Consider the following 288,358-nt stretch of genomic DNA (forward strand, 5'->3'; position numbering starts at 1 on the left):
GAGTTCGATGTACATAAGTACTTAATGCAAAATAAAAACCAAAAGACGAACACTAGATAGCAAAAAGTAATTGCAACAGTGGCAAGTGAACATTAGTGCAGTTTTCAAGTTAGAACAATGATAAAAGTGTGAAGTACAAAGAAAAGTTCGTTATATAGATTGAAAAACACAAAATTGCAAGCCGGTGTCGAACCGGGCCAGTCCCACAGGAGAATGACATCCATAGCACCTTATAACTGATAGTTGGACAACGCCGTCTTCTACAAAGAGAAGTTGTTAATGCAAAGTAAGAACACAAACAGACGTCTCAGTTCTCGAACCGGACTAGTTCCAAGAGAGGACAAGATCCTCACAACCTATAAGTTAAAGCAGGATACCGGAGTCTTTTATATACACTCATCCTCCTAAATTAAGGATAATTGCAGGATGTGGTGCCACACAACACAGCACTACACAAAACTGGCGCTAATAGCATAGGCACGTGGGGAACACACACGACACAGATCTCTAAGTCCACGGTAATGGTGATAAGTTGGGAAAACCGTCCCGACACACATGTGCTACAAAACGTCACTGTTTCCGGCGCATGTACCTTGACATGAATGTGGGATGTGATCACCATGCACACGTACACAGGCCGCAGAATGGGCTGGCATACTTTGGATCAGGAGGATGAGCAGCTGCTGGGGTACAGCCTCCCATTAGGCACCAGTGCCTTTAGGAGCTCCTGAAGCGTCGTAGGAGTTTGAAGACCTGCAGCGATACCTCGACCAAGAGCATCCCAGACGTGCTCGATGGGGTTTAGTTCTGGAGAACGGGCAGGCCACTCCATTCACCTGATATCTTCTGTTTCAAGGTACTCCTCCACGATGGCAGCTCGGTGGGGCCGTGCGTTATCATCCATCAGGAGCAAGGTGGGACCTACTGCACCCCTGAAAAGGCGGACGTACTGGTGCAAAATGACGCCCCGATACACCTGACCTGTTACAGTTCCTCTGTCAAAGACATGCAGGGGTGTACGTGCACCAATCGTAATCCCACCCCACACCATCAAACCACGACCTGCATACAGGTCCCTTTCAAGGACATTAAGGGGTTGGTATCTGGTTCCTGGTTCACGTCAGATGAACACCCAGCGAGAATCACTGCTCAGACTGTACCTGGACACGTCCGTGAACATAACCTGGGACCATTGTTCCAATGACCATGTACTGTGTTCTTGACACCAGGCTTTACAGACTCTCCCTTGACCAGGGGTTAGTGGAATGCACCTTGCAGGTCTCTGGGTGAATAAAACATGTCTGTTCAGTAGTCTATTGACCGTGTGTCTGGAGATAAATGCTCCAGTGGCTGCGGTAGGATCCCGAGCAAGCCTACCTGCAGTACTCCGTGGCCTTCTGCGGGCACTGATGGTGAGATATCGGTTTCTAGTGGTGTTATACACTGTGGACGTCCCGTACTGTAGCACCTGGACACGTTTTCTGTCTGCTGGAACCGTTGCCATAATCGTGAGATCACACTTTGTGGCACACCTGCTGTGTTTGATCAGCCTCCAGTCGCCCTAGTATTCTAACCCTCATAACGACATCAACATGTGTTCTTTGAGCCATTTTCAACACACAGTCACCATTAGCACGTCTGTAAACGTCTACATACTTGATCCGTACTCTGACATGCACCATCACACATCTGCGTATGTGGACTGCTGCCAGCGCCACTGTGCGACGACCGCAGGTCAAATGCACCGCATCGTCATACCCCGAGGTGATTTAAACCCGCAAACCGCCCACCAGAGCGCTGTTTCACCATGGATCAGCATTTTGCTTAATTTATGAGCATGAGTGTAGATCGCGAGCAAATAATACCTCTATACAGCAGTAGCGCTTTTGACAGCTTTCAGCTGTGAAGCGCATACGGCTGCAGGCGACAACAATATCCGTCTATAGATCTGGGAAGAGGCGTTGACATAGCTGCTCCCAGAGTGCAGAAACTGTCCGGAATCATCATACCGAGGATAATTTCAAACGTGTTTTCACGATTAAATTTTTTTGATATTAAACTACAAACGCGGTTGATTTTTAGGGTTTCATCCTCAATCTGTAAAAACGGAACACTTGTTGTACGTTCGTCCGTCCGTCTGTCTGTCTGTTTGTCCGAGTGTCCGACTGTTAAGAACCGCTTTCCTCAGGAAAGAGCTGACGTAACAAGTTCAAATTTCTGTTACCTGTTAAGGTTTATGGTCCCTTGGCGGAGTAAAGATTTGTAGCTCCTAAGTCAACTCAGATACGGGCGTTTGTGAAGTCAACTCAGTCAAGAGATACTGCCGTTTCACATACTTTGATACTAGAGAACTCTCTCATAAGTACCTGCAGGGTACTTCCAGGTGACCTAAAATCGGGAAATTTGGCACGAAGCATGGTTTCACAATACAAATAAAAGGAAAATTCCGAAACTGTTAATTTGTAATTATATCACATAAAAATATTTCTTTTGTCATATGTTCTCCGACTTCAAACTTGAAATGAAAACATTCTCAAAAGCCTTGGAAATCGTGCGACCGATATGTTGCCACAGCATCAATGTCGATAACAGGCAGAAATCGCCAATATCCTCTGTTCCCGGAATGGATAAACTGTCTGTATACATAAGAAAGTTTATACGGAATCTTGGCGTTTGTTTTTCCTAACTATGCGGCTGGTTCCGGCGGAGGTTCGAGTCCTCCCTCGGGCATGGGTGCGTGTGTTTGTCCTTAGGATAATTTAGGTTAAGTAGTGTGTAAGCTTAGGGACTGATGACCTTAGCAGTTAAGTCCCATAAGATTTCACACACATTTGAGCATTTTTTTGTTTTTCCTAATAGAAAATTGTCTAAAATAAATACCCGGGGAACGTCGGGTTTTTCAGCTAGTTTTAAATAAAAATGGAGAAGATTTGAGACAATTCGCTTTTTTTAATAAGCTCAAAATTACACATTTTGTTTAAAGAAAAAGGAAATTCACAGATATACATGGTCAACTCGAGCTCACAGTTCATTAACTGATTACGTAGACTTAACAGAAAAGCGTCGTCACTGATAAATTAACATTAGATTATATCGATGAAGCGACATATAGTCTAACTATTCCTTACTAAATTGTAAAATGGCTATTTTAGCAAAATGGTGTACGAGAAATGTTTCTTACAAAAACAAAGAAATAATACTCAAAGTACACTTATTACAAGATAAAATCGTACAAATCATATACGAAAAAAGATATTGAATTAACAATTGCTAATGAAGCCCACCATTGGTTATATTAACGAAGAAAGACAGAATATAAATACACTCATGCTCATAAATTAAGGATAATCGCAGAATGTGGTGGCACACAACGTGGCACTACACAAAACTGGCGCTAATAGCATTGGCACATAGGGAACACACACTACACAGATCTGTAAGGCCACGGTATTGGTGATAAGTTGAGAAAACCGCGCCGAAACACGTGTGCTACAAAGCGCCACTGTTTCCTGCGCATGTACCCCGACATTAATATGGGATATTATCACCATGCACACGTACACAGGCCGCACAAGGGGTTGGCATACTCTGTATCACGTGGTCGAGCAGCTGCTGGGGTATAGCCTCCCATTCTTGCACCAGTGCCTGTCGGAGCTCCCGAAGTGTCGTAGGGGTTTGAAGACGTGCAGCGATACGTCGACCGATAGCATCCCAGACGTGCTAGATGGGGTTTAGGTCTGGAGAAAAGGCAGGCCACTCCATTCACCTGATATCTCCTGTTTCAAGGTACTCCTCCACGGTGGGGCCGTGCGTTATCATCCATCAGTAGGAAGATGGGACCCACTGCACCTCTGAAAAGGCGGACATACTGGTGCAAAATGACGTCCCGATACACCTGACCTGTTACAGTCTCTCTGTCAAAGACATCTAGGGGTGTACGTGCCCCAATCATAATCTCGCCCCACACCATCAAACCATGACCTCCATACAGGTCCCTTTGAAGGACATTAAGTGGTTGGTATCTGGTTCCTGGTTCACGCCAGGCGAAAAGCCGGCGACAATCACTGTCCAGACTATACCTGGGCTCGTCCGTGAACATAACCTGGGACCACTGTTCCAATGACCATGTACTGTGTTCTTGAAACCAGGCTTTAAGGGCTCTCCTGTGACCAGGGGTCAGTGGAATGCACCTTGCAGGTTTCCAGGTGAATAAACCTTCTCTGTTCAGTCGTCTGTAGACTGTGCGTCTGGAGACAACTGTTCCAATGGCTGCGGTAGGGTCCCTAACAAGGCTACTTGCAGTACTCCGTGGCCGTCTGCGGGCACTGATGGTGAGATATCGGTCTTCTTGTGGTGTTGTACACTGTGGACGTCCCGTACTGTAGCGCCTGGACGCGCTTCCTGTCCGCTGGAATCGTTGCCATAATCTTGAGATCACACTTTGTGGCACACAGAGGACCCATGCTAGTGTTCTACCCCTCATAACGTCATCAATATGTGTTCTTTGAGCGATTTTCAACACACAGTCACCATTAGCACGTCTGAAAACTTCTGCAATCTTACTCGCATCACCGTACTCTGACATGCACCAACACACCTCTGCTTATGAGGACTGCTGCCAGCGCCATCGTGCGACGACCCCTGATCAGATGCACCGCACGGTTATACCCCGAGGTGATTTAAACCCGCAAACAGCCCACCAGAGCGTTGTTTCACCATGTATCAGCATTATCCTTAATTTATGAGCATGAGTGTAGTAGGATTGAGAAGGCAGCTTTTGAAGGCCTCGGAACAAGCGTTAAAAGATAAGAACAGTTGCCTACAATGCAATCAAACATTTAAAGAAAAAATTGATTACACATTAAGACAATCAACGGGATAGAATGGGAAGAACAGTACAAAAAGTTATGGTATGACGAAAACTTAATAAAATGAAGGAGGGAGAGCGATGGATGTACTGACAATAGAAAAATTAGAAGAAGGTTTGAAAACCGTCAAAAACAGAAAGTCAGCTTGTACAATGGCATTAACAGCGAGTTATTAAAATACACCGAAATTCTCATTAAAGTAAAAACTAATAACAGAGAAAATGGAAACATACCTAAAATATCTACAAAGAAAAAATGCTAGAATTAAGTGCAGAACATAGTAGAAAAAAAGCATTTGCCAAACGAGTATGCAAACATGCACACAGAGCAAGTTGGGCTAGATATACAAGTGACCCAGCAAATGAGATTCATGGACAACAAGCAGTTGCCTACAATGCAATCAAACATTTAAATAGACAAGAAAAAAATACATTAAACATTAAGACAATCAACGGGATAGAATGGGAAGAACAGTACAAAAAGTTATGGTATGACGAAAACTTAATGAAACAAGCAGATATGCATGAAGGAGGGAGAGCGATGGATGTACTGACAATAGAAAAATTAGAAGAAGATTTGAAAACCGTCAGAAACAGAAAGTCAGCTGGTACAATGGCATTAACAGCGAGTTATTAAAATACGCTGAAATTCTCATTAAAGTAAAGCTTTACAATTCTTAAATTTATGCTGGGAGAAAGCGAGAATGCCTGAAATCTGGTCAACAGCTGCTGAGTACTCAATTTCTGAGAAAGGAGAGTGAAAAGGCTGTAATAATTACTGGGGGATAAATGTTTTAACAGATGGATATAAGTGTATGGAAAAATTTTTCTCTGAGATTAAGACCAATAGCAGAAAAAATTTTTAACTGAAGACCAGAGTGGATTCAGATATGGACGAACATCAATGGATAACATATTTAGTTACAAGATATTGATAAATAAAAGATGGGATTTAATAGCGAGGCACACATAGATGTTATCGTCTATATCAAGGCTTTTGAAAGATTAAACAAGACGAAACTCCGGGTGATGCTAAAGAACGGTCACTGCAAGGCAAACATCTAAAGCCAACAAGGAGACGTAACCATATAAGCTCGAAGATCTCCTGACTAAAATGAATTTGTCACGAAATATGGACTCACATGATTATTCTCAGGACCCTCCAGTAATAAACTTTGGACCTGTCGTCAAGATATGTGAGATCAACATTTGACGCATATGTAAATGAAGAGTCTTTCAGAAGATTTTATCAAAACATAACATCTATGTTGTTGTTATTCAGGAAATGCATACTGAAAATGAAGACCGAATGAATATGAGACTAAAAATACCTGACTTGGAATTACTAAGAGAAATGTACAACCGTGCTTTCGGAGTGCCAACTTACATTCTATCGTCAATTAAGAATGCACGTCTATGCTCTGTATCTGATCTCATTGACATCCACGAAGTTACAGTAAAACTAGGAGAACTAACAGTAATTAATGTACACAAACCCTCAGCTATCTCTTGGCCTCCACAACTCTTCCCGGTATCCCATCATCCCACCATATGGTGAAGCCGTTATAGATCCGGCAGAAGACAATAGCTTATATTTGGTGTTTGATGCAAAGTGTAAAGGAACATTCGTATCAGACGCTTAGAGACAGGAGTATAATCCCTACCTGTCCTTTGTAACAACTAATGAAAATAAATTACCTCACCAAAGGTCGGGGTTAGTATTACAAGACTTTCCACACAGTCAACAAGGTTCAAATATCCCACTCGTTTCATCGTTTCCACGATCTAGATGGAAATTCAGAAAAGCAAACTGGGATGTGTTTGCTAAAAATCTGGACAGATGTCTTGGTTGGATTCCTCCAAAAGCAAAAAACTATGAGAGGCATGTTGTAACTATGATGCATGCAGCAAAGACGACAGTAGGGTCTACCGGACGCATATATTCCAGCTTGGAAAGAAACTACTGAGAAACAATATGAATAATTTCTAAAAGGCGAGGACCCTTAATAGCGAATTATCTATTTCAAAACCTCAATACAGCCAGACACATTTGTTGGACAGACTGCTAAGTCACTCAGTTTTCAAAAATCAAGTATAAAAGCGTGGTCATTATTAAGGAAGTTGGATGGAAACAAAATTAAAATAAGGAACAACACTCATATATCGGCTAACAGGACTGCATCACATTTACTGTCCACATCAAGAGCGGCAAGGGATAAAACTCATACAAGATACGTCAGACGCAATCTTACATTGCTCAAAAAGAACACTAATGATCAATGTGATTTCTCAATGAGTTTCTCTATACCTGAAATTTCTAGTACTCTTAGAACTCTAAAACCAGGGAAGGCACCGGGAAGTATCGTTATCCACACAGAATTTTTTGTACATGGTGGGAACTACGCAAAAAGATGGCTGGCGGATTTATTCTCTGACATCATGATATCTGGTTCAGTCCTACAAAAAACGAAGCATTCAAAAACCATAGAAATTCACAAGTCCGGCAAGGACCAGACTATCCTAAGAACTATCGCTCAATAGCACTATTGAGCAATATTAAATAGGTTGCTTGAAAGAATTCTGTAGAATCATATTATTCCAGAAATCTTTCAGAACCTTGCTATTGAGGAAACTGGATTCCGTCCAGGACCTAGCTGAGCTGATCAAGTCTTATCTATAATAACGTTTATTGAAACAGAATAACAAATGAAGCAGAAAACATCAGTTGCTTTCGTTGATCTAAGAACAGCATATGACAAAGTTTGGAGGCATGGACGGCTTGGTAAATTATTGCAGCGTGTCAAATGCCAACGGACAACAAAATTGATTGGCAACATGTTAACTAGAAGGACATTTACTGTAACTACAGCAAAATGGGTTGCACTGCGAGACACTGTAAGTAGAACCTTTGCTTGCGAATAGAATGCAGTCTTAGAGAGGAGAAGTCGAGTTGTATCTTGTGATGGAGTAAGATGGGTTTAGTGTCTGCTGTGTGCCGGCAATATTTTTCTGCTATTATTTTTCATTTATGGAGAGATTTTTTTAAATTCGATCTGAAGACTTCATAACGAACTGTAATAGCACATTTGGCGGGGACATCCAGGCGTAGTAATTAATTTGGTCAGGGATTTAGAATTGGTGATTTTCATAACAACATAACAATGAGCGATTTACTGATTTTTCTTCAAAGGTGGTTAGCATACATATATATAAGAAAGTAAGGAGAATTTGTTCAGGTTTTTCCACTAGTAATGAAAAATGCATTTTTAATACTTCAAGTGTTCTGAAGAACTCAGTGCAGGGCCACTCTGGGATGAAACTTTTTCCCGCCACCAGTGGTGGAGCCAACTACTTCTGAGGCTGGTTGCTGATCACTTAAGTTCACGAGTACAACTTTACTTTGCTGATCGATATAGGTTAAATGTCCTGCGATGACTCAGAGTAACCGGAAAAAGAAAGGAAATTATCAATTTCTTCGAGTCGCACTCTCAAGAATCTCAATTATTTAGGCAAAAGCGCTGTCTCACTTGACAGCTGCCTTGATGACTGATGTTGCGCTGCCCGAGAGCTGCAGGGCAAAAATTCCCTTTCTGCGCCGGGAGAGGGAAATCAGTTTAGGGCAGGCGTATCTGAGTGGTAAATTAAGCGGAAAAATAAAGACGCTTGGGAGCAGCAGTCTGGCAGCTGAGGGGGGGGGGGGGGGAGGGGGGTTCGATCTGTGCTGATTACGGCAGGACAGGAGGGCGCCCCTGCGACACGCGGCTCTCCTCAGGATGCGCTGGCCCCACCACTCCCCTCAACAATGTTACTTCACTCCACTAATTGCAGCAGCTGTGTCGTCAACAACTTGCTAAAGAAGAGGGGAAGGTCTGATTGACACTGGCTGTGACTACTCCTACAGCAGGAGTAATTTCCCTCATCGACAATTAGCAGCGTCATCACTGTAGGTTTGGGTAGTTCTAGCACTACCTAGGCATGAATTGCAGAATGACGTTAAATAATTTCTTAACAAATTAATTTTCATTGTGCAGAGTGTTAACGGTGTAAGGGCAGATAGCTTTATTGGTGACTTAGGACAGTGTACTTCTTCTGCGAGCTAGTAATTGTACACTACTGGCCATTAAAAATGCTACACCACGAAGATGACGTGCTACAGACGCCAAATTTAACCGACAGGAAGAAGATGCTGTGATATGCAAATGATCAGCTTTTCAGAGCATTCACACAAAGTTGGCGCCGGTGGCGACGCCTACAACGTGCTGACACGAGGAAAGTTTCCAACCGATTTCTCATACACAAACAGCAGTTGACCGGCTTTTTTATTTATTTATTTATTTATTTGGCCTTTGAGGGTGTACTCAATTTAGCCATCGGCAACACATAGTGACAATGTACACATAATTGGATAAACAAATACAGAAATGCATATTTACAAGAATAAAAAGCTTAACTGTTATAGATTTGTACATAATGTTTTAAAAATTGAATTGAATTGAATTGGAAAACAATTAAAAGTGTCTTGGCTTACAATTCACACCAATTCTGAAATATCTTCATCAGAAAGACATATTTATAATTTACGTACACCATTAAAACCTACAGATTGTGACCAGTACTCTTGATTAAGTTAACTATCACTTTATATAGACGAACATCTTTAGTACACAAAAGAGAAGAAGCTGATTGAGGAAGATGGCAGCCCATACTCAGCAATGTCTTCAGAAAGACCAACCGTTCACGGTCAAGTTTCGGGCACATAAATAAGATGTGGTTGACATCAGCTTCCGACTCAGGATCACACTCACATGCTGGTGAACTGTAAACGTTGATCCGATGTAGATGTTGTGGGAAAGAGGCATGATCGAAGCGGAGTCTGATGGTAGAAATCGTGGATCGGTCCAGATGTGTCCTCATGAACCACGGCTGTGAAGGAACCCGAGGTTGTAGCACTGCGTAATAACCGCCTTTTGTTAGTTGAGAAACGTTCCACATTTCCTGCCATTGTTGTCTTGCGCGATCCTTGACTTCGCGTAAGTAGTCTGTATAAGGAAGGTGCAGATCCAGGACAGTGCCTAAGGTTGCCGCTTGTTTGGCTATGCATCAACTTCATCATTATAGAGGATACCAGAGTGGGAAGGTACCCACAACAAATGGGTCGTCCGGCCCGTGCGTGTGCTGCGAATATATTCAGGTATCACATCCAAGATATAACTGTTGGTTGTTTTGTTCCATCGACTGTACTGAATGTTTTTAAGAACGCTTTGCGAGTCAGATACTATCAATATCTTGGGGAAGTAAGTGCTAGAGACAAACTTAAGTGCTTCCAAAACTGCCACTGTCTCCGCCGTAAAAATAGAAGTGCTCGTAGGCAGGTTGAAGGTTTTGCGGATCTGGATCTGAGGGCAGGAAAAAGCGCATCCTATGCACTCTTCTTGCAGAATTTTCGAGCCACCGGTATATACACAGAGAAAACCCGGCCATTGTGCTTGAACGAGACGATTGAAGCCAACGTTGACATTAGTACTATCCAGCCAGGTCGTACTTAAATAATGGACTGGGATCTGGGAGCAGAGCCTTTGAAGATCATATTAAAAAACAGGTAGATGCGCTGAACGTCGTATAGAATGTATGACGGGTGACCAAGTGTCAAAGCTGGCACAAACGGCTGGCACTTTATTCCTTCTGTGGGATGCAATCCACAGTCGATAAATGCAGTCTCTACTTTGATAGGCGGCACTGTCCATAATGGCCAGGCCTTGAATGTAGAATTTGTCCGATAACATTTGGCGCCCAATGCTCAAGGGCATCTCCCTGCTTCTATTAAAAGGGCGTTGGTGGGCGTCGGTCGCATGGCTCCAAGACACGTACGAATGGATTGACCGGCGTTGCCTGGTGAAACGTTGTTGTGATGGCTCGTGTAAGAAGGAGAAATGCGTGTCCAGCGCCTGAATGCATCTTCAACGAGGCAATTTATCATGTACTCGAATGACACAGCATCCGAATGAGTAAGCCATATTTCGCAATTTTCGACAGATTGTGAACTTTAAAATTTAACCGTCCACGCCACGGACTCATTCCTTCATCAATTGAGATGTTTTGACTTAGATCAAACGTTTTTTTTTTACTTGTTGGAAAAATAATCAATTACGAATTGCACTCTGACTAGCCGGTCGGCACTAACCAGTTTATTGTTGCTGTCGGAAAATTTTAAAAATGATAATATTTGTCTGAATCGGTTGCGGGACGTCGTTTTGCGACGTATCGGTGCGTCTATCAACGGATTCGTTGACCAATAATCATTGATCCTCGCATTTCTTACAATTCCCATCAGGATAGCAAGCCCAAACCATTGTCTAAGTTCGGGTACCGTAACGTCGACAAATTTGGCATTTTTTAAATCCAGTTACTTTCTATTGCAATTTTGACCGTAGTACTTTTTGGTTTAGTTGCCAATACACAACTGACCATTAACATTGCTACACCACGAAGATGACGTGCTACAAACGCGAAATTTAACCAACAGGAAGAAGATGCTGTGTTATGCAAATGATTAGCTTTCCAGAACATTCACACACGGTTGGCGCCGGTGGCGACACCTACAACGTGCTGACATGAGGAAAGTTTCCAAACCGATTTCTCATACATAAACAGCAGTTGACCGGCGTTGCCTGGTGAAACGTTGTTGTGATGGCTCGTGTAAGAAGGAGAAATGCGTATCCTCACGTTTCCGACTTTGATAAAGGTCGGAATGTAGCCTATCACGATTGCGGTTTATCGTATGGTGACATTGCTGCTCGCGTTGGTCGAGATCCAATGACTGTTAGCAGAATATGGAGTCGGTGGGCTCAGGAGGGTAATACGAAACGCTGTGGTGGATCCCAACGGCCTTGTATCACTAGCAGTCCAGATGACAGGCATCTTATCCGCATGGCTGTAACGGATCGTGCAGCCACGTCTCGATCCCTGAGTCAACAGATGGGGACGTTTGAAAGACAACAACCATCGGCACGAACAGTTAGACGATGTTTGCAGCAGCATAGACTATCAGCTCGGAGACCATGGCTGCGGTTACCCTTGACGCTGCATCACAGACAGGAGCGCCTGTGATGGTGTACTCAACGACAAACCTGGGTGCACGAATGGCAAAACTTCATTTTTTCGTATGAATCCAGGTTCTGTTTACAGCATCATGATGGTCGCATCCGTGTTTGGCGACATCGCGGTGAACGCACATTGGAAGCGTGTATTCGTCATCGCCATACTGGGGTATCACCGGGCGTGATGGCATGGGGTGCCATTGCTTACACGTCTCGGTCACCTCTCGTTCACATTGACGGCACTTTGAACAATGGACTTTACATTTCAGATGTCTTACGACCCATGGCTCTACCCTTAATTCGATCCCTGCGGAACCCTACATATCAGCAACATGTTGCAGGTCCTGTACGGGCCTTTCTGGATACAGAAAATGTTCTAATGCTGCCCTGGCCAGCACATTCCCCAGATCTCTCACCAGTTGAAAACGTCTGGTCAATGGTGGCCGAGCAAGTGGCTCGTCACAATACGCCAGTCACTACTCCTGATGGACTGTGGTGTCGTGTTGAAGCTGCATGGGCAGCTGTACATGTACACGCCATCCAAGCTCTGTTTGACTCAATGCCCAGGCGTATCAAGGCCGTTATTACGGCTAGAGGTGGTTGTTCTGGGTACTGATTTCTCAGGATCTATGCACTCAAATTGCGTGAGAATGTAATCACATGTCAGTTCTAGTATAATATACTTGTCCAATGAATACCCGTTTATCTTCTGCATTTCATCTTGGTGTAGCAATTTTAATGGCCGTATTTCTAGATTTCCGGAAAGCTTTTGGCACCGTTCCTCACAAGCGACTTCTAAGCAAGCTGCGGGCCTATGGGGTATCGTCTCAGCTGTGCGACTGGATTCGTGATTTCCTGTTAGGAAGGTCGCAGTTCGTAGTAATAGACGGCAAATCATCGAGTAAAACTGAAGTGATATCAAGTGTTCCCTAGGAAAGCGTTCTATGACCTCTGCTGTTCCTGATCTATATAAATGACCTGGGTGACAATGTGAGCAGTTCTCTTAGGTTGTTCGCAGATGACGCTGTACTTTACCGTCTAGTAAGGTCATCCGAAGACCAGTGTCAGTTGCAAAGCGTTTTAGTAAAGATTGCTGTATGGTGTGGCAGGTGGCAGTTGACGCTAAATAACGAAACGTGTGAGGTGATCCACATGAGTTCCAAAAGAAATCCCTTGGAATTCGATTACTCGATAAATAGTACAATTCTCAAGACTGTCAATTCAACTAAGTACCTGGGTGTAAAAATTACGAAGAACTTCAGTTGTAAAGACCACATAGATAATATTGTGGGGAAGGGGAGCCAAAGGTTGCGTTTCATTGGCAGGACACTTAGAAGATGCACCAAGTCCACTAAAGAGACAGCTTACACTACACTCGTTCGTTCTCTGTTAGAATATTGCTGCGCGGTGTGGGATCCTTACCAGTTGGGATTGACGGAGGACATCGAAAGGGTGCAAAAAAGGGCAGCTCGTTTTGTATTATCACGTAATAGGGGAGAGAGTGTGGCTGATATGGGACGCGAGAAGCGATGGAAGTCTTTAAAGCAAAGACGTTTTTCGACGTGGCAAGATCTATTTACGAAATTTCAGTAACCAACTTTCTCTCCCGAATGCGAAAAATATTTTGTTGAGCCCAACCTACATAGGTAGGAATGATCATCAAAATAAAATAAGAGAAATCAGAGGTCGAACAGAAAGGTTTAGGTGTTCGTTTTTCCAGCGCGCTGTTCGGGAGTGGAATGGTAGGGAGATAGTATGATTGTGGTTCGATGAACCCTCTGCCAAGCACTTATATGTGAATTGCAGAGAAATCATGTAGCTGTAGATGTAGATGTAGATGTAGATGTAGTGTAGCTATTACGAGTAGCATGTTTTTAGGTTGGTTAACACTTCCTAGTACATGTGGCAACAGCAAGCCATTCGTGCTTATTTTTCCCTGGGCGGCAGGTAAGATGTTGAAGCGTGGGCTTAAAACGGTTAATCTATACAGATAGGAGTAGTTCAGTTAGTGGAGCAGTTACCACAGTGAAGAAAACATCAGGAAGTTACTTATATGGAAAACACTTAAACACAGTGGGAAAACAACTAACACACTGACGATGGTACATATTAGGGTACCAGTTATCACAATAACTGCACTTATACCCCTACAACCCTTTTCTTACTAATACTGGCAGCATTCAGCCACAAAACCCTGTGCCCTCAAGTCGCCAACTTCTAACGCCTCCAGACAATCTAGAACAAGGGAGCCCTCGTTCAGGATGCGAATAAACGACAGTATCCGATTGCCCTGGAGGCGGCGGTGTGAATGGAATAACAAGATTTCCGCTGTGAAGAAATAGCACACCAGTTGCGTTAAAAAAATTAACGCAACTAGTCTGCTATTTCTCCACATCGGCATTTTCCAAAAACAGTTGCTGAAACTGTTGAACAAAAATCTAATCGACAATATTGGTCTTTGCGGTTGGTGGAGACGTGTGAAGATTAACTTCACCAAGCAATTTTGACACTACAACTGTTAGGTCGCTGACGAAACCGAACGAGGGACCTGTTAGACACTTTTTATTGTGCCACACCTGTGCAGTTAGCATTGTTAGGAAAGTGGTTATCACCAAGTATGAACGTGCATCGTTTTCCTTTCAATTCTTGCTCAAAGAGGAATAAATAGGGTGCTAGCTTACTGTTTTACAGAATATCTAATAATAAATCAAATATACAGCTCTGAAACCGGCATTGTATTTACAATGTGCTGCCGATATTTTTATAGGCCGGTATGTCGGTTTTTTCCGGGGACATATTGATATATCGGAACATTTTTCGATATATCGAGAGCTGATAATGATATGTTTTTAAATATCGGTATATCGGATTCCCGAAATTCTTAAAAACATTGTAACCTCCCCACAAAAATTTTAAAAGAAATGAAATATAAAACGAATAGGAGCCAAACGTAACCTCCCTAGCAATTAAATTTTAATGACAATAAAAAAATGAGAACCGCAATCTGACTCAAAGTATAAGTTCCTCACAAAAAAAGAAAGTCGATTCAGTGATAAGAAAATCTCACTGACAATGAAAATTCAATCAAACCGAAATATCGGTCCTCGGCCCTGTGTAAAACAATCAGAATTAAATTCTTACCTCATTGTAACTGCTAGTCAAATTTCTGCTCTTATTCTTGCGCACGGCTTGGAGGAACTGCATTGCAAATAATAATATTCTTTTTTTTTGAAATTCAACTGAAACTTTTCTTTAAGGGAAGTGGAACGAAATCGTTAGTTCAATTAAATAAAATTTTTTTGTAAAAATTGCTTTGAAATCAAATTATTATTGAGGCACTTGTTGGAAATTAATTACAATAAATAAACTTTACATTATCTGATGATTACCTACATTAACAATATACCTCATTCAGCATCTTGACCAGAATGCCATGTCGACGCTCGCCGGCTGCGTCCCGCTCGCGACCGTGACAGGACTAGACCACTACTGCCGACAGACTACATCACACAACCGCACTGGGCTGCTACTACTGACCGACTGGTCTGCATGACGACTACTACTCGCAACGACTACTGACAGAGTACTGCTCGCAACACTCGCGCGGTCAAGCGCAGACTAACCACGATAAATGGCTCTCTGGTCAGAGACTCTGCAATGCCTCGCCATCGCTGCTACGTTACATACGTGTTTCATAACCCTCCACTGGGGGGGCAAAAATTTGGCAGCGATGGTGAGTCATTTGGACTTGCCAAGCGCGGCAAAATTTTTCTTTAATTAACAAACTTCTACAATTTACAAAATATTTAGATGTAGTACATGAATTAAATGTTGTGCACATGCACCGAGTACAAAATATATCAGACAAAGACAAAATGTAAGTACAAAACATAGTAACAAATCAGAAAACTGTATATACAAATTATTTGACAGATAACAAAGTGCACAGGCACCGAAAAAATTCTTTAGCATAAACAGAATGGCAAAAAAAAAAAAAAAATCATGATGACAAGTAACATGAGTGCACATGCACTGGAGTTGAGAACATATCAGTAAATGATGAAATGTGTATACAATGAGTAACAAATGACATAAGTGCATACACACTGAAGTATTGAACATACAGAATGAGTACAAATCATACTGAAAAATGAGAAAAGTGCACAGGCACTGAAGTTCAGTACAAAACATATTAACACCTAAGTGCACATGCACTGTAGTTCAGAACATATCATTAAAATAAAAAATGTATATACAATATAAAAGACAAGAGTGCACATATACTGTACTTCAGAACAAATCGAAAAAATGTCTTTAGCATTTTCGCAATAAATAAACATAATGGCAAAAAATATCATGTCGACCAGTGACATAAATGTACTCGCACTGGAGTTCAGCGAATCGAAAAAAAATGTATAACCCACGAACATAAATAATGTTACCAAAAAATGATTTTCACTATGTGACAAGAATTAGGATAGGAAAGGGAGGATTGCATCATGGTTGTAGCACTTTAGATTGCACACAGCTGTTCTGAAAGTCCATATCTTTCCACAGAAGTACAACACCAAGTGACACAACTTGAAGTTCTTTTCCCATCAGAATTTATCAGTGTAGCCAAGACACTGAACTGTCGTAGTAATGTTCCATGTTCTCATTTTGGCAGTACACTAGGTACACCAAACAGTGGGACCATAATAATGTCTTCATCGCTCACGGTGGTGGACAGCATGTCGTGTCAACACCACGCTCTTACAAGGCACACCAACGCAGAATTAGTGCAAAACCAAATATAGTGCTCCATGATCACTAGGATAAACAGGACAAATGGACATTGCAGTAATTCAGGGTAGTTAGCTCATGAGGTGAAGGGCATTAAGTCACATAATATTGACAATTACAGTCTTCATTAGTAGTTTGCGGCATTCATAGCCCAGTTATTGAACATTTCTGTACCAAGTATGTAGTATTACAGAAAAATGTTCATTAATTGATTTACGTAGAATCAGTAGCCTTCTTTTCCTAGTTACAAAGCATTATGAAATAATAGCATTCTTTTCCAGTTACAAAGTATAGCATAGTTAATTAAACATTTGTCATTCCAATATAGTAAGAATCATTAGCCTTCTCCTAATTACAAAGCATTATTAAACAGTCGCATTCTTTTCCAGGTACAAAGCATAATTAAGAATCATTAGCCTTCTTCTAATTACAAAGCATAGCATCATTTGTCATTTCAATATAGTAAAAATCATTAGCCTTCTCCTAATTACAAAGCATTATTAAACAGTCGCATTCTTTTCCAGTTACAAAGCATAATTAAGAATCATTAGCCTTCTTCTAATTACAAAGCATTATTAAACAATCACATTCTTTTCCAATTACAAAGTATGGCATAGTTAATTAATCATTTGTCATTTCAATATAGTAAGAATCATTAGCCTTCTCCTAATTACAAAGCATTATTAAACAATTGCATTCTTTCCCAATTATAAAGCATAATTAAGAATCATTAGCCTTCTTCTAATTACAAAGCATTATGAAACAATCATATTCTTTTCCAGTTACAAAGCATAATTAAGAATCATTAGCCTTCTCCTAATTACAAAGCATTATTAAACAATCACATTCTTCCCAATTATAAAGCATAATTAAGAATCATTAGCCTTCTCCTAATTACAAAGCATTATTAAACAATCACATTCTTTCCCAATTATAAAGCATAATTAAGAATCATTAGCCTTCTTCTAATTACAAAGCATTATGAAACAATCATATTCTTTTCCAGTTACAAAGCATAATTAAGAATCATTATCCTTCTTCTAATTACAAAGCATAGCATAATTAATTAATCATTTGTCATTCCAATATAGTAAGAATCATTAGCTTTCTCCTAATTACAAAGCATTATTAAACAGTCACATTCCTTTCCAGTTACAAAGTATGGCATAGTTAATTAATTATGTGTCATTTCAATATGGTAAGAATCATTAGCCTTCTCCTAATTACAAAGCATTATTAAACAATTGCATTCTTTCGCAATTATAAAGCATAATTAAGAATCATTAGCCTTCTTCTAATTACAAAGCATTATGAAACAATCATATTTTTTTCCAGTTACAAAGCATAATTAAGAATCATTAGCCTTCTTCTAATTACAAAGCATTATTAAACAATCACATTCTTTCCCAATTATAAAGCATAATTAAGAATCATTAGCCTTCTCCTAATTACAAAGCATTATTAAACAATCACATTCTTTCCCAATTATAAAGCATAATTAAGAATCATTAGCCTTCTTCTAATTACAAAGCATTATGAAACAATCATATTCTTTTCCAGTTACAAAGCATAATTAAGAATCATTATCCTTCTTCTAATTACAAAGCATAGCATAATTAATTAATCATTTGTCATTCCAATATAGTAAGAATCATTAGCTTTCTCCTAATTACAAAGCATTATTAAACAGTCACATTCCTTTCCAGTTACAAAGTATGGCATAGTTAATTAATTATGTGTCATTCCAATAGTAATAATCATTAGCTGGCATCATGGGTAATCGTATTACAATAAACAGTGGCAGTCCTTGGCCAGTTACACTGTATATTTAGTATGACAGAATAATGTTCATCAGAAGTCTTAATTGAAAAGGAGAGTCAATTATTGGCCTAGCATTAACATAATACATTGAGTGATACAAATTATTGGCACTCATTGGCCATTAACCAAAACATGAAAACTCAACATGGAAAACAAGAGCTAATTAATGGCATAACTAATAACATAATTCATTGACTGACATTAATTATTGGCACTCAGTGGCCAGCAAGTATTGAATAGAATAAAACATAGTTCATCATTCAGTATTATTCAGATCATTATGAAGTCATTATTAAAAATCAGTTAATTACAGTCATAGCATTAATAATCATGGGCATTATAAGTAGTCTCATTACAATAAACAGTGGCAGTTATTAGCTAGTGACAAAGCATTATTTTAAATATATACTTTTTTTGTCTCATTAAGAAGTCATTACTCAAGTGACATACTATTCAGAGCTGATCAGCATTACTCAGAATTATCATAAACTAGTGACATTATGTGGGACTGGTAATACATTTTTTTTTTTTTGTTAGCAATGCATTGCGTTGGGATCGATAATTAATTGCTGAGGCATAACACTATTTGCTTTTGACATACTGCTGCAAATGAGGATAGGTAACGTCATTAGTCATGAGTCAGCTGTAGCAAGGTTATGTAACAAGGCAGTATATGTGATCACATTTATAAATGATAAACACAAATGGGTAAAAAAAAATAAAAATGCAAGTACTAGAACAGGTATAATAAGTAACAGGTTTAGTAAGTATCATGAAAAACTTCTCCTGAAAAAAATACAAAATGGATTATTGAGCTGAAAGAAGAAACGCACACTATGCTGAAAAGTAGTGAACTTCGAATTAACAGGTAGTGAAATGTGTATAAAAAATGTGTTCCATAGCTGTCCTTTCCAAAACTTTCTGTCATCCTACTATGCAATATAACACCTGCTGTCAAAACAAACTGCAACAAATACTTAAATAACTACATAGCATAAATACATAACTTCAACATTATCCTCATCTGTAAAGAGAAAAACTTCATTATCAATCATTTCATTATCCATATTATCATAACTTCATTATTATCATCACCTGTAAAGAAAAACTTCATTATTCATAATACCATATCCTTCATCATTATTCGTCAGCATTCATTATCATCTGCAAAAATATCACTTCATTACTCATTACACAACTATTCCTTATCTCTAACATATTTCATCCCTAAAACTAAGATGTGTAGTTCTGTCTGACAGCGTGCATCAATCACCTTGTATTCTGAAAGAAAAAATTAGTTAAGACTGCTACTCTACGATGAGTATAGTATATTCTTGTTAATGCCTGCCAATCCTGATCCATTTACTCTTCCTCATAAAGTTATTGCATTTTCTTTCGTTTATTCCATAGGTGAAATTCCCATTTCTGTTGAATTTATTTCTTACACGCATCATTTCTTTCTGAAATTGATGAACAAAGATTAATGTCCTGCATTTAAATCATATACCCACTAAATAATGACTGGTTAATGGTGACACAATTAAGCATACAGCATAACATGACAGAAAACGTAATATGTCAAAGACATTGACAGTGTTCAGATGCAAAAATGTACACAGAATATCACAATGCAGCAGCAAAAAATGTAAAACAGTCACGATGTTGAGATGTCATAAGGCAAAAAAAAAAAAAAATGTCAAAGTCGACTGGTGTGTGTTATATCTTAACTATTTCACAGTGCATACAAACAAAACTGGAATACAATCATACATAAAAAGACAAAATGTGACGTTCGTTGTGTTCAGCTTGTATGTAGTGTAGTTAATAGAGGCGAGAATTAAAGACTTTAATGGAGAGAGAATTTGATAAAATTACTACGTCATTACATACAATTGCATAATTATTCATAAAATACGTAAGTTCGTCTGGAAAAATATGCACGGTCTGATGTGTAACGACAAGAAGAGAGACCTGCTAACCTTACCTTGCCGGGCACTTGCCAAGAAAAAATACGATAATCATCAGTAATTAGTCAGGTGAATATAATTGCATTAGTAAATGGCATCATAGTGTGTTGAATCATAAAGTGTCTTCACTCAATAAACGGTTTAATGTTTGAGATATGGTGATTGCCTTTCGATTTTCTAGTTCTCAAAGTTTCGACGTGTACAACATTGGGGTGAGGGATGCTGCGAATCCGATATGGACCGGCGTATAGAAGTTCAAATTTACTGCACTTACCTTTTAATTTACTGGATAAATAGTGTGTACGCACTAATATCTTCTGTCCAACGTGAAAGTCTCGGCGTCTACAAACCTGTTTTTGCTGTCTTCTCCGGCGCTCTGCGGCACGTTTGATGTTGTTCAGCGCAATGTCAATTATTTCGTGATGTCTTAGTCGACGACATTTAGGGAAGTTTACTAATTCTTTAATTTTGTTTGGTGGTTCAACGTTTTTCAGTATAACAGATGGAGATAGCATAGTGGATTCATTTGGGATGGAATTAATTACATCTTGGAATGAGAGTATGTGTGTATCCCAATCAATATGTCTTTTGTGGCAGTATGTTCTACACAGTTTACCAATTTCTTTCATTAATCTTTCACAGGGGTTCGAAGAAGCGTGGTACTTGGATATATAGATCGGAGAAATTTTTCTGGCTCGTAACATGCGTGTCCATACGCTACTACGAAATTGAGATCCATTGTCAGAAATTACTTTCATCACATGCCCTACATGAAATAGAAAATGTTTTACAAATGCTTTCGAAACAGTTTTAGCAGTAGCTTTGCGTAACGGAGTGAAAGTAACAAATTTTGAAGTGAGCTCAGCAGCGACAAAGATGTAGCAAAAACCTCTGTTAGTTCTCGGAATTGGACCAAAAATGTCTACTGCAGCCATGTCTTTTAATTTAAGAGGTACAATGGGATATAAAGGAGGAATATGTGAAGTGGTGTCTGATTTAGCTTTCTGGCAAATTTTACAAGACGCTAAAACTCGTCGTATACGTTTCTCCATGTTGGTAAAATAACAGTTCTGTCTCAGTATAAGAAAACATTTTCGTGCTCCGTAATGTCCGTAACTTAAATGAGTGTACCAGATTAATTTGTTAACCAGTTCGTCAGGAATGCATAATAACCAATTGTTGCTGTCAGGATGAGAGCGGCGAAACAGAATGTCATTGCGTACAGTGTAGTGGTTTCTAATCGTAACATTATTCTTATCTTGCCAAAGGTGTTTAATTTCTTTCCACACGTTGTCTTTATTTTGCTCCTTTGCTATGTCCTGTAATGACGATGAAATAAAGTTTTCAAATGCAACTTGCTGAATGTACATAACACTGAAATTTGTTTTGCAGAAGTTGGTTGCTACGTCTTGCTGATTGTTGCCGAGAGAACGCGATAGTGCGTCTGCTATAACATTTTGTGTGCCGGGAATGTGAACTATTGTAAAATTAAATTCTTGTAAATAAAGTTTCCATCTGCTTAACCTGTCGTGTGTAAATTTAGCTGAAAGCAAAAATTGTATTGCTCTATGGTCTGTGTAAACGGTAGTATGTCTGCCATAAAGAAAGTGCCGAAATCTCGTAAAAGCCCATACAACACATAATGTTTCCAATTCTGTAACAGAATAATTTCGTTCAGCAGGTGACAGAATGCGACTTGCAAATGCGATGTTTTTAATTACTGTTGAACCATCTTCTTCAATTTCCTGGAAAATGTGTTCGCCTAAAGCGGTATTAGAACTGTCGGTGGCAATGGAAAAATTTCTAGTAAGATCTGGGTGCGATAAAAGTGGAGCATTCAACAGAGCATGTTTCAGGTTCATGAATTCAGAATGTGCTTGCTTATCCCAAGACCAAATAGTGTTTTTACCTGTTAATTGGCATAGTCTAGGCGTGTCTAAAGCAGAATGGTGAATAAATTTACGAAAAAAGTTAATTAAGCCCAAAAAACTGCGTAATTGCTTCTTCGTCGTAGGAACAGTAATGTCACGTAGAGCTTGAAGTTTTTCCGGATCAGGCGCAATGCCCTCTGCTGAAATTACGTGTCCAAGAAATTTTATAGAAGTTTTGCCAAAGTGCGATTTACTAAGATTAACTGTAATTCCTTGTGCACGAAAAGTTTGTAACAGTTGTTCAAGAATCAGATTGTGTTCAGACCAGTTAGCTTCTGCGATAAGAATGTCGTCTACATACGTCGTAATTCTGTCCTTAAGTTCTGTCGGAAGTATTGTGTTCAAACCGCAAATAAAAGCTACAGAAGAAATAGTTAAGCCGAACGGTAATTTGCAAAATTGATAACAGTCGGCAAAACAGAGAAAAGCTGTATATTTTCTGCAATTTGGATGAAGTTGAATTTGCCAAAATCCCGATTTCAAATCTAGTGTAGAATAAATAGCTGTACCATGAAATTTCTGTAAAAGTTCCTCTAGTGTCTGTGGTCGATCTGTTTCGTTAATAACAATGTCATTAATGTGATGTGAATCAAGTACGAGGCGAAGTGAGCCATCTTTTTTCTTAACAATATGTAGCGGGTTTATGTATGGACTAACTGCCGGTTCAATAATTCCTTGGTCAAGCATATCCTGCAATTCCTTTTTTAACCTGTTCTCTGTGGATATATGGAATGGGATAATGCTTTGCTTTAAATGTATCGTGCTGTTTCACTTGAAATTCATACATAAAACCGGACATAGTACCAGGAATATTGTCAAAAACTGGAGCTTGCTGTAAAAGAATTTTGTGTAATTGCGTTCGTTCGTCGTCTGTAGTTGCACTGCTCTCTTTAACCTTATCAGAAATCAATTGCATTACGTCGTAGTCAGCTTCGTCTGGAGTATTATAGTTGTGTACGTACGTATCCGTGAACAATGTGGGATTACAGTCTATGTTACGTGTTGCGGAAATGACCTCTGTGCGGTTAATTGTTTGTTCTTCCGCAGATAAAGAGTGCTGAAATTCTAAAGCCAGTTGTACGTTTTCATCCTTGAACATTAAATAAGAATTCTGAAAATCAATGACTGCGTCGTGTTGTACCAGAAAATTCGTACCTAAAATTACGTCTGTTGTCAATAAAGGAACAATCCAAAAATTTGAGTGGAAAGTATGACCTCCAATACAAAATGATAAATGCGTCTGTAATTTAACGTCTACTCCTTTACTCGGTACTGCTCCTTTCACTTTTGTTTTGCCTAATGGTAATGTCGGATACGTATTCTCTTTGTTGCACTCGTTGAAAGTCTCCTCATTTATTACTGATATAGGTGATCCGGAATCGATTACTGCTGAGAATTTCGATGAACCAATTTTAATTTCGATAACAGGATGTGAAATAGTTTTCTGAACAAATGGTCTTTCCTGCAAGAGAGTGTCTCTGATATCGTCAAAAGTAATTACATTTTCGTGAACTACATTTTGCGTGTCAAAGGTAGTGCTTGTGTTACTGGAATATGCAATCTGTACTGTGTCTGGTCAAATTCTGTCGTACGTGCTATTATTAACGGGAGAATATTGTGGCATATCCACTATATGAACTGCTCTGTTATTTCTTATTGACGTGTTACGCTATAGATGACACCTATTGTCTGTTTCATTCATCATAATATGTTGTTGCTGATGTTGTTGCTGCTCATAAGATCGACTGTTATTAAATGTACGCTGAAAATTGTGCTCGTTGTTTTTACGTCTGTCATGATAGTAATTTCTATACGGCGCATTGCGATAGGAATTGAAATACTGCCTTCTCTGTACGTAGTTCTTTCTTTGCTGCTGTGCGTTACTATTTGTTGTAGCTGAGACTATACGTGCACGCGGCGAAACATTAAAGTTAGGTTGACCTTGTGCATTACATTGTTGGTTAGGTATTCCAACTGGCTGACTTTCATGCTGTTGTGGTGGAAAACGTCTATTGTTACCAAAATGTGCTTCCTGTTGCTGAAAATTTTGACGATATTGATAATCTGAATTTTGTCTGTGATTTAAGTTCTAGTAGTTGTCATTACGGGAGTGCCTAATAAAATTGTCACATTCGGTAAAGATTTGTCATATCCGGTTTTCATTACATATTCTTAATCCTAGATAGAGCAATAGTTAAAGAGCAGTTTTGATAAAGGATAGTAGAAGAAAAGGCAGCAGTGCAGAAAACTAAAGATGAAACAGCACTACTACAACTCGGGGCCCTATGCTCGCTACGGCACATATTCATTAAAGCGTAATGAATCCCCTGAGGTCAATTACGCACTGCAAATCAATTTTAGCTTTTGCGTTGCAGGAAATGGCGGTAAAATTCCAAAGGCAAATTGTTGTATCCGTGCTAATTCAAATTTCTGCATTATAGGCAATGCTGATGAAAATGCGGAAATAAATTGTCGCATATGGTTCAAAGCTAGCTTCTGCATTACAGGCAATAGCGGTGAAAGAAAAAAAATAAATTGTCGCATACAGTGCAAATCTTGTATCTGTGTTCTGCCATTATTAAATTCCTTAGATTTTCTTACAAATGCAAATTGCTCGAAATCTACGTTCTCGTCATTGAATTTGAAAACACGTTCAGGTTTGTGTGTGAATCTGTTCGTCTGTGTCATTTCGGATTTCAAGTTGCGTAGCTTTTCAGATTTTAAGTCGCGTAGCTTTTCGGATTTTAATTCTCGTAGTCTCTGTAAATTGCTCACATTATACGCGCTGCGTGACTCTGACAAATGTTCGTAACGTGGCGGATTCTGTGACGTATTGGTGACTGAAATAATTGTTAATTCCGTTACTTTAATATTTTCGTCAATTTGGTTGTTGTGTCGTTCACTTTTATTCACAACTTCCGTATTCACAGTGTGTAAAACTTCCACTGACTCTAAATTAACTTCGTCGCGAATCTGTACTGCGTTTTTAGGGCATTGTTCGGTGACTGCATTAATTTCATGTATCTGTGTTGCGTTTGCTGAACATTGTTCAGTGACTGCATTAACTTCGTCTTTATGTAATTCTGTTGTGCTTACATGTGTACTATTTAATTTTTGTGCAACAGTGCCAACTTTTTCATTACTGTTATTAGCACAAGTCTTGGTATTCACACGTAATTGTACTTTAGTGTCCTGACATTGCATGGTAACAGCTGTAATCTGTTCGCTAGCTTGTTTGTTCTGTTCATTAAGGTTATCGTGTTTTTCCCTCGGCTGTTTAATACCTTCAGAAAATTGTTTGTTCCGTTCTCTAAATTGTTTGTTCTCTTCTTCCAGTCGTTTGTTCTGCTTATCAAGTTTTTCATCAGTTTGTAGCAATATTGCCATAATTTGACCCAATGTAACTTTCTCTACCCCATTCACTGTGCTGTTTGACGGTGTATTTGCAAGTGTCGCGTTTTGCGTGACCATTTGGTCATTCTGTAATTTACAAAAACGTTTCTCACTCGAGTCCGTCGTATTTTCGGTACACTGACCACTTTCATTAGAAAAATTTGTCTGTACGTTACTTGAATTTTTCAAACCGGGTGTGTTAGGCTGGGCAGCGCTCATTACAATAGAGCGTTCTGCGTCATCAATTGTCGTCAAATTAACAGACGAGACAATTGAGTTCGTTTGTTCATTATCAAGGTAAAAGTCATCACTAGTGGTTGGAATGCACTGATTGTTAGTGAACGCAGGATTGTCATCATTACACTGCGTGTCACAATTACTATCGGTCACGCTGTTTAAGTCGGTAATTTCGTTCATAATACCTCGCGATACACTATTCATAGTCTTTCGCGGCATTTTTGCTTAAGTCACAATTATTCACAAAACAATAAGCACAATGCAAAGGCAACACACAAATACAACAGAGCAACGAATTGCCGTTGATCTGTAGAAAGAAAGTCACGAGATTAGTAAAAGCGTTGCGCCAAATCCTAATTATATCTAAGCAAATAAGAGCAGATATCTGACTGTTGTTCAAAAGATTCTCAACGAAATTCGATCCTGGATTGGGTGTCGCCAAGTGTAACCTCCCCACAAAAATTTTAAAAGAAATGAAATATAAAATGAATAGGAGCCAAACGTAACCTCCCTAGCAATTAAATTTTAATGACAATAAAAAAATGAGAACCGCAATCTGACTCAAAGTATAAGTTCCTCACAAAAAAAGAAAGTCGATTCAGTGATAAGAAAATCTCAGTGACAATGAAAATTCAATCAAACCGAAATATCGGTCCTCGGCCCTGTGTAAAACAATCAGAATTAAATTCTTACCACATTGTAACTGCTAGTCAAATTTCTGCTCTTATTCTTGCGCACGGCTTGGAGGAACTGCATTGCAAATAATAATATTCTTTTTTTTTGAAATTCAACTGAAACTTTTCTTTAAGGGAAGTGGAACGAAATCGTTAGTTCAATTAAATAAAATTTTTTTGTAAAAATTGCTTTGAAATCAAATTATTATTGGGGCACTTGTTGGAAATTAATTACAATAAATAAACTTTACATTATCTGATGATTACCTACATTAACAATATACCTCATTCAGCATCTTGACCAGAATGCCATGTCGACGCTCGCCGACTGCGTCCCGCTCGCGACCGTGACAGGACTAGACCACTACTGCCGACAGACTACATCACACAACTGCACTGGGCTGCTACTACTGACCGACTGGTCTGCATGACGACTACTACTCGCAACGACTGCTGACAGAGTACTGCTCGCAACACTCGCGCGGTCAAGCGCAGACTAACCACGATAAATGGCTCTCTGGTCAGAGACTCTGCAATGCCTCGCCATCGCTGCTACGTTACATACGTGTTTCAACATCAACAGTCCTATTACTGACCCATCCTAGTACAAAATTTTCATGGATCTCTAGCGGGGAAACAGTACAACTGTGTCGGTTTTGTCACATAAAAAAGTGTTTCCTTTTACCTCTTTTTGTATACTTACTTATTTTACACTGAATGTGGACTTCTCTTGTAAAGCTTTAGGTTTTTTTGGCTGTTCGCAGATGACAGAGAGAAACTGATAGCTGGCAGCTGATTGTACCTTGGTGCTAATTGACGTCTGAGTCGGAACGTAAATAATGTCCAATGTGCACATAGACGAATGTATCCTTTATGTTTTCACTAAGTGAACCACAATCACGTGAGTATCTGTATAGAACGATGTAAGGTGGAACCATCGCTTCAAGCTTGCAGGGGGAAGGTAGACTTTCATTGTCAGAAGGCTAAGGAAGGGTACTCCTCACACGAAAGAGGCCAAATACGAAATCCTCTTTCGTCCTATTCGTAAGTGTTGTTCGTCCTTACAAAGTTGTGTTAGGGGAAGAAATACAAAAGATGCAAAAAAAAGCTTCGCGAGCCGTCACAGACTACATAGCCTGAGTGCTACAGAAATGATCAAAAGACCACAGTGGTAGGCGCTACAGCGAAGATGTCATGCATCGCGAATAGCTTCACAAACGAAAGTCTGAGAGTACATTTTCCGATTCGAGTCAAGAAACCGTACTACTTTCCTTGGGCAATGACTGCGAAGCTAAAATTAGATAAATTCTTCCTAGAAAAGCAGGCACTTCTTTCCGTGTTCCATCCACGTACGGAATTGGATCGGTGCGTAGAGTAAGGGTGGTACGAGTATTTTCATACTCGTTGTTATTAAAAATCCACAAGTACGGATTTTATGGGCCATGTGTATGGGGTTAGAATTCTGTATGCGTTATGAGAAATTATTTTGTACCGTATAGTCCATTTTACAAATGTGTTACATTAAAAAGCTTTTTATTTACTTACGAGTAATTATGTTCTGCTTTTTAGACGTGTCTGTGTGAAATTTCTTAGTAGATTTCGGACATTTTGATGCGATTACAACAGAGATACATTGTAAATTTATAGTTTATTTGAGTTTCTCTTCACCTGACTCAATCAAAATATTGCTTTCTCCTACGTGTATGTCACGGAAAGATTGTGAAGGTAAAACTTGAAAAGATTCGAGCTCGCACTTAAAATCTGGTAGCCCGTAAAAAGAAATAAAAATAAAAAGTAAACTTTTTTCTCAGCATAGGTGCATAAGTAGCCCTAAATGTGTCCGTGAATGTTAAGACTGATCATATATACATCTCCTATAAACTGACTCGTCCCATCATTTGGATAAAAAAATCGTTCAAACGATCTATAGAACATGTAAGTAATTAACACGGAGGCTTGTCAGCAATTGCTTTTACGGCGAAACATCGTGACTTGAACAGGAAAAAGAGTGAAATAGCAGTGGCACACAATGTACTCTCCAACCTACACCAGGCAAGAAAGCCAGTCAGTGTTCCATTGTCATCCAGTTCTGAGCTATGATGAAAGTTTGAAGTCTCTAACTCGTCCACAAGTTGCTTTGAAATCAATTGCAAAATTTGTACTGAACAGACAGACAAAACCGAAGTACCGCCCACCGTATACCAGACAAGAATGAGAGTTAATATTGTATTATCATCCAGTTCTGAGCCATATTTAAAGTTTCAGCTCTTTATCTCACCAGGAATTAGTTTGAAATCAATTGCAAAATTTGTATCAAACGGACAAGAAAGCGATCCAATACAATCGTGTTAAAAACGTTCTATTTAGAGCAAATGTGTGCGAAATAAAGGCTTTTTCATTAAATCTCCCCGTATTTGGATTCAAATTTCACAAATGAGCGATTGTTAATACGACAGCTGCATTCTGGGACAACGGCACGTCTTGCTGTCTCAATACTGAGGTCGAGCAGAGAGTGTACTCAGCCCTTCAAGATCACCTGATGTCAGTCTTCCGGAGTATTCTGTCTGTGGCCATCTCAAGCACTCTGGTTAATACAATTGAAGAAATGGAATAGTGAGTCTTGTTACCTTTGTTGGTGCTCTCATGGTGTCTTATGCAGACAGAGCGCCTTACGTCTGCACGGAACAGTAACGCATGTTGTATCGTTGAGACAGCCATTTTCGAGTGGGTGTCTGGCACTGAATACATCGATGGCCAAGTCGTCGTAACTGTGGCCTCCACACCTCTTTGAAACTTCCTAACGTCTTCCGCATCCTTGTCTCTCTCGTTACCTTATTCTAGCGCCTTTTTTCCTCTCTCTTTTCCTCCTTTCTCTGTCTCATCCTCCCTCCCTCTCTGTCTCGCTCTGTCTCTCGCGCTCTCTCTCTCTCTCTCTTTCTCTTCAGTGGGCGTGTAAACTGCGTTCAACGCTCTAGCCCCATCCTCAGACGCGAGCAGTTACCTCCCTCATTCGTCAGCACCTCGTAAAAGTTTTATAAGGAGCGCTCTACAGCCGGCTGCGTCCCAAGGGCGCAAATGCCGATAGCTTAATTAAAACAGCGCGTTTGAAAATAACCCCGGCCACGTGACACCTTAAACTTCTAAAATTACCTCCTCTCCTTTTAAACACACTGTAACGAGTGGTACATACTGGAGTTTGGACGCCACAGTCCTTTGTGACGTTAACAGCCGGCGCTCTTGCTACAGATGTTGCCCCCTTGTAGCTCGCAGGACCTGAGGAGACGAAACTTTCCGAGGCACAGAGGGACAGGCAAACCGCAGAAAAGATTTCTCCTCCCTCTTCATCCTCACCTCGCCTAGTTAGCCCGCCCGCTTATCTGCAACTCTTTAACAACACCGTCCCTCACTCCGTCTTGTAACTACCCATCAGCTGCAGTCGTCTTTTAAAATTACACCGGGTGCTACCCTTCCCCTCGTGCCGTCTTTTCACATGTACTGCCTTCCTTATTCTCCCTGCGAAACTACAAAGATGAAAATTCTTCATTGTGCCGGTATCTTAACAATGCCCATTAATTAATCTATTGATTGGATAATTAAGCACTCAATCTTCTTCCCACGCTATAAGGCGGCCTCCCCTTGAGAGAAAGGTGCAATAAAAGTGGAATAAGAAGTGAGGGAGGTGGGAAAAGTTCCCTCCCAGTTTGCCGACTCCATCGTAAGGTGAGTTAGAACGGGTCTATAGACACAGGCCACAAAGTACGACAGCGATGAAATATTCGACAAGGGTACAATGACTCAGTCACGGTTCTGCAGTTCTTAACCGCAACATTCACTTAACTCTTCCACGTTCTTGGATAAGGTTTACAACTGTCCCCCTTGTACTTGACCAACAGGCTTTATTGACATGTAACTTAACGCATATCTTGAAGCATTCGTAGGTTTCTTTGATAAAAAGTTCTCTTCGCAGATGTCAATGTGTGCTGTTAGGGAGAAACGTGTCATCGTTCGACTCAAAATCCATCGTTCTGCATACAGACACATCCACACCTAATCATCAACATTCGTACTTATCACGTGAAAATCACTGAGTACGTTGTTACATCTACAAATAATGCCGAGTTATACCCGGTATGTTGTACAGTTAAAATTAAATGAATAGCTTTCTTAATATGAAAGTTTACAAAGAAATGATTACAACAATTTGTGTCCGCGGCTCGTGGTCGTGCGGTAGCGTTCTTGCTTCCCGCGCCCTGGTTCCCGGGTTCGATTCCCGGCGGGGTCAGGGATTTTCTCCGCCTCGTGATAACTGAGTGTTGTGTGGTGTCCTTAGGTTAGTTAGGTTTAAGTAGTTCTAGGGGACTGATGACCATAGCTGTTAAGTCCCACAGTGCTCAGAGCCACAACAATTTGTGGTACATTATCTTTAAATATTTTCTGTAATTTTTAACGCCAGAAAATAATATAAAAATCTACAGAGCAGGTTTTTCTCGCGTGAGAATGTTATTCGGATACCAAATGAGTTGCTGCATCAGCATACAGGTTCAAAATGGCTCTGGGCACTATGGGACTTAACTTCTGAGGTCATCAGTCGCCTAGAACTTTGAACTACTTTAACCTAACTAACCTAAGGACACCACTCACATCCATACCCGAGGCAGGATTCGAACCTGTGACCGTAGCGGTCACGCTGTTCCAAACTGATGCGCTTAGAACCGCACGGCCACACCGGCCGGCAGCATACAGGTATTTTACCGTTATTGAAAGTAATACCAAATCAAATGCTACATCGTCATTTAAGTATAATAAGCCGAAATTGACAATGACATTGCTTCGCATTCGAAATTTCAGCTTTGACGTGCTATGGGTGAGAATACTGCTGTTCATACTTAGTTTGTAATTTTTTTTTGTTGATTCAAGTGTGATCACTGTCACAAATGTATTTTTTTGTAAGTGAGTTGAATTGGTATTCACGGCGTTTGCAGCTCGTGGTCTTGCGGAAGCGCTCTCGCTCTGCGCGCAAGGAGTCCCGGGTTCGATTCCCGGCGGGGTAGGGATTTTTTTCTGCTTCGTGATGACTGAGTGTCGTGTGTCATTGACTCACAAGTTGCCGAAGTGGCGTCAACTGAAAAGGACTTGCAATACGGCGGCCGAAATTCCCCGCATGGGGCCTCCCGCACAACAATGCCATACAATCACTTTATTTTTTGTTGCCCACGGCGCATAAATTTCAATTTTAAGCCAATCCTACTTGTAATCTTCTAGTCCAAAACTGAACGGTTAGCAGCGCTGTCTTACCACATGTTGACCAGGTCAGTGCGACTGCTCATAACTCTTTGCCTCACCAGCTGATTTTGCCAAGATGTCTTGGCGCCATTTTTTGATTTCGTATGAAAATACACGAAAGTTATTATTGGCGCTCTTATCCAACAAACTGCCTTACATGAGACAGATCTTCTGAAATGTGCATAAAATTTGGAGCAGTATATGTTGGAATATCCAGGAAAGATGTTTTAATGTACTTAACCCGCTGATAGTCATCACATTTGATCTGTAACTGTAGGGGTGTGATCGCCTGATAAACAGAAAAAAAAAACACAATTCATTCAGATATCCCTCAAAAAAGCATTCGTCACCGTTATTCATTAAAGAATCCTGCGACGAAGTCAACTTCTTTCCCCATTGATACAGTAGCACTTTTACGCTGAAACTTCGCTGAGAGAGTCTTTACAGCTTTAATTCCTTCACATTACATGCTTTCCTCCGTATTTATAGACATTTTTTACTATCTGCTCTTGGGTAGTTTACGTCCACATCTTCGTACATTTGACGCTCACCATGAAAGACAATCCCGCATCAGACCTTCCTTCTTCCCTTCAAATGTCCCATTTCCATTATCTCCCTCCTTACCATTGATTTTACGTTGAAATATTAATTTCTCTGGGCATGGTGGTTTACGGTAAATAATACATACTTTATTTCACGCTGATGTTTCCAGATGTTGTGTTAACGTGATGTACGAAGGTGTGCTGGAAAGTAAGGCCTCCAAGTTTTTTATTCTCTTCTCATTGTCAGTTGACGTATGACGTGTCATGCATATTACTCGGTCGACCTTCCCGCTTTGCTGCCGCAAGTTGCAGCCCTTTACCTCCAGGGAGTTCTGTTTTGAAGTGTGGAACATGGCGGTGCGCGAGATTCATGTAAAAAAAAATTAATGAATTACTGTGCTGGTAAAACCCTTACGTTATTTGATTTTCAAACAGCTGAGCAGAACTGATAGTACTCAGACATTTCACTCTTTACCTATTCTGATCAACACTAGACCGACACACAATATTCTTACCGCAACGCAATCTGACTTTCAAAAATCCCTACAAAAGAATGGCCCTGACTAACAATAACCTATACCTTTCACAAATCACTTACCTCACAAAAATCTTCGTTACTCAAACTACTGCAATACAGTGAGCGCCACTACTGCCAGCTAAATAAAAGATTCTAACTACTGAAGGCACTAACTACTGATAGGCATAGTTAGCAAATGAAAGATTTTGATAGAGAACGAACAATGTAGTTACCTTAATAGTGTTCAAAAGTCATAATATATATAGCAGTTCATGACATCCAGTCTTACAAATTTACTGTCTCTGATGGATACACGTCCAGATCATCCGCTCTCAAAACTCCGCCATCTCTCTCCCCACATCCATCACCGCTGGCGGCTCACCTCCAACTGCGCAACGCTACGCGCTGTTAACAGCCAACTGCCCAACACTAGAATAGCGAATATTACAACAATGCTAACCAGCCACAGACTGCACATAGCACAGCCAGTGATTTTCATAGAGAGCGCTACGTAGCATTACCAATATAAGAACTTAAACAGCCTACTTACATAGCCCCCATGCTCCCCACAAAAAATTTTGCAAATTGTTTTGGGCACTGGCCAATACATATTTGTAAAATTTTTCTTAATTACAATAACAAAGATGTCAAATGCACACACTTATTGATACAATGTTGGTCAAAAGCTAAAATTTTCTCACAGTCCATAAAGACAGTCCTGATCATTCATCACAGTAAAATTGCAGTGTTTTTTTTTCTCAATGTCTGGGCAGTAAAAGAAAATGCACACGGAAGTAATGGATTTCCATGCAGTCTTGAAGAAGTAGTGTTGTCCTTCCAATGGAAAGACAATGCTGACTCTTGACATGCAGACAGGTAATGGGCCACAACAGAGCAAACCCACAGCAGAGTCAGTCGAAGTTTTGAAGAATATTGGTAGGTAGGTCATCACAGAGCAGACCCACTGTAGTCTTGGTAGAGATTACGGTACTGGTGGGCCACTGGAGGTGCAGACCCACTGCATTCCTTGTAGAAATAATGGTACTGTTGGGTTATGAAAGGTGCAGACCCACTGCAGTCCTTGTAGAGACGGCCAGCAGCCATCTGTTGCGACTGTGTAGGTGCACAATCACCATCGAAGTCCTCTTGTTTTTCACATATTGTGCATATACTATGACCAACAGAAATGTGTGCAGTGAAATGAAACTTAATTTGAAGAACTGATGTCTATACAATTATAAATTTACAACATAAGAATACAATTACAAAGGTACAAAATACATCATTAAAGAACATAACAATACAGATAACATTTGTGGTAATGGAGGCTTGACAAAAGAATCGAAATAAACAGATACATCAGTATTACAGGAATTATGACATATGTAAATAAATGAAATAATGAGAATAGTTTCGAAACATTAATTTCACACATGAGCATTAAAACAGAACAGAATAAATGATGTCTAAACATCTTTACAAAGTAAATAACATAATATTAGAAAAATTCTACAACATAACTGTTGTCAGCTAAACATATAAAGACAGGAAGAACACAAATACACAAGGGTACACAGACACATAGTGGAATGACACAAAAGGACTGGACAGGGTTTGTTTTCAGTGTGACATTTGGTACAGCAATGCAACCCCAAACTTCATTTCATAGATATTTCCTCTTATTTCACCATTTTTTATACCTTGTCAATGCATTACTTCCAATTCATCACAACTCACTCTCTTATATAGCCTACTTCCTCTTAAGCTAACTTATATCTACTGAGCTGAGATGCTAAACTAAGGGACGAGGCAATGCAGCCACACATAACAAATTAACACAAACAGCAATGACAAAAAAAATGCAAATTGGCGAAGCAAGCAGTAGTATATCTAAAATAGCAAAGCAATTGCAATATTACAACTAATATAAGGCAATGTGCAGCAAACAAGAAAAATAAATCAGTAGTAAAACTGGCTTAACAAAGTAATACAAAGTGAAATTGAGTAGCACTATGCCTGACAAACAGCAGCAACAAATGCAATAACTTATATCTAAACATGACAAACCCACAAGCAGAAAAAATAGTACACTAAAAATGGCCATGTTTAATACCTATGTCACATCTTACCACTAGGGTGATGCATCACGATAACTTACTCTATGAAACAAATTATCCACTCATTGACAAAATTATGTATGCAATTCCTGTGAAGGGAAATGTCTTTTTGTGCTCCCTCGTGTTTTTGGAAGTAGATCATAAAAAATTATTATTTACTGGATCTGTAGGCATAAAATATCTGTAGTAGTACATCTATTAAATTTTATTTTAACCAATGCTGCGGTGCAGCTAGAAACAAGATATTAAACAAATTGAGCAATCTCTCAACTAGAAAGAGAATAGATGTAAAATGTTCCTCATAATTTCATTAGGCATTTTAGTAAATATTATAAATTAAGAGCTCCACAGTGTAATCATACGTTTTCAAGTTCGAGCGTTTCGTATTTGCAATGCTTTCTACAAAAAATGTCAATAGCGAGGATAATGGTCTCTTTTTGTTTTTTCCACCTAATGGCTTTTTCTCCAGGCGGGTGGCACAGCTGGGCACCCACGTCGCATTATGTGAAGGTCACTTAACTTTCTTACCGAAATATTTATGACAGCAGTGACAGTCTCATATAAAAAAATTTCACAGGTTGAGCATTTGCGCTACAATTGTGTAGAAACAAAATCCTATAAATATAACAGTGTCCAAAAAATTTTCACTGGCATTGTGATACATTCACGCATATACACACATTTCATAACTCTTGAAGTACGATTCTTGGTTTCCAACATCCTTTTCATAAATCAGAGTCCCTAACCACTACTCCTTATTCCTTACCTTATTACACATATACATATTCATCAATACATCTTCAATATTTCCTCATAATAAATACAGAGCATAATCAAATTCCTTATATAGCATCACCTTATTGATCATAAACATACCTCAACAGCATAAAACACATCGTCATCGTAATAATAACATCATAACAGATCGATCACATCTCAAAATCGTCGCGGCTTCTTTCAATAATTTCAAGGCCTAAGAAAAATTCTCTTCTCATTTCAATAGTGTCATCTACCTCAAACGTACTTTAAAAATCATGATCCCATACCAAATACATCATTCAAAGCTCTCATAATATCACAATGGTTCCAAAAAAATATGAACAGTTCACAAAGTACAGACAAAATACAATTTCATAAGTATGAAGTTATCCAACTGTGTAATTGCGTAAACATGTGTCACTGACGTAGTAAAATAAATGTTTGTTTCTCTGTTAAATAATCAGATAGGTGTGTAATTCTGTGTTAGAGAAATATGGTACCTATGTGTAAAGTTGTATAAGCAAATACCATATTAGCTAGGGCTCCTTATGCTTGCCAAACAGACAGTACACAAAGTAGGTGTGTACCCCTCTGAGGATGAATGTAATTATACCCTCAGGTGTTACAGATTACAGCAATGGAATGAAATGTATCACAGAAAACCTTTGTATCCTTGTAATTCAAAAATCATTAAAAATAAATGTTTTAAGTACAAAATTAATCACTCAAATACGTGTACTGCAGCACTAAACTGTGCGTCTTGTTGTAAGATAATCTCTGTCATTACTTAACGGTAAAAATGTGCCAAGTGTCGTAATTATCGTCGTCCGTAAGCAAAGTTCTGTAGAAGTCAATGTACTTACCTCGTAATAAACAAAAGTGAAATGCTATGCGTATAGATAGCGTAGTTATTACGTACAGTACCGTGACCAAGAAACTACTATACTGTAACGTATTTTTGTGCTACAAAAAAGGCTGTCTCATTGTAGCTATACCACAAAAGTTACTACTAAAACATGTTTTCCTATCCAGAAAAATTCAGAAAAACTGTGCAGGTATAAAACAGATACACCGCAAATGCAACAATGTAAATTGTGTCACACGTTAGTAGAGTCGTGATATAATCGTGTAGCTGCAAATAAACTAACCACTGTGTCATCTGGTATCTCTCAGAAAGTACTTTAAATCCAGAATGTATTTTCAAGTAAATCAAAACGTTGCATTAAAATCTCGTTAGCAGTACCAGTATACGTTCTAAGTATGTAAGCCTTATAGTCGTTACGTAATCGTGCAGCTAACAAGCAAGAATGTACACACAATAACACTGTGACGTCTGTTCACTATAACAATGCATTCGTAATTTCTAGTTAAATAAGTTCTCTTGATTCTTGACTGGATATTTAATTCTAAAACATAGTTGCATGTTAACAGTTTCTAAGTGTGACAAAGAGTACTAGTAACGTGAAGTGAAAAGTTTTATGGCAAAGACTAAGTTAAAAAAACAGAGTATCTCTCAATAAACGGCTTTACATGTGAAATATGGTGCAATCCTTTACTCTTCCTAGTACGCAGAGTTTCAACTTCAACGCAATTATCATGTGGTATACGTCGGATTCTGTAAGGTCCATTGTAAATCAGAAAGAATTTGTGACTCCATTGTTTCTTCTTATGTGACAATGAATGAGCTTTAATGAGAACTTTCTGACCAATATATAAGTTCTTTGCATTTACTTTACCGTGTAGTTTTCTGCTTTTGTCTGCTGCAGATTTTATATTTTTAATAGCAAATCAATTATGTCTTTGTGTCGAAGTTTCCATGTATTCGGAAAAGGTACAATCTCTCTGATTCTGTTCGGTGGTTCCATCTCAAAATTCAGTGCGCCTTGCCAATTTCTTTCATAATTTCCGAAGTGCCCTGTGTTATTATTTTGTGGCTGTTCCGTATTTCTACGTCCCTCTTCTCGAATTGGAGCGCGAGTGTCGTCTGAAAAATGTAATTCTTGTATTACCTGTGTCAACTGATCTTGTACTTCCCGGATTTCTCTTTTGTACTGTGTGTTGATTTGATTCTGATTTTGTTTGAATTTTCTAATTTGTTCATACTCTTCTGTGTCAGTGAAGGCAACGGGTCTTGTGTGATTCAGATCATCATCTACCTTTGTAGATAAGTTAGTGAACTGATCCGAAAGTTCGGCTACTTTCTCCGATAATGAACTGATTTCCTCAGTGTGTATTTCTGAACCAAGGTTCAGAGTGTCCATTTGTGTTGAAATCGTACCTATTGTGTCCTTTAAGTTTTCCTGAGCCTTTGCAAGTTGCGTAACCGAATCGGTAGATGCAACTGAGTCAATTTTAGCTTGCAAGGTGTCGTGATTTTCACGAACAATAGTTTGCAGTTCTTTTATGGCTGCTTCATCATTCTGTAATGCATTTTCATGACGCGAAAAAATAGGTTGAAAATGCTCACAAATTTGTGTTTTCACGTCATTACAGACTTTTTGACATTTAGATTCGATTTTAAGTAACTCAGCAGTTAAACCTTCACGTGTTTGTTCAAGCGTGGTGTCTAACTTTTGAAGCTGTTGCTGTGACTGTTTTTGATTTTGTTCCATTGCGTCTAACTTTTGAAGATTTTGTTCCATTGTGTCTAACTTTTGAAGATTTTGTTCCATTTGTTTCAGATTTTGTTCAAGCGTTGTGTCTAACTTTTGTAGCCTTTGTCCCATTTGTTGCATTAACTGTAATAACAATGCTCTGGTGTCTGAAACATGTTCCTCAGTGCTATTCGGCAGTGCATTTGAAAAGGCAATATTCGCATCTTGAAAAGCAGAAAATGTGTCTTGACTTATTTGAGAAAACGGTGAGGACGCAAAACCTGACTCAACAGTGTTTGCAAGATTGTGTCCTGGCATTTCGGATTCCTGAGGCGAGCTGTTGCCGACCGATCGATCGATAATGCTTCCCTGTTCACTAATTGTTTCAATGGCTACACAATTATTTGCCGCCCGCTCCATTTCCATATGCACAATTACCAAATTACTACTTTGAATGTCTGTTAATTCATTACACAGTGGTGCTGATAAGCTACGCTCGTCGTCACTATCATTTCTCAATTTACTTTGGAGCCTAGTATTACGTTTTTCACACGCCATTATTGTTGCAATATTTCACACTATAACACAGAAAAAGCACAATTTGAAGAGCAAAATAAAAAAAAAACACATTAACATAGCACTGAAAATATTATCTCGTTAATTTCTAGTGCAGCTGCGAAATACTTGGTGTAGATGTACATGCATGCCACAACTGTTTTACTGTACAACAATGAAAGACTGCAACTACAAAGGAAATTCTCTCTATAATTATCCACTAGAAATAAAAAATAGCTACACTAATTACACAAACTACAAGAAAAAATCAGAAGATTCCAGTGAGGTATCCTGGCAGGGTCGCCATATGAAACATCCCCTTAGAAAAATTAATGAATTACTGTGCTGGTAAACCCCTTACCTTATTTGATTTTCAAACAGCTGAGCAGAACTGATAGTACTCGGACATTTCGCTCTTTACCTATTCTGATCAACACTAAACTGATACACAATATTTTTAGTGCAACGCAATCTGACTTTCAAAAATCCCTACAAAAGAATGGCCCTGACTAACAATAACCCATACCTTTCACAAATCACTTACCTCACAAAAATCTTCATTACTCAAACTACTGCAATACAGTTTAACTACTGAAGGCACTAACTACTGATAGACATAGTTAGCAAATGAAAGATTTTGATAGAGAACAAACAATGTATTTACCTTAATAGTGTTCAAAAGTCATAATATACACTCCTGGAAATTGAAATAAGAACATCGTGAATTCATTGTCCCAGGAAGGGGAAACTTTATTGACACATTCCTGGGGGTCAGATACATCACATGATCACACTGACAGAACCACAGGCACATAGACACAGGCAACAGAGCATGCACAATGTCGGCACTAGTACAGTGTATATCCACCTTTCGCAGCAATGCAGGCTGCTATTCTCCCATGGAGACGATCGTAGAGATGCTGGATGTAGTCCTGTGGAACGGCTTGCCATGCAATTTCCACCTGGCGCCTCAGTTGGACCAGCGTTCGTGCTGGACGTGCAGACCGCGTGAGACGACGCTTCATCCAGTCCCAAACATGCTCAATGGGGGACAGATCCGGAGATCTTGCTGGCCAGGGTAGTTGACTTACACCTTCTAGAGCACGTTGGGTGGCACGGGATACATGCAGACGTGCATTGTCCTGTTGGAACAGCAAGTTCCCTTGCCGGTCTAGGAATGGTAGAACGATGGGTTCGATGACGGTTTGGATGTACCGTGCACTATTCAGTGTCCCCTCGACGATCACCAGTGGTGTACGGCCAGTGTAGGAGATCGCTCCCCACACAATGATGCCGGGTGTTGGCCCTGTGTGCCTCGGTCGTATGCAGTCCTGATTGTGGCGCTCACCTGCACGGCGCCAAACACGCATACGACCATCATTGGCACCAAGGCAGAAGCGACTCTCATCGCTGAAGACGACACGTCTCCATTCGTCCCTCCATTCACGCCTGTCGCGACACCACTGGAGGCGGGCTGCACGATGTTGGGGCGTGAGCGGAAGACGGCCTAACGGTGTGCGGGCCCGTAGCCCAGCTTCATGGAGACGGTTGCGAATGGTCCTCGCCGATACCCCAGGAGCAACAGTGTCCCTAATTTGCTGGGAAGTGGCGGTGCGGTCCCCTACGGCACTGCGTAGGATCCTACGGTCTTGGCGTGCATCCGTGCGTCGCTGCGGTCCGGTCCCAGGTCGACGGGCACGTGCACCTTCCGCCGACCACTGGCGACAACATCGATGTACTGTGGAGACCTCACGCCCCACGTGTTGAGCAATTCGGCGGTACGTCCACCCGGCCTCCCGTATGCCCACTATATGCCCTCGCTCAAAGTCCGTCAACTGCACATACGGTTCACGTCCACGCTGTCGCGGCATGCTACCAGTGTTAAAGACTGCGATGGAGCTCTATATGCCACGGCAAACTGGCTGACACTGACGGCGGCGGTGCACAAATGCTGCGCAGCTAGCGCCATTCGATGGCCAACACCGCGGTTCCTGGTGTGTCCGCTGTGCCGTGCGTGTGATCATTGCTTGTACAGCCCTCTCGCAGTGTCCGGAGCAAGTATGGTGGGTCTGACACACCGGTGTCAATGTGTTCTTTTTTCCGTTTCCAGGAGTGTATATAGCAGTTCATGACATCCAGTCTTACAAATTTACTGTCTCTGATGGACATACATCCAGATCATCCGCTCTCAAAACTCCGCCATCTCTCTCCCCACATCCACCACTGCTGGCGGCTCACCTCCAACTGCGCAACGCTACGCGCTGTTAACAGCCAACTGCCCAACGCTAGAATAGCGAATATTACAACAATGCTAACCAGCCACAGACTGCACACAGCACAGCCAGTGATTTTCATACAGAGCGCTACGTGACGTTACCAATATAAAAACCTAAACAGCCTCTTACAGGGTTTCTAACCGTCCACAGATGGAGCTCTCTTTCCCTCAACGAGGCAATGTCAGGATCATAGGCCTACACAAGCGCTGCGACATCTGCAACAATCCGATGCCTTAGCTTCACAGTCATCGATAATCCTCCATACAGTCCCGACTTGGCCCCATCCGATTTCCAATTGCTTTCAAAAATTAGAGAACACGTTCGAGAACTTCACTTCGATAGTGAGCAAGCGGTGCAAACCGAGATGAGTTATGGCTCCGTTCACAAAGACAAACCTTCTTCACTGACGCTACCAACAAACTGGGTTCTTGTTAAATGAATCTTCCGTAGGTTCATGGTAGAACAACATTATAATAAATTAAAAATGCTACTTTGCTTTTATCCTACAATATTAATTTTAGTGTGTCAACCGATTTTCGGCTTACAAGGCCACCTTCAGACATTTGATATTATCGCCAAAAAATCTACAATGTTTTTAAAAGACACTGGAGCACAAATAAACAGTAAACGGCATTTTTGACCGAATGGTGGTAATGCAATATAAAAACTAAAAAGTTGAACAATGAATAAATATAAAGGGAGCAAACATGAAAAATCTTAATACAATACTGGAACAGCATGCCTATATATACAATTTATGTTAATAAACAAAACCAATACAGTAAAATAAAATTAGTATTTGACAAGGATACTTCAGGAGGTATAAGACATGGAGAGCGATACATTAGCCAGTTAAAAAAGAGAATTATCAATGTAACTACAGAATATATGAAGAATTTAAGCAATATCAGTTTACATAAACAAATAAATGAAGGAAAACGGAGGAGTGTAAAGGAACCATACAGTAAATTCCAGTTTTGAAAGTGTGGCGGTACTACGAGTACATTTAAAAAAGTAAAAAGTTGAACAATATACGAATATAAAGGGAGTAAAGAGTAAAAAAATTAACACTATACAAATAACTGTGCCTATGTAACGGTTTGCATTAAATAATGAACCAAGTAAAATAGAAACAGTACTTGACAAGACAATTCCAAGAGGTATTAAACATGGAAAGTAATACAAGTACCAATTAAAGGAAAACTTAACAACTGTAACTACACACTATATGGATTACACAGGCAACCTCAATAAAATAAAAGAATTCAGTGAATACAGGAAATGACGGAATATGAAGGAACAGACAGTGTGGAAGTAATGAAAAACTGAGAGGATTACGTGAAGTTTAGCAAAGAGGAAGTATTAAATTGTGTCTGGTCATTTAAGATTGGGCCTGGACTGTGAGCTAGATGTTTCTCGTTGGGAGAAATATGTATATTCGTCGCCTGGATGATTGCGTTCAGGCATTGGTCTCCGGCACGAATCTGCCCGGCGGATTTGTGTCCAGGTCCGGTGAAGCGGCCAGTCTGTGGATGGTTTTTAGGCGGTTTTCCACATGCCTCGGCGAATGCGGGCTGGTTCCCCTTATTCCGTCTCAGTTACATTATGTCGGCGATTGCTGAGCAAACAAGTTCTCCACGTACGCGTACACCACCATTACTCTACCACGCAAACATAGGGGTTATACTCGTCTTGTGTGAGACGTTCCCTGGGGGGTCCACCGGGGGCCGAACCGCCCAGTAACACTGGGTTCGGTGTGGGGCGGCGAAGGGATGAAGTGGACTGCGGTAGTCGTCGTGGGGTTGTGGACCACTGCGGGTGCGTTGGGGACGGAGCCTCTCCGTCGTTTCTAGGTCCCCGATTAACATACAATAGAATACAATACGTTAAGGAATAAATATCTAGACATGAAGAATAAAGATATGGAATGTTAATAAATTTTAAAAAAAAAAAAACAGCCTTATGAGTATTGACATAAAAAATTCAGAGGCATTGGTTTCCAGCAAGACCTCGTAGAAGTTTTAAAAATTTTTTTACTATCTAACTAATGTTGTCTAAGAGAAATATTGACTATTAAGCGGAACCGCATTTATCCGGCAATCGTTAACTGAGATCATAGTTCATCGGGATTTTATTAAAGTAAAATAACTGTACAGATTAATGATACTCCAAAAGTAATATAGATAACAGTCGACACTCATTAAATTCAAATTCAGGCAACCGCACACACACGAATCCCAGCATGTTGCCGGTTGACAAGTTAACACTGTGTTGTACTGTATAATTCTGTATTGCTCCTGTTTGCTGCGAGTGTAAAATAAACAACTTAGAGAATGAATATTGTGACAGTGTCCATAGAAAATATGATGCACTTAATAGGAAGGAACTGAAGCTTTTTCAAACATTTAAGGGATACTGAGACGTAAACGATTACCTGTCACGATGTTATCGTCATTCTCTCGTCTGCACCAAATGACGCAACCATGATAGATTAGCTGACAAGTTGGCGCTCAATCTGAACAACGTATGCCAGATACAGAGACCATATGGTAGCTGAACAAAATAACGGCTGTCTGGAACGGCAGCCGGGATCAGTTTCAGCAGAACTAAAACGACTACGTAATGGTGCTGTACGTAAACGAGATAAATTCTGGCTCAAAATAAACTTACTGGTTACCTCAACGTATAAAACTCATTGTGTTGGATTTTTCAATACAAAGTTTCTGCGAATATGCTGTATAATTCGTGTGTTTACATAAACATAAATATAAGTTGTTTTCAAGGCATTAATCCATATCATGCTAATTTTTCCAGACTTTCCATATTATCAAGATTTTTGACAATTCGAATGATGTACGGGCCCATCTAGTGAGGATAACGAGTTTCCAATGTAACAGTGGAACAATGTTTTCGTGTTCTTAACCCGTTACCATACGTGTAGACCACACACTATAAATTTTTCAATTTGAGTTTAGGGCAATCAAGCCTAATGATATACACTAACTTACATATCAAACAAGACGCAGGAACTACTCACACTCGAAGGAAACATGCCATAGATTCTGTTCATTATTCGGAAAACTATTTGCCCTTGTGCCAGCTCGTGTCAGTCGGCTGTGTGTTTTATATTGAGAGATCTCTGTGTCGCACTTGGGTATTACTCGTTTATCAGTGGAAAAAACAGTGTTGATTTTTTACGTTATTTGTTTATCTTATGAGTTGGTTTTTTTTCTAACTATTATCACCAGACTTATGTCGCCATTAACGGTGGCAAGCTGGTGAATAACTTTGCTAAAGATTTTAGGTGTAAAAGATTTGTTGCAAAATTATATAACAAGGCAAACGTGATAGAGTTCAAGGTATTAAAACTAAGCACAAATAGAAGCTAAGAGAAATATATGCCGGAAATTTATGTATCATGTATTACATATAGATAATCAATCTGTCACAAATTTTCATCTGACAGGAAAATGATTTCAATTCGTAATCAAATCGTGTTCCTTAAAAGTCTGTAGATGAAGGACAAAGACAGATGTATAATCAGCACAACGTAAGTGGCTGTGACGTAACAGATCAGAACATGGCATTATGAAGAGTGTAAGGCAGGGTGTAGATTATCACCACTGTCATCAGGCTGCAGGGAGAGAAGCAAACATTTTGTAACAGAAATAAAAGTTTAAGAGGAATTGATACAGGTTCTAAGGTCCGTGGGCGATATATCGCTTTTGGTCGAATGTAAATAAGTGCTAACATCACAACCTGTGGCGAGGCGGGCAACCTAATTTCCTGTGAAATCCCTTTGCCGGGGTTGGAACATTGCTGAAGGAGCATCGTACGGTACCACAGTCCACCGCAGCAGCGAGCTAAATTTTCTCATGCTGCGCTGTCTTGATCCCCTAGGTGACTGAAGATGGGGACCTGTCAGAACACAGAATCATCATAAATACTTGCCACCCAGACCCTAGCAACACATTCACTACTACGTACTTCACACTAACCGATTGTCACATGTGGGCCAATCTGCTTCTTCTAGCCACTTTATCTGCTAGATGCGCCGGCCGCTGTGACCGAGCGGTTCTAGGCGCTTCAGTCCGGAACTGCGCTGCTGCTACGATGGCAGGTTCGAAACCTGGCTCGGGTATGGCTGTGTGTGAAGTCCTTAGGATAGTTAGGTTTAAGTAGTTCTAAGTCTAGGAGACTGATAACCTTAGATGTTAAGTTCCATAGTGCTTGGAGCCACTTGAATCCGCTAGATGCTGATCCACGAGACACTGCTAGACATAATGATCGGGTCTCCACCGGATCCGCCAAAAGGAGGTCACCTCCAGGCTTACCAACACAAAATCAGATAGATTTAAAGCAGGAGTAGGCTTAATAATTAATAACAAAATAGGAATGCAGAACAATTACTATGAAGAGCAAAGTGAACGAACCAGAAAATCAATTCTGAAGAAGAGTGTTTGTCACCACCTAAAATAAAGTGTTAGGAAGTCTTTTCTGAAGGTATATGTCTGTCTGTAGCCTTATATAAAAGTGAAGCCTGGATGATAAGCAAGTCAGATAAGAAGAAGGTATAAGCTTTAGAAACGTGGTGCTGTACAAGACTGTAGAAGATGAATAAATCCAGTAACAAGTGAGGAGTCACTGAATCGAAAAGGGAAAAATAAATTCATGGGACAACTTGACTAAATAAGGGATCGGTTGATACGACACATCAACAGGATACGACACAAAACAAGATGAGCAATCTGAATAATAAAACAGACTCGAAACAGATGTTCAGAGATATTTTAATCAAAGCCATGTTTGGCAATGGAAGTGTGGGGTCTAAAAACTGGAGAGAGAGACAAAAGCTTGAATACAATAGGCTGGTTCAAATGGATGTGGGTTGCGGTAGTCATGCAGCCATGAGGAGGCCTGCATACCATGGACTGTCATGGAGACCCGCATAAAAGGAGACTTCGGAGTAAAGGGCTGGTTCAAATGGATGTGAGTTGCGGTAGTCATGCAGCCATGAGGAGGCCTGCATACCATGGATTGTCATGGAGACCCGCATAAAAGTCTAGTGAAACTAAAAATTGGGTCCGCACTCGAAATATCGATGCCTCAGCGCCACCGTCTCTGCGTGGGACCAATTTCTTTGGCAGGTGAGACGTTTTAATAGGGTAATTTTCCGAGGCTTTCTTCCCGATGGCAAGTGAAGCTGGCAGTGAGTGGCATTAGACTAATCGACCGACAGGATGATTGACCACAAACAGATCGAAGGTTGTTTTTGATAATGAACTACTCAAATAACGTTGAACATTTTGTTCCATCTGTGTTATAACTAAACTGGACTTTCATTTTTTATTTATTCTTCATAATTACCGGTTACTATCTAAACTCCTAAAATAGGCCATAGTAATCATTTTTGTCTTGGATAATAATGAGTTAAGTGTTAACTTTTTTTACTTCTAAAATTTATTTTTTTATACTACAACTAATTCTACCACACAAAACTATAAGAAAATCCTTAACCACTATTCCTGCTGCTACTAGTACTTCTGCAAGCACTCAGACTCAATTTTCTGTGTTTGTTTATTACTTTTTGTGCATTTAGCCTGTAGATGGTTTTTCTCTGCTACTACCCAGTCAGCAGCCATTGTGTACTGGATTCCTTTGGCGTCGGGCAACACATAAGTAACGTTTCCGTTGTAATAAGCAATACCACCAATCGCTGTTACTTCCTTAAATCCCCACTTCCATGATAACATGCACCAAAGGCGAGTAAATTCTTAAGAAACTATTTTATTAGGAGGTCGCCGATCTCAGTTGTCTTCTGTCCCTCTGCAAAGTATATTGCCTGCCCGGAATGGCAGCATGCTGATATGTGGTTGAATGCCTCGTGAAGTCTTCCTTGGCTTTCCCGTATCCTCCGAGATGCACAAGGTTGACTCGCTCCATATTGCTGATTTTGAATCCGACATCCTTAACGCATGACGGCCATTACCCGCCGCATCTTCGTAGAGTGTGCAGTCTCACATTGTTTAATATGGTGTGTCCACAGTGCCGCAGGAGCAGATATAGTTCACCTGTCTTTCGGTTTTGTGTAGATACTTACTAGTCAGGCTATGGCCAGTCAGGTAATGTATCAATACACTCATTGGGTTAAGAATGTCTCATTCATTTTGCCATAGTTGTAATATGCGATCTTTTATTAACTTTTCATATTGGCCCCAGTTAAAAAATCCTTTGTATTTCCATTTGACTGTCTTCCTTTAATCAGTAAAGGGCTCACCTTTTCCTAATTTCCAAGTCCAATGGGCACATTCCTAGAATTACTAAGGAAGCATTTTTCGAGATAAACTAATAGGCGACCACTGATCTTACAATTAGTAATACTCCTCGTTAAAATCTTCTCACTAATGAGGCTGGCTTCACCAGCTGAAATCCTTGAGCCCAAATGCTTGCATGCTCGCACCATATCCCATGACTGGTGCTAATATAGATTAATGGTGTCCTCTGTTTTCAACTGAAGCCGAAATCGCTGTCTGCAATGGCTATAATTTTATTCATCACTTTTGCACCTTTTCTGCCTGCTTCCTCTATATGATGTGCAAAGTTACGACGTACGTCCAGAAACATCCCTAGATATCACCTTACTCCGCTTCTCCTATTGTTACATCATTTAATCTTATTTTAGGGTATCTTGCTAGTTTTCCTTTCGGCAGGAGCTGAACTGAACTACATAATCTAAGATTCCATCTGATGCATTCAGTGTAACGCGTAAATGGTACTTCGCGCTCCCTAATGTACTGATGAAAATACTGTGCCACAACGTTGTTAGTAACAGGTCAGCGATCCATAGTTCACACTACTTGTAAAAAAATCAAAGAATCAAACCTTCTAACATATTATTGGAAAGCTAATTTGTTGCAGACATACAAGAGTAATTAGAAATTTCCCACCGCCGGCTATTGTCCTAATTTTTGCGGTTGCCACAAATTGAAAACAAAAAGCGGACAGACAATGGAGAAGAGAACAGCAATCGATCACGAAATCCGTCGTTTTGTGACAGCAGATCTGCAATTACTTACCTTCAATGCATGTAACAATAGTTGACATTGGTCCAGACTGTCATGTAATAAACAATATTGGTTGTTGTAGAGCATATTGGAGTCCGAGATAAGTTTCTGTTAGACTCCTGTCTGCTCTACAACAACCAATATTTTCTATTACGTGACTGTGTGGACCAATGTCAACTGTTGTTACATGCACTGAAGATGACTATGCAAAAGTTGAAATCTAGATCTACTGTAATAAAACGACGGATTTCGCGAGCGATTCCTACTCTCTTTTCCGTTGTCTATATTCAAAAAACTCTGCGCACCAGGGGATCATATGGATTCCAGTCTGATTAAAACAAGGGGACCGCTCGCTTTAGATATTGCAGTGTATGTGGTTTTCACTTTAACCCCTGATAAATCCTGGGCAATAGTTACACCGCCAATGGAAAAAGTAATATTTCTCAAGTTGGTTTCCCCGACACCGAAATAAAATGCGCTCTGCAAGAAATTAATGGACTTCTCACAAGAAATTAGATTGATGAAAGCGAAGGGAAATTGAACCGGAAGGAGTTTGTGCGACAAGCCAGGCGCAGAGCCTGATAAGAAGAAACCAGTATTTAGTACAATAGAAATTGGTATGAATGGGAAGGCCAGTTAAAGGAAAAGACATTAAGGCTGGAGAGAAAAAAAAAGGGAGGAGGGTAAGGGAAGGGAAGCGAAGAGAAAAATGAATTAATGGGTTTTTCGTTACATGAGCTAATAGCAGCGCGGGGTGAGGAGTTGAGGGCTGCCTTGAAGGGCAGTTGCGGCCAGGGAGTGAGTCGCAGCTTTTAATTTCCAGACGAGAACCTCAAACGATTTTCTGACAGCCCTTCCGCCTGGGTCTATTCATACCACGGCGACGGACTGTCATCTGCTAACATTAATGCGTTTCCGGATAAAAGCTCCTCTAACTAACTATTATTTCCCTGTTATTTCCAAAATATGCTACCAATATCTTTCTGAAAAACATGCAACAACATTATCATACAGTATAGCCTTTCATGGTCGGAATTACACCAAGGATGACCTCTGACAAAGAGATACACTACTGCTCAAAAGTTTTTGAAGATTACTGATTCTGACGAAAAAATGCAAATTGGAACGAAAAATGTTAGAAATACTCATAAGTCAGAATAACCTTTTATTGAAACTACATACATACACTCAAAGTTTACTCTTCCAAAGTAGCCTCCTTTGGCTTTAATCACTGCTCTGCATACGCGAGGCATTCATGCTGTCAGCGCCATCAGGGTTTCAACGGCGATATGCCTCCATTCCTCTTGTAGTCTGGTCCAGAGGTGATGAACGCTAGTAGTGGACCTTGATTGAACTGCTCTGTCCAAATGATTCCAAAGCAGTTCAATAGGATTACAGTCGGGGGATTGGGTCGGTCAAATCATGTTTTTCAGTTCGCTCTTTTTTTTTTTTAATTTGCCTAATACGCTTTACACAGCTTTGAAGTGTGTGTGAGATCGTTACCTTGCTTTAGGACGAACCCCTTGCCAGTCAGACGGTTTTGCATGACACTGTAGAATGCGATGGTAATCCTTTTTCTTCATTGTTCCGTTTATTTGTACAAGATCACCGCTCTTACCGCCTCCGAAACATCCCCTGACCATGAGGCAAAATGTTTCAAGCTTTAATGTTGGGGATACACATCGGTGTGGTGTACGGGAAGGTGTCGTCGTTGAGTGACTGTAGGAGGATACAAGATGACTTGGACAGTTAGATAAATGTAAATTAATGCAGATGAATAGGAAAAAGAATCCCGTAATGTTTGAATACTCCATTAGTAGTGTAGCGCTTGACACAGTCACGTCGATTAAATATTTGGGCGTAACATTGCAGAGCGATATAAAGTGGGACAAGCATGTAATGGCAGTTGTGGGGAAGGCGGATAGTCGTCTTCGGTTCATTGGTAGAATTTTGGGAAGATGTGGTTCATCTGTAAAGGAGACCGCTTATAAAACACTAATACGACCTATCCTTGAGTACTGCTCGAGCGTTTGGGATCCCTATCAGGTCGGATTGAGGGAGAACATAGAAGCAATTCAGAGGCGGGCTGCTAGATTTGTTACTGGTAGGTTTGATCATGACGCGAGTGTTACGGAAATGCTTCAGGAAATCGGGTGGGAGTCTCTAGAGGAAAGGAAGCGTTCTTTTCGTGAATCGCTACTGAGGAAATTTAGAGAACAGCATTTGAGGCTGACTGCAGTACAATTTTACTGCCACCAACTTACATTTCGCGGAAAGACCACAAAGATAAGATAAGAGAGATTAGGTCTCGTACAGATGCATGTAGGAAGTCATTTTTCCCTCGCTCTGTTTGGGAGTGGAACATGGAGAGAAGATGCTAGTTGTGGTAGGAGGTACCCTCCGCCACGCATCATATGGTGGATTGCGGAGTTTGTATGTAGATGTAGATGTAGAACATTCTTTCACCTGGCAAGCGGCGATCAAACTTGCGTCGCCTTGTGTCAAAGACCTCACTCAATTGCTGCCCAACTTTCCTGTTGTCTTGCCCAGTGTAGCCTCTTCTGCCTATTAATAGCCGTCAGTAAAGGTTTATTAGCCGCCACTCGCCCGTTAAGGTTCGATGCGTGAAGAAATCTTTCCACAGTACTTACACTCACCGGCATTTCCCTGTTATGGCTGAGTTCTGCTGCTAAAATTGGCGCTGTTTAGAAGTGATCGCGTTTACTTATGGCCACTATATGTTCGTCATCACTTTCTGATGTGACTTTTGGCCTTCCCTTTCGAGGTAGTTCCATGGTCTGGCCAGCATCCTCATATCTCTACAAGGTATAACGGACACATCCCAAGGGAGTATGTTCTTGACGTGATATTTGTCGCACAGTAAGACCGGTTGCAATTTAAAGATACAACTGCAGAACTTTTTTCTGTGAAAGCTGCTTTCTTCGTCCCATTATCGATGTCCACGCTAAGTACTCACTGAGGTTCACCCTTTGATATCTCGTGTAAAACGACATGCTCCTTTCATACCTGTAACCGTGTTTACAGATCTGCTGACGTTCTATGAACGCCATCTAGTGAGGAAAGATTGTATTATGGTAGCACAATACAAAATTACCGGCATAAAATGCTTGGAACCTGAACAACATAACAACGGAAAGCTATGTTTTGAACGATTTCATTTTTAAAAACGCTGAACACTACTCGTAAACGTTATATTAAGCATTACACTGGGGAAAATATAGCTGATTCGTGTATTAACCTGATAACTAGCTTTTTTATCTTACTTTCAGGGCGTCGAAAACTTTTGAACGATAGTATAAGGGTCCAAAAATCTGGCGAAAAAGAACCAACTAAAGAGAAAGTTTTCTTTCCAATAGTTGAAACATTCATAGATCGTATTAGCACAGTAGTAAGAAGACATTGCATCAACACAGTATTTAAATCAACAATATCTGAACGCTGCCAAAGGACCTACGCTCATCACTTGCTACAGAAGGAGTATACAATGAGATGACAGAAGTCATGGGACAGCAAATGCACATATGCAGATGGCGGCAGTATCGTGTACACAAGGTATAAAAGGACAGTGCATTGAATGAGTGTCATTTGCAGTCAGGTGAGTCATATGAAAAGGTTTCCGACTTTACTATATCCGCCCGCCGCCGTGGCCGAACTGTTCTAGGCGCTTCAGTCCGGAACCGCGCGACTGCTACGGTCGCAGGTTGGAATCCTGCCTCGGGCATGGATGTGTGTGATGTCCTTAGGTTAGTTAGGTTTAAGTAGTTCTAAATTCTAGGGGACTGATGATCTCAGATGTTAAGTCCCATAGTTCTCATAGCCATTTTTCTGTGTCCGCACGACGGGGATTAGCAGACATTGAACGCGGAATGGTAGTTGCAGCTAGAAGCATGGGACATTCAGTATCGGAAACGTTAGGCGATTCAGAATTCCGAGATCCACAGTGTCAAGAGTGTTCCGAGAATGCCAAATTTCAGGCATTACCTCTCACCACGGACAACGCAGTATCCGACGATCTTCACTTTACGACCGAGAGCAGCGGCGTTTGCGTAGAGTTATCAGTGCTAAATGACAAGCAACATTGCGTGAAATAACCACAGTAATCAATGAGGGACGTACGATAAATGTATCCTTTAGATAGTGCGGCTAAATTTGGTATTAATGGTCTATGGAAACAGACGTTCGATGCGAGTGCCTTTCTAACAGCACGACATCGCCTTCAATGCTGCTCCAGGGCTCGTTACCATCTCGGTTGGACGCTAGACGACTGGGAAACCATGGCCTGATCAGATGAGTGACGATTTCCGTTGGTCAGAGCTCTTGATGCGGTTCGAGTGTGGTGTAAATCCCATGAACCCAGGTTCTCAACGAGGCACTGTGCAAGCTGATGGTGACTCCATAATGGTGCGGACTGTATTTACATTTCATAGACTGGGTCAGTTCGTTCAACTGAGCCGATCTTTAACTGGAAATGGTAATGCTCGGCAACTTGGAGACCTTTTTCCGCCATTCTTGGACTTCATATTCCCAAACAACGATAGTATTTTTATGGATGACAGTTCACCATGTGACCGGTTTGAAGATCATTCTGCACAGTTCGAGAGAATGATATGGCCACCAGATCGCCCAACGTGAAATCCATCTAACATTCACGGGACATGATCAAGAGGCCTTTTCGTGCACGAAATCCTACACTGGCAACACTTTCCCAGTTATGGACGGCTACAGATGCGGCATGGCTCAGTATTTCTGCAGAAGATTTCGAACGACTTCTTGAGCCCATGTCACGTTGAATTACTGCCTCACGACGGTCAGAAGTAGGTCTGACACAGTATTAGGAGGTGACCCATGTCTTTTGACAACTCAGTGTGTAAAGTGCCCTGCTCATGCAGTTAAGTGCTCACAGGAACTACAAAACGAAACATCAAAAACCGACATATGGAGTACAAGAACAGTTATCGTCTGGAAAACACGGATAGCCCAGCAGTAGCATATCCAGATCAGCATACCACCAAATTCGTTTCTCCGATACTACCGTCTTACATAGATCCAGTCGTTACCATTCTATGATGTAGAGAGAGGCGATGAAACTTTAAAACCACAAAACAACTTTAACAGAAAAGAAGAAACGTTGAAATTTGTCAAGTTGTGAGCCTTAGTGTCAAATAAACCAAACGACGCTAACTCTTCTCTACTACTAACGCCAGCGTGACACTTCATAGGGAACCGTTTGGTGGCGACAAGCACCAACTGTTGCGTGGATTCGTATAAACTGTTTGTCTTGCTGAGATCGTTTCAATTTGTACTGCTGTTTGCTTCTTTGTAGCAACTGATGACGTCTTCAACATTGGAAGCCGAAACGTTACGCAGCGAAATATGTCTTGGAGCATGACCTGCCGCCAACAATTCAAAATCAAGAATGCAAAACATTTTTTGATGTCATTCCTAGAAGCCTCTAGTCTACAAGAATACGTTACGGAAATATGCCAATAAACTCTGGAAATAAATACTTTTCGTTGTCGAGGCGCTAGGTCTGTTACTGTCCCCATTGCTACTGCTATAGCTTTCAATCTACTCCGTGAACGGTGTCCACTAAGCTCACACAACGAGGGCGGAGTTATTTTCGTTCTACCTTATACGAGGTGAATAATTGTGCCATACCCTTCTGTAAATTAATGCAAGTACATCGCGTGTACTATAACTCATCCCAAACGCTTTTTGTGTTGTTCATGTCGTTGCTCCGAGCAGGTAAAAGCAACAGATACATCTGATTTTCTTCGAGTCACGAGAGAATGGTTACCATTTTGGGTTGTGGTCTGATACAAACCAGATAAGACACTGCTGTGAAACACGTAGTGTTTGGAAACCTATATCGGCGCTAAGTCGATGGCCAAACGTATAGTAGAGAGCTCATTATATAGCTACCAGCAACGTGAAATCAAATCAGTCACAAAGAACACAGGCAAAAACGTCTTGAAGAGCAACGGTCAATCAGACAGACTTCCAAGTCTAGGTCCGAGATGCGAGGTAAACAGTTGTACAGTGTGAACATGAAGTCTTTCCGTGATTACAAACATTTATTTCCTGGAAATTATGTGGTTTGATGCAAATAGTGGCTTCATTCAAAGCTCTCTTTGTTTACCCATTCTCTGTCTCTTTCTAACGAGCGCCTTGTCACCCACCCCCACCCTTTCTCTCCGCCCACCGTCTCTTTCTTCTCCGTGTGTCTATCTAGCTCCTCCTCTTCCTTCTCTATATTCATTTCCTCATCTCCCTCTCACTCTCCAACTCCTACTCCTTCGCTATCGGTGTCCATCTTCTCCTTCTCCCTCTCTGTTGTCTATCTTCGTTAGCCCCCTTCTCTCTCCTCATTATCAGCCCCACCCTAATAGGAGAATAGTGGTTCTTGGCATCTCGGTATTTCTTTCCAGAACGTAACTATTTGTGTGCACCAAATTTGGTTGAAATCTTAAAAGAGGTTTAAGATCAGCTATTTACCCATGGATTTGCTGCGTACGTATATGACAAACATATTTCACGTATGTTTAACATATTTCGCACGTCTTCGTACACATATTTCAACTGAAACTCTAACAAATTTTGCCCTGCAGTTTGATTTTGATGTAGATCTTTTTTTTTTTACATCGTATCTCTTGAAATATAAAATGATATAATTTTGAAGATACATCCAGTGGTATGGCCGGCCGATGTGGCCGTGCGGTTCTAGGCGCTTCAGTCTGGAACCGCGTGACCGCTACGGTCGCAGGTTCGAATCCTGCCTCGGGCATGGATGTGTGTGATGTCCTTAGGTTCGTTAGGTTTAAGTAGTTCTAAGTTCTAGGGGACCGATGACCTCAGATGTTAAGTCCCATAGTGCTCAGAGCCACATCCAGTGGTATATAGGGCTACTGTCGGCAAACTTTACTGTGAGTAGAGTTGCTAGTAAACAAGTAATAAAAGAAAACGTCATGAATTATGCGGTAGCTTTTCACTCAACTAAGTGTTTATGACGTTATATCTCACGAACACTGTCATTCAGCGATGTATTTTTCTAGATACTTTCAGCTACAAATGAGGATATTGTCTGCAAAACGTATCCTGAATAGTCAGTAGTGATGATGATGAGGTCACATGTTCCGAGGAGCGTAGGGAACGATGCGGGAGACCCGCACCGCCGACTAGGCAAGGTTTGTAATATTAGTAATTTTCGCCTCACAAACATTAATATAGGCTCAATAGTAAACGCCTGATGGCCTAAAGTTATCGAACAATTGTAAAGTAAAAGAAATTAACTATCGCATAGCAGCGACAGAAACTATTGTTCTTTATCTTTGCCGTTCTTGCGCGATGCCTTTAAATCTCTATGTACATGTATCGGTTAGTGATATAAAAAAGAATTCTGTTGTTTCAAGACAAATGAGGCCTTGGGCGCCTCACCTTTTTAGTGTTTGTATTCCATGATAGGCGGACGCGGACTTGCTGGGTTCCGCATCGATATTTTATGTTTTATATGAAGATATTCAGTAAATATGCTAATTGTTGTTTTTCCAATCAGAAAACTTGTAGTTTCTTGTAACTGATTACGAACAGACAGCATCAAGAGGACATTTTTACTGTTATGTATAAAGTATTTAACCACAATGGTCATCTGTTGTAATGTAATATGGAAAGGTACGTAGCGTTAAAAAACGTGTGTTAAAGATAAGTGTGCTTGTTTTAGTAAATTAACCTTGATGATTTCCATCTCCTCATTTACTTGAATGTTAATTATTTTGTGTTAGTTCATCTCCAAAAAATTACGATCACGCTGATAGGCCGAACGCAGCATGAAGGAACATTATCGTTTTCCTATTATTTCTGAATCAGCTCTTTTTTTTTAAATGTGCAGAGTTGCATTTCTTTTGAAGTCTATAAGTCTTCTGGTCCCTTAGTGTTGTTCTGGGTATGACTACATCTCGACTATAAAAATGCACAGAAATGATAATGTTTCTTCCGAACGATCTCAAATAAATCAGTCTGCTGCTCTTGTTCAACATAATCCAACCAGGTATTTAATGCTCAACGTATTATAATAGTGTAATCAATCCCTGATTCTGTTGCCAAGTAGCCCACCAAAATTTTCACTTTTTCGACATTTTTCAAAAAATATAAAATAACAATTCTTACTCTTATCGTCCGCCAAGAGCAACGCTACAGGTTCTAGCCAGAGTGGTCTTCCTCCGACCTTAAAGGCAGTTAACGATGATGATGGTGACATAACATTACCCACTCATCTCGAGGTAGTAAAACCGCTGACCCCGCCGGGAATCGAACCCGGGACCCCGTGCGCCGGAAGCGTGAACGCTACCGCAAGCCCACGAGCTGCGAACAGTCAATAGTAAAGAAGTGACATATTAAAACGTTATGCTTCATGCGATTGCTTTACTGCATCAACAGCGAAAATGTAACAAGCGTCGGCCGCTGTGGCCGAGTGGTTCTAGGCGCTTCAATCTGGTAAAGCGCGACCGCTAGGGTCGCAGGTTCAAATCCTGCCTTGAGCATGGAAGTGTGTGATGTCCTTAGGTTAGTTAGGTTTCAGTAGTTCTAAGTTCTAGGGGACTGATGACTTCAGATGTTAAGAGCCATAGTGCTCAGAGCCTTTTGATTTGTAACAAGTAATACACGTTTTTCCCTTCATTATTTCGGATCGTTGTCAGAGAGAAAAAGTTTCAGAAAGGTTTGAAACTACACTCCTGGAAATGGAAAAAAGAACACATTGACACCGGTGTGTCAGACCCACCATACTTGCTCCGGACACTGCGAGAGGGCTGTACAAGCAATGATCACACGCACGGCACAGCGGACACACCAGGAACCGCGGTGTTGGCCGTCGAATGGCGCTAGCTGCGCAGCATTTGTGCACCGCCGCCGTCAGTGTCAGCCAGTTTGCCGTGGCATACGGAGCTCCATCGCAGTCTTTAACACTGGTAGCATGCCGCGACAGCGTGGACGTGAACCGTATGTGCAGTTGACGGACTTTGAGCGAGGGCGTATAGTGGGCATGCGGGAGGCCGGGTGGACGTACCGCCGAATTGCTCAACACGTGGGGCGTGAGGTCTCCACAGTACATCGATGTTGTCGCCAGTAGTCGGTGGAAGGTGCACGTGCCCGTCGACCTGGGACCGGACCGCAGCGACGCACGGATGCACGCCAAGACCGTAGGATCCTACGCAGTGCCGTAGGGGACCGCACCGCCACTTCCCAGCAAATTAGGGACACTGTTGCTCCTGGGGTATCGGCGAGGACCATTCGCAACCGTCTCCATGAAGCTGGGCTACGGTCCCGCACACCGTTAGGCCGTCGTCCGCTCACGCCCCAACATCGTGCAGCCCGCCTCCAGTGGTGTCGCGACAGGCGTGAATGGAGGGACGAATGGAGACGTGTCGTCTTCAGCGATGAGAGTCGCTTCTGCCTTGGTGCCAATGATGGTCGTATGCGTGTTTGGCGCCGTGCAGGTGAGCGCCACAATCGGGACTGCATACGACCGAGGCACACAGGGCCAACACCCGGCATCATGGTGTGGGGAGCGATCTCCTACACTGGCCGTACACCACTGGTGATCGTCGAGGGGACACTGAATAGTGCACGGTACATCCAAACCGTCATCGAACCCATCGTTCTACCATTCCTAGACCGGCAAGGGAACTTGCTGTTCCAACAGGACAATGCACGTCCGCATGTATCCCGTGCCACCCAACGTGCTCTAGAAGGTGTAAGTCAACTACCCTGGCCAGCAAGATCTCCGGATCTGTCCCCCATTGAGCATGTTAGGGACTGGATGAAGCGTCGTCTCACGCGGTCTGCACGTCCAGCACGAACGCTGGTCCAACTGAGGCGCCAGGTGGAAATGGCATGGCAAGCCGTTCCACAGGACTACATCCAGCATCTCTACGATCGTCTCCATGGGAGAATAGCAGCCTGCATTGCTGCGAAAGGTGGATAACCACTGTACTAGTGCCGACATTGCCATGCTCTGTTGCCTGTGTCTATGTGCCTGTGGTTCTGTCAGTGTGATCATGTGATGTATCTGACCCCAGGAATGTGTCAATAAAGTTTCCCCTTCCTGGGACAATGAATTCACGGTGTTCTTATTTCAATTTCCAGGAGTGTATGTGTAAAGTTTGTTGCAAGTCTCTAAGTGCTCTCAAACACCTCTTAGATGAAATATGTGTTTTCTTACGTCAAGGGCTAAATTGCTTTTCACTCCCACCCTGTTCCCTTTTCCCCTTTTGATAGGAAGATGGTTCTTACCCCCCATAGCGCTTCTTTCAGAACAGTAAGTGGTGTATGTAACAATTTGGTTCGAACGGTTTAGGAGGAGATGTAGAACACACAAACATAGATACACATACACATGAAGTCATATGTTCATGCATTTTTTGCCATATTCTCGTATATGAATTTCCACATGCCTATGCGACTTTTTTAGTGGTAGCTTAACTCACGAAGGTCTTATGGCTACACTTCAACATGTATTCTGACAGCAAATGACTTTTATATGATTCTCTTGTTGCTGGTAGCATAATTTAGGAGTGGTGGTGCGACAATGACGTGTATGCAGGGGAAAGTACAACGTCTTTTATATTTCATTAAACCCGGTCGCCTATTGCAGCGCAACAACATTTCTGGAGTGCATATAGTCGAGATCCTCCAGGCGTTAAGAGCAAGAACAAAGGATGGTATGGAAAGTTTATGGTGACGGACACTGTTGATGATCATGCAAGAAACGGTAGACCTGGACTGAGTGACGATGCATTTCAAGGAAGTCCGCGGAAGTCGATGCTCTCTGTTTCCAAAGAAAAAGGCATACCGCAGACACTTTGGTGACAATTTTACCCAAACGGCTGTATTTACATGCGTAAAAAGGGCAACTCCTTCACGTTTTGAGGCCAGAAGATAAGCCCAGAGGTGCTGAGTTTCCTAGGAACACGTTGAAACGAATCGATACGGACAGTGACTACGGTAAAGCTTCTTTTCCGATGAAGCGACTTTTCACATTTCCAGTAATGTAAATAACATAAAGTGATACAGCAGATACAGGGAAACCCGAAAGTGACTGGTTGGTCTTACTTAATACGCAACAAGGTAATTTTTCTTTTACGCTACAATTACGACAATAATTTACCTGGGCGCGTTTGAACTTCACGTTGTACCTCAGTTACAGGCATTTCAACAATCGGTAGTGTTTCAGGAAGTTGGTGCACTGACACGGTGGCGGTTATTTGTTCGCCAGTTCCGGACAGAAGGATAGGTAGATACGATCCAAAATCGTGACCACCACATTCAACAGATCTAAACCGCTCTTGTGGGGTAACGTTCAAAATGGCTCTGAGCGCTATGGGACTTAACATCTATGGTCATCAGTCCCCTAGAACTTAGAACTACTTAAACCTAACCAACCTAAGGACATCACACAACACCCAGTCATCACGAGGCAGAGAAAACCCCTCACCCCGCCGGGAATCCAACCCGCGAACCCGGGCGCGGGAAGCGAGAACGCTACCGCACGACCACGAGCTGCGGACGGTCACGTTCAGAAAAAATGTACAATTCACCAGCGCCTGATGTGCAAACTTTTACTGCACGAATCGAAATGCTGCAGAGGTGGTGACGGATGAGACATTGGCAAAGATCTGGGGAAAAACTGGGTATCGCCTAGACCACTAGTCATCAAATTCCGGCTCAAGGGCTGCATGCGGTCCCAATTAGCTTTTGGTGTGGCTCGCAGTCCTCATCTGTATTTTATAATATCACACATGTAGTTACTAACAACTGAATCCAAAAACGTCAACTAACGTTAAGAGCTTCTTCATACTGTAGTTTCCCTGGTCCATAACAAACAAAAATGCTTACGGAGTGATTAATATTTTAAGACATGCTTAATTTTAATTGACTTTGATGAAGTCAGCCATCGGGACAACACCGGCCGTCCACACTAGGATCTTCGAGCCCACGGCGTTCCGTCCCCAACCGACTGCTTTCGCGGGGTCCACCGACCAAGCGGCCTTGCCCTGCGACACCGACATCGCTCCTCACGCACAGTCCAGAGATATCTCCCAGCAACCCCTTTCTTCCACGTTCTGTCGCCTCGCGGCGCGTGGGAAGCCAACGCGCCAAAGATAGGCGGCGAACAGAGACTCCAGTCCGATCTCGATATTGACTTCGCGGCGAGTAATTAGAAGAATGGTGGTTACAAAAAAACAAAAAAGAATGAAATTGCGAGCCTAACCGGCTCAGAGAGTATTTATAATAAATTACACATTTCCTTAACTATCAGAGAAACTAGTTTCATTCTTCTATCTCTTGCAAGGACACTACCATCACAAATGTCTAGTCCTTGTATTAGAACCACAGTGCTATCATCAAATTAGTTCTTTATGTAATTTTTAGTTTTGCTTGCCTAATCTAACAACATAACTGAGGCACCTGATGTATAGCTTTGTGTTCATTATCAGTAAATTATTTTATTAGGATTTACTTATTTATTTACCGTTACGGATACATATTATGTAAGTGTATCTTATTGTTAATATCTTTCAGAATTTCCCTTCGTATTCAGAGTTTCTTACATATTTTGGTTGTACTTAAATTCTATAATTGACTTTTTACGTTTAAAATACTTCAAATAGTAAAGTAGAAAAAAATAATGTTTGATCATTATTATAGTATCTATTATTACTAGCATCAATTGACCTACTTTCCTGTCATTACCGTACTATTTATAATTTCTAGCAATAACTGACCTACCTTTCCATAGGATGGTAATTGTGTCTCTATCATATGAGTGGACTACTACCACTGCTTACATTGTTGAAAGATGCTGTTTCTTTAATGGAGATACTGAGAGAGTGCCAGTCACTCCCTTACTTATTTTCATATTCAAGGCTACTCTTTAATGTTGTTGTTACACACTAGCCGACAGGAAATTGTTAACATAAGCAGGTATTGATGGTAGCGTGTACACAGTTAATGCATGTGGCATTTTATGGTAGTTGTCTCTTGAACAGAATTTTCTGGAGCTGATAATAAGCAGGCGGTTTGATTATTTAACAATAAATCTTGTGGTAGACATCCAGGGCGTGGAAGCCATGTGCAGCTGTTAGTGACGGGAACATCTCAAAGCACTTACTGGGGACAGAATGCTGGTGTCTTAAGTTTCTTGCACTGTTGTGCATACAACGCTTACAGCTGAAAACTGCCTACCTGGATGTACCTGTTAGGCGTTTCTGTCCAAAGCAGGGACAGGGGCATATGAGAGAAGTGGCTTGCCTGGATAAGGGGTTTTGACAGTGGCATACACGCCCAGTGTGTAAAGGAATGATGTCCATAAAAATCGTCAGGTTTTCATGTTCACCTTGGACCGGATGCTATCGAAGGAGCCGTCAGGTGTTGTCATCCTTCTGCCTGCCAAGTTTTTTTGGGAAACCTCAGGCCTTCAGAAGAAGTTCAGGATGGAATCTAACATTTATGCTGGATCTGAAATGGTCTTTGATGGAACACAAAAGCACTTCTCTTAGTTCAGCTGAGGTCTCTGATCAGACGTTGTAACATTCAGCCCATCCAGATAATGATCTCGGTGATAATTGTGTTCATTACAGGCTGCTTCTCCAGCAGGGAAAGCAGGATTATTAACTTCAGTTAGGACTGACCAGAGGGTAGAGCATACGAGCGAGAGGGAAGACATGGTACTCATGGTGTCTTGTGACTGGCAAGAAATCCTTGTGGGGGCAGTTGTGTGGGTGCTCTTTTCGAGTTTACCGAGGTCTGATGGAAAGGCAGGAGCGGAGAAACAAGACTTTTGATTCAGACTCCAATCTGGAGAGAAGATTCGGTCTTTTGTTGTGAGTCGGCTGCTCTTGAGACAATCGTCCTGAGCAAGACTAGGCTGGGGAGCCTGTGGTGAAGTGTTAGTTGTACTGACAGTCTAGACTTCAGTCTCTTGGACAAATTGCCATGCCGAGGACTATCTTACTCGTACCAGGTCTACCATCTTGAAGTTTGATCTTCTCCTGCGCATTGCTGTACGAGTGAGTCAAATTTCTCCATGGTACGACCCGCGAATTTGAGTGTCACACACTGGAATCTGCTGAGATTTCAGGGCTTCATCAGAGAGTAATGGCGATCCATCTAACAGATCACCAACCCGTGACTTTGCATTTTTCTTACCTGCGATAAGGAATTGCAGACTCCGTACATCGCTACCCTGCAGTCACTTGCACCATGACTATCACCTGAGATAGTGCTATGCATCGTGGAAGGGACACTCTGACTTGTTGAGACTAACAGAATCACAGTCTCGCCACTTGATCTCAGCTGCACCAACATGTATAACTTCTTTGTGGGATAAATCCATTCAGTGTTGGATAATTTCAGATTGCGTTATCCACGCTTTGAGACAGGGTAAATAGACTAAATAGATAAACCATAGTCTTTGCCGACCAAATGGCACCCAGTGGAGTGCTAATTACTTGTTGCCTCTATTTGTGTTGCTAACATTTCATGATTTATTTGTCAACTCACTTAACTTGTCTTGTTTGTCCTTTTTTATAATCATAAACTTATGCCATTTTTTTAATAAAAGATTAATCCTATGTTGGTATATTAATTATCCATCATTAATTGACTACAATAAGGACATGGCTACCATTTCATTACATTATTTCAGTATTTAAGCTTTATTTAAGATTATGGTGAAAGTGATAACCTCCAATGCAGGCTAACAACAGTAACCACAGTCAGGGGACAGAATCGGTTTAGCAGATGCATGGCCAGGTAGACAAGTGGAAGGGTTACAAGTCACAGTGATTGCTCAGGGCGTAAACTTACAGTCGCCTACAGCCTTTCAAATCAAAGTGCACGACCAGCGTAGTCTTGCACTTTCTCTCCTCTTACCATTTAGCTTTTTTCCTTTTCTTTTAATGTACTTCATACATTGCTAGGATTCCCGATATTGGGATAAGGTTTTCTTGAATTAATTACTTTGACAATATGTCCTGGAGTACGAGAGACCATTGACATTATACATCCAGCTTTTACCCCTGTTCCTGTTCCAATGTAAGTTTCACTACGTATTTCTTCCATTTTAATTGAGGGATGGTCTGAGAAAACGTTAAGGATGCATCTCGCGACTGTGGACACTCTGGTTTCTATAGGATGACTTATGTTTAATATATAGTGAGTACAGTTTTGGAGGTATTGTTTAGTCCTATGCCTCTGACAAAATTCCATTATAATACGAATTCTAATGCTACCAATGTCTTAAAATATTAGATATCTAAGAATTACTTGGCTATACCAACCCTAATAAGCAGCTTACGTCCTTGTCTCGACTATCATTTTCTTAAAACAGTCAGCCCTGTGCCAGATGCCAATATTTCTCTCCAGGTACTGGGCACTATGGAGACTGCTTCCACGCCATACTCTGAGTACCATGTCACAGAAATAGGAAGTACATTATTAGAGGTGAATGGTAATCTGTAGGCTAACTTCTGGCTGAGTGGGACATCGTACCTAAATAATCTGTGTTAGTAAACTACATGTACGCATGGAATGCTCACTCTCTCTGTTATTTCTCTGACTGTCAGAAACTGGCGGTACTAACCCCCTCACTTATTTTTGTACATTTTAATATACATAACCAAGTCACTCCAATTTTACCTAGCTTTCAACTTGATTACTACAAGCTATAGTCATAGTTTCATTTCAGTTCCTCCAAGGTGTCAAAATATGATTATTACTCAAGTAGTGGCAACAGCCCTCAGAATTTAATCATTTTTATTTCAACTTTCCCTGCCTCTGAGGCAGAATATTATGTACTTCTCTTATCCTATTTCTGATAGTGATGTATTTTGCTATATTGACATGCTAGTATGTGCTGATACTTCTTCTTCTAGATTTTCTTAACTACAGTAGAGTTACTAAAGAAGCATATATACATTTCTCCAACTATTGACAAAATATTATTTTGTGATAATTGTGTATAACCATACTTCTACTTGTGCCTCTTTCCTTATATAGTGAAATTTTCCTTGGTAATGTTATTTGGTTACAACTGAGTATATCAATACTTCAACTTGGGCTTTATTTCTCACATACAGATCTGTTCCTCACCCTTGGTTTACCTATAAAGAGAAAAACTGATAGTCGAATGAAATACTAACAGAAGATACAGGCTACTTGGGGGTTATGTATGGTGTACAGATAACAAAAGAAGAAACATATCATATGCGACTCTGGATCCTGGAGTCATCAACTACTTGTTCACAAAGAGTGTGAACTCTCTGAGATATTACTGGTCAGTAGAGCATCTACAAATACACAAAAATGCCTTTACTATGATGTTCTGTTCTCCATTTGCTTTGTCAAGTTTCATAGGTATGTGCTTTTTAAACTGTGCCTCACAGTCCTTCCACATGTGATGCATTATGTAGTCCTTTAATAGGTTGATCCATAGGATCACATAAAAATAAGACTTTTGGATATGGAATATTTATAACCTCCCAAGAGCTTTGAAAATAATGAAAAGTCTTTCACCCTTCTTTATGAAGTTTGGAGCTTATAGTATACGTTTGAGCCATAACCTTATCCCCTTTGTGTAATACAGGAACTATAGTTTCTGCATCATATCTTTTGAGTCTCTACTCAGTAATATTTTTAACTTTAGTTCAACATCTGTATGACTAACATTTACAGGCTGATCATTATCTATGGGCTATTTCAGTAAACTTAGCAAAAGTTCTCCCAAAACTTCTTTACCTAGAACTTCCAAACGTAATGTCCCAGTACTGATATGAGGTAACTTGTTTAACCTGGTTTCAGATTCAGTAAGCTGTGTGCCCCCAAACAGAAACTGCGACAAAGCCAAGCCAGTTCTTTCATTACCCTCTGAGTGGGATTACTTTGAGGGCAATACTCTGAAATTAGTACTTGAACATTATACTCAGTCAACAAATTTTAAATATTTACTACTCAGTTAACTGCCATTATCTGACAAGAGACGTTTAGTTACTGTGATGGTAATTAAGTAATATTTTTCAAATACCTTGAGAGTGTTCTGGCATTTATTATTTTTAATGGACACAATCGTGCATATTTTGAGCAGTATTCTACTGCTAAAAATATGTACAGACATTCACCCCTTCCTTTGGGTTACTGCCCATATAGATTGTCTACAATTAGGTCCCAAAAACTCTCAGGCATTATAGAGTATATCGTATATTTACCCAGAGCTGTAACACAGCTGGCAAGTATGATCTATGTTTGTACTCTTATTCTCATATTCTTAAAATGAGAACGTTGAATCATAAGTTTCAAGTATTTTAGACACAAAAATGCACATACCCTTGGTGTATGTACTCATTAGTAATGTCACATATTTGTATATCTTTTCCTACTCTCATAATTTCTCGAAAGTAATGTGTCACTGCGTATTAACCATTTTCCCTTCTCACTGTGATCTGGAATGTCAAACTGTATATTCTTTGCTATGTTTGCGTCTTTCTTCTTCTCAAAACCTACAAGTTCAAAATGTTCAAATTTGTGTGAAATCTTATGGGACTTGACTGCTGAGGTCATCAGCTTAACACTACTTAACCTAAATTATTCTAAGGACAAACACACACACCCATGCCTGAGAGAGGACTCGAACCTCGGCTGGGACCAGCCTCTCAATACATGACTGCAGAGCCTAGACCGCTCGGCTGATCCCGTGCGGCAAACCCTACAAGTAATCTATTTAATGTACCAGGTACTATATTTTTCAGTCCTTCAATATACTGCATTCCAAAATCAAATTCTTGGAGAAGAAGGAAACCATCTCATCAGTCTGTGATGTAACACCCTGCTATTCATTAAACACGTGTGCCTTATAATCAGCGTACACTATAGTATTGTTCCCTGCTAAGATATACCTAAACGTTTTAAAACTCTAGAATATAGCATAGCTTCCTTTTCTCTGATGGAATAAGTTGTCTTGGGCTTGTTCATACGTCTATTGTCAAAAGATATGCTTTGGTGATTATCCTTTTCCATAGATAGGGTAAATTAGGGTGATATGGTGAACAAAAAATTTGGGCCTCTTAGAAAACAAGAAATTGTTTATTTAAACAAAATAAAAAAAACTCTCCCTTCACAAAATACATAAGTAACACATTAACAGTACCACATCCTCTTTAAGGCACTACAAAAGTTTAAAAAATACTTATTTTTACCAATTTCACCGTTTCACCCATGTATATGGGTCAAATGGCGAATTCTCTTTGGGTAAAATGGTGAACTTATTTCCCGTGCTTTTCGACACACGTCACACATAGATTCATATTCTGAACGGTCTTCATGCAGCCAACGTTGGCAGCTAATACATTTGATCCAATCCACATCCTTTGCAGTGCAACTGTACAGTTCACCGCACCCTACACAACAACACTCTTCAACATCCGCGTCGTCATCATCGTCTTGCAATTGGATATCCAGCGACGAGTCGGATTCGGTGTCAGTGGTACAAGATTTTCATTTCTTAGGCCGCTTCTTTTTGATAATTCCTTTGGTAGTCTCTTTGGTTACGGTTTTTCCTTTCTTTACGGTTTGTCCTTTGGTTACGGTTTCTCCTTTGGTCATCATTTTAGCATTTGATCTACTCTTCACTGAGTCATTTTGTCGTTTTCTGTTTCGCAGGTTGTCGATGTTTTCTGGAGGAGTCAAAACCTCAGCTAAAGCCCTGGACTTATTCCTTGCAGATGCAACTTTGTCTAGGATAGGTATCGGCGAAATATGGTCCAAGAATTTGCCAGGGGTTATTTGAGATTCTTCTGTTGCCACTGTCGAGGTCATATCTCTTGCTTCTGACGAATACTGCATGTTTTCCTGTGGATTTTCCGCCCGTTGCTGACAGCCCAGCTGTGGTGAAGCTTGTATGAGTTCAAGTCCCTGATCGTTTTCTACGTCTGCAGTCGCTTCTTCCGAGGGGTTAGGTATCACCAGCCAGTGCGAACAACTTGGTCGAGGTGAAGTAGGTCTGTTTTCATGTCGTTCGTTGATTTCCTGGTGCTGATCTGGAGCTGATATTAAAAACGCGTATTCGGGGACATCAGGATTAAACGGAATGATTCCTGTGCTTCTGAACCCCGTCGTAGCTGCTTGTACCCATGCCTTTGTAAGTAGTCCTCAGAACACTAGTCTGGAAATTTTTCTATTTGGATTAATTCTAATGTACGAATTGCAAGCATCGAAATAATAGGATTTCAGAGCTTAAAAAAATGCTCTGTCTAGCGGCTGCAGATAGTGTGTGGTGTAGCTGGGTAGACAGAGCCAAATTATGTTTTCTTCTTCTGCAAACTCTAATGCATCCACGCTGCTGCTATGAGAGCTATGTCCATCCAAAATAAGCACGACGGTTCCCTCAGACTTCCTCGGTGCTAAATGGTTCCTTAGCCACAGAAGAAAAATATCAGTTGTTACGTACGCCGACTTTTTTGACATGAAAATCGTGGAACCCGGCGGCATACCGTCCTTGTTCTCGGCCTTTTCATTTTTTCCCTTCAAAACACAAGCTGGGGGTAAAAACCCGCCCTCTCCACTGCAGCAAGCGATTACAGATATGGTTTCACCCTTTTCACCGGATGTTATCGCTGGAATACTCTTAGACCCCTTTGCTGCCAACACGTAACCTGGTCTATTATTCAGCTTAAGTCCGGACTCATCTACGTTGAATATATTTTGCGGCTTATCAAGGAGGTTATCCTCTACCAAGATGTTCTGCACAAATGAAAAATAGTCTGAAACGTTTTTTGTACTTAAACCCCTTGACCGTGCTTGTAAAACTCCTTCCGATTTGCGGATTGAGAGTTCCGGATTTCTTTTTAAGAATAAATGTGGCCAGTCCATTCCAGCAATTTCCTTTTCTCGGTTAAATTTGTGATGTTGGTTATATTTCTCAGCTAGTTTATATGCCATAGTACGTACGTCTGTCCTTGTCGGCGCAAATCCGAAGTTTTGTAATTTTATGATATGTTTTACTAACTTTTTCTCACAGAATTTTTCATAAAGCACCTGTTTGCTAATCGTCTCTTCAGCCTTGACCATGGAACGTGAAAATCCTTTGAGGCTTTATTCAGGCTCATTCTATTTTGCACCGCTTTTACGGCATCGTTAACTTGCTCCTCTGTCCAATCAGCACGGATGGATCTTATTTGTCTTTTGTAAAATGTAGCCGTCTTTGCCTGGAATAACGGCAGTAGCTACAACATTTACTTTTTTAATCACTGACAAACCAAACTGAACTCACAAAAAAATACATAAAAACTAATTTTTAAATTAACGATTGTGTTGAGACTTCGGATGGGTTAGGGAACGCTAACATTTCATGACTTGCCAAAGCGACCGCTACGGTCGCAGGTTCGAATCCTGCCTCAGGCATGAATATGTGTGAAATCCTTAGGTTAGTTAGGTTTAGGTAGTTCTAAGTTCTAGCGGACTGATGACCACAGAAGTTAAGTCCAATAGTGCTCACAGCCATTTGAACCATTTGAACTTGTCAAAAACTCTGGCTGGGACGTACCTAAATAAAAGCTTTACACTTTACACATAAGAAAAGTCCTTCACCGTATCACCCCTGCCCTAGTTCACCATTTCTCCATTTGCTATGGTGGAAACGGTGAATAGCACGGCAAGAAGTTCAAAACACTAGACGTCACGATTTCTAGGTTTTCTAGTACATAAGCAGTCTAAGAAGGCAGAATATATCAAAAAATACCCCACGGACTACGCTACCTGAAGTAACATCTACAAATGCATGCAGCATTTAAAAATTATTTAGCATCGAAAATAGTTTTGTACAGAGTACTTACGGTTATTAAAATGGAGCTGGCTTTCAACATGCGCACACTGCACAGACGATCAGAGACTGTTGACATGCAGACATACAGATACATCTGTTTAACCAGTAAAGAATTAAATCGATTCACCATTTCACCTGATTCACCAGTGAATCCTGTCAGGAAGGTCGCAGTTCGTAGTGATAGACGGCAAATCATCGAGTAAAACTGAAGTGATATGAGGTGTTCCCTAGGGAAGCGTCCTGGGACCTCTGCTCTTCCTGATCTATATAAATGTCCTGGGTGACAATCTGAGCAGTTCTCTAAGGTTGTTCTCAGATGATGCTGTAATTTACCGTCTAGTAAGGTCATCCGAAGACCAGTATCAGTTTCAAAGTGATTTAGAAAAGATTGTTGTATGGTGTGGCATGTGGCAGTTGACGCTAAATAACGAAAAGTGTGAGGAGATCCGCAAGAGTTCCAAAAGTAAACCGTTGGAATTCGATACTCGATAAATAGACAATTCTCAAGGCTGTCAATTCAACTAAGTACCTGGGTGTAAAAATTACGAAGAACTTCAGTTGGAAAGACCACATAGATAATATTGTGGGGAAGGTGAGCCAAAGGTTGCGTTTCATTGGCAGGACACTTACAACGGAACATCCCCATCCTACCCCCCTCAGATTTAACTATAAGTTGGCACAGTGGAGAGGCCTTGAAAAACTGAACACAGATCAATCGAGAAAACAAGAAGAAGTTGTGTGGAACTACGAAAAAATAAGCAAAATATACAAACTGGGTCGTCCATGCGTAAGATAAGCAAAATTAAGGGCCATGTCAACAAGAGGAGCGCCGTGGTCCCGTGGTTAGCGTGAACAGCTGCGGAACGAGAGGTCTTTGGTTCGAATCTGCCCTCGGCTGAAAATTTTGATTTCTTTATTTTCGCAAAGTTATGATCTGTCCGTTCGTTCATTGACGTCTCTGTTCACTGTAATAAGTTTAGTGTCTGTGTTTTGCGACAGCACCGCAAAACCGTGCGATTAGTTGACGAAAGGACGTGTCTCTCCAATGGGAACCGAAAACATTTGATCGCAAGGTCATAGGTCAACCGATTCCTCCACAGGAAAACACGTCTGATATATTCTATACGACACTGGTGACAGCATGTGCGTCACATGACAGGAATATGTTGTCGACCCACCTAACTAGTACACTTGGCGAATGGGTAAAAAGATTCTTCTACCTTGCCAGATTTAGGTTTTCTTGTGGATGTAATAATCACTCCAAAAAAAGTGATGAAAACATAAGGGTTTGTCACATAAACTGAAAATAAAAAGTCAAAATTTTCGGTCGAGGGAAGATTTGAACCAAAGACCTCTAGTTCCGCAGCTGTTCACGCTAACCACGGGACCACGGCTCTCCTCATGTCTCACTGCCCTTAATATTGCCTATATTGCACATGGACGACCCAGTTTGTATATTTTGCTTATTTTTTCATAGTTCCACAAAACTTCTTCCTGCTTTCTCGATCGATCTGTGTTCAGTTTTTCAAGGCCTATCCACTGTGCCAACTTATAACTAAATCTGAGGGGGGTGCGATGGGGAGGTTCCCTTGTTAGAAGATGCAACAAGTCCACTAAAGAGGCAGTTTACACTACACTCCTTCGTTCTCTGTTAGAATATTGCTGCGCGGTATGGGATCCTTACCAGGTGGGATTGACGGAGGACATCGAAATGGTGCAAAAAAGGGCAGCTCGTTTTGTATTATCAGGTAATAGGGGAGAGAGTGTGTGCAGATATGATACGCGTGTAGGGATGGAAGTCATTAAAGCAAAGACGTTTTTCGTCGCGGAGAGATCTATTTACGAAATTTCAGTCACCAACTTTCTCTTCCGAATGCGAAAATATTTTGTTGAGCCGAACGTACATAGGTAGGAATGATCATCAAAATAAAATACGAGAAATCAGAGCTCGAGCAGAAAGGTTTAGGTGCTCGTTTTTCCGGCGCGCTGTTCGGGAGTGGAATGGTAGAGAGATAGTATGCTTGTGGTTCGATGAACCCTGTGCCAAGAACTTAAATGTGAATTTCAGACTAATCATGTAGATGTAGATGTAGATGTAGATCACCCTGACTTACCCTAAATGTCCCTGGAACATGACAGAGCCGGACTACAATATGAGGTGTCAGTTTCTAACATAAATACTTCTTTTAAATTTGAATGTTACAGTACCAGAGCTTGTAACATATTCTCTTTAATTTTATCAAAAATTAAATGCGGTTCCTGATACCAACACCAATTTGACTGCTGTTTCTGTAGTTGTGCAATAAAGGATTCATTGCTGGTCTTCCATTAGAAATTTTCGAAAAAGTTTATTGTACCTAGAAATGATTGTTAACTGTTTCTTTGGTCTGGAGATGAGGACATTTACCAATAGCTTCTACTCATTATGGGTCAGGTCTAATTCCTCTAGCATCCACAGTGTATCCTAGGAATTTTGCCTCCTTTTTGTCAAATAAAAATTTGGCTAATTTTATAGTAATATCCTTCTGTTTAAATTTATTAAAAACCTCTTCTAACAACTCTTTGTTTTCATGCCATGTATTATAAATGCTGAAAAAGTCGTCAATGTATGGGCCAATTTTTTGTAGTAATTCTTTGCCTACAGCCTGATCTCCTAATATCCCTGATGAACACAGATACTGACACATTGTGACTAAATGGTAAATCTTTGAACTGAAACCAATGCACTTCAAAGAGAAATGTTGTATGTGGTTGTGATTTTGGATGAAGTGCCACACTGCCAGTAACCAGCTTCAGTTCCATGCTACTAATACATCTTGCACCGTTTAATCTCGCTAGTACTTCATCGATTCGTAAATGTCCATCGTTATTCATTTATATGGCTTGATTAAAATTCTAGCCTTAACCTTATATATCCTCACCACTCCGTTTTTTCACTACTAATAGAGGATTATTCATTAACTCTGAGACCTTTCAGGGACATCTTGTTCTATAAACTTTTTAATTTCCAATGTATCAGCTGGTTTGACCATCATGGGTATAGGATAAGATTTTTAAGGAATAGTTTACCAGTCTTGATTTTAAGTTTACACTCATACCTGACTATGCAGCCTGGTTTATCAAACAATATATCTTTATACCTGGTTAATAGCTCTAGAAGTTCTCCTCATCCTATCATGATCAGCTAATCATTTTCTCCCAGTTTAGTTCTCTCCTACTACAATTCTTCAATCATCTTATCGATAGTATGGTTATGTTTACCTTGCAATATTTGTGCAGTGAGACATGCTTGTACCAGATCTTCTGAATGTGCCTCACTACAGGTCTAGATCCAGAAAAGAAATACACACACAAACACACACACACACACACACACACATTCATATATTGCCACAATCCTAGACATAACATCGTTTTCCTTTTGAAACCCAAACTGATCCCATGATGAGGTAGTTAATCTAAGCCTAATAACGAGGGGTTGTTCATTTTTGGTACTAGTAAAATATTATGATAAAATCTCAAATTGCCAAAGGGGAGTGAATATCACTTCTACTTTTATATTCTTCCCTCTACTTCCAGTGATGTCCACTATTTGGACTCAAGTAATGGGGTATGTTGGACATTTCCACATTCCTCTCTTGTGTCTCAAAAAACTTGATCTACAGCACTTGTAACACTACCTGAATCGAAAATTATGTTAATCATTTTCCTAGAATTATACATTTCAAATTATTAGTATCACGAATAAATGGTTTTCCACCAAAGAGGTTAGCATTTAGTATGCATTCTTCCTTTAAGCTGATTATGCCTAAGTGTTTGGGCCTCTGATTAGTACTTTCTGGGTTCTCATTCTGGTCCCTACCAAAAGACATCTGTCGTTTCCTGAGTGCTCAGTAATAACTGTAACCATGGGACATTCCTGGTTCCCTGAAAAAGTGTTATTCTGCAATATATTTTCTGGGGTACATCATTATAGTCTATATGTTCTTAAGTTGACAGTACTGAGTAGCTCTTACTTGCATTCTCTTTTAAAATGGCCATTACATTATTCAAAATATCTAACTGCTCAAGATATTTCTGGAAATGACATCACTCCATTCCTTGGCAATCATTATCGATTGATTGTAGGCAGGTGTATGACTAATCTACACCTTAATCAAATGGCTCTCAGTAATAGGTTCTTCTAAGTATTTCATTCTAGTTAGATGTCATTTGAAGCACATCCTAAAACCTTCCCAGTTTCTGTTATAAGAATTAGGATCAAACAGTTCTAGAGTTAGTTTCTGCTACACGCCCTGAGGTCAACACTTCTCTTTAAACTTCCTGCTAAATTCTTCCCAGTTTTGAAAATCTATGACATTCGGCATTCCCCATTCCACAGATTCGCCTTCCTGATGTCCTATGGTAAAGTTTACTTTCTTCTTACTCTCCCATGAGGACAATAATGCATCTTCAAAAGTCTTCAGAAAAATGATACGGTGTACCATTCCCTCTGGTTGAAATGTGGGAAAACGATTTGACATATCGCTACTACTTCCTGACCGAAATTGCTCCCACCAAACTTGGGCTATTGCAAGAATGACATGTTCCTTCACAACTCATCGAGTTTACTACACTCATTATGATTAACATTACTAGTATTTTCCCTAACAACACATTTTTCTACCGTAGGGACGCTATAGCCAGGTAAGGGCTCATCCTGTACTCCAATGGCTGCCATTGGTGTTTCTAAATTAGTAAGAGCCTTATTAACTCGACTAATGGCCCTGAGCTCTCTGATGTTGATTTGTAATACTTTTACAACAGTTTTCCCCCTTTAGGTCACATATAGATACTGTGTTCACAAGGTCTTATTTGGACTCACTGTTTTTTGTAGTTATTCTAGCATCCATTTCTACTTGTTTCTACTCATAATATAATTCAAGTCTTCCCTTAGTAGTTTCCTCCTGTAGAAAAGCCTTCTTCTTGTTTCCTGTCTAATTATTTTTCATTAAAAGTTTCTATAATTATTTGTAGCCGCATCTCTATTGGCATTTACCATACTTCTTAATCTATATCATTGTTATGCTTTCCGAGATCCTCGAACAAATTACTCTTAAACTGGAAAAACGATCGTTATTTTCTATATATTGTTATATATCTGTTCCTTGTCAGATCAAGATTCATCAGTATGTGTGCAGTTGGGGGATAGCTCCAGATATCGGCTCCAATCTCTAGCTCCAAAGCTAAATTAGTATTATTTATTTGCTCTGAGACCTGAGTATTTATTAGCTCAGTTAATTCTGCATTTCAGAGCCTGTTTACTACTATAGATCTGCTCAGTAAGAGCCTGATTATTACCAGATATTTCTCGAGAGAATTGATTTTTCACATATTTGCTATTTTTAGACGTTGTTCTCATTGATAGCCTGATTATTACCAGATACTTGTTCAGAGAGTGCCTTTCTCAAATCTTGGTTTTTATTAGATATTTGTTCACACAGTTCCTCTTTCAAATCTCTATTTTTCTTTTCACATTTCCCCTCGATTCTTCTCAAGCTGCTCCATTATTTGCTTGAATATCTTAATTGTATCAGAGCCCATTTTAATTAATATAGTGAACTATACACGAGTAACAAATTGGGTAACTCTCAGAGATGTGTTCTCTCTTTTAAAGAATATGAAAGGCAGTTATTTTGCCATTTTGTTTCTTCTATCAATGAAATGTATTCAGTGGCCTGTAATACATGTTGGTTTCTATATAAAAATGCATTATGCAGTAGTTACAAGTATTGTACTATTTTACGTTTTCTCATATTATTCTCCTGTTTTTCAGGTTAGAAACAACTTTTTAGCGAAAATTTCATAAGGTAAAATTATCGCTAATTGTTACTTACAATTTCCCACATTGTCAGTCCATGCATTTACTCAGTCTCTGTAACATAGATGCCAGATTTTCGGCATTTTTCGCCCACACTTATTACAACACTTCATTTTCACTTTTCACTGTTTGTGCTGGATGTGTTGCTAGCTGTAGATGAGTTTATCTATCCTCTTTTGTTTGTTTGTTTGTGTGTGTGTGTGTGTGTCGTTTGATATTTCTTAATTTGTCGTGTGTATGTGTGCGTGTGTGTGTGTGTGAGTGAGCATGTGAGAGAGAGAGAGGAGGGAAGGAGGAATGCCAATTAATTAACTATTTAGTCTGATTCTATTTTACATTACTTTTTGTTATTGTTTTAGTGGCTAACATGATCAGTGCATTATTTTTTATATTGATATGATCATTCATTTTTTTTTTCAGCAAAAGGACTCTGAGTGTATGAAGTTTTTTTGTTGTAATTTTCATACCAGTAATTTTCACGTATTCTTCCATGTTGGACAGTTCATATCCATGTTTTATCAGGTGTTTAGCAAAGTTTGAAAGAGTATTTTCATATTTCTAGCTTGTTATATGTACTTTATAAATAGTTTTGATATGCTTGGCTGTTGTTCCCACATATACTGGTTCAAATTCATGATGTTCTAAATGGTATACAGCTGATCCTCGGTATTTATCTGGTTTGTCTATTGTTATATGTAAATGTGACTACAGTGTGTTTCCTTTTCTGTAAAAAATGTGTCATCCTTATCTCTTTAGCGTATTTACCATTTTGTGTGTTGATTTGTGTTTGTACATTAAAATATACCATCTCTTTCCGTTCGTCATTTCACGAGTCTTACTGTTTTATGTTTCTGTGTGTGCTGTAGTATCTGTATGTTTGTGAGGTTCTGTTGTGTTTATGTTCTCTGCTTGTTTTCATTTTTCTTTAGTTGCGTTTTGATTTTGTGGTTGAGTCTTTGTACTATAAATGTGTTATAACCAATGTTGAGGCTATGGGTTTTATTGCTTGTAGTTCTTTTTCACAGTTTTGATTGCTCAATAGGATATTATTTAGTCTGCGTAAGGCGTCGTTGCGCTGTTCATTATTGATTTTGTGGATGGTTGGACATGGCATGTGTAATTGTTCTGCAGCTGTTGGCTTTCTGAAGATGTCGAATGTATGTTTATTGCTGTCTGTGTATTGTTGTTAAATGTGTATTTATTGCTGTCTCTCTTTATCGTTCTATCAAAGAAATGCATTTTCTTTTGTGATTCTTATTCCATGATGAAGTAACATTTTTACATATGCTGTTTATGCTTATGTGAAGTTTATTTGTTTTCTCTGTACGCTCATCGACCATACAGACTATATCATCTACATATCTCTACCAGTAAACAATTCTGTATCATTCCCTTGTGATGATTGTACCAAAGATTATATTTTCTGTATGGCTGATGAATATGTTTTGCCAACGTTGATAATTACGGGGATTCCATTGAAACACCATCTTTTCGTAAGTAAACTTCCTTTTCAGATTGGGAGTGATTTCAGGATGCGATTGCTTTAAAGGTTTTGGGGATCTCTTTAATATTATTTGCAGGTAGTCTGTTGTGTGTCAGTAGATTTTCATCAGTTGGCTTTATTGTGGTGTATATGGGGGTATACATGTTCCCTATGTCGAAAGAAATGAGTGAGAGTGTGTAATGTGTCTTTTATTCGTTTTATGAGTTCACTTATGCTCTTCACTCTTCTGCTATTCTTCACTTAAGAGTGTCCCCTTTATGATTTTATTCTTGTTTCTTCCCATTGCTATGAAGATGCATTCATGCCTCATTGGAATAAATGGATTGTGAACTGTGGGTTGGCTTCTGAGCACTTCGGGTTTTTTGTGTCTGTACACTTCTGTTTACCTGTTTGATGTCTTGGTCTGTTTTTGTGTGGATCTGCAAATAAGCAAATGGATCAGATTTTTGTTTTGTGATATTGTTAGAGAAGATGAAGTCTTTGGTTTTCTCCTGTATATTGCTCTTTATTCATTAGCACTGTGCCATTCCTCTTATCAGCTCTTGCGACTATGGTATTACTGGAGTGTAATTTTTCTTTTAATTTCTTAGTTATGTTGTATCCTGTTCGAAGTTTACTGTTATGTTCTTTCTTTGACATAGAGATTATGTCGTTTACTTTTTTCTTCATTAGTTCTCATGTTAGTCCAACATGTGTTATTTTCTTGTTTTCCTTCATCTGTCAGGATGCTTTCTGGTTCTACAATCAGATTTCCTGTGTAGTGGTTGTCTGTCTTTGTACTAAGGTTGTGTATGAGCCTTTTTTCTAATAGTATGTTATTTTCTCTGTTAATTCTGTATCTGTGAGGGTTATTACTTTGGGTGGAATTTATAGTGATGGATGTATTCGGCTTTGTTGTGTTTTACTTTCTGTTTTCCTTTTTTTTTTTTTTTTTTGTTAGTGAGTATTTTAATTTTTCGTCAATGTTTGTTCTGTGTACATCGCTGTGTTGTTGCTGTGAGGTGTCGAGAATTCTGTATTATGCTGATCATCACCGTTGAGTTGTCAGTAAATACAGTTAACTCGAGATGTATATCATACAAAATTCTATTAAGCATGAATTTCTTAGTTTAATGCGATCTGATTTTGTTGTTTAACCAACTCTTACCTGCGAACGATTTTTTCTTTGTAGTACCAATGAGGCATTTCTTTTACATTAATATAATGTTTATTGCATTATTTACTTTGCAAGTCTCACTTTATCTGATGTGTGGGATGGACTTTAGGAATCCGAGGTGGAGATCCTTGAAACAATGTACAACTTGACGGGAAATGCCTGACATGGCTGTATTGTCATACTTTTTTCCGTTTACTGTCGCACCTTAGTTGATTCGCAGTACATGGAGGTACGTTCGTGTTTGTCACACCCTAACGGCAGTGGGTTTTAGGAAGAAACAAGACTTGACTATAACATAGTCAGTCCTTGCTTTGTTCAAATGGTTCAAATGGCTCTGAGTACTATGGGACTTAATTTCTGAGGTCATCAGTCCCCTAGAACGTAGAACTACTTAAACCTAAGTAACCTAAGGACATGACAACCATCCATGGACGACGCAGCATTCTAACCTGCGACCGTAGCGGTCGCGCGGTTCCAGACTGTAGCGCCTACAACCGCTCCTTATTCTGACTTACTGTCTATGGGGTGTAGTGAGTATAATTTTGGGAAGAACATCGTTTTAAATTAATAGTCAGTCATTTCCTATACAAAATGACCTGAAGTGAAAGTGTATTTAACTTATTTCTATATAGTTTTGCTTAGTTTGCATTTTTAAATCAGGTGCTGAACTATTTCATTAATTCCGTGGATTAAGCTTTTGTGTTAAGTTGAGCGGGGGAACTTTATTTTATTGCTGTTGGGTGCTTCTATGACACCAGCTATGTTGAATAACTAGGTTAGAAAAGATCTGATTTTTAATTAGGCTCGTCGTTGTGGTGGTTTACCCGAACCACGTTATAAAAACGAACAAACTGCAGCTTCACAAACTTATTTCCGACAGCCTTTATTTGTAACTGCTGATCTAATGTATGTTCAACATACTGTACTAGAGTTTTTATGTTTTGCATTAAAAGTATGTACCTTATGTGACAGCAGAAATTGTACTATAGTCTGTGCGTATAATGCCTGATCGTAGGGTGAATACCTGAAGTCTTTGGAGTCGGAACGACGGAGGGAACGCCACAAGGTATAACCTGCCGATGGCCATCGTTCCAAACAGCTACGACAACATATTGTTGCATCCCAACGGAGCGAATGGCTCCTCAGGATTCTACATCTACATCTACATTTATACTCCGCAAGCCACCCAACGGTGTGTGACGGAGGGCACTTTATGTGCCACTGTCATTACCTCACTTTCCTGTTCAACTCGCGTTTGGTTCGCGGGAAAAACGACTGCCGGAAAGCCTCCATGCGCGCTCGAATCTCTCTAATTTGACATTCGTGACCTCCTCCGGAGGTATCTGTAGGGGGAAGCAATATATTCGATACCTCATACAGAAACGCACCATCTCGAAACGTGGACAACAAGCTACATAGCGATGCAGAGCGCCTCTCTTGAATAGTCTGCCTCTTGAGTTTGCTAAACATCTCGTAACGTTATCACGCTTACCAAATAACCCTGTGACGAAATGCGCCGCTCTTCTTTGGATCTTCTCTATCTCCTCTGTCAAGCCGACCTGGTACGTATCCCACACTGATGAGCAATACTCAAGTATAGACCGAAGGAGCATTTTGTAAGCCACTTCCTTTGTTGATGGACTACGTTTTCTGAGTACTCTCCCAATGAATCTCAACCTGGCACCCGCCTTACCAACAATTAATTTTATATGATCATTCCACTTCAAATCGTTCCGTATGGATACTCCCAGATATTTTACAGAAGTAACTACTACCAGTGTTTGTTCCGCTATCGTATAATCATACAATAAAGGATCCTTCTTTCTTTGAATTCGCAGTACATTACATTTGCCTATGTTAAATGGTTCAAATGGCTCTGAGCACTATGGGACTTAACATCTGTGGTCATCCGTCCCCTAGAACTTAGAACTACTTAAACCTAACTAACCTAAGGACATCACACACATCCATGCCCGAGGCAGGATTCGAACCTGCGAGCGTAGTAGTCGCGCGGTTCCGGACTGTGCGCCTGAACCGCTAGACCACCGTGGCCGGCGCCTATGTCAGTTGCCACTCCCTGCACCAAGTGCCTACCCGCTGCAGATCTTCATGCATTTCGCTGCAATTTTCTAATGCTGCAACTTCTCTGTATATTACAGCATCATCCGCATGGAACTTCCGACACTATCTACTAGGTCATTTATATATATTGTAAAAAGCAATGGTCCCATAACTCTCCGCTGTGGCACGCCAGAGGTTACTTTAACGTCTGTAGACGTCTCTCCATTGAGAACAAGATGATGTGTTCTGTTTGCTAAAAACTCTTCAATCCAGCCACACAGCTGGTCTGATATTCCGTAGGCTCTTACTTTGTTTATCAGGTGACAGTGCGGAACTGTATCGAACAGTCTATTCCGTGTAACGGGAATGAATGGAGAGCAGTCAGCAGTTAAGTAGGTGAGCCGCATGCGAAACCGCGCAAGGGGCTGAGACATGTGAGGCAGCGAGCGCCCAGTGCCGGGGCTGGTGCTGGCGAGGGACGGAAGCGGCAGCGGCGGCGGCGGCGGCGGGCGCTGGTCGTTGCGGCGGTAATTGGGGCTGCGGTGGTGGTGCGGCCCGCCGTCTTGAGAGTCCGGGCAGCCGCAGCCGCAGCCTGCATGATTCATGCAAGGCGGCGGCTGCATTAGCGCACGCCGCTGCATTACTTAGCGGAGACAGCGGCGCCTCCATCCTCCGGCTTCTATCCAGCCTCTCTGCTCGCTCTCTGCCCGGACTACGGTCCCCTGGCGGCCCCCGCCTCGCTGCTTCCGCTGCGGTGGGATCAGCCCTGGCTACTAATCCGTGTGTACCACAGATTAGGTAATACATCCTGGGCAAAATAAAACTGGCCCAAAAAACATTTCATGCCCCTTAAGATAGGCAACCCAACTTACATCGCCAGCCCCCATTGTGGGTGACGTAAGTTCGGTTGCCTACCTTAAGGTGAATAATATACAGTGCACAACAAAATGAAAAGATTACTTTTTTGAAACCAGGTAGCTGTCTCCCATTGCGACACGTAAGCACAAAATTTATCTCAAAGGTGCCTACAAACTTACTCGATAATTGTGAAAAAGGGTGACGCTTTGCGGTATCACCCTCGGGCTCAGCGAAGCTTCAATCAGCAAGGTGTTCACAAATACGGGAAGAAATGCGCAAAGTCCGGAGGTCATGTGAGCTTATAGTTGAGCTAATGATGTCACATTAACACCAAATTTACCAATTCAGGAGATGAGAGGGAAGGAGGAGATAGAGAGGAAGAAGGGGAGGAGAAGATGGATAGAGCAAGAGACGAGGAGGTGATGGACAGGAAGTGGGGAGAAGAGGAGGTGGACATAAAAAGGAAAAAGGAAGAGATGGTCAGAAAGAGGGATAGGAGGAGATGCACAGAGAGAGGGGGTTGGCCGAGGTGGGCAGAGAGAAGGGGGAGGAGATGCACAGAGACAGGGGGAGGAGGCGATGGACGAGGGAGGGGGAGGGATAAGATGGACTAATAGAACTGAAGTACATACATATAAGGGCAACGCCTGGTACTCAGCTAGTTAACAATACGAATGATGAGATTGTCATGGACTGTTAAAGAAGTAGTATTCTAAGAATGAAGCAAGTTGTCAACCCTAGATGGATAACAAGCAACAGCAAGTGATGTTTCAACAAAATTTTCGTGGTCTCCACCTGGAACAGTCCTGACTAACGCTAACGAAAGTGAATATGGCCTTATAGGATTAGTGACAGGTTCAGTGGCAACTGTAACTGTGAGAGCTGTAATTCTTGTTAGACAGATAGTGACGATATCTGCGTATTTTGCTTGTTCTGCATTACTGAGTATGGACCATTCGCATAGGCACACTGTCAAAATGAAAAATAATTAAAATGTATCTAGATATGTTGCTAATAAACTAAAACGGTCACCCGGTCCATCTATCAGCTTCCACATGCAACAAAAATTTGATTTCCATGCATATATAAATATAAAAATTAATATTCACTTGTTTACAATCTTAAACCTACGAAAGTTCTTCAACGATTTTTTCAAAATTTTTGTACAAAATTGTATACGAATACACATGTGTTTCATATACATACTTTTAAAAGATAGTAATGTTTAAATGGGAATGTGAAAAGGGGAAACGTTATTAGCAAAAACCTCGGAAAGTTTTAGACTGATTAACTTCATATTTTTACACAATGATGAACATTCGAGCAGGCGTACCTTGCATATTTTTAATATTGTCTCAGAAATCGTGCTGTAGTGGATATGATACTAGACTATAGCATGGAGGGTCGTGAGTTCAAAACTCACCTAAACTGTAAAACTTTAATTTCTACATTAGGTTCGAGTACATTCTAGAAGTATCCACAAATGTCAAGACTCATGGTACTGGAATGTTATGTAACTGTATATATACTGTATCTGTTCTGGCCAGAGGCAGTTCGCTCCGCGCTCTCGTACACTACTGGCCATTAAAATTGCTACACCAACAAGAAATGCAGATGATAAACGGGTATTCATTGGACAAATATATTATACTAGAACTGACATGTGACTATGTTTTCAAGCAATTTTTGTGCATACATCCTGAGAAATCAGTACCCAGAACAACCACCAATGGCCGTAATAACGGCCTTGATACCCCTGGGCATTGAGTCAAACAGAGCTTGAATGGCGTGTACAGGTACAGCTGCCCATGCAGCTTCAACACGATACCACAGTTCATCAAGAGTAGTGACTGGCGTATTGTGACGAGCCAGTCCCTCCGCCACCATTGACCAGACGTTTTCAATTGGTGATTGATGTGGAGAATGTTCTGGCCAGGGTAGAAGTCGAACATTTTCTGTATCCAGAAAGGCCCGTAGAGGACCTGCAACATGCGGTCGTGCATTATCCTGCTGAAATGTAGGGTTTCGCAGGGATCGAATGAAGGGTAGACCCACAGGTCGTAACACATCTGAATTGTAACGTCCGATGTTCAAAGTGCCGTCAATGCTAACAAGGGGTAACCGAGACTTGTAACCAATGGCCCTCCATAGCATCACGCTGGGTGATACTCCAATAACGCGATGACGAATACACGCTTCCAATGTGCATTCACCGCAATGTCGCCAAACACGAATGCGACTATCACGACGCAGTAAACATAACCTGGAATCATCCTAAAAATGACGTTTTGCCATTCGTGAAAGCAGGTCCGTCGTTGAGTACACCATCGCAGGCGCTCCTGTCCGTGATGCAGCGTCGAGGGTAACTGCAGCCATGGTTTCCGAGCTGATAGTCCATGCTGCTGCAAACGTCTTCGAACTGTTCGTGCAGATGGTTGTTGTCGTCCATCTGTTGACTCAGGGATCGAGACGTGGCTGCACGATCCGTTACAACCATGCGGATAAGATGCCTGTCATCTCGACTGCTAGTGATACGGGGCCGTTGGGATCCAGCACGGCGTTCCGTATTACTCTCCTGAACCCACCGATTCCATATTCTGCTAACAGCCATTGGATCTCGACCAGTGCGAGCAGCAATGTCGCGATACGATAAACCGCAATTGCGATAGGCTACAATCCGACCTTTATCAAAGTCGGAAACGTGGTGGTACGCATTTATCCTCCTTACACGAGGCATCACAACAACGTTTGACCAGGCAACGCCGGTCAACTGCTGTTTGTGTATGAGACACCGGTTGGAAACTTTCCTCATGTCAGCACGTTGTAGGTGTCGCCACCGGCGCCAACCTTGTGTGAATGCTCTGAAAAGCTAATCATTTGCGTATGACAGCATCTTCTTCGTGTCGGTTAAATTTCGCTTCTGTAGCACATCATCTTCGTGATGTAGCAATTTTAATGGCCAGTAACGTATAGAGTGCGCAACAAAATGAAAAGATTACTTTTTCGAAACCTGGTAACTGCCTCCCTTTGAGACATATAAGCACAAAATTTAGCTCAAAGGTGCCTACAAACTTACTCGATAATGGTAAAAGTGTGATGCCAACCTCGGGCTCAGCAATACTTCAAACAGCAAGGCGTCCTGCAGAAATATGGAAAACAAGGCCTAAGCTCGGAAGATGATGCGAGCTTTTCGTTGAGCTAATGATGTCACATTGACGCCAAATTTCACCACAGTTCTGACGAACGCCATCGTGGATGTATCACACGGTGGCAAGGTCGTCAAAGACCCTTTAACCCACATTTCATCTGTTCTCTTGCCACCTCTGCGATGAAGGACAGAACAGCGAATCTCAGCGTTTAAATCACGCATTTTCCTTGTGGTTGGCGAGGTAAACATCAAGGTGCCCACAAATACGAGGAAATGGCCTTTGCTCGGAAGTTCATGTGAGCCTTAACTTTGTCAAATTGACACCAAATTTCACCACAGTTCTGACCAACGCCATCGTGTATGTATCACACGACGGCAAGGTCGTCACAGTTCCTCTAACCCACTTCTCTTGCCGCCTCTGCGATGAAGGTGAGAACCGGGAAATCCAGTGTTTAAATCACGCGGTTTTCTTATGGATGACGAGAGAAACATTTAAGGCACACAGTCACTTATACTCCGCACGAAACGGCATCAGGGGCGGCATAAAGAACGTTAATGGGACAAAGTTTCACCACAATTCTCCCCAAAGCCACTGTGGACGTTTCACACGATACAAAGGCAGTCACACCCCCTCTTATTCACATTTAACCCCTTCTTGTGAGGCATCTGCGTTGGAGGTCAGAATGGTGACATCCAGCGCTGATGTAACGCGTTTTTCTTATGACGTGGCCGAGGGGAACATTTCAGACACACCGGCTCTCAGAATAGTCACAAGGAGGCGCCATAGGGTGGCATAGAGCGCGTCAGTTAAACCACACCTTCGCTTGCGGCGTTGGTTTCCTGGTATTTCGCTGTCGAAAATGAGGTTTGCACTGCGAATGAGGTTTGCACTGCGATGAGCAAAATAACTGTGTTCTTGATAACGTTCGACATTCGTGCCACCTCTGGTAGTTTCAACCCAACTCTAAGGACATTGGAGACTGCAAACGCACTGAACGTGATCTGAGCCTTTGGAATGTAGTGTGGGCGCAGTTTTTGCCTAGTATACAGAACAGAAACACTAGGGACCATTAAAAAGCATTCGACGTAATTTGAACACGATCCGAAGCAGCAAAGGATTCATGCTTTTTCAACGCCTTTGTTTCATACTCTCCTGTGCAATGATCAGGAGGGAGTGGGGTGGGGGTGATGCCACATTAAAATATACCTGAGCAAAATTTCAAACGGTGCCTCTAAGACCCCACCAATTCGGCAACACTCTCAGTACCAAAAAATGGTTCAAATGGCTCTGAGCACTATGAGACTTAATTTCTGAGGTCACCAGTCCCCTATAACTTAGAACTACTTAAACCTAACTAACCTAAGGACATCACACACATCCATTCCCGAGCCAGGATTCGAACCTGTGATCGCAGCGGTCGCGCGGCTCCAGACTGTAGCGCCTAGAACCACCAGCCACTAAGGCCGGCTCTCGGTACTACGCACGCATATTTTAGGAATGTTAAAAAAATACGTGTCAGAAACTTAGATAACGATCCCAGCTCGTGGCTGCTCTAACGCCTAAGGGTTATACTATCCATTCGAATCCTTTTAAGTGAAGTTTACCTTCCTACAGGCGCTAGAGCAGCTGCGAGTCTAGATTGGTGTCGAAGTTTCCGACAGGTACATTTTCAAAATGCTCAACAAATGTGCGTGTGTGGTACCAAGAGTGTTGCCGAACTGGGAGATCTAGAGGGCCCTCCTCCACCTTATTCACGCACATGATAACGTAGCAGCCCCCCCCCCCCCCACCCCGCGGTCGACACACAAGAGAACGCGAAATAGAAGCGTTGAAAAAGCGTAAAACAGTTCTGCTGTTTCGGATCGCGTTATCAGAGAAGAAACTACAGCTGCAATGCACTCCAAGAGGCCAGATCACGTTCAGTGAGTGTGCAACCCCATGTTGTCTTTATATTAGGGTTGAAACACCCAGGTTGTGGCAGCAGTGTCGGACGTTGTCAAGAATGGCGTCCTAAGGCTCATCGTACTGCAAGATGGCGAAATTTGTGGGAAGCAAAGCGATGAGGGAAGGGGTGGTTTCATTGTCACCCTTTATGTCACCCCTTGAGGTCTTTTCGTGTTGATTCTGAACAGCGGTGTGACTGTAAAGTTTCTCTAGGTCACCCATAAGAAAACGGAATGATTTAGACGCTGGAAGTCGTTGTTCTGTCCACCGCGGCACAGGCAGCAAGAGAACGGCTGAAAAATGGGTAAGAGGTGAATGAGGACCTTCCTATTGTTTAGCACTGGGCAGAACTGATGTAAAATTTGGCGCGAATGTGACATCAGCCTACCTTAAAGCTCCCATGAAAATCTGTGCTGTGCCTTCTTTTTCGCATTTGTCGGCATCTTGCTGTGTGAAGCGTCGCAGGGCGCCATGCTTTTCAAGAATTACAGAGGAACATTGCAGGCACCTTTGAGGGGGAAGTTCACACTTACGCATATGAATGGAAGGCCGCTACTGTATTTCAAAAGAGTAATCTAATTTTGTTGCGCAGTCTGTTTTATGCATGTTACGATAGGCAACCTAACTTACGTCAGCCAGACCTGGGGCAGGTCATGCAAGTTGTGTTACCTTTCTTAAGGTGCGTGAAGTATCTTCGGGACCAATTCTGTTTTGCTTACCCTGTATCACCATGTGTTGCCGGGTGATATCAGCTTTTAGCAAGAAAACCACAAAAACTTCCGCATAAATTCTTTTAGGGCTAACTCTTAAAATAACCGTCCACTAATGATCCTTCCTTGATACCTGCTGTAAGGAACGGCACTCTGCATTCCCTGTCGACCGATATCTGCTTTTAGTGAATAGATACCATTATTTTTTATGTAACCGAGCCTTTTCAGTTGTTCGGTTTCCCCTCTTGTGCACAGCTTTCGTACATTCTCGTGTCATTTGTCAAAATAATACGCCATTCTTCGAATGGTGGATGATGCCATTCACTGTTACACCCAGATTATCATTGATTCTTTTCACCCCCATTAGATTATATTTCAACCTTTGGGTTCGAAAAGGGAAAAATAACAAAGTTGATGAGCCTTCTGGCTCGCCGTACAGTGAGCAAAGGCTGTTGCCAGTGTCTTTTTAGACAAAACTACTATAAAGAATGTATGGTAGATGAATCACTGCTCTGGGCTTTAAGAGTGCACCCCACAGTATGAAGTCTGGTGTGTAAAAGCAGTTAACAGTGGACGAGAAATACAGCCCTGTGTAACCATACTATATCTAGAAGGGCCAAATTCCTTGATAACCTGGCAAACAATCTTTGGCCGATCAAATGTTGATAATGCGTAATCTTCTCATTCAAAAGCCTGTACGTTATTGTCAGTGTGTTGTTCCATTTTCAGGGATGGAGCCAGAATTTTGAATTAGTGTGAGTGAGAAGGTTATTATTATGTGGAGCAGTAACTGCTAAGAAATGGAATGATGACTGACAAGGAATTTTCGGAGGTAGTTTGGTGCACTATATAGGATATCAAAAAGGGATCACGAAAAAGAAAATACAGTGCTTTAGTTTCAGTTTCACTAAAACTTTATCTGTCTGTCTGAAGACACTAATCTCCGACAGCATTAGAAAGATTTTTATGGGGTTTCTGCTCATCACTTCACCGTACCTAATGATAACGTACAGACTATATTTTATCGAAATCGGATCATGAAAAACGAACATTCATATGTATTATAAAAATTTATGTCTGTGTGTATGTCCCACATCTCCTCCGAAATCAGAGGACTGACTATAACCAAACTTAGGACACATATCACTTACCGCCTGGAAAGGATTGCTGTGGGTGTAAGAACTACCTACCTCTCAAAGAGACTGGGGTAGGCGTGAACACAAATAATGACAGGAAAACAGTTTTGCGCTTAGTACATTTTCGCTGTTCGTAAAGTAAATGTGTTCAATCAGGCATGATGTCATGGCGTTTTCATTTATTGCTTCTTTGCTGCAAACTCTATTTGCAACAAATTTAGCAAATAGTATCCGCATATGCTGCTCAATGTATCAACAAAATTATGTCATTGGTGACACATAATTCAAGAGATAAGAGGGAAGGAGGAGATGAAGAGGAAGAGGGGGAGGAGAAGATGGACAGAGAAAGAGATGAGGAGGTGATGGACAGGAAGTGTGGAGAAGAGGAGGTGGACATAAAAAGGAAAGAGGAGATGATGAGGAGAAAGAGGGACAGGAGGAGATGGACAGAGAGAGGGGGTGGCGGAGGTGGGCAGAGAGAAGGGGGAGGAGATGGACAGAGACAGGGCAGAAGGAGAAGGAAGAGAGAGGGAAGGGATAAGTTGGACTAATAGAACTTAACTACATACATATAAGGGCGATGCCTGGTACTCAGCTAGTTAACAACAGGAATGAAGAGATTGTCATGGATTGTTAAAGAAGTAGTATTCCGACTTGGAATGAAACAAGTTGTCAACCCCAGGTGGATAACAAGCAACAGCAAGTGTCAGATCTGATGTTTCAACAAAATTTTCGTGGTTTCCACCTGGAACAGTCCTGACTAACACTAACCAAGCATTATACGAATAGTTACGGGTTTAGTGCCAACTGTAACTATGAGAGTTGTAATGCTTGTTAGACAGATAGTGACTATACCTACGCATTTTGCTTGTTCTGCATTATTGAGTATGGACCATTCTCATAGGTATACAGTTCAAATGAAAAATAATTAAAGCGTATCAGGATATGTTGCTATTAGATTAAAACGGTCACCCAATCCCATTTGTGGTGCCCCATCTAACAGCTTCCACATGCCACAAAAATTTGATTTTTCGTTCATATATAAATACAAAAATTAACATTCACTTGTTTAGAATCTTAATCCTAAGAAAGTTTTTCAACAGTTTTTTTCCAAATTTTGGTACAAAGTTGCATACGAATACACATGCGTTTTATATACCTAATATTTAAATAGGAGTAATAAAGGGGAAAAGTTATTAGCAAAAACCTTGAGAAGTTCTTGAATGATTTACTTCATATTTTTACATAATACTCTAGCGAACATTCGACCAGGCTTACGCTGCATATTTTTTATACACTGGGTGATACAGTTGGCCCTACCGCTGGGTTTTCTATAGCCTGCAGCGCCTTCAATTACCATATGCAAAATTTTCGTATTCTCTCACTCGCTACATACAGGTTATTAGTCCAACAGAAAAAATGAACAAGACCATTTTGTACGAAATTTTATGTATCTGAATTTTGTATGGGTGTATATTTTCGCCACAGTTTTCACGTTATTCAAGTAGAACGCATCTGAAGCTCTCTTTTGTACGTTTTTCTGGAATAATTGGAAAACTATGGCCTCTGGCGAAAACGCATCCCAGTACAAGATTTAAATACAATAAATTTCCTACAAAAAAGTGCTGTTCATTTTTTTCTGTGGCACTAATAGAGCAGCAAACGTGAGTGTATGAAAATCTTGTGTGTGGAATTTGAAGCTATTGGGGTTGCATAAAACCCAGCTTTAGGGCCAGCTGTATCACCCTGTATAACATACAAATCGCCTTTTGCAGAAACAGCACATCTCCAGTTTCTGACACTATGCGAGTTATCCACATTTTCGTGATTATAGAGGCAATATCGACAGTTTTATGTAGAAGTAACACGTCTACCATATATCACCGGCCTACAGACAGGAAGCAAAGTTTTAGTTTAGCCCAGAAAAGACATTTCTTCCGGAGAAGTACTATTTTCACACCAAACGTGTGCGTCAGATATCAGCACAGGAAGCGTTCTGCTCCAGAAAACTCAGCATTAACGCTGTTAATATCCACAACATGAGGGACAGTACTGAAAAATTTTAATTATGTAATGTGGGGGAGGCTAAGAAAAATCCGGATTAAGGTTGCTCTTTTATCTTAGACGACATTAACAGCGAGTTATCAAGTTCTACCAAGAAACTACCCATACTTTCTTATGCATTTCCTACTCAGAAGAAAAATGAAGCTGTTTTTAGATTTCGCGAAATATCATTACTACTGCAGATTACAAAATCTGCACCATTATCTTTCCATACGTGGGCATTTTTTCATGCCATGTGGTCCCGATTCTGGTGCTATAAAGAGAAAGATTCGCACACCAGTCAGAATCAGTTCACTGAGTGAACACATAGAACTGATAATAGGTTTAAACAAGAACAATCGATTTACTGTTACATTGGTACAGACAGCAGGCATTTTTGATACTTTAAGTGAAATATATGAGAAGAAAAGCGAAAAAATATGAAAAAGTAACATTTCATGTAAGTGCATTTACGGAGTTTTAATATGAAGGTGGTCGTGTCAGGATATACAGTTGTGAAACATTGTTGGAAAACAGAAAAGTTGTATTTATGGCTTATTGGCTTACAATTAGAATACTACAACAGAGTCAGAATTTGCAGTAACATTAAGCAAAGTGACAGAGAGGCAGGAGAAGAGATGGACTGAGGGGTGGGAGGAAATGGACATGAAGATGAACGAAGAGAGAGTGCAGGAGGAGATGGAGAGAGAGGGGGAGAAGGAGATAGCAAGGGTGGATGAGGTAATGGACAGAAGGGGGTGACGAGAGATGCAGGGGGAAAGGAGAGAGGGGGGAGGAGACGATGGACAGAGAGAGGCGAAGGAAGAGGAACTGGATGAAGAGACAGGGAGCACGAGGTAGACAGAGACAGGGGGAAGAAGGAGATCAGGACGTATGTCCAATTCCCATATATATTAGGAACGTGTGCTTTCTCTTTTCTTTCTCTTCTATTTAACCAGACTGGGCCACAGCAACACGTGGCCGCAAGCAGCTAGTATCATATAATTACAGATCGGATTTAAAAATTTTAAATGCTGTCACAGTCTACTCCTTCTGGGTTATAACCTTATATTAAAGGTTAAACACAATAAATCAGTAAAAATGTTGGAAACTATGTTTTGCAACACCCACATTCTTTCCAATTTCCATCGTGGATGCAAATTACATTAGTGAAGTTCAGTAAGTATCCTGTAATAATTCAGCGGTTTACTTCGGCCTGAGATTACATTATTCACAGTTAGTGTGCGCATCGATGCCTAGCTTCTTATGTTCTCCCTTGCATAGAGGAAGTGTAGGGGAGAGTGTTGCACGAGTATCTCGTACTGATTTTCCGACCTTCACCTCTAGCCGACCTGTAACAGGAGTTTAATACATTATCTTAGTCCATTCTTAAATACGGACATGCAATTTATGTGTGCTGCAGTATTTTTCTGAAGTGACAACAATTGCTCTGAGAAAGTAAGATTTTTCTACATGTAAAAATATTTTCCTAGGTACAACATGGCCATGTACGTAGGAGCTAATGTCCTGTTAAAATTTTGAAACGTTTCGCTTGACAAAATTTTGTCAGTACTGTATCTAATCTTCGATCTGTTACATTATTCCATACAAATAATCAGCAAGTGAAATGAAATGAAGCAGAAGTTTTATCAAAACCCGTTTGCAAGTTAAAAACCATTTGCAATTGAAACCAGCAGGAATTTCTATTTTCAAGGCAGGTAAAATTATTTGGACATTAACGAAACTCAGTTAATTTGCTAATATCACCTGTTCAGTGCTAAAAGAGCTTCTTTTATTTGAAAGTTCAAGATGATGCACCGCTGACGAAGTATAGCTTAACCGCCCATACGTTAAACAACTAGTTTCAAAAATATATGACAATCTGTAACTGAACAATTAACAGTACATTACAGATAGCTTTAATACTTTGCACAACTATTAAATGTGTAGAACTCGAAATATTTCAAATGCTACACAACGGAGAACCTCATACCTGACAACAACAAAACCTATAGAACATGAAGGAAACTGCTTAGGGTGGTGTCTAGTGGACATTCTTTCATGTTATTCTAAAATTAGTAACTGACCAAAAAACGTTACGTATTCCTAGATACACTATACTTTAGTACGATATTCTCCCCTGTCACTTATGAATCTGGAGTTATCTGAATTAATGAACAGCGAGCGAGTGTATTTGGAGCTTACTGAGCCGCTATTAGCAAAAGTAGAAGCAAATGAATAGAACACACACCACGACTTAATAATATGATTGATACTTGCATTAGTACTCTGTCTCCAACAATACTCCTGATAATTTTAACATCATTATTGTGAATTTCTGCAGCCGCCAAATTCTATATATCGACACATACAAAGTAATAGGTAGCCCGCAGAATACAGCTAGTACTTCATGGACTATGGCTCAAACAAAGGTGAACGCAATCAATACATCATGTACTAAACACCTCCGGTGCATTGTATTATCTGGAGTGCTTCCGTAAATACACAACGATTACGTGCGTAAATGGTGAGTAAAAGCCTTGCTAGTATCGATTTTATATTTCTCCTTTCCAGGACGCGTTTTGATTATGTACGTACATGCAGCCTTACGCATCTTACTGACGTATAAGTAGTACAAAAATCCAGGTATCGTTGTGATGTTGCGTGTACGTGTCTGAATTTCTAATATTAAATCGCGAAATTTCTTCAGTTCTGACTCCAGTACGACTTATTACTACTATTCCTTTTTTGTTGTACGTAATCACACCCATAATGTATCTTTAATCAATATTTAAATAACGTTATGGAAATAGCTTCACGTTTCCAGCATAATTATTTGTAGGAATTAAGATATGCAAATACATTCTTTTAACACATAAATACGTCTTATTACAGACTGGTATTGCTTCAAATTATCAGCTCGCTATGCACGTTTTGCTAATTCTTCGTCCAGATATCAAGTTAGTAAAGCGTAGATCCCTTTTACTTCTTTTGAGTTAGTTGTAATCGCGAAATTCCACAGTGATAATTGATATGTAGTTATTTATGCATTAGTTAGATATCATTAAACTGTGTGCAGTTGAACTGCGACTATACTGCTGACTAGCGTTAATAATATAATAACATTTCATTAACACACATGATACAATCTATCTTTCATGCCTATGCCGCACAAAGTCAAATATTTGAAAGGAACCTGGCAGTTGCGATGTTTATTCAATTATAGTTATTCGAAATAGGCGTAATAACTGCAGAAGTTGCCTCTTTTGTATAATTATGCGAAACTGGAGCAAAGATCAAATTTACCGCCGTGTCAATGATATAATTTTAGTCTCATCCCTGTCATTTATCGATTACAGACAGACACATTTCTTTTTATTCGTATTATAAAAATTACTATCAAGTGTTAGCCTTCTTTCTATAGCCTCTACTCATTAATTATTTTCCTCTTTCCTCTACTGATTAATTATTTTCCTCTTTTGCCTCTTTTCCTCAACTGGAGTTTAACAGATTACACCCATCTAGAGAGACATAATACAAATAAACTGCAGCTCTGAACTTTTATTCTCAAATGCAGCTAGTAAAAAAGATTAATATCTTTGTCTTCTCTTTTCATTGCGATATTTTCAGAACTCTTTTCTTTTATCCTTTCCTTCTTTTGTGCTCAAGATTAATTGAAGGCAAGTTCAATTTTGATTTCACTAAACGTATTTTTATTTGATTTTTTATTTATTATAGCAGGTTATTGGCGGCTGTGGACGAGTGCCAGCTAAGCTAATCACCAAGCAACAACGATAGTTAATCATAAAAAAACCCAAAGAAAACCTACGCTCCACCACCGTCTTAGGCCCTGAAGTTTAACAATTAAAGCAAAACTCTGCCTCTTCAGGTGTTGGCAACCGCGTAGCACTGAAGTTCTCTAAATGCAAAACCACTCTCCACAATGATTCTCCAAGTAATGATAATTCTTCAGAAAGGTCGCATTAATGGTGTCAGTAGCAACGACTTTTAACTAATCAGGGAGAGACCTTTGTGAATTTTCGGGCACGCTATATGACATGAGATAAGTTCTGTTTTAAAACCTCTAGTGCCTCTTAAACAAATTATCCTCCAATTGAGTCGATACCTCACTCAATGAAAATCACCAAACGAATGTGCCAAAGATGTAAAACAGCTACTCAATTGCAGAAGAGCGTGCCAGATCCCAGCACAAATACTGCATCCACTTAATTACCTTAGACGGTGCCAAAACCCAACAAGTATACTGCGACCACTTAATTACCTTAGAGAGTGCCAAAATTCAATGCAAATAGTGCAGATAACCAGTTATGTTACAGGGTGACCAACAGGACCTCTAGCCACAAGACACGGAACAAATCGGATCACTGTGCGATCGCAACACATCATTGGTCAAGATAAACATTAATCAGCCAGACCATTTTGACCACTTACGTAATAACCGGTATGTCCATTTTTGGCACAGATAACAGCGGTAACGGGTCATAGCATGGAAGAAACGAGGCCTTGGCATGTATCTGGAGCAAGTTGGCATCACATGTGCACACACATGTCACGTACTTCCGGTTAGGACCCAATCAGCTCTGACGCGACGTACGATCACATCCCAGATGTGTTCAATCGGGTTCAGATCTAACGAACTGGAGGTCTAGCACATCAATTGGATCTCGCCACTGTGTCCTTTGAACCATTCTCTCACTCTCCTGGCCTTGTGACATGGCGCATTATGTTGCTGCCTTCGGGAAACATAATTGTCATGAAAGGGTGTACGTGGTCTGCAACCAGTGTACGATACTCCTTGGCGGCCATGGCACCTCGCCCGAGCTCCACTGGACCCATAGATGCCTACGTGAATGTTTCCCAGGACATAACGAAGCCACTGCCAGCTTGTCTCCGTCCTGTAGTACAGTTATAAGGAGCTATTTCCATGGAAGACTAAGGATTCGCGCCCTCCCATCGGCATGATGAAGAAGTATGGGGCTTATCAGACCATGCAACGCTCTCCCACTGCACCTACGTCCACTGCCGATGGTCAAGTGCCATTGATGGTTCGTCAGCTGCGAAGACCCATAATTAGGAGCGCTCGGTGCGCTATGTGTTCAGACGCACTTGTACTGTGCCCAGAAATAAAGTCTGATGTTAGTTCCTCCATAGTTCGCTGCCTGTCCTGTTTTACCAGCTTGGCCAGCCTTCGACGTCCGACGTCTGTAATGGGAGGTGGCCGCCGAACGCCACTACGTCTGGACGAGGTTCCATCTTGGTGAAACACGCTTACCACAGCACTTCTCGAGCAGCCGACAAGTTGTGCAGTTTCCGAAATGCTCGTGCCGAGCCTCCGGACCATCACAATTTGCCCTCGGTCAAACTCAGATAGATAGCGCGCCTTCCCCATTCTACAAACAGACAGTACGCTCACTGATACTACATGCACCACACGTTTTTTGTCTCACTAGCTGTCATTCCTCGCCAGGTGACGCTGATATCGGCTGGATGGGTTTTTATCGATTGTAGGTGGGTAGTCATACATTCTGGCTGACCAGAGTAGCTCTACCAGCTCAGTACTGCAATAACCTAACAATTCACATTTCCCCGGTCTCTTTACACCGTTATTGCACAAGACCTTCCCAGACTAACAATGCCGTTCTTCTTTTAAAACCAATGCCGACAGTGATACTCGGAATCCACTTTAACGTATCTTACTGAGAGGGGACTAGAGGAGCTACAAAATTCCCTATCAATCGCTCTCTCTTTGTAGCGGTCTTACCACACCTGCAAACTTGCTCTCGACAGTGTCAGTAGCTACACCGACCCCGTGAGCACCCAAAGCTTAAATTCAACTGCTCAAAGCGCAATCTGAACTGCTGTTGTCCGTAAGATCAATATTAAAGCTTTTTGGAACCATTAAACAAACGTATAACGCTGCTATTAAGGATGACTGCCAATTCATCTTCTAGTGGCCAACTGCCCCGTGTTGTAACATCTTTGCCGCTTTGCCTGCTGTTGCGTTTTAGGTAAGCGATTCACATTTCTACGGCGGTGCTCTTCGACATACATTTAAAAAAAACATATAAACAACCGTTTATAATGACATATGATAAACACTTTTCGATAAGAATATGCACCCAGCTGCAGAGTCCACAGGTTACGACGGCAAACTTGAGGTGGCGCCAAGTACCGTCAAATCCCCGACCCGTCACTTGCTATTGTAACAATTTCTTTAAATGACGCATCCAATAGTCATGATTAAATTTACACGAAGGAATATGTTAAAAAATGAAAAGTTTGGCAATCTGCATACTAGACCATATTGTAGGAAACAAAACAAAAGAAGAATAAAATAAAAAAGTTGTAACCTCCCCGCAGAAATGAAAGAAAATAATTAAATGTAAATGGGCATCGTGCTAAACGTAACCTCCCAGCAGAAATAAAAGAAAAGTCTATGATAATGAAAACGTGCCAAAGGTTAGTTCCCCACAAGATTACTGAATAATAATGACCCAAATGTTGTTGAACTCCCACACAACATCGTTAAATTGAAATAAAAGCGACTGTACCTTCGCTACAAAAATATTGAAAAAATAATGGCCCAATGTACACTCGACACAAAAAATTAAGAAATGAAGATTAATCATTAAACCCACAATAATAGGGCAGCATCGCTGACCTTAGGCCCTGTGCAATAATTAATCTGATAAATTGATTCTGGCAGGAAAAGCATAGGAAATATTGTTTCAATTGTAATGATTCTTTTCTTAAAAACGATTGCTTTGAAAACAAAATTATTATTGGGGCATTTCTTGAACAAATTAATTACAATTAACATACATTACATTATCAGATGTGCGCAATGCTGCTTCATTACCTTATTTAACAATATACCTCGTCCCGAACCTTGACCAGAGACCCATGTCGACGCCCGCCGACTCCTCGCACACAACTCCGACTGAGTACAACTCGCAACTGAACTCTCGCGCAGTCAAGCGCAGACTAGACACGATAAATAACTCTCTGGTCAGAGATTCTGTCATGCCTTGCCATCGCTGGCACTGAATACATACGCGTTTCAAAGTTTACGGGACATATTATTTTTACATATCCTACTGATCGTCTATAAAGTTGTGTTTGCATATGCTGTCACAACCCTGCAGTTCAGATCGTTCTTATAAAATACCCTCCACATTTATTAGCCTCTCCTGGAGCGCACAGGTCGGGACTTAGAAAAGAAATGGTGAGTCTTATACAGTAGTACATGTCTTGATGCGGCACAACTCACCAGAATCTACTCATGCACTCCTTGAGAATGGGCGTACTTAGCGACTCCTAACGAATTTTTCACATAAATTCAAACCGTTTCTTGATAACACCTCCGATAAAATAATGAAAGAAAAGATGTTAAGCCATCACTACATTTTTGCTTTCTCGTGCAGTAAGACTTTGGCATCAGACGTGACGTCTTAATTTATTACGTCTTTACTTCTAACACTATTCGCAACCAATTTTGCAGACAGTATCGGCACACACACCACTACACATAACTGCAAAATTATGTCATTGTATACAAAGTTCACGAGAAATGATGACATAAGCACTGAAGTACACGGAAAAATGGCTTACCTTAAAACGGAGCGCAGGTCACCGGGAATATTCTCAACCTGTGAACGATTCATAAATAATTAATCGAAAGTAATTAAGGCTTTGCGTCATCAACCATAAGGACTTAAAATGCTTGAGGTCCAATATTTGTCATATTAACTCACTTGTAGAGTTATCAGACAACTGAAGCTGTTTTATACACCAGATTTCGATTCCTTAAAAAATAGGAGTCGGAGGAGGTTTAAATATAAACAGGGCCATGGGATTGCGTCAGGCACATGGCCATAGCTCTTAACATTCACTTGTTTACCTATTTGTATAATCTTTTCTTAAGGGTAAATAAATTATTTAACTACATTTCTTACTTAAATTTGCAACAGATAATATCCTGAAAATGTAGTGTGGAATTGAGGTTGAAATCTAACAGCTGTCCACGGCCCCAAGAGCTCTAGGAATTAAGCAGGACACGAGACTCGATTATTTGCGAACGATGATTCCGTTGCTTCCTCGTCTAAGGATTTAGGGGAAGAATTTATGGCTGCTTCCCAAAACGCAGGCCTCGCAGACCACGGCAGTTCACAAATAATTAGCGGTATAGAATTATACGTGATCTAAGGTTAGGAGAATACTCGTGAAGCCTCAACTTCTTGCTGTTCGAGCCACTACGTGTCGTTCTGTGTTCTTGGAGAACTTCTCTCCATGCTGGTTTATATGCGACTCGATGAGTATTACTGGTGAATCATATCATACGTGTCTTAAAAGGAAGATTAGGATTTAATGTCCCGTCGACGTCGAGGTCATTAGGGATGGAGTGAAGCATGGCGGCTTCTGTTAGGTCGAGCGCGCGACCCTACTGGCTCCTCTCGTGCGCGCGTTCCATCGACACTGGCGCCCGCCCCGATAGCTGAGTGGTCAGCGTGACGGATTGCCGTCCTACTGGCTCGGGTTCGATTCCCGGTTGGGTCGGCGATTTTCTCCGCTCAGGGACTGGGTGTTGTGCTGTCCTTATCATCATTTCATCCCCATCCAGCGCGCAGGTCGCCCAATGTGGCGTCGAATGTAATAAGACCTGCACCAAGGCGGCCGGACCTGCCCCGCAAGGGGCCTCCCGGCCAATGACGCTAAACGCTCACTTCCATTTCCATCGACTCTGGCCGTCGTCGTATCACCTTTGCTGGGCTATGTGTTCCCTGTGGAGCTGTGTGGTAGGGGTGGTATGTAGGACACGGAACTCGACGGGTGTGGCTGAGAACTCGGCATCCTAATGACTGCAGCGAGTTGAAACCGTTGACCGTTGGGCCATGGGGACCCGCGTTTTCCTGCAGCATTGGCTAGTTTAGTGGGCAAAGAACGGCTCTCGTCGCATGCAGCCTGGTTACGAAGTCCATCAGTTAACTGTGGTGTGCTAAATACTCCGAGATGTACTAGACAGCTTGTTAGCGTTACGAGCAGGAAGGCAGCTGGAGTCCTGAATCTACTGGCGTTCTTGGCATTTATTTAAAATTGTGCATGGAGACTATTCGGTAAGTACTTGAAGACTGCTAATTCTGTCGCGGTGTGAGCTGGCCGGGAATCCACTGTCTTCATACCTTTCAGTGGCTCTTTTTGGGGCTGTATGTGCCAAACTTTCGGCTTCTGTAAGCAAAAAGCTATTATTTCGCAATTTTAATCTTGTACTTAAATCTTTGTTTTGTTATTATCGAGCCCTTCATACTACTGATCGTAATTTCTATTTGTTGTAGACTTTATGGTCCTTCCTGGGGCGAGTTATTGGATTTGGCCTGTAACTTAAGTTCTGTGCGCTCAGCCTAAGGGTACACACGTGTGGGCCGTGTGAGTGTGCGTTCTTGTATTTACACACTCTCTTTTACTGCGTGATGAGGACCCCTTAGGTTATAAGTGTACATTTTAACCGGCCATCTGCCATTTGGTGTATAACCCAATTACAGGTCCCTAAGAGGACCCAATAGAGGTATATCTTGACTTACTTAATCTTGCCTGAATTATTATGTAACTTTTGTAAAATTACTTGTACATTGTTTCTTGTTATTGCTGGGAAGGTTAACTTACAATGTTTATGAGCGGGGCGCTCCTCAAATTTTAAGGGTTGGTTTCAAAAATGGTTCAAATGCCTCTCAGCACTATGGGACTTAACATCTGAGGTCATCAGTCATCTAGACATAGAACTGCTTAAACCTACCTAACCTAAGGACAGCACACACACATCCATGCCCGAGGCAGAATTCGAACCTGCGACCGTAACAGCAGCGTGGTTCCGGACTGAAGCGCCTAGAACCGCTCGGCCACAACGGCCGGCAAAAGTTGGTTTCCTTGGAAATAATCTTTAATTGGCTGCTTAAGTATTGCTGTGTATGTTAATTTCTGTCAAACATGTTTGCTGTCTAACGTTTGGTATATGTTGCCAGTTTGTATCGGCAGCGGTTGACGCGTTGGTCCGGGCCAGGCACGAGTTTTCCTTCTGCTCGGGCGGCTTTCCTCTCATCGCACGAGACCTAGGTATTGGCGGGACAAGCGCGCTTCCGTGGAACTCCCGTTCCAGCCTCAAGCTGAGTAGTTTATTGCCATCCTTTTAATATCGTGCTGGGCAGGGGTATCGCAGGATTAGGAAGTAAATTACTCAGTGTTTCTATTACTTTAAGGTCCTCGTGGGCTGGTGATGAAAGTCTTGGGCAAACTGAGCACTGAGTTTCTTGATTTCTTTTAAAAACAAGAGTTTGTCACTATCTAGAATCTAATACTAATCTAACACGATTATCTCGTTTGCCTACGATGGCAAGTGGGTTGTTATATTCACTTCGACTTCTTGCTATTACTTCCTAGTTCTCCATCTTTTGTATGTCCTTTTCCACAGCCTCTCTTTTTGAAAAAGGAATCCCATATGGTTTAATGAAAAAAGGTTCATATGGCTTTAACTGTAACTTACACTGGCAATTTTTCACTCTCCCTGGTACATCGCTAAAACCATCCTGAAACTCCCATAGTAAACTTTTGAGGTCTTATTTTTGAGAATTGCTTAAACTACTAGCACTTTCCATTTTCTTAGTTACTAGTCCTTCAAAACCTTGGGCGTTTATTTCCTCACGTAAGTTTTCTTCCTGAAAATAATACTTTTCATCTTCAGCAGTGGTAGCCCTTATATGGTTACACGACTTTCCACAATTTAGTATGAATGACTTAACTAACTGATTTTGTTTAGTGATTGGTTCAGTTATGTGCATTTGTCTAGCATCCCAATTAAAGGTCCATTTACTTTCAATATCCAATCCATACCCAAAATAATGTTTTCATTGAGTCCCTCTATTACTAGGCATCCATGTTCAAATGTGCAATTATTAATTGTAAAAGTAAGTAAAATCTGATTTCTTATTATCTTGCTACTTTTCACTGTAGCTCCTTTTACTTTCAGCCCAACTACTGGCATTTCGACAAAATATTTTCCACCTTTTAGCTTATCTCTAAGCTTAGCAGTAATTCCTGAAACTGGACTGCCTGAGTCCACCAATGCTTTCCCTTGCCATTTATCAATCTTAACTTCTATAAAAGGACAGCCTACCTAAAAATTTTCATTTCCATCCTATACATTTTCACACATTAAATCATTTTCTATTTCCTTAAAACTAAAGTCAGCAATATTCTTTTTCTTATTTACTATATCAGTTTCAGTACTTACAGCATTAACTCCCATAGATATTCCGTTACCTTTGCCTATTTCACATAGTTTCGTCTTTGTGTTGAACAAGCTGTTCTTGTCACCCCATTTTTCATTTAATCCACTTCTTATCTTTACCCACCAAGTTGGGTATAAGGTTTCACTTAACTTTGCTAGACATTCCCAAAAGTCTTTCTTATCTACATTATTTTCATAGTTATTCCATAGTACCTTTAAAAACTTTTCCCCTTTATCGTAAAGCTTAACATCAGCATGTAAAACATTGTAAAACATCATTTATGAGTGCTTCATAATTCCCCACAGACTACAGGTTTTCATCAGATACACTTTCCCTAACATCGTTATTACCACATATATCAATAATATCCCCTACTTCATTACTTATACCAACCTCTTTACATTCTCACAGCTCAATAAACTCATCAACTTCATCAACATCATTATCAATAACCTTACCTCCACATTCTTCAACTGTATCAACTTCTTCTGTTAACCTCTACGTATCTGACTATCCGCACATTGGTCCTTAGTGTCACTTAGCACAACATCATTATTATGTTCTTCTTTAAATAAACCCCCCAAACGTGATTCTAAATCTTGTATCTCAGTTATAGTATCAGGTACTACCTCCCTTTCTGCCCAACTATGAAATTCACTAACCACATTTTTCTCAGTCTCTAAATAATCATTGTCTTTTTGACTTTCACAGGTGTTTTCTACCTCGGAATCTATAACTCTCATATTGTCCCAAAATTTCTTATCAAATTTTACTGCATTTATTTTCACTTGTTCAACCTTTCTTTGCAATTTTCTATGAGTATCGTCATATCCTCTCTGGTCATTATTAGAATACTGGTTTGTCCTATAATTGTCTTCTCACACCAAAACTAAGGACACCTATTGAGGCCACTTCCCGTTTTCCAGTAGTCTGTTTTCATTACCATTTCTGTGTTTGTCAGTCTGTCGCCTTTGGTCTCCCCAATAATGCTCATTCTGTCTCCTCTGGTTTTCCCAGTACTGATTAGTCTGTCTCTGCCAACCTCTATCCCTAGAGTCTCTGTAATTATTTTCCCATCTTCTCCTATCTTCATATTGAGGCTTGTTCCTGTATTGTCCATAATCCCTTCTACCCCCTATATTGTCATTTCTATAGTCTCTTCTGTCATAGTTGTCACTTTGATAATTCTTATTCCACGCACACCCCCGGTCTGATTATTGTCTTTCTTTCTCTTTCTAGAGCCCTATCCATTTTGCCAACAAAATTTAGAAAATCTTCTACTGAGTCATCAGGAGCATGAACCAACTCCCACTGGATCCTTTCAGGTAGCCTTCCTTTTAAAGCATCATTTTGGGTCATGGTATCAACAGTGTTTCTTAAATGGAAAAGTTTCTTTAATTGTTGTTTGCATAACTTCTGCATACTCCCAAATTTACTTCTATAAATTGGCCCATTTAAAAATTCAGACTTTAATCTGGCCTGTTCGGACTGTGACCATAAATCCCCTTTCAAAATCATCAAAAGTTCCCCATTTATTACAATTTTCATTGGTCCATGATAGAACTTCAAACTCCAAAAATCTCTTAACAAATTTCATTTTCATTTCGTCAGGCATCCTAGCTGCAAAATAATTTTTGCACTGATGAATAAAATGAACAGGGTGAAAGCTATCTCCAGGGAAGCCCATCACTGGAACGTTTCCTATTAAAGAACTAAACCGTTAGTGTACATGTGTAGCAAAATAAGTTTCATTACTTTGACCTAATTTACTTTCAAAGTTTTCACATTAGCATTACAAACATTAATATTACTTTTTAAAGCTGAAATTTCTGTTGTTGTTGTTTGTGATAGTGTGGTTAAATTATCATTAAGTATTGTATATTTCTGTTGTGTGTCTGTGACATCTTTGCTGAACTTACTTGTACAACTAGCAAATTCACTTTCTAATTCATCAATTTTATTTGACATTGTGGACGAGTGTTCTTGGTTGTGTTTGTTTTCCTCACTAATTTTACTATTTAAATTCTCTAATTTTAATTTGTTGTCTTTAATGTTGACTTTAAAAACTGTGAGCTGTTTCTGAAAAACGTCTTTCATTTCTACTAATTGTTTGTCCAATTTTTAATTTTGTGTTTCAAAACATCCGTTTAGTTTGTTTAATTGTTCCCCAAAATTCCCACTTTGCATGTTAAGGGTGTATAAATTTTTACTAATTGACTCTAAACATCTTTGCAAATCGAAGGAATGTTCTTCAGGATCTACAATCTCTTTTTTCACTTCCACCTCATCAACTATTTCACCGCCTACAGCACCTTCCTAATTAAGTTCTTCCATGTTGCTGTTTAAAAATAAATTAAAGTTTTTTGGTATCTCTAAAACTTCGATCTGGTGAGGTTGTGTGTTGCTGCTGTTGTCCTCTTCTCTTCCATGTACTGAATTATTCATTTATTCCTGTCATTGCTAGTCGTAGTTGCATCTTGTCCTCTTCATACAGGTGTAGGCTGCTGATATTCCATGATCACAATTCCCAAAACTCCGGTAGAGTGAACTTTTCATACATCGATCACTGTCCCAAATAACTCGATTTCTACTCTTGATGTCTCACAGTCAGAGTCCATTCACATCCCGGACGACGCCCCCACGATTATAATGGCCCCCTGCCTTAATATGGTGAAAATTCAGTTTTATGTTAGTAAATAAAATGTCACATGCTTTAGGAGAATATAATTTCTCATCAAAATATTTCAAAGATGTTCCAGGGGTGGTCGTCACAATGCTGAATAATACTGTTTCAAAGATAAAGTTTATGGCTCTTGACTTTTGTTGTCTAGGGTATTATATATTTATAAGAGATCCGGATTCTTAAAAAGGTAAGGCTGGAGACATCTAGTACTTTTATAAAAGTCATCACACGTTTTTATTCCTCTTTCAAAAAAACACACATGAAGTTTGCATGGCATCTCTGACAAAACAGTTACATCTTGTGCATCAACCTCTTTGGTTCTGCGATCCACACATGTTTACATACAATGGAATTAGCGAGCACTAAAAACACTGACCGACGTGACTTTCATAACTACACTGAGCCAACTGCCTGCCAGTCTTTGACAGTGGTCGTATTTATAACCTTCCAAAGAAATCTCTTTTTTCTAGAGTCAATTAAATTGTTATTAAATGAATTATTTACATGAAATAGATACGAATGATTCTGGTGCTCAGGTGTTTAGATTAAAAACATAAATGGTGCATTTTACAAATAATTACTAGTGTCAACCAAGTGAAATAGCTGTTGAATATGACCTTTCTCGTTTTCATAATTTTGGGGTTAAAAGTGCAAATCTGTAAATTAAGTGAGTATACAGTACAAAAGTGTTATTAAACTTATTTGTTTCTCATACTAAGTGTAGTGAATAATCAGGTTTTCCTGGCCAAGTTTTATAACGAGCAATTTCGTTGTCACATATCTTGACACTTTGAGTAAGCCTATGTGAGCAAAGCATAACAGTTCCTATTGAAATATTCGTGTTGGAACAGTTTCAATAAATGTACCTTCCTTTTGCAATCTTTTTTGGATCGAAATATTTTATATTAATGACATTGAAAAACACTGCATCATAATTGCACCCATACGAAATTTAACTAATTTGAGTTTAATTTACAGAAAATTCGCAATTTATCCTCAGTATCGTATACTTCCATACTTCTTTTCCCTCCTATCGGGATCATTACACGGTGCATTACTTTCTCGGCAACCCTCGTGACGCAGATAATAATTATCATCAAGGAATACTGGAACACTTCAGTCAGACCATACAGATGCTCAAATACTTTAGGGGCGATTATACAAACGTCGCTGATTGCTTATCAATTTTGAAATTAGTTCAGAAAATGAAGCCAGTTCACGAGTTCGCTGTTATGTAACAGTGAACTTGGATCAAATTAACGAGGTTCAGCGTTGATTTAATTTAGCACGAAATGCTCTTGGTAACACTGTCAGATCAGCTACTGACTCAACTGTAGCACTTCGACTGCAGATTGATATTAACTGTCATTGTGACACACAGTATTTATTATTGAAGGTATCGTGTTGCAAATAAGAAGGAAAATAAACAGAAGAATGTGTTATTTCCAAAATTCTTCCCAGCGGGAATCGTCTTGGGCAAGAGTAAAGACATACTTGAAAATAAAAAAAGAAACAATAAAGGAGGCCTGATACGAAAAGACGCGGAAAGAAGTCGCCGGTTTAATTAACTAAATATGAATACTAATTGCGACTGGAAAAATTGAAAGGTGGCTACACTGGGTCACAGCGCCAGAGACTGCGCCAAAGATTATTATTCCACCACCTCCACTTGTTATGAGACTTCATAACCGGTCACACAACTACTAAAAATTATTGCATTTATTCATTAATATTTTTAATTAAGCCCCCATGCAAAGTTTTGTAAATTTTTACACACAGCAAGTCGAGTACCCGTCATTGCCTGTTGCTTATTTACTCCAGTCTGCTATTAGTCCATTTCCTTATTCCTCCTCACTCTCCACCTCCCTCTTCACTTCCTCTCTGACCATATCCTCCACTGCCTCTCTCTGTCCACGTCCTACACTCTCCACACTGTCCATCACTTCCTTCCCCTCTCTCTGTCCATCTTATCCTTTCCCATCCCTCCTCATTCCATCTGCTCCAACCATCGTATTCTATCACCTTCTCCACCTATCTTTGTCAATATGCTTCTCCCCCACTCTCCATTCATTTCCTTCTCGTCCTTTCTGTCTCCATCTCCTCCTGCCCCTTTCCATGTTCATATCCTCCCCATTCTGTTCCGTGTCCATTTCCTCCTCTCCTGTCTCTTTCCCCATTTTCTCGTTTTCCATTTTCTCCTCCCCTCTATCTGTTCATCTCCTACTCACCCTCTCTAATTCCCTCCCCTTCCCTCTGTACATTTCCTCCTCTTCCATTCCCTATCTCCTCCTCTCCCCAGGCTCTGTCCATTTCCTCCTCTACTATCTCTGTTCATTTCCTCATCCTTCCCACTCTCTCTCCATTTCCCCCTCCACTGTCTCTGTCCATTTCCTCCTTCTCCTATCTTCTCCTTCTCCCTCACAGTGCATCTCCACCTCCTCTCTCTCACACTCGCCCATGTTGGAGGTTGGCGGTTATTATCCCCGCAGTATTTCTTTCCAGATTGTAACAAATCGTTCCAGGAGTTTAGGATGAGCTTTCTAACCATGGCTTTTCCCGCGTACGCACAAGTCAAATATATTTCTCACATATTTTACATGTTTCACACGTATTTATACACATACTTAATCTGTATGATTTGCGAATTTTGCTCTGCAGTTTCGTTTTCGCACAACTCAGTGTTTATGACGCCCTATCTCTTGAACAGCAGAAAGCATGCCACGATACAATTTTGCAGGTACATCCAGTGTCACATGTGGCTATTGTCTGCGAAATACGTGGTGAAAAGAGTTGATAGGAAAGAAATAATAAACCAAACGTCATGCGTGATGTGGCAGATTCTGATTCATATCAGTGTTTCTGATGTCATACCTGCTAAACCACGTGTCGTACAATGATATTTCTCTAGGTACATTCAGCGGCCAATGTGGATAGTATCTGTGATATGTGATACTAATAGAGTTCTTAGCAAAGAAGTAATAAATTAAAGCGTCGGAATTTCTCATGCATCTCAGTATCTGGCGTCAATTCTACATTATGAGTCGTACTGTGATGTATTTTTGTAGGCACATTCAGCAACATTTATGGATACCGTCTGCGAAACGTGTTACGAAGAGAATTGGTAGTAGCGAAGTAATACATTTAAACGTCTTGCTCGATGCGGGAGTTTCTCACGCATTTCAGTGTTTATACCGTCGTACCTCCTGAACTAACTGTCGTACAGTGATGTGGTTTTTCTCGTACATTCAGTAGTGTATGCGAATCCTGTCTGCAAAATTTATCCCCGTATCTAGTTAGTAGTAAATAAGAAATAAATTGAAAGGTCATGCATCAAGTGGCATTTTTACTGCATGAAGAGCGAAAATGCAGTAAGCGATGAACTGTTTTTTCCTTTTATCATTCTATGGGGGTCAGCAACTAGAAAAAGTTTCCTAAAGGTCTGAAATTTTGTGTAAAGTTTCTTGCAAGTATCTAAAGGTTCTCAGTCTCAATTACTTGTTGGTTAAAGTATGAGTATTCGCGATTCGATGGGTTGTTCTTAGCCCCACAGGGATTGTTCCCAGACAGTAAGTGATAAGTGAATCAAGTTTTGTTGAAATCAGTCCGGTGGTTTAGGAGAAGACGTGGTACACACGTACGCATATACACACATTCATATACAGCATACATTCATCCATTTTTATAATTTTATGGATTCATGGATACGACGTTCGGCAGCTCATACATCCAACCACCCGTCACCTAATATCACCGTCGATTTCACCTGTATTACAAACTCTTGCCGACAGGATCGCACCAGGATTTCAGCTGTCTGCTAAGCATGATGCAAACATACATCTTGCAGATCACTGGCTACGGTTTTAGGCGGCTTTCTTTACGGACGAAAGCCTCAACAGTTCGCAGGTTTTAAAGCCACTGTTATTCAACACTGAAGAAACTATGGACGCAGCGAGCGAGAGAGTTACGTATTTGAAGATGCTGCTTATGGCCTGATAAATATGTCATTAACTGCGTTTGAGCTGTGATAATGGCATAAGTTAACGAAGCAACAAAGAGTAAAACAACACTCTTGTAGCAGTGTTTGCATTATTTGTATGTATACATGTAATAAAGAGAACTTTTCCTGTTTAATCGAAATAAAGTAAAATCCCACTTACGATGCTGAAACTCCAATGAAACCCGTCTGGAAAATAGAGCAAAAGATAAAATTGTGATTTCTCAAGGCGGGCCCCCTCCAAAAACAAATTGCTTTCCAAGGAAACACAGAAGAGCTTCAACCTCAATATGAAAATTTTTCAACCTGGAAAAAAAAATTTCGACATTGTAAAATAGTGCAATGTTTTCGGAATTCTGAGAAAAATAGGAATAAACTGTAGGGAAAGGCAGGTAACGTACAAGAACCAATAAGGAGCAATAAGAATGGAAGATCAAGCACGAAGACCCAGGATTACAAAGCGAGTAAAACAGGAATGTAGTCTTTTGCCCGTGCTATTCAATCTATACATCGAAGAAGCAATGATGCAAATATAATAAATATTGAAGACTGAACTTAAAATTCAACGTGAAAGGATGTCAATGATAAGATTCGTTAATGACATTGCCATCCCCAGTGAAAGTACAGAAAAATTACAAGATGTGATGAATGGAATGAACAGTCTAATGAGCACAAGATGTGGATTCAGGGTAAACCGAGGAAAGACGAAGGTCAAAAAGAAAAAATTATATATTGTTTAATTTTGATTCCCAGTTGCACGTTTTTACACTATAACGAGTTTGATCTCCTTGGATCATGTTTATGATTTATGTAGTCATCAGTCCGCCGTGTCTGTATCGGAAGTGCATACAGATACAGAATAATGTGTTGTTCCGATATAGACACGACGAGTTGCCGACTACGTAGGTTGAGGCTGATTCCACCCCACCACCTCCCCCCACCATCCCCACCCCCCTGAAATCAAGCTAGTCATGATGTAAAAATATATAACTGGGGTTGAAAATTATAGAGTACAATTTCTTTAAAAATTGAAATGCAGGCGCTAGATTCTCTTGTGACGAGTATATCGCCTATAGGGAAAGGCAGAAATTATGAGACGTAGCAGATATGAGATAGCGGTAAACTAAATATCCAACTGTGGATCCCGAAGTAGATGAAGCTAATGAGTTCTGCTATCTAGGAAACACAACAATACATGATACAAGAAATAAGGAGAACTTTAAGGGTAGAGTAGCGCAAGCAAAGAAGGAAATTTTGGCTTTAGTTGGTGGCAGAAATTTCTGAGAATGTACACGTGGAGCACACCATTGTAGGATAGTGAATCGAACATTTTGACAAGTGCTGGGACACACGGTTGCTGAAAATTAGGTTGACAGTTAATAATCAGGAGGTCACCTGCAGAAACGCCGAAGAAAGGAACGTATGGACAACACAGACAGGAAGAAGGGAATGGACGATAGGACATTTGTTATGATATCTAACGCATATATTCCTTGTCACTACAGATAAGCATAGAAAGAAAAACCTCTATGAGAAGAAAGGGACTGGGATACTTCGAACAAATACACTGAAGAGCCAAAGAAACTGATACACCTACCTAATATCGTGTAGGGGACCCGCGAGCACGCAGAAGTGCAGCGACACGACCTGACATGGACTCGACTAATATCTGTAGTAATGCTGGAGGGATTGGACACCATGAATCCTGCAGGGCTGTCCATAAATCCGTAAGAGTACGAGGGGCTGCAGATCTCTTCTGAGCAACACGTTGCAGGGCATGCCAGATATGCTAAATAATGTTCATGCCTGGAGAGTTTGGTGGCCAGCGGAACTGTTTAAACACCGAAGAGTCCTTGTGGAGCTGTTCTGTAACAATTCTGGGCGTGTGGGGTGTTGCATTGCCCTGCTGGAACTGCCCAAGTCCGTAGGAATGCACAATGGACTTGAATGGATGCAGGTCATCAGACAGAATGATTACATACGTGTCACCTGTCAGAGTTGTATATAGACATATTAGGGTTCCCATATCACTCCAACTGCACGCACCCCTCACCATTACAGAGCCTTGAACAGTCCCCTGCCGACATGCAGGGACCATGGATTCATGAGGTTGTTACCATACCCGTACACATCCACCCGCTCGACAGAATTTGAAACGAGACTCGTCCGACCAGGGAACATGTTTCCAATCATCCAGGCGAGGCTTAAAGCTTTGTATCGTGTAGTCATCAAGGGTACAAGAGAGGGCCTTCGTTGAATGGTTCGCACGCTGAACCTTGTTGATGGCCCAGCATTGAACTCTGCAGCAATTTGAGGAAGAGTCGCAGTTCTGTCACGTTGAACGATTCTCTTCAGTCGTCATTGGTCCCGTTCTTGCAGGATCTTTTTCCGGCCCTAGTATTGTCGGAGATTTGTTGTTTTACCGGGTTGCTGATATTCATGGTACATTTGTGAAATGGTCGTGCGGTAAAATCCTCACTTGTCGCTACCTCGGAGATGCTGTATCCCATCGCTCGTGTGTCGACTATAACACCACGTTAAAACTCACTTAAATCTTGAACAGCAGTGGCCGATCTAACAACTGCGGCAGACACTTGTTGTCTTATATAGGTGTTGCCGACCGCAGTGCCGAATTCTGCTTGTTTACATATCTCTGTATTTGAATACGCATGCCTATACCAGTTTCTTTGGCGCTTCAGTATAATTGAGGACGTGGGGTGCAAGTGCTACTGTGAGATAAACGATTTTGGCACAATTCGTGGTAGACTACATCGAATCATACAGAAGACTGATCACTCCAGAAAAAAAAAATACTCCTAATTGGGAATTTTGTGACATGAATCTCATCTATATTTACATTTTCATTTGCATCTATACTCCGCAAACCACCTGACGGTGTGTGGCCGAGGGTACCTTGAGTACCTCTATCGGTTCTCCCTTCTGTACCAGTCTAGTATTGTTCGTGGAAAGAAAGGTTGTAGGTACGCCTCCGTGTGGGTTCGAATCTCTCTGATTTTATCTTCATGGTCTCTTCGCGAGATATACGTAGGAGGGAGCAATATACTGCTTGACTCCTCGGTGAAGGTATGTTCTCGAAACTTCAACAAAAGCCCGTACCGAGCTACTGAGCGCCTCTCTTGCAGAGTCTTCCACTGGAGTCTATCGTATCCGCAACGCTTTCGCGATTACCAAATGATCCTGTAACTAAACGGGCTGCTCTCCGCTGGATCTTCTCTATCTCTTCTATCAACCGTATGTGGTACGGATCCCACACCGGCGTGCAGTATTCAAGCAGGGGGCGAACAAGTGTATTAATTCTTTAGTAAGTTTCTTTTAGTGCAGGAGAGTATCCTCACGAATCTCGTCCATTCTGCTTGTATTTTATCATGTTAGTTTCTATTATGTAACTCTTGCTTCCATATAACAATAATGGCAAGATTACTTGTTCTAGGTAATGGTACCTTCACAGTTCTGGATTTAATTCTTGTATCTTTTCGAGTTTTGTTATTCAGGGTTTTGTTTCTTGTGCCATATGTTGCCTGAAACTTAAGAAGAATTGAAAAGCAATTAAATTAGCGTGTTTGCTTAATTTAATCTCTCAATACATAATTGGCTTCTAACTTAGAAGGAAATGTTCCACTTAAACGTTAGGAAGAGTGGATCAAAAGCAACAACCCTGTCTTACTCCTTCACTGACTTTCATTTCTCCTTTCTTTCCTGTTTTCTGTACTATACTATTTTTGTTTCACAATATAAGCTTTTGATTGCCCTTATGAGGTAGCGGTATGCCAGGTAACAACTCTCATTCATTAGTGATCATAATTTATTTCAATCAGGTCGATGGAAAGCTTTTTTTCAAGTCTATATAATAGATAGGGTTGCAAGATTTAATTCTTTGTTTCTCTACTACGAAATCTAGATAAGAGCTCTGGTATTACCTATTGTGCAGTCGACTGTATTGTGCGTAGCTGACTTGCTCAAATTCAGTGTTCGGCGAGATCTCTGATAAGTCTTAGTCATTCATCTATAGTGACTCCAAAAAGTATTTGTCCAGCTGCATATCTTCCAGAAAACAAAGTCCGTGCAACATGAAAAGACATGTATACAAAATCTAAATAGCCAGTCATGTAAGACTCACTGGTTTCTGGCTAAGAAGAACCAAAAATTCTCCAACACCTCTCCACCGCCTTTGCCAGGTGTTTGTGAAACATGTGTCAGAAATAACTGTTTACATCGTGCATACGATTGGACACTGCACACACATTCACGAGCGCCTCCCCCGCACGGCACTGGTACGTGGAGTGTGGCCGCACGTAATGGAAGTCCGCCCTCACCGCTCGGAGGACAGTCTCCACTCCCCCCAGCGGACGCACCGAGTCACGGCGTCTGTCAACGAGCCATGCAGTGGCTGCATTGTGTCCACGCCGCGCCTCTAGTCTGCATATTTCATCAAAAGGAATCTCTAGCGTCGGCGCTTCGCCTTCACTCCAGTCAACGGTGCTCGTCCATACCACAATTTGAAAGCGACACCCAAAACACGCTTTATCAACAACCCTGCTGTACTGACTGCGCCGCGGCATTTAGTGTGAAAACGCCAGGAATGCAGTACAGTATAGGAAAGGCAGAAGCTATCCAATGAAGTTAACGAAAACTCTAAGTCCAAAAATCAATGGAGTGGTGTCGGAAGGTTAGACGCCAGAGGAGACGCAAAATTTTCATTTTTGTTGCAACTATTACACTGAAACTAAGTTTCCCGTTCAATTAGTATCGGACATCATTTACGATATTACGCCATTCGACGAGAATGTGGAACGTTGTTACATGTTGATCTATTCCGTACTGCTGAGTGTATCGTGACATACTGACAAATAAAAGCAGATACATAAATTTTTTTGTGGTGTTGCGTGATAACGATTGAAGGAGGAAATTAGGTAATCCCCAATGAAATAAGGTATTTCATACGATCTCGTTGTCTTCCTCGACGAGCTGAAATAATATAAAGCTCTCGGGTTTCCAACTGAGTGAATTAGTCGAATATGTGCGTCGTTTAGATGAGTTTCACTTATATCATCTACGTATGCATATCTACGAGGGTTGTACAAAAAGTAAGTTCCAATCTGTCGCGAAATGGAAACCACAGTGAAAACCAGAAACGTTTTATTTGCAACAGTTAGGTACGTCTTCCACCTACTTCTCTACATAGTCGCCGCTCCAACATCGAGATTTGTCGTATAGTTGTATCAACTTTCCAATATCCTCATAGAAAGCAGCCGCCTGTGCCTTCGGCCATTTATCTGCACTGGTCTGCAGCTCGTTGTCTGTGGAAAAATTTTGCCTTTATAGCCAGCGGTTCTTGTGAGCAGAGATGAGACTCATGGGGAGCCAATTACGGACTGTATTGTGGGTGACCAAACACTTCTCATCGGAAACGCTGCGCGAGCGTCTTCATTGCCCCTGCAGTGTGCGGCCGAGAATTTGCATGAAGAAGGAACTGCTCGACAGTTGTGTTATGTGGGCTGCATGACACAGGCGAAATCTCTTACCAGGCCCTCGTACTTCGTGGGAGACGCTATTCCCTACACATCTTTACGTGCTCACTGTTCACTCAGAACTAAAAAGAGAGAGACGACACGATCGACGAGCATACTAGAGACACTGTCCAACACATCTGTGCAAAGCTTTACCGGATTTTTCCATTGGTTTTCATTTCGCGACCGATCGGAACTTACTTTCTGGACAACCATCGTATATGACTACTGTGTAATTCATACTTAAGTGCTTGGCATAGGGTTCATCGCAGCATCTCCAGACCACGAATATACCGTTCCATTCTCGAATAGCACACAGTAAAAATGTACACTTAAATTTCCGTGCGAGCTCCGATTTCTCTTATTTTATTTCAGTGATCATTTCTCTCAATATAGGTGGGCATCAAAGAAATATTTTCACATTCGAGGGAGATAACTGGTGATAGATCCCGCTACAGTGAAAAACGCCTTTGTTTTAATGACAGACATCCCAACTGTCGTGTAATATCTGTGACATCCTCTCCGCGCCCCCCCCCCCCCCCCAATTCATTTTTTTTTTTCTTATTGATTCATCAGTCTTCTGACTGGATTGATATGGCCCTCCATGAATTCCTCTCCTAATTTTCAACATTTTTCTGTAGCACCACGTCTCAAATGTTATGATTCTCTTCTATTCCGATTTTTCTACAGTTCATGTTTCACTACTATACAGTCCCATGCTCCAAAAGTACAGTTTTAGGAATTTCCTCCCGAAATTAAGGTGGGTAGACTTCTCTTGGCCATGAAATGCCCTTTCTGGCAGTGCTAGTCTGCTTTGCTTTTTATAGTTTCCTTGCTCCGTCCATCATGTGTTATTTTGCTGCTTAGGTATGAGAATATTATGACTTCGTCTGCTTCGTGATCACCAATTCTAATGTTACGTTGATCGCTGTTCTCATTTCTAATGCTTCTCTGTTATTTCGCGCTAATACGGAACGAGGTGCCCTTCTCTGAACTTTCTCGTTGCCCTCCGCCAATACCATCTGGTAAGGATCCCATACCATGCAGCAATACTCCATAGAGAAACGGCAAGCCCAGTTCCACCAGTTTCTTCAGAAGACCGTCTTTTGTTCGCCTTCGCACAACATTTTCTATCTGATCGTTCCAGTTTGAGTTGTTCGTAACTGCAGTTCCTAGATATTTAATTATATTTACAGCCTTGACAATTTTGCGATTAACATGTAACCGAAGTTTAACGTTTTCGTTTTAGTACAGTACTCACGTCGATGCCCTCACATGTTTATTGTTTGGATCCATCGCCATTTTTCACACCCTACAGATATCTTATCTAAATAATTTTGCAGTTTGTTCTGGTCTTCTGATGACTTTATTAGACTGTGAATGACAGCATCATCTGCCAACAGTCCAAGAGGGCTGCTTGGTTGTCTCCTAAATTGTTTATGTACAGTAGGAACAGCGGAGTACCTATAACACTTTCTTGGAGAACACCACTTCTGTTTTACTCGATGACTTTTCGTCATTAAACACGAACTGTGGCTTTTCTGACAGAAGATCAGTCGCACGCAGTTTAGTTAAAGTTGCTCGTGAGGAAAGGTATCTGGCGAACTGAAAACGTAAAATTCACCAAAGAGGCCAACAAAGGCAGCTGTATCGCATTACTGGACGTATGAGCACAATAAATGCAAGATGGCACGATAGGAAACCGACGCGTAGTGATCTGCAATTGCATGCATCTAGCTGCCAGAACTCAGCCAAAGCTGACGATTTGTTCACAGCGCTTAAGCCAAAATGGCCAAGACGAAGAGACCAAAGAAGCCTGACTACAGCTCAGCGACATCTTTTAGAATGGCTTCAGTGAAACACGAACCAAGGAGACAATGAATATAACGTGCAGCTTCCAAGTGACTTAGGAAGAGGAGAAGCGTCTTTCAACACCAAAGATCGCAAGGACCTTTAAGATACACGATGGTAAAATGACCTTCCATCTGCAAACGATCCATATCCTACCATAAGATATTTTTAATAGGCGCAGTACACAGCAGGTATTCTTACGATGTGTGATACAATGGTGTGTTGAATCTCAAGTTTATCGGAGAAACGGGGAAGGTTAACGTATTTTAGAGGTGTGTAAACCCCAAGAGCTGGTGCGTGAAACAGATGTGGGAGGTTAGTTGGTCACGACAAGAGAAGCAGAGTGCATGTCGTTCAAAAACAATGGTTAGGCATCCAGAGTTCCTCAATTAGCCGCTATACTCCTAGCACAATTAAATGGCGAACAGCTTGTTAGGATTCGGGTCTCGATCGTGCCACGTTGTAGTCGAGTCTTATTCTGGCTAGTAAGCGTAGAATTCGAAGGGTCACAGCATTCTCATAACAGGGTATCGATTACTTCTCACTCCGAGTTAGTGTACGACTCCTAGAGCAGTATGTAGAGCGAGGCAGCCATTCTTGAGTATACCGCTGCCAATGAAACACGGAAGAATTGTTCTGTATATGCTGCAACAAAAATAGAGGAAAATGTACTGGCAAAATAGCAAAGTTGATCTGTTGACGATGGTATACACTTCATTCCAGCCCAGTAAAATTCGAACAATTACAATTATTTTTGTGTAGCGACCACACCTCAAGGAGCAGGCAGTTACATATCACCCGAAAGGCCCAGGCAAATCCAGTTTCTGTTAGGGAGACAGCGGTTAACAAATTTCTAAAGAGATTTCAATCAATCGACGTAGGACAAATGAAGAATGATTTTGTAAGGTAAATCTACAAGTTAATAGCCATAGCTAAGAGTGAAGTTTCAGATTTTACTCAACAATAACCGCATTGTTGATGTAGATTTATTTATTTCAGCATTAGTTCATGAATTCTACTCTAATACACGGGACTAAGCGCTGTAGTATGAGAGTAATGTTTCACTATCAAGCACGTGATCAGAAGAATAGGCTTGTGACTTCTCTCTGTTGACACCGCCCATTGTAAGCGTGCAATGCTCAAATTGTAAACAGAACCGCAAACAAAGCCAGGTGGAGGGAGGAGATTTTACGACCTGTATAGTTTTTCTCTTCTATGTACCAGCTTTGTATCTCTTATATGCTTCACACCGTTTGGATAATATCTTTGTAGCTGTTGCGTCCTCCAGAAGATACGTAACAAAGCCATACATAGAGATCGCAGGTGTCTAATACACAGGTGCAAATGTTGAGGCTGGCCTCCAATAAAGAGTCCATAATGCAAGACCAATTTCATGCTTTTGCCATGTTGTTGTTGTTGTTGTTGTTGTTGTGGTCTTCAGTCCAGAGACTGGTTTGATGCAGCTCTCCATGCTATTCTATCCTGTACAAGCTTCTTCATCTCCCAGTACCTAATGCAACCCACATCTTTCTGAATCTGCTTAGTGTATTCATCTCTTCGTCTCCGTCTACGATTTTTACCCTTCACGCTGCCCTTCAATACTAAATTGGTGATCTCTTGGTGCCTCAGAACATGTCCTACCAACCGATCGTTTCTTCTAGTCAAGTTGTACCACAAACTCCTCTTCTCCCCAATTCTATTCAATACCTCCTCATTAGTTATGTGATCCACCCATCTAATCTTCAGCATTCTTCTGTAGCACCACATTTCGAAAGCTTCTATTCTCTTCTTGTCCAAACTATTTATCGTCCATGTTTCACTTCCATACATGGCTACACTCCATACAAATACTTTCAGAAACGGCTTCCTGACACTTAAATCTATACTCGATGTTAACAAATTCCTCTTCTTCAGAAACGCTTTCCTTGTCATTGCCAATCTGCATTTTATATCCTTTCTACTTCGACCTTCATCAGTTATTTTGCTCCCCAAATAGCAAAACTCCTTTTACTACTTTAAGTGCCTCATTTCCTAATCTAATTGCCTCAGCATCACTCGACTTAATTCGACTACATTCCATTATCCTCGTTTTGAGTTTGTTGATATTCATCTTATATCCTCCTTTCAAGACACTGTCCATTCCGTTCAACTGCTCTTCCAAGTCCTTTGCTGTCTCAGACAGAATTACAATGTCATCGGCAAACCTCGAAGTTTTTATTTCTTCTCCATGGATTTTAATACCTACTCTGAATTATTCTTTTGTTTCCTTTACTGTTCGCTCAATATACAGATTGAATAATATCGGGGAGAGCCTACAACCCTGTCTCACTCCCTTCCCAACCACTACTTTCCTTTCATGTCCCTCGACTCTTATAACTGCCGTCTGGTTTCTGTACAAATTGCAAATAGCCAGCTGTGGCTTATTAAACGGATAGTTCGGTAATTTTCACATCTGTCAACACCTGCTTTCTTTAGGATAGGAATTACTATATTCTTCTTGATGACTGAGGGTATTTCGCCTGTCTCAGACACTTTGCTCACCATATGGTATAGTTTTGTCAGGGCTAGCTCTCCCAAGGCTATCAGTAGTTCTAATGGAATGTTGTCTACTCCCAGGACCTTTGCCTTAAGTCACACAAATGGTTCCAAAGTGGACATCAATTCGTCAGATGCGAGTACAGGCCAACACATGGCTCCAGTAAGTACCTCAAGAGAGCATCAACACCACAATGAGACAGCATCAGGACCCAGTCTGCAGTCGCCGCCGCTAAGAAGAGTTCAAGAAGATACATTGAAAGAAAAAAAATTGCAACACCAAAAATAGCTAATACAGAGTAATAAAATTTGGGGAATACATTTGTCTACGTAATATATTTAAGAGATTCACAATGTAAGATCACAGGTTAACGTAAGCGCGAGATAAGCTATTGCAAATGTGAAATGCTGGGAAATTAATAACCTGTGTAACCGCCAGATTGTTGAATTCAGGCATGCAAAGTGAATGCATTGTGTTGTACACGTGCCAGATGTCAGTTTGTGGGATGGAGTTCCACGACTGTTTCACTAGGTCGGTCAACTCAGAGAAAGCTTGTCGATGACGCTGGAGTTGTCTTCCGATGATATCCCATATGTGTTCTATTGGGGACAGATCTGATTATCGAACAGGCCAAGGCAACATATCGATACCCTGTAAAGCACGTTAGGTTACAACAGCAGTATTTGAGTGAGCGTTATCATGTTGGAAATATCCCCTGGACTGCTTTTCATGAGCGGCAGCGCAACAGGCCGAATCACCAGGTTGACGTACAGTTATGCAGTCATGTTGCGTAGGATAACCACGAGAGCGCTCCTGATGTAATTCGAAATCGCCCGTAACTCAAGGTTTATGTCCAGTGTGTCTAGCCCGCAAACAGTTGGGTGCAGTTCCTCAACGGGACGGCTTATAACCAACACACGGCCATCATTGGTTCAAAATGGTTCGAATGGCTCGGAGCACTATGGGACTTAACATCTGAGGTCATCAGCCCCTAGAACTTACAACTACTTAAACCTAACTAACCTAAGGACATCACACACATCCATACCCGAGGCAGGATTCGAACCTGCGATTGTAGAAGCCGCATGGTTCCGGACTGAAGTGCCTAGAACCGCTCGGCCCCATCACTGGTACCGAGGTAGAATCAGCTTTCATCAGGAAACCCAGTAGATCCCAATCCCGCCCTCCAGTGAGCTCTCGGTTGACACCGTTGAAGTCACAAATGGTGGTGGTTTGGGGTAAGTGGAATGCGCGCTACACGGCGTCTGGTTCGGATGGTTCGGAGCTGTCCTCGAAGTAACCGATTTGTGTCTCTGTGGTGCCAAGCGCTGCTCAGATTGATGCTGCAGATGCTGTATTGTATGCCACAGACATAAGACAAACATGATGGTATTCCCTCTCAGTAGTGCCACTTTTTTGGCCGGAGCCTGGTCCTCTTGCGACTGTACCTTCTCGTGACCAGCGTTGTCAACTGTCATGTACTGTGGCTATATTCCTATCAAGTATTTCTGCAGTGTTGCAGGAGGAACATCTAGCTACGTGTGGCCCTTTTACACAACATCGCTCAAACTCAGTGAGGTACTGATAATGGCGTTTTTGTTCCCCTGAAGGCATTCTTGCCTAACATCAGCTCACCACTTCCAGTCTCAAAGGTAGCTAATGCTCACGACCGTTACAGCGTGTATTTGAAACAAACCTGATTTGCATCCTCATAGTGGGGCTACTAGCGTCACTCTTTTGTGACTGGTGCGAAATTTTTACACTACTGGCCATCAAAATTGCTGCACCAAGAAGAAATGCAGATGATAAACCGGTATTCATTGGACAAATATACTCGTATTATACTAGAACTGACATGTGATTACATTTTCACGCAATTTGGGTGCATAAATCCTGAGAAATCAGTACCCATAAATACCACCTCTGGCCGTAATAACGCCCTTCATACGCCTGGGTATTGAGTCAAACGGAGCTTGGATGGTGTGTACAGGTACAGCTGCCATGCAGCTTCAACACGATACCACAGTTCATCAACAGTAGTGGCTGGCGTGTTGTGACGAGCCAGTTGCTCGGCCACCATTGAACAGACGTTTTCAATTGGTGAGAGATCGGGAGAATGTTCTGGCCGGGGCAGCAGTCGAACTTTTCCTGTATCCAGAAAGGCCCATACAGGACCTGCAACATACGGTCGTGCATTATCCTGCTGAAATGTAGGTGTTCCCAGGGATCGGAAGAAGGGTAGGGCCACGGGTCGTAACGCATCTGAAATATAACGTCCACTTTTAAAAGTGCCGTCAATGCGAACAAGAGCTGACCGAGACGTGTAACCAGTGGCACCCCATACCATCACGTCGGGTGATGCGCCAGTATGGCGATGACGAACAAACGCTCCTAATGTGCTTTCACCGCGAAGTCGCCAGATATGGATGTGACCATCATGATGCTGTAAAGAGAACCTGGATTCATCCGAAAAAAATGACATTTTGCCATTCGTGCACCCATGTTCGTCGTTGAGTACACCATCGCAGGCGTTCCTGTCTGTGATACAGCGTCAAGGGTAACCGCAGCCATGGTCTCCGAGCTGATAGGCCATGCTGCTGCAAACGTCGTGGAACTGTTCGTGCAGATGGTTGTTGTCTTGTAAACGTCCCCATCTGTTGACTCAGAGATCGAGACGTAGCTGCACGATCTGTTACAGCCATGCGGAGAAGATGCCTGTCATCTCGTCTGCTAGTGATACGAGGCCGTTGGGATCTAGCACGGCGTTCCGTATTACCCTCCTGAACCCACCGATTCCATATTCTGTTAACAGTCATTGGATCTCGACCAACGCGAGCAGCAGTGTCGCGATATGATAAACCGCAATCGCGATAGGCTACAATCCGACTTTTATCAAAGTCGGAAACGTGATGGTACGCATTTCTCCTCCTTACACGAGGCATCACAACAGCGTTTCACCAGGCAACGACGGACAACTGCTGTTTGTGTATGAGAAATGTGTTGCAAACTTTCCTCTAGTCAGCACATTGTAGGTGTCACCAACGGCGCCCACCTTGGGTAAATGCTCTGAAAAGCTAATCACTTGCATATCACAGGATCTTCTTCCTGTCGGTTAAATTTCGCTGCTGTAGCACCTCATCTTCGTGGTGCAGCAATTTTAAAGGTCAGTAGTGTATATACATGACCTTTCAGATGTAGAAACCACACGTACTAACTTTCGTTTATGTTGCAGAACTCCTCCTTGATACTGCGATTTTTTCTGTCAGTGTACTTCACAAGTGGTTATAGTTACCATATACTGGATTCAGGCCTAGACGAGAGTTAAAGATGGTACAAGAGAACACTGTACTACTGCCATGCACTATCTTCACATTAAAAGTAAGGTTTCTGACAATATTTTTTTAAAAACTGTTTCTGATCCGTTTCGCCACCATAATTTTGCTGTAGATGTTGCGTAACCCTGTCCGGCCCTGTGACGAGGCTGCATATCTTGTGTGTGGAAGTAAGCTACCACGCAACAGCATTGCGTTAAGGAACTCGGTGGCGTGGGGTTCTCTTCCTATCATCAATTTATGTTTGACACCGAGAGTATTTGGTGAATACAACAGTGGTGCTATAATTTGGCGAACATTATTAAATATTTACCAAAAATCATGGCGTTTTGTCTGTAAAAATATTTACTGCGTCGGATGATGGTAAGGTTCCGCAAGAACTCCTGGAAAAGTGAATTCAAATTAGTTTGTAGACACAACGTTCTGGAGCCACCGAGATGGCGCTTTACCACGTGCATTCGTGCGTGAGTCATTAAGAGGTATCTGTCAGCAGGTGCTACCTGCTCGCCGCATTACAGTTCGTGCTTATCCAGGACCTGCTGAACTGCTTGCGGCTACTGGAAACGAACCCGCTTTTATAAATTGAAATTTCAATTTATGGATATTTCGTTCTTATCATTACTATCGGTAATGACATTCTCTAATGCTAATGAAATGGACATCGGAATTTTTAATTTTCCGCATTGAGACATCGACCACTGCAGGTGGCTTTCTAATTTTAAAAAGGGCCGGAAGCATTACCAGCATTTGGGAGTTGCCGCATCTGTGCCGTTTTCCACCAGCGGGCACAGAGCAGCTGTCTGTTCGCTCTAATGTGTTGCGAGACCAGCAACAGCAAGTACCGTCGGATAGGAGCCCGAAGGTAGACCGTTATGTGTAACTGGCCTCGAACCGTGGTCACCTGCTGGAGTGTCAATTAGATACACGATGCTGATCAACTGGAGAAAATCTATTTGTCATTAATGAATGGAGGACTTTGCAAAGCTGATCAGCCACCGAAAAGGAACGACCTCTATCACTGGTAATAAAAAATTATTTGGATACTGACTAAACATATTAGTTTTGAGACGATTTATAAAAGAAATAGATGTATACTGTAAAGCAGTATTTGATTACATATGAATTGCATCGTGTGTCTATTTCTCCTCGATTTACAGAAGTCCAGCGTGCAGCATAGATATTAAAGCATATTGTTTACTTTTCTAGTTATAATATTTATATCATTATTAGCTACATTAAACTACATCTACATATACGTACTTCGTTTGAAAACCAGTGTGAACTGCATGGCATAAGGTATTAGGATTTCTTCTCCTTGCATACACGGTATAAAGCACGAGAAGAATAACTTGCCCAAAGCCATCCTGCGCACCATAATTAGCCTAACATCTCTCGAGTCTCTCGAGATTTTATTCAGTTTTCCAAACAGTTTTTTGTAGTACACTTTGTCAAAAGCCTTCTGTACGTCAATGTATGCGGTATACGTTTTCCCGTTTATCTCATTTCGTGTTTTTCGTATCGTTATCAGTGCCATTATTGCTTCTCTGGTTCGTTTTATTGTCCTAAATTCAAATTGGTCTTGTATCAAATGTTGGTTAACTTCAGCCTTTCGTTTTCCCTCAAAAACATTGAGCGGAATTTCTGTAGTGAGGCTCAGTAATGCAAGGATATCGTACTTAAAAGAGTTAAGGACGTCGTAAGTACTTTACGCTTGAAGTATATAGTCGACATAAGGTTGGCATAACTTTTTGATATTGGTTTTGTTAGATGACTGTGGTTCATTTACATGAGGCTGCCACATAGCTGTACTTCTTATATTACGTGGTTCTTAAGACCAAAACCCATAGGCTCATACGCAATGTGTATTTTATCGGTATCGGTATATTTTTTAATAAAAGACCAGACGGATATGCATTTGTGTAACCCTGCAGTGTCCTTAAATTTGTATACGACGTTTGGTAGGTTTTATATACGTCCAGACAGATGCGCACTTGTGTAACTCGGCAGTCCCAGAAAAATTGCATTTCTTTTCGGTGTGTTTTATATGTAACCAGGCAGATGTGCATTTGATATGACCGGAAAAATCTGCTCTCATACGCTACGTGTGTTTCATTGATATTTTTATATATGACCAGACGGGTATGTACTGTGTAACCATGTAATGTTCTTAAAATTTGTATATACCCTCGGAACATTTGATATATCACCAGAATGATGTGCTGTGTATAAGCCTGCAGATCCCATAAAATATCTACAGGGTGAAAAGTATTTAAACTGACAAACTCTGGGAGGTTGTAGGAGACATCAAAACAAATATTTTTCCCTAGTGTCATTTTTTCTTATGAGGAGTATTGAAACCGGTAGAGGAAAATTTCTCTGGTGGAAAATTAATTAAACCAACAAACACTTTTCCATTTGTTTATGACCAAGAGACAACACATTAACACAACCCAATTTCAGTTACAGTAGATTTTCAAAAATGCCTCCATTGACACATAAACAGAGGTTACACTGTCGGATCATGTTTTGTCTGACACGGGCAAAAAACCCAGGAGTATCCTGAACTGATCCTGCTGCTGCTACTATCCGGACAACCAAATCCTCTTCTGATGCAACAGGAGTTGCGTAAACAAGGTTGCGCATCTCTCCCCATACAAAAAAAGTCCATAGCGGACATATCTGGGGATCAAGCAGGCCATGGTTCAGGATCATCTCTGCTAAGTCATGTTTCTGGGAACCGTCGGTCCAGGAATCGACGCACTCGGTGACTGAAATGTGCTGGCGCCCTGTCATGTTGGAACCTTGTAGGGAGCGGAACGTCTTCCGGCAATTCTGGCAATGCTCTGGCGAGAAAATTGTAATAGCGCCTGCCATTTAATGGCCTAGGTAGCAGATACGGTTCTCGCTTCCCACGCCCGGGTTCCCGGATTCGATTCCCGGCGGGGTCAGGGATTTTCTCCGCCTCGTGATGACTGGGTGTTGTGTGATGTCCTTAGGTTAGTTAGGTTGAAGTAGTTCTAAGTTCTAGGGGACTGATGACCTCAGATGTTAAGTCCCATAGTGCTCAGAGCCATTTGAACCATATTTTAGCAGATACGGCCCAATTAAACAATCCTCAACAACAACGACCCACACATCAACGAAGAACCGCACTTGATGAGCGCTAGTAACTGTGGCATGTGGGTTATCCTCAATTCAAACATGTGAATTGTGCATGTTGAAGACTCCATTACGCACGAACGTTCCTTCATCGGTAAACAACACAGAGGATGGAAATGTAGGATGCATTTCACACTGTTCCAAGTACCACTGTGAAAACTGTGCTCTGTGTGGATAATCAGCTGGTTCCAGGTTGTGGACACGCTGCAAGTGAAATGGACGTAACAATTGCTCTCAAAGGACTGTTCTTACATTCGTCTGATTCGTCCCCATGTTAGATGCAATTGCACGAGTGCTGATTGAAGGGTCCCACTTCACATGCTGCAAGACAGCTTCCTCAAATTGCAGCGTTCTTGCCGTGCGTCGGCGTCCCTGTCCAGGCAATCTGTTAAATGACCCGTTCTCACGCAGACGTTAGTACACAGCAGCAAAGGTCGTATGATGCGGGATACGGCAATTAGGACATTGTTGTTGATAAACCCGCTGTGCAGGTCGTCCATTGTGGTGCGCTACGTAGTACTCACCAACCGTTTCAGTGTACTCACTCCAGGTGTATCGCTCCATTAGTAAACAGAGACAATGCACTACTACACTGGTGGACAGTAGTTTACTACAACTGAAGAGCCTAATACGACCTCTAACTACTGAAGAGAGTAATACGGCCTCCACCAGTTTAAATAATCCTCATAGGAAAAAATGACATTAGGGAAAAATATTTTTTTCGATGTCCCCTACAAACTCGCAGAGATTGGCGGTTTAAATACTTTTCACCCTGTATGTATGTTCGTATCTTATTACGTATAGGACCAGACAGATAAAAATTTTTGTAATTCCGCAGTTCTCATGAAATTTGCACTTGGTTTTCGATATGTCGTATATGTGACCAGGCAGGTGTGCAGTTGTGTAGGTCAGCAGCTTTCATAAGTTTTGTATATGTTTACGTGAGACAGTAATCTCTAAAATTATGTACAAGCCCTAGTGACGTAGTGTTGTCACACATGCAGAGCCTGTTATGACGCGAGCTGTGACATACATTGGCGCCTCTTCTGCTAGCGCCATCTCGCCACGCGGCCTGTAGTGTAAGAACAGAGCCGGAGTTGCGGTAGTACCTAGCTTGCGCTTGTATGTGATGGAGACACTTAGCATTTATAATGTCATCTCTCTTGGACGCCTATGTGCTACTTACGACAATTTTGTGAGGCTTGCGTGTTATAGACAACTATTAATATCACCATTGTTTGCCTTGATGTTGTAACCTGTATGTGTCCTAAGGTATGTAACTAAATTTTTTTATATGTATACATGTTATATAAGTGGAATCCAAGCCCGCTTTTATAGTGTTTTCTGTCCTCCCTAGATCCAATGATGGCGGCTTTAGTTTCACCGAAACAGGTAATCATGGAACAAACAGAAGTCCTGCGTTCTTGGTTACCAGTTTATTGTTTTACAAGCATCTAGATCGCTCCCACATGAGCACAATGTGCTCCCTACAGAACTTTACCCTTAAGGAAGATGAGTCACATGAAATAAATGAGCGTCCACATAGTACATTATCTTGTAATACTCTTCTCCTCTATTGGTACCATCTCCTTTGGTTAGTTTTCAGCACTAGCAGAGGTGTCCTAGAGGTACCCGAGACTTGTTAGGAAGAGTATGTCACACTCAATCTCCATATATATCCGTTGGTAAACTGGAAGTAAAGAAACAGACATTATGATACATATTGTTAAAATTTTCAAGATTCAACAGTGGGTCAGTGTAAGAAATAAGCGTTCTACCTGATAGGAAAAACACCTTTTCCAAAAAGGTTCGTCGAACAGACGCACTAACCTACAAGCCTATATTGTTGATGTCATCCAGTTGTAGAATTTAGGAAGGCGTTTTATGTTCACGTATTATGATCTTTCTAGAGATCGAAAATTGCCTCTGTGGGAATCGACATGGGTTTCGCAAACTATCGTGAGAAACCGAGCTGGCTCTTTTTGTCCACGAGAATCATAAGGCAGTCGATATCAGTACCAAAGGTAATGCCGCAGTCCTTGACTTTCGGAAGGCGTTCGATGCAATTATGCACTCTCGACTAATAAAAAAAGGCGTGTACGAAAGATGAATCATGTTTCTGGATGGATTAAGAGGTACTTGTAAAAAGAAACCGTCTCATTCTTAACGAACAGAAATCTTCAGATATAAACGCAACCTTGGGCGCGCCCTGAGTGCTATACAGGCATTACTGTTTATGTTGTGTCTAGACAAGACAGCCTAGACACAACGAGAGGAAGCCGAAAGGCACGCGCTAAGCTCGCGCAGATGGGCGTGAGGTCTGAAACAGGAGAAGTAATGAATGCTATAAAGAAAAGTACATAGCTTCTGGAATACTTAACTTTAATCCATCCTTGTGGTACATCGCTCTTGATGAGACAAGTGAGACTCTTTAGATACAAGCTATGTAAGGCTACTGGCGCCTTGCTAGGTCGTAGCCATTGACTTATCTGAAGGCTATTCTAACTATCTGCTCTGCAAATGAGCGAGGCTTCGACAGTGTGCATCGCTAGCTACGTCGTCCGTACAACTGGGGCGAGTGCTAGTCCGTATCTCGAGACCTGCCTTGTGGTGGCGCTCGGTCTGCGATCACACAGTGGCGACACGCGGGTCCGACATGTACTAATGGACCGCGGCCGATTTAAAGCTACCACCTAGCAAGTGTGGTGTCTGGCGGTGACACCACGGTTTACATTATATGCAAATGATTTAGTGGACAATGTCCGAATCTACATGAAGCTGGTCACGAATGTCGTTATGTAAGAGGCTACATCACAGATGAACTACAGCGAAATGCAGAAAGACCTGCAGAGGATCGACAGGGATTTGCAGTTAACCCTTGTAATATGCTGGTGTGCAAATCTTAAAAACGTAAATAATTTCGCATGGTTCACCATTGCCAAGTACCATATATCTGTGAAATTTGGACCACACATATATTATGCTGGTGTAAGTTGTCCCCAGCAAGAAGATCGATAGCAGGCGCTGAATCAAGTGCGCCTAACAGGAGAGAGGCAAATGACAGGCTCGCAAGCAACGCGCCACCAACGCCCTCTCGACTGCAAGCACGAGGGCTGGAACTCACATAGTGGCAACTATTTATTCACAACCGATACAAAAGAGTTACATGTTTGCACCTGTTACTCTCCTTCAAAATAGTCACCAGCGTTGTGCAGAATCCGTTGCCAGCGATTTGGAAGGCGTAGTAAAGCGTTAGCGGAGCCTATTCTGTTGATTGTGCGAATGGGGCGGTCTAAAGTTATGATGATTCTCGTGTACGACTGTGATGGTGTTATCCTGACGGACTACATTCCTCCACGGCAGACCGTCAATGCACAGTATTACTGTTCGTTTTTTGAGCATCATCTGCAACCAGCTTTGCGAAAGAAACGGTGACACTTTCTGCGCAACCCATCCATCATTTTGCGCGGGCGCATACAGCGCAAGCTGTGGCTGCCCTGTTCGGTCGATGGAACTGGGAAGTACCGTACCATCCACCATACTCCCCGGACTTAAGTCCTTGTGACTTTGATTTGATTCCGAAGATGAAGGAACTGTTCCTGAGATTCGACATGCAGTAGACCGCTCCATTCGCATCATCAACAGAACAAGCTCTGCTAACGGTATACTACGCCTTCCACATCGCTAGCAACGGGTTCTACACAACGCTGGTGACTACTTTGAAGGACACTAACAGGTGAAAACATGTAACTCTTTTGTATCGGTTATGAATAAATAGTGGCCACTATTGAAGTTCCAACCCTCGTATTTAGATCGCCGTCGCTGACCGGAGGGCTCAGTCAGTATCAGTCACTCGTGTCAGTCTCTGTCACTCAGTCTCTGGCAGATTAACTCACTGTCACTCGCGTTCTAGTTTGGCGTCTGTCATTCATCACAGAGTGGGACCTGTACTTCACCAGCAGTGAGGCTAACGTGGACTACTATTTGAAGATATTGTACCACTACACATGGATTCTCTTCAAGATAAGTAGCTTCATGTTTGCGTAAATAAAGAACCATGTTAATACATGTGTGCAGTTGTGTTGTAGAAAGAGGATACCGACCACTAAGCGACATTGTCTGCCTTGATTCCTATGGTGCAATACTCATCAGAGTCTTCGAGGATACAAAATGGAATTGTTGGGACGGTTTTACTTAACAGCTGTTTGTTTAACCTTTAAATCTAAAGGGGGTGGAAGGGCTGACCCAATAAATTGAACAGTTCAATTCCAATGGTTTTATTAACTACCCAAAACAATCGCAGATACAATTTAACAGGCGCCACTCAGGCAAGATTATTTAGGAGACATGAAATCATAAGCAAGTTAATAAATCATTAACCAAACATTGAGAACTGCCACTCAGGCACAATATTTAAGAAATTTAGCCAAACATTGAGAACCGCCACTCAGGCAAAAATTATTAAGAAACTCTCATTACATAAAATTAAAAGCAAGTTAATAAATCATTAGCCAAACACTTAGAACCGCCACTCAGGCAAAATATTTACGAAATTTTCATTACATAAAATCATAAGCAAGTTAATAAATCATTAGCCAAACATTAAGAATCGCCACTCAGGCAAAATATGACCATAAATTTAACAAAACATCTCTAGTTAAGACACATCAGAAAAAGTGCAACAACCGAAGCAACGCCCAAGCTTGCAATGCCGAAGTTTGGCCACGAACGGTGGAACCGACTGAGGGAAGTAATACTTAAATTCGAACTAAGACGCGGCTCTGTTTGCAACCCCACGTCGAGTAGGCCACCAAAATGTGAACCAAGAAAACGCTACGGAAGTGGAACACACGAGCTCAAGTGAAGTCCACCGCCCGTAAGTCGTAATCTAAAGGGAAGCTCTGCGCTTCAGTTATTCCGCTGCCTCAACTCACTGAAACACAGACCACATCCGACAATAGGAGGCAGGAAACTTTTCTTAAAGCTCTAAGATAGACCAGTATATTAACTCTATAAAATCAAGGTTAAACGACAACTAATTTCGCTCGCAAGTCCTTCAAGTGAAACAGTACTTGATAAACAAACAGTGGGAAATGAACTGGCTCACGAGAACCGACACTGACTAGAACTTCAGGACACACATCTGCAAATACATATTATGCGGAACCAGAGCACACGCTTACTAAGAGGCCACAAATGAAATCGAACAACATAACATCACACGTCTTGCGACGTCTTACTGTATCAAGAACGATCACAATGACAGTTAACTAAGAGCTCTTAGTAAATAGCGTACTTAACTTGGTGCCTTGATGCTGGAACGATTTTGCGGAGATGTCAAACCATGACTTCGCAAGACCATTACCGCTTCTCCCTCCAAGGAAGCGGGCACATCCACAGCTCACGAGGTTGCCGGAGAATGCACAGCGCCGGCCAATTCCCGCCGACTCTAGTACAACCACGTGACAACCGCCGCCCGGCCTCAGGCACGCCGTCTTCGCTTTTGTCCGCCAGTCAATCGCCGACTCGCGCACCGCCGCGTAACGTTCTCAAAGCGTTGTGTCCTCTCCCCTACTCGCGGTCAGCACTACCTTATATCTCGAGTCGGCCCGAGCCCAAATACAAACCTCTGCAGTAGGAAAACCGATCCTACTCATGTCAGAGATACTACTGGCGCAAGTCCCGCCACAGCTCACAAAATATATAAAGAACTGCTACAGTATAGTAAAGAGCGCAACTAAACGAAAGACGCAATGAGATGATAGTATTTTTCAAAGACAATAATTGCAGTGAACACCGCGATTCTACATCTTCATCTACATCTCTACTCCGCAAGCCACCTGACGGTGTTTGGCGGAGGATACCTTGCGTACCTCTATCGGTTCTCCCTTCTATACCAGTCTAGTATTGTTCGTGGAAAGAAAGATTGCCGTTATGCCTCAGTGTGGGCTCTGATCTCTCTGACTTTATCATCATGGTCTCTTCGTAAGATATACGTAGGAGGGAGCAATATACTGCTTGACTCCTCGGTGAAGGTATGTTCTCGAAACTACCGAGCTACTGAGAGTCTCTCTTGCCGAGTCTTCCACTGGAGCTTATATATCATCTCCGTAAAGCTTTCGCGATTACTAAATGATCCTGTTACGAAGCGCGCTGCTCTCCGTTGGATCTTCTCTATCTCTTCTATCAACCCTATTTGGTACGGATCCCACACTGGTGAGCAGTATTGAAGCATTGGGCGAACAAGTGTAATGTAACCTACTTCTTTGTTTTCGGACTGCATTTCCTTAGGATTTTTCCTATGAATCTCAGTCTGTCATCTGCTTTACCGACGGTTAATTTTATATGGTCATTCCATTCGAGATCACTCCTAATGCCTACTCCCAGATAATTTATGGAATTAACTGCTTCCAGTTGCTGACCTGTTATATTGTAGCTAAATGATAAGGGATCATTCCTTCTATGTATTCGCAGCACATTACACTTGTCTGCAATGAGATTCAATTGCCATTCCCTGCACCATGCGTCAATTCGTTTCAGATCCTCCTGCATTTCAGTACAATTTTCCATTGTTACAACTTCTCGATATACTACAGCATCATCCGCAAAAAGCCTCAGTGAAGTTCTGATGTTATCTGCAAGGTCATTTATACATACTGTGAATAGCAACGGTCCTACGACACTCCCCTGCGGCACACCTGAGATCACTCTTACTTCGGAAGACTTCTCTCCATTGAGAATGACATGCTGCGTTCTGTTATCTAGAAACTCTTCAATCCAATCACACAATTGGTCTGATAGTCCATATGCTCTTACATTGTTCATTAAACGACTGTGGGGAACTGTATCAAACGGCTTGCGGAAGTCAAGAAACACGCCATCTACCTGGGAACCCGCATCTATGGCCCTCTGAGTCTCGCGTACGAATAGAGCAAGCTGGGTTTCACACGATCGTCTTTTTCGAAACCCATACTTATTCCTACAGAGTAGATTTCTAGTCTCCAGAAAAGTCATTATCCTCGAACATAATACGTGTTCCAAAATTCATAATGGTCCCCCAGGATTTTGCAAAAGGCGGGACATGGTTGTCAATTCATGCGATAACTACCTACTGCAGTGCAAGCTCTGTAATACTGCTCCACTGCTGGCCACAAGTGTGGTAAGGAGTTCTTGTCGTAGGGCGTTCCATTTCTCCGCCAGGGCACTTGACAATCGTTGGTGCATATGGACGTGCAGCCATACGTCTCCCCAACGCATCTCAAACTTGGTCGATGGTTTTTAAGTCGGGGGAACGAGCAGGCCAGTCAGTTCGCCGAGTATCCTCTCGTTCCAAGAGCTTCTCCACCTGCACTGTGTGATACGGTAGACTATTGTTAGCCATAACACTGAAGTCAGGGCTGAATTCATACCTGAAAAGGCGCACATGGGAAGGCAGTTCAGTATTACATTGACGTTGACGGACGAGTGTACCACCTTCAAAGACCTGGACTTCTGTACGCCCACGTATCTCAACACTGTAACTCGAGGACCGTCGAAACGATCGTGCTCGAAACTATTATGTCCGACAATGCATGACCTAGTCTAAAGTAGGGGGAGTTGGAGACATGTAAAACACCCACTATCATTGTCGAACGTTGTCGATTTGGTGGTCCTGGCGTCAGGGGGGGTGTAATGTTGCATGGGAGTACTGACCTCCAAAGCTTTGAACACCGTACACTCGGCGATTAACATTAGTGAGACACTGTGCAACTTCCATACGTGTGCCTTTTCAAGGGAGCATCTCGTCTTGATTTCAGTTTTACAGATGACAAAGCGCGACCACAAAGGACAGCGCAGGTGCAGGATCTCTTAGAATGAAAGGATATTAGGCGAACGGACTGGCCTGACCATTCCCCCGACTTAAATACCATCGAGGATGTCTGGCATGCGTTGGGGAGATGTATTGAAGCAAGTCACATGCAAAGACGACCACCCAGCCACTGTGAACTGCGCTGGTAGACGTATGGAAAGCCCTACCAGAAGAACTCTTTACCAATGAAATGATAATTAAATCGACACCCTAGCTGCAAACAGCCGTTGATATACATCATTGGGGACGTGTTGAAAATGTGTGCCCGAACCGGGAATCGAACCCAGGATCTCCTGCTTACATGGCAGACGCTCTATCCATCTGAGCCACGGAGGGCACAGAGGACAGTGCGCCTGCAGGGACTTATCCCTTGCACGCTCCCCGTGAGACCCACATTCCCAACATGTCCACACCGCTACATTCGTAGTGCGCCTAATAGATGTTTGCCCATCACACTCATTACTCGTCGCAGATTAATCTAGCAACTCCCGTACGAGTTGGGGCATGGCGTGTGCATTCGCACAAGAAAGTCAATGGCCGGGTAGCCATATTTTAACTATATATGAAGGTAGTATGTGTTACCAAAGAGCAAATGTTCAAATGTGAGTGAAATCTTGTGGGACTTGACTGCTAAGGTCATCAGTCCTTAAGCTTACACACTACTTAATTATCCTAAGGACAAACACACACACCCAAGCCCGAGGGAAGACTCGAACCTCCCCCGGGACCAGCCGCACAGTCCATGACTGCAGAGCCCCAGACCGCTCGGCTAATCCCGCGCGGCTTACCGAAGAGCAGATACCACTGATGACCAATTAATCGACACCCTAGCTGCAAACAGGCGTTGATGTACATCATTGGGGACATGTTGAAATTGTGTGCCCAGACCGAGACTCGAACCCGGGAGCTCACGGGGAGCGTGCAAGGGATGAGTCCCTGCAGGCGCACTTACCTCTGTGACCTCGGTGGCTCACATGGACAGAACGTCTGCCATGTAAACAGGAGATCCCGGGTTCGAGTCCCGGTCAGGGCACACATTTTCAAAATGTCCCCAATGATATATATGTACGCCTGTTTGCAGCTAGGGTGTCGATTTAATTATCATTTCATTCTAGAGAAGCTGCACGGTCATCAATAGTATTTGTTCTTTCGGCAACTGGTACTACCTTCATATATAATCCTTACCAACCTTGTGCCAGTAGGGGAGAATATTGCAGAGCATGCGCTACCATTCGTGGTAATCACATGTTGTATTCAGAACCACGTCCTACTTTTTGTAACGTCCAGTAGACCGTTCGGAATCGCGTTGACTTTACGTTCTGTATTGTACTGCAGTAGATTTTTATATCTATAGCGCAAGCATCACCGAGTTGTGTTAGTTGGTAGTATCACATCAGGCGCAAGTTACTTTCGTCTTCAAATTTTGCACACCAGTGTATATAAATGTCATGTATTGTACTTAAATAAGAGAAAAGTTACAAACGCGATTGATCACACAATTACCAAATCATCAGTAGAAACGCTCATATTGCTAAATATCTCTTGCAATATTGATAAGAGACGATTTAAACTCGTACTATATAAAACTAATAGTTTCAAAGGCAGATGCCAGGCAAATGGCCATTCGAAAATTCAGCGAGAAGCATCACTGAACCGGGTACCTTACAAAACCCTCATTCGACCGATATTTGAGTTTCGCTCCTCAGTCTGGACCCTTACCATGTAGGACTGCTAGAGGAAACAGAGAATGTCTAATGAAGCTCAGAGCATTCCGATACGGGTTTCTGTAGTAACCGAACAAGTGCCGCAAATATGCACATTCACTTCCAGAGGCAGTCGTTACAGGAGAGGTAGCGTGCGTTCCTAGGACATTTAGTATATTGAATTACACTACGTATGTCTCGCGAAAAGATAATGAACGTAATACAATACTGGCTATTAAAATTGCTACATCAAGAAGAAATGCAGATGATAAACGGATATTCATTGAACAATTATATTATACTAGAACTGACATGTGATTATATTTTCACGCAATTTGGGTGCATAGATCCTGAGAAATCAGTACCCAGAACAACCACCTCTGGCCATAATAACGGCCTTGATAAGCCTGGGCATTGAGTCAAACAGAGCTTGGATGGTGTGTACAGGTACGGCTGCCCATGCAGCTTCAACACGATACCACAGGTCATCAAGAATAGTGACTGGCGTATTGTGACGAGCCAGTTGCTCGGCCACCATTGACCAGACGTTTTCAATTGGTGAGAGATCTGAAGAAGGTGGTGGCCAGGGCAGCAGTAGACCATTTTCTGTATCCAGAAACGCCCGTACAGGACCTGCAACATGCGGTCGTGCATTATCCTGTAGGGTACCGCAGGGATCGAATGAAGGGTAGAGCCACGGGTCGTAACACATTTGAAATGTAACTTTCACTGTTCAAAGTGCCGTCAGCGCGAACAAGAGGTGACCGAGACGTGTAACCAAAGGCACCCCATACCATCACGCCAGGTGATCCGCCAGTATGGCGATGACGAATACACGCTTCCAATGTGCGTTCACCGCGATGTCGCCAAACACGGATGCGACCATCATGATGCTGTAAACAGAACCTGGATTCATCCGAAAAAAAGACGTTTTGCCATTCGTGCACCCAGGTTCGTCGTTGAGTACACCATCGCAGGCGCTCCTGTCTGTGATGCAGCGTCAAGGGTAACCGCAGTCATGGTCTCCGAGCTGACAGTCCGTGCTGCTGCAATCGTCGGCGAACTGTTCGTGCAGATGGTTGTTGTCTTGCAAACGTCCCCATCAGTTGACTCAGGGATCGAGACGTGGCTGCACGATCCGTTACAGCCATGCGGATAAGATGCCTGTCATATCGTCTGCTAGTGATACGAGGCCGTTGGGATCCAGCACGGCGTTCCGTATTACCCTCCTCAACAAACCGATTCCATATTCTGCTTACAGTCATAGGATCTCGACCAACACGAGCAGCAATGTCGCGATACGATAAACCGCAATCGCGATAGGCTGCAATCCGACCTTTATCAAAGTGGAAACGTGATGGTACGCATTTCTCCTCCTTACATGAGGCACCACAACAACGTTTGACCAGGCAACGCCGGTTAACTGCTGTTTGTGTATGAGAAATCGGTTGGAAACTTTCCTCATGTCAGCACGTTGTAGGTGTCGCCACCGGCGCCAACCTTGTGTGAATGCTCTGAAAAGCTAATAATTTGCATATCACAGGATCTCCTTCCTCTCGGTTAAATTTCGCGTCTGTAGCACGTCATCTTCGTGATGTAGCAATCTTAATGGACAGTAGTGTACTTGAGACATTTGAGGTCACGTGGAGACTAACCAACTGTTCGATCTTCCTGCTCACCATTAGTGTCCGGTAGAAGAGAAGGTGGGAACTGGTACTGGTACACGAAATACTTTCTTCTTCGCCGTTAGGTGGCTTGCGGAATATAGATATAGCTTTCTTTTATGTTTTTGTTCCATCAGCCCTCTGCTTTGACTCGAAACGCCACGAATCCTCTCTTGTATCACCTCTTCATCTCATATACGTCCTCATTTATTTCTTGGATATCTTCCAAACTCGATCTTTCAATAGAGTTTTTACCCTTTCTAGATCCCCCTAGTACAATGGAAGTTATTTCCTGATGTCTTAACACATGTGCTGTCATGCTGTCGCTTCTTTTTGTCAGTCTTTTCTATAATTCCTCTCTTTGCCGTTTCTAAGGAGAATCTCCCCATTCTTTACCTTATCAGGCCACCTTTTTTTCAAAATTATCCTGTAGCACCCCAAGTCAGACATTTCTGTTCTCTCTGTTCCGTTTTTCCACCAGTCCATCATTCACTGCCTTAGAATGCTGTCCTCCGGCTTAAGCGATAGATGTTCTGTGCCTCTCTGAACACCACTTAACTACTGGGATGGATTAGTTAAATATATGGAATAATAGACTAGCATTGTTTTCATGTTGAATTAGCATGGAAAAAGGTGGAGTTTCAACAACATATGCAATAGTTGGACTGAAAGCCGAAATATATTGGAACAAATACGTTTTGTGTTGATCAGAATCTAGAAGCATCTGCTTGTGAGCTGTTACTGCAGGACACTTCTCTGATAACTGTAACGGTCTAGAGGTTCCCTCTAGGAAACTTTCAGTTAATTATGATAAATCCAGCTGCAATACTGAGCTACCTCTCAGACATAATAAACAATTAGTAGTTTGTGGAAATTTCAGTTTAGATTTCTTATAATATATGGGCAGGAAAAATGAACTGGAATCATTATGGAGATGTTTCAATTTAATTTCAGTTGCCAGTTTTCCAACTCGTGAGCAGTGATAGTAGGACACTGATTGACAACATTTTTATGGACAGTGCTCACACTGAAACAATTACTCTATACCTAGTTGCTAAGCGACTGCCTGATCGTCATGCACAATTAATGGTAATATACATTAAGGCACCTTACAGGCATGAGGCGGTTTCACACAAAGCAGCGGCGCTTATTAATGTGAATAGGATACAGTGTTTCCAGAGTAAGTTAAAAGGGGTGGTGTAGAATGAGGTAGTATAAAAACAAATGCTAATATCAGATTCAATTCATTCCATAGTAAACGTGCGTCAAAATTTACAAGTTCTTTTCCTAAAAAGAAAGGAAATCCATTAAAAAACAAGTAAGCCAAGAATAACTAAGGAAATTACAATCGCATGTAAACGTAAGAGAGAAATTTATGTACAGGCCAGAGTAAGTTGAGATCTGACATTACTAGCACACTTAAAAGTATTGTAGCATATTAAGGAAAGTCATTAAAGTGCCCAGAAGTATGCACATAATGACACAAATAAATAATGCAGATGATAAGATTAAAAGTACAAGGGTTGTTGCCAGTTGGAGACAGGTGAGCCAGTCAGTGTACAAGACACCATAACATTTAAACTAAATGGCAGTTTTGTGACCGATAATTCAAAAGTTGTGTGTACGTTTAACTATCACTTCTACCTCTATTAGCAAACGTAGGATTAAATGCTTGAAGATGCAAGAGAATGTGTCAAAAACGTCGTTCCACAAAACTTTAAGGTACGAGAAGTAGCACAACATCCTTTAGTGAAATTAACAGCATTATCAAAATTCATAATGAAACGAAACTCATGTGGGACTGATGGGATTTCAAATAAAATTCTGAGAACTTGTTCAGCTTAATAAGTAATGTCCTTAGTGAGATAGGCAGTCATCAATGCCACAGGGAATTTTTCCAGACGTGTTAATACATGCAATTTTACAACCCTTCATAAGAAAGGTCACAAGCCAAAGTTAAACAATAATTCTCCAATTTCCGTATTGACATCTTTTTCCAAAATATTCGAAAAGTAATGTGCTCAAGAACAGTTCCACATTTATTTAGCAAATTAGTTTGGATTCCAGAAGCGTTGATCGACTGAGAATGCTATTTATACATTCATTCATCAAAAGGTACAAGCCTTGAACCATCGCCATTTGATAGTTTCTGTGATTTTTCCATTGCGGTAATTGTGTGGATTACGTTACTTTCTTGGAAAAACTCAAGTTTTAACATGCTTGCCGGCTTTACGCACAGCTGGCTTGAATCATACTTACCAGATTGTAAAAAGGTTGTGCTGAATAATTCAAGCAATGTCGGAAGGGTAGAAAATTATAGTGACTGGGGAGAATGGGGAGAAATTACAAAGGGATCCCTGCAGTGTCCAGATTTGCGTGCATTCCTAGTCCTTATATAAGCGAATAACCTTCCTTTTAACAGCCATCGAGCCGAATTGGTACTTTCTGCTGGCTACACTAGGGTTGTAATAAACCCAGTTAGAGAGAATGCAGCATAATAAATAGTAAACTATTTTTCCAAAGAAGTATTAAGTGATTCTCAGAAAATGAGTGGCCCTTAAATTTTGAAATTACACACTATTTTCGGGTATGTACAATAGACAATGTCATCACTATTTTCAGGTATGTACAACAGACAATGTCATACTGGCAACTGATGTAGCACATGGATAACAGTCCCACTTCAAGAAAGTTCGTTTCTCCAAACAGCTCCAAGAAGTTGTGTACTCCCTTCCTAACCATTAACATACAATTATCCGACAAAATATTAAAATACCCTTTTAACAAAATTAAAAATCTAAAGTATTAAAATAGAAAATTAGTCACATAAATTTACAATTTTCATAACACAAGCCTGACAGATTTAGGTAGGTCAAAGCCCAGGTGCAACACTCAAATTAATGTCTTTAAATGGTCAAACAAACTACCTGCCCAAGTTTCTAAACCTACACAATTTACAGCACCAAAACGCAAGCTCTGGTCAAGCTATAGCTTCGATTATAATTTCAGTAAGTTTAACGCAGCTAACTCATAATACCATAATTTTAAGAACAAATAGTACACTACCAAGCACGTCTGAAAGATCATTGTGTAAACGGTAGTCAATAGAAAATACAAATGGCCTACAGTAAATTACACAAATGATCATTTATTGCCAAAGAGGAGGGCACCAGGGCGCGTGATACATAAATGTCGTAACACTCGGCTGTTCAACAAGACAATAAGGAACTCACAGAATCTGTTCCTCTCTAATTAAGAATCACACATTAAGAAACACACATGAAGACAGCACGCGCCGGTGGACAGCAGCTGATGTACGAAGCGTAAGTTGCGTATTTAATTACCCACAACAACAAGGAAAATTTCTTGGACACTGCTGCTCGGTTGCGAAACCCCCTGCTACAAACATGCCTCACTGGTTAGGAGCACAATAAACTTCACAACAGGTCAAGCCACTGAAAGTTAGCAGTAGGGCGAGACAGAACAAAAATATGTAGATGTCCACAACAGACAATTTGAGTTTGATCCACTCTGGCCACGCAGTGAACCCACAGGACTGAAGACCACGGCATACACGGACGTGCTGTTACTATTCGGAATCTTCTCTCATAGCAAACTGACTTAGATTGTTACCGACACAAAAATGCTCTATAGCCACCAGTCGAGCTGGTGAAATCGTAACAGCGCCGTCTGGTCACAGGCCAGGCTCACACGCTTCAGCTTCGTCCACGCAGGCGATGTTGACCGTTAGGTCGCTGACCACCGAGAGATCACCAACCTCCAACACCAGTCACACCGACCGGCTCTAGCCAGTATACACTGTCTTATAACCCCGGAAACGTGGCCGTAAATAAAAAAAAAAAAAGAATTTGGAGTTGAGAAATATCCTTTAAAGTGTTGGATAGAGTTAGGTTGGGGGACCAGTTAATCCCTGTCTCAGAGGCGGCCAGCAGTTTCTTTCGAAGATTGAATTTCAGGTCCAAAGCGAAATCCACTTGTGAGCTGCGTGCCGAGCTACTCGGACTGGAAAAGTACTGCGCCGTTCGGATGAAATGTTTTTGTTCAGCGAAATCAGACCGAATTTTTTCAATGGAGGCTATTTTAGAAGTATGTACATAATTACGAACACTTATTTCACTATTAAATGACTAATTAACAATTGGTTCTTGTTAATTAACTTCTAACCTGAAAACAAGTAAGAAAATTGTAAAACGCGAGCGAAAAGAAGGGATGAATTTCAGATTACACGTCATTCCGCTTTGCTTTTCATTCCGTCCTTAAATATATACTACTTTCTTCAAGAATCATCTTTAAAATCCACCTACGAGCTGCAACCCCAGCTTTGAACCATTTTTAAGCGACATTTGTAAAACGCCGTTATTTACACTACAGAAATAGAAATTGACGTCAAACAGGTCCGAAGCTACGCCATTCCAACAGCCACGCATTATGTCAAAGAATACTCGTGGTACAGTATGTCAAAATGAGTCTGTAGAGTGTTGATCAACGGACAGGACATAATGACTCTGCACTTTTACCAATCGGTCATATGTCGGAAGCTGTGCAGGAATCAATAAGTAACTTTATTAGGCAACATCGCAAAACCTTTACTAGAAAGTCTTGTAGCGAGAAAAATGGGGAGAATGCTTTCAAGAGACTTCCAGCAATAGCCGATCCCCACATTTCTTTTTTGCGGAAACTATCTCCAGTAAAAGTGAAAACGTTCTCCTCGGATGTTGTTGGGTTTTGGTGCCGGCAGTAGAGAATTATGAAGTATCAGATGCTACGGATGTTGAAGAGGTTACAAATGTCACTGAGGAAGAAAACGAAGAAGGAAATGAAGATGATCGAGAAGTACAAGAGAATGAAGGTGAATGAAACTTATATAACTTCAGTTTTGTTATTAATGCACAATGAAGCGCCAAAGAAACTGCTATAGGCATGTGTATTCAAATACAGAGACATGTAAACGGGCAGAATGCGGCGCTGCGGTCGACAACGCCCATATAAGACAAGTGTCTGGCGCAGTTCTAGATCGTAACTGCTACAATGGCAGGTTATCAAGATTTAAGTGAGTTTGAACGTGGTGTTACAGTCGGCGCACGAGCGATGGGACACATCATCTCCGAGGTAACAACGAAGAGGGGATTTTCCCATACCACCATTCCACGAGCGTACCGTGAATAACAGGAATCCGGTAAAATATCAAATCTCCGACATCGCTGCGGCTGGAAAAAGATCCTACAAGATAGGGACCAACGATGTCTGGAGAGAAACGTTCAACGTGAAAGAAGTGCAACCCTTCCGCAAATTGCTCCAGATGACAATGTTGGGCCATCAATAAGTGTCAGCGTGCGAACCATTCAACGAAACATAATCGATATGGGCTTTCGGAGCCGAATGACCACGCGTGTACTCTCGATGACTGTACGACACAAAGCTTTACCCCTCACCTGGGCCCGCCAACAACGACATTGGACCGTTGATGACTTTCAACATGTTGCCTGGTCAGACGAGTCTCGTTTCAAATTGTATCGAGCGGATGGACGCATACAACCTCATGAATCCATAGACTTTGCGTGTCAGCAGGGGACTGTTCAAGCTGGTGAAGGCTGTGTAATGGTGTGGGTCGTGTGTAGTTGGAGTGATATGGGAGCTCTGGTACGTCTAGATACGACTCTGACAGGTGACACATACGTAAGCATCCTGTCTGATCAACTGCATCCATTCATGTATATTGTGCATTCCGACCGACTTGGGCAATTCCAACAGGATAATGCGACACCCGACACGTCCAAAACTGCTACAGAGTGGCTATAGGAACACTCTTCTTATTTTAAACACTTCCGCTGGCCACCAAACACCCCGAACATTATTGAGCATATCTGGAATGCCTTGCAACTTGCTGTTCAGAAGAGACCTCCATCCCTTTGTATTCCTCCGGATTTATGGACAGCCCTGCAGAATTCATGGTATCAATTCCTTCTAGCACTACTTCAGACATTAGTCGAGTCCATACCATGTCGTGTTGCGGCACTTCTGCGTGCCCGCGGGGGTCCTACCCGATATTAGGCAGGTGTACCAGTTTCTTTGGCTCACCACTGCACTTAAGTATATATTTTCTGTAATAAAGTTAGTAACAGAGGCAAGTTCATAATAAAATTTATCATGAAAATAATAAACGATCACCAAAAACATGCCGGCCGAAGTGGCCGCGCGGTTAAAGGCGCTGCAGTCTGGAACCGCAAGACCGCTACGGTCGCAGGTTCGAATCCTGCCTCGGGCATGGATGTTTGTGATGTCCTTAGGTTAGTTAGGTTTAACTAGTTCTAAGTTCTAGGGGACTAATGACCTCAGCAGTTGAGTCCCATAGTGCTCAGAGCCATTTGAACCATTTTTGAACCAAAAACATTTGTTGTTAACTTCAATTTATTCTAGATTCTTTTCATCTGTCATTTTAAATTTTTCAATTTTGATATAAAAATTGTTATCAGAATTGTTAGAAACCCCATTACACTTATTTTTGTCCATATTGGAGCATGTTTGAAATTTTGGCCAGGTTTCCAATTGGTAGTTGACGACTGGAGACACAATATCGTTGTTAAGTTTACGAAACCATTCATAGATGTTGGCCACTGGTGGAATCGTGTATGTGATTGGAGTTAACCTCTGCAGCGTCAGTTAGTGCCTGAAGATGGGCCCTGCATCATTGAAACTGGTGGCTATATATGAATAGCATCGGAAGGACGGCTGCAGGTTTTCCATTTTATTACATAAGTGAACGGCCGAAGTCTGTCAAACGCTGTGTCAGTAGAACGGGCATACAAAAACTTCATGTTGGTACCTCTTTCAAGGACCTAGGAATTGTTTTATAATACACATTTTCGCAAATGAAATTCGTCATAAATTATCCATCACAATTTAAGAAGGACAGTGGTGTCCACACCTACAACACTACAGGCAAAAATGTCCTTCATTAAAGCTGTCAGTGGTTCAGAAAGGAGATCAGTATCATGCAACAAAATATTTTCATCATCTGCCCAATAACAAAAATGTCAGATAAGTGGCAAAACAAATTTTAAATGTAAATTAAAATCAATTTTCCTGGACAGTTCCTGTTCCGCATATTATATATATATATATATATATATATATATATATATATATATATATATATGTGTGTGTGTGTGTGTGTGTGTGTGTGTGTGTGTGTGTGAGAGTGTGTGTTCATTGATGTTAACGCTAGTCATGTATACATATCCAGTAAACTGACTCCTTCCACATTATTTTCTACATCTACATCTACATGACTACTCTGCAATTCACATTTAAGTGCTTAGCAGAGGGTTCATCGAACCACAATCATACTATATCCCTACCATTCCACTCCCGAACAGCGCACGGGAAAAACGAACACCTAAACCTTTCTGTTCGAGCTCTAATTTCTCTTATTTTATTTTGATGATTATTCCTACCTATGTAGGTTGGGCTCAACAAAATATTTTCGCATTCGGAAGAGAAAGTTGTTGACTGAAATTTCGTAAATAGATCTCGCCGCGACGAAAAACGTCTTTGCTTTAATGACTTCCATCCCAATTCGCGTATCATATCTGCCACACTCTCTCCCCTATTACGTGATAATACAAAACGAGCTGCCTTTTTGCACCCTTTCGATGTCCTCCGTCAATCCCACCTGGTAAGGATCCCACACCGCGCAGCAATATTCTAACAGAGGACGAACGAGTGTAGTGTAAGCTGTCTCTTTAGTGGATTTGTTGCATCTTCTAAGTGTCCTGCCAATGAAACGCAACCTTTGGCTCGCCTTCCCCACAATATTATCTAAGTGGTCTTTTTTCTAACAACGTTCGAATGTTCTATGGAACATGTAATTAACTATCTAACGTATTCTCATACATTTAGTCCTCAGATTAAGGCCTGTCTTTGATGCTAGCCGACTTCTATTCCCCAAGAATGCTCTCTTTGTCTGCGTTAATCGGCTTTTTATGCCCACCTTGTTTCGTCTCTTATGTGTCTTTTGTTTAGAAGGTAGTGTATACCTCCACTTCATTTCCATCTTGGTCCTCATCTTTACTTCACGTTCTTCACAAGTAATTACAGGCTGTATGTATAGCCACCTCAGCTGCACAAAACTATTGTCAAATTAACCATAGTTTCGACTGCACTAACGCAGACTTTATCAGAATTGAAAAATTACATAGAATTACATGTAATCATACCATGGGTGAAAAACGTCTGAGCAAAAGTGCTCTCGTCTGTTTGACGCCTGCGGCCAGCGGAGGAGAAACGAATTGGGACGATAGCTACATCTTTACAAGACGAGAGGAAATCAGGTTGCGTCCAGTTATGTTAGGGATAGAAGAAGGCGGACATTATTTTCTGAAATCCACCGTGTTTGTTATTCTTGGCACATCGTTTTCATGGTAAGTGTTATATTGAACAACCCACTGGCTAGTATTTGAGGGTTGAATGCTTTAAACTACCCTTAGCCACTTATTCGACAGAGCGAGGTGGCACAGCGGTTAGATCACTGGACACGCATTCCGGAGGATGACGGCTGAAATCCGCATCAGGTCATCCAAACTGTTTTCCCGTGATTTCCCCACATCGCTCCTGGCATATGCTGACATGATTCCTTTGAAAGAGAATAGCCGATTTCGTTCGCCATCCTTGAAATACTCCAAGCTTGTGCTTCACCGCTAATGACCTCGATGTCGACGAGACGTTAGACCCTGATCTTTTTCCCTGTCGACCTATTCTACTGTTACTGCTTCTGTGCTGCGTACACAATACATCACGTCTCCTTTTTATGTTGGCCGGTTCGCTTCTCGTGACGTGTTCTGGTCACTTCTACGAGGGCCATTTAAAAAGTAATGCCCCACAATTTTTATTTCAGAACATGTTTATTATTAAGAGTCAGAATTTCGTGACGATATGCATCAACACATCTTGTCCATGTCCTATTTTTCTACGCAGTCTCCAAGACGTTCCATGGCCGTACGACAACGTTGTGGAATAGCATGTATTCCCTGCTGGTAAAAGCTCTTGTGCTGTAGGCGTAGCCATGTTTTCATTGCATGACTGACACTCTCGTCATCTTCAAAGTGTGTTCCTCGTAGAGAATCTTTAAGCGGCCCAGTGATGGAAGTCCGAGAGTGCCAGGTCTGGATTGTGGAGTGGTTGGGGAACGATGTCCAACCCACCCTCTTTGATTATCCGAAAGTCTCGATCATTGCAGACGCACTTCCGATAATCAATTAATCAAAATGACAGTCACAATCGCATTTTTTATTTTGTAGCCAACCGGTTCAAGCCGCGATGGGGTCATCTTCAGGGCAAATTTACACCATTTGGTTGCTCGCTGGAGTCGTTACCCTGCCTGTGCACGGTTGGTAACTATCATAGGCACAGGCAGGGTAGCGACTGCGCGAGCGACCAAATGGTGCAAATATGCCCTGAAGATGACCCCATCGCGGGTTGAAACCGATTGTCAACAAAATAAATAATGCGATTATGACTGTCATTTTGATTAATTGATTGCAAGTAAACCAATCACTGCTATCTCCACGCAACTATGTTGTCTAAAAATTAATGCACTTCTGATGCTGACCGACAACTGTAGAGCCAATTGTCGAGTTGTGATGCGCCGGTCGGCATGAATAATAGTAGCCGAACGATTCAGCATGTCTGGAGCAGTGGCTGTGACAGGACGTCCCGAGCGTGACTGATCATGGAGCTCTGTTTCTACGTTTCCCGAGGCTGTAACTTTCTTTACCCATCGCCCAGCCGTACTTCTATCAATTGCAGCATCGCTATACACTGCACACAAACTTTCGTGGATGTTCACCACGGTTTCTTTTTTGCGCACAAGAATTCAATAACAGCACGCTGCTTTTAACGTGAGTCCTTCGACCATAGATACTAGTACACTGGCCTTGCTGTGCAGAAGCTATAGGGCTGGTGTGGCTCCAATGTAAACCACGTGACTGTGGGCAAAACGTGGCGGGTGGCTCCAACGTAAACCACGTGACTGTGGGCAAAACGTGGCGGGATTTACAATCAGCGGTCTGCCTCCTATGTTTGTATCGTATTTTCCCCACATTTCTCAATTGACTGCCAAACGCTTCCAACAAAAATTACTTTTTCAATTGCGAAAAATTATGCCAGAACTACATTTGACCTGGATTTGTTCACAGTACCATTTATAAAATCTAACAAATATATCGAACGCCACTCTGGTGGGCAGCGGGACGAAACTGCTATAAACTATCAGTTAAATGAAAATGTCGTTAAAATTCTTTTAAACAGTAAGAGCGGGCTCGTGTCAAAACTTTTAACATTGGATTCACCGCGTTTTGAGCTCTAGTCACTTATAAAAGAAAATGGGGTATGGGAATTACGTCAACTATAGGTGCCAAAATTGTCGACTTTAGGAGTAGGTCCATTTTAGAGTATCGATCTTAGGTGCACTTCAAAGGTTCAGTTCCCATTATTTTTACAAAAGTTTAAACTATCAGTTTAAAAAAAATGATATTTTAGGTGAAAGGTGAGACTTCGAAGTTTCAGAAAATAATTTTGGAGCCTAGGTTTAAAAATGACAGACACTGTAAATATAAATTATAAATATACATTGTAAATAATAACTAACGTATCAAAACATTTCTCCGCGAAGCGCTTCGAGCAAAGGCGCGTATGTGTAGATGGCTTAAAGTTTTTCCGTTTCAGAGCCTGTATCCAAAGCTGCCTTTGGTTTTCATCCTCAGGGAACCTATGAGTAGGAACGAGAAACAATTATACTTACTTCTGTAATCGAATTATCACAGATACTTTCCAAAATGTAATATGAGTCTGACTTTACAGGCATCACTTTCAACAATTTAATTTACGTGATACTCTATTTCAGGTGTAAAAAACATATAAAGTCGCTTCAGTAGATTTCAATAAGCGCATCTGCACTATCATAGAAACACTTTCACGTGAAATGTCATGCCATTTCCCCAGAAAAATGCTGAGTACAGCCATGAGCGCAACACGAAACAACCATGTTTTGCCAACATTCACGGGACTTCAGTCCAGAGATGTCGGAGCCACGAAAATGACGTCATGGCCAGTCTATGGTCGAAGCGCGAGTCGTATGTAGACGCCATTTTGACTCTGTACTATGGCTCTGCCATCTGCCGGAACGGTTCGAAACTTCACCGGCGCACAGAACGAATATCAGATGTGAAGCACCACAAGGACCTTTGCCTATGTATATTAAAGGCTTTTTAAATAAATGTGGGGCATTACTTATTGAACGACCCTCGTGTAAAGGTGTCCGGATACTTTTGATGAGGGTCTACAGGGTGTCCAGAAAAGGGCTCCCTGATTTCAAAATTAAATATCTCGAAAACAAAAATCGATAGAGGAATGCAGTGAACGGTATGTTTATTGTGAAAGCTGTAGGAAGTTTATACAGCACTTTGAAATAATAGTTACAAAAGCTGCTAACAGATGGCGCTGTACGCTGTACAGCTCATATCAGCATATATAAGTGAAGTAATCGTATGAAAACAATCTTTGCAAACAATCACATCACAGTGTTTTCAAAATGCTCACCATTGGCACTACAGAAGTGGCGCAAACGAAGAATGAAATTCGCCATCACATTTCGTAGTGTCTCAACCGAAATGGATTCACATGCCACAGAGATCGCCGATTCAAGCTCGTCCAGCGTGGCGGGATGCTTCGGGTAGACCATGTCTTTCGCTGTGCCCCAGGGAGTCAAATCCGGCGAATATGGAGGCCAATCCATGCCTGCACCAGTCAATTTGGGATATTCCATAGCAATGTCTCGATTCGCGAAGTATTCCTCAAGAAAGCGAAATACTTATTCGGTCCGATGTGGTCGGGATCCATCTTGCATAAACCATTCAGTACCTGGTCGATCCTCTAGCGCTTGCTGTGTGGTGACAAATTGTTCCAAAATTGCCACGTAACGTGCACCAGTGACCGTTTCTCGAATGAAAAAATGGCCAATAATGCCTTTGCTGCATACTGCAGCCCACGCAGTAACTTTAGGAGAATACAGGGGTTTCACTTCACACCAATATGGCTTTTCGGAACCCCAAAATCGCCAGTTCTGCTTATTCACGTATCCATTCAGGTGGAAGTGTGCTTCATCTGTAAACCAGATGCAGCCAACATCAAATCCTTCACTATCAATCATTGTGAGCATCTGATTAGCAAAGGCAACCCTTTGTTGCACAGCTCGTACGGGTATGGCCTGGTGCGTTTGAATTTTGAATGAAAACACGTGTAGGCTCGTTCTCAGTGTCAGATGCAAATTCTACGGACATATGACATTGGATATCGCTGAATAATTCCAGAAACTGTGGCGATATTTTCAGGCGTAACTGCGGTTTGCTTGCGGCCAACATGCCCCACTACATCATCAGTTACGCTGCCTGTTCGTTGAAATTGTGCGAAGAGCGTACGAATGGTTTTCGCATCGGGTCCTTTTGGAACATTAAATCGTGCTTGAAAACTTCGCCTTGTTGCCGTAGGACCCTCTTCTAACCTGTGGTACTCTAGCACGAGAAAAACGCGCTGTTCAATGGAGTACATGGTTTTAATCTCTTCCTTCGGTACGCTAACCTCCTTTCACGTTTCAATAGTGGAACTGATCGCTCTGGACTTCGGATCACTATTTATACTAGGCATTACGTATGGCGATTACAGCGCCATCTGTTAGCAGCTTTTGTAACTATTATTTGAAACTGCTGTGTAAACTTCTTACAGCCTTCGCAGTAAACATATCGTTTACTGCATTCCTCTATCGATCTTTGTTATCGAGATATTTAATTTTGAAATCAGGGAGTCCTTTTCTGGACACCCCTGTAGGAAGTCGTCTTTTCGCCCTCCTAGCCAGAACCGTCTACGCGTGGCTTTCCCTTTGCCCTTCAGGCCCAGTGCAGATGTGTCGAGTCTCGCGTCCTCGCTTGCTCCCGCACCCTTTGTAGGGTCCCGCGCAGAGCTTTGATTGGCGGCGCGAGCAGTGGCGCGCAGTGCGATGCGGTTCTTCTCCGCCGGGTCGGGGCCCCTCCCGGCCGACTTTTAATTTGGCCGTCTGGCTGTCGCCGGCCAGCAGAGCCCAGAAGAGGCGAGGGGGTGCGGGGGGAGGAGGAGACCTGACCCGTCCTGTCCGGTCCGCCGTAGTGGCTGATTGAGATGCGCCGCCGCCGGTCATTAGGGGCAAGTGTCGGCTGCATGCCAAGCAGCGCCTCGGCCGGGCGTCATCAGCGCCGCATTAGCATTGCTTATTCCCGGCTGCTTGCTTGTTCTTGGCCACCCGCGTCCTGCGGCCTCTTCCAAGTCCGGCCCGGGCCTCTGAGGACCGGCCGCTCCTCCCACGCGCCGGACTTAGCCCGTCTTGTCTTGGGCCCTATCACCGGCCGCTTATCCATAGGCAGTAGGATGACGACGGCCGCAGACCTTCCAGGTGGGTTAAGTCTACAGCCAACTACTTTCGCCTCCTGTTCTTCTCCTTTACTCAAATGCTTTCAGCTCTTCAGTTTGTCTACGAAGGCTGTATTTGTTCAAGGCCCGACCGCTCGCGAAATTTACCGATAAAGTACAGAAGCAGCAAAACACAATCAATGCCACGAATCCGTTATCAGGTAAACTTAAAACGCGTGAGACTAACTAAAGATGATGTTGTGTTGGCAGAAGAGCCAACACCGTGTTACTAGAGGAGGCCGAAATGCACGCGTTTCAGCTCACGCAGGCGGACGTGAAGAGGGAAGAACTATACTCTACATCTACATGATTACTCTGCAATTCACATTTAAGTGCTTGGCAGAGGGTTCATCGAACCACAATCATACTACCTCCCTACCATTCCACTCCCGAACAACGAGCGGGAGAAACGAACACCTAAACCTTTCTGTTCGAGCACTGATTTCTCTTATTTTATTTTGATAATCATTCCTACCAATGTAGGTTGGGCTCAACAAAGTATTTTCGCATTCTGAAGAGAAAGTTGGTGACTGAAATTTCGCTGCCCTTTTTTGCACCCTTTCGATGTCCTCCGTCAATCCCACCTGGTAAGGATCCCATACCGCGCAGCAATATTCTAACACAGAACGAACGAGTGTAGTGTAAGCTGTCTCTTTAGTGGACTTGTTGCATCTTCTAAGTGTGAAACGCAACCTTTGACTCGCCTTCCCCACAATATTATCTATGTGGTCTTTCCAACTGAAGTTGTTCGTAATTTTTACACCCAGATACTTAGTTGAATTGACAGCCTTGAGGATTGTACTATTTATCGAGTAATCGAGTTCCAACGGATTTCTTTTGGAACTCATGTGGATCACCTCACACTATTCGTTATTTAGCGTCAACTGACACCTGCCACACCATACAGCAATCTTTTCCAAATCACTTTGCAACTGATACTGCTCTTCGGATGACCTTACTAGACGGTAAATTACAGCATCATCCGCGAACAAGCAAAGAGAACTGCTCAGATTGTCACCCAGGTCATTTATATAGATCGGGAACAGCAGAGGTCCCAGGACGCTTCCCTGGGGAACACCCGATATCACTTCAATTTTACTCGATGATTTGCCGTCTATTACTACGAACTGCGACCTTCCTGACAGGAAATCACGAATCCAGTCGCACAACTGAGACGATACCCCATAGGCCCGCAGCTTGATTAGAAGTCGCTTGTGAGGAGAGGTGTCAAAAGCTTTCCGGAGATCTAGAAATACGGAATCAACTTGAGAACCCCTGTCGATAGCGGCCATTACTTCGTGCGAATAAAGAGCTAGCTGCGTTGCACAAGAACGATGTTTTCTGAAACCATGCTGATAACGTATCAATAGATCGTTCCCTTCGAGGTGACGTGAGGTCTGGAACATGACAAGGAATGAGAATTCAGAAAGCGGACGTAATTAGTTTGATACTTAACTTTAATCCATTAATGATGAACGTCCCTCTTGATGGTACATGATTCCCAATATTATCTGTTCAGGATACATAGTAACTGAATATGGCGCCTTGCTAGGTCGTAGCAAATGACGTAGCTGAAGGCTATGCTAAACTGTCGTCTTGGCAAACGAGAGCGTATGTAGAAAGTGAACCATCGCTAGCAAAGTCGGCTGTGCAACTGGGGCCGAGGGCTAGGGAGTCTCTCTAGACTAGACCTGCCGTGTGGCCGGTCTGCCATCACTGATAGTGGCGCCACGTCGGTCCGACGTGTACTAACGGACCGCGGCCGATTTAAAGGCTACCACCTAGCAAGTGTGGTGTCTGGCGGTGACACCAGAGATGAAATATGCGTTTGCGGAGAAACTGGAACACCAGAACATCTTACACTGTTATGAAGCACGCTAGCACAAGTGAGACCTATACAGAACGACAGTGACATAGCCAGAATAATATGTAATACTGATGGCTGGAACACAAACGTAATGAAATGAGCGTATGGCATTGTTAGCTGGGGCCGGCCGGGGTGGCCGAGCGGTTCTAGGCGCTTCAGACCGCTACGGTCTCAGGTTCGAATCCTGCCTCGGGAGTGGATGTGTTTGATGTCCTTAGGTTAGTTAGGTTTAAATAGTTCTAAATTCTAGGGGACTAATGACCTCGGAAGTTAAAGTCTCATAGTGCTCAGAGCCATTTGAACCATTTGTTAGCTGCGAGGCCCCATGCGGGGAGGGGGGGGGGGGGGGGTTCGGCCGCCGTATTGGCAAGTCCTTTTTAGTAGACGCCACTGAGGCGACTTGCGGATCAATGATGATGAAAATGATAATTAAGGACACACGACACCCAGTCCCCTGCCGCTACTCTACGGAGGCGGACAAGAAATAGCGTAGCCGATATTGTATCGAACACACTGCATGAAGAATACAAGCGCCAAAACCCATATGGAAGGAGGCGTAGACAAGCACAAACAACACAACAAACCACATTGGAGGACTCAAGCACGACCACAGATACCGAAACCGAGGAAGGAACCAACGCACTAAGTGAACATGACTCAGAAGGCATCAACTTGTAACCAACAAAGCATGACACTGCATGCCACAACACAGTCACAAACAACGCACCAGGCTGTAAGAATGATAAAACATACACCGACACCACATACTAAGACACCAGCAGTAAGGTAACGTCGTTTTGGAGGAGAAGTCTCGAAGACCTTTTATTCCGAGGCTCCTACTCCCCGACGACGTACTGCATAGTGTTGTTGTTGTCGTTGTTGTTGTTGTTGGGTTGTTGTGGGGGAGTGGACCAGACAGCGAGGTCATCGGTCTCATCGCATTAGGGAAGGACAGGGAAGGAAGTCGGTTGTGTGCCTTCAAAGGAACCATCCCGGCATTTGCCAGGACCGATTTAGGGAAATCACGGAAAATCTAAATTAGGATGGCCGGACGAGGGATTGAACCGTCGTCCTCCCGAATGTGAGTCCAGTGTGCTAACCACTGCGCCATCCCGCTCGGTTTCCATTGTCTTTAAAGTATACTACACACAAGCAGTAATGTATTGTTCCTCTTATTATGTGTAGATAGAAGTGTATTCTCTTTCTCTGTTTAAAGCTACAATGAATGCATTTTATATATCAAATGTACTTTCTCTATAAAATATGTATAAAACTACAAATGTAATGTATTAAGTTATTTGAGGAATAATGCATTCAAGTAGCATTCTATTTCCACTAACAAATTTACAAACATGAGTATATTTCTCATATTAAGCTAAAATTCGTGTATACCATGTATCAAATGCTCAATCAGTATTTAATCTGTATTATACCAGTCGTATGTATCTAAGGTATCACATATAATATACCGCAAATCTGTATAATACCAGTCGTATGTATCTAAGGTATCACATAGAATATACCGCAACTTCCAACATTAGGACAAACAAACAGATGCTGAATATCATGTAGTGTCCTGCCTTACAACGCTCCCAGTAATATACCAATACACACAAACACAGTAAACATATATAAACCATTTCATACATAAACCGTTTCAGATGAGAATAGCTCGAGGTTCTCCCGAGACCTTCTCACCTTAAATAAGTAGTAACAGGCCATTACCAATCAACATGCTACATAGACTATAAACGATTTTCACCATACATTGTATTAATTTTTCTTTTTCTTTTTCTTTGACATTCGCGTTATGTAAATTATATTCTCATCAACTAGACAGAAACAAATTATATAAAACCTTTTTAACAATTGTTAAGCACTCAACTCGCTGTAACCTTAGAGAACTTTTTATACATTGTGTTCTTTATATTATGTAAAAAAGCATTAACAACTGTATACCAATAAGACTGTCATAATGAGAAATCTTTGTTATTAGATTTAGTAGCATCTGACCCACCTTACATTTCAAGGCGGTGCGTTACTCTGTACTGTTAATGAAATAAATAAATATACCAATGTTAATATTACCGATGACAGTGCTAGTATGGCGAAATTATTAGACAAATTTTTCGAAATTCCTTCATCAAAGACGACAAAGAAAATATTCCAGAATTCGAATCAAGAGCAGCTGCCAAGATGAGTAACTTGCAGCTATGGCATAATCGTACTGCAGTTACGGCCGTGAGAACACAATGGGTTCGTTTGACTTGTATTTGACGGTATTATCAGCGACTCTCGCGTCGATGATGATGAAATGATGAAAAGAACAACACCCAGTCCCCGAGCGGATAACATCTCCGAGCCGGTCAGGCTTCGAACCTGGACCCTCAACAAAGCTGTCAGCATGGCTGACCATTGAGTCAGGAAGGCAGGCAACTTAAAAGTAGATATCCTCCGTGTAGTGAAGCAGCATAAGGCAATAAAGGTAATCTTCTGGTCCACAATGTACTCAAATTAGATTTCTTTCGGAGTATGCTGACACAATACCTCCATACTTGGCAACCACATACAACCGCTTATTCGACGGAAAGTTGCATATGTCACACCAATAATTCAGAAAGAGAACAGGAATAATTCGCTGAAGTATAGATGCACATTACTAACGCGAATATGCAGCAGGATTTTGGAACGTACGTATACTGGGTTCGAACATTATGAATTAGCTCGAAGAATACGATTTATTGACAAATAGTCAAGACAAATTCAAAAAATATCATTCTAATGAAACACAACTAGCTTTATTAACACGAAGCAATGAGTACTATCGTCAGGTGATCTGCAATTGATGCCACATATCTACATTTCCGATAGGGTTTGACACCATTCCTCACAAGCGATTTCTAATCAAATTTCGTGTCTGTGGAGTATCATCTCAGTTGTGCTTTAGTGTCAGAAAGGTCACAGGTCGTAGTAGTCGACGGGAAGTCATAGAGTAAAAGTGAAATCTGTCGTTCCCCACGGAACTCTTACGGACCATCTCGTGTTCCTAATATTCCGGGTGATCAAAAAGTCTGTATAAATTTGAAAACTTAATAAACCACGGAATAATGTAGATAGAGAGGTAAAAATTGACACACATGCTTGGAATGACATGGGATTTTATTAGAACAAAAAAAAAAAAAAAAAAAAAAACACCCCGTATTGCTAGAGGCGTGAAAGGTCTCTTGCGCGCGTCGTTTGGTGATGATCGTGTGCTCAGCCGCCACTTCTGTCATGCTTGGCCTCCCAGGTCCCCAGACCACAGTCAGTGCAATTATTGGCTTTGAGGTTACCTGAAGTCGCAAGTGTACCGTGATCGACCGACATCTCTAGGGATGCTGAAAGACAACATCCGACGCCAATGCCTCACCACAAGTCCGGACATCCTTTACAGTGCTGCTCACAACATTATTCCTCAACTACAGCTATTGTTGAGGAATGATGGTGGAAATATTGAGCATTTCCTGTAAAGAACATCATCTTTGCTTTGTCTTACTTTCTTATGCTAATTATTGCTATTCTGATCAGATGAAGCGCCATCTGTCGGACTTTTTTGAACGTTTGTATTTTTTTGGTTCTAATAAAACCCCATGTCATTCCAAGCATGTGTGTCAATTTGGACCTCTCTATCTACATTATTCCGTGATTTATTCAGTTTTCAAATTTATACTGACTTTTTGATCACCCGGTATATAAACGATTTAGGAGACATTAACTTGTTTGCAGATGGTGCTCACATTTACCGTCTAGTAAAGTCATCAGAAGATCAAAAACAATTGCAAAATGGCTTAGACACGATATCTGCGGCATTTCATTTTTTGTTGTTGCAGAATAGGGGAGAGAGTGTCACAGTTATAATAATCCAGTTTGGGTGGCAGTATTTAAAACAAGGGATTTATTTACAGTGGCGAAATCTTTTCACAACGTTTCGGTCACGAACTTTCTCGTCTGAATGAGAATATATTTTATCAAGACGTTAACCCACATAGGAAAAAAAAAATGATCATCGCAATAAAATAAGAGAAATCAGAGCTCATACAGAAAGATTTAAGAGTGTATTTTACCCATATGTTGTTCAAGAGTGGAACAGTCGAAAATATTTTGAAGGTGATTCGATAAACCGTCTGCCAGGCACTTCACCGTGAACTGCATAGTAGTCATGTAGATGTAATGTAGATGAAATTAAAACTGCAGCAAAAATCCAATGAAGTTTTCTACAGATGTGTTTTCAAATATTCCTAGTATGTCTGTCGATCACGTCACTTCACACATTTCAGTTCTCAGCCCACATTGAGCTCGTATTCAAGTGTAGAACAATGGTCTCCCACCAGGGGTGAAGTGTGTGTCGTCATTCGGTTTATTCCCTCTGAGGGTTTCAGCCTGATTTCATGCAGCCCGCATAACTCAACTGTCGAGCACGATGGCAAGGTGAGTGGTGCAGGACCTCTGACGCAGGGGGTACAGAAACTGATGATCCAAGCAGTCAGGGAAAGAAGCTGGAGTCAACCGATGATCTTGTGCAACGAGTGGATCAGGTGACTCGGGATACCGTTTACGAAGGGCAATTCAGAAAAAATGAAGAGGAATGTGGGCATTGTCCTTCACAACAATGCTCGGCAGTACACTGGAGTTGCTCATATAAACTGCGGACTATGAGGACAGCATTTCGGCACAGACAATGAGCTACAGACCAGTGTAGTGAATTCGCGGATATCACAAGTGGACTCCTTCTATAACGAGGATATTGAGAAGTTGGTACAGTGCTATGACAAATGTTTAAGTCAGAGCAGCGACTATGTGCAGAAGTAACTCGAAGACATAGCTAAACGTTGCAAACAACATAATTTTGATATTAACTGAGGTTTCCATTTCATGACTGCTAGGGCCTTTAAGTTCAAATGGCTCTAAGCACTATGGGACTTAACATCTGAGGTCGATGGTCCCCTAGACTTAGATCTACTTAAAACTAACTAACCTAAGGACATCACACACATCCATGCCCGAGGCACGATTCGAACCTGCAACCGTAGCAGCACCGCGGTTCCTGGCTGTAGCGCCTAGAACCGCTCTGCCACATCGGCTGGCAGGCCGGCCTGTAAGAAAACATCTCTTATACATTAATAAACAACTGAAACTGTTACCAAGTCACAATTGTGGATTGACTATCTAACTTCTTCCAAGGACAACAAAAAATTCTAGTCTGAATATTTCATTCAATTATTGATCGAATTTAAAAATTTAAAATACTATTGTAATCTGTTCATCAAAGTCTTACATCAAAGGGTAACACAGTAGGTATTAAAGCTGCAAACCGTGTACATAACTTGTGGCAAACTGTTCGTGCTCCTATGGTGGGTTTTTCCGTAACCAAGGCAGACTAATTGTTTCATGCTACAAAAATCACGCTATCGAAGATCTATACCGCGTTCAGGGAAAGCGGAGGAAGATTATCCCGTAACTCATAATGCAGAAGAAAGCATGTGTTGAGTAATCGTGGCAGACGGTGATTGAAAACGATTGTGAAGAAGAATAGGAGAACAGGGAGAACAGAAGCTACAAAATTCACTGCTGGACTTAATGTCGCATTCGCGAACCCTGTCAGCACCAAAACAACACGAAGGGAACTTCAGGAGCAGGGAATCTCAGGGCAAGCTGGAATTCGAAAACCACTACTCAGTGATGCAGATTCCTGTAACCCGTAACAGGTGAACGTGGTGCCGAAAGCATAAAAAGTGGAGTACGGAGCAGCAGAAGAATGTTACTTGGTCGGATGAGTCTTGTTTCGCATTGTTTACAGCTTCTTACCTAGATTACGTCCCAGAATTGAGACGTGGTGGAGATTCTGCGATGCTTTGGTCGGTCATATAGTGGTACTTCATGTGCCTCGTGAGTACTCAGGAAGGCAGTATTACTTTCAAGAACTATGTGACCATTTTTGCGTACCAGGTCTATCTCACCCTACAGTGTTCATTCCCAAGAGGTTGCTGTGTTCGAAAACGACAGGGCTCCTGTTCGCACAGCTCGAATTGTCCAGCATTGGTTTTGTGGACACGAGAATTAATTGTTGCATGTCCCATGGTCAGAACAGCCACTAAACCTCGATATTATTGACTCTTTGTGGCCTGGCTTGGAGGGAAGGATGCGTGATCACTCTCTACCATCAACACCGTTACCTGCCACTAATTTCAAGGAACAATGGTATAAAATTCTCCCCAAACTTCCACAGGTCATGTATTCATCCACTCCGACGCGACTGGAAGCTGTTCTGAATTCCAACGGTTTTAATACGTCGTATTAGGCATGATAATATGTTGTGTTTGAGATGTTCCAATACCTTCGTTCAACTCTTGTTGCCAGCCAAGGATAGGAAGTTGAAGGTATGACGGAGGTTCACTGTTCGGCGGAAACCATTATCCTCACCCACCCATATGGGTCTGTATGCGCTCTAAACTCCCCTTATCATGATCCTTACGTGAGACACGCTAAGGTGGCAAAAGTCAGAGGATAGCGATATGCACATATTCAGATGGGAGTAGTATCGCTTAAACGAGGTATAAAAGGACAGTTCATTTGCGGCGCTGTCATTTGTACTCAGGTGAGTCATTTGAAAAGGTTTCCGACGTGATTAGGGCCGCAAGACGGGAATTAACAGTCTCTGAACGCAAAATGGTAGTTGGAGTTAGACGCATGAGGCATTACATTTCGGAAATCGTTAGGAAATTCAATATTCAAGAGCGTGCCGAGAATGCCAAATTTCAAGCACTACCTCTGACCAAGGACAACGCAGGAGTCGACGCTCTTCACTTAACGAGCGAGAGCAGCGGCGTTTGCGTAGAGTTGTCAGTGCTAACAGACAAGCAGCACTGCCTGAACTAAACGCAGAAATCAATGTGGGACATACGACGGAAATATCCGTAAGAAGAGGGTGGGGAAATTTGGCATTAATGGGCTACGGCAGCAAACGACGGACGCCACTGTCTTTGTTAACTGCACGACATCGCCTGCAGCGCCTCCCCTGGACTCATGACCATATCTATTGGACCCTAGACGACTGGAAAATCGTACCCTGGTCAGACGAGTCCCAATTTAGGTAAGAGCTGACAGTAGGGTTCGAGGGTGCCTCAGACCTTCGAAGCCATGGCACCAAGTAGTCAACAAGGCACCGCGCAAGAAGGTGATGCCTCCATAATGATGTGGGCTCTGTTTACGTGGATTGGACTGAGTCCTCTGGTCCAGCTGAACTGATTATTGACTGGAAATGGTTATTTTCAGATATATGGGGACCATTTGCAGCCATTCATGGACTTCACGTCCCAAACAAAGATGGATTGTCTTATGGATGACAACGCGCCATGTCACCGGGGTACATTCGTTAGCGATTCGTTTGAAGAACTTTCTGGACAATCGAGCGAATCATTTTATCCCTCAGATCGCCCGACATGAATCCGATCCAATATTTGTGGGACGTAATTGGGAGGTCTGTTCGTGAACAAAATCCTGCACTGGACCAGAGGCACAGTATCTCTGCAGGGGACTTCCAACGAGTTGTAGAGTCCACGCAATGTCGACTGCTGCTCTACGCCGGGCAACAGGATGTCCTGCCCGATATTAAGGAGGTATCCCATTGTTTTCCTGAATACAGTTTCTCTATACTTACCCAACAGAGTTTTGCGAGAACTACGCCGTCTTCCCCCCATGAACATGGACCATGCCGTCGGTGGAGTGACTTGCGTGCCTCAGCGATGCATATAGCAGTACCGTAGGTACAACCAAACGTAGGGGTGTCTGTTGAGATGCCAGACTAACGTGTGGTTCCTGAAGAGGGGCAGCAGCCTTTTCAGTAGTTGCAGGGGCAACAGTCTGGATGATTGCCTAGTCTGGCCTTGTAACATCAACCAAAACGTCCTCGCTGTGCTAGTATTGCGAAAGGTTGTGAGCCACGGGAAACTACAGCCGTAATTTTTCCAGAGGATATGCAGCTCTACTGTATGGTTAAATGATGATGGTGTCCTCTTTGGTAAATTATTCCCAGGATATAATAGTCCTCTATTCGCATATCCAGGCGGAACCACTCAGGAGGATGACATCTTTAGGAGAAATAAGTCTGATATTCTATGGATTGAAGAGTGGAATGTTAGATCCCTTAATCGGTCGAATATATTAGAAAATTTAAAGAGGGAAATGGGTAGTTTGAAGTTAAATATAGTGGGAATTAGCGAAGCTGGTGCCAGGAGGAATAGGACTTCTGTTCAGGTGAATAAAGGATTATAATACACGGTCAAATGTTCAAATGTGTGTGAATTCCTAAGAGACCAAACTGCTGAAGTCATCGGTCCCTAGACTTATACACTACTTGAACTGACTTTTGCTAAGAACAACAAACACACCCATGCCCGAGGGAGGACTCGAACCTCCAGCGGGAGGGGCCACGCAATCCGTGACATTGCGCCTCTAACCGCATGGCCACTCCGCGCAGCAATACATGGTCAAACAGGGGTAATGCTGCAGTGGGTTTCATAATGAATGACAAAATAGGAATGCGGGTAAGCTACTATGAACAGCGTAGTGAACGCATTATACTAGCCAAGACAGACACGGACCCGAGTCCACGACACTAGTAAAACTTTACATGCCAGGTGCGTCCGAAGATGATGAGCAGATCGAAGAAATGTAAGATGAGATAAAAGAAATTATTCAAGTAGTTAACGGAGACAAAAATTTGTGAAGGGGGATTGGAAGTCGATAGTAGGAAAACGAAGAGAAGGAAAAATAGTACGTGAATATGGACTGGGGGAAAGTAATGGTTCAAATGGCTTTGAGCACTATGGGACTTAACATCCGAGGTCATGAGTCCCCTAGAACTTAGAACTACTTAAAACTAACTAACCTAAGAACACCACACACGTCCATGCCCGAGGCAGGATTGGAACCTGCGACCGTAGCGGTTGCGCGGTTGGGAGAAAGTATTGAAAGAAGAAACTGCCTCGTAATATTTTGCACAAAGCGTAACTTAATCATCGCCAACACTTTGCTCAAGAGGCATAAAGGAAGATTGTATACGTAAGAGAGGCCTCGAGACACATGAATATTTCAGATTTATTACATGCTGGTTAGACATAAATCCAGAAACCAGATTTTAAATTTTAAGACATTTCCAGGGGCACCACAGTTTACTGGTTATGAACTGTATATTAAAACTGAAGAAATCATAAAAAGGTAGGAAAGTAAGGAGATTTCACCTGAATAAGTCGAAAGAGATTCAGAGGAAGCATTAGGTAAGATGGGAAAGGAATACAGTAGAAGAGGAATGGGTAACTGCAAGAGATGATATAGTGAAGGCAGCAGAGGATCAAATAGGTAAAAAGACACGACCCAGTGGAAGTCCTTGCATAACACAAGAGATATTTAATTTAACTGATGAAAGGAAGAAATTTAAAAATGCAGGAAATGAAGTAGGCGAAAGGGAAGACAAACGTTTAAAAAATGAGATTGACAGTAAGTCCAAAATTCCTAAGCAGGAGTGTCAGAGGACATATGTAACAATTTAAAAGCGTATTTCGCTATGGGAAAGAATGAAACCGCCTACAGGAAAATTAAAGAGACCTTTGGAGAAAGGAGAAGCAGCTGCATGAAAATCAAGAGCTCATATGGTATACCGGTCCTAAGCAAAGAAGGGAAATCTCAGAGATGGAAGGAGTATGTAGAGGGTCTATTCAAGGGAGGTGAAGCAATGAAGCAGTATCATAGAAGGGGAAGTGGACGTACTCGAAGATGAGATGGGAGATACGATACTACGCGGAGAATTTGCAAAGCTCCGAGAGATCTAAGTCGAAACAAGGCCCCGTTGGCAGACGACATTCCGTCAGAATTACAGATAGCCTAGGGAGAGCCGGCCATGACAAATCTCTTCCATCTGGTGTGCAAGATGTATGAGACATGCGAAATACCTCAGGCTTCAAGAAGGAGGTAGTAATTCCAATCCCTAAGAAAGTAGTTGCTGACAGGTGTGAAAAACCACCGAACTGTCGGTTTAATAAGTCATGGTTGTAAACCACTAACAAGAATTCATTACAGAAGAATGGAAAAACTTGTAGAAGCCGACCTCGGGGAACATCAGTTTGGATTCTAGAGAAATGTAAGAACACGCGAGGCAATAACGACGCTACTGCTTACCTTAGAGGACAGGTTAAAGAAAGGTAAACATGCGTTTATATCTTATATGAAGTCTTCACGGGTTGTCAGCCGAGTAGCGTCGTCGTCTCGTAGTAACGTTTCCATGGAATGCGTCTCCATCATCTTCGCCTTCCATGAAACGTTGCTACGAGACGACGACGCTACTCGGCTGACAACCCGTGAAGACTTCATATATGAAATTCGCCGAGAAAGCCTGCACTCACATGCGTTTATATCATTTGTAGACTTTGATGAAGCTTTTGACAATGTTGACTGGAATATTTTCTTTGAATTTCTGAACGTAGCAGGGGTAAAATACAGGGAGCAAAGGGCTATTTACAACTTGTACAGAAACCAGACGAAATTTATAAGAGTCGAGGGGCATGAGAGGGAGGCAGCGGTTGAAAAGTAAGTGAGCCTATCCCCGATGTTATTAAATATGCACATTGAAAAGGCAGTAACCGAAACCGAAGAAAAATTTGGAATATGATATCAGTTTGTCAATGACATTGTGATTCTGTCAGAGACAGCAAACGATTTGGAAGCAGTTGAAAGGAGGATATAAAACGAACATCACCAAAAGTAAACTCAGGTGATATAAGGAAACGCGACACTTTAAGTAGTAGAGTTGTTTTGCTACTTGGACAGCAAAGTAGAGAGGATATAAAGTGTAGACTGGCAATAGCAAGAGAAGCATTCATGCAGAAGAGAAATTTGTTGACATCGAATAAAGATTTAAGTGTCAGGGAGTCTTTTCTGAAGGTATTCGTCTGGAGTATAGCCCTGTTTGGAAGTGAAATGTGGACGATAAACAGTTTAGATAAAAAAAAAGAGAGAGAGAGAGCCGGCTGCTGGTGGGCGAGCGGTTCTGGGAGCTTCAGTCCGGAACCGCGTGACTGCTACGGTCGCAGGTTCGCATCCTGTCTCGGGCATGGATGCGTGTGATGTCCTTAGGTTAGTTAGGTTTAAGTAGTTCTAAGTACTAGGGGACTGATGACCTCAGATGTAAAGTCCCATAGCGCACAGAGCCATTTGAACAATTTTTTTTAAAAAGAGAGTAGAAGCCTTAGAAATATTTTACTAGAGAAGAATTTTGAAAATTAGATGGGTCGATCACGTAACAAATGAGGAGGCGTTAAATGGAACTGGAGAGACAAGAAATTTGTGACATAGCTTGACCACAAGAAGGGATCGGTTGATAGGACACACTCCGAGTCATCAAGGGATCATCAGTTTACTGCAGGGAAGTGTGGGAGCTGGAAATCGTAGAAGGAGACGAAGACATGAGTATCATTATCAGATTCACAAAGATGTAGGTGAGAGTAGTTATTTGGAAATGAAAAAATTCGCAGAGGGTGGAGTAGCATGGAGAGCTGTATCAAACCGATCTTAGGACTAAAGACAATAACAACTCCATCTTTCTTCCATATATGCTCTAGACTGAGCTGATGATCGGTAATGGTCGAAACTAAACTAATCCGACAAAGAAGTTTGAATAAGTAAAAGAAAATGAATATAAGCATCTACTGTTGACACTGTCGTCGCGATACCTCTTCAACTTCCCCTAGCATTTAACGTAGATGTCCTCGGAGCAACTTAAATCACTTAATAAAAGTAAGTCTTCCTGTCCAGACGGATACCAAATAGGTTCCTTTCAGAGTATACTGATGCAATAGCTCCATACTTAAATCACACAACCGTTCGGTCTACGAAAGATCCGTACCCAAAGACTAGAAAGTTGCACAGGTCACACCAACATTCAAGAAAAGTAGTGGGAGTAATCCACTAAATTACTGGCCCATATCATTAACGTCGATATGCAGTGGGATTCTGGAACAAATATTGTGTACGAACATTATGAATTACCTCGAAGAAAACGGTCTACTGACACACAGTCAACACGGATCTAAAAAAAAAATCGTTCTTGTGAAACACCACTAGCATTTTATTCGCGTGAAGTGCTGAGTGCTATTGACAAGGCATTTCAAATTGATTCAGTATTTCTTGATTTGCAGAAGGCTTTTGACAGTGTTTCACACAAGCGGCTTGGAGTGAAATTGCGTGCTTATGAAATTTCGTCTCAGTCATGTGACTGGATTCGTGATTTCCTGCAAGAGATGTCATCATTCGTAGTAATTGACAGAAAGTCATCGAGTAAAACAGAAGCGATTTCTGGCGTTCCCCAAGATAGTGTTACAGGCCCATTACTGTTCCTTATTTATATAAACGGTTTGAGAGACAATCTGAGGAGCCGTCTTTGGTTGTTTGCAGATGACGCTGTCGATTATCGACTAGCAGAGTCAACAGAAGATCGATACAAATTGCAAAAGGATTTAGAAAAGATATCTGCATGGTGCAACAATAGGCAATTGACCCTAAATAACGAAAAATGTGAAGTCATCCACGTGAGTGCTAAAAGGAATCCGTTAAACTTCGTTTACACGATAAATCAGTCAAATCTAAAGGCCGTAAGTTCAAATAAAGGCCTAAGAATTACAATTACGAACCAATTAAAGTGGAAGGGACACATAGACAATGTTGTGGCGATTGATAACCAAATATTGCGTTTTATGGACAGGACACTTAGAAAATGTAACAGATCTGCTAAGGAGAATGCCTACATTACGCTTGTCCGTCCTGTTTTAGACTACTGCTCGGTGTGGGATCCTTATCAATTAGGCCTGACGGAGTACATCGAAGAAGATCAAAGAAAGGCAGCACGTTTTTTATTATCGCTAAATAGGGGAGAGAGTAACACTGAAATGATGCAGAATTTGGGATGGACATCATTAAAACAGAGGCGTTTTTCGTTGGGAAGCAGTCTTATCACTAAATTCCAATCAGGAGGTTTCTCCTCCGGATGCGAAAATATTTTATTGATTCCGATCTACATAGGGAGAAACGATCACGATGATAAAATATGGGAAATCAGCGCTCGTACTGAAAGATATAGGTGTTCGTTCTTTGCCGGCCGTTGTGGCCGTGCGGTTCTAGGCGCTTCAGTCTGGAACCGCGTGACCGCTACGGTCGCAGGTTAGAATCCTGCCTCGGGCATGGATGTATGTGATGTCCTTAGGTTTGTTAGGTTTAAGTAGTTCTAAGTTCTAGGGGGCTGATGACCTCTGAAATTAAGTCCCATAGTGCTCAGAGCCATTTGGACCATTTTTTGTTCATTCTTTCCGCGCTCTATACGAGATTGGAATAATAGAGAATTGTGAAGATGGTTCGATGAACCTTCTGCCAGACACTTATATACGATTTGCAGAGTATCCATGTACATGTACACTACTGACCATTACAATTGCTACACCACGAAGATGACGTACTACAGACGCGAACTTTAACCGACAGGAAAAAGATGCTGTGATATGCAAATTATTAGCTTTTCAGAGCATTCGCACAAAGTTGGCGTCGGTGGCGACAGCTACAACGTGCTGACATGAGGAAAGTTTCCAAACCGATTTCTCATACACTAACAGCAGTTGACCGGCGTTGCCTGGTGAAACGCTGTTGTGATGCCTCGTGTAAGGAGGAGAAATGCGTACCATCACGTTTCCGACTTTGATAAAGGTCGGATTGTAGCCTATAGCGATTGGGGTCTATCGTATCGCGACATTGCTGCTCGCGTTGGTCGAGATCCAATGACTGTTAGCAGTATATGGAATCGGTGGGTTCAGGAGGGTAATACGGAACGCCGTGCTAGATCCCAACGGCCTCGTATCACTAGCAGTCGAGATGACAGGCATCTTATCCGCATGGCTGTAACGGATCGTGCAGCCACGTCTCGATCCCTGACACGTTTGCAAGACAACAACCATCTGCACGAACATTTCGATGACGTTTGTAGCAGCATGGACAATCAGCTCGGAGACCATGGCTGCGATTACCCTTGACACTGCAACACAGACAGGAGCACCTGCGATGGTGTACTCAACGACGAACCTGGGTGCACGAATGGTATAACGTCATTTTCAGGATGAATGAAGGTTCTGTTTACAGTATCATGATGGTCGCATCCTTGTTTGGCGACATCGCGGTGAACGCACATTGGAAGCGTGCATTCATCGTCGCCATACTGGCGTATCACCCGTCGTGTTGGTATGGGGTGCCAATGGTTACACGTCTCGGTCACCTCTTGTTCACACTAACGGCACTTTGAACAGTGGACGTTACATTTCAGATGTGTTACGACCTGTGGGTCTACCCTTCATTCGACCCCTGTGAAACCCTACATTTCAGCAGGATAATGCACGACCGCATGTTGCAGGTCCTGTACGGGCCTTTCTGGATGCAGAAAATGTTCGACTGCTGCCCTGGCCAGCACATTCTCCAGATCTCTTACTAATTGAAAACGTCTGATCAATGGTGGCCGAGCAATTGGCTCGTCACAATACGCCAGTCACTACTCTTGATGAAATGTGGTATGGTGTTGAAGCTGCATGGGCAGCTGTACCGGCACACCCCATCCAAGTCTGTTTGACTCAATCTCCAGGCGTATCAAGCCCGTTATTATGGCCAGAGGTGGTTGTTCTGGGTACTGATTTCTCAGAATCTATGCACCCAAATGGCGTGAAAATGTAATCACATGTCACTCCTAGTATAATATATTTGTCCAATGAATACCCGTTTATCATCTGCATTTCTTCTTGGTGTAGCAATTTTAATGACCAGAAGTGTATATACAGAATTGTGTTCACCGTGAATCTGTGTAACAGAAGAATTAACAATTTTTTGTGTGTTGAAAATAGAAATCTGTGTCAATCACCACTCCCTTCTATTACAAAATTTTGTTTGCCGCTGATATCTGGTTTTATTGCTCTTTCACTTAATTGGATTTCACTCAATGATTGTTTGTGGAAGTAAAATACTACTGCAACATATTACATATAGTACTGACAAGATTTTCACTGCTGGAAAATTTTTAAATTTGAATACAATATTTTTTCCTATTTGCATCATGGTACTGTCCCTTGGAACAGTTTTTCACATTTGTAAAAACGGTACATTTCCGGAGTAATTCCTGTAATTGTAGAAAAAAAAACTGCAGCACTCATAAAGCGAATGCTGTTATTTCAAAGTGGAGAACGAAAATACAATAAATTTCCAACACACGTCTAGCTAGACGTGAACTGTAAAGTGACGCAAAGAACAGTACTCTTCTCCCAAAGCTATTGAATGGAATGAACAACCGAATGAGTGCAGCGTATGGATTGAGAGTAAGCCTAAGATATATGAAAGTAGGGAGGCCTAGCAGAGATGAAAATAACGAGATGTTAGCATGAAAATTGATGGTCAAGAAGTAGATGAAGTGAAGTTATTCTTCTACCTTTCCAGAAAATTAAGCCATGCCTGACAAAGAAAGGAATAGATAAAAAGCAGACTAGCACTGTCAAAAAGGGTATTCCTGGCGAAGAGAAGTCTACTGGTGTTAAACATAGGCCTTAGTTTGACGAATAAATGTCGGAGATCGCTTGTTTGGATCACAGCACTATATGGCAGTGAAACACGGACTGTGGGGAAAAAGGGAAAGAAGGGATTCGTTTCAGATGTGGTGATAGAGAAAGATGTTGGTAATTAGGTGGACTGATGAGAAATGTGGAGGTTCTCCACTGAATCGGCCATGGGGCCAACCTGTCGAGGACATTGCAAAGAAGAAAGCACAGTATGATGGGACATGTACTCACTATCTGCAAACCTTAAGGACGAAAGTAGCTCCCGGCTGATCAGTCATTGCCAAGTAACGTAGCTCCATGAAACTTGTACCATACATAGAACTGCTACAGTGTAGCACAGGAGGTAGTTGAAAGAAATTCCCTTTGAAACAAACAGAAATTACGGTTTTATTCGAAGATAACTATTACACTGTAGCCACCATGATTCATGATGACGCTCTGGACATTACAACAGGTAGAACATTGTTCTTAACACTTTGCCGTCCGCACGTCTCGTACAAATTTATTCTCTTGGCGCCGGCAGCGCTAATTCGGAGTATTTGGCTTGTTGCAGGCCGCTTGTTACCTTTCAGTTGATGACAAGCTTCAAACACATTTAATTTTGCAGGCTTTAATTTTTCCGGAAATCCTCTATCTTGCTGTATCGCTCCACAAACTAGAATTTTATTTTCAAGTAACTTCTCTGCAAGTTCTACACTGTTATAATAATTATCCATGTAGAGGTGATGCCACTTTCCATAAGAAGGTGTCAATAGTTCCATCAGTGTTCTTGCTAAAGGTTGACCAGTGCCGGAATATATCTTGAATGAGGAAATGTATCCCGTACTCGAATCACACAGCATCCGAATGAGTATGCCACATTTCGTAATTTTCGACGGATTGTAAACTTTAAAATTTAACTGTCCAATTTAACTGTCCACGCCACGGTATCATTCCTTCATCAGTTGAGATGTTTTTACTTGGATTAAACGTTTCTGTAAACTTTTTGGAAAAATAATCAGTACGAATTGCACTTTGAAAAGCCGTTTGGCATTATCCGGCTTATTGTTGTCGTAAAAATGTAAAAATGACATTATTTGTCTGAATCGGTTGTGGGACATCGTTTTGCGAAATATCTGTATGTCTATCAACGGATTCGTTGACCAGCAATCATCGATCTATGCTTTTTTTTCATAATTCCCACCAGGATAGCAAGCCCAAACCATTTTCTAAGTGCGGGTCCCGTAACGTCGACAAATTTGACATTTTTTTATATCCAGTTTCCTTCTATTGCAATTTGGTTTCGTTGCTAATACAATCAAATAGATCGTTCACAATATGTAATTCTGCAATATCCACGACGCTCTGTGTATCTTTGGGAAATATGTGTGGACCCGGAGATCCTTCAAATTTATTATTGGTCCTCAGTAAATCATAGTCTGTCTTCTTCGTCTGATTCATCCGAATCAGTTGGCAATCGTAGCATCTGACGAATTCTTCTTGGATGTATTTCACTATCTTCCGCCGATTCTGCTTCACTTTCATATTTTTGATATCCAATGTCTTCTCCCCAGTCAGCCATATCGTCCGGAACGTCAGACAAGACGTCCGCGCATTCATCGTAAATAATCATATCGTCTCTTTCGTCTGCCATGATGAAAGTGCACAAGTACTTATAAAAACAAAGAACCTGTTGGCATGTGTAACTTATTGGTACCGAAACAAAATATCAACAGAATGAAAAAAAGATAATAAAGTGCTGTCACTGGCAACTGCGCTACGATACTATGCTCACGACACCACTGTGGTGTCGCTGGCCTCTGAGCGATACTTTGCACACGACACCACTGTGGTGTCGCCGGCCACTGAGCGATACTTTGCACACGACACCACTGTGGTGTCGCCGGCCACTGAGCGATACTTTGCACACGACACCACTGTGGTGTCGCCGGCCACTGAGCGATACTTTGCACACGACACCACTGTGGTGTCGCTGGTCGGTAAAGTGTTAATAGGGTGTGTGAGCACCACAGAGAGCAATGCATGCTCTGCAACGTGCTCCAATGCTAGTCACAAGGCTGGTGAGGAATTAATGCGGTAGAACGTTCCAGTCATTCACCAGGGTGGCTGACATCTGCTGGGTGGTCGTAGATGCAAGGGAACGTGCTGAGATACGTCTCCTCAACGCATCCCACGCGTGCGCGATGGGATTTGAGTCGGCAGAACGGGCAGGCCAGTCCATTCGCCGAATATCCTCTCGTTCCAAGAGCTCCTCAATCTCTGCTGCTCGATGCCGATGCGTATTGCAGCAAGAGGTAGGGGCCCACGTACTGATGCAGGTGTCTTGGCACCATTTACCGTGAAATGTGTATTTCATTTGGTCTTAATTTCTTATCGTATACGAGTATTCCTACAACGACGAAGTAACAGTCACATCAGTTGTCAGTAAAATGGCATTGTCCTTGACGGTGTTGCGTTTTTTTCCACTGTGTAAAATATTAAAAATGATTATCAAAAATATTAAAAGTTCTTAGTATAAAAGTGTTAAAGCTTAATATACCGGTAAAAATATTAAGGGGAGAAGGAAGGCAAGTAGGCTTCAGAAATTCGATTCTTAGATTTTAGCATATTTGAAATGCCTGGTCTTTCCTGTATGAAACAGTTTTTGTTTTATATAAATACGACAATTTTTTCGTCAGATGTGATGGTTTTCCTGACGCACGGTCTTTGCCCGAATGATCCTGACACTTGATGCAAGCACTGGAGAAGTGACAGATATGACCACGAACATTCTTTACCTGCGACAGTAATGAATGAAATTAAACCCATATTTAGAGACCTTTGTAAAGATATCTTCTTGAAGAAATGTCTTCATGGAAAAACCCAAAATATAAATGAATGTGTGAATTGTGTTATTTGGAACCGCTTACCGAAAACTGTATTTGTTCAGCTTACAACCCACAAATTTGGTGTTTATGATGCTATTTTATGCTTCAATGATGGTTTAATTAGAAAACTGGATTTTTGGAATTATTGGGCATAAAATATAGTGGAAATACTGCAAAATCCTTGGTGCAAATAGATAGAGAGAGAATCCGCAAAGCAGATACTGCTAATTTAAAATGCACAAAAGAAGCCAGACAGAGAAGTAGAGGGGCCAAGAGAAGAAAAGAAGATCAGTATGATTCAGATCATGCTCAGTATGGTGCAGGAAAATATTAGTGGTAAGTAATTCTCATCAATAACTATAGTAGCATTGCAATATTAAACTTTAAATGGATTTTTCTCAAAACTACACTTTTTACTTTCAGGTACCATTATTTGACAAAGTAATGGGGTTAGAATCATGAAATTTGGTCAATTGTTCTGCAAATGGTAATAAGTTATTAAAAGTAAACTGGGAACCTCCAAACAATCAGAAACTGTTTTATAATAATTAATGTACACAAAAGAGTTAAATTTTACTAGTGAAAGAATAATTTTTTTCTTCAAAACCATAAGAGTTATTATGTTCATTTTACTTACAAATTGAGGCATATATGTTATATATATGCAGTAAAAATTTCATTGTTTTATCACTTATAGTTCTTCTGAAAAGTATAACTATTCAATGGGTAAAATACCATTGACATAATAGGGATAAAAATTTCCTTCCGTCTCCCCTTAATAAGCAACTTAAAAAACAATATTGAAGACCGATTCAATATTTACAAAAAAGCGTGTATTTTTCATTTTGGACTAACTTTTCTTACGAAATATGTCAACGTACGCAATGGCTAATGTAATTAAAACTGCTAACGTGTCTCATCAACAATAGGATTAGATGGAGCTGCTGTATTGGAAAGATTGTGCAACGATTGCCACGGTCAAGAGATTTGTTCGGCGAGTCACGTGACTGATTGTCGGTGCGACAGTTTGGCGTAGGATGGGCCAGCAGGGCTATACCAAGATCGTTTATGTCCGAGACATGAGACACTCGATGTTTGACGTTGTGCTGCCGCAGGCCTTCTCAGTGCCACAATTGCATGGCTTTACTGTAGGCATCTCGATCCGGGGAAGACCACCTCCAATAGCGTCTAATACTGCGGACAACGACGTGTTCGCAATTGGAAACGTCGTCGACTGTAGGGGATAGTAACAACGGACGAACGAGCCTACGGGCACCGCATCTCTCCTCTATTTCATGATACCGGACAGGTACATCACCAGCAAAACACACGTAGGCAGAAGAAACAGCAGCCGCTGACACGGGCGTCCTTTCCCCGTATGTTACACGGCACAGAGATTAACGTCGGCGAAGGGCTGCCACCACTGAAATTTCAAAGTACTGAAGAGCGTCCCGTTGACACACAGCAAATACGTCGAGACAACATGTCCACAGCCGGCCGCTGTGAACGAGCGGTTCTAGGCGCTTCTGGCTGGAACCGCGCTGCTGCTACAGTCGCAGGTTCGAATCCTGCCTTGGGCATGGATGTGTGTGATGTCCTTAGGTTAGTTAGTTTCAAGTAGTTCTAAGTCTAGGGGACTGGTTACCTCAGATGTTAAGTCCCATAGTGCTTAGAGCCATTTGAACCATTTGAACATGTCGACAGGGAAGTGTTGTCGCAGCTGTTAGAGATATTCCTGTGCAGTGATGGATGAAAAGAAGTAGTTGGGTAGCCTGCAGCGTTTGCCGCCACCTCCCACCAGCAAAAAAAGTCGAGTGTCCGGTCATTTCCACCCGTTTTTGGGGTTCTGTACCTTAGTTGGTAAAAACGGAACCTTTAGAGGAACGCTTTGTTGTCTGTGTGTCCCACTGTTATGACCGCTTTTTCTCAGGAAATGGTAGACATACGAAGATGTAAGTGATGTAAAGTGCTGTCCACGGTCCCTTGATTGTGCGTACAGTTTAAGCTTCTAAGACAATGCTACCAAAAGATACGCCCATAATAAAACCTAAAGATCAACTATGTATATCCATACCGGGACTGGTGGTCTGGCGATTAAGTTCGTATCAACTTTTGTCGATTATCGTAGTTTACTGTAGTTTAGTACAATGAAACATTTACGAAAAAAAGAGAAGCGGTTAAGAACGTTCCTGGAAACCGAAAGGTCGCTGGATGTAATGTCTGTCGAACCACGGATTTTACAGTCTTCGTTTCAAACTAGCCTACATCTCTCAGGGATGCGAGGAGTTGCCAGAAACAACACGTTATTCGTATTCTGCATAAACAGTACGTCCCATTTCCCCGGTTGTATAACTGGCGTAGGTTAGAAGTCAAGTCCACTAGAAAGACTTGTTCTTGTCACTGAGTCACATTAGATTATTACTGTCATTACATATATACATAATTAATACTCGCACTTGTCCTTTTTTTTTTCACCCAAGTCGCTCCGCAGGTGGCTGCACATTCAAACAGGCATCCCTCGCTCTCCATTGTGCGACTGTCTGCAGATGACTCTGTGACCGTGCGACGATACATCATGGTTTACACACAATTTCTGTTTTGTTTGATGACTGGCAGCTTCCTCTAAAGGTAGAAAAATAAGTTAATACTGGTGAGTAGGAAAGACAGTCCTGTAATTGAGCAGAGCGCACTGGCTTCGCGGCCATAGTAGTGCCTCTCTGGATATCGATGGTCGTCCTTGTTTAGTCTTCTGGTCAGAGACGCTGGTCTGAGGGTCTTTGACTGGAAGACTATCTAAGAGAGCGCGGCGTATCGGTTGCCCTCGAGTCTTCAAGTTTGGTTCCGCGGTGGTGCTAGGGTACTCCGCGAGTTGGCGGATCACGCGCTGGTGGCACAGTGAAAGAAGCGGGGGAGCGGTGCAGTGACGGGGGTGTTGTCCGCTGTGACTGTGGTCGCTGAGTACGAGTCCGACTAGAGTACTGTACCCGAGTCTGAGGGGCCAGCCTGCACTGGTGATTTGGTTGGTTTGGTGGCCAGAAAGGTTGTTTAAAGCGTTAGTGTGGCCCACAGGCTGGTTGCTGAAAAAGTAAAAGTACAGTTACCCTACTATACACAATTCTGTCACCGGATTGCACTACAGAGCGTGTATGTTGTGAAACAGCAGATTTAAGTAATTTAATATTAGTAATTTGCCCACGTTGTGCTGTTCAACTTTCTATTGCCCGTTACGAAATGTCTTAAGATGACTGTAATTTAGTACGGTGTACTTATTTAAAGAACTATCATGTGCTCTTATTGTTGTTACACTGTACTTTCGATATTTTGTGCTTTAAAGGGAGTTCATTTTACTAAACCATTACGTGAAGATTAACTGGGTGCAGTCGATGGTATGGTGCTTCGACGACCAATCCACCTGTCATGCTACTCAGTACCGCTTCAACCGCATGCGAGCTATGTGCCGGACATCCATCATGTTGGAAGTACATCACCATTCTGTCATGCAGTGAAACAGCTTGTAGTAACATCGGTAGAATATTGCGTAGGAAATCAGCATACATTGCACCATTTAGATTGCCATCGCTAAAATGGGGTCAATTATCCTTCCTCCCATAATGCCGCATCATACATTAACCCGCCAAGGTCGCTGATGTTCCACTTATCGCAGCCATCGTGGAGTTTCCGTTGCCCAGTAGTGCATATTATGCCGGTTTACGTTACCGCTGTTGGTGAATGACGCTTCGTCGCTAAAAAGAGCGCGTGCAAAAAATCTGTCATCGTCCCGTAATTTATCTTGTGCCCAGTGGCAGAACTGTACACTACGTTCAGAGTCGTCGCCATGCAATTCTTGGTGCATAAAAATGTGGTACGGGTGCAGTCGATGCTGATGTAGCATTCCCAATATCGACGTTTTTGAGATTGCCGATTCTCGCGCAATTTGTCTGCTACTGATCTGCGGATTAGCCGCGACAGCAGCTAAAACACCTACTTGGGCATCATCATCTGTTGCAGGTCGTGGTTGACGTTTCACATATGCCTGAACACTTCCCGTTTCCTTAAATAACGTAGGCCGGAGTGGCCGTGTGGTTCTAGGCGCTACAGTCTGGAGCCGAGCGACCGCTACGGTCGCAGGTTCTAATCCTGCCTCGGGCATGGATGTGTGTGATATCCTTAGGTTAGTTAGGTTTAATTAGTTCTAAGTTCTAGGCGGCTGATGACCTCAGAAGTAAAGTTGCATAGTGCTCAGAGCCATTTGAACCATTTTTTGAACCTTAAATAACGTAATTATCCGACGAGCGGTCCGGACATTTGGATGATGTCGTCCAGGATAGCGAGCAGCATACATAGCACTCGCCCGTTGGGCATATTGATCACAATAGCCATACATCAACACGATATTGACCTTTTCCGCAATTGGTAAATGGTCTATTTTAATACGGGTAATGTATTACGAAGCAAATACCGTCCGCACTGGCGGAATGTTATGTGATACCACGTACTTATACGTTTGTGACTATTACAGCGCCATCTATCACAAAGCGAAAAAAGTGGTCCAACTAAAACATTCATATTTCTTTACCTATTACATGAATATGTAATAAAAAATGGGGGTTCCTATTTAAAAAACGCAGTTGATATCCGTTTGACCTATGGCAGCGCCATCAAGCGGGCCAACCATAGCGCCATCTGGTTTCCCCCTTCAAGCTAGACAAATTTCTTTCTTTGTAGTTTTTTCGTTTGATGTTTATTTCGTGAGATATTTGGCCCGGTCACGATCAATGGACCACCCTGTATTAATATTGTCAGTTAGAGAGAGACCAAAGAATAAGTACTAGATACTATGTGACGCGATGCTGGCTCACAGATTGGTTTGGTCTCCAGGGAAGTTCCATTTCGCTATAGACACTTATGTAAACTGAAGATGGACAGGAGTTCCAACGGTCTCAACGCCTTCTCCAGAATCACCTTGACCTTTTTGCTGCATGGTGTAACCAGTGGCTCCTGAAACTCAACCCTTCCAAGACCCAGGCAGTCATCGTAGGTCGTACCACTCGCTCCTTCCGACTCCTGAATTTCTCCCTTACTGCCTGCGCCCGTCCTGTCTGCCTCACCCCCACCCTCACCTACCTTGGCCTCACCATTGACCGTCACCTCACCTGGATCCCTCATCTCCACTCCATCCAATCCAAAGCCCACAACCGTCTCCGACTCCTCAAACTCCTCTCTCACCGGACATGGGGGTTGCAGCCCTCTACCATCCTCCACACCTACAAATCTTTAATCTGTCCCATCCTCTGTTATGACAGTCCTGCCTGGATATCTGCCCCCCCCCCTAATTCTATACGTCCCTCCAGATCCTTGAGCGTCATGCACTCCGCCTCGCCTTCCGTATACGGCTCCCGTCCCCCACGCGGATCCTCTGTGATCTCATTCCTTTCCCCCATCTGCTCCTATTCCTCGACTCGAACATATCCGCATCCTCTACACCTCCCGCCGTCTTGAACCCCCTCACCCCCTGGTTGCTCCTCTCCTCTCCCATCCCCGCCCCCTGCCATGTCTTCACCGTTGTGTCCCCCCCACCCTCCATCTCTACACCCTACATCTCCTTTCCCAAGGTGGATTCCATCGACTCCCCCTCCCGGATGATGCCCTCTCTCCCTCCATTTATCCCTCCTATAAACTCTGATCCTCACTCCCCCTCCTTTCCTCTGTCCTTTCCCTGGGCTCCCTCTTCCCCCCTTCCGTCCTGTTTTCTCCCCACTAAACCTCTCCCTACCTCTCTTCTCCCCCCCCCCCCCCCCGAGTCCTTTTGTATTCCCCTCCTCTGCCTACCCCACTCCCTGTCGCGTCTGCCCAGCGCCCCCCACCCCTCTTATGGATCCTCATCCTCCATCAGCTCCTTTCCCGGCTCCCCCCCTTTTTTATTTTCCCAACATCTGTCCAGTTTCCCCCCACCTGCTCTCGGCTGTGGTATGTCACATTTGCCAACTTTTTAGTGCAGTGTTCCAGTGACTGTTCAGTGTTGTTCGTCTTTCTCGTGTTGCGAACAGAAACCATGCTGTCGCTGGGTGTGAATTTTATGTCTTTTGCGAACAGAAACCAGACTGTCGCCGTGTTTTTTTAACTGTCTGTCTATTGTTTTACCTGTCTCCTTTGTATGTATTTTCTTAGTGTCATCATCCCTCTGTTCTTTGTTTTAAGTTCCACAATTTCTTTTCGCCATGTTACTCTTTAAGTCTCCGATTTTATCGCCTGCTTTTATTATTTATTCTCTTCCTCTTTCTAACAAAGTCTGTAGGCTGAAGAGCGGCATACTAAGCTGCTGCCAGCCCGCCCTCTTCGGGGGGAATTGAAATTCAATAAAGGAAAAAAAAATGGACAGGAGAGGAAGGGAAGGAAATACTGATGTCAGGTGCATCGGGACTTTATGCGGACGAGTGTAATGTCTGCAGGACCCGAATTCGAAGCCCAGATCTCCTGTTTACCCACACAGTTCCGTTAAACACTGCGCCATTGGGGCATATTATTTACCGCAGTTGAGCGGACTATCTCGACACGCCTCTCGGCCGACCAACATCCCCACCTTGCGCCACCTATACGCAGTGCCCTGTCCAAGTCCTCCGTGCTCGCTCCTTCGAGATTCCCGCAGGAGGTCGAACGTAATTGTGCATCCGCACTGAACGTGGTGGATTCATTGCCCATAGAGGCGGATCAATACATGAGTGCGTGGCGTCTATTCTTTCGGTCATGTCCGAAAGAGCAGAAATCACGCATTCATTTTAATAGACACTTGTTTTTTTTAACTTCGCTCCTCAGTTTTCCAACGCATATTTCCGTCCTATGGTCGGACTCCTTTAGAAAGGACTATATTTTGTAGGTTTCCGAGTCTAGCTAGCGATACATGGAGTGTACAATTACTACGTATGGCATTGAAAGGATTTTGCCACTCAGAAGGTTTTCTCTGGACTCCTGTTTCTGTAGGTAGGTGTGGTTGGTCTTCATTACGTTCCATTTTACATCTTTCTGCATTTTCGGCTACTTCGCATTATGCTCTCTCGTGCAGTTTAAACTAGTATAAAACGGCTGTGCGCTTGAGATTGCTGAACATATCTAATTTTAATTTTACGAATATTTGAAGTAAGAAACAAATATCGAACTAAAAATAATAATTAAAATTCACAGGAGTCTTTTAAATTTGTTATTGCCGTTCATTTCCGTGTTGCTTCGTCACTTTCGCGCTTACTCAGTTGTCCGTTAACAATTTCGGATTTCTGTGTGGGCCTTCAGGGCTACCTTAGCGACCACGAGACTCTCGACGTCCCAACCATACTTCAGCCCGCAAAGCAGTCTCTTAATTCTGGTCACGAGGCTCTTGAGTTAGCACTAATAAAGTTCTGCGTCTTATTCCTGTTGTGTTGAATATAATATTTAAGATGTTACCAAATACCTAAAATATTTTTTTGTTTTCTTGTTGTATGGACAACTTTAGGTCAGTGAAATTGTCCTTCCTGTAATGGTTAACCAAGTAAGTTACAAGGCCATCCCTCACAGGTGATAGCTCTATCTCGCTGCTTCCGGCTTTCGGGGAGGCGCGCCGGCCTCAAATCGAACCCGCTCGTTGGATTAATGACGGCCAACCTGGATGTTGTTTTTTTAGGCGGTTTCGCACGACAAAGTAAGTAAATACCGGTCCGGTACTCCCGTCCTGCCTAAAATACACGCTACGCCAACGCTTCGAAAACGTTCTCACACTTTAACAAGCGATTCACACTAGACTCAGACAGATGGCGTTGACAAATTCCACCTATGGGCGAATGGTGGCGTCTGGAACGGCATCTGCTACGCACTGTGACCCACATCACAATGCCGACCCCGTCGAGACGAAGAACAACGCGGGGCCTCCCAGGCAGTGTGTTGTTTCCCCTTTTACCCTGATTGCGGCAGCGATAGGTCGTAGGATGGACTTCACGAAACACAAACCGTTATGGAGCCATCTCCACCCACGACCGTTCCACCGGCATTGCTGTCGACGAACAGTTGTAGCTGGGAGGAAGGTGTACACATCTCGCTTAGTACAACTTGGGCCAATGATTGCCATATGTATCCAAGGAAACAAGCGATAATTTACTTGGAAGTGATTCGCGAAACAGCCACTTTTGTTGATTTCTCTTCATCTTGCATTCATCGATGGAAATTTTTGAGCATTCCCGACATCAAATGGCACAGAGCTGTATTAGAGCTTCGGTTGAGTTGTGTGGAGTTCATCAGGAAGGACTTTTTCAGTTCTTGAGTCATCATTGATCGAACTGGTTTGATGTAGCCCATCACGAATTCCTCTCTTGCGTCAATCTCTTCATCTTAGAGTAGCATTTGCACCATACGTCCTAAATTATTCGTGGGATGTGTTCCATTCTCTGTCTCCCTATACAATTTTTATCCTCTACATCTCCCTCTATAACGTCCTCATTCCTTATCTTATCAATCCACCTAGTATCAACATCCTTCTCTAGCGCAAAACCTCAAAAGGTTCGATTCTCTTTTATATCAGCAAAGGCATAAGAAAATATTTGGGACTTTAAACTCTTGGGAGGGCCACACCAAACCACAGAACGACGTCCCAAGCTAAATTATGAAAATACCGTCGGTGATTTCGCAACGACAAGCAGAACCGTTAAATACTATAAGAAGTGAACTGCAATTAACACGATTCATAAGTGTCCGACTGAAAAGTTCCACAGCCAATCTTTCCATTATTACAAACACTCAGCAGTACCTCCAAAGTTCACTGGCGGACACTACCAGAGCGTCAAATTACTAACTGTTCAGAACTTAATTCAGCTATATTGACAACGGATAATAACGACAAAGTATGCGCACAGCGTTCGGAACAGCCGCGGCTAGAAGAAAACGCTACAGCCGTTGCTATTGGTCGGTGCACACGGCGGACAAAGCACCAGACGTGGCGCGGACCGCAGAGGGAACGCCTATCTCAACGTAGGCATAAATACTGGACTCGTTCCACACTGGAATCTGTATTGGACATCACCTGAAGAAGACTGCAAGTCACGCAGTTGAAATATCGTGCAGGAAAGACGCGAATTACCGGCAGAAACCCGATTAATCAACATGACAAACTAAACGACTGTCTATGTTCCTCAGTACGAAGCACATATCTGACCTTTCCTACACGTCCTTATGCTGGATCAGGTTTAGTCAGCCTTCTCTAATTGCTGCCCACTTTTTTTATCTCGGTTAGCAATAAAATTTTCTAATCATCCACCGGCGTCATAGTAATGGTGATTTATAAAATAGGGATAACATTATAATATGTATTAAGCAAAGTTACAGCAAGTTAAGGGGGGGTAGGACGTCAAACGGGCCGACTTACAGCAGGAGAGGCACCACAGGACATTTTAATTTCCACTGTCTATACTTTTACAAATAAATTCATAAATCTTTGTCAGCATGACCAGGAAGGATTCAGAATTCACACTCATTGCAGTGGAAGTTCGGAAACATAACGAAGTAATTTTTTTACATGTGAAATTTCATCATTTTTTTCACTTACTAATGGCAGCATTTGTTTCAATAGGTACACTTTTCTTCATAAGTAAGAGAGATTCTTCGATGAATTTGCACAGCATAAAAACCGTACTTAAAGGTGTATGAAACTCTAGAATTTTCCAAATCTATTAAAAACTGTGGTAAAAATTGAGGTAATTAACTATAAAATTTGTGTTTTTTCTAACCATGAAGTTTAAAATATAACAGTTCATTCTTTTTTTCATAAATTAAATAAATTCTAGAGTTTCATACACTTGTGAGTATGGTATGTATGCTGTGCAAAATTCATCGAAGAATCACTCTAACTTATGAAGAAAAGTGTACCTATAGCAACAAATGCAGCCATTAGTAAGTGAAAAAACGATGAAATTTCGCACGTAAAAAAAATTTATTTTGTTATGTTTTCGAACTTCCACTGCAATGTGTGTGAATCCTGAATCCTTCTTGGTGATGCTGACAAAGTTTCATGAATTTATTTGTAAAAATATAGACACTGGAAATTAAAATGTCCTGCGATGCCTTTCCTGCTCCAAGTCGGCCCATTTGACGTCCTACGCCCCCCCCCCCCCCCCTTTAAAGCATATAATAATAATTACCGAATACCTTGTCAAAATTTTATGAAAACCTTAACAAATTATTTTTAAAATCCCTACAGCCTATCGCTCACCTTGAAACCTTGATCGCCCACGGGGCGGTAGACGACCTTGACTGGTATTGCGCCACGTAATAGTCGACAACAGCAAATGCATCTTCTCTAAATTTTCTCAACAGCATTTCGCGAGAAGAGCGTCGATTTTGCTCCAGGGATTCCCATTTGTGATTACGGAATATTTCCTTAAAATTCGCTTGCGATGAAATTTACGGCAACTAGTCTAGCTGCAAGCCTCGCAGTAGCTTCGAGGTGGACCTGATGTAGATCCCGAACACTCGAGTAATACTCAAGAAAGGGTCGCAACCAATGTCTCCTTTACAGATGGGCAACACTTACCTACAATTCTCCCAATAAACCAAAGTCGACCATTCGCCTTTCCTACTACTGTCGTTTTGTGCACGTTCCATTTCATATCACTTTGAGACACTACACTTAGCTATTTAATCGATGTGGCTACGTGAAGCAACACACAACTAAAACTGTATTCGAACATTACTGAAATGGTAAGAGTGGGATGAAAGTGGTAAAATGCCAAGCCACTTTACAAACATATCATAAAAGCAGATTTATTGTTAGTCTCTTATTAACTTGTACACGTTAATACAGGTAGTCGGTTCAGAAAACTGTAAAGCGTTATTAACTTTACAACTCTGATTGCTGACGATAAAATAATGTTGTTAATAAGTAAAACATATAATAGTTCCTACAATCTTCAATTATGACCTGTTCTCCTTAAAAAAATAATTACAATTCACTGTTTCACCGACGGTGAACTCGAGAAATCGCTCAAGACAATCAGTTAAACAACAGGCATAAATCCATTGACAACCAATGGATAAACAACAGTGGGGGAAGGGGGAGCTTTATGCGCCAAAATATTGGTATTGAAAATGGTAGGTCCTTCAGTGCACTTGCTGACCTTTCTTGTTACAATAGTCCACGTCTTGGTCCTTCTGGTTAGATTAACATTGATACCTATAGCATAAACATGTTAGCAGCAGTCATAGACAAGAAGTAACAGTGCTTAATTAAGATGTTTAATAATCTCAATAAACGTATGTAATCCCACGCATACAAACAAAGAAAATTTTCAATGAAAAGCATTAGAATCATCCCTTGGTATCAAACGCCTGAAACCAATTTGGTTTGAACCTTTTAATTTAGCCGTCTGTGATTTAAGGCAATAGATGATTGCTCCCTCTGAAACTAACTAAAGAAACCAACAATTCGAATTACTCCAAGACACTTTTAGTAAGAAGTAACTCTTTGACCTATGCAAACAATAGCACTTGACTTCATAAAATAATTCCGGGTCAACAGCAGTGCAAACAGTTTCAGCCAGTTACTCGTATTCCACATGCATTCACTAGATCAACAGCTAGTTCACAAACACCTTCTCTGTTTACGAGAAGCAACAGGATCAGTCCACTTAATCGTACCAAGATTTGTTCACTGTAACATCGTTTATCCAAGATAACGCTTTACAAAAACCTTGACCGTAAAAGTTCAGTAATTCATTAATTCATACCATAGCCTTCAATATTTATTTACCAATGTTGTGTAAATACTTCGGCACATGTATTACTGTTTTGTTAATGTAAAAATGTGATTTGTATGGTGACTATATGAAAAAAATAAACGCATTGGAAAAGTGATTGCAAAATTCAAATCCGTAATTCTGTGATAATATTGTAACAATTCATGTCTAGCACTTACATACTCTGTAAACCACTGTAAAGTGCATGGCAGAGGGTACTTTCCATAAACGCCGTACTTTTCGTAGGATAATATGCATCTATCTTCAAGAGCATGTCGGCTCATATTTTTCAACATTTCGTCCTCCCGTGAGTAGAACGAAATCTGCCACCTTTCGCGCCGTCTTCCTTTCCACACGTTCATATCCCCTTTTGGTTCTGGATTTCGCACAGTTAAGCAAACAGTGAGGTGAAAAAATTTCACGGAATAGCGATATGCACATAGACAGACGGCAATAGCATCGCGTACACAAGGTACAAAAGGCATTGAATGGGCGGAGCTGTCATTTGTACCCAGGTGATTCGTGTGAAAAGGTTCGCGACTTGATTATGTCCTCACGACGGGGATTAAGAGACTTTGAATGCAGAATGGTAGCTGGAACTAGACGGATGGAATTTCGGAAATTGTTACGGAACCCAGTATTCCGAGCTCCACAGTGTCAAGTGTGTGCTGAGAATAGCAAATGTCAGACAGTGTCTCTCAGCATGGACAATGCAGTCGCCGACAGCCTTCACTTAATGACTGAGAGCAGCTATGTTTGCTTACAAGGGAACCTCCCCATCGCACCCCCCTCGGATTTAGTTATAAGTTGGCACAGTGGATAGGCCTGAAAAACTGAACACAGATCAATCGAGAAAACAGGAAGAAGTTGTATGGCACGATGAAAAAAAAAACAGCAAAACATACAAACTGAGTAGTCCATGTGCAAGATAGGCAACATCAAGGAGAACATGAGCCCAGGAGCGTCGTGGTCCCGTTGTTAGCGTGAGCAGCTGCGGAACAAGAGGTCCTTGGTTCAAGTCGTCCATCGAGTGAAGAGTTTATTTTTTTTTTTTATTTTCAGACAATTGTTATCTGTCCGTCCGTCCGTCCGTCCGATGCGAGGTAACTGCGCCGTAGCATGAGGATGCTACACCTAAACAAACATCGAAACACACGACGTCAGTCGACAACAGCGCACGGAAGGGAGAGTATTCCTGCTAACGAGGCTCCCTGGCTGGCAGTTGATTGTTCGCTACTTTGGACGGGAGTGCATTAAATACGTGAGATGTATTCCGTGGGCAATATGAATCCAGCAAATATAGCTCGCGACTTCAATAACAAGGTCAATGAATATTTTCCGAACCGTAAGTTTGCGGTGCGGTCGCAAAACGTAGACACTAAACTTATTACAGTGAACAGAGACATCAATGAACGAACGGACAGATCATAACTTTGCGAAAATAAAGGAAGAAAAACTTTCACACGAGGGAAGACTTGAGCCAAGGACCTCTCGCTCCGCAGTTGCTCACGCTAACCACGCGACCACGGCGCTCCTAACCTCATGTTATCCTTGATGTTGCATATGATGCAGATTGACTACTCAGTTTGTATATTTTGCTTCTTTTTTTCATTGTTCCACGCAACTTCTTCCTGTTTTCTCGAATGATCTGTGTTCAGTTTTTCAAGGCCTATCCACTGTGCCAACTTATAACTAAACCTGAGGGGAGTGCGATGGGGAGGTTCCCTTGATAGAATTCTCAGTGTAACAGACAAGCAACACCGCGTGAAATAACCGCATAAATCAATGTGGGTCGTACAATCAACGTATCCGTTAGGACAATGCGGCGAAATTTAGCGTTAGTGGGCTATGGCAGCAGAAAGCAACCCGAGTGCCTTTGCTAACAGCACGTCACTTGCAGCTCTTCTCCCGGGCTCAGTCAACTGACCAATAGTTAACTGAGTCACACACTTCCGTCAATAGCGAAAAATTTCATATGGGTTCCATTCACATTTGAAGCTTAACTGTAACTGCTCAGTGCACTGTCAATGAATCGATGTACTAACAAGCCTAAAATTGCTCCATTGAAAATAATTGCACGTACATTTACTTCTTCACATTTGAAGCCTAACTGCACAAATTCCTGATACAGTGTATAACAAGAGGGCCTCTCTCTGTTTGCAAATAATAGCTAGTAGGTTTCCGTCACATTTGAAGCCTAACTGCATTTCCTTAGTGCACTGCCAATGAATCGGACTACCTTCAACGAAGCCTATGTGATCATTTCATTTCATATACCTACAACATTGTTAGGCTTGGATATCTGGATCATCTGACTGGTCGTAATTGTTGTTCATATTTCTGTACATTTAAAAGAAGTTAAGAGTCTTTGTGCCACTCTGAAATCTCATCAAGATCTGACTGGATATTTTTCCGCCTTTTTGCAGAGATTGCGTCATTGTACATACATACATCTCCGAAAAGTCTGTGGCTGCTATCCCCCAAGACATTAACAAACAACAAAAGTTCGAACAGACTTCCACAGGGCCCGTCTGAAATTACTTTTTGATGACCGTCGATCAGATATTAAATGCTCTTTCCTGACTACCAAGAAATCATAAATCCAGTAACAAATTTTGTCTGGTACCCAGTAAACTCCTGCTTTTGTTAATGAACGTCAATCGTACTTTTCTTAATAAGCGTTGGTGGGACATGGATTGAAACGCTTTTCGGAAATCGAGAAATATTGCATCTATCTGACTACCCTACTCCTTTGTTTTTAGAGTGTCACTTGAGAAAAGCACAAATTGGTCTTCTTATAATCGATGTTTTGGGAATCCTTGTTGGTGTCCATGGAACAGGACATCCTGTTCGAGATATCTCGCCGGCCGATGTGGCCGATCGGTTCTAGGCGCTTCAGTCTGAAACCTCGCGACGGCTACGGTCGCAGTTTCGAATCCTGCCTCGGGCATGGATGTGTGTGATGTCCTTAGATTAGTTAGGTTTAAGTAGTTCTACGTTCTAGGGGACTGAAGACCTCAGATGTTAAATCCCATAGTGCTCAGAACCATTTTAACCATTTTTCGCGATATCTCCTTATTTCTGTAATACAAGGAAAAGTTAAAGACAACATCATGTAAAAACACCTTCTATGATTCTCATACATGTAATTTTACACGGAAATTATTAATAAATCCCTCGCACGTAACGGCCAAGTCGCTAGTGTAACAACTGATTGGAATTTAACGATTCTAGTTCGCAACTAGGTGTATTCGTTTCAGTGTGCCTTACAAGAATATTATACATAAAACTACGCACATTATGCATCCAGATATGAATTTTGTACCGGAAAAGAAAGAAATGAAATTGTGTGTTTGGAGATGAAGTATAGACTGACAGGTCTGTAATAGAATTTTGCGTCTAGTCATCATTTAATTCTCCCATGTAGGTGTGATCTCAACAGCCAAACAGACATATATCACCCTCGAAGACTTTCTTAAAAATCCTGTATGTCCGGTGCTCCGTAGCTTGTATTTCTTAAAAGGCATCTTGCCCTTTACCTCCCCGTCTGCTTTCTGCACCCGCCCATCATCCGTCGCACGCATTTGTTACTAAGTTCGCTCACCTCCCCAATTCCTAGAACATCACTTTAAATATTTTCAGTTCTCCAAACTCGAGCGTCGAACTCGCATCGCATCTCTACTGAATATAGCCCACTAAAGCACTTCTGAACGCTTCTGATTATCTCAACACAGTCCACACTGTCTTATAATTTCACGTTCGAAGATTCGTTCACGCAGGAGAATCGTACAAACATACCGTCATTTGACCACCGGACAAACTCTCGTATGGACGACACAGTAATAAGCGTCCCTGGTGTAGAGAAACGAATGGTTCAAATGGCTCTGAGCACTATGGGACTTAACATCTGAGGTCATCAGTACCCTAGAACTTAGAACTACTTAAACCTAACTAACCGAAGGACATCACACACGTCAATGCCCGAGGCAGGATTCGAACTTGCGACCGTAGCGGTGGCGTGGTTCCAGACTGAAGCGCGTAGAACCGCTCGGCCACACCGGCCGGCCCGTAGAGAAATAACTGAAACATTTTAAAGCAAATACATCATCATGTCCGGATGGAATCTCAGTTCGATTTTACAAAGAATACTCTACAGTATTGGCCCCTTACCTCGCTTTCATTTATCGTGAATCTCCCGCCCAGCACAAAGTCCCAAGTGAATAGAAAAAAGCACAGGTGACTCCAGTATATAATAAGGGTAAAAGAACGGATCTGCAAAACTGCTGACCAATTTCCCTAACTTAGGTTTGCTGGACAATCCTCGTACATATTCTCGGTTCAAATAAAATAAAGTTTGTTGACTGAGAATCTTATGTCTGCAAATCAGCGTGGTTTTAGAAAGCATCGCTCGTGTGAAATTAAGATTGCCCTTTTCTCACATGATATACCGCGAACTTATGATGAAGGGCAGATTCCATTGTTCTAGATTTCCGGAGAGCATTTGACACGGTGGGCCGTTGCAGGCTGGTAATCAATAAGTTCATAGGTATCTGAGTGGCTCCATGACTTCTTAAGTTATAGAATCCAGTACGCTGTGTTCATTGGAGAGAAAGGTATCGTCAGGAGTGTCTCAGGGAAGTGTGATACGGCTACTGTTGTTCTCTATATACATACATAAATGATTTGGCGGGCAGGTTGGGCAACAGTCTGCGGTTGTTTGCTCATGATGCCGCTGTGTACGGTAAGGTGTCGAAGTTGAGTGACTGTAGAAAGGTATAAGATAACTTAAACAAAATCTCTAGTTGGTATGGCAAATGGCAGCTAGCTCTCAATGTGGAAAAATGTAAGTTAATGCGGATGAGTAGGAAAAACAAACCTATAACGTTCGGATACAGTATTATTAGTGTTCTGCCTGACACAGTCAAGTCGTTTAAATATCTGCGTGCAACGCTGGGAAACGATACGAAACGAAACAAGCATGTGAGAACTCTGCTAGAGAAGGCAAATGATCGCCTTCGTTTAATTGGGAGAATTTTTGGAAAGTGTGGTTCACTTCTAAAGAAGACGCATATAGGACGCAGGTGCGACCTATTCTTGAATACTGTTAGAGTGTTTGGAATCCTTACCAGATCGGACTGAAGGAAGACATCGAAGAAATTCACAGACGGACAAATGGTTCAAATGGCTCTGAGCACTATGGGACTCAACTGCTGAGGTCATTAGTCCCCTAGAACTTAGAACTAGTTAAACCTAACTAACCTAAGGACATCACACACATCCATGCCCGAGGCAGGATTCGAACCAGCGACCGTAGCGGTCTCGCGGTTCCAGACTGCAGCGCCAGAACCGCGCGGCCACTTCGGCCGGCACAGACGGACAGCTAGATTTGTTACAGGTAGGTTCGAACAACATGTAAGTGTTACGCAGATGCATCTGGAACACAAATGCGAATTCCTGGAGGGAAGGCGACTTTCTTTTGGAGAAAGACTATTGAGAAAATTTAGAGAACCGGTATTTGAAACTGATTACGGAACGATTCTACTGCCGCCAACGTACATTGCGCATAGGGACCAAGAAGATACGATACGAGAAATTAGGGAGGCATGTAGGTAGTCGCTTTTCCCTCGCTCTATTTGCAAGTGGAACAGGAAAGGAAATAACTAGTAGCAGTACAGGGTTCCCTCCGCCACGTACCGTACCGTGGCTTGCGTAGCATCTATGTAGATGTAAACGTAGATAAGGTGGTTGCAACCGACTTACGTTTCCTTAACTCAAAGCTCAAACTAAAATCTTTTTCCTGTCAGCATTAATCCGTCCTTTACGTATGCACGAGTAAATCAAAACTCCGTTATTCATACCTTCACTTCCACTTCATAAAATCCAACCTCATAACAACTAAATTGCGACGCCCATTAGAACCCCCGCACAAAACCCGGATATCCACATTACTCCCTTTCCCGCATACTGGCATTTACCAGATGTAGCTCATCACTTATTTAGCCTCTCTTCTAAGCTGTCGCCATCTGCTTAATGGCATCTTCTATATTTTATTCCATAACTGCAACATCTTTTGCAATCGTTAAATTATTAAATTATTAAATGCCATATACATGGATGCAAAATATTTAATTGCCGGGCAGATATTCGGGTATAGACCCCATCAGTGGTATCTAATACAGAGGACAAACAAACAACCGTATATATACAGCATTATATTTGTATACATAACAACGGGAATATTAACTTACATATTCGGCAACTCCATATCAAATGACGTGTACATCAGTAGCAAGATTTCTATGATGTCAAAACTGATGTGGATATAGAAAACACAGAAATTCGTCGATATCTAAACTCTATGACCATGCCTATGTGATCATGACAGGATCCAACACGTGTCTCACCTCACAGTGCGCACGTCATCGTGCATACATCTTACAGCTGTCAGCCGCTAAATGGCCACACGTACTGGACACATCACACCACTTCTGTCACGGACTGAAAACACACAGCCGGCCGGAAGGCCGAGCGGTTCTAGGCGCTGCAGTCTGGAACCGCGCGACCACTACGGTCGCAGGTTCGAATCCTGCCTCGGGCATGGATGTGTGTGATGTCCTTAGGTTAGTTAGGTTTAAGTAGTTCTAGGGGACTGATGACCTCAGAAGTTAAGTCCCATAGTGCTCAGAGCCATTTGAAACATTTTGAAAACACACAGCTGACGGACCGGCAACATTACACGTTCCTTGTTATCTCTAATATCACATCCAGATACGTCTGTGACACACACTCGCATATGTGGTGTCTACAGAGCTTTGGTAATTAATATACGAGCGTTGATATGACTATAATGTATATAAAGAGATAAAACTAATGTTAACTGCTATTAACAGGACACTGAGCAAATGGACGCAATGCGACGAAAACCTTGTCTACCATATAACGGTGTTTTCAGCTCAGACCTGTACCACAGGGTGAACTAACAACAGTTTTCAGATTTAACCAATTTCAGATATAGGAAATGAGAGGAAACTCCAAACCGAACGTATTCGGTTAAAACACTGTTAAAGTTCTATATATATCTATCATGTACCTGTGTTCATTAAGGACACTGTCAGAGTGTTTTACGAAAAGAACGACTTACCGGAAACATGGATACGGTATGATAAAACTATAGATCTATCTTTTTTCTTTTCTCACTCCATTCAAATGTGACCCTGTCTCTATAAGTTATAATATGCGTACTGAATTTCATACACTGTAGAAGACAGCTAATCGATCAATTAAATATGACGCAACTCGCATGGCTCTAAGCACTATGGGACTTAGCATCTGAGGTCATCAGTCCCCTAGACTTAGAACTACCTAAACCTAATTAAACTAAGGACATCACATACATCCATGCCCGAGGCAGGAATCGAACCTGCGGCCGTAGCAGCAGCGCGGTACCGGACTGAACCGCCTAGAACCGCTCTGCCACAGCGGCCGGCGAAATATTACGCAACTAAACATCAGTTTATGCAACAGGTCAGCCTGTTACAATAATATTTTTCGCCATTCACATTCGTGATCGTAAACAAGTAATTACTGTAAAATTTATGGTTTGTAACTAAAGCTTCTTATGCTACCCTCATGTCGTAAAATTACCGACAAATGATTAACTGAAGAGGACGTGGACGTAAGTAAGAAACAAAAAAAAGTGTTCGAATTGTAACTAACATGTTTCTAGTTTATACAGCTTGAAGGCCATCTGTTATAAATCGTCTTTCTTGTTATTTGTTACTGCTCGACTTATAAGTCACTGGGACAAAGAACTAAAACGAGTATAGCGCAATTGCAGTTCTGCTGAAATCAACCAATTTAATATGGCTCGAACACAAACGGATCAGTCTGTTACCTTAACCTTCATTTGACGTTCACAGCTCACAACTGAATTATCATCTTTCATCCTAACCTAGACCTGGGGCTACGCTACAAATCAATCTGTCACCACTACCAGACTGATCGATTTTAGCCGGCCAGTGTGGCCGAGCGGTTCTAGGCGCTTCAGTCTGGAACCGCGCAACCGCTACGGTCGCAGGTTCGAATCCTGCCTCGGGCATGGATGTGTGTGATGTCCTTAGGTTAGTTAGGTTTAAGTAGTTCTAAGTTCCAGGGGACTGATGACCTCAGATGTTAAGTCCCATAGTGTTCAGAGCCATTTGAACCATTTCTTTGATCGATTTTAGCTGAACGCCTGTTATACCAGACTCATTTGAGCGACTCGTGTCGGTAGCATGGCTCAGAGAGTATCCATTTATTGATTTCGTCTGCTAGGCAACCTATATCTCTAGTTGTATAGCGAAGCACGTATTGTCTTGCGCATTACTGAAATGGACATTTCTACGCTTGAGTATTCAGTATTTATAGTGAGTGTTATTTGCTACAGTTGCATTGGTGTAATACTGTATTACATGATTTTCAGCTTCGCAAACATGTTTTCACTGCACACGAGACTAGAACTCTTTTGTTCCGACCTAGGCCTTGTCCATAGCGCAAGGACCAAAACTGGTGTTTCGTTAAGCAATCCATGAATACAGGTAGTGTTTCACATAATTTTCCTATTCATTTAATAACATTAAGGGGATTTAAATACGCACAATTTTTTTCTGCTTTCTTTTGAGAACATAGTGTTGTACTGTACGTGGTACGTTGGACGATGTATATGTCACCTGCTTGTGAACTTTCATGCTTACTTCTGGAATAATAAATGAGTCATTTACAAGTCTCACTTTCATTATTTTTCCTCCCGAAGATAGTTATAACCTTTACGAGATTCATGCTCCCTTTATCAGTTCTTATACGAGGGTTGGAACCTTAGTGGTGGCAACTATTTATTTACAGTTCGTACAAAATAGATACTTGTTTCAAAGTTTTACTGACCTTCAAAGTAGTCACAAGCTTTCTGTATAACCCGTTGCCAGTGATGTGGAAGTCGTAGGATACTCTTAGCAATGCCAGTTGTGTTGACAGCTCGAGCGGCGCGGTCTATTGCCTGACGAATTTGTAGCAGCTCTGAAGCGAATACCGTGAAGTGTTTCCGTCAATTTATAAATAGAGTTGAACTCATGAGGGCTTAAGTCAGGAGAGTGCATTAGGTGGTATAGCACTTAGCAGCCTCATAGTCAAACAAACCAGTAACAACTTTCACTGTACATGCTTGAGCATTTTCCTGCAAAATGATGGTCAGGTCCCGTAGAAAGTGTCATCACCCTGTTTGTAAGCTGGTCGTAGGTTGTGTTTCAAAAATGAACAGCACAGAGACAGAAGAGATGACAATTTCTGCAGGAGCCGGCCGGAGTGGCCTAGCGGATCTAGGCGCTTCAGTCTGGTACCGCGCGGCCGCTACGGTCGCAGGTTCGAATCCTGCCTTGGGCATGGATGTGTGTGATGTCCTTAGGTTAGTTAGGTTTAAGTAGTTCTAAGTTCTAGGGGACTGATGACCTCAGATGTTAAGTCCCATAGTGCATAGAGCCATTTGAACCTTTTTTTTTTTCTGCTGGACCTGACCATCATTTTGCAGGAAAATTCTCAAACACGTACAGTGCAAGCCGTTACTGATTTGCCTGGTTGATGGGGCTGCTAAGTGCTATACCACCTACAGCGCTCCCCTGTCTTAAGCCTTCGTGTGTTCAACTCGATTTCTAAACAGAAGGAAACGCTTCACAGCATTCGCTTCAGGACTGCTACAAATTCGTCGGTGCTCCAAATGTCAACACAACTGCCACTGCTAAGAGAATCCTACGACTTCCACATCGCTGCCAACGGGTTATACACAATGCTGGTGACTACTTTGAAGGTCAGTAAAACTTTGAAACACGTATCTATTTTGTATGAGCTGTAAATAAATAGTTGCCACTATTAAAGGTTCAACCCTCGTATATCTTCTATCCACACTTGTAATCGATCCGAGAACAGCTTGCTATAAAAAAAATTTTCTTCCCCAGAATTAATAAAAGGAGAAACTGTCCTCGGTGTAAACAATATCTTTCCTCGTTACATACAACTTTCAGCCAATGTAAGAAAGGTTTCAGCTGCAGTGCTTCGAGACACTTGCCACAATTCCCAATACATCGAGAGCTAGTTCTTCTGCGAGTCAGGCTTCCTACTATCTGGTTCAGATAACACAGGCTGCAGTTTTCATCTGCATAGCACCACACTACACTTGTGGGTTATTCTACAATGATTGAACATCTCCGTTACAATTTTTCGTCACTCTGATACGTGTTAGACGCCCCTTCGTAGATTCCGTTGCAATATGAAACCGAGCTTACTACCTAATATTTTACTAAGTCACATCGCGCTGCTATTCATTCAAGTGTAAAACTTTGTACAAGAAGGAGACTATTTTTCTGGGCATTAATACAGGATTCATATTAGTTATACATTCAGCTTAAAGGTAAATAAGTGTCGCCGCGTTTCAAACTTCCTATTCATATCTTCGCCACATTTCAGAAAATGGCGTTTACCAGCAACCAGAAAAGCAACGGGAGCCATAGCAACTGGGAAAGGATTTATTCACACCTCAGTCCAGTCCACCACGCCAACAAAATGCTAGTGCAGAAAGAAAGATTTTACGAGGAGTCATCTGAAGTCAAATATTCGAATAAGTTCAGGGCATGCTCGTATCCTTGCACATCTACATCTACATCTAAAGCTATACTCTGTAGTTTTGCTTAAAATGTTCTCTAATTTATTGCAGTGTTAGCCCCAAGTTCGCCAGAAACTCCATTAACGAGTTACAAAGCGATTTGTGAAAAATGTGTCTCTGAAAACCATTCACAGCAGGAAGTATAGTGGACACGTAATTACAGTGATGGCCTAACAGGCATTATGGACGTACTCAATCCTGAGATCGGACCAGACTGTTGCACGTCTACACAAAAGCGGACAAAAGCGTATAAGGCGAGCAGAGCAGTGAATGACAGAAGCTGCCGAAAGGGGCGGTAGGACCGTCATGGCCACGAAAAAGATGGATGCCGTCTTCTTTTGGATCTAAAAGGATTGGTGTACGGTCCAGGAACTGACTGGAGATATGTTTAACTTCAGTACAGAAAATGTAACCCCCCAAGGTGTTTTCTCGCAGCTGTTTTTATCAGATTTTTGGTATATGTAACTTGAGAACAGTGCATTTGTATTCGATCGGTGTTTGATGTCAGTATCAGAGGCATAGTTAATTTACAGCGTGCATAGCGGGTTTACAATGTTTTCGAAATGGTGAAGTTTTTGGACGATGATATTGACATATACTCTTGTCCGACGTAAGTGATCATGTTTAATATACTATATTTGTTTCAACACGTTGGCATTTCGATAGGACTTAAAATTTTTCAATTAGCCTGTGTACATCGATAGAAAATATTTCGAAAATTACTTACAGAATATTCATTTGATACAAGTCCAGCAGAAGGGCTTCAGAAGCTCCCGGCGACGACCAACCTCCCGGCCACTAGGGGTCCTTCCATCTGGTACAGCTGCTACAGCGAGCGTCCGACGTAGGCACAATAATGATTTTTAATGAATTAAGAGTAAGGAGTAAAACTTTGTCATCAGATTTGCCATTACTTCTTATTTTACTTGAAAAATCAGCAATTTTCGTGCCTTCAAAGAGCGCTACCCCATTAATGTGTCTTCTTCCCGTTGTATCCAGTATAGAGTGCAGAAAGGATAGTTGCTTAAACGCCTCTGTCTGTGCTGTAATAATTTCTCTCTACGGGTGCGGTAAGCAGGGAGGGGAGGGGGGCCACTGTAGCACATTCCTCGATTCCTTACTTAACGCTCGTCCTTCAGACTTGGTGAGTAGACTGCTGGTGGCTAATTTCAAAGTGTCTGCTAGTTCTTACTATTCCTAATCTCCGTGACTATCTCACGTGGTTTAGGCAAGTGATCGTCAAACTTTTTTGCCTAAGAGCCAGAACGTTGTGGGGTGACACCTTGGCACGCCTATGAAGGGAGGTGGTTGAGGGGAAGGGGGAGGATGAAAATGGTCGCAAAACCATTGTTATTGATGAAAGCTCACTATTTACAAATTTTGAATATCATACTTTTATCACATCACATATTTTTAAGTGAAAAGGAAAATTATATTCTGGAACAACATGTATTTTTCTGAAGGCTTACATAGTCACCAACGTTCCGTACCTAAGGGGGTACTGTGGGCAGTGCCATCCCAACATGATTCCATGTTTGTTTCTGTGGACAGGCACTTTTTCTAGGCATCTTCACGCTCTAGTATCTCAAAGAATCAAAGCGGCTGTAGCAGACCGTTCTCAACCAGCCTTCTGTATTGGACCAAATACAGTAACATAATCGCAGTAATATCATTTACAGTTTTGAGTATGGCTGTCTTTCAGCAACCGCAGTTTCGATGAAGAAATAACACAGCCAACCGGCTGCAAATAATTGTTTAATGTATGTATCTAGGTTTTGACACCTCTAAGGATGTCTTTATTCTAATGAAGACATCCCTAGAGGCGTCGAAGAGTAATGTGGCTACTTTTCGCAATCGGATGCAATGTCGTCAGTACTGATCCACAGAAGAAACTATTAAACTGAAATAAATAACAAGGAGCTACGTTTCTAGATCAAAAGACGTTATCTAATCATCAATACTGCTAAAAAAATACTAGGGAGGTAACATGTATAAGGTAAATAACTTAGCTTAAATCAGATGACTCAAAAAAAAAGAAAAACTTTACACTAAAAAATAACGAAACAAGCTTCCTCCGTCTATCCCATGAACAACAGTGTCTGACTACTTTTCTGCGGGAGCAGAGTTGTTCAGACCAAAAAAGTATGCCATCGCCACTTCTCCCGTTGTGACTACTTCACCATACGTTACCCTACGGACTTACTATTAACTGGTAACCTACATAAATTAATAAGTTATGTGAATTAGTAACAGTATTTGCAATATGAGACACGATCGCATGTACTTACTAAATGTTTGGATTGTCATTTTTCTTTTACTCATTGCATTTTATGACAACAACCTTAATCTGATTTCCTATTTGCTGCTGTAAATATGTACATTTGAAGACGATCTTCTCTACAATGCGCTTTCACGAATCCATGTTACTTTCGCTTGAAATTTATACCACAGCAACTGATCGGTGCTAGTCGCACACGCTCGTGTGTTGTCAGCATTGTAAGACAAACAACAAAATATACTCTCTCTCTCTCTCTCTCTCTCTCTCTCTCTCTCTCTCTCTCTGCTATTAACCCCGCTGTAGTCGTGCTACATACCACTCTGCCCCTGACGTAAGCGGCTAACTTTACGCAGCTCACGTCCGAAGTAATCAACATTAGTTGAAATTAAGTCCAAAAAGCCTGCTTCTTTTTTGAGATGTTTATTTAATCAAAAAAGGTTCAAATGGCTCTGAGCACTATGGGACTCAACTGCTGTGGTCATAAGTCCCCTAGAACTTAGAACTACTTAAACCTAACTAACCTAAGGACAGCACACAACACCCAGCCATCACGAGGCAGAGAAAATCCCTGACCCCGCCGGGAATCGAACCCGGGAACCCGGGCGTGGGAAGCGAGAACGCTACCGCACGACCACGAGATGCGGGTTTATTTAATCACGACAGGCCCGTTTCAGCACTATTGCCATCATCGTGCGATCTATAACATCGCTGGTTAGTCACCTAAGCGTTTTTCTTACGTCTTTTAAAGTTATTTTTTGACGTAGCTTTCATAGGCCACATTTGTTGGAAGTTATAGCCTGACTTTTGTCACACACAACAAATCAGCGATTTTATAGATCGACTGATGATGGCAATACTGCTGAAGCAGGCCTGTCGTGATTAAATAAACATCTCAAAAAAGAAGCACTTTTTGGACTTCATTCATAAGGTCTTTACACGACTCATATCAAGCTGCGGGCCCATTGGAAACAAAATTCCGTAATCAACATCAGTTGAAATTAAGCACATCCTAAAATATTGTTTTCTCTGTAAATATTTTTCTTTGTTACTGGGCAGGAAAAATACACTCTTATAAAGCTCTTAACGTTAGTTAAAGTCTTTGTATTTTGATTTTAGTTGCGGGAAGCGCATATTTATGAATATGCGGCTGAGTACAGCAGCCCGTGGGTCGCAGTTTGACGACCGCTCGTTGAGACAAGGCTGTGCCCATTCCTGTCGTTCTTTGCATATGTTGCCGACGTTAGTCATGTCTGGTGCGGGTCACTTGAGCAATATTCTTGGATGGGTAGCACGAGTGTTTTGCAACAAATCTGTTTCTCCCACATGCAAGGAAGATCAAGAAGACGACGGAGATCTAAGATCCGCCATACTGGGATGTACTAAATTTTCTTCGCACCAGGTTTTAAATTGTAAGACATTTCCAGGGGCAGATGTGGACTCTGACCACAATCTATTGGTTATGAACTGTAGATTAAAACTGAAGAAAGTACAAAAAGGTGGGAATTTAAGGAGATGGGACCTGGATAAACTGAAAGAACCAGAGGTTATACAGAGTTTCAGGGAGAGCATAAGGGAACAATTGACAGAAATGGGGGAAAGAAATACAGTAGAAGAAGAATGGGCAGCTTTGAGGGATGAAGTAGTGAAGGCAGCACAGGATCAAGTAGGTAAACAGACGAGGGCTAGTAGAAATCCTTGGGTAACAGAAGAAATATTGAATTTAGTTGATGAAAGGAGAAAATATAAAAATGCAGTAAATGAAGCAGGCAAACAGGAATACAAACGTCTCAAAAATGAGGTCGACAGGAAGTGCAAAATGGCTAAGCAGGGATGGCTAGAGGACAAATGTAAGGATGTAGAGGCTTATCTCACTAGGGGTAAGATAGATACTGCCTACAGGAAAATTAAAGAGACCTTTGGAGATAAGACAACCACTTGAACGAACATCAAGAGCTCAGATGGAAACCCAGTTCTAAGCAAAGAAGGGAAAGCAGAAAGGTGGAAGGAGTATATAGAGGGTCTATACAAGGGCGATGTACTTGAGGACAATATTTTGGAAATGGAAGAGGATGTAGATGAAGATGAAATGGGAGATACGATACTGCGTGAAGAGTTTGATAGATCACTGAAAGACCTGAGTCGAAACAAGGCCCCCGGAGTAGACAACATTCCATTGGAACTACTGACGGCCTTGGGAGAGCCAGTCCTGACAACACTCTACTAACTGGTGAGCAAGATGTATGAAACAGGCGAAATACCCTCAGACTTCAAGAAGAACATAATACTTCCAATCCCAAAGAAAGCAGGTGTTGACAGATGTGAAAATTACCGAACAATCAGTTTAATAAGCCACAGCTGCAAAATACTAACACGAATTCTTTACGGTCGAATGGAAAAACTAGTAGAAGCCGACCTCGGGAAAGATCAGTTTGGATTCCGTAGAAATACTGGAACACGTGAGGCAATACTGACATTACGACTTATCTTAGAAGAAAGATTAAGGAAAGGCAAACCTACGTTTCTAGCATTTGTAGACTTAGAGAAAGCTTTTGACAATGTTGACTGGAATACTCTCTTTCAAACTCTAAAGGTGGCAGGGGTAAAATACAGGGAGCGAAAGGCTATTTACAATTTATACAGAAACCAGATGGCAGTTATAAGAGTCGAGGGACATGAAAGGGAAGCAGTGGTTGGGAAGGGAGTGAGACAGGGTTGTAGCCTCTCCCCGATGTTATTCAATCTGTATATTGAGCAAGCAGTAAAGGAAACAAAAGAAAAATTCGGAGTAGGTATTAAAATCCATGGAGAAGAAATAAAAACTTTGAGGTTCGCCGATGACATTGTAATTCTGTCAGAGACAGCAAAGGAATTGGAAGAGCAGTTGAATGGAATGGACAGTGTCTTGAAAGGAGGATATAAGATAAACATCAACAAAAGCAAAACGAGGATAATGGAATGTAGTCGAATTAAGTAGGGTGATGCTGAGGGAATTAGATTAGGAAATGAGACACTTAAAGTAGTAAAGGAGTTTTGCTATTTGGGGAGCAAAATAACTGAAGATGGTCGAAGTAGAGAGGATATAAAATGTAGACTGGCAATGGCAAGGAAAGCGTTTCTGAAGAAGAGAAATTTGTTAACACCGAGTATAGATTTAAGTGTCAGGAAGTCATTTCTGAAAGTATTTGTATGGAGTGTAGCCATATATGGAAGTGAAACATGGACGATAAATAGTTTGGACAGGAAGAGAATAGAAGCTTTCGAAATGTGGTGCTACAGAAGAATGCTGAAGATTAGATGGGTACATCACATAACTAATGAGGAAGTATTGAATAGGGTTGGGGAGAAGAGAAGTTTGTGGCACAACTTCACCAGAAGTAGGGATCGGTTGGTAGGACATGTTCTGAGGCATCAAGGGATCATCAATTTAGTATTGGAGTGCAGCATGGAGGGTAAAAATCGTAGAGGGAGACCAAGAGATGAATACACTAAGCAGATTCAGAGGGATGTAGGTTGCAGTAGGTACTGGGAGATGAAGAAGCTTGCACAGGATAGAGTAGCATGGAGAGCTGCATCAAACCAGTCTCAGGACTGAAGACCACAACAACAACAACAAAAATATCCCAAGCAAATCTGCAGATTTCGTTTCCGAGATGTACGAAAAAACTCGAAATGACGTTTGACAGCACGAACCAACAAGAAGCGGGCAGAAATCTCTGATTTATCTAATACTAATGTTCGTAATTTCATACATGCAATAAAATAACTTTATAGTACAGGATCCTACTCTCTTTACCAACTTTGAAAAATACTTGTAAATATCAGTATTGTTTCCAGGAAAAAATCAGTAAAATAAAATGACTTGTAAGGCACGTGAGTCATCACAATAATCCCATACACACTTGCATAGTGGTAAACCCGTTATGTACTTCGGCTACTCGAGGTGAATAGCGAAGTAGCAATCCGGTTGCTCTGTTTCAGCGGGCCGCGGCCGGAGCGTTCGACCGCTACCTCTGGTCGCGCCGCCACCTGCCCGATTAGAGACGGCCGCCGTCCACAGATGGCAGCACCAGCCGCGCAGGCCGCACTATCGCGGCTAGCATGACGAACCAGCACTTTTCCACGCCCGCAGTAGACGCTCGGTACAGGCGGGACTGGGTACCCACTAGATGCGTGCTTTTTCTCGCTGCTCATTTCAGTTTTCAAGCTCTTACAGACGATGTGCCAAAAAACAAGCGCTCGCTACGTCGGCGATGTTCAGCGCAAACGTTTCATCTGTGATCAATATGTCTTACTTCTGTAGCTATTGTGTCCAAGCTAAACGACCACTTTTTTCCGAAGAAGAGGTATGTTGATTTGCTATTTATTTGCCGGGTACTTTACTCACGAAGTGTTCCAGGTATCATCAAACGTAATCCTAATGTACTAGTGCACAGTTTCCGTCTCGATGGGTGTCGGCAAGAGTTGTGAAGAGAGATAATTGCTGCAATAGTTAATGGATTGCAGGGGTCAATTGTCCTGCATTCCACAATGTACACCGAGGGAGGTTCAAGTTAGGACCCCCTGAAAATGCCTGCAGCACTCGTGGGGAAAGGATGTCTGGAAAATAAAGACAAAAATCAGTTTACTTCTTCTGGAAAAAAGGAGGCTGATTGGCTGCAGCATACTCACCAAGTAAAGTGTGGCGCCATCCCTGTTTATCTGGCCATGCGTCTTAGCAAATATAAGTGTTTGTTCACCATGGTATTTTCTTTTAAGAGGTTTATGAGAAGGGTATAAGGCTCATTATACTAATGGTGGCTCTTTGTAATCGCGTATTTTTACTTTCTGACCAAGCAGCTGTCGTATCTGACGAGCCAGCTGCCGTAAATATAAAGTCGTCAGAGCATTAGCGTCGTCGTCTGTCATTATCACTGATAAAAGACATAAACGCTCGAAAATACTTACCATTTTGTTATTGCAGTTCTTGCTTGCGATTCAAGATCACCGTTTATGCAGCGCTACACGTTCACAGATGCCGCCAGAACGACCTCATATGTATTAGCTGCTACTTTTACATCTTAATGCTACAAGAACGCACGCATATAAATCCAGTGACTGTTGACATAATTTGCCTCTAACAGATAACTATCAAATTTTTTGAAAATAATGAAGCCGACACAACTGTCATTTTATCTTTTAGAAATGTGTGAACTTCTGGATCTCATTTCCTTGTGCCGTTAATTCGTGATACAATTGTCGCAACACACTGAGCAACAACACTGAAAACCAATTACCTCGACAAGGAATTCTGTGTATTCTTTACTGCTTCTGTATCTTGTGACCAAAATCATCTACCGTAATTTAGAACTACAAATTTTTCTTAAACCATTAAATGTATTTTCAGGTCATTAATTGCTAGCTGGGAAAGTGGAAAGTGTGGTCTCCATTAAGTACAGAAGCTTCACATGTCTTTTTCGCAACATTCTGTGCACATCACTTTTACCACTCAGTGTTTTCATTATAATTTTGTGTTTAAAGGTCGTCCGAGTCTGTAGCACGTATTTTCTGAAGGGAAGATAAAAAGTGTTCTTATTTTACTGTCGTTCTGCAATTTTATAACTGTAGCGAGGAATACAGTAGTGCGGCATAGTTTAGGAAGAATGTTACATATTTCAGAAAGAAACAGTACGGAAAATTTCGAGTTAAAAAGTTGACATAAAAATGTGGCCACAGAGCGATAGTTGTTTACGGATGGTAAAACGTCGCAAAAGCGGACGAGACTGCACAATTAAAACTGGATCAAGCTAATGATCCAAAAATTAATTAGTAATTAGTAATTTATAACAACCCAAATTAACGCCTTAAAAACCTCACAGTTACACTTTTCTGATATGAACTCGTAATACTACTTGCAGTGCTACTGAGAACAACTTTGCTTATCTGAAGAGAGTAGAACGGTCAATATAGTGTACTACGAATTCGTTTCTTGCGTTCATATTTTACACGAGCCTTCACTTCGCATCCACACACAGAAAAAAAACTGAAACTAATAAAATAAATTGGTTTACCCTAGAGGTCAACGATCCTTAGCCGTGATGACCAATCCACTTGCCAAGAAATTTTAGATTTAGATCATGTGGTAACGGATAATTACAGTTCACAAGACCTCCGTAATGCTGGAAGAAGGTGCCTGTCTATAATCAAAAAGTAACGCCTTACTTTAGCAACTCATTATACACTACAAGAATATTTATTAGCCTACAGTCTGTCACATCACACACCACATTTGCAGAGAAGCAACCCTAAAAATCTATTGATAGTTGTATGAGGATCTTCATCGCACGTCGGACATCTAGCTGTTACTCATTGACAAAATTTTATTCGTCAAAGCACGTGACTTCATGAAGGTTTCGCCCTCCCTAATGAAAACTATACAGGTCAGGTAACATAATGTCCGCATATAGGTCGAGCGTATTTTATTCTATTGTAGTCTTACTACATATTTGTTGTGAGAACTGTACCGGGCTCTGTAGCACACAAGAGCTAAAATACTTGAATCGGATTCTTCATAAGCAGTGTTTCTTGCACAAAGCTCTTAAACAAAGATCATGCAAGCGAATTCTGCTCTTCGTAAACTTGGCGATAAATTCAAAATTTAACACGGGCACCGTCCCAGAGACTCAATTTGAAATAGTACTCTCATTAGATTCAGATATAGGTGACGCGAGAGGGGACTGACCACAAATTTCATTGTAACTGTACATTTCAACTTCATATCTCCGTACAATAACATTCACAAATACAGCATTTCTCTCATTTACGCGACAGGACGTCATAAAACACGTGTCTTTTTCACTTTATGAGGTAAAATAGACACCTAGAACATCTAAGAAATTAAGTTCTTTTTTTCTTCAAGATGAAACAGGATGTCATATGAATGCAGTCAAATTATAGTTCCTTTGTAACGTCGGTACGACATCGTCACAGTTTTGCAGGGAACATTAATGCCGAAAGAAAAGAAGCTAACGAGAGACGGCTTCAAATGAGTAAATACGGAAGGAAACAAAATTTACGTCACAACTAAAAACCCCAACTATGTTCCAGATCTGGCGATATCCACATCATGTATATTTACGCTTTAAGCTGAGATACGTTTTTCAGCTCAATATGTTTCATTTACAGTTGCGCAGTACGAATTTCTCAAATTCCTTATCTTCTTTATCGTACTGGCATATTGTTGATTCAGTAGTCTTTAAAGTAGTTTGTTTTTATTCCCCGGTTTGTTTGCCTGTTGTGCCGAAATTTTTGTGTCCCCATATTTACTACTTCGTCTGCAAAACCCTCTCGTTTGATTCTTCCAGCAACATTCCTGAATGAATTTCACAGATATGTATTGTTGCGTTCCGTTTTGAATGCCACTTCATTCTGTACTTTATCGATTCACCTAATTTTAAGCTTCTTCTTTAACAGCAAAGATCTGAAATACTTTCGTCGTCCCGTTCTTTGAGACTAAATCAGGCGAAGTTAAAACAGCAAAATATTTGCCTTCTGGTTGTATATAAACTATCGTCGATCATTGTAAGGTAAGCTAAGTACAATAAACAGTCGGAACTTGTTTACAACGCAGTCGAGCTTTCGTATTGCACGGTATTGTCAGTCCAACCTAAATATTGCTAAAATCACTATATCATGAACTCTACCCAGCCCTTTCTAACAATAAGTATTTTCTACTTGGGTGTGTTTTATTGTCGTGGTAGTTGTAAAAAGTTTCACGTTTTTTTTTTCAGGATTTTTTTCTGTGGTGTCTCATTAAATGGGATAAACTGCATAATAAATTTTAGGTGTTCATACATATCAATGAGTCGCTATCCTACGGTCTGTTGGCTTCGTGGGTAAGAATGATGTAATGAATGAACGCCGTGTTTCACCAGCTACGTTACTTTAATCAGTCGTAATACGGGGTTTGTTTTCAGCATTGAGCAAATAATGCACTGAATGCATAATGGAGGCGGTAAACGACTTGTTCTCGCGATTCCAGTACAACGAAACAACGTAAAGCGTGCTTCTGCTTGAGTATTTTCTAATGACGCAGCACACTGGCTCCCTACCACACTCAGCAGTTGGTGGCAAAGATCTTCCAGACCAAAAATTCGACAAGGGGGTGGACAAACTGCTTGACCGCCTAGATCTCTTGAAGTAAGTCAGCTCCTTTTAATTTTTATTTCTTTTGGCGAGACTGTCTCAATTATGAAGTTTAGGATACCGTTACAGAGGTACAGACGGTTCTCCTCGTGTGAAATAAGGATGCAGTATCTAACATTATTTTCACTCGTAGAAAGGAAATGACACTTCTCTGTTGCTGCTTCCCTGCTCGAGATGTACCCATCAACGTCCACTGCAAAACCAAGAAAAAAGTCTGTGTCATTCTGTAGATAGTATGCAAGCGAATTGAAATAGCTTTTCCCGTCATCTTTTGAACATATATGGATCATCTCTAAGGACCATTTCTTTATATTTTATTAGTACCGGATGCCAGGTGCGAAAGCAATAGTCTAAAATCGAGTCTTTAGTATTCAGGGATTTTCGCGGAACTTTCGTCATTATTGATTGCGTTCATGCAATCGACTCATGTACTGTGAGATGCTGCTATTCGCTGCTCCTTCGATGGGCCAGCAAGGGCAGACAGTGTATTCAAGTAGGTAATAAAGTGGAACACATAGTACTCCACGAATACCTGACGATCGTAGTGCTCCATTCCCATGAACTACAACTGCAGAGGGAATATGAACGAATATTTTCCTTTTCGTCACATTTGATATTCAAAGAATCTTCAGTTCTTCCCTAGGGAAGATTACAGGAACGTGTTCGACAATGAAACATTTACGGATAACACAAAAGGCTGTTTCCAGAAGCATTTTTCTCTCTGTGCTGAAGTATCTGTGGAACGAAAGCAAATGCGTTCATAAAAATTAACATCTAGGCTCAGAATTTTGGGTCCTCTCATATTGTGGAAATGATGTCTACAACAGTCTTCTTCGACATCTAGTATAAACGTTCCCATATTAAGAAGAAGATAGTGTCACACTCATCATCTTTGTTAGAAAATGATGAATGCCGCCGGAAAGTATGCATTCACGTTCTGTTGGATATTTTTCAAGGGAAGAATGTGACGTTGTAGTTGAAACTGGTTATAATGCATAGGCATCGTCTACAGCGGAGTAATCCCTGTACCGAATGCATCTTAGAATAGAAACTGTATTATAATATTGCTAGACGAAAGTCCACTTGCTCTGTTTCGAATATTCATTAGAGCTATAGTCTACGTATATTGTCATCAGAAATTGGTAATCTTTTGGTTAGCAAGAGAGTAAGGCAACCGTGAAGATGAAGTCGCAGGTCCATGCTGACAAACTTAACTGTTCAAACGTAGCCGCTGGTAATGCATAATAATGAATTTCGTCGAATATGTCAGCACTGCCTCCTTAAAATCCCTTTATACATCTGATATTTATTTCAGAATGTCACATACTGCACTAAAGTTGTAAATCAGGTAGCTGCATCTTCCACAACTGAGGAAAATCGAAGAATTTTTCGACAATTTTCATTCTTAAGTGTGACATACAATCAGTTGTGACGTACCTTTCTGACTCACGCCAATCAGGCAAATGGATTCATTCTATTACGAGGAACTATGTAACAACAACCAATGGTCATTCCCTATCATTCCACAGACAGCCATTGTGAATTGTCTCGATGATATCACGTAAGGACCTTTCGAAACATTTCCCTAATAATGATACCGCTTAAAACGAGATCGTAGATATCCTAGATGCACATTTCCAATGTTTTGGATGTGTGTCACCGCCTCCACATTCTAGTAATGCAGTCTTGAGATAAATTTTTGTAACGCCCTTGTCAGTTGATGACGGAATAATGGGAATATAGTACGTATATCGCTGTAACTATAATGAATGGTGCACTTTGTACAACATGCCAAGGTCTCTCTCTCTCTCTCTCTCTCTCTCTCTCTCTCTCTCTCTCTCTCACACACACACACACACACACACACACACACACACACACACACACGCACATGCTGTTTGCCTTAAAGATCACTTAAAAGTTAACCCTCTTAACCTAACGGAATCGTCGCTTGAAAATATTGTAGAATGATTCGCGTTAAGCTATTTTCTTCCTTCCATAACACAGGGAATCGTTAAATTGTTACACTGTAATGGTATTGTAGTTCGCATTCTGTAATATAATCTTTGCACGGACCTGCTTGTCTTCTCAACAGATCAGTTAAGAGGGTGACAGACTACAATAATGTAGAACAGATACAAAACAGGAACAAGGAGGAGCTGCTAGGGAAGCTGTGTAGAGAACATACCAAAATAAATAAAAGGATAATGATTCTGGTAGGAAATACTCGTAGGTGGAAAGTCCCACGTCGAGAAAGCCGACATCTCAGTAGGATAGATCCGCATTGGAATCCAACAGACGCATTATGAAGGAGCAACTTCATAAATTTCATACAAAATTTGGATGAAAATAGTTTGTGACAGTGACGTAATCTCACATAAATGATAACGAAGCCAGAATAAAATTACTGTACGAATTTTAACTGCGTTTATTTCCCTTCTGTCGTAAACCTGTTCTGCAGTTGTTTCTTGTTTCAATATAGCATTTTCATTAAAGAAAATCATTATTACTGTATTCACATAACCTAAGACGTCTTTAATAATTCTGTCAAATAAGTATTGCTACATTCTTCACTTTAGAACATCCAAGGTTTATCATTACGTTCAGAGAAAGTTCCTCATTTCAAATTCCTTAAGTATGCAGTCTACATACGCGACGAAGGACGAAATAGAGAATACAAAAGCATAAGGAAAAATGTATCGTAGATTCGTCTCAGTATCATGGATTCATGTCAAGGAAACAGGTGGAAGCTCTGAGCAAGAGGGACTACTCGGGTTGAGTAGCATTTAGTGTGGAATAGAGACTTTCATAGACGATGAGAAAACAGAGGAGCTTCAGAAAGTGTAAATCCATCGAGCATAAATTCATCCATTAAACAAACTATAAAGTTAATATTGGGTTAAGGCATTTTTATCTGTGCTGAATAAACAGCGCAATGCAGTAGAAAAACAAAGTTACAACGAAAATTTTACAGGCTATAATATGCGTATAATGGATCTTGTCTACCAACGAAGTCGCATCGGCTAAATGCCATGGTGCGGCGCTATGAGGTCGTAGAGGAAGATCAAGAGATCAGCAGAGTAAACAGATTCAGAAGGATGTAGGTAGCAGTATATATTCGGAGATAGAGAACCCTGCACAGGATAACGTAGCATGGGGAGCTGCATCAAACCAGTCTTCGGATTGAAGACCACAACAGCAGTAATCTGTTTTATGTTGTAGTTATGCTGCTTATGCGAGGTATGTTTAGAGGTGACAGATTTTTTGTACGACACATCTTCACTCAAACTGCTCTAAAGCTTCCCCGCAACATCTGGCAACAGGACCGATGTTTTCTTCCACAAGTTCCATTTAACTTTCCTGAGCGCCTCAGATTTCGCACCGAATGAATTGCAAGTTGCTACAGTAGCAGCACGCCTCGGCATTACTGGGACATCTTGCTTCAGCCTGATTTCGTGAGGATTCCAAAATATGGAGCGGAACACAAGAACTCGCCTTATATGCAGTTCCCTTAGCGAATACTTTCCATTTATCCAGAATTCTCCCAGTATATGTCTTAAATTCACTATCCCTGTGATTTATTCCTAGTATTCGTTATGTTTGATCTCGCTCCATAATGCCACGACATGGCGTTTTACAGATGCGGCTGAGTTAGTTGGCAAACCAGTAATCCTATAGTCACATGTCCATCATACGCAGCTTGCAGCCTGAACGATTTCCGGTTCAACTTCCCTCTTCTACTGAATTGTGCTGTTTATTCAGCACAGATAAGAAATGTCTTAACCAAATATTTACTTCTAATTTCCGTAATGGATGGAAAGTGACTGAATTTATGTTCGATGGATTTACACTTTCCGACGCTCCTCGGTTCTGTCTTCGTCTACCAATATCTCTTTTCGGTACTAAATGCTACTCAACAGTCAGTCACGACGACCTGTGTAGTCCCTGTGGCTCAGAGCTCAACCTGTTTCCTTGATGTTGATCCACGCTACATGTTCGCTTATTTTTCTGTATTCTCTATAACCATTACGAACAGGTTTGCGGCGAAAGAGAAACAAATTCAGTTAAAATTCATATGATAATTTATTATTGTGGCATATGATTTATGTTAAGTCAGGTCACTATCACAATGTATTTTTATCTGAATTTTGTCCAGATTTATGTATTTACTCCTTGAGAAAGCGTCGATTTGACAAAAGTGATTTCAGGCGTTCTCCAAGGTAGTGTTATAGGCTCTATGCTGTTCCTTATCTTTATAAACGATATAGGAGACAATGTCAGCAGCCGTCTTAGCTTGTATGCAGATGATGCTGTCGTTTATCGTCTAGTAAGGTCATCAGAAGATCAAAACAAATTGCAAAACGATTTAGACAATTCATCTGTATGGTGCTAATTGGCAATTGGCCCTAAATAATGAAGAGTCTGTGGTCTTCCACATGAGTGCTAAAAGGAATCCGTCAAACTTCGGTTACACGATAAATCAGTCAAATCTGAAGGTCATAAATTAAACTAAATACCTAGGAATTACAATTACTAACAATTTAAATTGGAAATAACCTAAATAAAACATTGTGGGGAAGGCAAAGCAAAGAGTTTTTTTGGCAGAACACTTAGAAAATGTAATAGATCTACTAAAGACCCTGCCTACACCGAGCTTGTCCGTCCTCTTCTGGGATTAACGGCGTACATCGAGAAAGTCGAAAGCATGGCAGTACGTTTTGTATTATCACGAAATTGGGGAGTGTGTGTCACGGACATTTAACAGCGTATCGGGTGGACGTCATTAAAACAAAGGCGTTTTTCGTTGTGGCGGAATCTTCTTGCGAAATTTCAACCACCTCAGAATGAGAAAATATTTTGTTGACGCCGACTCAACAGAGAGAAACAATCGTCATAATAAAATAAGGGAAATTACAGCTGGCGTGGATATGTTTAAGTGTTCGTTTTTTACTCGCGCTGTTCTAGATTGGAATAATAGAGAGTTATTGAGAAGATGTTTCGTTGAATCCTCTGCCAGGCATTTAAGTGTAATTTGCAGAGTATCTGTGCAGATGTAGATGTAGATGTAGATGGTGATGCTGATGCTGATGCAGAACCACCCTACTGAGATGTCGGCTCTAGGTACGCAAGGCTTTCCACCTACAACTATTTTCTACCAACATCACTATCTTTTCTTCTTTTTTTTTGGTGTATACATCCTCTACGCATCTTCCTCAGCCACCCTTTCTGGTTTCTATTTTGCATCTGTTCCACGTTATTTTAACCGGTCATCTTCTTAACTGACTTGTTCAGATGATCAACAGGGCCATACAGTGATTACGCTATATTCATCATTTTGATTTGCAGCTCCTTGTTTTTACCGTGTTTGCAGTTAAAATTGTTGGATGTAAGGTTCGCCAGTTACGCAAAACACCGTTTTGGCGGACCTTACATCCAACGATTACGCTATAGTATGCGAACTTCAATAGCAGCGGTTTTACGATTCAGTAATTTTTGAGAACATTTCTCGTGGAGATTAGCGGCTTTTCTTAGTACTTTAAAATGAACATAAAGTCCCGACCGCAAGAAATCTTTATTTTTGTGGTTACCGGTTTCAGTCAGTTGCTGACCATCTTGAGGAATTGACATTCGTGGAGTTTATAATGCCTGTTCCGTCCACAACCACCGCCTGCGAACGTGGTTTGAGGTCTGAAGATGGTCAGTAACCGACCAAAAACCACAAAACCACAAAAATCACACAAATTACGGTAACCACAAAAATGAAGGATGTCAAATCAAACACCTGCGGCGTATAATTTCCAAAATTATTTTATTTAGCTACCAGTCTCGGCGATTTACTACGCCATCTTCAGGCCCCCGACCGACGTGTAGGATGATTCCACCCCGGTTCTTCTCAAAATAGGGGCCAGAATTCAAATACTGGTATCTGTAATTTTCTGCTTGCTATAGCAATGGCTTCACTAAGTTTGGAAATAAGACGACTGAAACATGTTTCACTTGACATTCTGTAGCGAACAGCCGAGTCCCGCAACCATCTCTGAAAAGATGGACATACTGAGACAAAAATAAAGGTCTCCTGCGGTCGAGCTGTGTTCCATTTTAAAGGTTTTACGATTGCTTGCATTATAAGATGAAAAGATAGCTGTCTTTTTGAGTCGATTCTGAGGCGGAGTGTCGAAAACGTTCTTCTCGGCCAACCTTTACATCCTCGCACTGTGTAACTCGGTCACGGTGTCTTTGGGCAGGATTGCAGCGAAATTTGGTGTCAATGTGACTCCGTTAACCTACCTTACACCTCACATAAACTCCTGAGCTCTGACTTTTTTTTTTTTTTTTTTTTTTGCATGAGTCGACATCTTTCCGTTCGACGCGCTGCCGGACAAGAGTGACAACGCAGGCGGCCACGCTATACGTCAGGTTGTAATCAGCTTTGAGCCGAACGCCAGACTTTTGTGTCGCAGTGGAAAACAGATGCGGAATTTTGAAAAAGTAACTCTTTAACTTAGTTGCGCAATTTCTCTAGTGCTGTAATGAAAATACGGAAATCGGAAAGTTAATAATTAAAAGGGGTGGATTAACCGACACCTTTTGAAGTTCAGTGACGAGGGAGAATACAAAGGTGTAAGCTTACTTCAGACATGCAGCTTTTGCTACTTTCTGGTACGTAAAAGCAGTATGTCGGATTGGGACTTGAACCCGCAACTTTGCCTTTCGCGGACAACACTTTACCGGCTGAGTTATTCAGGCACAACTCATGACCTGCCCTCACAGCTTCCCTTCTGTCAGTACCACCATCCAACTTTTCAAACTTCACAGAGGTTTTCCTGTCTTCCAGAAGCGCTAGTCCTGCAAAGTGTGCAAGAGAACTTTTGCGAAGTTTTGATAGTAGACCGGAGGTACTGGCAGAAGTGTATCTACGAGTGTGTTTCCTAAGTCCTCCTTGGATAGCTCAGTCGGTAAAGTGTTCATGAAAGACAAGGTTCTGGATTCCACTTCCGAGAAGAATGGAAAGTTTGAAAAGAGCCAGTGGGTCTTGCAGGGCGCGGCTGCAACACTTGGGCTGGGTGAGACTTCTTCGGAGCTCTTTCTGGGATTATCGGCGTTTCGCAGGTAGTGTACAGGCAGTTAATTTGTTTTCATTTAAGCTGTGTACCACAGCCTGCTGTAGTCTGCGACGCGTATTACTGGGATTTAGTTTTAATAATGCTAACAGTCACTTTATACGATACTTTGTTTTTCCTTTACAAGTTTCAGGCTGGTTTGCCCATCTTCAGGCAATGTCTACGTTAGCTTGGAACGTGACAGTTTGTTTGTGGACTGGCGAAGCATACGAAAGAGGAAAACTACTTGAAATATCTTAGGCTCCGCAGAAATGTCAACACATCCCATCTCCGAGTCGATTGTCTCTTTACTACGTGTGTACTTTTCTCGGATAAAGTACGTCTAGTCAGATTTGGAATACTCAGTAGTCACAATAATCATTCACGATGCATGCTCACTTTCGGACAGTCATCAACACACATTCATCCTGGATTTACTCCCGCCACCAAACTGATTCGTATCGACAGTGTGTGTAGGGCACGACTAGGACTACAACATATGTAAACAGGAAGATGCAACTCTTAACCGTTTTCGAGAAGATCGAGTTAGAAAATTTCAGGCGTGGCTGTATACTATGTCTGGTAGCAAATATTCAAGCAGTTCGCAGCCGAATAAGGACCGCAATGATGAGTTATAGGAACCTGCTCCAGGTGATTCGCGTTAGGGTGCGAGATAATTCCACACGGGTCCCGGACACGATACACCACCTGCATTATGCGAACGCACATCTTGCGTCGCAATTGCTACATATTACCAAGGCATTTCCACTGCCGACGGGAAAAGCTTGCTGGCGGCTTTCGGATGATATTTTGTCAGCAACGGGATGACACTCAAGATTCGATATGCCTCTCTAACCTTTGTTATGTGGGTGGAAGGTGGCCTTTCAATTACGAAAGTCCGTCTTAAATATTCGGCACTGTCCACAAGGGTGCCGTCGAACGCATACAATAACATCGAAAGTGACTGGCGAATTAATGGCACGCTCTTACGTGCCGCCTGTTCCAGTCACGAACATTACGCCGACTTTTGCCCACACTGCAGAATTTCTTGCCGATTGTAGCTACGTCCTCTGTGAGCTGATGTCTTCCATATTTACTGCCTCTGAATGCGGTATCATAACAGGATCGTGATTGAACGGCGATACCCGATGCGAGCCTGACACACCCTCTGGCGTTCTGTACACCCCCACGTACTCAGCGGCTCGATCCTCACGGTATGTTCTAAATACTCAGAAGACTGCACGTAATATGCTTGGTTGATTTGCCCCTTTGCTTATATTGAGGGATGATGGACACGGATGAAAACCGTTTAGTGTACGGAAAGACGATAGAAGTGTGGACTCTGACACGTCGTTTCTTAGCCATAGCACTTACACAGAGATTCTTTCCCCACATGTGTCATATTTCCCTGACAAGAAACCACTGCAATAAACAGGAGCACAGGCATGGCGATGAGTTTCATGTATGACGACAATCGATGGAAATCCTGCTTTCTTGCTTGAAATTAGACGAACTACATGAGAAGATACAACGTCGAACGAAATATACAACACATAAGGCCTGTTTCATAAGAAGAGTATTCATGGATTCTCCCAAAACTGTGGGTGTCCCAATTCTAAGAAATTGTATTCAGTAGTTCCTTTTAATTGGCTACACGAAGGAACCGTTACGGACTGTGGATTCTGGGAAGCCGGCTGGCTCTCCTCTCTTCGTGTGTTTGAGATTCGGGTTTTCTTTTATTTGGCAAAATATTTTAAGTTAGTTATTTTCATTCATTTCAGGAGTGCGTACCTGATTATTTTGTCACAATTTTATACCTTTATGGCGTTTGTAATGTCTTTGTTGGTGTTTCCCTGTGAATAGTGTGAAATAAACTTCAAACATGTTCTGTTTGGTATTCTGTTTGCCAAAAATATTAATAAATTTACGTGTTTTGAGTCCCGGTCTGGCACAAATTTTCGCCTGTTACGGTCCATTGATTTCGGTGCCCAGATGCGGCTATACAGGGTGGTCCATTGATCGTGACCGGGCCAAATATCTCAGGAAATAACCGTCAAACGAAAAAACTAGAAAGAACCAAACTTGTCTAGCTTGAAGGGGGAAACCAGATGGCGCTATGGTTGACCCGCTAGATGGCGCTGCCATAGGCCAAACGGATATCAACTGCGTTTTTTTTAAAATAGGAATCCCCATTTTTATTACGTATTCGTGTAGTACGAAAAGAAATATGAATATTTTAGTTGGACCACTTTTTAGCTTTGTGATAGATGGCGCTGTAATAGTCACAAACATATGGCTCACAATTTTAGACGAACAGTTGGTAACAGGTTGGGCTTTCAAATTAAAATACAGAACGTAGGTACGTTTGAACATTTTATTTCGGTTGTTCCAATGTGATACATGTACCTTTGTGAACTTATCATTTCTGAGAACGCAAGCTGTTACAGCGTGATTACCTGTAAATACCACATTAATGCAATAAATGCTCAAAATAATGTCCGTCAACCTCAAAGCATTTGGCAATACGAGTAACGACATTCCTCTCAACAGCGAGTAGTTCGCCTTCCGTAATGTTCGCACATGCATTGACAATGTGCTGACGCATGTTGTCAAGCGTTGTCGGTGGATCACGATAGCAAATATCCTACAACTTTCCCCACAGAAATAAATCCGGGGACGTCAAATCCGGTGAACGTGCGGGCCACAGCATGGTGCTTCGACGACCAATCCACCTGTCATGAAATATGCTATTCAATAGCGCTTGAACCGAACGCGAGCTATGTGCCTGACATCCATGTTGGAAGTACATCGCCATTCTGTCATGCAGTGGAACGTCTTGCAGTAACATCGGTAGAACATCACGTAGAAAATCAGCATGCAATGCACCATTTAGATTGCCATCGATAAAATTGGGGCCAATTATCCTTCCTCCCGTAATGTCACACCATACATTAACCCGCCAAGGTCGCTGATGTTCCACTTGTCGCAGTCATCGTGGGCTTTCCGTTGGCCAATAGTGGATATTATGCCGGTTTACGTTACCGCTGTTGGTGAATACTCTTCGTCGCTAAATAGAAAGCGTTCAAAAAATCTGTCACCGTCCCGTAATTTCTATTGTGTCCAGTGGCAGAACTGTACACGACGTTCAAAGTCGTCGCCATGCAATTCCTGGTGAATGGAAATATGGTACGGGTGCAATCGATGTTGATGTAGCATTCTCAACACCGGCGTTTCTGAGATTCCCTATTCTCGAGCATTTTGTCCGCTACTGACGTGCGGATTAGCCGCGACAGCAGCTAAACCACCTACTTGGGCATCATCATTTGTTGCAGGTCGTGGTTGACGTTTCACATGTGGCTGAACACTTCCAGTTTCAACATTGTTCAAATGGCTCTGAGCACTATGGGACTTAACTTCTGAGGTCATCAGTCCTCTAGAACTTAGAACTACTTAAACCTAACTAACCTATGGACATCACACACATCCGTGCCCGAGGCAGGATTCGAACCTGCGACCGTAGCGGTCGCACGGTTCCAGACTGAAGCACTTAGAACCGCTCGGCCACTTTGGCTGGCTGCTTCCTGTTTCCTTAAATAACGTAACTATTCGGCAAACGGTCCGGACACTTGGATGATGTCGTCCAGGATCCCGAGCAGCATACATACCACACGCCTGTTGCGCATTTTGATCTCAATAACCATACATCAACACGATATCGACCTTTTCCGCAATTGGTAAACGGTACATTTTAACACCGGTAATGTATTACGAAGCAAATACCGTCCGCACTGGCGGAATGTTGCGTGATACCACGTACTTATACGTTTGTGACTATTACAGCGTCATCTATCACAAAGCGAAAAAAGTGGTCCAACTAAAACATTCGTATTTCTTTACGTACTACACTAATATGTAATAAAAATGGGGGTTCCTATTAAAAAGAAACGCAGTTGATATCCGTTTGACCTATGGCAGCGGCATCTAGCGGGCCAACCATTGCGCCATCTGGTTTCCCCCTTTAAGCTAGACGAGTTTCGTTCTTTGTGGTTTTTTCGTTTGATGCTTATTTCGTGAGATATTTGGCCCGGTCACTATCAATGGACCACCCTGTACATATAAAAAAGCGCGAGTAAGAGTTAGCTTCGTAAGCGCGTGGTCGGTGAACCGAATCTCGCTGCTAGTACTTTTTTCCATCATTCTAACAACAGATATATTATGAATGTATAAATTATCAATATTTATTGATTCATTTATTACTTGCGTAATATTTATGCTGAAAAAAGGAGAGAAAAGAATATACGAGAACTTTCAATCACATCAGTGTAATCATTTATATTGTTGCATCTACATTTGTAAGAAGTATAACATGTAGTATATGGAGCGCTGTACGTATCATGATGATTCTGATCGTAGAAATATGGAATACAATAATTACTGGAACATACATCACTGTGTTGAACGCCAAAATTTTGTATGTGCATGGTTTTTAGATGTGTTTATTGCGAAACAAATATGGTTTACATTCATAAACGACTGTAGGTCATCCCACACTTTACCGAGATACCACGCATAAAAAAGCATGCCACCGAATGTTGGTACAGACGACTGATGGTGTACGACAGACTGAATTTTTACTCAATCTTCTCTAGAAGCTACATCTCTATTCTATTCGTTGATGAACGCGCAATTTTCTAGTTGTTTTAAAAGGTTCTTCGCCTGCAAGTGAAAATAAAATGAACGCCGCAACGCTACATCAGCGGAGTACTTTTGGGAGGGATTACTCTAAAACAAATAATAACAAAACAAGAATAACAAAATAGGTGGTAGACAGTCAATCCCGGGACCTCGTACTTCGCTAACACATTCAGCGGCGGACTCCTTGAATGCTAGCGACCATTCAAAGTAAATAAGCAGGCCCAACATTTAGAAACTCGATTTTATGGGAAATTGCTGAGAGAGTTGCGTCTTCCAGTTTACGTACGTGGAATTCCTAGTTGTCCTACAAACACTGTAAATATAAATCAGATCGGTGAGGGTAAGTTGGTACGGTCCCCTTGTGACCACAACTCTTATTTACGAGAACCATATATGTTCTAACTTTATTCCGGTGCAACAGTGTGCACCATGTTTCTGTTACATATTTTGCCCATGTTGTTAGAAGATAATCCACTGTAACTTCACGCACGTACGTTGTTCCAGCATAAGAGAAACACAGCTTACGCTTGGTCCTCGGGAAGAACTGCGTCAGTTTTTCCCTGGAAGTTGGAGGGGCCTCACGAAGGCACTTCACAGACGGAGGACGAACGAACGCCCTTACTAATTCGCTGCTGTGAAAAATGATGACATCTTTTACCGCTAGTCCTATAAGACCGAAACTCCCTTGCTTTCGCTGCCCGCTTGGTATGTTTTTCACTCCAACCGCGGTGTCGTATTTAAGAACAAGTACGAACATTAATCACTACCTGGAGCACTGTCTTACCAGATATCGGCCACAGTATGCTTGCATCTACACGGATGGCTCTAAGACAGGCGGATGTGGGATACGCCTTCTTCAGCCAGTCTAGCGAGACATACCAAATGTTTGCACCGCCGCGTAAATCGTCTCTCTACACAGCACAGTTACTGGCCATCACGGAGGCTATTTATTTCCGCATGCAGACTTTCCGACTCATATTGATACTCACGGACTCCCAAAGTGTGCTGCAGAAACTACAACATCCGTCGTTTGATAAATATACCAACAGTCATATCTTTGATCTCTTGGAGGCCATAACAGACAAGCGGACAGTGGGCATTGTTGTCCGCTTACTATGGATAAAAGGGCACCATGGCATTCTCCATAACGGAACTGTTCACTGCCTCGCTAAGAAAAGCTTCACGAAAGGACATTTCCGCCCAACTCCGGTCCCTTATACGGCCTTCAACTCGATGATCAAGAAAGATGCTTATCCCGACTAGAACCGTGAATGGCACATACCACACCACTATAAGGGCGGCCACCTGTCGTCCATACATCTGAATGTCTCTTCCCGGCCATGGATCATCTCAGTGAATCTTAGTAGACCTCAAGTGACCTCTCACATCCGCATGAGACTGGACACGGGTATTGACCCCCGCCCTCCCACACCATGTATACCAATCGAAAATCATCGCTTCTGGAACTGTGATTAGGACACAACGGCGGTGGTGAGTCCGAACCATGCCATACTGGAGTGTACCAAGTACTCTGCCGCACAAACGGTCCTGTACAAGAAATTTGTTGCAAGGGCTACGCTCTCCCTGGTACTGCTTTATTTCGCCGGTTCGATTATGTAACTATTTAAAACACGCCGGTATGCAACTTTGAGCAATAAGTTCTATTGCTCTAGTCCTCTCGCAGAACCAGCTCGATTTAAACATTGGGACATGAGGGTACCTTTTTACTTTGCATTAAGAACTTATCTTTGTAAAGGACGCCGTTGGCCAACTTTCAATTACAGTTGCTGCGGATGTCATTCTCCTATGGAATGCACCCGGTTCGCAACGTAAGTCGTAATTCTGTGTTTTTCATTTATAATATTACGAACGTATCTTTGTACTTAATACTCTTTACATTGTTCTGTTGTGAAAACTACCCTGATGTTAACTTGACACTGCTGTAACTATTGCTGACTGTACGGGGTTCGTCTTGTATTGTTTTTATTTTAGACTGAAACTTATGTTTGTGCATCGAACTCGTTTTTTTTTTTTTTTTTTTTTTTTTTTTTTTTTTTTTTTTTTTTTTTTTTTTTTTTTTTTTTTTTGCTGTGGACATCGCAAATGTGTTAATGACACTTTCGTAACCACTGTTGATGCCCAAAGCCCAACATTAATAAATAAATAAAATAGTTATAGGGGGACGTGCACTTTGACGTAGGACTTAGAGCCACTGTGCATTAATAAATTGTTGCGAGAGGTGAGACAAGTGATGCCAGGGAGAAAGGAAACACTCGTAAGACATTGTTGATTGTGAGACACCGAGAAGGTTGTCCAGCTGCCCTGCAGAATGGGGTTTCTTCCTCTGTGCAGAATGAAACCGTTCACGCGGTGTGTGACAGCTTTGTGGTAAGTGTAAGTGACTGTAATAGATATGTTATGGTGTGGTGTCATTATTCTGTTGTTCGATGAGGAAGGAGGCTAAAACCTGGTGCCAGAACACTGCCTACTCCACTCTAATAATATCAATGAAGTTGAAGGTACCAATCCACCATACGGATCACCATCAACACTGTCACATCAACTCACTTCAGGTGACACTGTGGAGAGGTTTGGAATTTAATTTATGATATTGTTGGAAATTCTGGTGATCAGCAACTTCACGCCACCATATTTCCTCCCTCCTTACCTTGCCTGCCAAATGGTGGTGGCGAAAATTTATTGCATCACCAAGATCAGAACCACGTACCACAGAGACTAGTACCAATTAACAGGAATCGGTTAGAAAACTGGCCTACGAAGACTGGTGATGACGGAAGGTATGACCGAGTGAGGATTATGTATGGACCTTCCCAACTTACCCATTGAGCAGCACAATGTTGAATCACTTCAGACTTTCGTAGCTACTGTGAATAAGGCAAAGGGCAACAGAAATGTCACTGAGGACTTTTTGCCTGTCAGCGTCAACAGCGGTTCGCCCAAAAGGGGTACCGTCGCCTGCCAGTCTCAGACGTGCGCCTGTCAAATACGTACGTGCACGGGACTTTATTAGGTACCTTTTCAATTACATATTGATTTCCCGTACCCCCGGCACGGAACAGAGCGTTCGCGAAATGTTGCGGACAAGCCGAGTAGTGTGACGTCACGTGTCCGTTATGGGGCCAGTATTTCTCTTGGGCGCCGGACTGCTTCTAGTGACGTCACAGCGTGAGTTCTATGCATAGACACAGACGCGACGGTGCTAGTAGTTCACGAAGCCGTTTCAGGACAAAATTTTAGTGCTAAGGTACACATCGTCATATACTGTTGAAACATCCTAGAAAAATTAATGAATTACTGTGCTGATAAACCCTTTACGTTATTTGATTTTCAAACAGCTGAGCAAAACTGAACATACTCAGACATTTCTCTCTTTACTTATTCTTATCATCACTAAACAAACACACAATATTTTTAGCACAACGCAATCTGATGGCTCAAATGGCTCTGAGCACTATGAGACTTAACAGCTATGGTCATCAGTCCCCTAGAACTTAGAACTACTTATACCTAACTAACCTAAGGACAGCACACAACACCCAGCCATCACGAGGCAGAGAAAATCCCGGACCCCGCCGGGAATCGAACCTGGGAACCCGGGCGTGGGAAGCGAGAACGCTACCGCACGACCACGAGATGCGGGCACACAATCTGACTTTCAATAATCCTTATAAAAGAATGGCCCTGACTAACAATAACCTATACCTTTCATGAATCACTTACCTCACAAAAATCTTCGTTACTCGAAATACTGCAATAGAGCGAGCGCCAATACTGCCAGCTAAATAAAAGATTCTAACTACTGATGTCACTAACTACTGATAGGCATAGTTAGCAAATGAAAGATTTTGATGGAGAACAAACAATGTATTTACCTTAATAGTGTTCAAAAGTCATAATATATATATATCAGTTCATGACATCCAGTCTTACAAATTTACTGTCTCTGATGGACACACGTCCATATCATCCGGTCTCAAAACTCCGCCATCTCTCTCCCCACATCCACCACTACTGGCGGCTCACCTCCAACTGCGCAACGCTACGCGCTGTTCACATCCAACTGCCCAACACTAGAATATTCCAACAATGCAAACCAACCACAGACTGCACACAGCACAGTCAGTGATTTTCATACAGAGCGCTACGTGACGTTACCCAACATAAAAACCTAAACAACCTACTTACACTGTGCTTTTCATGTATAGGAACTGCAAATGAGGAATAAAAAATACAAACGCTCCTCTGTAATAATACTATAAACAGAACTTACTTTCAAGGCGTTCTAGAGATCTTCGAAATGTGACGCTTTGGAACTTGATCAAATATCAAAAAATTCTTGTGGCACAGGAAAACGGACATTCTAGAGGAAAAAGGTGGCCAGTGAAGAAAAGACCATTAAACGGAACTCTGCGTTAATTTTGACAATATGCACGTTTTTTACAAGGCTATTGCTCCTCATTTTAGAATAATTGCTTGTGAAAATATTTCCCAGAAAGTGTCACGTTTTTAAAGTGATTTTTTCAATCTTTGTCACAAATAAATGCCAGAGAAAGGAGTTTATAAACAGATGTCATTTCTGGAAGCTATCTAAATGCTTCACTATGATGTGAGCTACTGATGGAACGAACTTTCACAGTCATCATATATAAATGTTCGAAACGATTGATATCCTTTAACAATCATTTGAAATACTAAATCGGGTAGTGTAAGATACCTCTGCACAGACTGCGTCAGTAAGAGTTAATAACCCCCGTTGTACCGCGTCAGTGTCCAGCAGTTGGTGACGACCCGTTTACAATCATCCCACTAACTTACGAATTTTAGTAAACAATGTGATGCATTGTACGGCCTCTGGCTTATTTTTCGATGTTCAGTGCAAGTGGTGTGAGCTGTCTTTTTTTCGATAGTCATACTTCATATCTGTACACAGAAGTCTTCAATAGCCGATATGGTAAGTCACAGAGGTACTAAGTACCGTCAGTCTGATGTTTGTTTGTGAGTAACATTGTCGTTGCAAGTAGCATTGGTGAGAAGTAAGTGAGGGAGCCGGGTGTCGCTTATGCTGTATGTGATCTACACATAGCCGCTGGTACGGTACAAATGCACAGGATGTTGGATTTTGGAAACGGAATTTTATGAAGATCTCAAGGTAATACTGTCGCTGCATTGCTTGCTCACACGTAATTTGTCATGAGTTTATGAAAGACAAATACTGATGTTTTCCTCCTTAATGGTCCAGATTAGTTAGTTCGATAGTCGAGACGAAATCAAGTAAAATTGTGTGTTCACATTCCTGGTACTCAAGGTTATAGATGCACGACTCCTTTACCATTTCAGTTACTAATCTCATGGCAGAGCAATATTTTTTTTTAATAAGATGTAATTTTTGTAAATTAGGTGATAATTTTTAAGGAATCAGAGGCTGCGATAGTTTCTGAATGCTAATCTCTTTCAGTCATTTAATAATTACCGTCTCCTGAGGAATTTTTTTTAAAATTTACGTGTCGCAGCGTTGCACTTCGCGGAACACAGTAGCTAAAGGTAGAGCATAATCCGCTTAGTACAGCTGCGCGTCCTTGCACTGCATTGCGCGAGCCATTCTTTCCTTCAGATGGTCTGCTGCTGCGCTCCATTTTTATTTTCACCACTTTCGAGCTGTACCGAATTTCCGCTACCACAGGTAAGGCACGAAAATTTGTTAGGTCCAGTTTCATATCACAATCAAGACAATACGATCATTCAGTTATGCGTTGCACTGCAAAATTATCTTCAGGTTCAATTTTTTGGATCAGACCTCGCTTATTTTGTCCGTCTTACTGTTATAGTGCAGTGTTACATTCGCGTGCATATCATTTAATGTTAGAAATTTTATTCAGTCAGTTTGCATATGTAAATTTACAGTCTATTTCCAGAGAAGCAGTATGGACATTTATTCTTTTAAAATTCATTTTGTAATTTTCTGTGGAACCTTCAAACTGTTAGTTTTGTGTGTTGGATCTGCACGTCACGTACTGTGACGTCACGTATTGTCGCACTATTCATTACACTGCATGATACAGAATTTCACTGGACGGTTTCTTTAGGACACAGTTATTGGTAAGAGTTAATTCAAATCCATTTACACAATTTAATACATTTGGCGACTCTTTTTATTAGATAACGTGTACGTAATCACACCACTTGCATTGTTCAGATTCGCACATAATATAAGACATACACGAAATTTAACAGTAGCAAAGCAGTTTAGCTTACAACAAGAACAAAAACATAAAACAGTTACAAAGTAATCTACAGTATAGAACAGTACACTTAAGTTATTTTGAGAGGCTTCTGTTGCACTTTTATGTTGGCTCTAAGCACTATGGGACTTAACATCTAAGATCATCAGTCCCCTAGAACTTAGAACACCTTAAACCTAACTAACCTAAGAACATCACACACAGCCGGCTGGGGTGGCCGAGCGGTTCTAGGCAGTACAGTCTGGAACTGCGCGACCGCTACTTTCGTGACTTGGCAAGACTGCCAAGCCACTACGAGGTGAAGCCGAAATGCACGCGTTTAAGCTCACGCAGGCTGGCGTGAGGTCTGGAACAGTTAAAGGAGGTGAGACTAGTAAAAAAAAGGTACGTGGCTTCTCGAATACTTAACTTTAATCCATTATTGGTGAACATCGGTCTGATGGTACATGCATCACAAGATAAATAGCAAATGATAATGGCGCCTTGCTAGGTCGTAGCAAATGACGTAGCTGAAGGCTATGCTAACTATCGTCTCGGCAATTGAGAGCGTAATTTGTCAGTGAACCATCGCCAGTAAAGTCGTCTGTACAACTGGGGCGAGTGCTAGGAAGTCTCTCTAGACCTGCCGTGTGGCGGCGCTCTGTCTGTAATCACTGATAGTGGCTACACGCGGGTCCGACGTATACCACCGGACCGCGGCCGATTTAAAGGCTACCACCTAGCAAGTGTGGTGTCTGGCGGTGACACCACAGCTACGGTAGCAGGTTCGAATCCTGCCTCGGGCATGGGTGTGTGTGATGTCCTTAGGTTAGTTAGGTTTAAGTAGTTCTAAGTTCTAGGGGACTGATGACCTCAGAAGTTAAGTCCCATAGTGGTCAGAGCCATTTGAACCATTTTTTTGACATCACACACATCCTTGCCCGAGGCAGGATTCGAATCTGCGACCGTAGTGGTCACGCGGTTCCAGACTGAAGCGCCTAGAACCGCTCAGCCACTCAGGCCGGCCACATTTATGCTCATCAGGTGTTTCTACAGTAGTTCTACATGAAGTTTTCTTACACAGAAGTCCACAAAGAAAGTTTTCTTACACAGAAGTCCACAAAGAAAGTTTTCTTACACAGAAGTCCCCAAAGAACACAGATTCCATATTTAATATTCTCATTATTTTCAGTCTCTTTTCATAGTCTTAAGACCTGCGAAATATGCACCTCACAGTGTCTATAGCGACCAAACCTACTCTCTAGATCAGCAGTGCCCAGCCTTTTAGCTTACGTGGACAGGAAGACGGTAACTTTCGGGCCACACATGAGCTGCCGTAAATTAACCAAACAACAAATATTTGCAGCTTACAAAAGTACTGAAGGAAAATCACTGACACACTTAATCAAAGCGAGGAGCCCACAATCGCAGCTTGTTGCTTCAGCTTCCCAGTATTACACCGGAGTAGGACTTGTCCTGCGTCGGCTTCGTGGCGTCACACCGGCTATTGTCACTTGTCGCAAGCTCAATATCCCACAGGCTACACGGCCTCAGTAGGGAGGTCTTTGGCAAGAGTGCTCTTTTCGGCGCCATTACGCGCGCTCTTCCAGTAGCAGCGGCTTGGGCGAGTGTGCACCTCCCGGCGGACAGTGCTGCCGCTGCAACACAATTGAATTACGGCGCTAATTCCGCGTTTAAGCGGCGCCGGATTCGGTTCCAGTCCATCTAGCGGCGCGCCGGGGGTGGCCAGTGGCCGGCGCTAATTGCAGTCGGCGTGTCTCTCTCCACAGAGCGCCTTCCAGAGCTGTGGCTGCGGCGCACACAGCGCAGAGGGCTCTTTAACGACTGGTTCCATTATGCACTGCACTAAGTGCATCATGCTCAGGCAGTATTTCACCTTTCTTCCTAATTTTCAACTGCAACTTGTCTCACCGCACCCGCGAAGTGGGGAATGGGATGGGGCATTGCAGCCCCTAATGAGAATTCATTTAGTTTATGAATATGAAAAAGGACCTGTAAGCGTGGGGCTGGGGGTTTTATTACATGAAATACCTGACAAGGTATCACTGGTGAAATACGAAAAATCGATAAAATGACGTTGTATATGAAGTAAAACCCAGCCGGTCGCTATGGCCGAGCGGTTCTAGGCGCTTCAGTCTGGAACCGCGCTGCTGCTCCGGTCGGAGGTTCGAATCCTGCCTCGGGCATGGATGTGTGTGATGTCCTTAGGTTAGTTAGGTTTAAGTAGTTCAAAGACTAGGGGACTGATGACCTCAGATGTTAAGTCCCATAGTGCTCAGAGCCATTTGAATTTGAAGTAAAACATATTTGACGAGAGTTATAAAATGGCATAATGAAAAGCTTTATAGGTGGTTCGAGCTTGTTACTAAATGTGTAAAAGTGTGTCTGTTAGGGAATCTGTAGAAGATGGCATTAGAGGCGTACAGTACGACATTACATCGGAGACCTACTGAGATTAAAACAACACATCCTCGGATTATCTTAGTGCGTCGCTGTGTAGGATTTCTAGGTCATAGTTCATGTCCCTCGTAGAAACTACGTTATTCGAAATAATATTCGTGGATACACTTAAGATGTGCTTATTTACGAAAACACCGTAATCTGATAATAAATGAAACAATATGTTAGTTATTAACTCAAAACTAGCAATTTCTTGAGAGCATGGTCTTATGGTCTTACGATAAAACTATTTCGCAAGACATTCTTTTGGCATCTGGCGGCTATGGCGCGAAGTCTATGTCTTGTACTTACAATCGAAAAACTTCTTAGCTGGAATGAGATTTTCACTCTGCAGCGGAGTGTGCTTTGATATGAAACTTCCTGGCAGACTAAAACTGTGTGGCGGACCGAGACTCGAACTCGGGACCTTTGCCTTTCGCGGGCTAGTGCTCTACCAACTGAGCTATCCAAGCACGACTCGCGCCCTGTCCTCACAGCTTTACTTCTGCCAGTATCTCGTCTCCGACCTTCCAAACTTTACAGAAGCTCTCCTGCGAATCTTGCAGAACTAGCACTCCTCAAAGAAAGGATATTGCGGAGACTTGGCTTACTCACAGCCTGGGGGATGTTTCCAGAATGAGATTTTCACTCTGCACCGGAGTGTGCGCTGATATGAAACTTCCTGGCTGATTAAAACTGTGTGCCGGACCGAGACTCGAACTCGGGATCTTTGCCTTTCGCGGGCTAGTGCTCTACCAACTGATCCTTTCTTTCAGGAGTGCTAGTTCTGCAAGGTTCGCAGGAGAGCTTCTGTAAAGTTTGGAAGGTAGGAGACGAGATACTGGCAGAAGTAAAGCTGTGACGACGGGGCGGGAGTCGTGCTTGGGTAACTCAGTTGGTAGAGCACTTGCCCGCGAAAGTCAAAGGTCCCGAGTTCGAGTCTCGGTCCGGCACACAGTTTCAATCTGCCAGGAAGTTTCAACTTCTTAGCTGTACGTACAACTTCGTGATCTTGAACATTATTCAGCTGTTTACTGAAATGACCTCTTGCTTGCTTCGTAATATTGTTGTAAGAAACTATTTATGACCAGTAGGCTTTTCCTAATATCTAAACTGGAAAAAATGCCTTTTATTAGCAAACATTTATTAATAATATAGCTTGCTTCGCGCCAGAATGGTTCTGGTTTCCCTACGTATCGTGCGCTAGCGTAAATGTCTTTCTCACAGCCAGCCTCAGCACATCATCTCACAGTCTACCGTCAACGCCAGATGGTCCAGCGGATACTTCTGCCAGCGAGGGAATCATAAAACTACTCCGTGCTATGTGTTCTGCAGTGCTGCCTGAGCTTATTGAATGCTACTCATATCTGCAGACGAGATATAATGCAATTCGCGAAAATAAGGGAATATAACGTAATCCGACAATAAGGGGTACCTTACGAACAGGATAATTAATTTAAAGTCGCAGCCTTTTTCTTTAAGAAATCTCATTTTGTTAAGATGTACGAAAATTAGAGCTACTGCAGTTAGTGACAGTCAGGACGCATAGATTCTCGAAAGTAAGGAAACGTCTATTGGACAACACATGACTGTAGTTACAAAACATAGTTCCTGCAAAACATGGAATGAGTACTTTTTTCACGTAGCCTCAAAAACTAATATACAATATCGACACATGAATATCAGTATTTCACAAGTAGTCACTACTTTTGATACGACATTGATACAAAACATCGCTGTTCTTGTTTTAATGCTAATACCTGGTGCAAGTTAACAACAGTGACATGACAACGACAATAAGCAGATGGACTATCAATGTATTTTCGACATGTATGATTAAAGTCTTGAGCAATAGCGTCGGGTTTTTTCGTAGAGGCACGTGCGCTGCTTGTTCTTGCCAGCTAGAATCAACTGCTCTATCATGAATCGACATTAAAAACAAATGGGTTAAAATGAAGTAAAATCTCAAAAATGATATCGTCCTAGAAGAATGAAGTACACTACAGTACCTACTATAAGTAACGAAAATTGTACAGGCAGAATATTCGGCATGTGGCCGAGCGGTTCCAGGTGCTTCAGTCTGGAACCATGCGGCTGCTACGGTCGCAGGTTTGAATCCTGCCTCGGGCATGGATGTGTGTGATGTCCTTAGGTTAGTTAGGTTTAAGTAGTTCTAAGTCTACGGAACTGATGACCTCAGATGTTAAGTCCCATAGTGCTTAGATCCATTTGAAACACTTTTGAATATTCCGCATTTTAGTACATATGAATAATGCGTAGCTCGTAAGAAGAGAAAGATTACACGAAGATGACTCGAAAAGCGGACGTGGACGGAAATACTTAAAGGTAAGTACTCACGTATTTTTGTTTTGTTTTCATAATTACATTTGCTGCTACCATGGAAATACTTTCTTTTATCAAGCCACACATTTCTGGAACTAATTTTGATATACGGAACTTTGTAATGCTCACAGCCACGAGCGATAAAGTTCGTAATGAATGGAATTACACACCTGACCGCCTCCCGTGCTGCACTCTTGCAATCACCTCAGATGTACCACCGCACTATCCTCCAAAGTGTCCTGTTTTAGCCGGTCGGGGTGGCCGAGCGGTTCTACGCGCTACAGTCGGGAACCGCGCAACCGCTACAGTCGCAGGTTCGAATGCTGCCTCGGGCATGGATGTGTGTGATGTCCTTAGGTTAGTTAGGTTTAAGTAGTTCTATGTTCTAGGGGACTGATGACCTCAGAAGTTAAGTTCAAATGGTTCAAATGGCTCTGAGCACTATGGGACTCAACTGCTGAGGTCATTAGTCCCCTAGAACTTAGAACTAGTTAAACCTAACTAACCTAAGGACATCACAAACATCCATGCCCGAGGCAGGATTCGAACCTGCGACCGTAGCGGTCGTGCGGTTCCAGACTGCAGCGCCTTTAACCGCACGGCCACTTCGGCCGGCCAGAAGTTAAGTCCCATAGTGCTCAGAGCCATTTGAACCATTTGTCCTGTTTTACTTATTTTGACGACTTACCCTTTTAGGGGTTGGAGTTTAGACTTCTCTCTCTCTACCTCACTGTGGATATTCTTTTTACACAGTAAACGTACATTTTTATATTCGTAATACTTCTTGTTCACTATGCTGTTGCGCTTTAGTTCAGGACACATTTTCCAGATCTGCAGGTGACTGGAAACTTTTTAAGTAATTTGGAAACATGCGTTTTACTGCAGAACAACATTGAAGGTGAGAAATTTCGTTGTAAGTTCGATCACAGACAAGAAATTTTAAGAAATCAATATTATGAATATTAAAGTACTGAAGGTATCTGACAATTACAAGACTTATTCTGAAGATAAACGAAAGCTTTTCCAACGAAATTATTCAATTCTATTTGAAACGTCCCCTTAGAAAAATTATACATGACTCTGCTTAAACTGACACACAATATTTTTTAGCGCAACGCAATCTGACTTTCAATAGTCCCTACAAGAGAATGGCCCTGACTAAATTAACCTATACGTTTCACAAATCACTTACCTCACAAAAATCTTCGTTACTCAAACTACTGCAATACAGCGAGCGCCAATACTGCTAGCTAAATAAAAGATTCAAACTCCTGAAGGCACTAACTACTGATAGGCATAGTTAGCAAATAAAAGATTTTGATAGAGAACAAACAATGTATTTACCCTGATAGTGTTCAAAAGTCATAATATATATATATATATATATATATATATATATATATATATATATATATATATATATATATATAAGTTCACGACATCCCTTTATACAACTGTGCAACGCTACGTGCTGTTAACATCCAGCTGCACAACACTAAAATGGCAGACAACAATGCAAACTAGCCACAGACTGCACACAGCACAGCCAGTGATTTTCATACAGAGCACTACGTGGCGTTACCAATAAGAAAACCTAAACAGCCTACTTACATAGCCCCCATGGTGCCCACAAAAAATTTTACAAATTGTTTTGGGCACTGGCCAATACATATTTGTTAAAATTTTTTCACAATTACAATAACAAAGAAATCAAATGCACACACTTATTGATACAATGTTGGTCAAAACTAAAATTTTCTCACAGTCCATAAAGACAGTCCTCATCATTCATCACAGTAAAATAGCAGTGTTTTCCTCAAAGTCTGAGCAGTGAAAGAAAATGCACACGGAAGTAGTGGATTTCCATGCAGTCTTGAAGAAGTAGTGTTGTCCTTCCAACGGAAAGACAGTGATGACTCTTGACATGCAGACAGGTAATGGGCCACAACAGAGCAAACGCACTGCAGAGTCAGTCGAAGTTTTGAAGAATATTGGTAGGTAGGTCATCACAGAGCAGACCCACTGTAGTCCTGGTAGAGATTACGGTATTGGTAGGCCACCAGAGGTGGAGACCCAGTGCAGTCATTGTAGAAATAATGGTATTGTTGGGCCATCAAAGATGCAGACCCACTGTGTAGTCCTTGTAGAGACGGCCAGCAGTCATCTGTTGCGACTGTGCAGGTGCACAATCACCATCGAAGAGTCTTGCAGAGAATATAGCAAGTCCATAAACCACCACTTGTGCACTCACAAACTATTGTTTCTCAATTTACTTTGGAGCCTAGTGTTACGATTTTCACACGCCATTATTGTCACAATATTTCACACAATAACACAGAAAAGCACAATTTGAAGAGCAAAAATAAGAGAACACATTAACATAGCACTGAAAATAATATCTAGTTAATTGCAAGCGCAGCTGCGAAATACTTGGTGCAAATCTACATGCATGCCACAACTGTTTTACTGTACAACAATGAAAGACTGCAACTACAAAGGAGATTCTCTCTACAATTACACACTAGCAATAAACAAAAGCTACACTGATTACACAAACTACAAGAACAAATCAGAAGATTTCAGTGGGGTATTCTGGCAGGGTCGCCATATGAAACGTCCACTTAGAAAAATTATACATGACTCTGCTTAAACTGACACACAATATTTTTGAGCGTAACGCAATCTGACTTTCAATAATCCCTACAAGAGAATGGCCCTGACTAAATTAACCTATATGTTTCACAAATCACTTACCTCACAAAAATCTTCGTTACTCAAACTACTGCAATACAGCGAGCGCCAATACTGCTAGCTAAATAAAAGATTCAAACTACTGAAGGTGCTAACTACTGATAGGCATAGTTAGCAAATGAAAGATTTTGATGGAGAACAAACAATGTATTTACCTTAATAGTGTTCAAAAGTCATAATATATATATATAGCAGTTCATGACATCCCTTCTTACAAATGTTCTGATTCTGATGGACACACGTCCAGATCACCCGCTCTCAAAAATCCGCCGTCTCACTTCCCCACATCCACCACTGCTGGCGGCTCACATCCAACTGCGCAACGCTATGCGCTGTTAACATTCAGCTGCCCAACACTACAATGGCAGACAACAATGCAAACTAGCCACAGACTGCACACAGCACAGCCAGTGATTTTCATACAGAGCACTATGTGGCGTTACCAATAAGAAAACCTAAACAGCCTACTTACATATTGAGCAGTTGTACTCACATTTTGATAAGTAAACTGGAGTCCACAAAAAAGTTGCAGCTACATGACAGAAAATCCTACTTTGAGATGGTAAATGGGAATTATAACGAGGAAACTGTAAAAGGATTCTTCTGTTAGAAAATTCGGAAATTCTATCAGAAATGAGAAACTTCATAAGTAAGAAGATTGACTGAAAGGAGCTACATTTTTGTCCTCGATGCAGTCTCCCAGAAGAAAACAAACAGAAAATGGACCTGGAAACGATGAAGTGGAACGAAACACGAAGTAGAACTCATTTTGACACGCAATAAAGGAATTGTACGGGACTTGACGGTCCTGAACCGATCGCGGAATCAAAAGTAATGATGAAACTTCCTGGCAGATTAAAACTGTGTGCCGGACCGAGACTCGAACTCGGAACTTTTGCCTTTCGCGGGCAAGTGCTCTACCAGAGCAGAAATAAAGCTGTGACGACGGGGCGTGAGTCGTGCTTGGGTAGCTCAGTTGGTAGTGCACTTGTCCGCGAAAGGCAAAGGTCCCAAGTTCGAGTCTCAGTCCGGCACACAGTTTTAATCTGCCAGGAAGTTTCGCATCAGCGCACACTCCGCTGCAGAGTTAAAATCTCATTCTGAAAAGTAATGACATTTATAAGAAGTTAAGGGAAAAATAGACCAAAGCTTGAAAGCAACAGAGGAAGACAGAAATATAGATTAAGAGCAGTTATGAGTAAGATGGTGTACGAAATTAAACTAACCAAAAACTGTTCAGTTGTAATCTAAGAAAGTAGAGATTATGTGAATAGACTGGAATGTTGGAATTACTGACAAAGACACTTACATAAACAATAAAAAACTGTTGCAAATACGAAGAAAACAAAATAATATAAAACTCAAAGGCAGTAACACAGGTATTAAAGATCAGGTCAGTTTAATCATATGATAAAGCGACCGTGAGAGAATACGCTGAACAAAAAAAGATGTATTTGGAAGTTACGCTGAGCAGATATGAAAAGATCCATTAAAACTTGGAAAAAGAAACAATTTAAAAATACAAGAATATGAAAAAAAACAAAACAGGAACCTATCTTAGGCAGGGGCCTTAGGTATCGTAGCAGTCACGTAGAAAGAAAAAGAGACAAAACGACTTCTGAACTTGTTAAATGGTAGTACATCTCAAAAATGAAGTTTTTAATCATAAAAATAATAACATTCCGTAAGTAAAGCCAAATGCAGGTATAAAGTCATTTGAGTTGCGACGTATGGAAAGGATTCCAATAGAAATGACTAAAACTGGAGATTGATACAAAACAGATTTTTTAGAAGTGTTCACAAAAGAGTAAGGAAGACGATACTGTAATCACTCTAATTCACAAGAAAAAAGTTGGAAACGACGTACAAAATTTACTTGTAATGTATAAGATATTCATTAAAATTACCAGAAATACCGCAGAAAAAAGTTCAGTTTTAATCAGTCAGAGGAATAAGCTGACGTTCGAAACTGGTTTACCGCAGGAACCATTCCGAAGCGTGAACATCATGTAACTGAGAAATGAGAGTGGATTACCACTTTCTCTGGGTTCCATAGACTTCGAGACATCTTTTAACTTTTCAACAAAATCTGAATAAAGACCGTGAGAAACACAACCATCGACTGTAAGTATATGAGTATACTGAAAAATATATACGGTGTGTTACTGATACAGCTTCCATTAGATTTCATCAGGGTAGTAACGGTTCAGAATGGAGAGGTCAGGCAAGGAGATTCCGTATCACTAAAAATGCAAGAGGAAGCATTCAGACCTTAAAACTGGTAAAGCGAAGGTGGTACGGTATGTGAGGTAATCAAACGTATCTGAGACAGCATGATTTTGCAGATGAAAATTTGCTATACGCCTCTGGTACAGTTAACATTCATCAACGGAAGGGAAAACTTAATAGAGCAATTTAGAAAGAATACCCGAAAATCGACTGTAATAAGACTTAAAATAATGTATAACTAGACATCGAAAACAAAGTTGTTAAGTTTAACAGTGAAATCACGGAGCTATTTAATGAACTAAAGTTATGAGAGCAGTTGAACATATTGGCTGAATGAATAGAAGCATAAATATAGCCTTGACTGTTTCTTGTAAATTAAGTACGGTTTTGGAAAATAAGCTTCAAATGTTTCTAATAGGCAAGTTTACAACAATCGTTGTGATACATGGAACTTAAATGCATGAAATATTTAAAAAATGGATATTTTTTCAGTGAATGGTGGAGAGAAGCATGTTGGGAATTAACAATAGAGACGGGAAAACAAACAAATGGCTCGGTCACGGGCGGGAGTGGAAGACGTAATAATGAACGTAATGAAAATGTAATGGAGGTCGGTACAGAAAAATGGATTTTATTAGGACCGAGGGAACTTTTTATTGGATTCCAGGAGACAAGTAGAAAAAGACAGAAACGATGATCTGACGGAATCTGAAACACCACAGAACAAATTGGGGAGCTGTATAGATAAAGACTGTATTACATGGAAAGGTCTAGACGAGGCCATTATCCAACAATGATACATACTGATGAGCGAGATCAACATCACCACGATGCTTTCACCTACCATTACATATGTTGACGATATTCTCCTAACTTTTAGAAGGATAGTTTCAAGATGCATTATTGTACACGGAGTTGGCCAATACGGGTTCAACTGGCAACTGGAAGTTGGCGATTCGATTCTTTCTCTTTTTCACTTGGTCAAATAAGTACATAAATAAATAAATAAATATGGAAAGAAGAATTATGTCTAAAGTCTCCTTGAGGACGCGGTCGTTCGGCAGGGCTCATAAGCTCGCTTATGGAAAAATCAGTCGTGACCGTTTCATACATAACCAACATTTGCTTTAAAGATTTAGTGAACTAATCTAGATCGTCAATTTGGATGCCTGACGCTGATTTGAAAACAGTTCTCCCGGGCCTTGCAAGCTCATCGTTGCGTATCTTTGCCATCTCTATCTGTCACTTGAAGCAAATGGCCGTGTAATTCAGTGTACGTCTCATTGAGGTACTATATTAGTAGCTATGAAACTCTTTGTGACGTACATAGGTGGTTATTTCAATAACACTATTAACAATAAAGTTCAGACTCGTAGTTAAATGCCATCCTAAGCGGCGTTTTCTACTATCTGATGACCAGTTCAACACATTCACCTGATTCGTGTAACAACTCACACTAAATTTCACACGAAATTACTTTGGCCGTGAGGCTGCGATAACTAAAAGAGCGCAATAAAAAGATACCGGGCTTATAGAGCTGTGCTTGAAACGTACTGAAACCATACATAATTCAGTCTCCTGCACTGCTATTAATTGTTAAAAATACTGCAAATTGTGGATATTTGTATCTTCACCGCAGCTAGAACCTAAGTAGTGAGTTATGTTCTTTGGTGATGTCTGTAAAGAATGTGGAGTAATTTCGCATTAGGTTTCATCCTGCGCATACCTTACACACTGTTCACATATTCTTGAAGCGTGTTCAGGAAGCGATGAAGGTCTTACATGTCACGCAGTTACAAGCAGCCATTGGTTTCTCAACTAATTGGGAAACAGCGGTGAGCAGTTAATAGCAATCTTTCGTTGGCCATCGGATCAAATTATTCATCCCAGACAGAAGCACTTGCGCTGACACGTAATTCATCACTTTCCCTGAGGAACGCTCATAGATGTAATATCGAATGGCCTTAAAGTGTATGTAATGTAGTCCCACCTGGCACACTTTTCGACGAATAACGGCTATTCCTCTACGTCATTTTAAGAATTGGTAGGTCATCGCTTACCGTAGATTCAGAATAGTTAATAATTCCACCTGTCCTTTAATGCATTCACTCACATGAGTAGAAAATAAAGCACATACAAGATTCTTCCACGTGAATTTCGCGATTCCGCTGCCAGAAATGCACAGTGCATCTGACTATTTCATAAGCGATGCCGTAAAACAAAGGAAACAGGAAACAACATTAATCCCACTCGAAGTAAACTGCAATGTTTGTAGTAGAGAGCCCCCTAGTACACTTTCAGGATACTGGTTGGCATTATTAGAATGACGGAGAGACATCGCACGATAAATTTAGTTTCGTTGCGGGCAACCAGGGGCTAAGACCACAGTTGTTTTGTGTCCAGCATCAGATCAAACTCCAGTGGTTGTAGTACACCTTTCAAAACGGTTGTAAACACCAGGTTCACCATCAGCAAAGAACTTTTTGGAATCACTCCAAATACTGAGGTCACACGTCTTTTAAATTTGCGACGCGTTCGGAAAAACTGTACATTTCAAGATGAACTTGCACTACTGCTTGTACTTACTGGGATGACAGCTGTCAAGCTCCCTAAGCTGCTCAGCATTATGACAGCCGAGACTTTGGCTATTCTTCGAGCCCTTCAGTGTGCCGAGAATCACTTGGGTTCCGAGTTCGTTCTCCTTTCTGATTCCAGATCAGCGGTAGAACTATTAGGAAATCTGTACAGCGGAAGTTCCATTCATCCAACAGCATTTGACGTCATGGATCTCATGCTAGAGATCACAGATAGCAATGAGGAAGTTACCATATGCTGGGTACACACATGAATGAAACAGCAGAGGTGCTAACCAAAAGCCGCCGTCACCGATGGGGCTAGGGGAAACATGAAATTACCAGTTGCAGATCTTTTGAAGGTCATTAAATCAACAATCAGAGAGAAGTGACACACACAGGGCACAGATTATGCCAAAGTGAACCCGTAAAATTCCAAACTTTTGACACGAGCAAAATTGATGCTGCAAAAGACTCACGAACCACGTCTGTTACCGCACGCATTTGCATGGTACTTGCTTAGTCGCATCCCCAGTGTGCGGTTGAGGTGAAGAAGTGGACATCAGTCACACCTTTTTTGGCTTCACGAACAGGTGCAAATCTTCAAGCCACCTCCCATAGCGTCTAGTCACCACCGAGTGCTGCTTGCTGCCATATATCACCGTACTGTCGTGCTTGAAGGACTTCAGAATATGTCGCGTTTTATACGCGTCTTCGCTGGGAGGGCTGGTCTTCTAATGTGATTCTATTGTATTATGTTTATGAGGATGTGTTAAACTTTATATGTATGAAGATATCTGTATGGGGTTTTGCTCAGACACCACATTAAAAAAAAAAAAAATCGCTATCAAGTAGTGCAGGCTCAGGCACGGCATTACGCGGCTCTGTTGACTGGAATGATATAAACAAAACCGTCGGTACGGCGCCTGCAGGACTGCTACAGGAGTATCAAAGAGAACGTCACAACAGACCTAAAATACTGTAGAGTATTGTAACAAGCGTGGCGGTGTCGTGTGATGAATATGGTCAGAGGTGCATCAAGACAACGTCTGTTATTTCCCCAACTCAGTATAGAGACAATGAGTCGCATTTCCCACTTGTTGATAGTAAGGTGCTTTGTAATTTAATTACCTGCTATTTTATTTACTGTATTACTAAGATAAAAGGAACCCAGTAAACAACACGTTGTGATTACTCTGTTTCCCTCTTGTCCGAACTTCTGATATAGTGACAGGCATGATAAATTTCTACAGCTTCAGTTGTTGCTCGTTGTTGAAAAATGCTGTCAGCCTCTTGCCGCCCTTTCTCTGAGCTACCGAAGTAAACTTTGCCGCTTTCTGTGGATGAAAGGGAGTGTATAGTTGAAGCTTGCACTCTCTTAGAAGAGATTCTGGGATAGCACAGGCAATACTAATTTTACCTTACCTGTCCAAAGGTGAAAATAAGTGCAGAAAATGAAGTAGGCGAAGTGTAATAAAGCAGCCTAAAAATGACAGAGCAAAATGGCTAAGCAAGAATGGCAAGACTACAAATGCCAGGTATTGTAGTACGTATAACTAGGGTAGAGGTGGATATCTCCTATAGGAATATGTTTCGAGCTAAACTGAAACAGCTGCATAAACACCGAGACCTTAGACAATAAACTACTACCAAGCAAAGAATGGAAAACTGAAAGGTGGAAGGAATATGTAGACGTTCTGTACAAGCGAAATTAGCTTGAAGATAATATTACTAGTATTACGAATATTACTAATATTAATAAAGTTGTAGAGGGAGACCATGGGATGAATACTGCAAGCAGATTCAAAAGGACGTAGATCGTAGGAGTTATTCTGATATGAAGAGGCTTTCACAGGATAGAGTAGCATGCAGAGGGGGATCAAACCAGTCTTCAGACTGAGAACCGAAACAACATTAGCAGATACCCCAAGCCATTATACTCGGTTAGTTCCTATCTCCGGGATTAAGATGTGCACAGAATGGATGCGGAGAGCTCGTACATTACCATCTTGAAAGACGAAACAATCAACACAATGTTGACTCTACGAAGGACTATAAGTTGGAGAATCCTGTCCCGATACTGCACAGTCCTCAAATTACCCGCGATGGCAGTGAGAGTGCATCTGACATCCCTGCAAGAAACCGGCCTGAAGCAGGCTCATTCCCCTCTCTCCCAACTCAGTGTGACTGCATGTCTGATACTTACATCGGTACCTGGCCGCCCCACCCTCTTCTCGACTATCATCAAGCGTCAGACAAATCATCCAATAGACGATAAAGAGAACCTGACGCCATTAGCCGAAGCTTTATTCGATGTCTTCCCTTCAACTGAGAGGATATGAACTGTCGTTTGTAATGCGTGTTTGGAAGTCGCTTGTGTCCTCGGCATAACCCTCTCAGTTGCATAAAATGCCAGCATGTATTATCTCCTGGAGGTACCTACGAGCCATTCATGAACTTTTGCAGTTGTTAGCGAGCGACGACTGCGAAACAGATTGACATCGTCATTGTTTCGTGTATGATGATAGCATTAATTGCTCGAATGGTGTAGCTGTGATAACAGCATATCGCACTAAAAGTCCTTCTTTGTGCAAAGTGACAATGTGCGCTTGGTCTCATTTTAAAATGCCCCTTCGAGGCATTTTCACAGACTAGAGACTGTAAAAAAGCCGCATTGTCCCATTCACGCTACTGCGAAGAGCACTGAAAGTGCATAATTAGCTCCATTAGACAGGTACCTGCTGTTAGCGATTTCCCGTGATAAACAGAGTATTGAGACAGTGGTTTCTGACAAAGAAGGCAGAAGCTATACAGTTCTGGAAATTGGACCAAAACTTACTTGAGCAGTTAATTTTTTCAAAGTTTTATTCACAGCCCTTCCTATTACTCTTCTCCCCTTTTATCCCATTTAATTCTTCTCCTTATTGAACCGATTTAGCTTCTCAGGCCAGGATGCGGTTGTTTAGTGCCCCTAAACGAAAAGAAGCAAACACAGTTCGGTTCCTGTGGTCCATATTTTTTATTTACCTAAGCTTCTCAAGCAAGGTGATGAAGAAGTGGTCGGGGGTATCTCATGACCTGAAGCGCTTACCAGTCTCAGTCCACTAATTCCAACTGTTATTCACCCTGGTATGAATGCCGACGTTCCTGGAACTCACACGATTCAGTGGTAACTCTGACAACCTCAACCAAGGTGCACTGTTTTGACGAGCACCTTGTGTAGTGTTATCTCGGCAAAGCTGTTCTCACAACAGTCTCTGGCCAGACGTGAATGCTTCTAAATCTTACAACCTGAGATCAACATGACCATTTCGCAGTTCCAATGGAACCATCTGTCACTGAACATTATCAGTCATTTTTAAGAGTCACTCGTAATATATTTGGTTGAGAAGAAAAAAGCAAACATTGACTAACCACTTTGCCTGCAATATGGGTTGACGAAAATCTCATTCATGATGGCTTCCTACAAATCGTTCCATTAAGATTTCTGCATTACTGGTACTAGAATCTGCCCTCGTTAGTTCCTTCAAACCACGTAAGGAGCCTCTCGCCCCAATGAGTAGACACCTTTTGAAGTTGTAATACAAGGTTAGTTATATAGGGCCTTCATTGAAGCAGGTAGCATACAACCTAAGACTCACATGAAGTTTTCCATTTGACTATGGAAACTGACGTGACAAACACGCTCATTGCATCTGCAGTTTGTTGGATTTCGCCTTCCATTCTTCCACCACTCCATGGGAAAGAAGCTCAGTCCGACCAATTTCTAACATAGGAAACGCGCAATCGCCTTGTGATACCGACCAATTAGCGTATTATCTGCTCTTTACGAAGTCCTGCAATGTATTGTTCATGACCAAATCACTCAACACTTGAGAGAATTGAATCAAATGGCTCTGAGCACTATGGGACTTAACATCTATGGTCATCAGTCCCCTAGAACTTAGAACTACTTAAACCTAACTAACCTAAGGACAACACACAACACCCAGCCATCACGAGGCAGAGAAAATCCCTGACCCCGCCGGGAATCGAACCCGGGAACCCGGGCGTGGGAAGCGAGAACGCTACCGCACGACCACGAGATGCGAGAATTGAATCGACATGATAAATATCAGACCCGCTTTCATAAACACCATACACAAATGCTGCACTAATTAAGGTAACTAATGACCTGAATTTTGCCGTGGACTGCCGTGAGGCAACAATATTGACGCTACTAGTCTTTAGAAAAGCTTTTTTTGTGTCAAGTTTCACTAACTGCTTAAAAAACGCGACGGCTGTATTCCACAGCCATTGGGCCGAAGTGGTTTGAAAGCTGCTTGAAAAACAGACAGCAATGGTTGTTTGTGGGAATAAAATATCGTCCTGGAAACATGCCCCCTCAGGAGTGCCACAGGGGTCAGTCTTAGGCACACTTTAGTTTTCTTTCTCTATCAATCACATTCTGTCGGGTTTGTCCAGCTTTAGCTAAGTGCCAGATCTGAAAGTATAAATGCTGCGATCGTTCAAATGAATGTTGAACTGTCTTTAGCGGTAACATAAGCGAGAAACCTGGGGCTTAAACAAGATGCCAGAACGACACAAATAAATTTGGGATCCCATCAGATATCAATAATCTCAAAATTTCGCGAACTGCCTTCTGTTCAGCTTGACGTTATTCCAAAGCCATACCAGAAAACAGTGAAGAACTTGGGTGTAACTTCGGATGAGCATCCCAGCAGGTCATGGAGTACCGTCGCAATGTGCCAGAAGAAGTCTGCTTACCTCTATACCATTAACAAGTTACGGAACATATTTTCATAGGATGTGAAAGGTAAATTCTTGCAAACACTCGTTCTTACGAACCTCAGTTACTGCACTATAATTCGTTTGGTGAGAGGTAATTACGAATGCTTGTGTGCATTACATCTGCAACAGCCGCCGATACAATCGTATCAGTGCATCATATGCCTAGTCATGGTGTTTGCAGCGAGACAAGTTACGTGACTACCGCACGCTATTGCTAGACCGACGGCTCCTCTGTAAGCAAACACACTATTGCCTCGCGTCGGATATTACACAACTTTCATTACATCATTTTGGAAACACAAGGTCCAATATCTCTAGTATCCCAGATGTGTCCACTCGTAAAAGAAAAACATTGGCCGACTTCTCCACTGTCGCTGCTGCCCGCCTCTGTAACAAGGCGCCCTGCACTCCGTTCAGAGTTCCGTGCCGTGCTGCTTTCAAGAAAAAGTTGAAGCACTTTCTTCTGTCGTCTTCATAACGTTTATCTCTCCTGCCGTCCCCCAGCTTTGCTAATTTCTTTTTTCCTTCCCCTATGAGTCACGTCACCTTCTTTACCCTTATATTCTTTAGTTGTGTGTTAACATATTTCTCTTTCGTTACCCCGTCCACCCTCTCCTCTCAAGTTCATTGCTCCTAGCACTCATAAGTAAAAACCAAACTTACAGTATTTTCTAACTGTGTCTGTACTTATTATGTGTGAACGTAAACTCTGTGCGTGTGTGCGTTTTGCTTATCTGCACTAACGTAATTTTTAGTTTGCAAATGTAGTATGACATGCTGAGTGAAATACACCCTTCAAAAAAAGTTTTGCATCACTTCGGTTCCGAGAGTTCCGGAACCTGTGCAGAAAATTGGAATAGAGATCAACTTAAACATCATTTCCGCCCTTTTTGTTGCTCATGAAAACCACATATTGCATGTTGTACCACCATTCAGTGAGACCTTCAGAGGTGGTGGTCCCGATTGCTGCACACACCGGTACCTCTAATACCCAGTAGCACGTCTTCTTGCATTGCTACATGCCTGTATTCGCCATGGCATACCATCCACAAGTTCATCAAGGAACTGCTGGTCCACATTGTCCCACTTGTCCCACTCCTCAACGGCGATTCAGCGTAGATCCCTCAGAGTAGTTGGTGGGTCACGTCACCCACAGAAGCCCCTTTCAATCTATCCCAGGCATGTTCGATAGTAAAGAACATGCTGGCCGCTCTAGTTGAGCGATGTCGTTATCCTGAAGGACGTCATTCACAAGATGTGCATGATGGGGGCGCGAAATGTCGTCCAAGATGAATGTCTCGCCAGTATGCTGCCGATATGGTCGGAGGATGGCATTCACGTATCGTACAGCCGTTACGGCGCCTTCCATGACCACCAGCGGCGTACGTCGACCCCACATAATGCCACCACAAAACAGCAGAGAACCACCATGGTGTTGTACTCGCTGGACAATGTGTCTAAGGCGTTCAGCTTAACCAGGTTGCCTCCAAACACGTCTCCGTCGATTGTCTGGTTGAAGGCATAAGCGACACTCATCGGTGAAGGGAACGTGATGCCAATCCTCAGCAGTCTATTTGGCATGGTGTTGGGCCCATCTGTACCGAGCTGCATGGTGTCGTGGTTGCAAAATGGACCTCGCCACCGACGTCGGGAATGAAGTTGCGCATCATGCAGCCTATTGCACACAGTTTGAGTCGTAACACGACGTCCTGTGGCTCCATGAAAAGCATTATTCAGCATGGTGGAGTTGCTGTCAGGGTTCCTCCGAGCCATAATCCGTAGATAACGGCGATCCACTGCAGTAGTAGCCCTTGTGCGGCCAGAGCGAGGCATGACATCGATAGTTCCTGTCTCTCTGTATCTCCTCCATGTCCGAACAACGTCGCTGTGGTTCACTCCGAGACTTCTGGACACTTCCCTTGTTGCGAGCCCTTCCTGGCACAAAGTAACAATGCGGAAGCGATCGAACCACGGTGTTGACCGTCTAGGCATGGTTGAACTAGAGACAACACACGCCGTGTACCTGCTTCCTGGTGGAATGACTGGAACTGATCGGCTGTCGGACTCTGGTTAATAGGCGCTGCTCATGCATGGTTGTTTACATCTTTCGGCGGTTTCAGTGGCATCTCCGAACAGTCAAAGGGACTGTGTCTGTGATACAATATCCGCAATCGAGGTCTATCTTCAGGGGTTCTGGGAACCGGGGTGATGCAAGACTGTTTTTGATGTGTGTATATGTACTGTAAAATATGTAGACTGCCTAGATCAGGCTCATCCAAGAATTGCGCACGGCGGGCGCAAGGTAGTGTAGTTCAGCGCCCCGTCCGCGACCGTGTGTCGCTAGTGTCGCCATAGGAGCGAGAGAGACAGCTGCGGAGTGAGACCGCACAGCACTGTTCTGCGCTGGAGTGTCCCGTGGTCAGATCCGACGTGAACAAAAGAACAGAGGATGCGCACCTCTGTAAAAGAGGTCCATGAGCTGTAAAACAAGCAAACTATTTACAGTTTAGGTAACAACTAGTGTTCGTGTGGCAGAATTACTAAGCAAAGCTATAGAAAACAATATCCAAAACAAGAATCGAAGAATAACTTAGTAGTTTTCTGACCCACAGGTTGATTCTATTAGTATTGCACAAGCACACTCGTCATATGTACAATAGGCGTCTTCTGAAAAATATACCAGTTTCTTAAATGAACTAGTCATAAGTATTCTATTTTAGAAATAATTTTATGTAAGGAATATAGAGTCTCATTCTTACTGTTAATAGTTACAAGTAAATATTTTCTGTTGTACTTCGTGCTACTGCTTTTTGTATCCCTTTTCAGAGTCTAGAAATCGGATGCTTAGTTTGCTGTTTTGTACGTAATAATTTTAACTGACCAAGTTTGAAAACTTATTAAAAGATAAAATTAAGGTTATAAAGCTCTTTAATTCTTACAGTCAACATTGTTATAGAAGACAATTAACATTTTACACGTTTTTCTTTTTCGGGGAAACGATTTTGTCTAGGTTTGGTACAACATTACGTGATACTGCTCACCTCAAAGAATTAGTCAAATTTTTATCGCCAAGTAATGAACGGTTCTTAGTTTTAGCAAGCTTTAAAAGAGATAAAGCGCTCACAAATATACGTGGAACCAAACATTGAGAGAACTTTGGCCGCGTGCTTGTGCAAAAGACGATATTTCTCTTGTGGAAGACATTTGTAAAAGTCATCCAGAGTTTTACACACAAGAAAGCGGTCGTTCAGGCGGATATCACACTGCAGGTGAATCATCTCTAATTGAAGCACCTGTGAGACGTCCTCTGCCCGAAGGGAAAACGGGCGAACAAATATATCTAAGGCCGGTTGAAGCTCACTTATCTCCAAAAATTTGTTTTCAAACTGTTCTTGTAATAAGCAAATGATTTGAACATAATCTGAAAAATCCACATCTTCTTTAGCGCTGTCTAGTGCAGGAAAGTGTCCACAATTTTTCTCGAGCAACTGATTTTCCCACAAAATGAGTTTTTTTTTTAAATGCTTGAATCGTCTGCACTAAATCAACAACAGAGTGATTTTCACCCTGGAGTGAAATGTTCGAAGTATTTAAGCGACAGTTAAGATCACTCAAAAAAGCCAAATTCGCCACCCACTTAGGATCACAAAGTAATTCTTCTGCACGTCCTTTCATTTCCAAAAAAGTGTTTATTTCGCCCCTCAAGGAGAAAAACCGATGAAGAACTTTTCCTTTGCTCAGCCATCTTACTTCGGCGTGGTAGGGGATGTCCGGGTATTCCGCTTCGATATCAGCCAGAAATTCTTTAAACTGGCGATGTGTGAGTCCATGCGATCGAAGATAATTAACCGTTCGAAGATCTATGTCCATAATATTTTTTTATGTTGACAACCTTCCACAAAGTGCCTCCTGGTGTATCAGACAATGGGCTGCCGCAAATAAGGAACAGCCAACTACAGCCATTCTCGACCTGACAGCTCAAAAATCCAGTGCGTATCCCTCGTAGCGCAGGGGCTCCATCCGTTGTTACACTGGTCATGCGTTCCCATTTTAAACCCACTGACTCGCACACGGTTTCCACGGCTAGAAAAATATCCAAACAGTGATTGTGTCTTTTAATGGTATAAGGTCGAGAAATTCTTCTGTGACACGCAGATTGTCGTCGACACCTCGAACGTCCGCGGACTCATCAAGAGCGATAGAAAATGAAGTTTGCCGCTCTCTCCATTAATTGCTGCTCCATATCTGAGGACATATCCTCGACTCGGCGAGCAACAGTTTGAAGCGAAAGAGCTAGTTTTTCAAATTATTCCGTGAGGTCTGTTGGACAAATATAAGCCGCCGAGTCGACTAGGCAATCCTCGACGAGATTCCCAGCCGAAAAGGGGTTCCCTGCTTTCCCAATTCTCAGCGAGCATTTGTAACTTGTGCGCAAATTTTGCCCACCTGTTTCCTGCTCCTACCACGGCAAAAAAAGAACATAAAATTAATTTTGTACAATCCTGCTTTTAAAACACTTTTATCAATTCAACAATTAATCGTTTCATTCATTGAAACTCAAATACAAAACTAACAAAAAATATTGGTTTTAGGTCTGTTCTCCTCCAGTTCCTCTGAAAAGCGGCCTTAGGCTCTAGCAAGGACAGCGAAATGTGGTCGTAAAATAATTTTATATATGTGTTTCATTCAATGAAACTCAAATACAAAACTAACAAAAAATATTGGTTTTAGGTCTGTTCTCCCCCAGTTCCTCTGAAAAGCGGCCTTAGACGCTAGCAAGGACAGCGAAATGTGGTCGTAAAATAATTTTATATCTGTTGGAATATTTGCGTTTTAATTAATTGAAAACATGGATCAAATACAACATATGATTTCCCATCCGTAAAAACACAAATATACAAAAACAATGAATGACTCTTAATGACACTTTGCTGCCCGAGGGAGCGTTTGTGACGGCTTTTCAGAAAGTGACAAAAAAAACGCACCTGAAACTTTTTCTTATGTCTGTGAGACGCGATTTAATGCAACCCAAATATAAAAATTAACCAAAAAAATGGTTCAAATGGCTCTGAGCACTATGGGACTTAACATCTGGGGTCATCAGTCCCCTAGAACGTAGAACTACTTAAACCTAACTAACCTAAGGACATCACACACATCCATGCCCGAGGCAGGATTTCAACCTGCGACCGTAGCGGTCGCGACGTTCCAGACTGCAGCGCCTATAACCGCTCGGCCACAACGGCCGGCTAACCGAAAAGTAATGTTCCTTGTTGCTGACAATCTGATATTCGACAACTGGCTCATTGCTAAGTGACATATCGTATTATAAAATATAGTTTTATTTATCATCTTTATAAATAATGAAGAGTCATACGATAGTAAATACTTACTTCACTGTAATGCAGCTTGAAATTTTCTTTCAGTTCTTCAAGCTTTGACTGGCGTTCCTTTTGCGACAAATTTTCAAACTGATATTTGTGACTGGTATTAAAGTGCCGTTCAATCGAGTACTTTTTTAAATACGTGAGGTTCCGATGACATACTAAACATTTGGCATTATTTTCGACAGCAGTACAAAGGAAATTAATTTCCAACACGGGTTTAAATAGTGCGGACGCACCGCTCCTCTTCCTTTTTTGTCTGGTGCTGTTGACCATCTATCTGGATCTACAGTAGCCTTACGCGTGTAGCCTAACAGCTTTGTGTCGTTTTTCACGGCTGCTGGCGCTGCTGCCTGTCGTCCGTACGAAGCGCGCGTACAGCGGCATGGCGAGGCCCCGCGGGCGGTCTGCACGGCCAGCTAAGCGACACGGCTCGGCCACGGCGACAAGATACGAATTTGCCCGGGGCGCTGGCCGCGGGCGATCGCGGGCGCTAGCGCCCCAGGGGCACAGTTTGGACGAGCCTGGCCTAGATGGATATAAGAGAGACCTGATGGCTCTAAGCCTCGCAGGTTAAATAAATCCATACATACAGGTTGGAAAGCAGTAAATTGCTGATATGGGAATGAAATGAAGAAACAATGAACGCTTAGTCACTTAAATTTTTATTTCTTCATATTGAATCATAATGAAAGTTCCTAATTAGATGGTTTAAACAGTATATCTGGCAAATGTCTACCTTCACCATACACAAACTACCGCTGACGTTTTCTGAAACTCTCGTGCACTCTTTCAAGCATGTCTCCTGGTATTCTGATATTCTCACAATTTCAGCCTCAAAATTGTTCTGTAGGTCTTTCAGGTTGTTGAGACGGTTGCAATACACCTTTGACTTCAGGTAACCCCAAAGAAAAAAGTCGCAAAAATCGCATGGGGCTAAGTCCGGCGATCGTGCGGGCTGGTTGAGATACCCCATCCGGGAAATAAACCTTCCACGAAACGTTTGCGCGAAAAAATTCATGGTAATGCCCGCTGTGTGTGCAGTGGCACCGTCTTGTTGAGACCAGGTACCTGTAATTGCATTGTCTCGAAAGCTGCCTGGAAAAACACTTGCACCATAGTTAAGTTACGATCCGAATTCACAGTTACAGCATGGCCATTTTCCCGGAAAAAGTAAGGGCCAACGATGCCTGCTCGTGATATGCCGCACCAGACAGTGATGCGGTCGAGTGCAGGGGTCTCTGGTGAATTTGCCTCTGGTTCGTGTCGCTCCACTACCACATATTCTGTTTGTTTACACAGCCATTCAGGTGAAAACATGCCTCATCAGAAAAGAACACAAAACTGAGTCACAGGGTATGGTTGCAAGCATCTCTTCACAAGATGTTCTTAGTGTTACATAATCCCGTACTGAAAGTTGCTGGACGACGCAAATTTTATACGAGTGAAATTTTAGTTCATCACGAAGAATCCGGTGGACAGAACGTCTTGAAATGCCAAGAGCGTGTGCGTGTTTCCGAGCTGAGCGTTTTGGAGGCTGCAGTACTGCTGCTCTAGCTCGTCGACATTTTCTGGTGTTGTAAAGCTTCTCTCAGGTCCTCTTCGTACAGATGACCCCCCCCCCCCCTCCCCCCGCCCCCCCGTTCCGAAAGCATTTATCCAATTCAAAACTGATTGCCGTCCAGGAACACGTCCTCGTGAGGCTACTGCAAACTGCAAACGAAAAGCAAACTGCACTGCAATAATCGAATGGGAATTCGAGAAATACACTTCAGCACAAAGTGAGGTGAGGGCTCCTCACGTGTCCACTGCGTTATCGCAACTGAACAACAATTGAATACAAACCTCCCGTCGGTCAGTATAAACCATGTCAATTCTTACCTCTATTCGACCAACAGTGCCGCCACAACGTGAATTTTAAAAAGCAATTTACTGCATTTCACCCTGTGTAAAAATGTGTCTACGTATGTACGTGTGTGTTGGTGAGTGTGTGTGTGTGAGTGTGTGTGTGTGAGTGTGTGTTTGTGTATGTGTTTTCCACACCTCCTCCTCAACCACACGACAGGTTTCACCCAAACTTGGTACAAGTATCCCTTACTGTAAGGAGTCTTACTGTCATTAGTCATACAATGATAGGAAGGCCTACTAATAATTTGTTAATGCTCTACTGCGGTAAAATAAAATTGATATCGGAATAAGTACCATCTATGAACTATAGTTCAGGACGCAGCCCATGAGAAAAACAGGCCGCGGCGCGTACCTCACGAAGGTAGGCGGAACTCGCTCGCTTGCTCAACTAAGCAAACTGTGGTTCTACACCTGTTAACTCGTAACTGCGTGTGTACACACAAACGATAATTTCATCTTCTACTGGAATCCACTATTATGGAGTCTTACTGTCATTAGTCATACAATGATAGGAAGGCCTACTAATAATTTGTTAATGCTCTACTGCGGTAAAATAAAATTAAACTCATGCCAAAGCGATTATCAGTTACATAATGCACCATATCTTGTGTGAAATGAGGACTGCTACGCAGAAAAGTCTACATGCTATAAACAGGCCGTTATACCATTTGTGTTGAGTACTGATACTAAATTTTGTTGTACGATTGGTAATCACTAAGACTTCATAACAGCAGATTCCAGGAGATGCAATTCTCGTTAGTACATACACACCCAGTTGCAAGTTAACAGATTTGAATACGCATTTTTTGTGCTGAGATTAGCGACCTTAGGCCTACCTTCCTGACATACGCGCCGCGGCCTGTCTTTCCCGTGGGCCTCGAGTTCAAGCGATATGACGTCATAAATAATATGATGCACGAAAAACTGCTGCATCACACACGACGTTTAAATTAATTACTCCATTCGCTACATATTTCGCAGGCAGTATCCACATATGCCATTGAATGAATCTACACAAGTACTTCTGAGACACACAGTTCAAGAAATATGACGTCATAAGCACTGATAGATGTGAAAAATTGCTACATCCTGCGTGTAGGTTTCATACACTTATTCTTTATTATAGACACACTCATCGAGTAGAGTGAAATTAAGGAAATCCCTGACACCTTGTAGCTGTTTTGACAGCTTTCAGCTGCAAAGCACGAACGGCAGTTGACGAAAACCAAAGTCGCCTATGGAGCTATGAAGAAGTACTGGCACAGAGAACTTCACAGAATCCTGTTGCTCACGCTCGAAGCAGCTGTACTTACATCTTTTGTGTATTATGCATATTTATTTGTACGATTCTTTCGTAATTTGAAGGTGTTTTCACGAGCACACGGAAGTGAAATTTTTTTCGATACTACACAATTCATTCTTTGTTTCCATTTCTAACAAATTTGTAAAACGTATCCTCGGGCAATACCGGGTTTCTCAGGTGGTAAACAAATAAATAAAAAAAGACCTGTTGTCACAGGGTGTAATAAAGCAGAGAAAGCTATAAACCAAAACAACTGTGTATTAAACGCCCTAACATCATGGACATGGAGATGGAGGATGGCTACAAGTTACCGATGTCCTGGCTGCCAGCGATCCCAATCCATTGGGCCGCATGTGTTCGCCAGCCACATGCTGCACATGACCCGAGTTCGACCATGTAAACAAGCAACTAAAAGAGACTGCTATTTGGTATCATCAACGTCTCGGTGCAGGAACACACTATCCCCTGGTTACAAGCTACCGATTCGCTATAGCCCATCAATCACCTACCAGAATGACACACCGGACGGCTGTTCATCTATAGTAGCCTTTACTCCGAACTGCCCATTGACATCCCGAACGTGGCTTCGGTATCCAACTAACAACCAAAATTAAACAGTATACAGTGTGAACCAGAACATCTGACACACCCCTTTTATCATGTTCTTACTAAAAAATGTTCGATTTGCATACTCGTAGATTACGAATCTGTGTTAACTTCAGTGAAATACTCTGAGTGTGTACTTATATTGTTGCTTTCGACGATTCCTTTCCACCAATTCAATATTAGTTGGGGTGCATAATATTAATTGCTTCACTGTAGAAATCCCAGGAGTCAGTGCGAAAAGCCGATGGTATTAAATTATTTACATCAACGAATAGTTTGCATTTTGTGTTAATGTTCATATTTTTCCAGAACATTAGCACAATGCACAGATCAAAGGAACTGATTTTAGGGATGTTGTACTCGAACTAACTGAAAACAACTTCCACTCTACTGCCATTGTACTGCCACTCTATTGCCACACCCTAGCTCTTAGGCTCATTTCTTATACAGTTTCTTAATACAAGTCGTTTAAGAGTATTGTTCAGCTAAGTCACAGTAATTGAGTTGCAATTACAGCCGGTTGTTTCATAAGAAATTACAGTCCAATATTGCAGGTGATAAATTACTGAGTATAACAAACGTGATTTCAAAAATTGCTTTTCAAATTTAGTATCGAAATTTAGTAGCGAAATTCTGCTTGAGAAATGAAACTAACAATACTTGATATAAAATAATTAATATCTCGTTAATTTTGATGCTAACATATTTTGAAGCACTTCACATAGTGTGGAAATTGATTTTTAGGTTCAAATTTTACGTATTAATCTCGTTTTGGCCAAATGATCGAAACAATAGTTTGCTCTGAGACAGAAAGTTCGAAAATTCGTAATTACAGAATTAATTACAATGAATTTGATTTCAGTTTTTATAGAAACATAATTTATTGAGAGTGAAGGTAACTTTCAGTGCATCATTTAGCAACAAATCTACCCAAAACATTAATTTTCACGTTTTATGAAACAATCGAATTTTGACAACTAAGTTGCAATTTAATGACTGAACTGATTTTAACACTAACGTTTCTACGTGGTTATTGTCTGATAGTTACACATATGAATTAATTTATTTTTATGCGAATTTCGTAAAATTGATGATTGAAATAAGGTATTTCTCCACTAATTAGAGATTTCTGTCAATTTTATTTAAGTGAGCTGCAGTGGACTAAATGGGGGTATCACATTTTATATATCTAATGTACAGTTCTACTTGGTACAACACAGAGCACCGAAAGTTGTGTTTTGATATTTTTTGTACTGGGAAATGTATATCGTATAATGTGTAGCAGCGTGGTACCGGATACTTCATATAAGGTTCCCATGGTATGTCCTATCTCATATTCCAATGTCAAACTTCGAGATGTTCTTCGCAGGTATCTTCAGAATAGTTTCTTATAAGGGACCCATGGTCTCCGGCAGACTGTTACAGAGTTATTCACTTTGGTTTCATTTTTTGCTCCATTTAGCTGTTATCTGTATTGCACTGAACATACTACACAACAGCACAAATGGCGACGGAATGCGGCGCTACCACTTGTTCTGATTCGCTCACGGTACGTGGTGTTGAGGACAGTTGTGCTTTCTTTATCTCGATGTCTTCAGATTTACTTTCAGTACCGCCGAGTCTGTCTAGGGTGTTACCCGGTACTGTTAGTTGTGTGTTGACAGAGATACACAGGAGCACTATGGATTGGTTTACTGAACAAGAGTTGGCCTATATGAACCTCATGCATGAGTTCACTGAATACAATGGAAGACAGGTACAGCAACTCTCGTCGATAGGATTCGAAGGAAGAGGGTACCGCTCCAAGTTCAAAGTTTCGGGCAGCAAAGATATGTGGTACCCCTCGTCCTTAAAGACCTTCTGTCTCCTGCATTGAGTTTGGAATATAACGTGCTAAACTACCAGACTACAATCTTCTATCAGCCCAGAGGGTCGGATCGAACTTTTACTACTTCTTCTGCCGTTTCACATCTGATTCCTTCAACGTGGCCCTTATCGGTCAAAATATGCGCTGTCTTCTTCAAAACAACCTTTTTCTTTGGTTACTTCTGCGCAGATCCACTATCTTCGGTTACGTTTAAGCTACCTACGTGAGCCAGCATATTCAGTGTCGAAGTCCTTGCAATTAAGGAGGCCATTCTCTATGTGGCAAATCAGTTCGACGACGTCCTTATTATCACGGATTCGAGAAGTGTAGTGGAGAACCTGGAAAAGTAGCAGTGAGGCTCCAACAGTAACTGCCAAGTGCTCGATGTAATTGAGTTACGCTGTCAGTGTGAAAGTCAGCATAAACGTGTCCAGTTATGAAGGATCAAGGAACACTGTGGTATCTCATGTAACGAGATGGTAGACCTCCTGGTGAAACAGTGTGACTCACGGCCAGTCTCACTACACCTGCCTTCCACATCTAGATTTTGTTGCTGGCATTCATCAAGAATGGTCACAGACGTGGGAGATCTCACAATAGTGCAAAGAAAGACGTAAGACGTTATGCCTCAATAAAGCCGAATATTCTTCGAAAAACCTGGTCCTCCCAAATCAAGCTGTCTAGACGTCAAACCACTACCACAACGAGCATCTGGCTGGGTGACGGTTGTTACCTCTTACTTCCTTATAGGATGGAAGTTCACCCTTCACTATACTGGGAAGATCGCCCAACTGAAATTGCAGACCTCAACCATGCGATACTAGGACGTTCACGCTATGGCGGACAACGCCGCAGTCCTTGATCAGAGCAGGAATTCAAATGGTTCAAATGGCTCTGAGCACTATGGGACTCAACTGCTGTGGTCATCAGTCCCCTAGAACTTAGAACTACTTAAACCTAACTAACCTAAGGACATCACACACATCCATGCCCGAGGCAGGATTCGAACCTGCGACCGTAGCAGCAGCGCGGCTCCGGACTGGAGCGCCTAGAACCGCACGGCCACCGCGGCCGGCTAGCAGGAATTCCCCAATCTACATCTGTGACGGACACCTGACCATAACGGACTATGTCAGTGTTTCCAAGTTACTGGAAGAAGTGGATATCCAATTGTAAGTCAGACATAAAGGTTGCAGGGTAAGAATTGTGATATATGGACTGTGTTGAGTGCATGAATGTACAGACTGGACCATGATGTTTACCTGGCATTAATGTTATTTCTAATGTATATACTGTACGTGTGATATTGTATACCATACCTGTAGCTAACTCACTTCTCTGACTAAATGGTTAATGCTAAAGGCGAATAAAAAAAACTGGGACTCTATGCTGATCTGTTCTCCGCACTGAAGCCAATCACGTCACAGTACTTTTGGGTCTCAGTGTTCTTTCATTAATCTGTTTTGTTCCTTGTACGATTTGATTATTATGTATTACAGGCTTCTTCGTTGTTGTGAAGGTATTTTCGCACCAACAAGGGTAACCAAGTGACAAACCGTATAAATCATAACTGCATTTACTCTTCCGAGCCACCGGACATTATTCGACAATTATACTAAAATACTCAGTACGTATCCCCGAACAATATCTGTGAGTTTGTCAGTGGATTTCCGGTTCAACATGTTTAGGGGAACACCGTCACAGGAAATCGGCAGTTAGTCTCCCTGAAGAGAACCGGTGCAAAGTCGGTCTAAACGTTGCAGTTTTGTTGTTTTAGTGTTTCATAATGACGTAGTCTAATACCCAAAATAATTTTACTAAACAACTGCGTTTTTTCGATGGAGCATGTAAGCAATTCCGTGAATATTATGAAAAGCTGAGAGCGTAGGGATTGAAGCTACTGGCCACTTATTTAATTACATTATAACAGGCTTCAAGCACTAATTGCCTGTCTTCAAAAGGTTGAACATTCGTATGTTTCTTTTCATATACGTCGTCTTTTCATGCTTTAAATAGTACTTAAATTTGTACAGGGTATTACGAATATGAATACTTCGACACACTTGTAAGTTCACTGCAAACAAACACTTGTTTGTCTTTCATCAATTTGTACATTTTAAGTGAGACATCAAAGTATACAACAAGTGCGCTTGTACAAGCTACCAGTACTAAATGCTTGAATCACGTTGTCTCCTCATCACTTAAAGGTTTCTTTTGCTTGTGATACCGGTTTCGATTTTCCTGAATTTTTGATAGTTGTTGTTCGCAAAAAACTGGAAGTAAGATGACACAGATAATCCAGCAAAAAAATTTCCCGAAGCACATTTTTGAGCTTCAGTGCTCAGAATCGGAGTTTCGAAAAGCTTCTGATGATCACTGGATACAGAATACTGCTTTGTTATCCATTACAAAATCTTTATTGAAAGCTCGCCAAAAAGTATATAGTTTCTGTTACAATACTCATAATATTTGCTGCTAAAGGCTGCGATTTCAAATTATTTTCCGCTCGACTCGTTTGGGGAAATCATTACTGCCACCACTGTTGTACGTTGCATTTTAATTAGGCCCACGTTATGTGATCAACTCGAAGGTTGATTTATGTGAGGAGTTACATCGTTCTGGTAACCTAAATGCTATATGAGAACGCGAACCTGTATCGTTAGCGCAATTTTTGTCCTACATTCACCAGGAATGTTCCTCACGGAATGTAACAAACCGAATAAATCATAATTGTATTAGTCTTCCGACAGACCGACGATCACGGGACACTTCTACTAATATACACAGAAGGTATCCCTGAACAACATCTGAAAGTTTTTCGGTGGATTTCTGGTTCACCTTGCTTAGGAAAACTCCGTCACCAAAAACCAGCGGTTAGTAGCAAACATTTTTGTAGTGGCAATAGGTAGTGCGTCCCCCATGAACCATGGACATGCCGATGGTGATGAGGCTTGCGTGCCTCAGCGATACAGATACCCATACCACAGGTGCAACCATAACGTAGGGGTATCTGTTGAGAGGCCAGACAAACGTGTGGTTTCTAAAGAGGTGCAGCAGCCTTCACAGTAGTTACAGGGGCAACAGTCTGGATGACTGACTGATCTGGCCTTGTAACACTAACCAAAATGGCTTGCAGTGCTGGTACTGCGAACGGTTTAAACCAAGGGGAAATTGTAACCGTAATTTTCCCTGAGGGCATGCACCTCTACAGTATGCTTAAATGATGATGGCATCCTCTCGGGTAAAATACTCCGGAGCTAAAATAGTCCCCCATTCCTATCTCCGGGGAGAGCAAGGGGGGGGGGGGGGAGGACTAAGGAGGACGTCGTCTACAGGAGAAGTAAAACTAACGTTCTACGGATCGGAGCGTGGAATGTCAGATCCCTTAATCGGGCAGATAGGTTAGAAAATTTAAAAAGGGAAATGGATACGTTAAAGTTAGATATCGTGGGAATTAGTGAAGTACGGTGGCAGGACGAAGACGACTTCTTGTCAGGTGAGTACAGGGTTATAAATACAAAGTCAGATAGGGGTAATGCAGGAGTAGGTTTAACAACGAGTAAATAAAATAGGAACGTGAATAACCTATTATGAACAGTAAGGCGGACGCATTATTTTAGCCAAGACTGGCACGAAGCCCACATCCAACACGATAGTACAAGTTTATATGCCAACTAGCTCCGCAGAGGAAATGTATGATCAGATAAAAGAAATTATTCTGATAGTTGACGGAGTCGAAAATTTAACAGCCAAGGGAAACTGGAATTCGATAGTAGTAAAAGGTAGAGAAGGAAAAGTAATAGGTGAATATGGACTGGAATAAAAGAGGAAGCCGCCTGGTAGAATTTTGCACAGAGCATAATTTAATCATAGCTAACACTTGGTCTAAGAATCATGAGAGAAGTCTGTATATGTGGAGGAGACGTGGAGACACCGGAAGGTTTCAGACTGATTACATAATGGTTAGACAGAGATTTAGGATCCAGATTTTAGATTGTAACCTATTTCCAGGGGCAGATGTGGACTTTGACCACAATTTATTGGTTATGAACTGCAGATTAAAACTGAAGAAACTGCAAAAACACAGAAATTTTAGGAGATGGGACCTGGATAAGCTGAAAGAACCAGAGGTTATGTAGAGTTTCAGGCGGAGCGTTAGGCAACGATTGACAAGAAAAGGGGAAGGAATATAGAAGAATGGGTAGCTTTGAGAGTGAAGGCAGCAGAGAATCAAGTCGGTAAAAAGACGAGGACTAGTTGAAATTCTTGGGTAACACAAGAGATACTGAATTTAATCGATGAAAGAAGAAAATATAAAAATGTCACAAAATAAGCAGGCGAAAGGGAATACAAATGTCTAAGTAATGAGATAGATAGGAAGTGCGAAGTGGCTAAGCAGGAGTGGCTAGAGGACAAATGTAAGGATGTAGAAGCATATATCACTAGGGGTAAGATAGATACTGCTTACAGAAATACTAAGGAGACCTTTGGAGGAAAGAGAACCACCTGTATGAATATCAAGAGCTCAAATGGAAAACAAGTGTTACGGAAAGAAGGGCAAGCAGAAAGTTGGTAGGCGTGTATAGAGGGTCTATACAAGGGAGATGCCCGTGAGGGCAAAATTATGGAAAGGAAAGAGGACGTAGAGGAACATGAGAAGGGAGATATGATACTGCTTGAAAGGAAACAAAAGAAAGCACTGAAAGACCTAAGTTGAAACAATATTCCGTTACAGCTACTGATAGCCTTGGGAGAGCCAGCTATTACAAAACTTTTCCACCTGGTGAACAAGATGTACGAGACAGGCGAAGTACGCTCATATTTAAAGAAGAATATAATAATCCCATTTCCAAGGAAACCAGGTGCTGATAGGTGTGAAGATTACCGAACTATCAGTGGAATAAGTCATGGCTGCAAAATACTAACACGAATCATTTACAGAAGAATGGAAAAGGTGGTAGAAGCCGACCTCGGGGAAGATCAGTTTGGATTACGGAGAAATGTAGGAACACCCGAGGCAACACTGACCCTACGATTTCTCATTGATGATAGGCTAAGGAAAGGCAAACCTACGTTTATAGCATTTGTAGGCATACAGAAAGCTTTTGATAATGTTGAGTGTAAGACTCTCTTTCAAATTCTAAAGGTGTCAGGGGTAAAATACAGGGGGCAAAAGGCTATTTACCATTTGTACAGAAACGAGAGGACAGTTACAAGAGTCCAGGGGCACGAAAAGGAAGCAGTGGCTGAGAAGGGAATGAGACAAGGTTGTAGCCTATCCCCGATGTTATTCAATCTGTATATTGAGCAAGCAGTAAAGGAAACAAAAGAAAAGTTTGGAGCAGGAATTAAAATTCATAAACAAGAAATAAAAGCTTAGAGGTTTGCCGATGACATTGCAGTTTTGGCAGAGACAGCAAAGGACTTAGAAAAGCAGTTGAAGAGAATGGGCAGTATCTTGAATGGAGGATATATGACGAACATCAACAAAAGCAGACAACTATAATGGAATGTAGTCGAATTAAATCAGATGATGCTGAGGGAATTAGATTAGGAAATGAGACACTTAAAGCAGTAAATGAGTTTTGCGATCTGGGAGAAAAAGAACTGATGGTGTTTGAAGTAGGGAGGTATAAAATGAAGACTAGCAATAGTAAGAAAAGCGTTTCTGAAAAAGAGAAATTTGTTAACGTCGAGTATTAATTTAAGTGTCAGGAAGTCCTTTCCGATACTATTTGTAAGGAGTGTAGCCATGTATGGAAGTGAAACATGGGCGACAAATACTTTAGACAAGAATAGAAACTTTGGAAATGTGGTGCTACACAAGAATGCTGAGTATTAGATGGGTACATCACGTAACTAATGAGGAGGTATTGCATAGAATCTGGGAGAAGGTAAATTTGTTGTACAACCTGACCGAAAGAAGGGATAGGTTGGTAGGACACATTCTGAGACATCAAAGGATCACCTATTTGGTACTAGAGGGAAGCGTTTGGGTAAAAATCGTAGATGGAGACGAAGAGAGGAATACCGTAAGCAAATTCAGAGGGATGTAGGTTGCCTTAGTTACTCGGAGATGAAGTGAGCTGCACAGGGTAGAGTAGCATGGCGAGCTCCATCAAATCAGTCTTCGGACTGAGGGCCACAACAACAATAAAGAGTGCCATGAACAACATGCTGAGAACGTTGGGGGCTGATTGTGGGAGTGGGAATGAATTTGAAGGTAACTTTTGTGAGTTTTTATTGAATAACTTGAAAACTATGGCCTCTAACGAAAAGGTATCTCAGCACAAAATTTAACCACATTCAATATTCTACGGAATTTTATGTAGGACGATTAGTTAGCACGTAGCGAGCAAGAGAACATGAAAAGCTCGCGCTATGTTTCTGAGGGCCGGATACATCACTGCGGGTTGCATAACATGATATCGGTAGTGGCAGCTGGAGCATCCTGTATATATAACAAACTGAATTTTTTGCGACTGAAGGGGAAGAGACAATATTAATCGTTTCTCGAAACCTCTGTAAATAAGTATGAGGCCTACCATATCCATAAGTACACAAATACTATTGCCAATACAGTACAACGTTTACACCTTTGGTCCGCGCTGTACAGAACAAACACTGACGTGATTGTTTGTGAAACAAGACGTACACCCTCTTAGTTTCAAGAGTTCATAAGAACTTGCATAGAAATAATATGCAAAACTAGTAACATTAATAACATTCCTATTATTTATGTCACAACAAACATTTGAATAATAATGCTTAAAAAAAAAAAACTTCAGAAAACCACTAAAGTTACTGCATCGGTTTTAGATGGTATTTCTCTAGGAAAATAAAATATACAAACATATATATTAATGAATAAAATCTACGATGAGTTGCACAAAATTAATCATGAATGAGCTTTTCATAGTCGTCTTGATTTGTATGTAAAACTGTGCAGGTAATCGTTGCTGGAACCACTATTAACACAGAAAAAAAGACCTGTTAACACATTTGTCGAAAAGCTGGTTGGGAAACATCGAAAACAGTAACTTTAAAACAAAACAAGGACAAATTTAAATAGGCGACGGAAGCTTTGATATTAAAATACCGCAATTAGTCAGGGGTAGAGGAAGAAAAACGCTGGGCACTTAAACAACACCGAGGAACGGTGCCATAAATTTCTGGTCTTGAGCCACTTTACTCGTTTACCTGAACCCAGCAGACGAACAACTCTTAAATCTGGAGTGAGGCCTATGGCAAGAAACTGGACCGACAGCTTGTCCAATGTAGAGATACGGCGTTTGTTAACGTGCGGAACGTCACGAAGAAGTGGATGAAGGAACGGAAAAAAAATCATGAAATTTATCGACAGGAGTGATTAGGGCACTTCGGTAGCAGGAGGGAACTACTCTGAAGTGTGAAGAAATTCAGTAAGCGTGAAGCGGTATCTGTAGGTCTGATGCTACGCTGTATCTTGTTCGTTCAGAGGCTTTTCATAAGATGTGTTATTTTATCGCAATAACAGAACATTTTTATGTTGAATTTGGAATGAAAGACATTGTACTCGTACATTAGAAAAGTAATTAGAGACGTATTTCCAGCTGAAAAGGTTGATCACTGGCTGGAAGATCATTCTCGTGTTTAGTAGGAACGCCGGCAGTTGTGGCCGAGCGGTTCTAGGCGCTTCAGTCCTGCACCGCGCTGCTGCTGCAGTCACAGGTTCGAATCCTACCTCGGGCATGGACGTGTGTGCTGTCCTTAGGTTAGTTAGGTTTAAGTAGTTCTAAGTCTAGGGGACTGATGACCTCAGATGTTAAGTCCCACAGTGCTTAGAGCCATTTGAACCATTTTTTAAGTAGGAACAAGGTTCATACCTCAATTATTTATACTAGTTTATTTGTTCGTGGTTTCTCTAAATATCATTTATTGAGATGTCTCTTTCATAGAGTTGGGCCGGAGTCCTACGGAGTCAGTGTTGTGATGACCTAGTCGTTGACTAGACACTTTTTCTTCCTCTGCAGACCGATATCACCAAAACACAGTTTAGTCACTGTCTGGCATGGGGCCTGAAGTAATGGGAAAATTCAACACTGTATTTCCTCCGTTATTTATAAAAATTGGTTCAAAATGGCTCTGAGCACTATGGGACTTAACATCTGAGGTCATCAGTCCCCTAGATCTTAGAACTACTTAAACCTATCTAACCTAGGCTGAAGCGCCTAGAACCGCTCGGCCACTCAGGCCGGCATATGAAATGGCTTATATGTCGGGAAAGAGTTATAAAAGTTCCTCCGAAGCATACCGAAGGCCATGAATGTCTTTCTTCAGGACTCCAAAAATATGGAAATTTCATGGGGAGAGATCGGGTCAGTATGGCGGATGTGTAAGGGCATCCCATAGAAACTTCTGCAGTGTACCCGAAACAAGCTAGGCAATATATCCGCCATATACGCCGATCGCTCCCCAAGCGATTTCCATATTTTGGAGCCTTCAAGAAAGACATTCGTTGCCGTCGATTTGCTTTGGAACATGAGGTACACGTCTGGGTGCTGCCACGATTCCGACGGCAACCACAAACATGATTGTCGTATCTCACAGTGGGATAAATACATGATTTTTTATAGTCATTACTTTTGAAATAATAAATAAATAAATAAAGTAAATAAAATAAATAAATGAAATAATAAATGAATAAAAAAATAAAATTTTAAAGATTCCGTACCGCAATCGGTAGAAACAGAACGTTCATAGGATCACATGGTTGTCCATCTGTCTGTTTCTGTGGCTGTTAAAAACCCTGTTTCTCAGCAACGGATCGTCCTATCACGTTAAAATTTACAACACATACTAAGGCCTACGGTCCCTTGGCGGTGTAGAAAATTGAAGGTTTTAAGTCAATGCAGTCAAAAGATACAGCCGTTTATGTCAATATTGTGGTACCCGTAAACTCACTCATTAAAATATATAAGGTACTTCCCGTTCGCCAAGAACCATGAAATCTGAGAAATTGGAAGTTTTCATAGCACAGGCAAAGGAAAAAATCAGAAAACTGTATGTTTGTAATAACATCACATGAAAATAGTCTTTTTTTCGTTCCTCATCATACTGTTTCTTCGTCCGTCTGTTAAGATCCCTTTTTCTTTGGCAGGGGAGGACGTACCAAATTGAAATGTATGCCACATACTGTGGTGTGCGTACTGTAAGACCTTCGGTACCCACACCATCAGATTATTTGACTTGCCGCTCTAACGAAGTAGGCTAGTGTCAGCAATATGTCTCGTGGCCTTATCGTGGCGTGTTTATCTTCTGCCGTTAGGTCAGACGACAGAAATGCCACTTGCACGCTTAGAGTAGCAGATTGACGGTGACCAACTTTAAACAGAACTTGATTAATTTTCACACACATTTATTAAAATAATAAAAACATAGATATTACGTAACTTGATTCTGGATGCTGTTTACAATTGACAATCTGAAGTTCCTTGGGTCTTGGTACGTTAATCTTATTCTCACATATCTCTGATACTTGACAAAGTGTCTATACATTTCTCTTCATGGCTATGTACAGGAATACCATAATCGTATTAGGCACAGACAGAAACTTTACTATAGACTGATGCAGACAAATGCAGACTGACTAATCAGAGGTCTGTACACTCGTTATAATACCTCGCGCGTTCATGTATCACTGCGCGTGTGTGATCCGTGAGGAGAAAAGGTTCTACGTTAGCAGTAATCTCATTGGCTGCATTACATATTAAAACGCGGATCGACAGAAGCAGAATTTGGTCCGTCTCTGAGACAGCGCCATCTCGTAGTGCGGAGACGGACGAGCGCTGCACCTGCGCTGTTGTGCTTAGCCGGGCGCGCTCTAGTGGGAAAGTTATGTACGCGCTGACTACGCGGAACTATGTACACAACACATACAAAGATCTATACGTCCTTGGCGGTACAATAAACGTACGCATCTAAGCCAATGCAACCAGAAGATATGGCCGTTTCTGTCAGGAACTTTGAAAACCGCAAACGCACTCATTAAAGTCTGTAGGGTACTTACGTTTGGCCTAGAATCACGAAATTTGGCAAATAAGCACGGTTTCATCGAATTAGTAAAGTCCGAAAACTATGTCGCGGATGATAGAAAATAGAGTTAAAAATCAAGTAAGATGTAGGCTTGGAAATTCTAGCTACCAGCGAGGCGGACGTGACCGGGCGTAGCTTATGTGTAATATTGACTCTGCTAACAAGAGCGGACTATGCCGCATCAAGAGGTTCGAGAGCCGTCGCAACATGCAACCCTTTGACAGCCTCGTACGGCCTGTTCGTCACGTAGGCCTCACGTGCTACCGCGTGACACACACGCAGTGCTCATGAGTACTGGAAACTTCTAGAACTACCGCTATAAAAAGGCTAGCCGCCATATTGTTGAGAGAGTGATAGAAGTGATGGGAGTGATGGCAGTTATGGAGCAGCAGGTCGGTTGGACAGATATGGTTTAGCTGGAGTTCTGATGCAGTGAGATTGCAGTGCAGTGCTGCGTAACTACGAGGAGACTTAGACTTATTTCCATGTAGTCAACACTTACTCCGGCGCGACCGCCTCTGCTATATTGGGACTTAGGCTCAGGGAACTATGAGAAGCTACACTACTAACAAAGGAACCTCCCCATCGCACCCCTCTCAGATTTAGTTATAAGTTAGCACAGTGGCTAGGCCTTGAAAAACTGAACACAGATCTATCGAGAAAACAGGAAGAAGTTGTGTGGAACTATGAAAAAAATAAGCAAAATATACAAACTGAGTAGTCCATGCGCAAGATATGCAACGTCAAAGACTATGTGAGCTCAGGAGCGCCGTGGTCCCGTGGTTAGCGTGAGCAGCTGCGAAACGAGAGGTCGTTTGTTCAAGTCTTTCCTCGGGTGAAAAGTTTATTTTCTTTATTTTCGCAAAGTTATGATCTGTCCGTTCGATCATTGACGTCTCTGTTCACTGTAATAAATGTAGTGTCTGTGTTTTGCGACCGCACCGCAGAACCGTGCGATTAGTAGACAAAAGGACGTGCCTGTCCAATGGGAACCGAAAACATTTGATCGCAAGATCATGGGTCAACCGATTCCTCCACAGGAAAACACGTCTGATATATTCTATACGACACTGGTGACGGCATGTGCGTCACATGACAGGAATATATTGTCGACCCACCTAACTTGTGCACTTGGCGAATGGGTAAAAAGATTCTTCTACCTTGCCCGATTTAGGTTTTCTTGCGGATGTGATAATCACTCCCAAAAAAGTGATGTAAACATAAGAGTTTGTCACATTAACTGCAACAAATGAATGCAACAGTTTCACAGTCGCACAGTTTTCCCTGTGCTATGTCAATACATGTTTTTTTTAACGTTTTCAAATTTTTCCGTGTGTAGACCGTCAAATCCTGCATATGTTCAAGCAAATCTGAACATGTCCTGGAATCTTGGAGAGCTAAATTGATTATATAAAAAATTGAATCTTTCACTCGAGGGAAGACTTGAACCAAGGACTTCTCGTTCCGCAGCTGCTCACGGTAACCACGGACCACGGCGCTCCTGAGCTCACATTGTCATTGCTGTTACCTGTCTTGTGCATGGACTACTCAGTTTGTATATTTTGCTTTTGTTTCATAGTTCCACACAACTTCTTCCTGTTTTCTCGATTGATCTGTGTTCAGTTTTTCAAGGCCTATCCACTGTGCCAACTTATAACTAAATCTGAGAGGGGTGCGATGGGGAAGTTCCCTTGTAGGAAGGCAGTTAGTAGACATTTTATATAGAACTGTTTATAAAACTGATGTGCCAGGGGTTCTTCCAGTGTATATATCCTCATGCACTGATTTATGGCTGCATCCAGTGTAGCCTGAGATCCCAGCCGAGTTCCGTATTCTAACTCACCCTACAGCCCTCTTTTCAGTGGAGCAGGTGCACAGAAGGCAGCCCACGACCACGAGACCTCCTGTCAAGTTCTTTGACGCGCATCCTTGCAGTCCTTCCACTCCCTCTCAGGACTCGTCAGTGGGACATGACAATTGTTAAGTCGTAATTAAATCACACGAAAAAAATATTTATTATGTCATCTTTTTATCCGACGCCAAACTTCTGCATTCACGCTGACTGTGTCGCATGGTAATATGTTTTACCATTGCGACCTAGTCGCCGGCCGCGGTGGCCGTGCGGTTCTGGCGCTGCAGTCCGGAACCGCGGGACTGCTACGGTCGCAGGTTCGAATCCTGCCTCGGGCATGGGTGTGTGTGATGTCCTTAGGTTAGTTAGGTTTAAGTAGTTCTAAGTTCTAGGGGACTTATGACCTCAGATGTTGAGTCCCATAGTGCTCAGAGCCATTTTGCGACCTGGTCAGCCTAAATGCAGAACAACTGATTGTTACAATAATGGTTCCTGCCTCCTGTATGACATTATGTCTCATTCATATTACTGAAATAAAAATATTCTCGAAAATTCTAAAATCCGTGGGACCGATATTTTGCCAGTACATGTGGCTAAGAAGCAAAGATGATCGACGTCCTCGATTCCCAGAATGGAGGAACTATCTATGATTAAGTTTGTACGGTATCCTCAGTGTGAGATTCTACACGCACCTGGTCTCCTGGCCGTTTTTTATTTCCATTCGGTCTCGTTTTCATTTCACTGCCTCTTATACTTACTGCTTAAGCTTTACTTAATGGAAGGCCTCGTAAAACCAAAATAAAATGACACATTATCAGTTCAGAAGAAATTAGTGCAATTGTACTGTTTCTCCTTACTGTCCTCAACAATCTGATGGAATTTATTTTCCTACCTGTTACCAAGACGTGTTATTATGATTTGTTGTTATTAGCTACCATGTGCGCCGTAAGTACGCAGAATTTTTTTTTTAATGGAGGAGGTGGAAGAGATTAGTGTTTAATGTCCCGTCGACAACGAGTAGTACAAAGGACTGGATAAGGATAGGGAAAGAAATCGGCCATGTGCTTCCGGAGGACTCATCCCGGCATTTGCCTTAAGAGATTTAGGGAAATCACTGAAAACCTAAATCAGTATGGCCGAGCGCGGATTTGAACCGTCATCCTTCCGAATACGAGTGCAGTGTGCTAACCACTGCACCAACTCGCACTTTTTTTTCTTAGATCATCAAATAAAGCTGTTTCTATTCTGATCTTCATTCCGAACACTGGTTTGATGTAGCTTTCCATGTTAGTTTATTCTGTGCAAATCATTTCGTCTCTACATAACTACTGCAGCCTACATTCAACTGACGCCTACTCGCATTAGTCGGTCTTGTGTCTCTCTGATATTTTTTCTCGCTCACTTTCCTCCAGTACCAAATTAACTACTTGTTGGTGCCTTAGGAGCTATTCTTATAGTCAAGGCGTGTCTCAAAGCTATTTTCTGCTCACCTTGATGCAATCCCATTTTAGTATTTACTCTGTCTACCCATCCAATCCTTAGCATCACTCTGTAATGCTACATTTCACGAACGTCTGCTGTTCTCTTTCCCAAATTCTTCGTCGATCACTTTTGTCGCTAATCTCATTCCCTCAGCATCACCCGATTTAATTCCAGCATCAGTACCCAGTATCTACGCTTTCCTTTTGTTGACGCTCATTTTTTAACCTCTTCTCAAGACACAGTCCATTCTGTTCAACTGATTTTATAGTTCTTTTTCGCCTCTCACAGAATTACAGAGCTGTAAACCTCAGATATTTTATTCTTTATCAGATAGACAAGTGAACTAATAAGATGCGTGTCAGCTTGAAATCGGGATCTTTCGTCTCACGAGAAACTTTCATACATACTGAGCTATACCAGGTCGACACGTCACCATCCTCACAGTTTTAACTTACCTGTGTCTCTGCCCAACTTACCAGACAAGTCTGGAAGTTTCACCACGCTCCACCACGGAATGAAAGGTTCTGTCGCAGATTTTTCTTTTGCCATATTTTTTAACGTTGTCTCACGTGAGGTAATCAGTGACACTCTACTTATTACCACGGATTGACAACAGCCTGTTACGAAAATATGTAATTCGGCTGTATATATTTAGCTGATGCGATGACAGATAAATGTTGATCATTCACTTCATCGCTTCCTTTTACTTGTGAACAGCTAGCACACAAGCATAATATCCGTATTCACAAGATAACAGCTGTGGGTAATTTCTGCATTTTTAAATTAGTCTCTATGATTACCAATGCCGTTCTTGTGTAACATCCACCCATTTTACGTCGCTGCCTCTAGTCGGTGTTAAGTGTCATGTCCTTTTATCATCCAGAATGCCGTAAATATTTTCCACGCTTCATGGCGATTAACTCCGTTTACAGTGGCACTTCTTCATTATATTATGACAAGCTCTTGTCGTAACAGCCCATTTGTCAGTTTTTCAAGAGCTGCGACAAGTTTTCTTACTTGCAGTGCAACTTCACTTTATAAGTATATGCACTTGTAAGTGCATATATGAAGCTGTGCAAGGGACGCTTGAATGTGACGTAAACAAGTTGCAGTATCTACAACAAAAATTCCAGCGGAATAAATTTATAGCAGCGATAATGTGGCCTTCAGCTGGCAGGTAATAGCAGAGCTAACGTGTTTAAGTTGGTGTAACTAGCGCTATTCATATCGCAACGACAGGTGCCTTGAATCTGGTGAAATTCAGTCTGTGTTAATATTAAGGAAATTGGTGAACACACTACTGCTTTATACAAACAGTGTCATTGACTCTGTTTTGGCGTTCGTAGGAGGTGTACAGTGGAGACGCCTAAAGTTGCATCTCTTATCAGTCATGATTTATGCTTAGGTCTTGTGCACGGAATTTGCATCTGAACATAGTTTCTTCCTTAAAAATATGTTGTCCATGAAAATAATATGTTCCAAAATGAAATGCAAATTGTATCTTAACTGCTCACTCCCCATCTCATCTTTGGGAAAGTCAGTCTCACAAATGCTCATGCATTTTTATTTTTGTATCATTAGCCTTCTGATTAGTTGATGCGGCCCTCCATGAATTCTTATCCTGTGCCAACTTTTTCATGTCAGAGTACCATTTGCAGCCTATGTCCTCAATTACTTGCTGGATGTATTCCTGTCTCTGTCTTCCTCTACAGCTCCCTCTGGTTCCATGGGAGCTATTCCATGATGTCTTAAAAAACGTCTGTTTTCCGGTCCCTTCTCTTTATCAGTCTGTTTCCTGTATTCCTTTCCTAGTAGATTGCGCGGAGAACTTCCTCATTCCTTACCTTATCATTCCACCTAGTTTTCTTCGTCTGTAGCACCATATCTCAAATGCTTCATTTCTCTTCCGATCTGGTTTCTCCACAGTCCATGCTTCACTACCATACAATGCTGTACCACAATCGTAATGTCTCAGAAATTTCTTTGACAAATTAAGGCCTATATTTGATACAAGTAGACTTCTCTTGGCCACGAATGGCATTTTCGCTACTGCTGGTCTGCTTTTTTTGTTCTTGCTCCGTCCGTCATGGGTTATTTTGCTACCTAGGTAGCAGAATTTCTTAACTCCATCTACTTTGTTATCACTAATCTTGACGTTAAGTTCCTCCATTTTCTAATTTCTGCTATTTCCCATTACTTTCGTCTTTCTTCCCCTTACTCTCAGTCCATATTCTGTGTCCATTAGACTTTTCGTTTCATTCAGCAGATCCCATAATTATTCTTCGCATTCACTGAGAACCGCAATGTCATAAGCGAATTTTATCATTGGTATCCTGTCACCTTGAGCTTTAATTTCACTCTTGAAACTTCCTTTTATTTCGGTTATTGATTCTTTGGTGTATATATGAAACAGTAGGGGCGTAACACTGTATTCCTGTCTTACACCCTTTTTAATCTGAGAACTTCCTTCTTGGGCTTCCAGTCTTATTATTCCCCCTTGTTTTTTGTATATAATGTACATTACCTGCCTTTCCCTATAGCTTAGCCCCATTTTCCTCAGAATTTCGAATATCTTGCACCGTTTGACTGTGTCGAACGCTGTTTCTAGCTCGATAAATCCTATGAAAGTGTCTTGATTTTTCTTCAGTCTTGTTTCCATTATCACGCGCAACGTCACAAATGCCTCTCTGATGGCGTCACCTTTCCGAAATTCACACTGATCCTCATCTAACAGATCCTCAAATTTCTTTACCAGCCTTCTTCATGCTATTCTTGTCAGCTATTAAGCTGATTGTGGGACATTTCTCGTACTTACCGGCTCTTGCTATCTTCGGAATTGTGTGAATGATGTTTTCCCGAAAGTCTAATGGCATCTTGCCAGTCTCATACATCGTTCATACCAACGTGAACAGTCGTTTTGTTGCTACTACCCCAATTATTTTAAAACTCCTGTAGAATATTATCTATCACTTCTGCCATTCGAAATAAAGTCGTGCAAAACTGTTTTAAATTCTGATTCTAATACCGTATCCCCCATTAATTCCCTGTGGATTCGTGTTTCTTCTTCCAACACATCAGACAAATTTCTTTTTCGATTTCTTCACATTTTACTTGCATCCATTTTGCCTTAGCTTCCCTGCTTCATTCCTAAATGACTAGTTATTCCCTATCCGAAACGTTTTTGTGGTCACCTCTTTCCCCGATCAATTGAAGTATTCCTTCTGGATCTTTTTCTATTTTTTTTTTCACAGTTGCCTTCTTTATACCTATGATTTTCTTTCCAGTTTCTGTGACTAACCTTTTCAGGGACATCCATCCCTCGTCAACTGAACTGCCTACTGAGCTATTCATTATCACGGTGTCTACAGCCTCGGAAAATTTCAACGTGTATCTCCATTCCTTAGACTTCCGTACTCTCTTCTTTGCGCATAGAATCTTGCTGACTGTTTCTTCAGTTTCAGTCTACTCTTATTCATCATTACTAAATTGTGATCTGTGTCTATATCTGCTTCTGGATACGCCTTAAAATCCGATATCTGGCTTCAGGATCTCTGTCTGACCAGGATGTTATCTAACTGAAATATTCCGGTATTCCCAGCCTTTTCCAACCATACCTCCTTCCTTCACACTTCTTAAACAGAGTATTCGCTGTTATCAGCTGAACTTTATTGCAGAATTCAACTATCCTTTCTCCTCTATCCTTACGGCCACGGTCTCTGTCCATACGATTTCCATATTTTTGGAGCGCTGGATAAAGATAGCCCTTACAGTTGATTTTCTTAGGACAAAGTGAAGCCCACTTGGGTACAGTCATTGTTCCGCAGGCGTCCGGAAACATTTTTCCATGAAGGTATTGATCGTCTTGTCTCACAATGGGATAAATGTACACTACTGGCCATTAACATTACTACACCAAGAAGAAATGCAGATGATAAACGGGTATTCATTGGACAAATATATTATACTAGAAGTGACATTTGATTACATTTTCACGCAATTTGGGTGCATAGCTCCTGAGAAATCAATACCCAGAACAACGACCTCTGGCCGTAATAACGGCCTTGATACGTCTAGGCATTGAGTCAAACAGAGCTTGGATGGCGTGTACAGGTACAGTTGCCCATGCAGCTTCAACACGATATCACAGTTCATCAAGAGTAGTGACTGGCGTATTGTGACGAGCCAGTTGCTCCGCCACCATTGACCAGACGCTTTCAATTGTTGAGAGATTTGGAGAATGTGCTGGCCAGGGCAGCAGTCGAACATTTTCTGTGTCCAGAAAGGCCGTACAGGACCAGAAATATGCGGTCGTGCATTATCCTGCTGAAATGTAGGGTTTCGCAGGGATCGAATGAAGGGTAGAGGTACGGGTCGTAACACATCTGAAATGTAACGTCCACTGCTCAAAGTGCCGTCAATGGGAACAAGAGGTGACCGAGACGTGTAGCCAATGGCACCCCATACCATCCCGACGGGTGATACGTCAGTATGGCGATGACGAATACACGATTCCAATGTGCGTTCACCGCGATGTCGCCAAACACGGATGCGACCATCATGATGCTGTAAACAGAACCTGAATTCATCTGAAAAAATGACGTTTTCCCATTCGTGCACCAACGTTCATCGTTGAGTACACCATCGCAGGGGCTCCTGTCTGTGATGCAGCGTCAAGGGTAACCGCAGCCATGATCTCCGAGCTGATAGTCCATGCTGCTGCAAACTTCGTCGAACTGTTCGTGCAGATGGTTGTTGTCTTGCAAACGTCCCCATCAGTTGACTCAGGGATCGAGGCGTGGCTGCACTATCCGTTACAGCCATGCGGATAAGATGCCTGTCATCTCGACTGCTAGTGATACGAGGCCGTTGGGATCCAGCACGGCGTTCCGTACTACCCACCTGAATCCACCGATTCCATATTTTGCTAACAGTCATTGGATCTCGATCAACGTGAGCAGTAATGTCGCGATACGATAGACCCCAATCGCGATAGGCTACAATCCGGCCTTTATCAGAGTCGGAAACGTGATGGTACGCATTTCTCCTCCTTACACGAGGCATCACAACAACGTTTCACCTGGCAACGCCGGTCAACTGCTGTTTGTGTATGAGAAATGGGTTGGAAACTTTCCTCATGTCAGCACGTTGTAGGTGTCGCCACCGGCGCCAACCTTGTGTGAATGCTCTGGAATGCTAATGATTTGCATATCACAGCATCTTCTTCCTGTCGGTTAAATTTCGCGTTTGTAGCATCTTCGTGGTGTAGCAATTTTAATGGCCAGTAGTGTTTTAATAGTGGGGGCGATTACTTTTTAAATAATAAACAAATTATTTACTTTTCCTATCTGTCTCTTTTTCATTCGTCTGCCCCATACATTGTTACATATGTGTTACACGGGGATCTGAGGGCAATCAATGGAGAGAAAAGAACGAGCGACAATGCCACATTTGGACAGTCATCAATGTGCCACTGTCCCACGTTCATCTATGCGGCATTACGAAGTGCACTTCCCTTCACCTTTGCTAACAGTGAATCTTGCATTTTCTCATCGAGTATCACAGGAACACTCTCGAGGTCTAATACAGAAAATGAAACTCGCTTCAGTGCAAAAGTTAAATTTACCATTTGTGCACTTTCGTGGTTTGGAATAAGAGGGCGATGAAGCGTACGGAGAACTCGCTTCGACTTCATACACAACGGTAAGGAGAGGTGGGCTACAAAGTGGTACGGGAAATGTCGTCATAGGAAAACTGGACAGGACAAGAAATGATTAGCAAACAAGTTAATAGTAACACAATATTTATCTTGTATATCTCCAAGAGCACGAAGTCTCATTGCAAATAATGCAGCAAGAAACAGAATCCATTTGCCGCAAGATCAAAGAGGATGAGGCTCTCTGAACTAATAAAGCATGAACGATGGTGTCGTAACCGTGACTAGGCGGCGTCTGCATAGTGTCGCATGGGGAAGAGGCTCCAAGTGCAGGTGTGCCGTGTGGCTGCCACCGGCCATCTTTAATTGCGGCGGTAAAGGGCGCTCACAGGCCAGAGCCGCTAGAGGTGTGGCACTGCTGGCGTGTTATATTGGGTCCTCCGGATCCCACATGACCGCTGTCGGCTTCGGTCGGACACTTGCAGTTCCGCTGCCAACTTTATGGCGCTCGTGGGGTGTTATCGATGATACCCTAGCGAGTAACCAAGGACTCTGAGTGAACTGTTTTGGAATGAGCTACTGTTAATTCTCTTTCCCCATCTCGTACATACCAAAAAAGAATAATAGTCTTATTAATACGATTTTTAGTGCGTAAACCTTTCATCGCTGTTTCATAGTTGCTACTTGGCGATCTTAGTTACTGAGAGATCGTTCACTCGAAAGGAATCCTATCGACGACAGCCGACTTTGCCGCATAGTCTGTAACTTGAGGGTGCAATCGGTAATGCTCGTAAAATGTTAGGTTATGTCAAAGTTATTAATTTATTTATTAATATCAACATTTCCAGCCATTGTGAAGTTACTGTAAGATAGTATTGTAAGTAGGCTGTTTAGGTTTTTATGTTGGTAACGTCACGTACCGCTCTGTATGAAAATCATTGACTGTGCTGTGTGCAGTCTGTGGCTGGTTTGCATTGTTGGAATTTGCTATTGTAGTGTTGGGCAGTTGGCTGTTAACAGCGTGTAGCGTTGCGCAGTTGGAGGTGAGCCGCCAGCAGTGGTGGATGGGGGGAGAGAGATGATGGAGTTTTGAGAGCGGATGATCTGGACGTGTGTCCATCAGAGAGAGAGTAAATTTGTAAGACTGGATCTCATGAACTGATATATATAGAGAACAAACAATGTATTTACCATAATAGTGTTAAAAAGTCATTATATATATATATATATATAAATATATATATATATATATATATATATATATATATATATATATATAAAATGACTTTTGAACAATAGGTATAGGTTATTGTTAGTCAGGGCCATTCTTTTGTAGGGATTATTAAAAGTCAGATTGCGTTGCGCTAAAAATATTGTGCGTCAGTTTAGTGATGATCAGAATAAGTAAAGAGAGAAATGACTGAGTACGTTCAGTTTTGCTCAGCTGTTTGAAAATCAAATAACGTAAGGGGTTTACCAGCACAGTAATTCACTAATTTTTCTAAGGGGACGTTTCAGTATTTATGAACATATGTCTCAGTGGCAATAAGCAACTTTTGTTTTTAATATTTATTAATAACAATTAGTTTATTCAACCCAGAATAAATGTACTTCCCTTACGTATTCCACTGCTGACGTCACGAGCGATTTCTGCATCGGCGCTTCATCCTACTGGCTGTGAAAGGGCCAGATGGCGAACGGTCTCTGCTAGCCAGTGTGGGAACCTACCACTCGCTCCTTACTCTGCACATACTGCTGCGCAGATACATTCACTTCACGTATGTGAAATATAAAAACTGAAAATAAAGTAAAATGCGCTCTTATCTACAAGTGAAGGATACCTTACAATCAGAATGGAAATTTCTTGGAAAGTAAAACACACGAAACAGTCTTATTTAGAAACTGTGTAGCAGTAACTGTGGCGTATCATCACATATGTTTCGAAAATCGGCGCTCAGTTTAGTGTTTCCTACGGTTGAATGCTGTGCTCCGGTGTGGTTCAATAGTCCTCAGGAAAATAAGATTAGACATTCAGCTTAATAAAACCACGAGAATCATCTCTGTGCTATTTTCACTCGTAAGTCTCAGCCATAAGGCCCCTCTTGTGTGAGGAATACAAGAAGCCCGTTAAAAAATAAATAAAAAATAAAAGTAAATTCAAAATAATGAATTGTCAACTGCCATCCATCATGATGTTAGTGGGTTGACAAAAAATCGACTTCCTGAAATCCATCCCTGCTACTGGCCGAACAGACCTATGATAGCAGCTTCACAACTGACAGAAACTGGCGTGGCACCAGAACTACGAATACTCCAACTGAAGTGCTACGTCTTATTGACACTTTACAGAGACGCAAGAGCTTTGGACTTTCACGAATGAAGGTAAGCAGCCCACCCAAAACTGTGATTGTCGAGCACCGAAATTGGTCATCCGGTACATTGTCCAGCAGCGCAAACTGAGACCAGCCTTGGTAATCCAAACGACCTTTTCGCAGTTGGACCATGGTAGCCTGTGCAAGGCGACTGATGATTAGCGTATAAAAAGTATCAGTATAATATCAGGTCAATGTGTAATTTGCATTTGTGTCTTGGATTTTTCTTGTTTTTTTCATTGTATTTCACGTGTAGTGCTATAAGCTAAACAAGTACACATAGGCATGCGGGCTGTATATAACGGAACAGTGCATGACGGAAGGTACTTCATACCGCTTTTAGTCGCAGACGTAACTGTTGTAAGGAGAAAGGCGAGAATAAACAGTTCAAAAATGCCTCTGAGCACTATGGGACTCAACTGCCGAGGTCATTAGTCCCCTAGAACTTAGAACTAGTTAAACCTAACTAACCTAAGGACATCACAAACATCCATGCCCGAGGCAGGATTCGAACCTGCGACCGTAGCGGTCTTGCGGTTCCAGACTGCAGCGCCTTTAACCGCACGGCTACTTCGGCCGGCAATAAACAGTCCATCTTCTGTTATGTTCGTTACTGTTCTCAAGCGTCAGTGTCCTTCGAGATGTGGTACACGTTCTCGCGATTATCTGAATTAGTGGTAAGTTTAGACCCACCATTGGGTTGAAATATACCCAGTTATTCAATTTTTTTTTTTTTTTTTTTTTTTTTTTTTTTTTTTTTTTTTGTCATCAGCCTACTGACTGGTTTGATGCGGCCCGCCACGAATTCCTTTCCTGTGCTAACCTCTTCATCTCAGAGTAGCACTTGCAGCCTACGTCCTCTATTATTTGCTTGACGTATTCCAATCTCTGTCTTCCTCTACAGTTTTTGCCCTCTACAGCTCCCTCTAGTACCATGGAAGTCATACCTTCATGTCTTAGCAGATGTCCTATCATCCTGTCCCTTCTCCTTATCAGTGTTTTCCACATATATATTCCTTTCCTCTCCGATTCTGCATAGAACCTCCTCATTCCTTACCTTATCAGTCCACCTAATTTCCAACATTCGTCTATAGCACCACATCTCAAATGCTTCGATTCTCTTCTGTTCCGCTTTTCCCACAGTCCATGTTTCACTACCATACAATGCTGTACTCCAGACGTACATCCTCAGAAATTTCTTCCTCAAATTAAGGCCGGTATTTGATATTAGTAGACTTCTCTTGGCCAGAAATGCCTTTTTGCCATAGCGAGTCTGCTTTTGATGTCCTCCTTGCTCCGTCCGTCATTGGTTATTTTACTGCCAAGGTAGCAGAATTCCTTAACTTCATTGACTTCGTGACCATCAATCCTGATGTTAAGTTTCTCGCTAATCTCACTTCTACTACTTCTCATTACCTTCGTCTTTCTCCAATCTACTCTCAAACCATACTGTGTACTCATTAGACTGTTCATTCCGTTCAGCAGATCATTTAATTCTTCTTCACTTTCACTCAGGATAGCAATGTCATCAGCGAATCGTATCATTGATATCTTTCCACCTTGAATTTCTATTCCACTCCTGAACCTTTCTTTTATTTCCATCATTTCTTCCTCGATGTACAGTTTGAAGAGTAGGGGCGAAAGGCTACAGCCTTGTCTTACACCCTTCTTAATACGAGCACATCGTTCTTGATCGTCCACTCTTATTATTCCCTCTTGGTTGATGTACATATTGTATATGACCCGTCTCTCCCTATAGCTTACCCCTACGTTTTTCAGAATCTCGAACAGCTTGCACCATTTTATATTGTCGAACGCTTTTTCCAGGTCGACAAATCCTATGAAAGTGTCTTGATTTTTCTTTAGCCTTGCTTCCATTATTAGCCGTAACGTCAGAATTGCCTCTCTCGTCCCTTTACTTTTCCTAAAGCCAAACTGATCGTCACCTAGTGCATTCTCAATTTTCTTTTCCATTCTTCTGTATATTATTCTTGTAAGCAGCTACGATGCATGAGCTGTTAAGCTGATTGTGCGATAATTCTCTCGCACTTCTCAGGTCTTGCCGTCTTCGGAATTGTGTGGATGATGCTTTTCCGAAAGTCAGATGGTATGTCGCCAGACTCATATATTCTACACACCAACGTGAATAGTCGTTTTGTTGCCACTTCCCCCAATGATTTTAGAGATTCTGATGGAATGTTATCTATCCCTTCTGCCTTCTTTGACCGTAAGTCCGCCAAATCTCTTTTAAATTCCGATTCTAATACTGGATCCCCTATCTCTTCTAAATCGACTCCTGTTTCTTCTTCTATCACATCAGACAAATCTTCACCCTCATAGAGGCTTTCAATGTATTCTTTCCACCTATCTGCTCTCTCCTCCGCATTTAACAGTGGATTCCCGTTGCACTCTTAATGTTACCACCGTTGCTTTTAATGTCACCAAAGGTTGTTTTGACTTTCCTGTATGCTGAGTCTGTCCTTCCGACAATCATATCTTTTTCGATGTCTTCACATTTTTCCTGCAGCCATTTCGTCTTAGCTTCCCTGCAATTCCTATTTATTTCATTCCTCAGCGACTTGTATTTCTGTATTCCTGATTTTCCCGGAACATGTTTGTACTTCCTCCTTTCGTCAATCAACTGAAGTATTTCTTCTGTTACCCATGGTTTCTTCGCAGCTACCATCTTTGTACCCATGTTTTCCTTCCTAACTTCTGTGATGGCCCTTTTCAGAGATGTCCATTCCTCTTCAACTGTACTGCCTACTGCGCTATTCCTTATTGCTGTGTCTATAGTGTTAGAGAACTTCAAACGTATCTCGTCATTCCTTAGTACTTCCGTATCCCACTTCTATGCGTATTGATTCTTCCTGACTAATGTCTTGAACTTCAGCCAACTCTTCATCACTACTATATTGTGATCTGAGTCTATATCAGCTCCTGGGTACGCCTTACAATCCAGTATCTGATTTCGGAATCTCTGTCTGACCATGATGTAATCTAATTGAAATCTTCCCGTATCTCCCGGCCTTTTCCAAGTATACCTCCTCCTCTTGTGATTCTTGAACAGGGTATTCGCTATTACTAGCTGAAACTTGTTACAGAACTCAATTAGTCTTTCTCCTCTTTCATTCCTCGCCCCAAGCCCATATTCTCCTGTAACCTTTTCTTCTACTCCTTCCCCTACAACTGCTTTCCAGTTGCCCATGACTATTAGATTTTCGTCCCCTTTTACATACTGCATTACCCTTTCAATATCCTCATACACTTTCTCTATCTGTTCATCTTCAGCTTGCGACGTCGGCATGTATACCTGAACTATCGTTGTTGGTGTTGGTCTGCTGTCGATTCTGATTAGAACAACCCGGTCACTGAACTGTTCACAGTAACACACCCTCTGCCCTACCTTCCTATTCATAACGAATCCTACACCTGTTATACCATTTTCTGCTGCTGTTGATATTACCCGATACTCATCTGACCAGAAATCCTTGTCTTCCTTCCACTTCACTTCACTGACCCCTACTATATCTAGATTGAGCCTTTGCATTTCCCTTTTCAGATTTTCTAGTTTCCCTACCACGTTCAAGTTTCTGACATTTCATGCCCCGACTCGTAGAACGATATCCTTTCGTTGATTATTCAATCTTTTTCTCATGGTAACCTCCCCCTTGGCAGTCCCCTCCCGGAGATCCGAATGGGGGACTATTCCGGAAACTTTTGCCAATGGAGAGATCATCATGACACTTCTTCAATTACAGGCCACATGTCCTGTGGATACACGTTACGTGTCTTTAATGCAGTGGTTTCCATTACCTTCTGCATCCTCATGTCGTTGATCATTGCTGATTCTTCCGCCTTTTTTTTTTTTTTTTTTTTTTTTTTTTTTTTTTTTTTTTTAGACGCTACCCTTTTTTTTTTTTTTTTTTTTTTTTTTTTTTTTTTTTTTTTTTTTTTTTTTTTTTTTACCTCTTTCACTTCAGGTGTTGGCCCCTATCACCCATACTACCCCCAAAAACCTATCTAGCCTAAAAACAAAAACAAAGCTAGTGCCACCGCCACTTTCATCCTGAAGCTAACTAGGACGGCCGTTCGCCGCCACTTCAGGTTCCGCCAACGAACAAAAATTAAATATGCCTCTGAACTTTGTATAAAAAAATAAAATAAAAGAAGAAAGGAAAGGGTATAATACTTTATTAAATTTTATTTGTTGTTCATTTGGTTCTTATTTTGGTCTTGTGTATTTATTTGGATTTGAAAGCAGGTCTCCTTTTTTTTTTTTACAATGTGCGAACAGTCACAGTTAACCAAGCCTGGAAAACTAAAACAGAATGAAGACGCCATCGAAGATATGAGACATAAATAGCATGAAAAGAAAGCTACCACGTCGTAGTGAGGCTTCCCAGCGACTGCGCCCACTGATAAGATTGTTCAATATATGGTCGTTTGCAGTTCGTTCTGACCTCATCTGCCACTGCCTGGAACATTCCAGCTACACGGCGGGCTGTGAAAGGCACTCCATAGGTAATTTGCGAAGCACTGTCGATATCTGGTATGCCCGGAAATAGCATGATGTCTTTCTTGCAAATAGAGCCAGAAGTCAAGGAAATCCTTGTGTCCGTCACGACAGAGGTAATGGACGGCATGTCCACGTATCCAGGTGACGGAGTTGGTTCGAGTCTTGGGGTAAAATGTCTCATCCGGAAACAATAACGTGCGTGCAGATATATGCTCCGGCCTAACTCGCAAGAGATAAGCCAGCATCTGCCGCACTAGGTGCCAAACCGGTTCCGCCTCTCCACAGCTGAGGCGGTGCTCGTCAGAATCTACTGTATTACAACCCACACAATTGGGAGATTCTGTCATGTGGATATTGTAGAGACGTTCTTGCGTCACGAGCTTCCCATTAACGACGACGTACCATTGAGAAACAACATCGGAATCAAGCATGGCATCGTGTACAGTCTTCCACACCACGCGCCACCGTACGTCAGGATATTTTAGTTCGACCACATTTAGGGGGCGGCGTTGCAGCATGTCATGATATAGGCGTCGAGTTGTGGCCATTTGTGGTGTCGTGAGCGCTACACTGCAATAACTTTGTTCTAAATAGAAACGTCCTATATAAAAGAGGGGCGCCGGGATGTCCTGTAGTGGCACCGGCGCTCTTAGTGAAGCAGGTCGTAGTGCCGTCAGAAGCAGACTCGTGAGGCTCGTAGGACAACGGCGCAGCAGACATAAATGTGAGCTAACATAGAGGGCAATGGCCCTATCATGGACGTTAACTAGGCCGAGACCACCTTTGTCCTTGGGGAGGGTAAGAGATACGTATCTGATCTTCAGTAACATACCAGTGGTGACGAAGTATCCCAGCGCTGCCATAATGCTACGAGCCAAGGGCTTCGGAATGGGTAGCGTTTGGGCGACGTGCGGTATGCGGGACGCAAGGTATACATTGGCATAATACGCCCGCTGAACGATGTTGAGGGATCGCAACCGCTGATTTGCAATTCCGGCCCTAATTTGGTTAAGAAGGCGTCGATAATTGAGCGTCGTCGCGCGTCGCATGTCGTTCATGAAATCTAAGCCCAAGCAGCGTACAGTATCACTGAAGCGTAAGGGGGCAATGTGTTCCTGCGGTAGCCCAATCCCGATGCTCAAGGCGACGGACTTGTCAACGTTGATTTGGCTACCAGAAGCTGTACCGTAGGTTCCAATCCAGTCCAAAGCTGCGGCCATATCGTCAGCTCCTCGTATGACGATCATCAAATCATCCGCATATGCGGTGCAGCGATAGATGGAGCCGCCGAACTGTATCCCAGTGAGCCTGTCTCGGAGACCACACAACAAGGGTTCTAAGGCCAATGCAAATAACAAATGTTGATAATGGACATCCCTGTCGTACTGATCGGCGGATCGGCATGGGTGCCGTCAGTCTTCCATTGACAAGAACTCGAGAAGTTGCACCATGTAGTAGGCGTGTCAACACTGTGATAAAGGGTCGGGGTATTCCATGCGCCGTAGAACGGCCGTGAGGAAAGTGTGGCCCACACGGTCAAAAGCCTGGCTAAAGTCGATAGACACGAGGGCTGCCGGCAAACGTCTCACCCGTGCAAGGGAGATGAGATCTCTGTAACGACATAACGCAGTTCTGATGTTGTTGGGTCCCCCCAAGGACGTCTGATCGCCGGACAAGACGTGCAATAGTGTGCCGCGAATACGTTCTGATAGCAGCCTCGAAAAGATCTTGAAGTCGCTGTTCAATAACGTTAAGGGACGATAGTCGCGGACATGATTCCGTCCCTTCGGCTTATGGATGGGGACAATCAGACCTTCCAAGAATGGTGCAGGCAATGTTATACCCGGGGACATCAATTCCTGGCAAATTTCAATCAAACACGGTAGCAACAGTTGTTTAAAGGCTCGATAGAACTCTAATGGTAACCCATCGATTCCTGGTGATTTATGGGGAGCACCTTTACCAATGGCGTGGAGCACTTCCTCTTCTGTCACTTCTCCCAGTAAAGTCGGTACCATGTCTGGTGGAACTGTACCGTGGACATGTGCTGAAACGGTGTCTACCGTCGCCATATCAGGGAGCACTGCTGAATAAAGTTGAGCGTAATGCCCATAGAAGGCTTCTGCTATATCTGCTTGTTCTACCACATGTCGACCGTCGTCGGTTATCATGTCGGTTACCAGTGCCCTACGGCGCCTCCTGCGTTCTATGAGCACGTGGTGCATAGATGGCCTTTCTGATTGTATCATGTCTGGAGCACGCGACCGTATAACAGCGCCTTGTAAATGATGGCGTGCTAAAGAGACGAGCTGCGCTTTCGCGCGATTGACTATGATCTGCCTGTCAGGTGAGGGCTCCATAGCAAGACATTCCCGTAGGACGGTGTAATAAAAGTTTTCCGTGCTCCTCCTCCATGCCGCTGCTTCCCGGCCGTAAGTCATGAAGGTGCGTCTAAGAGCAGGCTTCGCACACTCAATCCACCAACTGAGGGTCGATCGGTACCGACCACGACGCCGTAAGGACGCGTTCCACGACTCTTCGACAGCACCTTTACATGCCGGCTCGTCCAGATGGGCGACGTTCAGTTTCCAGGGAGGCCTACTGCGCCACACACGTGCAGGTTTGAGGGCAATGGTGCAAATATAGGCTGTGTGGTCGGTGAATGCAGCGGGCCAGAGCTCTGCTCCTCTCGTCGCCGTCGAAAGGGTGCTTGTGACGTAAATCCTGTCCAACCGACTTGATGAATGGCTTGTATAATGGGTGTAACCAGGAGCTGGGCCATGGATGTGGCGCCACGTGTCAATCAGGTGGAGGTCACGCACTAGCATTTCCAATTCCGCACACGGGACGTGATGTGGCTGCTGATCAGATGGAGATAATGTACAGTTAAAATCTCCTCCGATCACCATATCGTCTATGTGGCCCATAAATAGACGCGTAATATCTTCCGAAAAAAAGCGGGCCCGATCTCTCCGTCTCCCTGATCCTGAAGGGGCATATACATTGATGAGTCGTACACCGTTGACAGTTACTGCCATGGCTCTTGCACTCGGTAGGTACAGTTCGTCCGTAGCCGCCAAACCGTCCCGTAGCAGAACAGTCACACCACAATCGGTAGAAGAGGCGTGGGAGATGTGGGCGGTATATCCGTAGAAGTCAGGGAAACTAGCGACACATACTTCCTGTAAGAGGGCCACGTCGATGTCCGCCGCATCAAGCATGCGATGTAGCATTGTCAGTTTGTGTGGTGCCCTTATCGCGTTGATATTGATTGTGGCAAGGCGAAAGGTGTGCTGCCTAGCCTCTTCACCTAGGGTAGACGCCATGGCAATAAAAGCTAACCGCAAGAGATGCCGGACCCACCAAACCCGTTGCAAATTATGAGTCTTTCACGCTAGTAGTGGCATCCCCAATGCCGCCCCCTCCCCTGTCACCCGTGCCCTCGTCAGGAAGTTCCTCAACATCGTCCGACCACAGTGGGTGCAACACGATGCTGTGTGGCTGATCGGCACCTAAATCTCTCTCACGTACGTCGTCTTTGGTAGAGGTAGACGGAGCGCCATCCATCGACGCGACCTGCCGCGTTTGTGGTGCAAGAAGTAACTGGGCACTCGTAGTATGGGCAAGTGAACCGTCTACACCACTTAGATCCTCAGCAGGCGTAGCATCCATGCTGTCTGATGAGATGTCACCTTCTTGACCGGCCGTGTGTAGGAGGCAATCGTCAGACGGGGTCCGCCGACGTCGCTTGCGTCGTCGGGGCGAACGTTGCTTTCGAACGTGGACATCCGTATCCGAATGTGGGAGGCAATCCAGCGTCGTATCACCTTCCGCTAGGAAAGCCGCGGTCGGGACAATGTTCGCGTCCACGTCCATCGCGTTCTGAATGTTATGTTGCGTCTGGAGTCCGTGGGACTGTTGCTGCTGTTGTTGCTGTGGAGGGGGCGACATATGGGTTGGCACCGAGGGTCCTTCCTCTTCCTCCCGTGGTACTTCTGGCGTCGATGGATGTGTCTGATCGCCCGTTTCGTCCTCAACTATGGTGCGCATCGTCGTCTGAGCGTACGTGAGGGGCAGGATTGTCGTCCCCGTCGGGGAAACGGAGTCTCCCACTGGTATCTGCGTAATTCTACGTTGTAAGCAGCTCGATCGAACATGGCCTTCCTGCCCACATCCGGAACAGGTACGCGGTTGACCGTCGTACATTATGATTGCACGGCAGCCACCGATGTTCAAATAGGACGGCACATGTTTCTTGAGCTCAAGTTTAATTTGGCGCACACCATTGTAGACCTTATACGTCGAGAAAGTTTGCCACTTTTCTGCAACGTGGCTGATAACATTGCCATATGGTCGGAAGGCGTCCTTGACAACTTCCTCTGGGACCTCGAAGGGGAGCTCAAAAACTCTTACAGTCCTTAGGCCCATGCCTGCATGATCCACCGTCACTGCACCGATATGCCCGTCAGCATGTTTGAATCGGAGAGAGTTCGAGTATTTAGAAACCACTGTCGCGCAGACCTCTGCACTGGTCATTTTAACATAAACCACGCTCGCCGTTATAGAAAAATGTATTCCGACGACAGTCGCCGGATCTAAACGTAGATCGTCGCGTATGAACTGTTCGATTTCATAGGCTCGAGGACGCGCGTGATCTGGTTGGAAAGTAATTTTGATCGTATCGTGGCGCCATGTGTGTGCCATAATCGCACTGAACTTGGAACAAATACAACTCGCGCCGCGAGAAGGTAAACACAAGCAAGCGCTCACGGTCGCGCACGGCGAGGCGCAGCGGACGTCCTCGCCCCACCGCAGCCGAAAGCAGACTGGTAGCCTTTAGGGGCAATTGCCCCCCCCCCCCCTAGGACAAGAGTGTGCCCTGAACCTCTATCCGCTCCTCCGCCCTCTTTGACAAGGCCGTTGGCAGAATGAGGCTGAATTCTTGTGCCTGAAGTCTTTAGCCGCCAATGCTGATTATATCAAAATTTAGGCAGCGGCGGGGATCGAACCCGGGACCGAAGACGTTTTGATTATGAATCAAAGACGCTACCCCCTTTCTTTCTTTTATGTTGACAAATAGTGGCTAATTAGAAAATTAATTAATTAAGGAAATGAATAAAACTGAAAATGCCCAAATGAAAGACATGAAGACATTGCGGATAGTACAAATACAAAAGAAACATGCTCCTGTAGTAATGAAATGAAATTCCTGTCGGGGGCGACACCTGCTCACGACCCGACGTTCGATAGAGCAAAGGAGCCATCTATCGACTCGTTCTCCAGACGTTGGTGTAAGACTGGGTCGTCTTCTCGAAAATAACTAAGGGTCCGTAAGTATGATCGATGTCTATCTCGGCTTCTTCGTCTATCTCATCTCTCACCCGTCGTTGATTCGTTGCGAACTTCCTATTTACCACCACATGCCATGTTGAGCGTACCGACGTTGGGAGGTAAACGTTCCGTATAACGCGCCATATCTGTCACCAGTTCTTGTCTGGGTACTTCTTTTCCATGGTATTCCTGGGGCACCGGCGCAGTAAGAGTTGGTATACATGTCGCGTCGTCGGTAGTCGTGTTGTTGGGAAGGAATCTCTGACATAGCTAAGCTCCAAAAAAAAAAAAAAATACTTGAAATGTGACAGCTTCGGTGAAATATGGCCCACATCGACTGGGGGCAGCATTGAAGTGAGCGCTAGTTCATCGGCCAACGCACCCGAGATATTGCGAAATTGACCGCGCCATTGTTGGAAAATCGTACTGACGAACAACGCCCGTGCCTTTTCATATACGTTCACTAGACCAAGTCCGCCCTCTCCAGGTGGTAGCGTAAGCGTTGTGTATTGGATTTTAAACAGGTGTCCCACACTCACGTAGGTTCCGAAAGTTGCTTGTATCCGTGATGCCATTGTGCGCGTTAAAGGCAGGACATGCGCTACGTGAGTGAGTCTCGGCGCTAGGTATACGCTAACATAGCTCAACCTCTGAATCATATCCAACGCTCTTAATTTCTGTAACAGCACCATTGTCCGCATCAGCTTCAATATGTGTCAGTAGTTATCCGCTGCTGTCCGCTGCACACCCGTGTGGAACGTAACACCTAGACATTTTATGGTCTTAACTAACATGAGCGGCCCTTCCTCCCCCGGTTGTAATCCTCGACCGACATTCAAGCAGCGTGATTTCTGTAGATTAAGCACGCTTCCTGCCGCCATCCCGTATCGCTGTATCCATGCCAACGCCGTACGTACTTCGTCGCCTGTCCTTGCCACCAGCATCACATCGTCAGCATAAGCGCGGCAGTGAAAGGTCAGTTGTGGCAACGGCACTCCCTCCAACCGTCTTCGGAGACCATATAGACAGGGTTCCAAAGCCATTGCATACAAAAATATCGAAAGGGGGCAACCTTGACGAACTGACCTTGAAATAACAATGTAGTCAGTACCCCGCCCATTCACCGAGACCTTTGATCGCACGCCGTGTAACAGTCGCATGATCACTAGAATGAAGGCTTGTGGGATTCCCAATCTGCCCATCACCGCATGCAAAAAGGTATGATCCACTCTGTCGAACGCATGATCGAAGTAAATAGCGACGAGTGCCCCACGCACTCGGCATGCCGCTGCTAATGCGATGATATCTCGGTAGTCACCGAGCGCCGTATGTACGTTACTCTTACCGCCGAGGCAAGTTTGATCTATGAGGAGTCTATCAGAAATTGAAGACCGCAGTCGAGCCCCAAGGATGCGCGCGAAAATCTTATAGTCGCAGTTCAAGAGAGTGAGTAGTCTATAATTTCCTGGCCATCTGCCACCGCGTGGTTTGGGTATTGGGATGATGATACCCTCCGTGAATTCGGCAGGTATCTCAGTCTGCGGTAACACGAGTTCGTTGTACACCTGAACCCAGGTCCGTCCCATAAGGTACGCAAATGCGCGGTAAAATTCAATTGGGAAGGCGTCCTGTCCTGGGGACTTGTTCGGAGCCCCTCTGGCAATTGCATCTGTCAGCTCGTCCTCTGTTACCGCTGTGATTAAAGTCTCTGCATCCAGTGGTGGTCTTCTACCTGGCATTTCCAAGATGACATCATGTAGTGTCTCGTGGTTCACTTGTACAGGTCCATATAACTGGCGGAATAGTAAACACATGCGCAATATCACGCTGGTTCACAACTTGCTGGCCAGTTTCAGAGATTAGTTCCCTGATCAATGTCCTGCGTCGTCGTTGGCGTTCACGTACTACGTGGTGCATGGAGGGGGTTTCGGCAGCAACTGTGTCCGCCAATCTCGCCCGGACCATTATACCTTCCATTCTTAGTCTCGTCAGCTGTAATAACTTGACTTTTATCCTGCGCATGGCTGTTTGCCTTTCCGGGGATGGTTGTTGGGTCATCAGCTCCCTCAGGGCTGTAAAATAAAAATCAACCGTCGTGTGGTTCCACTGCGATTTCTCCTGCCCGTATCGTATCAACGTTCTCCGTAACATTGGTTTTGCGCTTTTGATCTACCACTGGAGAACCGAGGTGTATGCTCGTTGGCGGCGAACGCAGGTCTCCCAGGCCGCCTCTATCGACCGTCGACATGCAGTGTCACGTAAAAGTGCACAATTCATTTTCCAGTGACCCTTACTCCGCCATATCTTCTGACGTGTTAGTGAAATCGTGCAGACGTACGCCATATGATCCGTAAAAGCCGCTGGCCAGATTTCGGCATCCAGTATTGCCGTCCGTAGAGCTCGTGTCACGTACACTCTATCAAGTCTACTCGCCGAGTGTCCCGTTACAAACGTATAACCCGGTCTGTCGCCATGCTGCAGTTCCCAGGTATCCAGATGTGCCATTTCGGTAATCAACGCACGCAGTTCCATGCATGGCACATAATGAGGTACTTGGTCCTTTTTGTCGACGACACAATTAAAGTCGCCGCCCACTATATAGTTATCATAGCGTCCAGCGAACAACGGTGCTATCTCTTTGGCGTAAAAGGTCGCCCTTTCTCTTCGTTTTGTGGAGCCAGATGGCGCGTATAAATTGATGAAACGAACGCCGTCGACAGTGATCGCTATGACACGTGCCGAAGGGAGAGACATGACGTCCGCCAGTCCTATTCCTTCCCTGGACCCATAGACCACGGGTACACTTATTAGACCACGGGTACACTTATAATTAAGAGGCCGTAAAGAGTAGTTTTTCAGAGAAAGTACTACAAACTCGCAAAAAATTAATTTTTTACAAAAGCTTAGGTTTTTTTTTCACTCACCGACCATTCTACCTCGCCTTTTCTTATGAAGTTCTAGTCTACAGTCTGTGGCAAACTTAGGAACTGAAAAGGGTAAGAATGACAAATTTCCCGACTGCAAAAGTAAGTCAGAGCCATTTTGTCATAGAGTTTTCTTCCTAATATCGTTCAATTATTTCAGTATACAACGACCCACTATTTACTCATTGTAAAACGTCGGTATTATTTTTTTTTTCGAACAATTTACCTATGTATAATAAAGAATATAGAATTTAGGCCAGTTTTCAACTAGTAAGAAGTTTGCAAGTGATAAACATCTGTACCAACCCATCCAAATTATCACAAAACTGCAGCAGCACTTATAATTGTAAAACAATGTTTCTTAAAGGTACACAAGAGCTGAAGAAGAGGGAAAGATAAATATAACCTAGTGTCTAACGTTAATAGAAGCCCGTCCATGAACTAAGCTCTCCTGAAATTGACGTACGGGAATAATTCGTCAGCTGAATATTACTGGTAATGACATGCAGTTTGTTCTAGGCATCCAGTGTGGCACTCCACTCCGAAGTGACCACCGCTGCCACCTCTACAACGGTCTGTCACATCATGTGGCTGTGTACTGAAAGTAATTATCTCAAAAAAATTGTACGTGTTACTAAATTACAGTTACATATGGCGTTATGGGAAGGTGCTAATTACCATGAGTTGCATGTAACGAGAATCGTTAAACACAAAGGCGTCAACTTTAAGACCTGAAAAGGAATTCCGCTTTTAACCTTCCGTTAGTCTCATATGCATTTCTGACACGTTCCATCACATGCACCTCACAGGTGCGTAATAAATTTTTTCATCTTTTTTTTTTTTTTTTTTAATAGAGCTTTCTTTTTCAAATAATGATCATGAAATACTATCACTCATTGTACAAAGTCCGTATTATTTTGTTATCGAACAATTTACCTACGTATAGTAAAGAGCATAGAATCTAGACCGGTTTTAATTAGTAACAAGTTTCTAAGTGACAAACATCTGCACCAACCCATCCAAATATTTGAAAAAAAATAGGCATATAGGACTATCTTCTCAGAACAACGAGACAATCACATACTTATGTACATACTAATTACATCAGAATTCACCAGAAACTCCTGAATCGTAAATGGGGTCTTAGTCACAAGATTTAGACATCACATAAACATATTCCACGCACAGTTTAGCTCCGTGTCCACCGTCAAGTCACATTAATGTGACCATCTGTTAGAAGCATGAGTGACCATATTTTGCATCGCGGACATGCAAAAAGAGGATAAATGAGGTTCTGGAAGGTATCGACAGTGATGTGGAGCCATAGCGACTCCAGTGGCGTAGACAGCTGCGCTAGGTTTCTCGGTTGCGGGTCCATAGCGGGAACAACACAACTGAGGTAATGCCTCAGATTCTCGATAGCATTTTAATCCAAGGAGTAATGAAGTACATATCCCGGTGCTCTTCGACCCACGCGTGTACACTGCAAGCTGTTGATGCGTTGCTTTAGTGTCAAAGAAAAAACAAACTGCATGGAGGGGTGGACATGGTCCCTATGGCTAAACAGGTACTTGTCTTGATCCACTGTTCCTTCTATAATGACTAGATCGCCCAGGGAGTGGCACGAAAAGATTCCCCAGACCATAACGCTTCTTGCTCCGGCATAGACCCTTCCGAAGATTGTTATAGGCCCTTCCACGCCAAAGGCCACCTGTCCGATGGAGCATTCATCTGAAAAGGCCACCTGTCCCCATCCACTGGACGTCCAGTTTCTGTATTGTCGTGTAAATTCCAGCCTTCGTCGCTGATGAACAGCAGTCAGGATGGGTGCATGAGCCAGACGCTTGCTGGCGAGGCCCACACGCAGCAACTACGCTGATCGGTCGTTGAGAAGACACTGTTGTTACCCCCTTGGTTCAGTTGCTCAGTAGTTGCACATCTGTTCGCTCGTACCCATTTCCGCATCCGTCGTTTAGCCCTGACATATGTGAGCCGTGGTCCACCATAGTTGCCTTGGCGTCGGTTTTGGCTAGAGCCATTTCGCCACGCACGGTGTACTGTAACCACGGAGGCACGGGAACAGTTTAAAAACTTTGGCGTTTCGAAAATGCTTCCATCCTTGGCCCCACAGCCAATGATCAAACACTTTTAGACGTCAGATAAATCGCCCTGTTTCCGCATTACAACAATACTACAACATCTACTTCTACATCTACATCCATACTCCTCAAGCCACCTCACGATTTGTGGAGGAGGGTCGTTCAAAATTATTTTCTTGCCACGTCCAGTCAACATTTTATACGCTCTCTACTTGATCATCATCAGTTATTTTACTACCTGTGGTGTCACCGCCAGACACCACACTTGCTAGGTGGTAGCTTTTAAATCGGCCGCGGTCCGCTAGTATACGTCGGACCCGCGTGTCGCCACTATCAGTGATTGCAGACCGAGCGCCGCCACACGGCAGGTCTAGAGAGACTTACTAGCACTCGCCCCAGTTGTACAGCCGACGTTGCTAGCCATGGTTCACGGAGAATTACGCTCTCATTTGCCGAGACGATAGTTAGCATAGCCCTCAGCTAAGTCAATTGCTACGACCTAGCAAGGCGCCATTTATCCTTTGCTATGTACCTAATGAAGCATGTACAGTAACAAGTCCAATGTTCACCAATTGTGGATTAAAGTTAAGTATTCCAGCAGCTACGTATTTTTCTTTATAGCATTCATAACGTATCCTGTTTCAGACCCCACGCCAGCCTGCGTGAGTTTAAGCGCGTGCCTTTCGGTTACCCGTCACTGTGGATTGGCTGTCTTGCCAGTCCACCACTACACTACCCGCTACTACTTTCCTTCCACAATGACTCATTCCCTGCACTTTCCACGGCTACTGTTGCCACCTGCCTTTTATGAGTGGTTATTGCACGATGACGTCGAACATAGGCGGTGGCCACATTAATGTGACTGTGGGGTGTATGTAGAAAGAGTCTTCTATGTTTCTCCTACGCTTGGTACCTGCAGAAAACGTGATGCGCTGTTGTGCATTGAGTGCTGCATCGAAGTACACTATACGTAACAAAAAATGTTCAAATGTGTGTGAAATCTTGTGGGACTTAACTGCTAAGGTCATCAGTCCCTAAGCTTTCACACTACGTAAGCTAAATTATCCTAAGGACAAACACACACACACACCCATGCCCGAGTGGGGACTCGAACCTCCGCCGGGACCAGCCGCACAGTCAATGACTACAGCGCTCTAGACCGCTCGGCTAATCCCGCGCGGCTATACGTAACAAAATATTAAAGCTATTCGCTATTATCAACGTATACATTGAAAGCCTGTCACTACTTCAAAATTTTCCGTTCCACACTACATTGCATATAAAACACATACGGAAAAGTCTTAATATCACTTAGACCTATATTGAGGTCAATAAACTCCTCTTTATTAAAATTATTTTCTTGCCATGTCCAGTCAACATTTTATATCCTCTCTACTTGCCCATCATCAATCACTTTGCTATCCGCTGCTGCTTTCCTTCCATAATGACTCATTCCCTCATCATGGCCTGTTTTAATTCGATCACGTTCCATTACCTTTGCTTTAGTTTTGTCGGTGTCTATTTTTAAACAAAAAGCCTTTACAGGCTGCAGTAGTAATATCTACAGATGATAGAAAGGTGAATCCTGAATTACCCTGCCAAACATCTTCAGTTCATAACTGAAATCGACATAGGAACAACATTTTCTGAAACGTGACAACTTCTGACAAACGTGAATTATCGCAGAGATTGAGAGCAAGTCTGAAGATGGTCGACACATAGGATGTTCGGAAGTTCCCGTTGAACTTCTAGGACTTTTAGAGGAGAGTGAGTTCATATTATTCTGAACTGGAACTCATCTCCGGAAACATACCGTTTCCATTGTGGCGGAACCGGTTTATAGTATTTCGAGACTTTAATTACTTATAAATGAATTTTCAGGCAGATAAAAAAAATATAAAACTAGTTACCTGTTGCCAGCGTAACAATTCGTTTGATCTCAAAGATGATTATTCCGGCTAATATTTGTCACTCTGCTAAAGAAATCTCCACTTGACGTTATGTAGAAATGTTGTCTGTAAAGTCATGTGAGTGGCACTAAATTGCATATCATTTATCAGACTTTACACAACTGTTACTTAAGATGGAAGCACTTTTCTCTAGCAAAGGGAACATTTAGTCACAAAATACTACCCGCGCACAACACTGACGTATATCTCCTATTAAAATAGGCTATTAATTAGGCTTCATACATCATATTATATTACGTAACGTGCTGTGAGCACTGTTTTTAAAGATTCAATCTGAGTTGAATTCTGTCTTTTAAAGTAGATTCGGGACCACCGGTGCACATTTATTTCCATTCACTTATATCTAACAACACTTATGTTTGTTAAAATTCTCGATTCAAAACTGCCGCGGAGATATTTTTGCTAAGATGGCGGCAGACAGACGATAGTCAATTTGTCTATTGTTATTCTCGATTCCTTTTATATCAAGTTAATATATTTAGATAAAACTCTTTAAGCCTTATATCTATTCTTTACCATTTAAAATTTTTTCAGTGAAAATTGTCATATTTTTTATACCAGCTACTAGTAATCTCCGCTGTAAGTTACTAGCGCCATTGACCGCGCTCCTAATTGCGGAGCTGAAGATTAACACTTAAAAACATTAATTAGATTGGATTACAATTGAAATAAATACAAATGCACGTCTAGACAATAGCGGCTCTATTTTTCAAATAATAATTTACAATATCGTTACAGGTTTTCTGTTTACAGACCTCACACGTCTCACGTCCGAACAGTTCATCGTTTAGCACAGGAAGAACAACTGAACCACAGTTATCACAGATAACAAAAATATAAATTATAATTGTCGTTGTCTATGAATGTAGTTCTCTGATAATAGTTTTAATTCGCACAGAAATTAAATTATTACAGAAATAATGAAATAATCATCGTCATTTTTACACGATACAGTCTTTTTTATACGTAGTGTCGACAATATTTGTTGAAGTTTCTACACTTAGTTCATTTTAACATCTTGTGGCTAGAACATAGTGTCGTGGATATTACACCATGCCATGCCAAACATATTGGTAACGCGACCACTTTCACAAATAATTGATTGGGCGTGACCCAGAATGTCACTTGTGTTAGAATACCACTCATTAATAGCCAAGGGAATTTCTCGTGTACTCGTGACGTGTTCTCTTCAACGTGATGCAGTACGGCCTCTTACAGTTTAGGTGTACGGCGTCTCCTTGGAGCACCACAGTCACGAATGCTGACGGTGAAGGTACCCGTTCTCGAAGCTGTAGTGTAATTGCGGCGAGAAGAGTATGCAATGAAGTTGGACGTTGTGAAGAGCGATCTTGGTAAAGGCGACGAATCGCTCTTCCATTACCGTGAGGTTCGCCATTCAGGAGGCTAATGTCAGTGTATTCTGCAACGTGTACTCAACCATGTCGCTGTAACATTCACAGACGTGTGAACGATACTCGAATCAAGCCGGAGAGGTAGGATAGACGTCAAATGAAATCAGGCGGGCCGACGTAACCATCCTCCACCATGACTTATCTCAACAGATATCTACCTAGCAAACATGTTTTCAAACGGCTGTAGCACGGTACGTTTCCGAACGTGGGTTACTGTTCAAAATA

This window comes from Schistocerca americana, chromosome 6 (assembly GCF_021461395.2).
Source record: "Schistocerca americana isolate TAMUIC-IGC-003095 chromosome 6, iqSchAmer2.1, whole genome shotgun sequence".
In the NCBI taxonomy this organism is placed as follows: Eukaryota; Metazoa; Arthropoda; class Insecta; order Orthoptera; family Acrididae; genus Schistocerca; species Schistocerca americana.